At 42.8% G+C, this 243,793-nt stretch overlaps 1 protein-coding gene across 1 annotated transcript; it reads left to right on the forward strand.

Annotated features, from left to right (window-relative positions):
* The first annotated feature begins 117,383 nt into the window (after positions 1–117,383).
* Positions 117,384–235,739, forward strand: FGF5 (fibroblast growth factor 5). The gene is made up of 3 exons (XM_075284084.1): positions 117,384–117,987; positions 159,373–159,476; positions 235,058–235,739. Exons 1-3 carry the CDS (start codon positions 117,678–117,680, stop codon positions 235,406–235,408), a joined length of 765 nt encoding a protein of 254 aa, XP_075140185.1. The 5' UTR covers positions 117,384–117,677; the 3' UTR covers positions 235,409–235,739.
* The last annotated feature ends 8,054 nt before the right edge of the window (positions 235,740–243,793 follow it).

Below are 243,793 nucleotides of genomic sequence, written 5' to 3' on the forward strand. Positions count from 1 at the left end.
TCTCTTTTGTGTTTTTTCATTGCAAACAAAATAAATGAAGATACAGTCCTATGAAAAAGTTTGGGCACCCCTATTAATCTTAATCATTTTTAGTTCTAAATATTTTGGTGTTTGCAACAGCCATTACAGTTTGATATATCTAATAACTGATAGACACAGTAATATTTCAGGATTGAAATGAGGTTTATTGTACTAACATAAAATGTGCAATATGCATTAAACCAAAATATGACCGGTGCAAAAGTATGGGCACCTCAACAGAAAAGTGACATTAATATTTAGTAGATCCTCCTTTTGCAAAGATAACAGCCTCTAGTCGCTTCCTGTAGTTTTTAATCAGTTCCTGGATGAAGGTATTTTGGACCATTCCTCTTTACAAAACAATTCAAGTTCAGTTCAGTTTGATGGTCGCCGAGTATGGACAGCCCGCTCTCAAATGATCTGAAAACAAAGATTGTTCAACATAGTTGTTCAGGGGAAGGATACAAAAAGTTGTCTCAGAGATTTAACCTGTCAGTTTCCACTGTGAGGAACATAGTAAGGAAATGGAAGACCACAGGGACAGTTCTTGTTAAGCCCAGAAGTGGCAGGTCAAGAAAAATATCAGAAAGGCAGAGAAGAAGAATGGTGAGAACAGTCAAGGACAATCCACAGACCACCTACAAAGAGCTGCAGCATTATCTTGCTGCAGATGGTGTCACTGTGCATCGCTCAACAATACAGCGCACTTTGCACAAGGGGAAGCTGTATGGGAGACTGATGAGAAAGAAGCCGTTTCTGCAAGCACGCCACAAACAGAGTCGCCTGAGGTATGCAAAAGCACATTTGGACAAGCCAGCTTCATTTTGGAAGAAGGTCCTGTGGACTGATGAAACAAAGATTGAGTTGTTTGGTCATACAAAAAGGCGTTATGCATGGAGTCCAAAAAAAACTGCATTCCAAGAAAAACACTTGCTACCCACTGTAAAATTTGGTGGAGGTTCCATCATGCTTTGGGGCTGTGTGGCCAATGCCGGCATTGGGAATCTTGTTAAAGTTGAGGGTCACATGGATTCCACTCAGTATCAGCAGATTCTTGAGAATAACGTTCAAGAATCAGTGACGAAGTTGAAGTTACGCCGGGGATGGATATTTCAGCAAGACAATGATCCAAAACACCGCTCCAAATCCTCAGGCATTCATGCAGAGGAACAATTACAATGTTCTGGAATGGCCATCCCAGTCCCCAGACCTGAATATCATTGAACATCTGTGGGATGATTAGAAGCGGGCTGTCCATGCTCGGCGACCATCTAACTTAACTGAACTTGAATTGTTCTGTAAAGAGGAATGGTCCAAAATCCCTTCATCCAGGATCCAGGAACTGATTAAAAGCTACAGGAAGCGACTAGAGGCTGTTATCTGTGCAAAAGGAGGATCTACGAAATATTAATGTCACTTTTCTGTTGAGGTGCCCATACTTTTGCACCGGTCAAATTTTGGTTTAATGCATATTGCACATTTTCTGTTAGTACAATAAACCTCATTTCAATCCTGAAATATTACTGTGTCCATCAGTTATTAGATATATCAAACTGAAATGGCTGTTGCAAATACCAAAATATTTAGAACTAAAAATGATTAAGATTAATAGGGGTGCCCAAACTTTTTCATAGGACTGTATTAATACCAAAGAGTTTGTTCTTGCAATCATTTTCTGGAAGAAAACGAGTATTATCTGACAGAATTGCAGGGGTGCCGATACTTTTGCCCAACACTGTACAGTTCCCCTTTGCATGCTCCAGGCCTTTAATGGTTCTGTCAGCCTGAGCACTATACAGTATATTTCCACGTGTGTATAGCTACATTTCCACGCTGAGCCAAGGTGTGAAGGCTCTTTCTAGGCAGTAGTCTTGTTACTTGGACTGTGTATGTTTTATAAGTCATCACCCATAGCAACCAAGTAAATTGCCTGCTCCAAGCAGAAGTTACTATAGGAGAGTGTGAACAGACTATTGCACGTATCTTCCATTTCTGTACCACTGACTGGGCTTACATCTGAAGTGACTTTTAATATGTAAATCTATATCTTGATTACCATTGTTTAATGCACAATCCTTCAGTAAAGAACTGTTACCTGGTTTACTCCAAGCTTGTGTCCAGAAGTCAGTTGCCTGCACATTGCAGACGGGTATTCCAGAGGAATCTAGGGTTGTGGGACACCAGAAACACTAGGGCTGCATATATTTTGCCACGTGACCCTACATACCCAGTGAGCCTAAACAGTGTTACCCCTGGTTACCACAGAGGGAGGGGGCGTTCCTCACCGCTCTCACAGTACAGCGCAATAGGAGTTACTGTGAGGAAGTGCGTTCCTTACTGACTGTCAGAAACGCTCTGTTGATGGTGAAGAGCTACGGTACCAGCACTGATAGATCTTCAGCGGGGGCACAGAACGGGAAAGCCAACAGTGCGCCTGACACTAGAATGATAAAATAATGAATTTATTAGAAACTAATTAAGGCCAGGACCCCATGTGGAGTAAACACCGTGGACAAAAATGCGGTGTACTTATAGTCACAGCAAAATGGATGGGATTCTAACGAATCCCATCCCTACTTTGCGTTATAATATGAGCGGCGGACATGTGGCGATTTCCAAAACTGTCATAATAACCTTAAAGGGGTTTACTAACTAGACAATCTGTTCCCAAAAATAAATGGCTCACCTATCAACCTTGTATTATTGCCAAAGAACATGTAATGTTACATATGAACCATTGAAATTAATAGGCAATCATATTAAGTCTCTTGTTTTACTCACTAAGGGCTCGTTCACATCTGCACCTGGTCTCCGTTCTGCAGGTTTCCGTTTCCTGCACAAAACAGAGGCAGGATACGGAAACCTGCAGGACTCTTTCAAACCCATTCATTTTTTAAAAAAAATCGGACACAGAGTCGGACATGCAGTACTCTGTGTCTGATTTAAAAAAAAAAACAGTTTCGTGGCGGAGAGCATAAAACACTCACCACCACTCACGGCCGGACCCGGTCTGACAGGTTTCCGTCTTCTGCATGCAGAAGACGGAAACCACAGAATGGACTGCAGAACGCTAGTGTGAACCTAGCGTAATCAGGGACACTCATCTCTGTGATGTACAAATGTCCATCAAAGTTAATTATTACAATGGCACCAAGTGTCCTTTCTAAACCTTCATATTTCTAATCCTAATTTTATAAATAACTGTTGACACCTATGAAATTTTTCCAGAAAAAGAAGTATTTCTCTCAGAAAAGTATTGAAATTACTGTAAGACGATGGCTGGTCAGGCAATGGAGGGGGTGTACATCTCACCCAGACTACTCAGGTGGGTGAGATGAGAAAACTCCAGGAATGTTTGTTCTCAGCAGACAACTTTCGTCTGCTGAGAATTTTGGTCAGTACTGGGCTGGATTTTTAGGAATGGCAGGTAGGTTGGTAGAGGACCTGTCATTCCACACCCCCCTCCAGTCCACACTTTGGGGATGTTCCGGCAGCGACTCAGCTGCAGAGAGTCTCCTCATCAAGGAGGCTTAAGAAGCCAGCTCCATCAGCAACACTTTGGCAGAGCTTGGCTGGAGAGCCAAACAAAGAGGTCATATTTTTGGAGCTGTGTCCTGTATGATTCTACTGGCTTTTTGACTTCTGTTATTCTAGGTGAGGTAACCTATTCTATGTTTAGTTAGAGCCTAGCCTGACAAAATTACTGGCATTCTCAACTTAATAATTGGTAAACCACAGACCGGGTCCGATGGAGAGCGTTTTATGCTCTCCGCCGCGAAACCGTTTTTTTAAAATCCATACGCAGAGTACTGCATGTCCGACTCTGTGTCCGGATTTTAAAAAAACGGTTTCGCGGCGGAGAGCATAAAGTGCTCACCGCCGCTCACGGCCGGACAGCTTTCTCACCCATTCAAATGAATGGGTGAGAGAGTCCTGCAGCTTTCTGTATCTTGCCTCTGTTTTGTGCAGGAAATGGAAACCTGCAGAACGGAGACCGTGTGCAGATGTGAACGAGCCCTTACATCTGCCAACTGGAATTTTGGACCATTCTTTTTGCAAACTGTTCCAGGTCTCTCCTATGTGAAGGGTGACTTCTCCCAACAGCATTTTTAAGATCTCTCCACAGGTGTTCAATGGGATTTAGATCTGGACTCATTGCTGGCCACTTCAGAACAGTCCAGTGCTTTGTTTCAGAAGAACTCTGGATGCTTTTCAAAGTATGTTTGGGATCATTCTCCATGACCTTGGACAAAAACCCAGCTTTTTGACACTGGGCCCTACATTGAGACCAAAAATCCTTTGGCACTCTTTAGATTTCGTAATGCCTTGCACACAGTCATGGCACCCAGTGCCAGAGGCAGCAAAGAAACCCCAAATCATCTTTGAATGCCCACCATATTTCACTTTTGGTATTGCGTTCTTTTCTTTGAAGACCTCATAACATTTTCAGTAAACAGTTGAATAACGTGCATTATCACAAAGCTCTATCTTGTCAGTGCCAGACAATTGTAAGAAAAGATGCTCAAGAATCAATCCATATTTTATTATTATATTATATTATATTTTATGTAAGTATTTCCTAAAATATATATGTCAGGAGTGCTGAGGGGGGGGGGTTGTTAATAAATAACACAGTATTAAAACATGGGTTGAAACAAGTCCATCATAGTTCAACTGTTTCAACTGTTTTATACTTGCAAGCTCAACATCCAGGGATCCATCTACATCTGCATTAAAACCCACGTAAATATCTAAACCTTTTTTAAAGTTCACCACAATTTCTGCTATTACTAAATTCTGGGTGAGAATGTTCCATTATTTTATGGTTCAGAAAGTAAAGTAATGCTGCTGGACTTTGAGACAAAATTGTACTTTCTTTAATGTAAGCAGTGATTTTGTGTTCTTTGTTCAATCCATTGAACAAATAATTTATTGCATTAGGTTTTCTAAAGATCATTTACTTATTCATATAAAGATATTATATCCCACTCAGCCTTCTCTAAATCCATTTTGATAGGTTATCTAAGAATAGATAAACTATCTTCATAAGTGAGATCATCCATACCACATACAGTATTAACTTTGATGCATTTCTTTGAACTCTCTTGAGCTCTCTGATCAGTGGCGTAATGATTGTGGTCACAGTTGGAGATGGCTGGAGTCCCCGACCACCATTATAGCAGGCGGGGAAATCTTGGTTCCTCAACCACTATATGTATTGTTAATGGAAAGGGGCCTAGTATGTTGCTGGGCTCCTTTACAATAGATGCCAGCCTTTCCAATAGATGCAATCCCAGGAGAGGTGACAAAAATAACTAATACTTATACTAATCTCTCCTGGGCTTCTGACGACTCTAAGTACCTATCTGGGGCCACGTGTCTGCTGATGTCTGGGACACGTCACATCAGTCACAGGCAGAAGAGGATTGAAGAAGATAATTAAGAGAGCCGGACAGAGCAAGGATGCCAAGGAGAGGCAAGGTGACTACAAGTATTTGTTATTTTTAATCACTTCCCTTGGGTCTAAACTAATTATACTCTGGGGCCTGAGGAGCCCCCTGAGTATACTAATAGCACCAAAGTGGAGGGGGTTTACATGAAGCAGTTCTAGCAGGGCTCTCGGGAGCATTTTATACTGTGTGCAGCCACTGTGGGGAGTATATTACACTGTGTGGGAGCCACTGTGGAGCATATTATACTGTGTGGAGGCCACTGTGGAGCATATTATACTGTGTGGAGGCCACTGTGGAGCATATTATACTGTGTTAGAGCCACTGTGGATCATTGCATGGTGATTATAAAATCACCACGTGGCCCTGGGTTTTTGACCCCCAATGATCTCTTACATCTCTTAGACCGCTAGGACCGTGCAGATCAGTTGTTTCCCACAGCAGGCAGCTCCCAGTATTGTTTAGATGCTGGGTGCTGTGCTGCTCACTCACCATATTCTTGATAACTGGATTTGTGCGTAATAAATCTGTATCCCTTTCAAGAATCTGAGATACCACTCAAGACATAAGTGTGAGGGGAAAGTCAAATGGAATGTCACACAGACATCAGTTGCTGGCCAAAAATGGACATAACATGGCAATTAATCACGTAGCTTACCGTATTTTTCAGACTATAAGACGCACCTAGGTTTTAGAGGAGGAAAATAGGGAAAAAAAATTTTGAAGCAAAAACTGGTAAAATATTTAATGTATGGGAGTTGTAGTTTTGCAACAGCTGCAAGGCCACATTGACAGGTGACCCTGCAGCTGTACGGGGATGCATAGAGTGTTTTTTTTTGCGGGTCCAGAAGTACTTTTTAGTTATACCATTTTGGGGAATATCTATTGCTTAGATCACCTTTTATTGAAAAAAAAAACCGGTGGTTTATGATATATGATTTTCTACTTTTATATATATATTCTAGGGACAGGAGGTGATTTAGAACTTTTATTTATTTCATATTTTTATTATATATTTTTAAAGCTTTTTTTTTTTTACTATTTTATTCCCCCCCCCCCCCCCTCCCTGGGGCTTGAGCCTGCGGTCGCTTGATTGCAAGTCCCATAGACGGCAATACAACTGTATTGCCGTCTATGGGACATTCTGTATATTAGTATTACGGCTGGTCATAGACCCTGCCGCAATACTAATATAGCCGTGACAGGCCTGGGAGCCTCATTAGGCTCCCGGCTGTCACCCGAACAGGTCGGCTCCTGCAATATCGCCACGCAGGAGCCGGCCTGCAACTTTACAGGTATGGGGCCGGTGGGGACCGGCCCCGGGGGAGAAGGGGCCGCTGATACTGACCCGGCATCCGCTGTACTAGAGAGGCGGATGCCGGGGAGGGATAGACGCCGGGGCCTGAGACATCGCTGCCCTGCCCTGCATGAAGCCAGCGGTGGGGGGACGGAGGAGCGGAATAGCATCACTCCTCCCGCTGCTGGCTTCATGCAGGGCAGAGGAGCGCAGCGATGTTGCAGGCCCCGGCACCTGTAATGGCGTCTATCACTTGCCGGCTTCCGCCTCTCTATTACAGCGGATGCCAGGCGCCACATTCGGCCTATAAGACGCACCCTTCTTTCCCCCCCCAAATTTGGGGGGGAAAAAGTGCGTCTTATAGTCCGAAAAATACGGTATCTCTTTTTGCTGCTGAGTGCACAGCTCAGTCATCATACTTTTATTAGTGACTGGTATTGCAGCATCCCAGAAGGCTTCTGCTTCATGTGTTTGTCTATTGTGCTTCTGGGCTATGTTGGTATGTCCCGTCCTTTATGCTATATGTCATTGTGTGCATCTGTCCCTTTGTTTTCCCCCTGCACTATGCAAATCCTTGTCTTGGTTCAGCCCTGGCCTATCACAAGCCACTGGGCAGGTTGTAGAAAACCTGTCTCCAAGGTGACCCTTGGTCTGGATATTCGGTGTAGAGCTGTTGTTGAAAGAGAACAGAGCTTCCCTGCACCCCAACTGGACTCTGGGCCAACGGTTGGCCTGTACAACCCCAAGGAGGACCTGGACTTTTGTCAGCCGTGACAGGAGGAACTATGGAGGACTCTGACAGAAGGAACCTATTTGGGCCTAGTATCCAGATACTCAGATTCCTGTCAGAGCTCCCTGTTCTACTACTAGCCCAAATATCCTTGGGTGGGAGTGGCATGAGAGGAAGAGTAGTGGAAAATTGCATTACAACCCCCATTGTCAAGCTGCTGTTTTCCCTCTGTTCAGGTGTGTGCAAATAAACTGTTACCTGTTTTCACTGCACTTCTGGACTCCTGAGTCATGCCTGAATTACCATCAGGGCCCTTCTGAACACCATCACACCGGCTCTCGCATGAAGAAGTGCTCCGGGGAAAATACTACTAATACCACTACCATCTGGTGGAGCTGCAGGACCCCCCCCCCCCCCCTTGACTGTGTCTGGCCCTGGAGTGGGATTTGGGGGTATTTGGAGTGTTCTTGGCCTAGCAGGTGGCACAGCCAACGCTACTACTATTCCGATTTTCCAGTTAACTCCACTGGGTTGCTGCATTATGAGTACTGATGTTGTGTTCTGCACTTGATTGGAACATAGGCTGTAGTACTATATTCCATCTATTGAAAGCATAACAAGTGAGTACTGCAACTCGCACAATCACAGGGGAAATAGCTGATCTGTGGTATTCCCCTGTGGTGCTTCTACCAAGCTAACTTCCCCACAGTGGTCATAATATGCCGTATGGGTATACGATGGGGCTTGAAATGCATGGAGCGCTATTTGGCTTTTGGGGGGGCAGATTTTGCTGGATTAGATTTTGGGTGCCATATCACCATATCTAGGGTGCCATATCTAGGGTGCCATCGGGTGCCATATCTACTTGCAGAGCAACTAGAGTACCAAAACACTGGAAACCCCCAAAAGTGACCCCATTTTGGAAACTACACCCCTCATAGAACATATAAGGGGGTATATTGAGCAGTTTGACCCTACAGCTGTTATACAGATTTTATTAACCGGTTAAGGACCGGGCCCGAAAGTATGTTAAAGACCAGGCCTTTTTTTTCAAAACTGACATGTCACTTTAAATGGCAATAACTTTGAGACGCTTTAACTTACACAAGTGATTTTGAGATTGTTTTTTTTAGTAACACATTATACTTCATGTTAGTGGTAAACACTAATCAATATTTTTTTTTTTTTTTTAAACTAGGAAATTTGATGGAAATTTTAAAAAAATTGCAATTTTTCACAAAATGTGAAATTCTCTACTTTTCAGGCAGATAGTTATACCATCCAAATACATAAATAAATATTATCTCCCATATCTCTGCTTTATATCGGCATCATCTTTTGATTGTCTTTTAATTTATTTTGGACGTCACAAGGCTTACAAGTGTAACAGCGATTTTCCAGATTTACAAGAAAATTCCCCAAACCAATTTTTTAGGGACCACTTCAGTTCTGAAAGTAGATATAAAGGCCTATATAATAGAAACCCCCATAAATCACCCCATTTTCAAAACTGCACCCCTCAAATTATTCAAAACAGCGTTTGGGATGTTTGTTAACCCTTTAAGCATTTCATAAGAATAAAAATAATATGGAGGTGAAATTTAGACATTTCATTTTTTTTCACTAATACATTCATTTAGACCTAAAATTAACACAATCAAAAAGGGTTAAAGGAGAAAATGCATCTGAGGGTGCATTCACACTGAGTAAACGCTAGCTTATTCTGAACGTAAAACATGTTCAGAATAAGCGGCGTCTAAAGCAGCTCCATTCATTTCTATGGGAGCGGGGATACGAGCGCTCCCCATAGAAATGAATGGGCTGCTTCTTTCACTCCGTGCAGTCCCATTGAAGTGAATGGGGAGTGCCGGCGTGTACGCTCCGGCATGAGCAGAGCTTGCCGTATACGCCGGCACTCCCCATTCACTTCAATGGGACTGCACGGAGTGAAAGAAGCAGCCCATTCATTTCTATGGGGAGCGCTCGTATCCCCGCTCCCATAGAAATGAATGGAGCTGCTTTAGACGCCGCTTATTCTGAACGTGTTTTACGTTCAGAATAAGCTAGCGTTTACTCAGTGTGAATTCACCCTGACAGTTTATTGTGCAATTTCTCCCGTGCACAGAAATACCCCACATGTGGGTGTAAACTGATTTTTGGGCACACGGCAGTGCATGGAAGGGAATGAGTGACACAGGGTGTTTGAACAGCAGATTTTGCTGGAATAATTTTCAGGCACCATGCCTCATTTGCAGAGACCCTAGAGTACCAAAACAATGGAAACCCCCCAAAAGTGACCCCATTTTAGAATCCACACCCCTCACAGAATTCATCAAGGGGTATAGTCAGCATTTTGACCCTACAGTTGTTTCACAGATTTTACTAACATTGGGATGTGTAAATGAAAAATTACTAAAATGTCACTTTATTTCCAAAGTTTTCATTTTCACAAGGGGTTAAAGGAGTAAAAGCCCCCCACAGTTTGTTAAACAATTTCTCCTGAACACTGAAATACCCCATATGTGGCCGTAATCTGCTGTATGGGAATATGGCGGGGCTTGGAATGGAAGGAGCGCTATTTTGCTTTTGGATGGCAAATTTTGCTGGAATTATTTTTAGGTGCCATGTCGGATTAGCAGAGCCTCTAGAGTACCAATACAGTGGAAACAGGGCCGGCGTCAGCGCACGGCATAGTCGGGCAAGTGCCGGGGCCCACAGAGCCTCTGGGGGCCCCCCGGCACTTGCCTGTCACGATTTCAGCTCATCGGCGTCCATCCGCCGATGAGCTGGGATACATACGCGATTAAAGCAGGAGCTGTGAGTTCAGCTCCTACTTTAAAGCTCCGGCCCGGCTTGCGTGTGTAGGCGCGATGACGTCATCACGCCTACACACGCAAGCCGGGCCGCAGCTAAGCAGGAGCTGAACTCACAGCTCCTGCTTTAATCGCGTATGTGACTGGAGAGAGGAGCGTCGGGGGATCGATGGAAGGTGAGTGATGGAAGGTGAGTGTAAGTGTTTGTTTTGTATTAAATATAAAGGTGGAACATAATGAAGGGGGCCCATGAAACTGGGGGGCAAATGAAGGGGAGGGAGGGAGATAATGGCATGAAACTGGGGACAAAGATGGAGGGGGCCCAATGAAACTGGGGGGCAAATGAAGGGGAGGGGGGAACGGCATGACACTGTGGCAGATGAAGGGGGTGGGGAGAGAACAGCATGACACTGGGCCAGAGACGGGGGACATGAAACTGGGCAGATGAAGGGGGAGAACGTGATGAAACTGGGGACAGAGATGGAGGGGGGGACATGAAACTGGGGGCAAAGGAAGGGTGTATATGAAACTGGGGGAGAGATGGAGGGGGGCCATATAATTTAAGGGTGACTGTAGGAGGATTGTACTGTGTGGGAGCACATGATAAATGAATGAGAATGCGTGGAATCAACAAAAGTGGGTGGAGCCAAATTTGCCGCGGCGCGCAGAGCGCGCCGCACATTTTGCTCCTCTTTCTTCTCTTTAAAAATTGGGAGGTATGGCGTTGGTGACGCCACACTCCTGCATGACGTCACTCGCTTCATCTGCGATGCACAGTGTCTCGACTCCCCCACCTCCTTTACAAGGGGGCCCACTGAGGCTCTGTCGCCCAAGGGCCCATAAAAACCTGGAGCCGGCCCTGAGTGGAAACCCCCTAAAAGTGACCCCATTTGGGAAACTACACCCCCCACAGAACATATCAAAGGGTATAGTGAGCATTTTGACCCTACAGCTGTTTCACAAATTTTATTAACATTGGGCCATGAAAATGAAAAATTACTTTTTTTCCAATAAACTATCAATTTAGCTCCAAATTTTTAATTTTCACAAGAGGATAAAGGAGAAAAAGCTCCCTAAAGTTCGTTACACAATTTCTCCTGAACACAGAAATTCCCCATATGGGGTCATAATCTGCTGTATGGGAACATGGCGGGGCTCAGAATGGAAAGAGGGCTATTTGGCTTTTGAAGAGCAGATTTTGCTGGAATATTTTTCAGGTCCCATGTCGCATTTGCAGAGCCCCTAAAGTACCAATACAGTGGAAACCCCCTAAAAGTGACCCCATTTTGGAAACTACACCCCTCATAGAATTTATCTAGGGGTTTGGTGAGCATTTTGGCCTCACAGCTGATTCACAGATTTTATTAACATTGGGACATGAAAATGAAAAATTACTTTTTTTCCCAATAAATCGTCCATTTAGCGCCATAGTTTTAATTTTGCAAATAGTTTAAGAATTAAAAGCCCCCCACAGTTTGTTACACAATTTCTTCTGAACACGGCAATGCCCCATATGTGGCCAAAATCTGCTGTATGGGTACATAGTGGGGCTTAGAATGGAAAGAGCGCTATTTGGATTTTGGAGGGCAGATGTTTCTGGAATAGTTTTCTGGTGCCATGTCGCATTTGCTGAGCCCCTAAAGTATCAATACAATGGAAACCCCTCAAAAGTGACCCCATTTTAGAAACTACACCTGTCAAGGAATGTATCAATGGGTATTATCATTTTGAGCCTAAAATGCTTCCCAAAAATTAATGTACAAAATGAAAATTGAAATTTTTAAAAATATGCCATTTCGGTGCCCAATACGTTGCACCCACTTTGTGTTGTCAGAGACCTGCACTCCTAATACTATTAAGGGGCCATCCCGGGGGTCAAAAAATTATATATGTGGGTGTAAACTGCTGCTTGGGCACACAGCAGGGCTCAGAAGGGAAGGACCACTGTGTGTTTTAGCTTTTGGGGTACAGATTTAGAGGGACCCTCTGGGCACCATGTTGTTTTTGCAGAGCCCTGGAGGTGCCAGTAAACTGGAATTCACCAAGAAGTGATCCCATTTTGTAGGGGCAATTTTAGAGTCTCTGCAAATGTGACATGCTGTCCAAAAACGAAGAATCTAAATCTGCAAAAAGCACATATTGCTCCTTCACATCTGCACCCTGCTAGGTACCCAAATAGCAGTGTATGCCCACATGTATGACACTGGTGTACCCCGGATAACGTACTTAATGCCATATATGGGTAGAAATGGCTGTTTGGGCACAGCCGGGGACAGAAGGGAAGGAGCGCTATTTTGGTTTTTGGAGCACAGTTTGGTTTTTGGACGTCATGCCACTTTTGCAAAGCCCCTGAATTGTCAATAAAGTGGAATCTGCAGACATGTCACCCTATTTTGGACACTGCCCCACTGATGGGATTTATCAAGTGGTGTAGCGAGAATTTTTAACCCTTGAGTGTTGCATTTATTTAGTTTCCAGAAATGAAATCGCAACTGATAGAGAAGTTAAAAATGAAAATTTTCCAGAGATTCGCCATTTTAGTGCCCGATATGTTGTGCCCAACTTATGTCAGCAGAGATACACACTCCAAAAACTGGTAAGCGGGTATCCCGGGCACAACAGCTTTCAGAGTGTTCATCTCTGATACAAGGCGGGCACAACATATTATGCACTGAAATGACGGGTTCCTGGAAAAATGGTCATTTTCACCTTTCACAATCAGCTTCGTATTCATTTATGGATAATAAGTTATAGCAACACTTGGGGGTTAAAAATGCTCTCTGTACCCCTGGATAAATCCTTCAGGGGTGTAGTTTCCAAAATAAGGTCTCATCAGGGGATTCCACTTTACTGGCGTTTCAGCTCTGCAAAAGTGTCATGGCATCCAAAAACCAAACCGTCTGTGCTTCAAAAACCCAATAACCCTTCTTCCCTTCTGTGTCCAGCTGTGCCCTAATATCAGTTTATACCCACATATGACATTACGTCCGATATAACAGGTACACCAGTGTCATACATGTGTCATACATGTGGCATAAACTGCAGTTTGGGCGCACAGCAGGACGCAGAAGGGAAGGAGCGCTATGCGGCTTTTGGAGTACAGATTCAGATGTTTGGTATATGGATGCCATGTCATGTTTGTAGAGCCTGTAAAGGTACCAGAAAAGTGGATTCTCCAAAGGAGTGACCCATTTTGAAAATTGCACCCCTCAAAGAATTTCTCAGGGGGTGTAGTGAGTATTAGTATCCCAGACGTGAATGCAGAGCGGATGGCGAAGAGGGAATATATAAGCTGTGCGGAGTACATTGCAAACACCAAATTCCCTACTATGTCCCAGTAGCTCCTATGATTGGGGGAGTTGCTCTGGGGGTCACTTTGTGGTCACTTCTGGTGTCTTTTCCCTCATAAACTGTAAATCTGGGGTGTCCCCTGATATTCGCTCGCACAATTTATATATTCCCTTCCTGCCGCAGCCAGTCGTGTTCTAATGATTTGGCGATTTTGCGGGATTTTGTCTTCACATTGTTAGATGCTTTATTTTCTTTATTTTTCTGGTGACGTGGCCATATAAGGGCTTGTTGTTTGCGGGATGAGATGCATTTTTTAATGACACCATCTTTGGGTGCCTACAACTTACTGAATACATTTTATTAACTCTTTCTTGCTGGATTTAAAAAAAATAAATAAATCAATCCTGGCATTGAGTTTTGCATTTTAAATTTTTCGCCATGCAGCGTACAGTATAAGTAACATGTGGCCTTTATTCTGCGGGTCGGTACGGTTACGGCGATACCTCATTTATGTTATTTTGTTATGCGATACTAATTCTGCAAAACAAAAACACATTTGGGGACATAAATCAATGTTTTTTGCATCGCCATCTTCTGAAAGGCATAACATTTTTATTTTTCGGTTGACAGTGTTGGTTGAGGGCTTATTTTTTGCGGGACAATGTGCGCTTTTTATTGGCACTTTTGTGGGGTGCATATGACTTTTTGATTACTTTTTATAGCATATTTTGTAGGATGAGATGGCAAAAAATCATTACTTCCGGCAAGTTTTTTCCGATTTTTTTTTCCGACATTCATTGTGTACATTAAATATTATTTCAGTTTTATTGTACAGGTTGTTACGGACGTGGCGATACCAAATATGCATTGCTTTTTTTAATTTTCAGTGCTTTTTTTATATAATTCATTTTGTATAGAAAAAAAGGGATTTTTGGCCTTTATAACTTTATTACTTTTTTCATACACTTTTTTTTTTTTTTAACTTTTTTTAACTTTTTCATGTGTCCCTTTAGGACACTTGAATCAGTTGATGCTTTGATGAAAGCACCAACTGATTCTGTACAGTAGCAGACAGGACACGAGCAGGACACGCGCCTGCTCGTGTCCTGCAAGCTAAAGAGGAAGTGAGCTGCATCGCTCACTTCCTCCATCGGTTGGCAGGATCAACCAGGTAAGTGGGGGCTCCGGTAGTCTGGGGTCACTGGCCAGACCCCAGACTACCTTTTACTGACATCGGCACCCCCCGATCTCGCCGCGGGGGGTGCCGATCAGCTTCAATTACCGGCGGATCCCTTTCGATCGCGCCGTGATGTTTCACGATGCGATCGAATAGGGTTAACACGTCCAGTCGGACTCAGTTCCGACTGGACGTTATGGAGGAAGGGGTTAGGTGTTAGTAACACCTAACTCCTGCCCCCCCCCCCCGCACCCCTCCCCTCGCCAGGAAGGTACCTAAAGGCCGGACGTATTTCGGCAATGGTCCGGTCTTTAGGTACCAGCACATGAGGCCGTAAATTTACGTACGGCAGTCCTCATGTGGTTAATATTGGGACGTGAAAATGAAAAATTACTTTTTTCCAATAAACCGTTAATTTAGTCCAAAAATTTTTATTTTCACAAGACTATAAAGGAGAAAAAGCACCCCAAAGTTTGTTACACAATTTCTCCTAAACATGGCAAGACCCCAGGCTGCAGAAACTACATATGGGCAACCCTGCGATGAGGGGGTACTCAGGGGACATCTTAGATGCTGCAGTCATGTTTGAATGTGGCAACCAAGGGGTTAAAACCCTGGATCCAAAGCTCAGCAGGGGGTTAAGGAGAAGGGTGTTAGCTGTGAGTTACAACTAACACCCGCTCCCGATGCCACCGGATAGTTTTAGTTTCATTTACAAACCCTTTAGATGCTGCAGTCGCTATTTACTGTGGCATCTTAAGGGTTAAATAGTGGGGATCGGTGTTCTCACCACCCCCACTGTTGCAGCAGGAGCCTGGCTGTCAGATACAGCTGGGTTCCCACAGTGATTGCATGGGCTCTGCTTCTGAGCCCACTTGATTACCTTCACGTACCTGTACATAGGGATGCGGGAACTACCCACATTTCCTGATGTACAGGTACATGAAATAGCGTTAAGGGGTTAATAATACTTTTGCATTTTAAGATTTTGTTTTAGGTAAGCAGAATCTAGAAAAACCATAAACATCCAATGACAGATATATCTGTCATGCAGATCTTGTGGGTACTGCTCAGGCTAGTTTCACATCTGTGCTCGGTGAGTGCTCAGGGATTCCGTTCCCCATTCCACTGCTTTACTAGTTCTATTTTGTTGTTGTATCATGCCAAGGCATATTGATCCAGAGAAACTCATTGCCATGGTGCAAGACCACTCAGCCATCTGGAACGGCACCATTGATTTGTAAAATAAAAGAAGGATGCACCATGGGATGAGTGGCGCGGAGGCAAATCAAATGATCGTATGTAAGTACGAGACCATTTGATTATATCTGATTATATTCTTTACCCCCTTGCATTTTTACAGTGTGAAGGGCCATGTGCTTTTGTGACCCTCCTTGGCTCTTTACTGTTTACATTGCACAATAAATTTGTTTCCTTGTTATGTAATTAGAGTTCACACATTAAAGTAAAAAATAAATAAATAAAAGCTAAGGGTTTTTTTTTAGTTTTTTTTTCTGGACATCATAGTGTATTACATGCAAAATAAACAAAGATTACAGTGGTTGCAGAAATGTCACACAACTTATCAGGTCACAATATATATGTATATTATGTATAATTATGATATATTATGATATACAGGTATATTATGTATAATATATAGGTACATTAAAACACTTTGGTGTTCACCCTTCCATGTAAAGGGGTATTTCCATTTCAAGGATCTTATCAATACTGCTAGCTTATGCAAATTAAAAAGTTCTCCCAAAGTTTTCTCAGTGCTGTCTATGTAAACACAAAGATAACATTTTCTATAAAAGCAGAAAAGTGTTCTATACAAACCTGTGTAATGTAATGTATATTTACTTTGCATGTTATTTGATAAGCATTTATATTAGATTTCTAGTAATCATAATAAATAATCTCTCATGGTAAAGGCAAAGTCTTTGATAGTTTTCAAAGATAAAAATTCCAGCTCCAAATAAAAACCATAAAATTTAGCTTCCAATTACCTTCTTGAAACATTGTCATGCATATGGACAGGTAAAGATTATACGTTTTTTGAGGAGAAACTCCTCCTAGCCATAGCATAATACACATAAATTAAACACACCATTTAAAACCAATAACCCCTTCCCTTCACATCGCATGATGACAGTATAGTACAAAACATTGAAAAACATATAATTTACAAAACATGAAGAAAAAAAGCTATTGCAGATATAATAACCACAGATTCATGTTATAATTTTACATAAGGCTAGGTTCACACCTACACTGGATCTCCACTGAGGGATTCCGTTCCCAATTCTGCTTTAAAAATGCAGAGAGAAAAGTCCTGCAAGCAGCGCTTCTCTATACGCTTTTTTCGCCCTTTTCGGGGCTCCCCAAAACTGCAAGAAAAATTCTGAATTAAACATAAAAAAAATTGTGTTTGAGAAGATATTTAGTAACTTCAATAATAAACTCACACAATTCCTTCGTATAAGCACTATATTTGTATAGGTGGTGCTCCCAAGCTGTTATGGTCACCTCATGTGGGATACTAGAATATAGTATAGAACAACCTCACATTTGAGCAAGGTGAAATTCTCCATCTATTCAAAATGGGCAAATAACCTCATAACCTCTTTACTGCCTCTGATGTATCCAGGAACAGAAGTGACCAAAAGTTGGAGTTGCTGATCAAGTCACTCACACAATTTCTCATTTAGAGACCCAATCCCCGATATAATGAGATGAATTAGGGGTGAGGGGAGAATTTTTCTTTATGAATATTTGGAAGCCCATGAAATATAGGTATAGCTATATGTTGTACTGTTAGAACGTTACATTGTTTTTCTTGTATTATTCCCAAATTTACCCTTCCAGCTATTATCATGTAAAAATTTTCCTTGAATACATCATTGGGGTCAAAATCCAATTTCCTATATGTATATTGGTCCTGTAACATTTTCAGACAGCTCTGGCTGTAATCTTTTTCATTCATTATAAGAATTTTGCCTCCTTTATCCGTTATTTTTACAATGAAATCCACATTTGATTTCAGGTGAAAAACAGCTTTTATTTGGCTAAAGGTTTATCAGACAAGGTACATGTCATTTATAGCTCTTGTAGGTCTCTCTACACTGCCTGACGAAATTGGCTCATTGGCCCACCCCGTCATGTTTTGGTAATTTATAATGTCCTGTTCAGTAAGCTGGGAGGAGGCAGCTTTGACTGTTTGGTGAAGAATACAGGACGTTAGAAGAGGAGACAGCAAGCGAAGCTTGTAAAGACATTTACATTTTTAATTGTACTTTTTTTTTCTTCAGTAGTGAAATATGTAAAGTACAAGAAGTTCCTGCAAGGGAAAGCAAAGTGTGGTTATGCAGCTAGTAGGAGGCAGCCATACACCGTTCATCGAAAGCTTGCATTTTTGCAAAAAGTCTTTGGTCTTTAGCATATTGCCACCTACCCATGTGGGTCAGTGAGATGGGTAGAAGAACCATGATAGTGCCAAAGTCCCTTTTGGTCATTACCATGATGCCACCTACTCACATGGGGTAGTGAACTGGACCAAAGCATCATGGTAGGTCCAAAGGCCAATTTGGTCTTAACCATGATGCGCTCTGTTGCACTTAAAGAGACTCAGTGGATGGTACCACTGTCCACAGTAGACTGGGCCTGGAAGAATGAAGTCAGAGTGGCCATCAAATCTCTTGAAATGGCACACAGAGGGAAGTGACAGTACATATGCATCCATCATAGTTAACTTTGTTTAAAGTGGGCATCACCTTTATTTAATTAAACATGTGAGCTAATAATTTAGTTTTTTCACTTGTCAAGTTTAAAGGATAACCTGCCAGTGGAGGAGCAGGAGCAGAAGCATCATGATAAGGAGGAGATTGAACAATAGGATTCTGACATCACAAAAGTGGAGATAGTAGAAGAGGTGCTGTCCCAAGGCACTCCTGAAGCAGCCACAACAGTGGTGACAACGTCAACTTTACAGTGGTGTCGGTTCGCAGCCGCAAGAACCAATGACCGTGACAGAATCCACCTTCTTTTACTGCTAAACCAGAGCTAAAAGACCTTACAGTTGCTAAGGTGCTTGAGCCCTCAGCAATCTGTATCCAGTCTTCTGTGTTGGGTGCAGGGATCACAATATCCCTGTGGATACTCCACGTGTAATAATGATGATCCCTGCGATGGTCGAAGTCCCAATAAGGAATTCAAAATAGTTGCCTGTTAATGGTTGGGATGGATATCTGGCAGAAAGCACTGAATTTTTCTGGGTGTTAGCAAAGGTCCTGGTAGATTGTGTGGAAGTGCCCCTTCCAGGACAGGGAAGATACAATGGGGTGGACCTACAATGACTTGCATAACTACTCATGAACTTTTTCACATTTTGTCACATAACAACCACAAACTTAAATGTATTTATTGAGATTGTAAGTGATAGATCAACACAAAGTAGCAGATAATTGTGAAGAGGAAGGAAAATGATAGTTTTCAAAATTTTAATCAAATAAAAATCTGAAAAGTGCGACCTGCAAAAGAATTTAGTCCCTCTATATCATTACTTTGTAGTGCCACCTCTCACTGCAATTACATCTGCAAGTCTTTTGGGGTATGTCTGTACCAGCTTTACGCATCTAGAGACTGAGATTTTTCCCATTCTTCTTTGCAAAAATAGCTCAAAATCAGCCAAATTGGATGGAGAGCATTTGTGAACAGCAATTTTCATGGGTCATTCTAACACATGAGTAATCTTTGATCTAAACCAGGGGTCCTCAAACTGCGGCCCGAGGGCCACATGCGACCCGCCAAGCACTTCTGTCTGGCCCCGCCGACATCGCCGGCAGGCGTGCATTTATAATGAAGCTCCTGGGGAGCTTAGGCCAGGCCATGGAGCGCACTTCACTTTACCTATTGGAGGGCACCGCTCCCGATGTCTGTGCGACCTGCTCTGCCTCCGGCCCACTGTTTAAAAAGTTTGTGGACCCCTGATCTAAACCATTCCACTCTAGCTCAGGTTGTATTTTTAGGGTCATTGACTTGCTAGAAAGTGAATCTCCTTCCCAGTCTCAAGTCTTTTACAGTCTCCAACAGGTTTTCTTCCTGTATTGCCTTGTATTTAGCTCCATACATCTTTCTATCTATCAACTCTGACCAGCTTTCCTGTCGCTGATGAAGAAAAGCATTTCCACAGCATGATACTGCCTCCACCATGTTTCACTTTGGTCTGTTCAGGGTTATGAGCAGTGTTACTTTTCTGTCACACATAGCGTTTTGTATTTAGGCACCTTCTTTCACATTTACTCTGTCCCCTATATGACTTGTGGCAAACTGCAGACGGCACTTCTTATGTCCTTCTTTCACCAATGGTTTTCTTCTTGCCACTCTTCCATAATTGTCAGATTTGTGGAGTGTACAACTTATAGTTGTCCTGTTGACAGATTCCCCCACCTGAGCTGTGGATTTCTGCGGTAGCCTTGAGAGTATTATACAATATCTACAAATAAGTATTTGGACACCTGTGGTAGAATAGAAAACATCATTTATTCATATTCAATAGTTGGTAGAGCCTCCACGAGCAGCAATTACAGCCTCAACCCCCAAGGGTATGCTTTCCAAAATCCTTGTATGACAAATAGTGGTATTTTATTCCATTGGGCTTGGAGAAGACAGGTAAGTTCTTTCACCAATTTTAGATAGCTGCAGTTTTGGGGGTCTGCCAACTCGGGGCACATTCTGACAATCACCGTTCACCTTCCACTTCGTAACCACATAGGCCACTGTCGATTTTAGGTAACTCAGTTCACGTATCCCTTAAGGATTGACCATTTTTGTGGTACCTCACAACTATCCCTTTCTGGAAATCGGACAACTGTGCACTTCGTGGCATCTTGCATGCAACTAATGCCAAAGCTGTTTCCTACACGATATTTAATGGCGGAAGGCATGACATACATCACGATTGCAGATATCTTCATTTGGATTTGCATGGGTGTCCAAATACTTATTGGCAGGCAGTGTACACTACCCATTTTAAGGTGTGGTTCCAACCAAACATGTTCAGTCTGAAACAAATCTTGGACCTGAGCCATCCAAATTTGAAACTGAATGAATTCTGAGAGTTTCACCCATCTCCAGTGAGGAAAAAGGTTTCTGCTCATTATATTGAACAGAAATGGGGTCTAGAGGATGATAAATTACAGAAGCCCACACATATAGGTACACATGCAGTTAATATGAACAAACATATTTAGGCTACGGCCCAACCTAGCAAGACACAAAAAAAATACACTGCAAAAAAAAAAAACATCGAAATGCATCAAGGTTTTTTTCTGCAGTGTGGGCTAGCTCTCTAGACAAACACAGGCAAAGTTATGTCAAAGTGAAAGTGTCATTATTATCCTCTGAGGACCACAGAGTATCATAGGTGGAGTTCCACAGGAGGTGAAAAAAAAAAATCACACTCACCTTCTGTTACCTCTTGTGGGCCTTACAGTAACTGGCACTTTCTCTGCCTCCTTGGCCCGTTAGACCTCAGTGGTAGCACAGGCATGATGAACATCTTGACATCATGACGCCAATCACAGGCCTCAGCAGAAGACCCCAGGCAAGTGATGTCCTCATTAGAGCATTGAACACAGTGAGGAGGTCCAAAACAGGTAACAGAAGGTAAGTATGATTTTTTTTAATTATTTTTCTCACTTCTCCTGGGCCTCCACCTATTATACTCTTGGGTCTGAGGAGATTTTAGCCATTTTAGTTCGCTTCAAACAAATCTGTATTTGTTCAGTTTCATAAAAAAACGTACAATTTGAAATTTTTTTGGTTTAACCCAGCCCTGTATAAGTAGGTTTGCCCATGTCTATTCCTCACCCAAAAAGTGCAGTGAAAGTCCAAAAGGGGGAGAAGGCTGGGGCTTTATATGGGTAGGATCATTGGATCACCCTTAGGGTAAGTTCGCACAGAGTTTTTTGGTCAGAGTTTTGAAGCTGTATTCACCTCAAAACCCTGACCAAAAAGAAGGCTCCCTTTGAAATCAATGGGAGCCACTCAGGTCTTTTTTCCGGGAGCCGTTTCTTCCAGCTCCTGGAGAGAAGAAGCGAGATGCTCAGCCTGAAGACACTCCCTCCATTGGGCCTAATCTGGAGCAGAGTGCGTGGCTGGATGCCGGAAAAAAGAAGCGAGATGCTCATTCTTCAGGCCGAGTTGCCTCACGGTTCGGCCTGAAGACACTCCCTCCTCTGGACTAGGCCCATTCATTGGGCCTAATCCGGAGCAGAGTATGTGGCTGGATGTCGGTGCAGTGCACTGGCTTTCAGTTGCGGCTACCCGGTTTTTGGATCGGAACCTGAGGCGGCCTCCGCCTTAGGTTCTGATCCAAAAATCCCCGTGTGAACTCACTTTTAATGCACACAGAAAGCATGAAGAAAGAAAAACTGCATTTATAGAAACCTTCAGACGAAAGGAAAACGACCCAAAATATACAGAATATATGCAGACTAGAAAGATTTTAGAGTTTAACTATGATGTACATTTATAACTTCAAACACGGAAATAATGCAATCTTGTAACTGTAAGAATTTATGTGAGCAATCCTTGATATTGTGCTAAGAATATTTTCTGCAGGGATGAGATAATGGATCAGCATGAAGATAAAGTCTTAGATATAAGATTCATATTTCAAGAAAAAGGTAAGTAATAAGCCACCTGGAGCTCCGACATGAATTAAATCCAGAGTTGCTGTATAGCTGCCTCAGAAAACACTATTAAACATAAAGATAAAGGGTATGTACATTTTGCCCTATTATATAGTAATGAAAGGTTATACTGTACATGCATATAACATAGACATATAATTAACATGAGATAAATCCAGCTATGCAGCACATTCCAAGCCATATTAAACTGCTAGGCATAATGAAACATCAGAATGTTTCCACATGTAATATGCAAATAAAATCCTGTAGTAAACAGAGAGGGGTCTTAAAAAACACAGAAACAGCTTAGCCTTAGAACTCGCTGCCTTCCAAATAATTGAAAAAACTGGCCTTTAAAGGTCAAATATGACTTTTTATTAAGTAAATTTGTTTATTGTACAAGACCAGAAAACAAAGCCTGGGCTCAATTTGTGTTTATGAATGCTGATGATATACAGCCTACTATGGGTACTGTATGTTCCACTGTTACATGTTCCTACATGGTCCTTGTGTAAGGTTACAATAACGAACAGGTTCACCTTTACATATCTATGACTTGTTTCCATAAATAGCTATTAGAGAGGTGGATCAGAAATGTCGCCTTTTCTTTTGCTCCACCAGATGGTGCTGCGCTAATAGAATGGAGTGCCTACAACTTGCTGCCAGTTCATATCTGTGCTAGGAACATTTCTGTCTTACTTTGCTTAGATTTTAAGCATTTACATTTTGTTATCTGAGCACCATATCTGCTATCGGTGTCAGATTGAGGCGCCCAGGGCCCACCAGTGGAATTCAGTTTTGGGGTCTGCTACACAACTACATACAAGTATTACCTGCCAATCATTTTCTTTTGTATTTTAGCTTTCAACCTAGCACTTGCCTTCGATTAGAGCCCCCGGAACACGATGAGTGTGGATTAGAGATGAGCGAGTACTGTTCAGATCAGCCGATCCTAACAGCACGCTCCATAGAAATGAATGGATTCACCTGGTACTTCCGCTTTCACGGCGGCCGGCCGCTTAACCCCCCGCGTGCCGGCTATGTCCATTCATTTCTATGCAAGCGTGCTGTTCGGATCGGCTGATCCGAACAGTACTCGCTCATCTCTAGTGTGGATAGGACCAGACAGTGAAAGTAAAGAGAGCACCCAGAAGGGACGATTGTGATTGACCTTCCTTCTAGTTGCCATCTCGGCCACCAATCTATATTTAACCCTTTAGTGACCAACCTCTTCTAGGCTTTGATGACCTGACAGTTTTTTTTTTTGTGTTTTTCTGTCATCGCAAGCCCTAAAGCTTTTTCTATTTATTTTATGTCAATGTAAGATTGACATGTTTTTTGTTTGTTTTTTTTAGTTGTAGTGTGTAATGGCACTATTTTGGAATAGATATACCTTTTATTAATTCTCTCTGGAAAGATATAGAAAAAACAATTATTTTGTCATTGCTGTTTTATGCTATAAATTTTGCACTATTCATCATAAAGCTCGATATGATACAAGATTTGATTCGATATACAAATTTGTATATATTCTTTTTCGTTTTCCTTTTTTGAATAGTAAAAGAACTTTCTGTAATCACAATTTTTTTTTCCATTGCTACTTTCCAACACCTCTAACTTCATAATTTTTTTTATTAATGGGTTTGTGGAAGGACTTATTTTTTGAGAGGAGATATTTTTTATTGATTCCATTTTGGGGAACATAATATTTTTTGATAGTTTATTATAACTTTTTTCAGTGACAAAAATGGCAATTCTGGTATTATTTTTGTAGATTTTTTTGTTACGCTGTTCAGTGTGCAGATAAAATAACATTACAGTTATATTCCACTGGTTCTTACAGACTCGGCAATGCCCAATATCTGTGCTATGTCTTGTTTTCTTAAGTTTTATTATTCACCAAACATTTTTAGGATGCAAGAATTAATATGTTGCTGGGATTTTTTTTTTTTTTTACTTTATTTCACTTTTTAATACAATTTTTGAGAACTTGTGATTTTCTAAACACTTTTATAATGCAACTACCTATGTAGTACAATGCATTATAATACCTACCAATTTATCACAGACATTCTATTATGTCATGCCTTTAGCACAGCCTAATAGGAATGCACAGTTGTGGTGCCTTCATTTGGCCCCAAGCTGACATGTAAGTGCAACGGACCCCAAAAGATTGCACTGATGCTTTCAGTGTGGAGCTCCCTCCCCGCAAAACCTCTTTAATGTCGTAGTCAATATTGACCAAGGCATCTGAAGGGTTAAACAACTGGGATAATCAGTTTGTCAATACTGGGTGTTATGAGCAGGTGCCAGCTTTAAGTACACAGTTCAGCACCCATGTCTGAGAATGTGTGAAACCCAACATTATTCTGCCGCAATTGACATGGAACGTCCCAGTGGAGCAAGGCCCATTAGTAACCGATATAGAAAGTCAGTCACTAATGGGTTAATAAACTGAGTAGTTTGTTAAATATTCTACCCAATTTATTACATGGGCGCATAGTCTAAATGGGATGCTCTTTGGTAGGGGATGGGCCAGTCTGACACATAAACCAATAATTTGTGCCTATATTAACCCTAGAATGCATAACCCGGCCTTTTAGGCCCGCAATCTTACTTGTTTGCTATTTTCTGCAAGATTACTTTAGTTATACTTTTTAAACTCCAGGTATTCCTCAAGTTTGTAGTTGTTAATTTCCAGTTGTTTATATAGTTTTATGTGATAGGCATTTTGTTATATTAATGCTTTTTTGGAAAACCAAATATTTACATAACCCGGGCCTTCTAGGCCCGTTTAATGTTTCTCATATACTCATCAGTTTATGTGTCACAAGTTACTGTATTATTGTAATCAGGGTTGCTGGGGAGGTAGGTGTGTGTTATGGTCGTGTGTAGAGATGAGCGAACAGTATTCGAAACAGCCATTTCGAATAGCACACTCCCATAGAAATGAATGGTCGTAGCCGGTAAGCAGCCAGCCACCGGCAAAATCTGCGTGCTGGCCGCTTCCATTCATTTCTATGGGAGCGTGCTATTCGAAACGGCTGCTTCGAATAGTGTTCGCTCATCTCTAGTCATGTGATCTTGGGAGAGAGACTGACTCATCCTTCCCAACATCACATAGCCATGACGTAATAATTGTTTTTTCCTTTTAATTTACTGACCGCTAAGTCAACAATAGCACATTCTTCAACCAAGGGTTTGACTGTCCAGGAGAGACTGAAGCAATAATTTTTGAATTTTTGATGATGAAAGTGAACTTTTTTGGTCTGATGAAGACTACCGGCCACCAGCTAATCACTCTGCTTCCTCGTCCAGTGATCCTTGTGATTCTTTTGATGATCCAGTAGAATTGATAAATAAAACATCCAAAATGAATATTTACTTGGACGTACCCCATTACATAATATTCTGAGAAAAGCTCAAGGAACTGAAAGAAGTCCACAAAGCTTGTCCACTAAATATGTTTTCTGTACTTTTTTCTAATGATATTGCAGATAAGGTGGTTTTATGTGCAAACTTAGAAGGACAATGCATTGGAAAAAAAGCATGGAAAAATTTCTCAAAAGGGGAACTTTATTCTTATATTGGACTTACACTTCTTGCAGGATGTCAAAAATTTTATGATGTTCCTATCAGGGAATTATTTCTGGATCCACATTCTGATCCATACTACAAAGCAACAAGGTCAGTGAATAGATATGAGGAGAAGCCTTCATTTTGATGATAAGCAAACTTTGAGGTTGGAAATGGATCAACATGTGGATGGGATTAGCCAGAATCTCATTCACTTTGCAGGTATTGTAAAACGCTGTGGCAAAAAGCACAATCACAGCGTTTTGTAACGTGGAGAACCCGACCTCAGATTGACTTACATTTTTACTGTGTCCTTAGAGGCCTTTTTCCCACTGTAGTCACGTAATCCTGACAATGATTTCCAGGATTTTATAGTGATTAGAGATGAGCGAACAGTGTTCTATCAAACACATGTTCGATCGGATATCAGGGTGTTCGCCATGTTCGAATCGAATCGAACACCGCGTGGTAAAGTGCGCCAAAATTCGATTCCCCTCCCACCTTCCCTGGCGCCTTTTTTGCACCAATAACAGCGCAGGGGAGGTGGGACAGGAACTACGACACCGGGGGCATTGAAAAAAATTGGAAAAAGTCATTGGCTGCCGAAATCAGGTGACCTCCATTTTAGACGAATAGTGGATTTCAAATCCGGGTCATATGAGAATGTGAACTTTGTGACTATGAGACAGGGATAGCTGTACAGGCAGGGATAGCTAGGGATAACCTTTATTTAGGGGGGAATGTTATTAAAAATAACTTTTTGGGGCTCTATCGGGTGTGTAATTATGATTTTTGTGAGATAAACTTTTTCCCATAGGGATGCATTGGCCAGCGCTGATTGGCCGAATTCCGTACTCTGGCCAATCAGTGCTGGCCAATGCATTCTATTAGCTTGATGAAGCAGAGTGTGCACAAGGGTTCAAGCGCACCCTCGGCTCTGATGTAGCAGAACAGAGGCTGCACAAGGGTTCAAGCGCACCCTCGGCTCTGATGTAGGAGAAGCGAGGGTGCACTTGAACCCTTGTGCACCCTCGGCTCTGCTACATCAGAGCCGAGGGTGCGCTTGAACCCTTGTGCACACTCTGCTTCATCAAGCTAATAGAATGCATTGGCCAGCACTGATTGGCCAATGCATTCTATTAGCCCGATGAAGTAGAGCTGAATGTGTGTGCTAAGCACACACATTCAGCTCTACTTCATCGGGCTAATAGAATGCATTGGCCAGCGCTGATTGGCCAGAGTACGGAATTCGGCCAATCAGCGCTGGCTCTGCTGGAGGAGGCGGAGTCTAAGATCGCTCCACACCAGTCTCCATTCAGGTCCGACCTTAGACTCCGCCTCCTCCAGCAGAGCCAGCGCTGATTGGCCGAATTCCGTACTCTGGCCAATCAGCACTGGCTAATGCATTGTATTGGCGTGATGAAGCAGTGCTGAATGTGTGTGCTTAGCACACACATTCAGCTCTACTTCATCGGGCTAATAGAATGCATTGGCCAATCAGCGCTGGCCAATGCATTCTATTAGCGTGAACTGAGTTTGCACAGGGGTTCTAGTGCACCCTCGGCTCTGCTACATCAGATTGCTACATCTGATGTAGCAGTGCCGAGTGTGCATCAGATGTGTAGTTGAGCAAAACTGACTCAGCACTGCTAAGTCTCTGCATTCGCATAGGAATGCATTGGCCAGCCTTCGGCCAATCAGCGCTGGCTCTGCCGGAGGAGGCGGAGTCTAAGGTCGGACCTGAATGGAGACTGGTGTGGAGCGATCTTAGACTCCGCCTCCTCCAGCAGAGCCAGCGCTGATTGGTCGAGTTCCGTACTCTGGCCAATCAGCACTGGCCAATGCATTTCTATGGGGAAAAGTTAGCTTGCGAAAATCGCAAACTGACAGGGATTTCCATGAAATAAAGTGACTTTTATGCCCCCAGACATGCTTCCCCTGCTGTCCCAGTGTCATTCCAGGGTGTTGGTATCATTTCCTGGGGTGTCATAGTGGACTTGGTGACCCTCCAGACACGAATTTGGGTTTCCCCCTTAACGAGTTTATGTTCCCCATAGACTATAATGGGGTTCGAAACTCATTCGAACACTCGAACAGTGAGCGGCTGTTCGAATCGAATTTCGAACCTCGAACATTTTAGTGTTCGCTCATCTCTAATAGTGATGTGTGTTGTTTGTGTGTCCACCTCAGATCTCCAATGCATGCAGAGCTCTAGTGCAAGCCTAGTGAGCATGAACTCAAAAACACCATGTGCAGTGCATTAGCAATGAGATGCCAGGTCCATCTGGCAGAGTTATTCTATCTGCATGGCATACTGTACTGTTATGCAATGAGGTATAGTGGATGGGTAAAGCTAGAGCAAGCCTGGTAGGATACATACAGTAATTCTGAAATGTGGAAAATATATTATGCTGTGGTGTGGACACGGCTCTAACACAGAAGCACCAAATTATATCAATCACATATTGCAGAGTAACCAATAATAAACATTAAGGCTGTGTAAATGCCTCTGTTTTCCAATGGTGGGAAAACCACGGAAAAAAGGAAGCATTTTACAGTCACAGCAAAGTAAAAAGACACGCAGAGGACACGCTGCAATCCTCCCATTCTAAAGTTATTCATTTTACAGTGCTCTGGGTCAGAAGGAATATTATGTCTTAAGGAAACACATATCAGAGCACTTTACAGCTTATAGGGACTTATTAGGCTATGCATACCCTGCTAAGAAACCTGGGGAAGAATATGCAAATAAGTCCTCCTTGGTGGAAAAAGGGGAACTTGCTTTGGTGCCACTTTTTGAAAGGTAACTCCCTATAGATCAGGTGCCTGGTTTTCCTCAAACCTGACATCAGAATAGATTAACTGGTGAGGCCCTAATCTATTAAGTCTCTATATGCTGTAAGGTGGAGCAAAGGGCAAATCACACACACATATTCTTGCAAAACACTTTTGTAACCCCAATGTTTTGGGTGCCTGCCAAGATGCCATCAAAAGCCTATTTGAAGAAACTGGTGAGAACCATTATATCATATGAAAAAGTGGTGTATCATCATAGAGGGGGTCCTGACAAATTTCAAAAAGTCTCCATTATGACAATCACAGACCCTTAATCCTACAGACCATTTTCAAGATATTTTTTTGATCTTACTGTCTTATAATGGTGCATATGCCTTTTGTTGTGACAGATATTATATAAAGAAAAGTTTATATACTTTTAATGTTATTACCTGCTTGTATACGCTGAACGCTCAGTTCCTTTGTACTTTGCCGATGTGAATCAGAGAAGTGGCAATTTGTCATGTTTCTCAAATTCTCAGTAGGATAGTAACTCAAGGTGCCTTTGTTAATGGTCAACGTAATAAAACCATTGAGCAATGGCAGCGATGTAACACAATTTACAACCTGAAAAGAAAGAAAATTTAGCAGCTGCTTGAAGGTAAGAGCTTCCAGTTTGGCAGCTATATGGAAGTAATGACAATAATATTAATTGACTGTTAGAAAATATCTACTAATATTAGTTTCAATGCAACCATGGAATTAACCTTTTCAAGACCAAGGCATTGGTTACCGGATTGTCCAAAACAACATTTCAACTTTGGACTGCCACAAACAAGGGGTGAATGTTTTTAGTTTATAGTTTTGATAAATATTTTAATAACAAACTGGGCTTTTTTTGTTGTGGTACTACAACAAAAATGGCAACTTTTCACTTTGTCTTATGCAACAGTGCAATTGCAGTATGTCATTCAGTATATTTTCTGGGCGTTAAACCTCCCTAGGGGTCAAAGACAAAACGCCTTAGGGGGAAATATATATATTTAAAAAAAAAAAAAAAAAGCTATAAAAAGCAAAAATAGAAAAAATGAAGAGCATCCACTTTTCCATTATACATATGGAATTAAAAGCACCAAGAAACATATTAGATATTGTTGTGTCTTAAAATGCCTGGGCTATTAAATATCAAATGTATTTACCCTGTACCGTATATGTCATAAAGGGGAAACCATCAAAAAACTTCAGTCACTTCACTGTTAGGGCCTCTTCACATGGAGTAAACGCGCGTGTATTTTGGCAAAATACACGTGTAAAAATACACGTGTAAAAATAAGACTCCCATTGACTTCAATGACATTTTACACGTGTATTTTGACATGTATTTTTTTACACGTGTGAAAGAAAATGCCATTGAAGTCAATGGGAGTCTGATTTTTACACATGTATTTTTACATGTGTGTTTTGCCAAAATACACATGCGTTTCCTCCGTGTGAAGGGGCCCTAATAAGGATGTGGCACTGATTCTTGGGTACTGTGGGTATTAAATCAGAAAACATCACATAACGGACTATCCTCTGAATAGGTTATATATTTGTGGCCAGACAAAAAATTTTAAGATTACATTTAACCATTGACATATGTTACAAAGGTATATGTGAATATCTAATCATAATCTTTATTCTAGTTCTAGTAACTCTGGGAATATTGTAAACATGCAAAACACAAATGTTACTTCTAAATGTACGTTACATACAGCGGGTGATATAGGAATCGAACATGTCACCAGTTTTATAAGTAAATATATTTCTAAAGGTGCTATTGACATACAATTCTCTCCAGATGTTGGTAATAACCCACCCAATACACACAGGCAAAGAAATCAAACTATAGATTCAATAAATGAAGTTATATGTAATAATGAGAAATAACTCAGGGAAAAAGTATTGATTGCGCTTAATGAAATTTACTTTACTTTGTAGAAAAGCCTTTGTTGGAGATGACAGATTCCTTGTGTGGGAAAACTAGTCACATGCATTTCTCAGGTGTAATTTTGGCCCATTCTTTCACACAGGCTCAGGCTCCAAGACTCCATCTATGAAGTCTGAGCTTTAGTTCCTTCCTTAGATTTTCTATTGGATTCAGGTCAGGTGATTGGCTGCACTATTCTAGTGGCTTTATTGTCTGTCTCTGAAACCAATGGAGAGTTTCATTGGCTGTGTGTTTAAGATCATTGTGTTTGTGACATGTCAGAATCCCATCCACTTTGCAGATAATGTAAAATTTTTTGAGTCAAAGCCAAAAATGGCTACAATAGGAATAGGAAATATATAGGAAGTTCTTATATCTCTCCCTTCAGCTCAATGTGGCTGGCTTTGGTTAAAAAAAAAAACAAAACTCTGCAAATCTACTACAAAAAAAAGCTGCTTTTCCTCAACGTGGGACCTCATCCTTTAAAGAGGACCTTTCATGTCCTCAGGCACCTGTGGTTTTATATACCACTAGAAAGCCAACAGTGTGCTGAATTGAGCGCATTCTTGGCTTTCCCGTTCTGTGCCGTTACCGATAGCTCTTCAGTGTCAAAAGGGCATTTCTGACAGTCTGTGAGGAACTCCCCTCCTGACAGTAGAGTCCATAGCTCTGTGATGTCAGAGGGGTCATTCCTTACTGCCCAGCATGGCACTGAAGGGTGAGGAAAGCCCCCTCTGACTAGTCTATGGATGAGTACTGTCTGGAGGCGGTGGCAGTGTTCCTCACCGCTCAGACTCATGGCTGGGTGGTAAGGAACGCCCCCTCTGACAGTACAGGACTATGGACTCTACTGTCAGGAGGGGAGTTCCTCACAGACTGCCAGAAATGCCCTTTTGACACTGAAGAGCTATCAGTAATGACAACAATAGCTCTTCAGCAGGGGCACATAACGGGAAAGCCAATAGTGCGCTGAATACAGTGCACTGTCGGCTGTCTAGCAGTGTAAATGGGAAATGAAATTTTTAACTCTGTTGTGGAAACACGGTGAAAAAAAAGGCTTAACTTTACAGTCTCAGCAAACTAAGTGAGGGTGCGTTCACACGATGTAAAGTGGAGCATGATCTGGCACATCTACGCGTGTCAGCAGTTTGCGCGCTCAAAAAGATCCCATTGATTTCAATGGGAGTTACGAGTGTATACGCCGCGTTATTTAATTATGGGTGCAAAATAACATGGTGTGGGGGGCCACACGGCGGCTCATTGGTTAGCACTGCAGCCCTGCAGCGCTGGAGTCCTGGTGTTCAAATCCCACCAAGGGCAAAAAACCATCTGCAAGGAGTTTGTATGTTCTCCCCGTGTTTGCGTGGATCTCCATCCCATATTCCAAAAAGACATACTGATAGGGAAAAATGTACATTGTAAGCTCTATGTGGGGCTCACAATCTACATTTAAAAAAATAAATAAATAATGCAGCGTATATGCTCATAACTCCCATTGAAATCAATGGGATCTTTTTGAGCATGCAAAATGCTGACACGTGTGTACGTGCCAGCTTGCACTCCATTTTACATCGTGTGAACGCACCCTTAGACTTAATTTAATCTTATTCACACATTGTGGAAGGAAACACTAGAAAATGCGACTTTCAAAAGCACATACCCTACCTACATGTTACATGTTAAATTCACCTGCAGAAATGCTGCATTTTCCTCATATATTTACATAAGGGGAATGAACAAAGCAACAGAAAAACTGAAAAATTTGATCATTTCTGTAGGTTTTATTCCACTGTTTCTGTTGCATTTTTTATCCACAGCGTTTTTTAGCTGCAATTCTCTGTGTGTGGTCTTAGCTTTAAAGTGAATTCCGTCTGCTGTTGTCTATTACAGCTGTCCGGGAATTGTGTAGAGCGTTTGATTCACTCTGGTGATAATATGCATTGCAGCTCATAAACTGTGACAAGAGCTACACCTGTCTATGTTTTTTATTGTTTACATGATCACACCCAATTCTTAAAAAGCACAAGGATAGAAATGCAAAGTGTATACTGGTTTGCACTTATTGTAACAACTGCTTTATAAAAGGAGCGTAGGCCTTGCCTTCCTATAGATAGAACAAGTCCAATTTTTGATGGATCTGTAAAATGGACTAATTAACTCTCATTGTTTTCAAAATGGCCGTCTTTCACTGTTACGTGAATAAGCCCTAACTCTTTTATAACCAGCTATTCTTGACATAATTCACAATAGTGTGAAAGTGATACTACATAATACTAGATGATACGTTTTTAGGAGCACACAAATCCTTTTAGCATGTCATAAAGGATATTTTATCCCAGAGTAAAGTAGATTTTGTCACTTTAAATATAAACTGAAGGGATAAAAGTCATTTTAGGTAAATTTAGGCCACCATAAAATCTCTGGTCTAACAAGTCCATTCAATCCTTTTCGTATGTGACTTGATTTTAATCCCTTACGCTTGTATGCTAAATTGGCCTAAATGTGCCGTGATAGCAATGCGAATACCTTTGATGCGTCCTTGTAAAATACTTTCAACTGTAAGGTGCTAATTAAAACAAACTGACAGCCTGTTTCCAATATGGTGTGTGATGTTTTATGTGGAACAGCTATTGTTTTAAAATCTGGTCTAACCAAGACCTTTCTTTATGGAACATTAAAGCATAGGAGAATCAATTGCAGAAAAATAGGACAATAACAGTGATTTGTTGAGCCTAACATTTTACTACATTTCCTTCTTTGAAATTGAACCATCAAAGTTAAGTAAGATAAATAAATCTGATTACTTCGATGTCTAAGGGCACAATTTTCTGAGAAATGTGATGACAATTTTAATAATCAGCAGCTGTTCATCCTAGTGCAAATCATTTTCTGGAATAAATTCTTATTTATACGACATAACAAGGTGATAATAGGTCATATATTGTAACTCAGTTTTGGGCATAATATTAAAAGCGACATATTTTGGCATGGATGATCACAATTACACTTTGAGTCGGGATCTGGCTATTGAGCAGAATACCTCTTTGTTATTCCCATACTATATTCACATTGAGTAAACATTTGCTAATGTTCTGTGTGCAATATAGTTGAAATATTGAGTTTGACATATTTATAGATCTCAGTGCTGTCATTATGTTTGTTTACAGTTACACACGCCCCATCTTTCACACGAAAATTTCCAAAAGCTTTTCATGTGAACAGTTATTAGCTTGCAGTGTCAAACTGTGAACATTTCCGTAGTCACCAGGCAATGTCATTTTCAGGGTAGTCTTTATCAGGAACAGACCTCCACCAGTGTTCCATTAAGAGACCTCAAGGACAGATTTTACGTAACAATTAATAGGTCTGGTTCGTAAGACCCTGTCAGTCTACATTAATGGAGGACTACATTTTATTAGACACTGACTGTACAAATACAGCTGTTCCCCAAGTTACAATGGCCTCGGGATAACTTAATAATATTTTCAACATACAATAGCTGTTTTTGGACCACTGTAACTTGAAAACAGACAGTGCTTGGCTGGAGGTTCCAACAAATCAGCTAGGACATTTCAATAGTTATACCCCTGTATTAGTGATGTAGAGGGGCTGACTGACTGAGTAGTAGTGCCTATCTATAATATAGTGAAGTTCCATATATTCTGTTCAACATCTTCTTTTTATGCCTTTGAACATCTGGTGTGAATAGTCCCATGTTACAATGGTTAACACAGAACCACTTAACATTTTAACATGAAGAAATACTGTAAAAATTTTTGCTAAGACACAGGTATAGCCTCATGGTGACATGTTGCCTTGTAGAGTACCTTTTACAAACACTCCCTAACATGGTAGCATACTGTGGTCAAATAATACAATGATACAACTTACCAGACAGTTCCCAAATAGTTTTGCTATAAAATAATGCATTTTGATTAATCCTGTAAAAAATGTGTTTGTACTGTAGATTGGCATACTCTTTAGGCTGGAGAAATTGTGCATGTAGAACACAAAGGGGAAAATATTTTAGAACGAAAGCCTGTTATGTTGAAGATGGTATTTGTATTGTGAGTAGCATGTTATATAGCAAGAGAAGCTGAACACAGTGTTATATAGTTTGAGTTGAGGAGATTCAGAATAACTTGTTATTTATTCACCTACACCCCTGCTCTTTCTAAGCAGTCCAGTAGGTGGCTTAAACAGTTGTATTATTGTATGATAACAGACTTCCCTGTATGAAGGTATTATAACAGCATTCCCTGTATGATTGTGTGATGACAGCCTTCTCTGTATGATTGTATTATAAGTATTATAACAACCTTCCCTGTATGATTGTATGATAACAGTCTTCCCTGTATGATTGTATGATGACAGCCTTCCCTGTATGATTGTATGATAACAGTCTTCTTTGTATGATTGTATAACAGCCTTCCCTGTATGATTGTATGATAACAGTCTTCCTTGTATGATTGTATGATAACAGTCTTCCCTGTATGATTGTATGATAACAGCCTTCCATGTATGATTGTATGATAACAGCCTTCCATGTATGATTGTATGATAACATCCTTCCCTGTATGATTGTTAGGGTTGAGCCGATCTTGACTTTTCAGGATCGATTTTAAAATCCGATTTCCGATCATTTTTCATTCGAACCCGATCTCGATCCCAATTCCGATCCCAATGCAAGTCAATGGGATTTTTTTATTAATCAGAGATCGGATTTTAAAAGTAATCCTATTCACTATACAGCATGGAATCTAACAATTGAATGCTTTAATTGTTAGAATCCACGCTGTTTAGTGAATCACTAAGTAGCCAGAGGATTTTTTTTAATCCTCTGGCTACTTAGACCCCCTGGTGTCGACTTACCTGCAGAGATGGCTGGTCTGCTGCCCGGTGTTCTTCTTCGCCTTGCTGCGGCTCCATGCTGCTCTTGTTGCCTCACTGCCCCCTGCCTCCCAGATTAGGAGAGTGTGGGCAGGTTAGGAGAGTGTGGGCGGGTACTGGGAGGGGAGACATCACGTCTCCCCGCCCTTTACCTGCCCACACTCTCCTAAGCCACAAGCCCCACCTTCCTAGCTCTTTAAACACTAACCTGGGAGGTGGCGGCAGCGAGGCGAGAAGAGCAGCGTGGAGCGGCAGCAAGGCGAAGAAGAAAACCAGGCACTGCAGACCAGCCATCTCTGGAGGTAAGTAGCTACTAGAGATGTTAGTTTAGTCTCCCATTAGAATGAATGGAGGCAGCCGGCGCGCAGGAGGTTAAGACTGTGTGGCGGCTGCTTCCATTCATTCCTATGGAACCGCAGCGGAGCCTTCACACTGAGGATACACTCCACTCAAAATGAGCGGAGTGTATACTCAGTGTGAAGGCTAAGCAAGGCATTGTGGGAAATAGTATCGACCTCGATCCCACCTAAAAAGATCGTGTTCGGAATTTCCGATCGCGATCGTGAAATTTTCTCGATCGCCGATCGGAATCCGATCTTTTCTGAACACAATCGCTCAACCCTAATGATTGTATGATAACAGTCTTCCTTGTATGATTGTATGATAACAGTCTTCCTTGTATGATTGTATGATAACAGTCTTCCTTGTATGATTGTATAATAACAGCCTTCCCTGTATGATTGTATGATAACAGTCTTCCCTGTATGATTGTATAACAGTCTTCCCTGTATGATTGTATGATGACAGCCTTCCCTGTATGATTGTAGGATAACAATCTTCCTGTATGATTGTATTAATAACCTTCCCTGTTTGATTGTATGATAACAGTCTTCCCTGTATGATTGTATTAATAGCCTTCCCTGTTTGATTGTATGATAACAGTCTTCCCTGTATGATTGTATTAATAGCCTTCCATGTTTGATTGTATGATGACAGCCTTCCCTGTGTGATTGTATGATAACAGCCTTTCCTGTATGATTGTATTATTAACAGCCTTTCCTGTTTGATTGTATGATGACAGCCTTCCCTGTATGATTGTATGATGACAGCCTTTCCTGTTTGATTGTATGATGACAGCCTTCCCTGTATGATTGTATGATGACAGCCTTCCCTGTATGATTGTATGATAGCAGTCTTTCCTGTATGATTATATTATTAACAATCTTTCCCGTATAATAATATGATAACAGTCTTCCCTGTATGATTGTATGATGACAGCCTTTCCTGTATGATTGTATAATAACAGTCTTCCCTGTATGATTGTATTATTAACAACCTTCCCGTATGATTGTATGATGACAGCCTTCCCGTATGATTGTATAATATCTGTATTCCCTGTATCATTGTATAATAACAGACTTCCCTAAGAGATGGCTATGTATACTCAAGTGGAATCTACCGAAATTAAATCCAGGTATAATAGATATTTCCCCCAAAACTGCATATAAATCTTCTCCCTTCCAGCTGTACACCATGCTTTGTAACAGTTTAATATTTAAATGGGAAATGTGATATAAATAATATTCAAGTTTTAATTGAAGAATTCAACGATTGCAGGCTGCCAGTTATTTCCAGAACAAATTGTCTCTCTATAGCACTTGTAAGTTATAACTCGAAACTCTCAGCAAAGTAGGGTTACACTTTAAGTACTTGAAACATATTGTTTGTGATGGTCTACACTGATATAAAACAAGTCCCATATTCTGCTTTATTCATATTTGCATGCAAGGAGACATTGTGGACAAGTTGGAATAAATTAGTTGTGCATTGGCTCGATCGCCATATTTACAAGTTTTCATTCAAAACAGAAGTGTATTAAGGGTCTGCCTTAGGTAATAAATAACTGGCAATGATTATATGAGGTTCTCTTTGAGAACAATAAGCGTTTATCCATAAAAATCCATGCGTGATTTAAATTCAAAATAAAAACAAAAATGAGAAAAAGAAAACATCAAATAAATAAATTATTACTTTCCTAAAATGTTATGTGGTTATTAGACACAGACGGTTTCTCAGAAACATTAGATGCACAAGTCAGTTCAAATTAAATGTTCAGGCCAAGTTAGCAATCAGAAAATGTTTCTTACAAAACGTACTTGATATTACCAATAGCTTTATTAAAATGGATTCTGTCAGCAGTAAATTGGTTATAAACCTAATCACAATACCTTGTAGACGTGATTCTACGGTTTCCAAATATGCCTCTGTTTTTCAGCTTTGGAGCTCAATTTTCATGTAAATTCACATTATATGCAAATGAGAGGAAAAGTGCATGGCCCAGGAATCTACAGCTGAGACCATAGCCCAGACATGTTAGAGCACGACCCAAAGCTTTGTGGTAGTCTGATTCTTGACACATCTGGCTAAACTTATCATAGGTCTCTCAAAAAGAGATAAATAAAAGGTAATTTTTATTTAGGAAATTACAAAGACTGACGATGTAAGAACATGGCTATGGAACAAGCTCTACCCGGACTGAACTTTGAAAAAAGCATTCAATATGGCAGTGACTAGCGAGAGAAGAGATCACTTAATGGTTAACCCTAAACTGACAGAGGGACAGGGTATCAGAATTGTGGAAATTTGTGAGCATGTATTAAGGGGGAAAAAAAAAAATCAATCCTCCGACGATATTGGTGGATCCTGTTCAAGGATGATGAAATGAAAAGGGTCCTTTCCCCATACCCTTAGATTACATATGGGAGGGGTAAGAGTTTAAAGGATTTCTTAGTTCAGAGGCTTAGGAATAATTCTAAAGGCAAATACCGCTGTATGTACTTACCATATACTTACTGTGTCATGTGTGAACAAATTAAAATGACTAAGACCATAATATGTTCTATCTCTAAAAAAAAGATTTGAGGTTAAAGAGTTTATTAATTGAAAAGTGAGGGATGATTTATGTAGCTCAGTGTGACTGTCCATGGACTATGTTGGTAAGACAAGTAGAGAATTCAGATGACGTATGAGAGATCATTGTAATGACATAGTTCATAAATAGGATACACCCCTAGCTCAACATCCTCCTGTGAAACATGGCAATAACTCTTTAGCCTTTAATTTTAGGGGTATACAGACAGTCTCTCCACTGAGAAGAAGCTCCCCACCCCCGTAGCATTCTCTAAGCAGAAGGTAGATGGATTCATAGGTTCAAATCTTTGAATCTTTTAGACTTGAATGAAAACATCTCTTATGGATGTTTTTTGTAATAAAAACTGACTTAACCCAAGGTAATACATCTCTGCAAATTTACCCTAATTTTATAATAAAGTGCAATACCTCAAGGTAATATGTCTCTGCAAGATTACCCTAACTCTGTTAATATGTAAGGTTCCTCTTTCAGTTATTTCGTGATTCATCACCTAGGGCAAGCCGAAAGCGCATGCCCGCCGGCCACGAGAAAATGCCCGCTTCCAATACTGTGTAAGTGGCCATTTTTCTTGTGGCCGTGAGCATGCACAGTTGGCTTGCCCTAGGTCCGAGGCCTAGAAGTTAGAAGACACCACCGGAAGAAGACGCGGTGAAGACCTCGTTCCAGAAGAAGATGGAGGCGGCGCTGGAGAGTTCTCTTGCATTATTGGAGCCGCCCCCAGTACTGCGAGAGAAATCATTTACATATCAAGAAAAAATGGAATTTCAAGCGAACGGCAGCGCGGAGAAGACAATGAAAGGTAGGAGAAGAATAACCTTTCTTAAGGCTATTCCGACGTGTTAGTTAGAAAAAAATGTGTTTGAAAGATAGGATCACTTTAATGATCATCTTTTTGAAGGGGTCCGTTTATTGTTTCAAATGGGCCCATAAAAAAAGAATGGGGGGGGGTCCCAGGAATTTCTATTTTTACTACAATTAATTACAAAACTGCTGTTTTAATTGTACTTTACCTTAAATATCAGTCTCCCAATATGCCCTCTCTCTATGCTGATATTGAGACCCCAGACATCAATACACCAACTGTCTGTAACAACTAGGTCTCATTACTTCATGTGCTTGCCAAGTAGTTTACTTTATCCTATCTGTGATGGAAATACTTGAGAGAATTTGGTGTATGTGCACATATATTGATTATTAGCTATAACCCGTGACTTTGTCCGCTGTCCCCTCACCCTTGCGCGATCCACCTGCAGCACGGCCTGTGGCCCCCCACAGCTCTTTCCTTGCGGCCAATGCAGTCACCTCCCACAGATTTGTGGGCTGGTACCCCACGGCCCCGCTGCGGCACCTCCGGCCCTCCCCTTTCCCTCCACCCGCGCCCCCAGCTCTCCTCTTACACCCCTTACGCCCCCTTTCCCCCTTTACAGTTCCAGTCACCTCCTACATTTACTCCTTCCCCCCAGCACCACCCACCCGTGACCTCGGTTACCCTCCCCTCCCTTTCCACATGTGCAATCTGGCCCCCCTCCCCCCACTTGCCTTCTCGTGTGAAACCTGACCCCCCGGCCCCCTCTGTAACCCCTACCACCAGCACCTTCCTCCCTGGCCCCTACCGATCACCCATGCCCCCCCACCCCTCTCCCCCTTAAGCAAGCCGGTGATCCCTGTTCCCGCAGCACTCACCATGTAGATGCTGGGGAGCTCTGTGTCCTTTCCATGTGTGCGGTCCTACCTGCGCTGATGTCATGCCCGGCCCGACAGTGGACCAGGCGACAACTTTGGAGGGTCACGGTGGCGTTTTGGGGTGAGTGAGACACTTTTAAAGTAGCCTATTACCCCTTCCTGGCCAATATGTAGGTGTGTGTGGAATTTCTAGGAAATCCATTCAGCCGTTCGAGTCTGATTGAGGAACAAACATCAAACATTCAAACACACAAACCCACAAACATCCAAACTCACAAACTTTCACATTTATAATATTAATAGGACTAGCACCTGATATAATTATATGAGTACATGGAGTCTCTGGATTGATATGAAGACCCCATACACCAATACACTGAATGTCCACAATTCCTAATTCTTTTTTACTTTGTATGTTGGCGGAGTATAGTTTAGATTTATTGCATCTATGTTACTCTTTTAACTGACACATATAAAATGTTATGTTTTAACAAGTTATGTTACGTTTCCCGACACATCTCAGTGATTTTTTTTTGTAAATAACTTTTAAAAATAACATCAATGAACATACATTGTTGAAAACAATAAGCATGGCAATACAGTCACAAATAAAACTCTCAATAGTGCAGGTATATAACCACAGGGTGAGCAAAGAACAACACAACAGGAGTTGGAATGTGTGGGGAGGGAGACAAATGCTGGGAATAAGAGTCCAAGGGTCTCAAAGAATATCGTAATTAACCCAGGGGTTCCCACAGGTGCGCTCATGTAGGATTATTAGAGAAAATATACCATGGCACCTACATAGAGCTGAAATTCTAGTGGGTGTGAAGTTCCAAGTGGGAAAGTTCCTACATACAGGCCTTTTTAAAGACTTTCTGTAGAAAGTGAGATACTGTAGGAGAGGATTCAGATTCACAGTATAAGGGGATCAAAGACTTGGCCATAAACAAAAGTTGAAGCCAGAGTCGCTTGTGGGACCGAGGGGGGAGGGTGGACCACAAATTCAAAAATATACCTACAGGGGTCAGAGGTTTGGAGAGTCCACAAATCCGGTTCAGAACACGCTGAATGAGCGACCATTAGGGTGATATCTTTTCGCATTCACATCAAATATGCAGATACAAGCCGGGGGCCTTATGGCAGCACCAATACAAAGGGGAATCCTCAGGATAGAACTTATGAATTACAGTGGGTGTTTTATAGCATCTGCTGATTAATTTAAAACTCGACTCTTGCAAGTGTACACACCTTGCAGTTGTTGTCCTTGGCAGGAATTGAACCCAGGACTCCAACGCTGCAAGGCTGTAGTGCTAACCACTGAGCCCCCGTGCTGCACTAAAAAATTTTGCTTTTTAAACATTGCCACATCCATTTCTTATTATCCCTGTAAATTTAATACCCAAAGGATTCAGTGCTATGTATAAAAAAAATAAAAGATAATAATAATAAATTTTATTTATATAGCAGTTTTTCAGCACAGGGGTATACTCAAGTGAAAATAAAACGTAGCTTTTAATAAATATGATTAAAAACGAAATTTCTGTGTATCTCGTCACTGCTATTGTGTTACAGTGTTAACAACAAGTATTGCACACTTGTATCCTTTTGTGGATAGGGCAAGGGGGGTGGCCAGAGTCGGGGAAACCCACCCCACCAGCAATGGTCCAAAATAGTTAGCAGCGCGGTGTGGTATACACCCACCCGTATGACCAATTCCCCCCTATATCTCCAAGGGCTAATGTCATTGCTCCTGTCACTATTTGTTAAAGTGGTGTCTAAACTGATATAGTCACTTGATAAAACAATAGTAACCCTCTTATCTAAATAAGTGCAGATATAGCAGACTGCCTCTAATAGGTCGGAAATAACAGGTTGCGCTTACACTATTACAAGCTAATTGTTAGCACACAAGTAAACTGGAGTAGACTGAGCTAATGGCATTATAAGCCCTATTCAAACACTCTCTACGCGTTTCGCAAGGCTCATCAGGAGAGTTAGAGATAAGAAAACAAAAAAGGTTGCGGTAATAACCACATTTCCTGAGTCCTGGATGGTAGGACTCAGTACATATGTAGAAAGTGTTTGAATAGGGCTTATAATGCCATTAGCTCAGTCTACTCCAGTTTACTTGTGTGCTAACAATTAGCTTGTAATAGTGTAAGCGCAACCTGTTATTTCCGACCTATTAGAGGCAGTCTGCTATATCTGCACTTATTTAGATAAGAGGGTTACTATTGTTTTATCAAGTGACTATATCAGTTTAGACACCACTTTAACAAATAGTGACAGGAGCAATGACATTAGCCCTTGGAGATATAGGGGGAATTGGTCATACGGGTGGGTGTATACCACACCGCGCTGCTAACTATTTTGGACCATTGCTGGTGGGGTGGGTTTCCCCGACTCTGGCCACCCCCCTTGCCCTATCCACAAAAGGATACAAGTGTGCAATACTTGTTGTTAACACTGTAACACAATAGCAGTGACGAGATACACAGAAATTTTGTTTTTAATCATATTTATTAAAAGCTACGTTTTATTTTCACTTGAGTATACCCATGTGCTGAAAAACTATTGATTTTGGATATACTAGCCCTTGGATACAATAATTTATTTATATAGCACCAACATATTCTGCAGCGCTGTACAATTTGTAGGGTTCAAAGACAGACAAAGACACATTACAAAGAAAGTCATTTCACACAATGGGACTGAGGGCCCTGCTCGCAAGAGCTTACAATCTAGATCAAGATGACATGACAAGCAATTGTTTAAAAAGACTTTTGAATTAGAGTCCTTTTGCTTTTTTGGATGTTAGTAGAATGGAGATGGCCAGCACCCAGCTCTAACAGTGTGACAAAGTTTCCAAAGTATTTACAGCCTTTTGTAATGTAAATTCCTGGCTTTTGCTTAGTCATGCCATCATCAGGGTTCCCCACTCTTCCCGTTTTTAACATCTTGGCAAAATGGGAAATTACTGGTTTCATCCACACCTTGGAAAAATGTGTATCCCACAGATGGCCATGAGATCACTGTCTGGTCACAACTTCCACTCTTATGTGACTGTCCAACAAGTTGTAAAACAATAAATCTGGCTTAGTCCTAGGTTCAAAGTAAACAGAAACCCAGAGAGAAATCAATACTCTTCAAAATCTGCACTTCTTATGATTATGTGTCGTGATTAGGGTTGAACGATCGGGATCGGAAAAGATTGGATTCTGATCCATGATTGAGTAAATTTCACAATCGAGATTTCCAATCCCGATCTTTTTAGGCAGGATCGAGGTCGGAGGTTATTTCCCACAATACTTTGCTACTGGCCAAGCATTGTGGGAAAAGCTAACAATGTTAGCTACTAGAGATGAGCGAGTACTATAGCCCGCTCCCATAGGAATGAATGGATGCAGCCGGCACACAGCCTTTGCCGGCGTCCAGCCGCTTAACCCCCTGCGCATCGGCTGTGACCATTCATTCCTACGGCATAGCAGGAAGGAAACAGAAGAGTAGATAGTATCTACTCTTCTGTTTCCTCCCTGCTGTGCCATATACTGGACTCTGCTACATCTGCATTACTGTACATTGACTTGTCTATCTACTCTACTGCTTTGTCCCTGCTTTACCGTGTACTCAGCTCTGCTACAGCTGAGATATATATACGGTATAGCAGGGAGAAAACAGAAGAGTATAGTCCATTAGAAACAGAATAGTCCACTTACTTGCACAGATCCGCTGTCGCTCCACGTTCATCTCGCTCTTCTTCTCTCTTATACATACTGAAATTTCCCCACTGTGGGACTATTAAAGGATTATCTTATCTTATCTTATTCACAGGCCTTTAGAGCGCCATGCGCGCCCCTGCCTCCCAGGTTAGTGTTACAGACCTAGGAAGAAGGCGCTTAGGAGGAGTGTAGACGGGTACTGGGAGGGGAGACATGAGTGATGCACTCATGTCTCCCCGCCCTGTACCCGCCCACACTCTCCTAAGCCACAACAAAGGGGCATGCATGGCGCTCTGAAGGCCTGTGAATAAGAGAGAAGAGGAGCGAGAAGAATGTGAAACGGCAGTGGCAGCGATCTGTGCAGGTAAGTGGACACCAGGGGGGACTAAGTAGACAGAGGATTCTAAAAATTAAAGCGTTCAATTTTTGGACTCCATGCTGTGTAGTGTAGCTTTTAAAATCCGATCTTCGATTATTAAAAAAATCCCATTGATTTAGGATTGGAATTGAGATCGGGTTTGAATGGAAAATGATCAGAAATCAGATTTTAAAAACGATCCTGAAATCTCAAGATCGGCTCAACCCTAGTCGTGATGTAATGACCCTTCATGAGCAATTTTTCACCATGTGCAATAACTGCTCAGACTCAAGCAACGCTCCTCAAACCTTACTATATTGCACACAAGCACTGACATCCTCTCTTACATGACTGCCATCACATGGTCTCATAGATTTTAAAGTGAATAGTTTGTATGAACGATGTGATACAGAAAACAGAACTTGCTATTTCACAGGCCAAGTTCATGGATCCCTCAAAAGCCCCATATCTATGATGGATCATTGAGATTAGATTACCATTAGGTATTTTGTGTGAATGTAACCTTACACTGTGTTTCCAGTATGGAAAGGAAGTTAAACTCACAAGTCTATTAGAATCTAAATCTGTTTCCCATAAACCTGTAGACAGGATAAAAAAACACCTAGAACCACTAGGGTAAAATATACAGAACAAACCACACATTCCATAGACAAAATATAAACAATCGGTGGGGAGAGACACAAGGACTTACAATTATTACAATATAGTTAATGAATTAATTGAATCCAATTAATATTGTTATTATTTTTACATTTTTTAATTAATGCTCATATTTTGGTAGAGATGCAACAGCTAATTTCAGCAAAAGCAGACACAAGAACAAACTATGTAAAGACAGACCCCCAAACGTCTTCACCAGTGCTAGACACAAGCCCAGTTGGACTTTGAAGAATTTGACAGTCTGAATTATCACCACCAGTAACTGAATAGGTAATAAAAGCTCCACTAACTGAAACTGAGCCAGAACCCACAAATAACTTACAGGGCAGATCAGAAATAGGAGAATAATTACCCATTAGGGTTGAGCGATCGTGTTCGGAAAAGATTGGATTCCGATCGGCGATCGAGAAAATTTCATGATCGCCATCGGAATTCCGAACACGATCTTTTTATGTGGGATCGAGATCGGTGATTTTTCCCACAATGCTTTGCTTAGCCTTCACACTGAGTATACACTGTATATTCAGTGTGAAGGCTCCGCTGCAGTTCCATAGGAATGAATGGAAGCAGCTGACACACAGCCTTAACCCCCTGCGCGCCGGCTGCTTCCATTCATTCGAATGGAAGGCTAAACTAAATCTCTAGCAGCTACTTACCTCTAGAGATGGCTTCTCTGGTGCCCTCCTTCTTCTTGCCTCGCTGCCTGTGGCTTAGCGTGTGGGCGGGTAAAGGCGGGGAGACCTGACGTCTCCCCTCCCAGTACCCGCCCACACTCTCCTAACCCGCCCACACTCTCCTAACCTGGCAGGGAGGGGGCAGCGAAGGAAGAAAAGCAGCATGGAGCAGCAGCGAGGTGAAGAATGAAGGCACGGGGCACAGGGCCAGCCATCTCTGGAGGTAAATGGACACCAGGGGTGACTAAGTAGGCAGAGGATTAAAAAAAAATCCTCTGGCTACTTTAGTGATTCACTACACAGCGTGGATTCTAACAATTGTTAGATTCCATGCTGTATAGTGAATAGGATTGCTTTTAAAATCCGATCTCCGATTAATAAAAAAAAATCCCATTGACTTGCATTGGGATCGGAATTGGGATCGAGATCGGATTTGAATGAAAAATGATTGGAAATCGGATTTTAAAATCGATCCTGAAAAGTCAAGATCGGCTCAACCCTATTACCCATACAAACGGTCAAAACCAGAACAAGTAATCAGGAATAGAATCAGGAGACAAAACCAATATCTAACAGAAAGCCAAGGGTCAAATCTGAATGGGTATGTCAACTGCAGGGTCATCAGGCAAACAATATAACAATAACCAAAAAACAAGACAAGGGTCAAAATGAAGCAATCCAATACCCACACAGGTTTTGAGCCAAACTACAGAATCATATTAGCAGACACCTGGGTCGGGAGGGGTCTTATATACAGTATGCCTCCTCAGCTGCTAATTGGACAAGCCCAGGGACCTTTTGAAACTGCAGAAGCTTCCCAGGTTGACATGGTAACCTTAAAGGTATAGCAGCTGAAATGAGAAGTCTGACAGCTCAACTAAGTAGCTATCGATAGAATATATTGTTACCTAAACTATTCTTCAATCATAGTTATTTTATCGCTTTGTAAAACTGCATTTAAGGCTGTCTTTTATAATGAATTTTTTTGATAATAAGTGATCAACAGATGGACTAATACTGGTCCATTGTCACGTAAGATAAAGACATGTTATGGCAACCATTGAGTTTGAAGCATCATCCACAGAGGCTAATGGAATTGACATAAAATGTAAATTTTGTGTACATTTTTGTGAGTGAAGCCTCAGTTTTACCAGCATCATCGTGGGCATATTCACTTCCTAAAGAGGACATATTACCATCTTTGTCAAGTTCAGCTCTTTGAATCATTTAATCATTGCTGCTTCCAGATTCCTGCACAGTTGTAACTTTTTCTCTAGCCCCACCATTCCTGAGAAATTAGTGCTGTTAGTTTTGGTGCCTAATTACTTTCTGTACTGTCAGGTGAGTGGTGTCACACTGAAGTAGACAAGGGGAGTGATTCTGTGCTCTGACACAGTACACCTCTGATTGGAGCTTTTAATCACACCCTCTTGTCTGCTCCTGCCTGACACTGCCTACCTGACAGTACAGAGCCTAACGAGCATATCAGGCAACAAAATGAGTTGCATTGTTCAGAAAAGAGGGGAGCTATATAAAAACTTCCAGCTTTGCTGGAAGAGGTGGAGCGGCACCTATTACCGGATTCTAAGGCCGTGTTCACACGGAGTATTCTGGCTCGTGATTTGGTACGTAAACACCGCGGGATCTTTTGCGGGCCGTATACGCTCCCATTGTTTACCGTCTACGTACCAAATCACGAGCCAGAATACTCCGTGTGAACCCGGCCTAAGAACTGGAGGTGATGAGTTTCTCTAGTTTAAGTGGTTCCCCCCACTTAGGATCTGCAGCATAACGCTCCAGACATAGTATAATTAGCAGTAAAGTACATTGCTTGCAGAATGCAGTCTGGCATATTATAACACTTCATGACATACATGGCATATATGACAGGGCTTGTAGGAGATATTCAAATAGTAACAGTAACCAGGCAGTGTTTCCAACATAACACATTAAGTCCATGGTGGCCCAAACCAAAAGTAATGGCGGATTCACACTACCATTATATAATGTCTGTTGCTCTCATCCATCACAGGATGAGAGCAAGGGAAAATAAAAGATGGATGCAGATGGAGCCCCCTCCTTCAGTGTCCGTCTACATTCACCCCTATGTAACATACATGCATGCAGGAGTTTTTTTTCCATTACAGAAGTAAATAACATGATGAAAGAAAGTGTCCGTCATGTTTCTTACATTAAAGTCAATGGGAATGGACACAAACAGATGGGGCTCCATCTGTTTCTATTACCCTACTACCGTTAAAGTCCGTTGCTGTCATCCTATGATGGATGACATCAATAGACTGTAATAACAGTAGGGTGAACATATCCTAAAGAACATATCATCTCAGAGCTAAACATTGGTGTCTATATGAGGCACATGTTCTTAATCTGTAAGACAGTATTGGACTCCTTTTTTATGATCCTTTTACAAGTTACTATCTATATTTACTCTGTATATGTCCAAAATGACAAGGACAGTAACCATAAATACATATGCAAAGTGTCTACCTGGAGAAATTCCCATAGGGATCAGGACAGGAATATTAGTGCTCCATATTGGGGAAATTATGCATTATACCCTATTTGAATATATTGCAGGCGTACGATATATGGTACGTTCTGCTTATCTTGAAATTTTTCTTGAATGTCTGCTTTACTGTAAACTCAGAGTTTTATCAAGTCATATATCTACATGATATCACAGTGTTATCATTTTTAGCATGTGGGGGAGATGTCATTGAAGGGCACATTGATTGATGAGTTCATGAAAACAGTTCACGTTACTGCTGTGAACAGACAGCGTCAGACATTCCTGCTCATTTTTTGCAGGTCATCAAGAATAACATTGTGTTATATCGCAGTTAACCTTCCTCAACTTACTTTTGAAATATGTGCTTAACTTTTCCACGCAACTTTAGTCATCTGTAAATAATCTAGATGGAAAGGGTTAGAATCAGTCCCCTCCCCCATATTCAATGGACTGCTTAAATATTGGCATTCATATGAATAACATGAATTCTTTAAGAGAAAAAATATATATATCTTAAAAGATCATAAAATATAACTATAGTTCCATGATGCAGAAAACATTAAGACATGTATCAGCGATAAAAGTCTGGGAACATTTAGAACAGCAAAAAGAACTGTAACATATGGAATACCGTAAAGCAGATGTTTTCTATGTACATAAAAATCTAAATATTTAACACATGTGACAATAACAGACAAGTGTGTCAATGGCCCAAGTGTACATAGCATGTGCAGAATGAGACATAGAGATTCTGGTACCCTTGGCAGCCACTCAAGTCATTCCACTTTATAATAGTGGCAGCACCACATCAGTCACAGCATCCCTATAGTACTAGCTACAACTCCTTCATAATACAGTGGGGCAAAAAAGTATTTAGTCAGTCACCAATAGTGCAAGTTCCACCACTTAAAAAGATGAGAGGCGTCTGTAATTTACATCATAGGTAGACCTCAACTATGAGAGACAAAATGAGAAAACAAATCCAGAAAATCACATTGTCTGATTTTGTAAGAATTTATTTGCAAATTATGCTGGAAAATAAGTATTTGGTCAGTAACAAAATTTCATCTCAATACTTTGTTATATATCCTTTGTTGGCAATGACAGAGGTCAAACGTTTTCTGTAAGTCTTCACAAGGTTGGCACACACTGTTGTTGGTATGTTTGCCCATTCCTCCATGCAGATCTCCTCTAGAGCAGTGATGTTTTGGGGCTGTCGCTTGGCAACACGGACTTTCAACTCCCTCCAAAGGTTTTCTATAGGGTTGAGATCTGGAGACTGGCTAGGCCACTCCAGGACCTTGAAATGCTTCTTACAAAGCCACTCCTTCGTTACCCTGGTGGTGTGCTTTGGATCATTGTCATGTTGAAAGACCCAGCCACGTTTCATCTTCAATGCCCTTGCTGATGGAAGGAGGTTTGCACTCAAAATCTCACGATACATGGCCCCATTCATTCTTTCATGTACCCGGATCAGTCATCCTGGCCCCTTTGCAGAGAAACAGCCCCAAAGCATGATGTTTCCACCCCCATGCTTTACAGTAGGTATGGTGTTTGATGGATGCAACTCAGTATTCTTTTTCCTCCAAACACGAAAAGTTGTGTTTCTACCAAACAGTTCCAGTTTGGTTTCATCAGACCATAGGACATTCTCCCAATACTCTTCTGGATCATCCAAATGCTCTCTAGCAAACTTCAGACGGGCCCGGACATGTACTGGCTTAAGCAGTGGGACACGTCTGGCACTGCAGGATCTGAGTCCCTGGCAGCGTAGTGTGTTACTGATGGTAGGCTTTGTTACATTGGTCCCAGTTCTCTGCAGTTCATTCACTAGATCCCCCCGCGTGGTTCTGGGATTTTTGCTCACCGTTCTTGTGATCATTTTGACCCCACGGGGTGAGATTTTGCGTGGAGCCCCAGATCGAGGGAGATTATCAGTGGTCTTGTATGTCTTCCATTTTCTAATTATTGCTCCCACAGTTGATTTCTTCAATCCAAGCTGGTTGCCTATTGCAGATTAAGTCTTCCCAGCCTGGTGCAGGGCTACAATTTTGTTTCTGGTGTCCTTTGACAGCTCTTTGGGCTTCACCATAGTGGAGTTTGGAGTCTGACTGTTTGAGGGTGTGCACAGGTGTCTTTTTATACTGATAACAAGTTTAAACAGGTGCCATTACTACAGGTAATGAGTGGAGGAAAGAGGAGACTCTTAAAGAAGAAGTTACAGGTCTGTGAGAGCCAGAAATCTTGATTGTTTGTAGGTGACCAAATACTTATTTTCCACCATAATTTGCAAATAAATTCTTACAAAATCAGACAATGTGATTTTCTGGATTTGTTTTCTCATTTTGTCTCTCATAGTTGAGGTCTACCTATGATGTAAATTACAGACGCCTCTCATCTTTTTAAGTGGTGGAACTTGCAGTACTGGTGACTGACTAAATACTTTTTTGCCCCACTGTAAAGAAAAAATAAATAAATAAAAATATATATATATATACTGCCCTATAACATGCCTAAATGCTATCCAGTGTCATTGAAACTGCAGCCACAATGCTCTGATAAATATCCACAGTATCCTATAACACAGACTACAAAGCCTCCATAACAGTAGCCCAATGATTGGATAGCATATCCACATTGTCACCTAATACAAGCCATACAACTCTGCTAATACCTAGAAATACCTAGCTTAAAGGGATTCTACCATTAAAATCTATTTTTTTTCTTGTTGATACGTAGGAATAGCCTTGAGAAAGGCTATTCTTCTCCTACCTTTAGATGTCTTGTCTGCACTGCCGTTCCGTAGAAATCCCAGTTTTCGTTGGTATGCAAATAACTTATCTCACAGCTCTGGGGGCATCCCCAATGCTGCAAGAGAACTCTCCAGTGCTGCACCCATCTTCTTCAGGAACGGCCTCTTCACGCGTCTACTTCCGGCACTGGTGGTCAAACTTCTAGGCCTCGGGCTTGTGTAAGCGGCCATTTTTCTTGTGCCGCTGGCATGCGCAGTCGGCTCTGCCCGAAGGCAAGAAGTTTGACCGCCCTCACGGAAAGAAGATGCATGAAGAGGCCGTTCCTGAAGAAGATGGAGGCGTCGCTGAAGAGTTCTCTCGCAGCATTGGAGATGCCCCCAGTGCTGCGAGATAACTAATTTGCATACCGACGAAAACTGGGATTTATACTGAAGGGCGACTCGGAGAAGACATCTAAAGGTAAACATCGTGTCAACGAGAAAAAATTAGATTTTAATGGTAGAATTCCTTTAAGCAGAATCTTGACTGTATTAGAAAGTGACAAGATTGTGGGGATAACGTCTATCCTTAGGGAGAGACCACCTTCTCAGGTGTGTGGAGACTTATACAGCCATAGTTGCTCCACTGCAAGGGAACATGGGAAGAATATGCAAATCTGTCTCCCAAGATGTAAACAGGGAGACAGTGCCTCTGTTATGCTGCCCTCTATAGTAAGTGACAAGTCAGAGTTTATCCCAATTTCAGGGGTTATCCTGATATTCCTTATTCTATATTACAACTTTCACAAACCATCGTTGCAATCCACTACCACTACTGTGCAACTTCACAGACCAGAAGAATTGCTCTATACTGTTTATTCATTGTGGAAGCCAAGAGAATGAGATTCTACAATGCAGTGAAAGAAAAACAGAGGTTATTGTACAGAAGGTTATTTGGAACTGAACCATGTACATACTGTTATGCGTTAATACACCGTTGTTTTTATGGACCATATACTGCAGCATTAAAAAACAAAACTGTCTTCATGTGTATTTTCTGTGCAGAATAACGTCAAATGAAAAATCATTTCCAATGTAAGGACATAAGGCACTATTATTTTTCTCCAATAGATCCAATGTCATGTGACCATCACTATTCTGCCACAGATGCATGTTAGAGAAATCTCTGAAGATGTGAGATTGTAATTCCCGTATGTAAGCTAATGGCAGATAGCAGAACGCGCTGACATTTCATTCCCTGCGTTCCCAGGTTGCATGTGGAGAGATGCAATGGAGTTGCTTCAGGTAGTTTATTTGTCTTTACCTTGAGAGATGATATGCCATACGGTCAAAACACAATTCCTTTCTGAGCTATACAAGATGGTTGCTCAGTGGTTACAGACTGAATAACACATATCCAGGAAGAGGATGCAACAAGAAGGGAGGAGTAACAGAAACAGAGAATTATGGGAGAAAACTACTTAACCCCTTCCCGCCGATGGCACTTTTTGACTTCCTGACCAAGCTCGATTTTTCAAAACTGACATGTGTCACTTTATGTGGCAATAACTTTGGAACGCTTTAACTTACCAAAGTGATTTTAAGATTGTTTTTTCGTAACACATTGTACTTCATGTTAGTGGTAAATTTTGGTTGATATGTTTTGTGTTTAATTATAAAAAAAATTGGAAATTTGGTGGAAATTTTGAAAAATATGCATTTTATAAAGTTTGAAATGATGTACATTACATACAGATAGTCAGACCGCCAAAATTATATCATAAATCTCATGTCCCAGATCTCTGCTTTATGTCGGCATCAAACTTTAGGTGCCCTTTTAATTTTTACGGACATTATAAGATTTACAAGTGAAACTACAATATTCAAAATTTTCAAGAAATTTCCAAAACCCATTTTTTAAAGGGCCTAATCCAGTTATGAAGGGGTTTTGAAAGACCCTTGTATTAAAGCCCCCCATAAATCACCCCATTTTCAAAACTGCACCCCTTAAATAAGCCAAAACAACATATACCTAGTAATTTAACCCTATAAGTGCTTAACAGGAATTAATACAAAATGGAGGTGAAATTTTCAAATTTGAATTTATTTTACTAATATTTTCGTTTAGCCCTAGAATTTGCACATTCACAAGGGGTTAAAGGAGAAACCACATCCCACAATTTGTTAGGCAAGTTCTCCCGACTACCATAGTACCCCACTTGTGGGTGTAAACTAATATATGGATGCACAGCGAGCCGCAGGAGGGAAGGCGCGCCAAGGAGCTCTTAGAGGGCAGATCTGGCTGTGATCAGTTTCAGGAACCATGTCGCATTTACAAAGCCCTTGAGGAGTCAAAACAGTGGAAACCTCTAGAAAGTGACCCCATTTTGAAAACCGCACCCCTCAAAGTATTTATCAAGTGATGTAGTGAGCATTAGTAACCCCGAAGTGAATGTGTAAGCTGTGCGGAGTAAATTGGGTACACCAAATCCCATTCTATTTTCCCACCAGCTCCTATGACGCGGATGGGGAAGAGGGGCATTCTGGGGGGTCAGCGCTGGTGTATGCTCTCTCATAAGCTCTAAATATGGGGTGTCCCCTGAAAACGCTCGCACCGCTTACACATTTCCTTCTAGTCGCAGCCACTTATGTCCTAATGATTTGGCGACTTTTGGGGTTTTTGTTTTCACATTGTACAAGGTAGATTTTTATTTTTATTTTCTGGCAATGTGGCCATATGAGGGCTTGGTGTTTGCGGTATTAGATGTACTTTTCAATGCCACCATTTTGGGGCGTGTAACTTATTGACTACATTTTATTAACTCTTTCTGGGTGGGATGTAAAAGGAAACATCAATTCTGGCATTGCTTTTTAGCATTTTTTTTTTTTCCCGTGCAGCGTACAGCATAAGTAACATGTTACCTTTATTCTGCGGGTCGGTACGGTTACAGCGATACCTCATTTATATGATTTTTTAATGCGTTGCTATTTGTGCAGAATAGAATTCAATTCAGGGAAAAAAATCTATTGTTTTTGCATCGCCATCTTCTGAAAGGCATAACGTTTTTATTTTTCGCTAGACAGAGCTGGTTGAGGGCTTATTTTTTGCGGGAAGACCTCTTCTTTTTATTGGTACCATTTTGGTTTTCATCTGACCATTTGATTACTTTTTTTGAACATTTTGTAAGGGAAAGGTGGTGAATAATCATTATTTTGTGCGGTTTTCTACGTTTTTTTTTACGACATTCGCCGTTCGGGTTAAATAATGTTTTAATTTTATTGTTCAGGTTATTACGGACGCGGCGATACCAAATATGTAATGTTTTTTTCTATTTTTCTTTATTTTACATAATAAAACATTTTATATGGGGAAAAAGGGATTTTTGGGGCTTTATTTATTTATAATTTATTTTAAACTTATTTAAACTTTTTTATTTTGACTTTTTTTTCACTTTTTTTTTCTGTCCCCATGGGGGATTGAAGCAGTGATCGGCTGATCACTGCTTCAATAGATATACGCTGCAATACACGTGTTACACGTGTATTGCAGAGTATAGGAAGCTGTCAGCCTGTGTAGACGCATAGGCTGACAGCTTCATTTATGGCAGGATCGGCCAGGCGCGAGGACGGGGTAAGTGAAGGGGCAGACCCGGGGTCACTGATCAGACCCCGGGCTGCCCCCTACGAACACCGGCACCCCCCGAAACCGGCGCGGGGGGTGCCGATCGGCACCATATGACGTTGTAACCCCGGAGGTGCCGGTGGTCATGTTGATCACCGGCATCTCAGGGGTTAACACCCGTGATCGGACCCGGTTCCGACCGCGGGTGTTACGGGGCATTGTCAGCCGTGTATTATGGCTGACACCCGCTGTGCATGGTGCGCACACAGTTTCTGTGTGCGCACCATGCATCCGCAGTAATAGTACAGCGCTGTGCGGGAAGCCCTTCCCTGCAGCGCCGTACTATTACGGCGAATGTCGGGAAGGGGTTAAAGAGCCCTGCACACAATATCGATGTCTATGAACCAGCATTGCACAAGATATGAAACACACTGTATGAAAGTCAAACAATCAAGCATGAATGATACAATATGAACAAGAATCATTACTTCAGCAATACCCCTGCTGTAACAGCATACTCCCCGTCTGAAATCCTTGGATTTCACTACTTAACATAAATGTCCATCTGGTATATTCTGGAACCCTGAAAGACAAAATGCAAAAACAAGAAAAAATAACAATAACTGTGAACATGTATTCAGGAACAGTTCAAAAAATTGAATGCGTCAAATGCACGGTATCGCTGTTCCTGGGATAGTCCAGTGACGAGTCAACTGAGTCAATGTACTTGAAATGTTCTTTGCTTGACTTTCTCATGATAATGCCGTATGAGCAATGTAGTAACATGGTGGTGGGCAGGAATAATGAGAGGATTCTTTTCAAATGTCTCTAACTCTGCCTTGTTCAGGCGACCACCTACCCTTAGCATACCATGTTTGTCAATCACTGGCTTCAAGTTGACAATAAGGCTGCTTTTAGGAATGTCCAGTTTGTCACGGAGACATTTCAGTTCCATGTGAAAGGCCCTCTGCTGTACATTACGTATCACTAACTTCTCACTTAGTGTAATGTCTTCTGCAGAGAGGGGCTTGTGACAGATGTGCCAACCATGACATTCAGAGTTATCGTTCTTGGTGTGAAAACACTGTGCAATGTGAACTAACCTTGCGATGGTGCGTACAAGCTTCAGCCATCTAGAAAAGCGTTCAAAGTGGTGACAGTCCAGGCCGGACCTCCTTACAGACCTGGTGATGAGGGTACTCACTTCAGGACGAATCTCAGGATCGTTGTCAGGATCTTGAAGATTGAAGACGTCTTGACCAGATGTTTCTTTTCCTTCGTTCAGCAAGAATTCTGGACCTGTTAACCAAGAGGATTTAGCAAAGGCACTGACCGATGATGGTCTGGTGGCACAATCTGCAGGGTTGAGATGAGATGGAACATAGTGCCACTGCTCAGGTTTAGAGGATTTCCTAATCCTTTCAACGCGGTTACTAACATAGACGTAGAAGCGTTTTGTCTGGTTGTTTATATAACCCAGGACAACCTTGCTGTCTGTGTAGAATTGAACATTGTCCACATGAATGTCCAGCTCATACCGTATAAAGTCTGCGATCTCTACAGCCAGTACAGCGCCACAAAGTTCAAGCCTCGGGATAGTATGTTCAGGTTTAGGGGCTAGTTTAGCTTTCCCAAACAGAAATCCAATATGAGCTTTAGTGCGGTTGTCGATTACCTTCAAGTAGGCAACAGCTGCGATGGCCTCAGTCGATGCATCCGAGAATATGTGGACTTCCCTTCTCTGGCTTGTGGTGAGAGATGCTGGAGTGTAGCAACGTGGTATGTGAGTTCTGTCCAAGGCATGTAGGGATTCTTTCCAGGACTCCCACTTTGGCTGCTTGTCATGTGGCAGTGGAGCATCCCAGTCCTGAATCGTCTCTGAGAGCTGCCGAAGTAGGAATTTGCCCTGTACAGTCAATGGTGCTACAAATCCCAGTGGATCATACAGGCTATTCACCACTGAGAGAACTCCACACTTAGTGAACGGCTTGTCTGCACAATTAACCTGGAAGCCAAGAGAATCGTTTAACAAGTCCCATCTCAAACCCAGACTTCTCTGCACCGGAGGATCGTCTATGCCTAGGTTTAAGTCTCTGAATTCTGTGGCATGATCGCTGGGCTGGAAAGCTTTTATGACAGCAATACTGTTGGAGGCTATTTTATGCAACCTCAGACAGGCTCTGGACAGCATACCTTGAGTCCTTCTCAGCAAGTCTATGGCTTCCTCAGCAGTAGGCAAGGACTTGAGTGCGTCGTCCACGTAGAAGTCTTTTTCGACAAAGTGACGAGCATCCTTTCCAAATTCTGATTCACCATCAGAAGCAGTCCTTCGTAGGCCATATGTTGCAACCGCAGGTGAAGGACTGTTGCCGAACACGTGCACTCTCATGCGGTATTCAATCATTTCCTTGTTGGTATCACTGTCTCTGTGCCACAGAAACCTCAGGTAATTCCTGTGGTCTTCTCGTACAATAAAACAATGGAACATTTGCTCAATGTCAGCTGTAATGGCAACTGGCTCCTTTCTGAATCTCATTAGCACCCCTACCAGGTTGTTGGTCAGGTTTGGACCCGTGAGGAGAACGTCATTCAGAGATACGCCATGATGTTTGGCACTTGAGTCGAATTTTCGTGGGTGATATACTCCAAAGGAAGGAAGATACCAGCATTCTTCATGCTCTTGCAGAGGTGGAGCTGGCTCTGCGTGATTGTTGCGGAATATCCTTTCCATGAATGCCACAAAGTGATCTTTCATCTCAGGCTTGTTTCTCAGCGTACGTTGCAAGGAGATGAATCTAGATAATGCTTGTTCCCGGTTGTCAGGAAGTCTGGCCCTCCCAGTCCGAAAGGGTAAGGGTGCAACCCAATGGTTAGATTGATCCTTGAAGCATTCACTGTCCATTATTTTGATAAAGTCTTTATCTTCCATGGATAAAGCTACTCTGTTGTCATCTTGTGTTGTGTGAAACACTGTGGCTCCTAAGTCGTCATAAGGTGTAGGGACGATGTCTGGTGCCCTTTTTAAGTTAGGAAGATGTTCCTTTGCCTCATAGTGATGAAGGTATGGCTTAAAGTAGGTTGTGCGTCCATTGTTGAGCACAAAGGTTTTAAAGGAGTTCACTTGAAATGACATGAGACTCTTATCCTGACATACATTGCCAATGATTACCCAACCTAAGTCAAGTCTTTGTGCATATGGAGCATCATGTGGACCATTGCATTGTTGACCTACCTTATGTATTCTGAGAATGTCTCTTCCGAGCAAGAGCAGGATGTCAGCATTCACGTCCATAGGAGGAATCTCCTTAGCCAGGTGTCTCAAGTGGGAATGATGATATGCAGCTTCCGGCGTAGGAATTTCTTCCCTATCATCAGGCATCTGGTCACATTCAATTAACGTTGGTAGGGATATGTGAATATTCCTGTTAATTGGAGAGATAACGTATCCAGTGGCTCTCCTGCCAGAAGTCTCTATGCGACCAAAACAAGTGTTAAGAGTGTATGGTATTGCTTCTCCTTCTATACCGAAGATCTCGAAGAACTTAGGCTTTGCTAGAGACCTGTTGCTTTGTTCGTCTATTATGGCATACATCCTGATGGCCTTTTCGGATTGCCCTTCTGGGTAGACATTCACCAAGCACACCTTGGCACAGCACTTGGGACCATTCTCCTTGCCACATACTTCCATGCAGGAGGAGGAGACAGTGGTAGTAGCTGAAACTTGAGCCGATGGCTCCCCACCATGCGCAGTGACGGCTTTAGATGCTGCTTGAGGTTGTGAGTTGTCAGATGAAGAGGTAGGATGCATGGCTGTGACATGTTTGTCGCTACTGCATTCAGTACACTTGATGACAGCCTTACAGTCTTTAGCAAAATGTTTTGAAGAAGCACAACACTTGTAACAGACTCCTAGCTCCTTGAGCATGTCTCTGCGTTCTTGCAAAGTCTTTGCCTTAAGTCCTCTACACTCTTTCAGGGGATGAGGCCTTTTGTGGATAGGGCACGTACTATTAGGGTCTTTATCTTTAAGGACAGGAGTGTCCTGTTTGGTGGTGCAGGGTGCAGTGATTGGGACGTCTGTCTTCCTAACAGATACTGTTCCCCTTAAGTCTCTACGTTTGCTTGTTTCATACCTTGAACATGATGATGAAGCTGGTAGAGAGGATTCTGTGAAGTCAAAGCTGGGATCATTCTTTTTCCGAGCTTGGTCACTGATAAATCTGGAAAAATAAGAGAAAGGAGGGAAGGACACATTGTGGTCTCTTTTATATCTGGAACCTAGGTCGGCCCATTTTTCTTGCATGCCATATGGTAGTTTGGATACCACTGGATTAACACCATGAGATGTGTCAAGGTAACTCAGACCTGACAGACGTGGGTCCATTTTGGCTAACTCTAATTCCTTTAGTAGGTCGCTCAGATCTTGAAGCTTGCGGTTGTCCTTGTTGGTGATTTTTGGGAACATATGAAGTCTCTTAAATAAGGCACTTTCTATAGCTTCAGAACTGCCATAAGTCTGTTCAAGTCTCTCCCATGCCGCAGCAAGACCTTCCTCTGAGTGGCCCGCATGAACTGCTCTCAATGTCTTTATACATTCTGCAGAATCTGGGCCTAACCAGTTAACAAGCAAGTCAAGTTTTTCTTTGGCAGTGAGGTTAAGATCATTGATCACTGCTTCAAAGGTGGATTTCCAGGCTCTATAATTCTCAGCATGGTCATCGAACTTTGAGAGACTATTGTTTATCAGCTCCCTGCGTATCATATATCTGGCAAAGTCCGACATGTCTGATCTCCCACCTCGTGTCACCAGATTACCTTGTGATATCTCTGGGGCATATAGATTCTCTGGCATATGGGGCCGAGATGAATCGGGGTGAAATGATGTAGCATAAGGGTTAAGCTGTGGTTTAGTTTCTGGAGGATCTGCATGTGTGATGCTGGAAATTACCTTGCTCTGGATAGGTGGCATCATCTGCTGCTTCACAGATACAGCCATGTAGTCGGTTTGGAGTGGTGCTGGTGCATGTAACTTAGTAGGCGGTGCAGGAGATGATCGCTTCAGCACATAATTGGCAGTGCGGTCAGCTGGGTCTTCCACTTCTGCAGGGATGGAGCAGTCTAGGTCGGCGTCTTGATCTAATGCTTGTTCAAGAACCTTTAGCTTGGCTAAGGCAGCTGCTTCCTCCCTTTCCATTTGGAGAATTTTTAGTTGAGCTTCTGTCTCTGCTTCCTTCTTCGCCATTTCAGCTTTTGCCTCTGCTTCCTTCTTCGCCATTTCAGCTTTTGCCTCTGCTTGCCTTTGCGCCATTTCTGCTTCCTTCTCAGCAAAGGACCGTCTGACACTGGCCTCCTCTGCATCAGCACGGATCTCAATAAGCTTGTCATGTAATGCTGACCTTCTGGAACGAGAGGATCTGGAGGATGACAGCATATGTTTGGATGAAGTAGACCGATGGGACCTTACTTCTTGTAGGTGTGCGATGCGGAGTTCTGCCTTATCTCTGGCGTTTTTCACTGCGGCATCTTTCGTTTGGAATAGGTTCTCCCTCTCAGTTAGCTCTGCTATAGCATCATCAAAATCAGCGTTACTCAGGAATGTGACGTATTTTGCGGACAGTCGCTGATAGCGTTCATAGGCGGCAGATAAGCGGTTTAGTGTAGTGACCAATTTTGCTGCGTCACTGTCATGGCGTGAGAGCGCTGCTATATAGTGTTCAGTTCTTCGCCATAATTCATCAAGATTATCACAGAACTCTTCTTTAGTTATTTCAAAGTTCTCTCTAATCTTTTGCGTGGGTTTACTGACACGTTTTAATCGCTCAATTTGTACATCCTGAAACATGGAGTCTGATTCCTGCACATCTGAGTCCCTGATAGCAGGATGCACTGTCCCAGATGCAGTGACAGGGGAATCCACATAGCTCCTTGTGGACATGGTGCCTTTGTGTGGAAAATGTCAATAAAGATGGCACTGTCCCTTATTTCACTGTGGTGAGGAGAACATGTGCTCGAGATGGAGGACAGCTTTGAGCTCACCTGCAGGCTGTGTGGCGTCCTGCAGATTATGCTGTATTCTGACTGTGCTTGCTTGCAGGCTGTCTGTAGATCCTGCAGGAGCTGCAGATATAACTTGTTTTAACTAGAAAGTTGTGTTTTGACTATTTTGCCACAGATGCATGTTAGAGAAATCTCTGAAGATGTGAGATTGTAATTCCCGTATGTAAGCTAATGGCAGATAGCAGAACGCGCTGACATTTCATTCCCTGCGTTCCCAGGTTGCATGTGGAGAGATGCAATGGAGTTGCTTCAGGTAGTTTATTTGTCTTTACCTTGAGAGATGATATGCCATACGGTCAAAACACAATTCCTTTCTGAGCTATACAAGATGGTTGCTCAGTGGTTACAGACTGAATAACACATATCCAGGAAGAAGATGCAACAAGAAGGGAGGAGTAACAGAAACAGAGAATTATGGGAGAAAACTACTTAAAGAGCCCTGCACACAATATCAATGTCTATGAACCAGCATTGCACAAGATATGAAAACACTGTATGAAAGTCAAACAATCAAGCATGAATGATACAATATGAACAAGAATCATTACTTCAGCAATACCCCTGCTGTAACAGCATAATCACAGTGGCATAAAATTTCTCTTATAAATTATATATGCCATTGAATAAGTAAGTGGTTGCCATAACAAACTGAAATAATGTAGGTATTATCAGTACCTATACATAGTGTCAGTTCGAGATGAGCGAATCGAAGCTGCCTAAGTGGAATTCAATCCGAAATTCAGGAAATATTCGATTTGAATGAAATCTGGATTTCCTCATGCTTCATGGTAACAAATTAATTTTTTTCTAAAAACGGCTGCTGCACGTTAGGACATGGGGCAAGGAACTCTGGGAATGCAGGATCACCCACAATGCCATACGTGCAGACAATCAGCAGCCAGCCAACCCTGTGATGTCCCAGCCCTTTAACCCCTTCGCGAATACCCACGGCGTCGGGAGTGGGTGTTAGCTGTAACTGTCAGCTAACACCTGCTCCATAGTCCCCCGTCAGAGAACAGCTCCAGTCGCAGATTTTAACCCCTTAGATGCCGCGGTCAAACATGACCACACCATCCAAGGGGTTTGCCATAGTACATGCTCCCCTCAGTATCCCCCGTGGAGATAGAGGGGTGCTGATATGCATCTTCTGCAGCCTGGGGTCTGGCCAGTGACCCTGGGCTGCTAGTAGCCCCCAGTACCTCGTTGATCTTGCCCAGCATTGAGGAAATCAGCCTATGCATCTGCATAGGCTGACTTCCTCTATAGAAAGAATGTGTATTGCAGTCTATGCATGGTTGGTATTGTAACACTCAGGAGGGCCAGGGCTGGTATCATGGGTAATATATCAGGTGTGGCCGGATTTCAGGGGGTCCCTGGGTCCCAAATGTGCACAAAATCTCCTTTTTGATGTCCCCGACTACCCACCCCCACTCTGATATCTGACAATGACAACAGACAACCAGGCTTCGGGGGTAGCCATTGTTCTTTTTACTAGCAGGACAAAGTAATATAAATGTACATATGTAGTAATTCTTCACATACAATACAGCGATCTTTGTAGGTAGTGTCCAGTTAGCAGATGATGGAGGCAGAATGCTTTGGATAGATTAATTAGTAGTTGCTTGGGTAGTTAACTTGTATATACTTGTAAAGATGGCCTGTATCCAGGGGGTTAGTCCTCAACAACTGGGTACACGTATTTAGAATAGAAAATACAATTTTTTTTCAGCAGCGGGAGACCCTCAATTTCTGCCAGACTAGCTATGGGCTTCTTAAATATAGATTTGTCCCAAAGACTTACTTGAATAGAGAAATACCTGTGAGGTCTCAGATGTATGGATAGGCAGGTCCATAAGCTTTTAGTGCTTGTGAGCTTGGAACTTCAGAGGAAAACACTCTCTGAGGAGAATCTTGAGGACAGAGGAACAGCCATCTCTGTTGGATGTACTCTCAGATTTTGCTGCCATTTTCAGTTCCCCATGTGCTTTGTCAGCTGCTATCTCTACACCAAGGGCCAAAGCACAAGGTCCCCAACCCCCCTAGAGGGGGCTGTAACCCCTCCTCCTCCAGGCCAGTCCTGAAGGTCACCTGATTGTACTGGACACACCTTCACACTGACAACTCAAATTACAATGGCAAAGTATAGGCAGGTGTAGTTCACAAAAACATCCACAAGATGGCGCATTAATAGACCCCCTGTGTGCTGGCTCTGGAAAAATAGAAGGATTGAAGGGGGAGGAAACGCTTTACCTTATATGCAAATGTCCATACCATCTCGGTCTGCAAGGACTATTAAAGGGAATTGGACGAGCAGCACCGAGACATTACAGTATCAGAGTATCGCTGGTTCAGGTTCCCTAGTGGGACATCGCTAAAAACCACTGCAAGGCACAGTGTTCTCTACTAGAGATGAGCGAACACTAAAATGTTCGAGGTTCGAAATTCGATTCGAACAGCCGCTCACTGTTCGAGTGTTCGAACGGGTTTTGAACCCCATTATAGTCTATGGGGAACATATACTTGTTAAGGGGGAAACCCAAATCCGTGTCTGGAGGGTCACCAAGTCCACTATGACACCCCAGGAAATGATACCAACACCCTGGAATGACACTGGGACAGCAGGGGAAGCATGTCTGGGGCATAAAAGTCACTTTATTTCATGGAAATCCCTGTCAGCTTGCGATTTTCGCAAGCTAACTTTTCCCCATAGGAATGCATTGGCCAGCGCTGATTGGCCAGAGTATGGAATTTGACCAATCAGCGCTGGCTCTGCTGGAGGAGGCGGAGTCTAAGATCGCTCTACACCAGTCTCCATTCAGGTCCGACCTTAGACTCCGCCTCCTCCGGCAGAGCCAGCGCTGATTGGCCGAAGGCTGGCCAATGCATTCCTATTGGTAGCAGTGCTGAGCCAGTTCTGCTCAACTACACCGTGTGCCGGTCAGCCCATCTGATATAGCAGAGCCGAGTGTGCACACTCGGCTCTGCTACATCAGATGTAGCAGAGCCGAGTGTGCACACTTGGCTCTGCTACATCTGATGTGCCGGTCAGCCCATCTGATATAGCAGAGCCGAGTGTGTGATGTAGCAGAGCCGAGTGTGGATATAGGAATCCATAGGAATGCATTGGCCAGCGCTGATTGGCCAGAGTACGGAATTCGACCAATCAGCGCTGGCTCTGCTGGAGGAGGCGGAGTCTAAGATTGCTCCACACAAGTCTCCATTCAGGTCCGACCTTAGACTCCGCCTCCTCCGGCAGAGCCAGCGCTGATTGGCCGAAGGCTGGCCAATGCATTCCTATTGGTAGCAGTGCTGAGCCAGTTCTGCTCAACTACACCGTGTGCCGGTCAGGCCATCTGATATAGCAGAGCCGAGTGTGCACACTCGGCTCTGCTACATCTGATGTAGCAGAGCCGAGTGTGCATAAGGGTTCTAGTGTACCCTCGGCTCTGCTACATCTGATGTAGCAGAGCCGAGTGTGCACACTCGGCTCTGCTATATCAGATGGGCTGACCGGCACACGGTGTAGTTGAGCAGAACTGGCTCAGCACTGCTAAGTCTCTGCATTCCCATAGGAATGCATTGGCCAGCCTTCGGCCAATCAGCACTGGCTCTGCCGGAGGAGGCGGAGTCTAAGGTCGGACCTGAATGGAGACTGGTGTGGAGCGATCTTAGACTCCGCCTCCTCCAGCAGAGCCAGCACTGATTGGTCGAATTCCGTACTCTGGCCAATCAGCGCTGGCCAATGCATTCCTATGGGAAAAAGTTTGTGTCACAAAAATCACAATTACACACCCGATAGAGCCCCAAAAAGTTATTTTTAATAACATTCCTACCTAAATAAAGGTTATCCCTAGCTATCCCTGCCTGTACAGCTATCCCTGTCTCTTAGTCACAAAGTTCACATTCTCATATGACCCGGATTTGAAATCCACTATTCGTCTAAAATGGAGGTCACCTGATTTCGGCAGCCAATGACTTTTTCCGATTTTTTTCGATGCCTCCGGTGTCGTAGTTCCTGTCCCACCTCTCCTGCGCTGTTATTGGTGCAAAAAAAGCACCAGGGAAGGTGGGAGGGGAATCGAATTTTTTTGGAGTTTGCCACGTGATGTTCGATTCAAATCGAACACATCGAACAGCCTGATATCCGATCGAACATGTGTTCGATAGAACACTGTTCGCTCATCTCTATTCTCTACCACTATACAGGCTCTCTGCAGCCAGGAAATAGCAGTTTTTTTAATACGATGTGCCACAACTTAATTCAAATCAAATCATAATGGAAAATTTGGCGAAGCTGCCGAATGGAATTTTTGAAAAACTGCTCACCTCTAGTGTCATTCCCTTTTTTTGGGCTGAGGATCTGACACAAGACTCACCCCCAGCTTCCAGAAGAAGATAATCCCACATTAAGCTAATGTGAAGCTTGCCGTAAGAGATATGAAGTTACAATTTATTGATGATTTGACCCGCTTGCATCATTTGGAATATTAGAAGTGCAACAATTCTGCACAGATCCGCCAGTCTGACACGTGTCACTGTAGTAAAGCTTTCCGATCTCACTGTACATGGTCAAAATGTAATACAGTTGCATAGGTAAACTCAGAAAGGCAACAAAATCTTAGAAGAATTTTGTAATCCATTAGTACGCCAGTCCTACAGATATCAAATCGTATTGGTACTGAAAACTTTTTATCTAAATATAAAAATTTTACATAGGAATATTAGAATACTAGCATAGTTTTGCATCCTGCAATCTAGAAATAGTCTGTTATAAAGCATGACTTCCATTAGACATCAAGCTAGTTACTGAAATGTTATTGTGGTCTCAGCTCAGAAGTGAGAAGACTTTTAAAGAGCTCATTACAGGGCGTATTAAAGCCCGAACTTTTACTTTAGAGGCAGACAACCTGTTTTAAAGCACATATACCGTACAATTTAATTCTTCCCAGTGCCGGATCACCTCTTTTAAAAGAGATCCCTATGGAGAGACAGAAGCTTTTCTTTGTTGTCAAGTGCACAAAGTATTAATTAATCAATAATTATACCAAGACGAATCTTAATATATCCGGTCAACATCTGTACATTTAAATAGTGTTATAGTGTTTAATGCACATACAATAATTCACAACTGTGTTGAATAGGATTTGACTTACTTCCTGTTCATTATTTATTATTGACTGTAGCAAACTATTAGCACATGATATTGATGTGCAATAACATTACTTACATTTCATGGGAGTCCATCAGAGTCTACATCAATAACCCTTTGTCATTAATGTAGCCTGTAGCCTGAATAAAACAACATATTGTGGAGACCTTCTGGTTTTCATTTCCAGACTTCTCAATATACTCAATAAAAACATTAACTATTTGAAGAGCCAACATGTCTGCTTGTGATTTGTCTCAATCTGTTATCTTTCAGAGAGTGTGACTTTAGCTTAGCTGACATCTTGAAGGAACCCTTCTAATTCCTTGGTTTTCCAATATGCTTTATATGATTTGCCCATTGCAAAATCTTGGTGGAACAGAGAATGCTATGTATATAATATATTGACTATCCTGGACTTTTGATATTGACAACCCTGGACCTATGTAAGTCACTTTAAAATGGATTTAAATTTCAGATGTGACATCACATTCCACTTGCCTGGAGGTAATTCCACCATTTCCTTTTCTCTTCAAGTACATCACATACATTGGTGTCTGCAGACACTGATCTAGTTATAAAGTATCCTGCAACTTAACAGTCTTGCAAACTGCAAGCCAATACAGGCCTGCAGTTTACAAGACCCTGAAAACCCAGACTGATGTCAGCTTCTCAGCATAGGCGGCAGCGCAATAACGTCACATCGCACTGCTGGGGCTCAGACACAGACGTCCATTGGACAGTGAGGAGGCGGTCCAGGCTCCGTTCAGCTAAGGATCGCAGGTTTTTTTTGTTTTTTTTAGTGCAGTTGTGGGTATATTAATAGTGTAGGGGGAATTTTAACTATAAGGAAGGTGGCATTAGGGGGCATTATCAACATAAGGGGGTCATTTATATATGTGTTATTAGGGGGCATTATCAACATAAGGGAGTAATTTTTATAAGGGTTATTAGAGGGTATTATGAATACGAGGGGGGAGGTTATTTATATAAGAGTCCCTTAAAAGGGTCATTAGGGGCTCAGTATTTATGTCAAGGGGATCAGGTCAATTAATTTAACTAAAGTGGCACTTGTTCTTTATTAAGGCTAAGGCCTCACGTAGCGGGTTGTAGCAAAAAAGCGCTTTTTACAGAAAGTCCCTGTGGGCTTTCTGTTTTCAATACACCTATATGGAAACCACCAGCGTTTCCACAAGTATAATTGACATGCCGCAATTTCCAATTTCGCAATGGTTGCACATATTTTTCCGCAATATGTGGATGGGATTTGCTAGAATGCCACATTTTTTTTCGCCATGTGGGCCCCCATCCTATCCCCACCTTGCAGTAAAATATGCGCAGCATAGATGCTGCGATTTCCAAAACAGTCGCAGTTCTTGAAATCGCATCATATCAATTATACCAATGGAAACGCCGACAGTTTCCCATTAGGGTTTCCCTATATGTGCTTACACAGGTACCACGGTTCATTCAAATAGCTGATCCTGGGGGTTCAGGGTATTGGAACCCCAATAACTTTTTTTCCCTTTTTTTTAAAAAAAAATCTTTTAATTAGGAAACAACTGGGGCATTATTAACAAGGGTCACTATTTAAAGAGGTGCACAGGGAAATTATTAATTTAAAGATGCACTTGGGGGTAATATTCATTATGGATGGCTATTAGAGATGAGCGAGTAGTATTCGAAACGGCAGTTTCGAATAGCACGCACCCATAGGAATGAATGGAGCCGGCCAGCATGCAGACGGGACCGGCGTCCTGCCGCTTAACCCCCTGCGTGCCAGCTGCGTCCATTCATTCCTATGGGTGCATACTATTCGAACGTTTCGAATACTACTCGCTCATCTCTATCTCTTCTCATCTCTATATTATACATTTATAGCCGGGTGTAGTAGCAGGATGGGTGTGCTGGTGAGGACAATGTAGGTCAGGTGTCTGGAAAAGTGAGGAGCCTAAAATGTCTGTGCTGCAAACTTTACAGAGACTGGAAGAAGTGGTCATGGTGTTCCAGATGAAAGAGAAATCGATTGGAAATGTAAAGGATTAGTCAGAAACTTCACATGTAAGTCATTAAATGTTACTGTACTGTATTCAACTAAATTGTCTGCAGAGCCCTGTGTAGAGCCAATATATACCACAATATGCTCACTGTGTACTGATCATATGGGTATACAAACATATCCAAGCTGGACATGTCAAGTATGTATATGTATATATATTTTTGCTAATCTTATAAATAATAAATTTATAATAAAATTATAAAATAATAAATAATAATAGAAACACCTAATTAAATTATAATATTACTAATACTACTTCTATTAGAAATGCATGTAATGAAATACTTTCCTGCAAATCACTTCTAATAAAATAGTGAAAAAAATGATGTCAGAACATGAAGGAAGGCAAAAGCCCACACAACACTAGGCCTGTATTTAAGTGATTTGCATCACATGCTTTTGGCGAGGGTTTATACATACAATGAAGTGCTATCAAACGCAAATATTTTAATGAAAACAGAAATCCTAATATAAACCAGCTTTGTAGAATTTCTCTCTCTTTAGTTTAAATTTTTACTTTAACACAAAATTTTTAGTTCATCACAGTAGTAAACTAAAGTATCATAGAGTGTCGATACTCAGGAATAATGATTTATACTAGAGATGAGCGAACAGTGAAATGTTCGAAGTTCGAAATTCGATTCGAGTAGCCGCTCAATACTCGACTGTTCGATCAAATGTCGAACCCCATTATAGTCTATGGGGAATAAATACTCGTTAAGGGGGAAACCACTATTCGACTCAGGAGAGTCACCAAGTCCACTATGACACCCCAGGAAATAATGCCAACACCCTGGAATGCAATTGGGACAGCAGGGGAAGCATGTCTGGGGGCATCTAACATGCCCAAATCACTTTATTACGTTGGGATCCCTGTCAGCTTGCGGTATACGCAAGCTGACTTTTTCTCATAGGAATGCACTGACCAGTGTTGATTGACCAAATGCCATACAGAGTACAGCATTTGGCCAATCAACGCTGGTTCTGCCAGAGGCTCGTCTGTGAGGAGGCGGAGTCTAAGATTGGACCAGAATGGAGACTGCTGTGGACCGATATTAGACTCCGCCTCCTCTGGCAGAACCAGCTTTGATTGGCCGAATGCTGTACTCTGTATGGCATTCGGCCAATCAACGCTGGTCAATGCATTCCTATGCTGAGATGTAGCAGTGCTGGCTGTGCGCTCAGTTCGGATACACCGGAGATGCAGTCAAGATGAGCGCACGGCCAGCACTGCTACACCAAAGATGAAGCAGAGCTGGCCGTGCACTCAGCTCAGCTACTCATATTAACCGGATATTGAATTCACTATTCATATAAATTGGAGGTCACTTGATTTAGGCAGCCAATTACTTTTTCCGATTTTTTTTTTATGCCTCCGTTGTTGTAGTTCCTGTCCCACCTTCCCTGCGCAGTTATTGGTGCAAAAAAAAAGCGCCAGGGAAGGTGGGAGGGGATACAAATTTTTTGTGAGTTTGCCACCTGGTGTTCGACTGTACGCTCATCTCTAATTAATGCGCAACTGTGATTCAGGTATCTAAATCCCCATTATGTAACCTCCACTGTGAATCGTTAATGCTATCAAAACTATAAATGTAAATCTATACGCTATCTTGCTATATCTTGTGGATGTACCATATGTTTTGGACTGTGAGGTGTCTTTCTAAAATGTATGTCTTATAGCCCAAGGTTAGAAAATCGCCCACACAGAGCCAAATGCTCCATACCATTCATAGGAAAAATCATGGTCATACATAATGAATCGAGCACATTCAGTTCTCTTACAAACAGGTTTCTCTGATCTTAAAAAACTTGCATTAACAGTTTCCATTAATCTAGACCACCTAGGAAATAGAAATTAACTTTGCTATTACTCTAAACCTGTGGTTCTTCACCTTGCAGCACTGGAGTCCTCCATGTGTTTGTGTGGGTTTCCTTCAGGTATTCTGGTTTCCTCCAATACTCCAAAGACATAATGATAGGGAATGTATGAGGGGGTCCCAAAAGTTTCCAGAAAAGTTGTTTTTGAAGTGTGTATTTATTTTTTTGTACAAAATTCCTTCAATCTCCTTCAAAGTACTCTCCTTTAGCGGCAATACACTTGTCAAATCTCGTCTGCCATTGTTCAAAACATTTTTTAAACTCACCTACTTTGATGTCTGCAAGCACCTCTGTTGTTTTCCTCTTCACCTCCTCCACGTTGGTGAAACGCTTCTCCTTGAGGTTTCTCTTCATTTGCGGGAATAAAAAAAAGTCACTGGGAGCCATATCGGGTGAATAGGGTGGGAGGGGCAAGACAGCCATGCCATTTCTTGCCATGAAAGTGGTCACCGAGATGGCGGTGTGGGCTGGGGCATTGTTGTGGTGGAAAAACCAATCACCAGACTGCCACATTTCGGGCCTTTTTCGCTGCACACTGTTGCACAACCTATTGAGAACCCCCAAGTAGAAAACCTGGTTGATGGTCTGACCTGTTGGAACGAATTCCGAGTGCACAATCCCTTTTGCATCGAAAAACCAAATGACCATTGTCTTCACATTGGACTTCACTTGATGAGCGACAGCTGGACAAAACAGCTCTTGCAAGAAAATTCACTGCGGGTAGACGAAACCTTCCACATCAACACCGCTTGGCACACTGACTGAGAAGGCGTGGTTGAGCAAATAACTAGCTGCAGAATCGCGTACTATGAAAACTGCGCGCGCAGCAGCCTCATTCTGGAAACTTTTGGGTCCCCCCTCGTAGATTGTGAGCCCTAGAAGGGACAGTGACTGACAATTTTTTTTTTTAAGAACTGCGGAATATGATGGCACAATATAAGCAAGCAAAATAAATAAATAAACACTGTACATGCCATCCTTACTTTACAAGTGCAATGAGTGCTTCTATCAGTACTGAAGGAGGTGTTCATTGCTGTACACATTACTCTGCCTCTTAAACATTGCTGATCATGGAAGCCATTATATTATATGCATGGGCCATTATACTGCATTATATGCAGAATATACTGTCACTATACAAATAAGAAAAATAAATAACATGTAGGCAATGTGGGGGCCATTATATTATATGTGGTGGTATTGTGGAGGCATTATGTGTGGGGGCATTATATTTTACATGGTGGCACTATTGGGACACTATATTACATGTGGGACAATGTGGGGGCCATTATATTATATGTGAGGCACTGAAGGGGCCATTATATAACTGTTAATGGAGACTCCAAATGATGACTTATTTTATTAACATGTATAAGTAATTTTGGGGGTACTCGGTTTCGCACTAGGGGATATTTTGCCTGAAACTGTTGAAAAACATTGCTATAGAACACTATAGAAAGGGACATAAACTTTGCCATCACTTTAAACCACCAGGGAATCAGACATTATTTTACAGCAGATCACCAAGGAAGCAGAAATTAACCCTCTCTTCAGGCGATCCAGAAGAATCTTCAGGTGATCCAGAAGAATCTTCAGGCTGAGTACTTTTTGTTCTTATCTTCTTGGAAAATAATGGAATTAGAAATATGGTTGACTTGCTGAGTGACACCGGTCAGCCACAAATGGGATTGTTTCATCATTCATTTACTATTCTTTATTATGCTATTAATACATATTTTATGTCAAGTAAAATATCCCACTAGAATATTCAACGTTAATAAAACTAACAATTATATAAATAACATTGCTTAAAAGAAAAGAAATACAGCATTTTCTCTGAAAGCTGGTACTATTTAATTTTGCTCTTAGACAAGTCACACAATGGCTTTGATTCTTACTTGAATAAAACACGCAGATATAAAGAACAAGTCTTTTCTAACAATCCATGGCTGTGTACTTTACTGTTTATGTAAAATATGCTATTTAAGGCTCTGACATATTACTGGTTGATCATTTACTGGGAACCAGTGAGGCTTGCAACATATCCCCTTCACTTAATTACTAACATGTTAATAATGTGGAAAAATGACAACCACAAGAATTTTTCTAATGGTAATAAAACATCCCCTGTGAATGCTGTAGCTAATATTACAGATCGTGAAACTGTGGGTGTCTGCAACTAAATAGATGACAAGACTTCATTGAATGTAATGTGTCTTTATACATGGCTGTTTACTACATCCCATTGACATTATTCATCAACTAACAGATGCTTTCTTAATGGACGCCATCCCTAAGGATACATTATTTATTGACATCTTTCATTCAGGTGTTTATATACTGATGTACTTTCTTAGATGTGTCCAGACAGGCTCTTCATTCATGTGACTACAAACAAACACCTCCCCAAGGCCTGCTTACTGACAGCCTGAGTTGCCACTCCATTGCCTTTGTTGACAGGCATCTTACCATATTACTAGACAACAGGTGCTTGTTTGCTTATCAAATAGAAAAGGAAACCAATGTCATAATACATGAAAACTACTTCTTCTCGCTGGCATGGTTAATTTGGATTAACAAACATACAAATAACGTTTTACAAGACGCAATATATAGGAAACTTTCTGACCAAGAGTATAGAGTTATAGTCTTTAGAATTATAGAATTGACAGATGTGTAAGAGATCTGGACAAAAGCAATGGACTTTGCATTCATCATGGCTTGGTGTAAGAGATTTACATTCGCAGGCAGCTCCATTACCTCTAATTCTGAGAATCTTTTCATACTTTTAACAATAATAGCTCAAAGTTTTCTTTTTGCATGAAGAAAAGATTTAAAGAAGCACCATTTTGTATGTCTGAACTTGTTGGACAAACTGTATATCTTATTGTACAATATAATTTGTACATCTCAATTCAATCAAGGTGTCTGGGATTATATTCAACTATTTTAGAGCAGTGATGTATTATAACACTGCAAAATATTAATACAAAGTATTAGTAATAGTAATAATATGTCTATTATTCCTTGGTATGGAGTTGTGGAGAGAAAAACAAAGCAAAGTCAATGGTGGGTATGTACGGTGTTCAAACTGGTGTAGAGGAAAGGTAATAAAGTATATGCACATTGTAACCAGTCAAATCCCACCACGTATTTTTTAGATAACCTTTAAAGTGAAAGTATCAAGGTGATTGGTTTCGATGGACTGCTTTTCCACTTTTTCTTTGCACTGGCCTTGATACATCTATTTCAAAAAGTTTCTTGTTACCATAAGACTAGAAAACAAAGCTCAATTGAAATATAGCAGCCATAAATAACAATAACTCTTCAAGCAAAATGTTTTCAATGTGCATGTATGTTACAGAACCTGAAGAGGAAGTATATGATTTTAAGAACACCAGTAAGGCCTGCTTCACATCTGCGTTCAGTATTCCATTTGGGAACTCCGCTTGAGGACCCCGAAAGGAATACCAAATGCATTGACTAACAGTCAGCTTATGAAAGCACACGGACCCCATAGACTATAATGGCATCTGTGTGTTTTTCGCGCTATGTCCACACAAATTATGCAGAGAAAATACTTCATGAGGTACTTTCCTCTCCGCACATCGCGTGGAAAACACATGGACGCCATTATAGTCTATGGAATCCGTGTGCTTTCATAAGCTGACTGCTAGTCAATGCATTTGGTATTCCTTTCGGGGGTCCTCATGCGGAGTTCCCGAATGGAATACTGAATGCAGATGTGAACCAGGCCTTACTGCGGAATGCCTCCTTAAGTAGTATACTAGGCATAACTCACTTTAAAACATATGTAATCCGATGGCCGGCAAAATAATGGGGTGTACATCTCGCCCAGACTACTCAGGTGGGCAAGATGAGAGAAGGTCCAGGGATGACTTGTTCTCAGCAGACAACTTTTGTCTGCTGGGCATTTTGTTACATGTTCAGTATTGGGCTGGATTTTTTAGGAATGACAGGTAGGATTGGCAATGGGACCTGTCATTCCACACCCCCTCCAGTCCACACATTGTGGATGTTTCTGCAGCATGTCAGCTGCTGTGGATTATCCTCATAAGTGAGGTTTAAAAAGTCAGCTCCAGCAGGAAGACTTTGACACAGAGCTGGACTGCAGGGCCAGCTGGAAGGTCACACTGTGGGAGCTGTGTCTTGTACTCTTGAATTTTGCTATTGAATCTGCTATCATAGGTGAGGTAACCTATTGATGTGTGTAGTTAGAGCCTAGCCGGGCAGGTATTTGTTTTGTATGTTTTTATTTTTTCCTTTTTTTGTGTTGCTGCACTGTTTCTTGTGGAGTAAAAATAAAACTCTACCTGTTTGGACTAAAAATCTGGACTTGTGTGTCTATGCCACCCCACCTAGCAACCCCAGACCCTGACACATAACATAGGTCTTACATAAAATATGTGAGGGAAGATGATGATGATGAATGATGATGTAAGTACTAGGGTAGCAAATTTAATATAATTAAATCCCTGTCATGAATATTGAGGTAGGATATAAGGCTAAGATTTTAAGAGTATATGTTAGGTCATGGTTGGCCATAAAATCCAGCCAGGAATTTCATAGCACTTTGCTCCTCCATATTCAGATTCAGATTTTTTTTTAAACAGAATCCTCAAGCCCATGAAGTATTCTGGATGTATTTTTAAATGGCAAATCAGTCTCTTGTTGCTGATAATACATGTTGTTTAATTTACTGTGAAATACTGAAGGTAGCTAAAGCAACGGTATTTTGCACTGGTGTAGTATAGGAGAGGCAATAGGAAGCAGCAGGACTTACAATCTATAAGACATGCATGTGTATTGGAAGATTATGGGGTATAATTATTGGCCAAATGACTAGGGCCAGTAAATAAATGCATGCGTGAGCATTGGTAAGTGTGGAATAGCCTCAGGGGCGTAACTACCGCCGTAGCAGCAGAGGCAGCTTCCACAGGGCCCGGGACATTAGGGGGCCCGGTGACAGCCGCTACCACTGCGTTTTGTTTTTTTTTAATAGGCCGTTACCGGCTGAAGTTACTCCAGCAGGTGACGGGTCCTATTTACTTATTGATCCTGGCTGGGCTGGGATCGGTAAGTGACACCACGGGCCCCACAAAGACTATTATTATACTCGGAGGTCTTTTCAGACCCCCGAGTATAATGATCAGAAGCCTGGGAAAGGTAAGAAACATAAAAAACACTGTTACTTACCTCTCCACGATCTGGGCAGGCCGCAGGCCTAGTTGTCTGACGTCTCTAATGTCACATGAACCCGGCCTGCGTCCCGGGTCATGTGACGTCCGGCGTAATTGAAGAAGGCCGACAGCGTCGGAGTCGGGGGACAGGCAAGCAACCATGGGTTTTTTTATGTTTTTATTCCCCCGGGTCTCCGATTATTATACTCTGGGGTCTGAAAAGACCCCAGAGTATAATGATTGTTTATGGGTGTCCACAGCGGGACATACAGTCCTATGAAAAAGTTTGGGCACCCCTATTAATCTTAATCATTTTTAGTTCTAAATATTTTGGTGTTTTCAACAGCCATTTCAGTTTGATATATCTAATAACTGATGGACACAGTAATATTTCAGGATTGAAATGAGGTTTATTGTACTAACAGAAAATGTGCAATATGCATCAAACCAAAATTTGACCGGTGCAAAAGTATGGGCACCTCAACAGAAAAGTGACATTAATATTTAGTAGATCCTCCTTTTGCAAAGATAACAGCCTCTAGTCGCTTCCTGTAGCTCTTAATCAGTTCCTGGATCCTGGATGAAGGGATTTTGGACCATTCCTCTTTACAAAACAATTCAAGTTCCGTTAAGTTTGATGGTCGCCGAGCATGGACAGCCCGCTTCAAATCATCCCACAGATGTTCAATGATATTCAGGTCTGGGGACTGGGATGGCCATTCCAGAACATTGTAATTGTTCCTCTGCATGAATGCAGAGTCGATTTGGAGAACTGTTTTGGATCATTGTCTTGCTGAAATATCCATCCCCGGCGTAACTTCAACTTCGTCACTGATTCTTGAACATTATTCTCAAGAATCTGCTGATACTGAGTGGAATCCATGCGACCCTCAACTTTAACAAGATTCCTGGTGCCGGCATTGGCCACACAGCCCCAAAGCATGATGGAACCTCCACCAAATTTTACAGTGGGTAGCAAGTGTTTTTCGTGTAATGCTGGTTTTTTTGGATGCCATGCATAACGCCTTTTTGTATGACCAAACAATTCAATCTTTGTTTCATCAGTCCACAGGACCTTCTTCCAAAATGAAGCTGGCTTGTCCAAATGTGCATTTGCATACCTCAGGCGACTCTGTTTGTGGCGTGCTTGCAGAAACGTCTTCTTTCTCATCACTCTCCCATACAGCTTCTCCTTGTGCAAAGTGCGCTGTATAGTTGACCGATGCACAGTGACACCATCTGCAGCAAGATGATGCTGCAGCTCTTTGGAGGTGGTCTGTGGATTGTCCTTGACTGTTCTCACCATTCTTCTTCTCTGCCTTTCTGATATTTTTCTTGGCCTGCCACTTCTGGGCTTAACAAGAACTGTCCCTGTGGTCTTCCATTTCCTTACTATGTTCCTGACAGGTTAAATCTCTGAGACAACTTTTTGTGTCCTTCCCCTGAATAACTATGTTGAACAATCTTTGTTTTCAGATCATTTGAGAGTTGTTTTGAGTAGCCCATGATGCCACTCTTCAGAGGAGATTCAAATAGGAGAACAACTTTCAATTGGCCACCTTAAATATCTTTTCTCATGATTGGATACACCTGGTTATGAAGTTCAAAGCTCAGTGAGGTTACAAAACCAATTTTATGCTTCAGTAAGTCAGTAAAAAGTAGTTAGGAGTATTCAAATCAATAAAATGATAAGGGTGCCCATACTTTTGCACTAGTCAAATTTTGGTTTAATGCATATTGCACATTTTCTGTTAGTACAATAAACCTCATTTCAATCCTGAAATATTACTGTGTCCATCAGTTATTAGATATATCAAACTGAAATTGCTGTTGCAAACACCAAAATTTTTAGAACTAAAAATGATTAAGATTAATAGGGGTGTCCAAACTTTTTCATAGGACTGTAATACTGTGTGCAGGGGCCACTGACGGACATAATAGTGTGTGCAGGGGCCACTAAGGGACATAAAAGTGTGAGCAGGGGCCACTATGGGGAATAATACTGTGTACAGGGACCACTAAGGGACATAATACCGTGTGCAGGAGCCACTATGGGGTATAATACTGTGTGCAGGAGCCACTGAGGGACATAATACTGTGTGCAGGGGCCACTAAGGGACATAATAGAGCGCACAGGAATGCAGAGGAGGGGTCAGTCGAGGTCTTCAGTGTCAGTCAGGGGGGGGGGGGGGGCATGTCAAAAGTTCGCCACGGGGCCCAGCCATTCCTAGTTACGCCACTGAATAGCCTTTAAGTTGTGAGCCCACCACCAGGGTGTTAGATTACTTTAATTAAAACACAATACAAAAACATTTGTCACACGTTTTTCAATATATACTTAAAGGCAAGAAGTGGTTCCCATAAGTGTCCCATTCCACAAACCCTTTTCTCCAATAAACATAACATTTTACTTATCTATCCTATATAAAACAAACAAAATTTCATCAAGAAACTTTCCTCAGATGGCTGACATTGTGATTATTGTTGTCAACCTTTCATCAACACTGATGATAAGTCTCCTTAAATTAGGAGAGTGAATTAAGTGGGATTAGTACTGTCTGGTTTGCCTTTAAGTCCCCAAAGACTTCATTTTAAGTTTTACTCCATGTACATAAATCTGCTTTCTTCTGGTGTGTAATGCTAAGAGGAGGTGTGGACACTTTTTTATATTTTGTCATTTTGTCAAAACATTCTTAATTGGAGATAAAGCTAGAAATACTGCATTATCTGATGTATGGTGGAGGCATTCCTCTGCTCCAGATGTGCTTTATCTCAGCCTTTGTTTTACACATTATTATTGTATGGAAATTGTGGTTGGGCTGAGATAATATTTATGAATTTATCTTGACAATGAGATAGCAACACTATCTTTCTTCATCTGAGAATTACAGATTTTTTTCAGTGTGATATTTAACAGTATTAGCGGAAATGTCAATTGTGGGTCAAAACTATATAACTGTCGACTTCATTTTTAAAAGCTTCAGGTATAAATGATCTGTTTTCAAGAAACATTTTAACATGCAGTAACTAAATATATCTATGTAGTCTTTAAGTGTCTGTATTGTGTCAAGTCCTGTAACATCCTTAAAGGGGTTGTCGCATCTTAAGAATCCTATCTATACTGGTAGCTTATGTAAATTGAAGACTTTTCGTAAATATATTGCTTTAGAAATTCTGCTTTGTTTGCCTGCTATATGACCTTAATCCTCCCATTGTCCACACTGCATTGCTATAACCAGGGACCTATAGGATAAGTGACATCATTTACTGAGTGCTCTTGCCAGCAGGACAATCATTCAGCTAATTGCAGTTTGCTGATAAAGCTGTATCTGTTATCTCTGTAAGTAAACACACAGATAGCACTGAGTCCATTCTGTACAAGCTTCTGCATATTATCTCACCTGCATAAGTGTTCTGTTTCCCATTCAGCAACAGGGAGAGAAATACAGGAAGTGAGAAGAACAGGCTGCAGGCAAAACTGCTGAAACACTGAGATGGGAAAACCCCTTTAAATAAGCTGCTAAAATGCCTTATGCAGTATGCCAGCATTAGAACTACACAGTAAAGTAAATGTATGCATGAGGCTTAAATCTAATCTAGATTTATCAGTGTCAGATAATGCTTAACAAATCTGTTGTATTCCTAAACTGTCTAGTTGAATTTTACACCTGCTATTAGTTGGCTTGGTTTACATCAGAAAACGTGCCAAAATATGGTGCATTTTTTACTCTATGATGTTGCAGCATAGGCCACGTCCACTCCTAGTGAGAACACGCCCTTTCCCTATCCTTTTTTCAAACAAGTCATCTAAGTGTCTAAAACTCTTAATAAATGTGTTTTAAGATAGATTAGACAGGTTTTTGGTGCAAATTACACCAGAATTGTGGTGAATTGGGCTTGATAAATCTCCGCCACTGTCCTTGTGGTTTTTTGCATACAGTAATAATACACTCTGTTGTTCACATAGACACTTCAACATGTGCGACTTGGAATTCCAGCAAGTTGAAGATGAGGTGGTACAAGGGTAGCCCATTTTGCCATTGGAAGTCCAGGAGGGTGATTTTAGTCATATAACAATATCTGAAAGGTGCAGACAATGTTCCTGCCATGAGCAGTACCTCCTTTAAGCCACTATAGGCATTTCTAAAGCAGCACACAATGAAATTTAGCAAATGCACCATGCAGGGAAGTGTGTTATTCTACCCAACTGCAGTGCAGTCACAATATTTGTGCCATTGTTGTTAGCAACAAACCCAGTTATAGTTGTTAGGGAGCCATCCATTGGGATCCTCACTGCAAGATAAATGATAGTGGCTCCTGTGCTGTGTCACTTCTCAGATCCAGGTACAATAGCTGTAAACCTGCCTGGCAGTATTTCACCTTCCACCCATGAAATGACAGAGACAGAGTGGAAGTAACAGTTTACTCTAGTGAAATTGGGGCAAGAAGTGGTCCAATGAGGAGGAACCAGAGGAAGTGAATCAGCACCACCTGGTGTTCAAACTTGACCTTCCCGAACAGGATGGTATTAATACTACTACCTGGCCTTTTGTGCTTGTGAACTGTCAATGCTGCCGCTTAAAGTACTTATTAAAATATAAATTAACCCCTAAAACTAAACCCCCTTGTGATGAATGGCCCAGAGTTATGGGGGGTTTTTTCACTGCCTTCTCAGATATATTTCCCTTTTGCCCTGTTAATTTACTTGACCTGATTGTTTGCTGTCTAGGCCTGTTGGGTTCGGGCGTAGTGTCGGAGCGGCATTCAGCACGTGAATCGTCTGATGCGCTGCAGGGGAGTGTTCACACTAGGCATGCTGTTTCTGCGGTGGCACTCAAGCATGGTTCATGTGAAGAGTTGCCTCGTGGATCAGTGCCTGGTGTGTATTGGCCTCTGAAGGGGTTAAGTTCCCTGCAGTGCTGAGGGTTCAGGCTGTGGGCGGTTCTAGGCCTGCTCCTACTTTTTGCTATTTATACTCCGCATTGCATTTTGTCAGTGCTGGTCTTAAATCTTCAGTGCTGATCCCAGACATGGTCTGTCTGCCTGAAGCCTGCAATATCATCTGCATCTGAGTCCTGGCCCATTCAGTCCTTGCTGCCTGTTCACACTATCCAGATTTGGCTGAGTATTGAGCTCCTTCTCCAAACATAGTGTTCGGGGTGCAGTGAACCCTAGGTTTATTTTTCTGTTTGGAGGTTTGGATTTTTTGTAGAGTTTTTTTGTGTGGATGCTAAGTTCTGTTTATTCTATCCCTTTTTATAGAGTCAGTATTTCTGTTTCACATTTATTTTTGCACTATACTTTGTGTTCCTTCATATTCACCGTTTGTCCAGTCGGACACCTGTTGGGGGCTTTTGCTGTATCTTTTCTGTCCTTGTAAATGTGAAACTAGTCAGGGGTTTCTTTTTCACTAATGGGTGAGTTATTTCTCCGGCTGTGTTTGTGCCCCCTCAGGCAAGTTAGTCGGGCCCACGGCTACTTCTAGTTGTGCAAGGCAGGGTGTAGGAGTATCCACACTAGTAGTTCCAAATTGCTTATACTCCTGATTTTTTTTTTTCTTTGTGTTTTCTCTTTTACCTGACTGAGAAGTTATCAGTCAGGGGCCAGTCTATGATCAGAGATCCCCAGACCATAACACTGATTAGCAAGATACTAGAGATAGTGTCCAATTGTCCAAGCCTAATTCCTCCCTGGAGGTAGGTTGGCTCATCCCTTTGTCTCAACCTGGGCACAGCTTTGTCATGATTGTGCTAACTTCATTATTCTTAGTAGGAGGTGTCTGGGATCAGTGGACTGAGAGCCTTGATATCACCTTTTAGCAGACAACCTGACTCCACAGGACATCTGCAAAGAGTTATGACCATATATAGTCATACTGGTACAAGGTGAGGGGGAGAGCTGCCCACCTTGCTGACCTCATTGTGGGAGGGGGCTGAGTGGAGATATATTGTCACACATGACAAGACCCCAGGCTCTTGTTGTTCTTCCTGGACTGCTGGGATGTGTCACGAAGTGCTGTGATGCTGTGGAAGCTAATCCCTTGGACTGGGGTCTCTACTGCCTATGGAGACCCAACTAGGTATTATATTTCTGCTTCTAATCTTTTATTCTTTTCATCTTACTGCACTGAAAGGGTGCATTCACACGGAGTAAAATGGAGTGTAATTTGGAGCGTTTACGGAGCGTTTACAGAGCGTATACGGAGTGTTTACAGAGCGTTTACGTAAACGCTCCGTAAACGCTCCATAAACGCTCCAAATTACACTCCATTTTACTCCGTGTCAATGCCTCACTTCTAATTTACTGGTATAATGTATAAGCACACTGAGTAACGCCGGGCGTGTATGAGAGCCGTACACGCCGGCATTACAGCAGACTGCCGAACACTTCCCATTCACTTCAATGGGAGCGCTCGTAACAGCGGCGTTTACGAGCGCTCCCATTGAAGTGAATGGGAAGTGTTCGGCAGCCCTGCTGTAACGCCGGCGTGTACGGCTCTCATACACGCCCGGCGTTACGTAGTGTGCATGCACCCTAACATACATTTCTGTAACCATATAAGCTTGTATCTGCTAGCATATACCTCTATGTATGTTGGTTGTCTAGTATCGACCCTCTTGGGTTAATAAATATAAAACTTTAGAATGCTTGTCTCATATTTTCCTATAAGACCTGGTCCCTCTCTCAGGGTGAGAGCAGACGGTAAAGGTAAGAAGTTGATCGCAGTTTTGCCTGTGGCAAGGCCGGATAGGCCCAAGGCTTGGTCAAAGTAGCTTTGGCGAGGCGAGATCCTTCACACCCCTCCCCCTGCCTCACTTCTAATTTACTGGTATAATGTATAAGTACCCAGTGACAGGGAGGTAGTGTGGAAGGTACACCAGAAACTTCATAGCCAGATACTTACACCTTGTAAACAAATGCAGAAAATGCCATGAGCTCCCACAGAAATGCAGAAACCACTCAATATATTGCTAAAAGCATATGGGTGTACTTTTAATGTATTAATAGTACTAACAGATCTTTCAAAAAGTATAAAAAATTTGCCCAGAAAAAACCCTTTAAAGAGGACCTTTTGCCACCTTCACCAACTCCAGTTTCTACCCTATGTTCCTGCTCCACTGATTCTGGAACAATTGGAAATTTTTCCTCTAACCCCCACCATTCCTGAGCAATCAATGATGTCAGTTCTGGTGTCTGCTAAGCAATTTAGGTTCTGTACTGTCAGGGAGGCGGTGTCAGACAGGAACAGACAAAGGGTGTGATTTTGAGCTCTGACACTGGCTGCCTCTGATTGGAGCTCTGAATCATGACCCCTGCCTGACATTACCCTTCTACCATAACAGAACTTAAACAGCACATCAGGCACCATAAGTACCTTTCCTTGTTGCTTGGAAATGCCGAGGTCTAGAAAGAAATGAGTTAACAGAGGCTAAGCACTTGTGTAGTTGGTGGAAGGTCCTGTTCAAAACATTGACTCAATGGGCCCTGAATGCCATATACTGTCCCTACACATAATTGCTGCTCCATATGTTGATGATGGTGTGCACATTTCTCCATATATCCAGGGAGTGGCCCTCATTCTCCAACACATTGTGAGATAGGGATAGCTTTCTTATAGAAATAATGGTGGCTAGGTATCCTGCATCAAGATTCAGCTCATTCTATCAGTTGAAATCCACTAAGTGGTACGACAGGGACAACAAGCAACCTGGCCAGGTGTGAGATAAATTGCCAAATTGCTGGGTGGCTGAGTACATATTGCTGTTTCCTGGAAACACTTTCCCTTATTGATGCGTGAAGTTGGAGGAGGAGGAGGAGGAGGAGGAGGAGGAGAGGAAAAGAAGGAGAGACAGTGATACATGCTTGTGCTAGGTGTGCAGGCAGTGGTGTAACTACCGGGGTAGCAGTGGTAGCAGCTTCCACAAAGGCCGGGACATTAGAGGCCTACCGCTGCATTTTTTTGTTTTTTTTTAAATAACTCCAGCCGGTAACGGGCCGTATTTAATTACCGATCCTGGCATGGGCTGGGATTGGTAAGTGACGCCGCGGGCGCACAAACACTTATTATACTTGGGGGTCTTTTCAGAGTATTTCAAGTATAATGATCCGAGGCCCAGGAGTGGTAAGAGAACATAAAAAAACACTGTTACTTACCTCTCTGGGCTCCAGACAGGCTTTGGGCCTATTTGTGTGACATGCCTGACGTCAGATGACCGGGGCCTGTGTCCCGGGTCATATGACGTCCCGGACATCATTGAAGATGGCCAACACCACCAAAGAGTGCAGCGGAGCCAGGGATAGGTAAGTAAAAGTGTTTTTTTATGTTGTTATACCCCTTGGTCTCCGATTATTATACTCTCGGGTTCATGGGTGTCCACAGTGGGGCATAATACTGTGTGCAGGGGCCACTATTGGACATATTAGTGTGTGTAGGGGCCACTATGGTGCATAATACTATGTGGAGGGGCCACTATGGGGCACAATAGTGCATACAGTAATGCAGGGGGGACGGGATGAAGTGTTGGTCAGTCAGGGGAGGGGCCCCATGTCAAAACTTCGACACGGGGCCGTGAAATTCCTATTACGCCACTGTGTGAAGGAAAAAAACAAACAAACAGCACTGAGCTGTACATAGTGAAGTCCCGTCAAGTACAGATACTATTAAAAGGATGGAGAGACTCTCAACTTCATGAGTTATGAGGAATTCACAACTACTTATATAGCGTTGAAACCACTTAGACAGGGGGCCCCTCCCTGGGTGATTTTGCAGCAGCAGGATCTGTACGACCAGAGGTATCGTCAATTTGCCAAAAGCACCAAGAGAAATTCACTAAAAATGCCGCGCTTCACCAATAATGTAAATCAGTTGAATCTTCTTTATTAATTGTCAAATCTCACAACGCATTTCGGGGTTTGTCACCCCTTTTTCAAGTGTACAGACAAAAAGAAAGGAGTCCTGTTTTTTCCTTTTGTCTGTACACTTGAAAAAGGGGTGACAAACCTCGAAACGCGTTGTGTGAGATTTGACAATTAATAAAGAAGATTCAACTGATTTAGATTGTGAAGTGCGGTGATCTTGTTCTAGGTGTGGATGTAGCCTGGCTACAAGGAAGAGCACAGACAGTAGGATAGGGATGGCTCCTGCTTTTATCAAACAAACTGGTGATTGCCTTTTCATGTGAGTACGGAGAAATGCAGTTCCTACAATTTTGCCTGCAAGCCTATGGCTAATTTTCTGCTTGGAGATCTTGCATGGGCCCATAGATCTGTCATTTGGAATTCCAAACAATACTGTCATGCAGAGCTCAAAAGATTCATCCATACAATGTCTAAATAATAATAAAATCATGCAGTAACCAATTGATACAATCATACAGTGTCCACAAAAAAATATAAAAAATGTCAAAATAACTACCAAAAACGCCTCTCTCTCTCTCTCTCTCTCTCTCTCTCTCTCTCTCTCTCTCTCTCTCTCTCTCTCTCTCTCTCTCTCTCTCTTTTTCTTACATATTATACAGTACAATAAACAATTATCTTTTCACTTACTTGTTTTAGTATTAAACTGTATACATTTGGTACGTAAATTAAATGTGAAGATGCAATGAATATCTAGTATTCATATTTTAAAACCATAGTGCTGAATCTTATCTAAGACTGCAGACAATGCCTAAAATGACGATGCACGGATTATAACTCACACTGCAGATGATGCATAAAGTAATGATGCATGATAGGACCAGATGTGTTGAACAAAGAAACTAAATTTTGGTCTACTGTATGTATAACCATTACACTTGCGAATAAAATTTTGAAATATATTTTATTTTATGGTAATTGAATTGTAGGTTAAACTTGATGAACCTGTGTCAAGCATATTAAAGGGGTTTTCTGGGCAAAAACATATTTTTCAAAAAAGGTCTGTTAGTGCTAGTAATAGGTTAATACGTGCAATCAAATACCTTTAGCAGTGTTTTGTGTGATTTTTGGGTTTCTCTGGGAGCTTCTGGCATCTTCTGGGTTTGTTTATATGGGTAGCTTCCTGTTCTTTTTTCCTACAACTATCATGATGCCTAGCGCTTCACTTACATCACCTCCATTTCTCACTTCCTCCCCCTCCCTTTCTGTTTGGAAATTATGTGGTTTTTTTTTTCCCTCTACGTCAGTCTAAACTAAGCCACCACTTAAAAATTTAAATAGTGTGCTGAAGTTTATTTATTACTAATATCCAGGTTGGGACCCTACTGAAACACCCTGAACATTTCAAATAAGTGCTGAATACATCCCTCTATATGAGTTTGGCTTGTTGCTTTCAGGTTACTGTGCCAACCTATTAAGCTTCTGCAGTCTTCAGTACTTTCCTATGCTGATCCAATTAGCAGCTGAGAAGGGATATTGAACCTCTGTTTCTGCTCATCCAGCTGCCTGCTATTTGGTTGTACTTAGTGAGGCTTCCATATCCTGATCATTTGTGCTGGACTGCTCTATATTGACCTTTTTGGCTTTTTACTGGGAATCTGTTTGAATCCCAGTTTTGATCTGCCAAGTAAGGTTATTGTGGGTTCTGGTTAGACTGCAGATTGTGGAGCATTTATTTCTTATACCAGTTACTGTGTTGGTAAATTCAATACAAGTCCAACTGGCTTCGCGGCTGGCGCTTTGAAAGTGTTTGGATGCCTGGGATCTATCTCTCAGTGCTGTGTGTGACTTAAATAACTAGTTATAATGCCCTCCATTGTCAGCCAGTCCCTGCAATTTCTGGTTATTTGCTCAATAGAAACCTTTTGTATTGGTCTGAAATCAAAGGACTTAAAGGGATCCTAGCAATCAAACGCAATTTTTTTTTTCTAGTTACCACGTTAGAATAGCCTTAAGAAAGGCTATTCTTCTCCTACCTTTTGTTGTCTTCTCCGTGCCGCCGTTCGCCTGTAATCCCGGTTTTGGTCGGTATGCAAATGAGTTCTCTCGCAGCACTGGGGGTGGACCCCAGTGCTCAAACAGCACTGGGGGCTTCCCCAATGCTGTGAGAGAACTCTCCAGCAACGCCTCCATCTTCTTCAGGAACCAGCCACTCTGCACTTCTTCTTCCGTCCTGGGTTTTCAATTTTCTAGGCCTCGGGCAGAGCCGACTGCGCATGCCCGGGCCACAAGAAAATGGCTGCTTACACAGCTTACAGTGTAAGTGGCCATTTTCTAAAAGTTTAGTTACATTTAAATCATTAAAGGGATTTCTAGGTACCATGTCGGAATAGCCGACATGTTGGAATAGCCGACATGTTTGAGCACTGGGGCCCTCCCCCAGTGCTGCAAGAGAACTCATCTGCATACCGACAAAAAACGGGATTACAGACGAACGGCGGTGCGGAGAAGACAACGAAAGGTAGGAGAGGTATTCCGACATGGTACCTAGAAATCCCTTTAATGATTTAAATGTAACTAAACTTTTAGACAACTTTTGATTTCTGGCAGTATTTGTGTGAATAATACATTTTATAATATATTTTTATAAACAAATTTTGGATCATTTCTGAAAATTTTGCATTTTTCTCTCTCTATCCCTTGTGTCTGTATTGAGAGCTGTTCCTGCCTCTCAATTAAGAGAAAAGGAAGATAGTGGAGGGTCACTTGGACATTTTAAAATATACAAAATTGCTTTTTTGTATCATACGAGAGAGGAAATTCTCTTTTTTCATGTAACATTAACCCCTTTACGTTAAATCATGTACAGGAACGTCAGGGAATGTGGTTAGTTCCCGCATTCCCACGTGCATGTACGTGATGGAGATCGCAGGGGATCAGAAGCAGAGCCTATGCGATCACCATGGGAGCCCGGCTGTATGTGACAGCCAGGCTCCCGCTGTAACAGCAGGGACGGTGATTGTTTAACCCTTAAGGTGCCATGATCAATAGCGATCATGGCATCCTAAGGGTTTGCCGGCTATACAGAATGCCGCCGCCGGCATCAGGAGTCGGTGTTAGCTGTAATTTACAGCTAAAACACTACTCCTTAATCCCCCTGCTACGATCAAGTGGGAGGAGAGGGATTATCCCCTTGGATGCAGGCGCAATGCATCCAAAGGGTTCCGTTCTGTTGCTGCCGGCACCCCCTTGGATAAATCGGGGGTGCTGGCAGCTATAAATTTCAGCCTGGGGTCTGGCCAGTGACCCCCAGTCTGCTAATACCCCCAAGTACCTGGTTTATCCTGCCGGGACAAGAGGAAGCTGGTCTATGCGTCTGCATAGACTAACTTGCTTTATAGACTGCAATACACGTGTATTGCAAGTCTGTAGTTTGTATAGAGTTAGAATAAAAGTTTAAAAAAAAAAAAAAAAAAAAAAAGTTATAAAACACCACGAACTCTCTTTTTCTATACAAAATGAATTGCATAAAAAACCCAAAATATTTTTTTAAAAAATACATGTTTGGTATTGCCACGTCCGTAACAACCTGTACAATAAAGGTGAAACAATATTTAACCTGCACGGTGAACGTCTGGGGGAAAAAAATGGAAAAAAAATGACGAAATTAAAGTTTTTTGCACATTTTGCCTTACAAAAAATTCTAAAAAAAGTGATCAAAAAGTCATACATCCCCAAAACTGTACCAATGGAAAGCACAGGTTGTCCCGCAAAAAATAAGCCCTCACCCAACTCTGTAAACCGAAAAATAAAAACATTACACATCTCAGAAGAGGGAAATGCAAAAATCATTGATTTTTGTCCCCAAATGTGTTTTTGTTCTGCAGAATTACTAACACATAAAAATCCTATTAATATAAATGTGAAAGTTTTTGGGTTTGGATGTTTGTGAGTTTGGATGTTTGTTTCTCAATCACGCAAAACCCGCTCGAACGATTTGGCTGAAAGTTTCCACAAACATAGTTAATACACCCGATTGCGCAATAGGCTACTTTTCGTCACAATAGCGCACATACGTTTGTGCCAGGACCCCCACAAAACCCAAACTCACACCACCATCTCTGCAATCTCACACACTTTGGACCATAGCAAGTCCCAAAATTCATATTGCCCTCTACAGCCTAGCCACTAACCCCACACAATCACATATACATATACTTTACCACTTTGCCCCTCACCTTAACGATACTCCAGGAGGCTCTCTTTAACGCTCCGGAGCAGCCATGTTTGCCGACCCCCACCGCTCTGACAATCCGCGACACCGCCTACCCATGTCAATACCCCTAGGCGGTCTAATAAATGCAAAAACAAAAAAAGGGAAAAAAAAATAAAATAAAATAAAAAATATTACAAATTCAAATCACCCCCCTTTCCCTAGAACACATATAAAAGTAGTTAAATACTGTGAAACAGATGCATGTTAGGTATCTCTGTGTCCGAAATCGCCCGCTCTACAAAGCTATACAAATATTTTGCCTGGATGCTTAACGCCGTAGCGGCAAACATACTGAAAAGTCCAAAACCGCTGTTTTTTCAGTATTTTCATTATCATACAAATATCAATCAAAAGTGATCAAACCAATAGCATTTCCCGAAAATGCAACAACTAAAAACTACACCCGGCCCCGCACAAAAAGACATCCGCCGACACAGACAAATAAAAAAGTGACTGCTGTCAGAATATGGCAACTTTTACAAACAACAAAATGTCAACACACTACTGGCAGTAAAATAACAAAGCATACAATGTCGTATATCGAGGTATATTAACTTCAACTACCTCTGTCCCAAAGACACTATGTACAGTTTCTCACAACACCGTATAGCAGCTCAAATACAAATTACATCCAACACAAAAGTCTCACGTATTCTCTGAATTACAGCAAAAACAAGATACAAAGTTACATTTCATATCCCTTACCTTATACACAGTACGAAAACCTTACCCGCGCCTGTATATACCCACTTCTACAATCACCGCAGACGAAGTACCAGCTAGTATAATATAAATGAGGTATTGCCGTAACCGTACCGACCCGCAGAATAAAGGCCACATGTTACTTATACTGTACGCTACATGGTGAAAAAAAATGAAACAGTAAAAAGCTATGCCAGAATTGCTGTTTTTTTTTGTTGTTTTTTTTTTAATCTACTAAGAAAGAGTTAATAAAATTTATTCTATAAGTTGTAGGCACCCAATAATGGTGGCATTACAAAATACATCCCATCCCACAAACAATAAGCCCTTATATGACCACGTCACCAGAAAATTAAGAAAAATATAGCATCTAGCAATGTGAAGACAAAAAAACCCCCAAATCACTAGAACACAACTGGATGCGGCAGGAAGGGAATATATAAGCTGTGTGAGTGTATATCAGGGGACACCGCAGATTTTGAGCTTACAAGGGAAAAGACACCAGAAGTAACAGCCCCCCACCCCCACCCCAATCATAGTTGCTACTGGGACATAGTAGGGAATTTGGTGTTGGCAATGTCCTCCGCACAGCTTACATATTCACTTTTCACCATCCGCTGTTCATTCCCGCCTGCAATACTAATACTCACTACACCCACTAGTAAATTCTTTCAGGGGTACAGCTTTCAAAATGGGTAACTCTTTGGTAATTCCACTTTTCTGGTACCTTACAGGCTCATGACAAACATGACATGGCGTCCAGATTCCGAACATCTAAATCTCCAAAAGCCAAATAGCGCTCTTTCCATTCCAAGCCCCACCATGTACCCATACAGCAGATTACGGCCACATATGTGGTATTTCCGCGTTCATGAGCATTTGTTTAACAAACTGTGGGGGGCTTTTTCTCCTTTAACCTTTTGTGAAAATGAAAACTTTGGGGATAAAGGGACATTTCAGTAGGTTTTTGCTTACACATCCCAAGGTTAGTAAAATATGTGAAACGGCTATAGGGTTAAAATGCTCACTCTATCCCTTGACAAATTCTGTGAGTGGTGTAGTTTGCAAAATGGGGTCACTTTTGGGGGGTTTCCATTGTTTTGGTACTCTAGGGGCTCTGCAAATGAGACATGTCACCTAAAACTATTCCAGCAAATTCTGCTTTTCAAATGTCAAGTGTCGCTCCTTCCCTTCCATGCGCTGCCTTGTGCCCAAAAATCAGTTTACACCCACATGTGGGGGATTTCTGTGCACGGGAGAAATTGCATAACAAACCGTCAGATGCATTTTCTACTTTAACCCTTTATGAATGTGATAATTTTAGGTCTAAATGAATGTATTAGTGAAAAAAAAATGAAATGTCTAAATTTCACCTCCATATTATTTTTATTCTTATGAAATGCTTAAAGGGTTAACAAACATCCCAAATGCAGTTTTGAATAATTTGAGGGGTGTAGTTTTGAAAATGGGGTGATTTGGGGGTGTTTTTATTATACAGGCCTTTATAATTCCTTTCATAACTGAAGTGGTCCCTAAAAAATTAGTTTGGGGAATTTTCTTGTAAATTTGGAAATCGCTGATACACTTGTAAGCCTTGTGACGTCCAAAATAAATTAAAAGACAATCAAAAGATGATGTCGATATAAAGCAGAGATGTGGTAGATAATCAGTGTTGGACTGGGGTGTCTAGGGCCCACCAGTGTAATTGTTTCTAGGGGCCCACCATCAGGATCCCTGCAGACCAGCGATACCAAGACAGGGTGGCTAAAGGTAATAACATGTCGGGAGCCATGCATCTCACCTGCCATACGATGTGCAACAACACACTACCTAAACCCACTGCTACACACTGTATGGAAAGTGAACAGCGTGGCTCCTAGAAATGTTACCATTACCTATAGCCTCGGTGTCCTGGATCAGCTGATCTGCAGAGGTCCTGGCTGTTGTGTCATCTCAGATGTAATATTGATGGCCTATCCTAAGGACAGACCATCAATATTACAAAGATGGATAAACCCTTTAAAGATTTGTCCATGAATTGGAGCGACCCATGTGCTGCGAGGGAGGTGTAAAATAAAAAAAAATAATTAAAAAGCGCACTCACCTGTCCCTGTTGCTCCATTGTCCGCTGCCAGTGTCCATTCATTAGCTATAGGCGCTACTGTGAGGAAGGGCATTCCGTACTGACTGTCAGAAACGCCCTTCTGACAGAGAAGAGCTACAGTACCGGCACCGATAGCTCTTCACCGGGGCACAGAATGGGAAAGCTGAAAATGCGCTGAATTCAGCGCACTGTCAGCTCTCTAGCGGTGTATTAAACCGCATGTGCCCCAGGAGGTGAAAGGTCCTCTTTAACATCTCAATATATTGTACATCACACTATAAGGATAAGGCCTAACAGCGTCCTGCCGCAAAAAAGTGCTGCGGGAAAACCCACGGCAGCAACGCACCAGTTTTTCCTGCAGCACTTTTTGCAGAAACTCCTCAGAGGTTTCCTCTGTGGACTTTCTGCTTCCTTTATACCTATAGGGACACTGTAGGTGTTTCTGTAGGTATAAATGACATGCTGCGATTTCCCATAACTGCAACAGTTACCTACACACTCATCCATGTGAATATTAAAGGGGTTGTCCAGGCTTAATTATTTTTATGGCGTATCCTCAGGGTAGGTCATAAATACCTGATCGCTAGGGGGCTGATACATCAGCTGTATGGAACTACTACCTCCAGCGCCCTTTGTACACAATACAGGACTGGAAGCAGAAAGTTTCATCCACTGTATAGTTGCCTGGCAGATTCACTGCAGCTCAGCTCCCACTGACTTCAATAAGTACCGAGATGCAGTGAAGGTGACGGCTGATATACAGTGGACAGAGCTTTCTGCTTCTGGCCCCGTATTGTGTACAGGACTGGTGCCAGAAGTGGCTCCATACAGCTGATCAGTCTGAGGGCTGGGTTTCGGCCCCCTACAGATCAGGCATTTATAGCCTATCCTGACGATAAACCATAAATTATTCCTGGACAACCCCTTTAATTTTCCCCCTGAATGCCCCACACTTTAAAGAGGTTGTCCAGCATAATTTATTAATATAATATACTAGAGGGAGGACCCGGCTTCGCACGGGTATATTACATGTTATGTTTGTGTAGTGGCCCCATAAGAAATGTCCAATTTTGCACTGGTGTATTTTGTATGTGGTTTGTGTGTATGTCCATAAGCGTCATGTGATTATGTGTATCTCATTTTGGATATCAGTGAAAAACCTATGATCAGTTGTTATGGATACCTGGAGTAAAGCTGTATCTAATCCTTCCCCGTGTAGTACTGTGTTTAGACTCAAGTATCTAATCCTTGTTGGTGTGGTACTGTTTGCAGATGCACATATCTAATCCTCCGGCATGTGGTACTGTGTGCAGATGTGAGTATCTAATCTTCCCCTGTGTGGTATTGTGTGAAGAGGCACGTATCTAATCCTCCGGTAAGTGAAACTGTGTGTAGACGTGCATATCTAATCTTACGGCATGTGGTACTATGTGCAGATGCACGTATATAATCTTCTGGCGTTGTGGTACCATGTGCAGACACGTGTATCTAATCCTCTGGCGTGAGGTACTTTGTGCAGATGCGCGTATCTAATCCTCCCCAGTGTGGTACTGTGTGCTGAGACGCGTATCTAATTATCTGGCATGTGGTACTGTGTGCAGAGGCATGTATCTAATCCTACAGCATGTGGTACTGTGTGTAGACATGCGTATCTAATCCTACAGCATGTGGTACTGTATGCAGACGCATGTATCTAATCCTATAGCGTGTACAACTGTGTGAAGACGTGCGTATCTCATCGTCTGGCATGTGAAACTGTAAGCAGACGCGTGTATCTAATCCTACGGCATGTAGTACTGTGTGCAGACGTGCTTATCTAATCCTCTGGTGTGTGGAACTGTGTGCAGATGTGAGTATCTAATCCTTCCTTGTGTGGTATTGTGTGAAAAGGCGCGTATCTAACCCTATGGCGTGTGTAACTGTGTGCAGACGCGTGTATCTAATCCTATGGCATGTGGTACTGTGTGCAGATGCGCGTATCTAATCCTCTGGCATGTGGTACTGAGTGCTGAGACGCGTATCTAATTCTTTGGCTTGTGGTACTGTGTGCAGAGGCATATATCTAATCCTCCAAAGTGTGGTACTGTGTGCAGACACACGTATCTAATCCTCCCCTGTGTGGTATTGTGTGAAGAGGCACATATCTAATCCTGAGGCATGTGGTACTTTGTGCAGACGCGCGTATCTAATCCTCCCCGTGTTGTACTGTGTGCTTAGACACGTATCTAATTCTCTGGCTTGTGGTACTGTGTGCAGACACACGTATCTAATCCTCACCTGTGTGGTATTGTGTTAAGAGGCACGTATCTAATCCTGCGGCATGTGGAACTGTGTGTAGACGCGCGTATCTAATCCTACGGCATGTGTTACTGTGTGCAGACGCGTATATCTAATCCTCTGGCGTGGGGTACTGTGTGCAGACGCATGTATCTAATCCTCCCTGTGTGGTACTGTGTGCTGAGACGCGTATCTAATTCTCTGGCTTGTGGTACTGTGTGCAGAGGCATGTATCTAATCCTCCAAAGTGTGGTACTGTATTCAGGCACACGTATCTAATCCTCCCCTGTGTGGTATTGTGTGAAGAGGCGCGTATCTAATCCTACGGCATATGGTACTGTGTGCAGACGCGCATATCTAATCCTCTGGCGTGTGGTACTGTGTGCAGATGTGTGTATCTAATCCTCTCCTGTGTGGTACTGTGTGCAGATGCGCGTATCTAATCCTCTGGCATGTGGTACTATGTGCAGATGAGCGTATCTAATCCTCCTCCGTGTGGTACTGTGTGCTGAGACGCACATCTAATTCTCTGACTTGTGGTACTGTGTGCAGAGGCATGTATCTAATCCTCCAAAGTGTGGTACTGTGTGCAGACACACGTATCTAATCCTCCCCTGTGTGGTATTGTGTGAAGAGGCGCGTATCTAATCCTACGGCGTGGGGAACTGTGTGTAGACACACATATCTAATCCTGTGGCATGTGGTACTGTGTGCAGATGTGCATATCTTATGCTCTGGTGTGTGGAACTGTGTGTAGACACGTGTATCTAATCCTATGGCGTGTACAACTGTCTGCAGACGCGCGTATCTAATCCTCTGGAGTGTGGAACTGTGTGTAGGCGTGCGTATCTAATCCGACGACATGTGGTACTGTGTGCAGACGTGCAAATCTTATGCTCTGGTGCGTGAAACTGTGTGCAGATGCGTGTATCCAATCCTTTGGCATGTGGTACTGTGCGCAGACGCATGTATCCAATCCCCCGGGGTGTGGTACTCTGTGCAGACGCGTGTATCTAATCCTTCGGCATGTGGAAATGTGTGCAGACGCACGTATCAAATCCTTCAGTGTGTGGAACTGTGTGCAGAAGTGCGTATTTAATCCTCTGGTTTGTGGGACTGTGTGCAGACCCGTGTATCTAATCTTCTGGAGTTTGATACTGTTTGCTGATCTGTGTATCTAATCCTCTGATGCGTGTATCTCAGTTTGGATATCAGTGTTGTATTGTGCATGTGGAGTGACCGTGTGTTAGAATATGAGTGAAAGTCTTGCAGGTTTGTATTGGCTAAGGGGGGGGCACTGTGTTTGGAATGCTGTATCTCAGCAACGGTACGTCCAAGTGAGTTGGAGTCTCATCTTAAACCTTCCCGGATACCTGAAGTATCTCTGTACCAAATTTGGTGAAGATCGGTCCAGTCGTTTGGTTCGCATTAGAGCACAGACAGACAGACAGACAGACAGACAGAAATTCATTTTTATAATATAGGGAGATATATATATATATATATATATATATATATATATATATATATATATATATATGTATATTATATAATATAATTAATTTTATTTTGTTTATAATTAGTCCCAGGGAGCTGAAAAACAACGAACACGAAAAAAACAAAAACAAAACACTCATCTGTTCCCAGTGCTCTGGTGTCCTCCCAGCACGGTCCGGTCCTGCAGTTCTGCTGGTAGTTACATGCCGGTGTGGACCACGCTGGGAGACACCGGGAGCAGAAGCGTATGCTTGTGTGCTTAAAAAAATAGAAAGAGAACAACACGGTGGCTCAGTGGTTAGCACTGTAGCCTTGCGGCGCTGGAGTCCTGGGTTTGAATTCCGCCAGGTACAACACCTGCAAGGAGTTTGTATGTTTTCCCTGTGTTTGTGTGGATTTCCTCCCATTATACAAAGACATACTGATAGGAAAAGAAAATGTACATTGTGATCCCTATATGGGGCTCACAATCTACATAAAAAAAAAAAAAAAAAAAAAATAGAAAGTGTTTTTTAGCTGTGTTTCGCTCAGTTGGGCCTAATCCTTAAAGGGGTTGTCTAGGAATTACAGGTTTCTACAAGGAGGCAGGTGAAGGAAAAAAAATAAAACCCACACTCACTTGTCCCTTTTTCTCCTACCTCTGTCCGCTCCGGAGTTTTTTCAGTCCTCGCCACACGTAACTGATGAAGTCAATCATCTGCCTCAGCAGCCTAAGGAAAGGAACCTTGATATCACTCACATATGTCACCTATGATGTCACGTGTCCTTTCCTTAGGCCGCTGATTAGCTTCAGCAGTCATGTGTGGCGATGACATCTGCCAGAACAACGCTCCGGGAGCCACTGGACCAGATGGACGTGGAGACACCGGGGACAGGTGAGTATGGGTTTGTTTTTTTTCTTATTTGTCACCTTTCCCTTGCAGAGAACTGTAATTCCTGGATAACCCCTTTAACATCTCAATATACTGAACATCACACTATAAAATACAATTCTAGTATGCATAATGGTAGACATGTACAGAAGAAAACACAGAGACACTCATAAGCTGGATATACTTAGGCCTGGTTCACATCTGCATTCGGTATTCCTTTTCGGGGAGTATGCTTGGGGTCCCCTGAAGAGGAACTTATACAGATTAAAAAGCGGTGAGCAATGAAACCACACAGACCTCATAGACTATAATGGGGTCCATGTTTGTTTACCATGCAGTGTCTTCATGAATCAAGCACTACTTTTCTCTCCGTGTGATTCGTGTGGACACTGCGCGGAAAACACACGGACCCCATTATAGTCTATGGGGTCTGTGTGGTTTCATTGCTCACCGCTTTTTAATGGGTATAGGTTTCTGTTCCAGGGGATCCCAAGCAGACTCCCAAAAAGGAATACCGAAAGCAGATGTGAACCGGGCCTAATACATATAACATATACTGTATTTACACACATACATTCATATACAATATACATACACACACACACACACCTATCTACATACAGGACTCACACAGTATATCAGACACTTTACACAAATATACACACATTAAATATACATATTTTATCCAAAAAATTTACTTACATTTGGCTGAATTGCTGGGTGCACTGGGTATGGAGGCTCATGTGCAGCTCTGTCCTGTCTGGCAGTGGTGAAAGCTCTGCTTCATTGCAACAGCCGGCAGACTTCCCCCTACACACTCCGATCTGTGTGGGGGAGGGGAACACAGGTCCTGCTACATGACGGCAATGTACAGCGCAGGGAGCAGAAGACCCTGTGCCTGCTAATGGTCTCACACACTCCCAGTGATTGGTACAGGGGCCCATTTTGGGACGGTCAGGAGCCCGATCAGGGCCCCTGAAGATCCCGATCAAGTCCCTGACAAGTGCATTTGGATAGGTTAATTGAAAACTAATAGTCAGGCTCGGGGCCCACTGGGGATTCACTGGTTCCCCGGTGGGCCAGTCCAACCCTGTAGATAATATTTATTCATGTATTTGAATGGTATAACTATCTGCCTGAAAAGCAGAGAATTTCACATTTTGAAAATTGCAATTTTTTCCAAATTTCCATCAAATTTCCTTTTTTTTTTTTTATAAGTAAATACAAAAATATTGATTGTTTGCCACTAACATGAAGTATAATGTGTTATGAGAAAACAATCTCATAGACACCAAAAGTCCAGATTCTTTAGTCCAAAACAAAGGTAGAGTTTATGTTCATTCAAAAAAAGGTAGTGCAGCAACAAAAGGAAACCATACAAAAATAACTACCTGCCCGGCTAGGCTCTAACTGAACATAGAATAGGTTACCTCACCTAGAATAACTGAAATCAAAAGCCAGTTGAGTCATTCAGGGCACAGCTCCAAAAATATGACCTCTCTGTTTGGCTCTCCAGCCAAGCTCTGCCCAAAGTCTGGTGCTGGAGCTGGCTTCTTAAGCTCCCTTGATGAGCAGACTGTCTGCAGCTGAGTCGCTGCTGGAACATCCCCAAAGTGTGGACTGGAGGGGGGTGGAATGACAGGTCCCACTACCAACCTACCTGCCATTCCTAAAAATCCAGCCCAATACTGAGCATTTACCAAAATGCTCAGCAGACGAAAGTTGTTTGGTGAGAACAAACATTCCTTCTAGAGTTTTCTCATCTCACCCACCTGAGTAGTCTGGGTGCGATGTAAACCCCCTCCATTACCTGACCAGCCATCGGCTTATAATAGCATATTTTTTATTTATGTATATATTAAAATTATTGAGATATATATATATATATATATATATATATATATATATATATATATATATGATGTTTATATTAGATTAATATTTATATATAATTAATATTGGTGCCTCTATATGTGTCCAGTATTTTTTTCATGACAGTGCCTTAAAGGTACATGGAGAACCACTATGGCCCTTAGAGTACGGCTCAACAAGCACAGATCCAATGTGGTAAATGGTTATACAAGCACAGCATCTTCAGACATGCAGCCCAGTGTCATAACAAGGAATTCATGGGCTTCAAATTGACACCTATTGAGTTTATATCTCCTTCCTGTCCCGACAGATTTGACACATTAAGATGGAAAGAGATTTTTTGGATATATAAATTTGATTGCCTTACGCCTAAGGGCCTCAATGAGACTCTGGAGGACATTACATATTATTAGCGGGTTATGAAGCAACCCTGTGTTATGGCCTCTTTTTTGCCCACCCTTTTATGTTCATCGTATTAATTAATTTATTCATTTTTATTTATTTTTTCAATTAATTTTTTTCAATTCTTTTTCCTTGTATTTCAGATTTTATTTTTCATTTATTTTTCATTCTTTCAGGCTCTCATATTTTCACGTTATACACACACTCATTTGGTTTACAATACACATCCATTCATTCATTCAAGCACTTTTTAGCCTTTCATCCCCCCTCATAACTTTCTATCTATCTATGTTCATTCTCATTGACATTTACATTATCATTTTTCATACATTCAACATATTTTCCGTTCACATTCACCTACATCCACTCTTCAATCATTCATATTTATGTTTGATCATGGACGCAAGTCACCTATTCAATTATTTTTTCATTTTACTATTCAATTTTTATTTATTCATTTATTTCTCCATTTCCTCCATTTAAACATATTCATTCATCTATTAATTCATGGAGACATATTCATTCATCCATACATTTATTCATTTATCATAACGCTCTAGTATTTCTCTATCATCATATGTTTCATGTTCTGCAACCTAAGGTTACAAGCCGACACAATCCTGCTGTCTCCGATGCTCGGACGCGACGATCCTGCTGTGCCAGCAGGGATCGCGCGGCCCGGCTTGTCGGAGTTGAGCGAAATCACACTGCGCATGGCCGGATAGCCGACGCATGCGCACGATACAGTTCCTGACGCGGCCGTCGGCTCGCACGTGTGAGCCGGATACCGCTTTGGGCGTGAACAGCTGCCCTCCCTCCTCCTTCTCCTCTTCAGTGGGCTTTATAACATGTGGTCCACCACGGTGAAGCCATACTTCTGACCCACTGTGGAAGGGTGATTTAAGAATACTTATATATATGCATTGATCTATTTATTCTTTATTCTTTTGTTGAGAACCCCAATTTCTGGCACATAGACCATTGTTCATCACTGGGTATGCATTAGGTAAATGACAGCGCATACTTTAGCATAACTTAGTGTATTTGTATCACTGTCTATAGGTCATGCCAATACAATTATTTACATCAGTGTGCCTTACATCATTATTTTACATGCATATCAGATTGATGGTTCACTGCTATTTTATTATTTATTGCCATTTGGTTGGCTTATAATTTTATCATATTTTAGATTTTTCACCATACCAATTGTTCAATTTTATTTTATTTCATTTTATTATATTTATTGTCTTTTTTCATCAAGCACCTACATGCTGATTATTGTTTTGATATTTCCATTATATATTTTAAATTGGACTAATTTTTTGAGCTTCCGTTATTTTAAGTTCTGTTTTTGTTTTGTGAATTTCGTTATCTTATATTTTTTTTAAGAAAATCTATACACTTGAAAAAGGGTTTCCTAGCCAGAAACGCGTTGTGTATATGTGTACAATAAAGAAGGTTTCTATCATCCGTTTAGGCGAGCGCTGTTTGTTCTTGGCCTAATCCCGTGAGGAGGCTGGTCCGCTACATCCCATTAAAGGTACATGAGACACACACGCATTTATGATCTTTTTGGGGTTATGCAAAGTTATGTGATTTGCACATGTGCTCTTGGAGCTCCACTACTCCCAAATCCTGACCACCACCTCTTTGTTCCATATGGTCCTGGATGATGCACTTGGATAGTGAAGTCTGGTTCATGTTACGGCTTGTACATGAGGATGGGTACAAGTAAGTTTACCAGCCAACAGCAGCATATAAATTCTCAGACCACTTTGATAGTGCCTTCCCCAGAAGAAGGTTGTGCCAAAATGCAGGTTGTCCAAGGAAGATTTGGTAGCAATGTGGATAATGTGTACAACTTTTTACTGGCTAGCTATTTGTGGTGATCTATGCCTTTTTTGTTATTTGTTTAATATTTATATAATGGGAACGATTTGTTTTACTGAAATAATAGGTGGATTCCAAGTTTTCCTGTTTAAAGCCAGTTCATATTGATATTATTAGTAAGACACATACAGTGTTGGCCAAAAGTATTGGCAACCCTGCAATTATTTCAGATAATACTCATTTTCTTCCAAAAAATGATTGCAATCACAAATTATTTGTTATTATTATCTTCATTTAATTTGTCTTCAATGGAAAACCACAAAAAGAATTGTCAAAAAGCCAAATTGGATATAATTCCACACCAAACATAAAAAAGGGGGTGGACAAACGTATTGGTACTGTTTGAAAAATCATGTGATGCTTCTCTAATTTGTGTAATTAACAGCACCTGTTACTTACCTGAGTCACTAACAGGTGGTGGCAATAACTAAATCACACTTGCAGCCAGTTGAAATGGATTAAAGTTGACTCAACCTCTGTCCTGTGTCCTTGTGTGTACCACATTGAGCATGGAGAAAAGAAAGAAAACCAAAGAACTGTCTGAGGACTTGAGAAGCAAAATTGTGAGGAAGCATGAGCAATCTCAAGGCTACAAGTCCATCTCCAAAGACCTGAATGTTCCTGTGTCTACCATGCGCAGTGTCATGAAGAAGTTTAAAGCCCATGGAACTGTGACTAACCTCCCTAGATGTGAATGGAAAAGCAAAATTGATGAGTGATTTCAACGCAAGATTGTGCGGATGGTGGATAAAGAGCCTCGACTAACATGCAAACAAGTTCAAGCTGCCCTGCAGTCTGAGGGTACAACAGTGTCAACCCGTACTATCTGTCGGCGTCTGAATGAAAAGGGATTGTATGGTAGGATGCCCAGGAAGACCCCACTACTTACCCAGATACATAAAAAAGCCAGGCTGGAGTTTGCCAAAACTTACCTGAGAAAGCCAATTTGGAAGAATGTTCTCTGGTCAGATGAGACAAAAGTAGAGCTTTTTGGAAAAAAGGCATCACCATAGGGTTTACAGGAAAAAAAAGAGGCCTTCAAAGAAAAAAACACGGTCACTACAGTCAAACATGGCGGAAGTTCCCTGATGTTTTGGGGTTGCTTTGCTGCCTCTGGCACTGGACTACTTGACCGTGTGCATGGCATTATGAAGTCTGAAGACGACCAACAAATTTTGCAGCATAATGTAGGGCCCAGTGTGAGAAAGCTGGGTCTCCCTCAGAAGTCATGGGTCTTCCGGCAGTACAATGACCCAAAACACACTTCAAAACGCACTAGGAAATGGTTTGAGAGAAAGCACTGGAGACTTCTAAAGTGGCCAGCAATGAGTCCAGATCTGAATCCCATAGAACACCTGTGGAGAGATCTCAAAATGGCATTTTGGAGAAGGCACCCTTCAAATCTCAGGGACCTGGAGCAGTTTGCCGAAGAAGAATGGTCTAAAATTCCAGAAGAGCATTGTAAGAAACTCATTGATGGTTACTGGAAGCGGTTGTTCGCAGTTATCTTGTCTAAAGGTTGTGCTACCAAGTATTAGGCTGAGGGTGCCAATACTTTAGTCCGACCCATTTTTGGAGTTTTGTGTAAAATGATCAATGACTTGAATTTGTTTTTTCATTCTCTTTTGTGTTTTTTCATTGCAAGCAAAATAAATGAAGATATTAATACCAAAGAGTTTGTGCTTGCAATCATTTTCTGGAAGAAAATGAGTATTATCTGACAGAATTGCAGGGTCGCCAATAATTTTGGCCAACACTGTAGTCTATACTGTTTATTTGATTTTCTGTTTGGCTACTATAAGGGCTCGTTCACACGGGGAAAGAGGGGGCAGATTTTCTCGGAATCCACCTCAAAATCCACCCCCTCACAATAGAGGTCTATGTAGACCGCTAGCATTCTTTTTTTCTGCTAGCGGTTTATTCCCGTTTGTGGAGAAAAGAAGTGAGCTGCCCCATCTTGGCATGTCCGCATCCAGACAAACCCTCTGAACTAGGCCTATTCATTTGGGCCTACTCCGGAGCAGGAAGCGCCGACTAGCCGTCGCGGCTAGCCGTGGCAGGCACATTTTGGACCTGAATCTGACATGGCTTCCCACATCAAAATCAGGACCAAAATATGTGGTCACTAGCCCGTGTTAACTAGACCTAAAAGATACTCTTGTGTAAAACTTTGCCTATAATGATATGAGACATATAATATTGTAATTCTTTTAACATGCCTATACTGTATACCTGTGACTTAATCCTTTTTGACTTGCTTGATTTTATATTTGATTTCAATGAACTTGGTAACGTTTATATTATATTTTGTGCCATGATACTCAGTTTTTCCTTTGGTGGGTTTCTGTATATTTCTGAGTGGTCTGGTATAAAGTGATATAAGGTGGGGGGGGGGGATATAAATTGAGGTGTTTGATTGGGATGAGTTTTTTTGTTATATTGATCCCCATTTTCCTTTGTTGTCTTTTTTGGGACAATTTTCATAGTGGCCATCAAGAGCAACCCCTGGCGCCTTTTCAACAGTGGAATATTCAAGTCTTGCTTTTTTGAGCCTGGGGTCTGATGACATGGGACTGCCTATTAGCCCTAGCTGCCTCTAACCAGTAGAGTTGAAGGTGCTTTGCAAGATCTAACCTTCCCTCTACTAACACTAAAATACAGTCTCCCTCACTTTCTGAGGTGAATAGGAAGTTACATCCCAACTAAAGACTGGAGACTCCCAGCAACCACTAAATTCCTCCCACCTTCTAGAAAACCCCAGAGAATAAGGGAGCGTTCACACTACCGTGCCTGTCCTTCCCTGTCCGCAAGAGAAGATGTCCGACTTCTCAAGCGGACAGAAGAACCCTGCATGCAGGGTTCTTCTGTCCGCTTGAGAAGTCGGACATCTTTACATGCGGACAGTGAAGGACGGGCACAGAGTGCAAAAGAACGCACCCGATGCCCATTCAAGTGAATGACAGGTGTCACGGACACATCTAGTGTCCGCTCCTAGTGTCTGTGACAGATTTTGAGCGGACACTAGGAGCGGACACTACATGTCGTACACCGACGGTAGTGTGAACGCCCCCTAAGCCACTCCTGCCAACACAACAGCAGAGAATTGGCTTATTAACTCTGTCCTGCATGAAGTTGAAGCAAATAGGCAATTATAGCCAAAACAATATGGTTTAAAACATAAAACCGGGTAAACACACTATGCATGTTATTATGCATCCAAAAAATAGCAAGGTCCTAAGCAATGGCCCTTTGGGGGACACTGCATTATCACAGGGCTTGACAAAAGTTATCTTCTTGAGGAAATGTCTGGTAGCAGCATATTCTCCAATACTTATTGAAAAGGCATACATGCTCAGCCACACCAAGCATGCACATACTGTATATGGGAGATATCGGAAGAGAAATGTCAGCCTGCAGGTATCTTATGTGTTAACCAGAATATGAATACAGTGTAAGCGGCCATTTTCTTGTAGAGCGGACATGCGCAGTCGGCTCTACCCAGGCCCGATGCCTAAGCAGAGTGAATGCAGAGCCGGAAGAGGACGCGGGACGCTGCGCAGGGAGAAGACTTCTAAAGGTAAGAGAAGAACCAGCATGGTTCTGCATCGAATCTTAATTTCGAACAGCTAGTAGTATTTGATCGAGTACGAGTATTTCGAATACTGTAGTATTCGATCGAATACCTACTCGATCGAATACTACTTGCTCATCTCTAGTCATCTCTATTTTTCCCTAAATAAAACCAGATAGTGAAATATACGGTATTTATTTCCATTTTCTGTCCATGTTTATGGGGGCTGCTGTCTTGCTGCAGTTAACAGAAGTTACAATTTTGTTTTATAGCAGTTACATTATGGACACAGTGGTCTGGAAATGTTCATTGAAATCTATTGGGGAGTTTTCAAGACATGCTTTGTGACCTGTGCAAACATCACTATGCAGTAAAGAGGTGTAGTGATGTTCCCGTATTGTGAATGGTGGTCCCTATGTTATCTATATATACAGTTAGGGCCAGAAATATTTGGACAGTGACACAAGTTTTGTTATTTTAGCTGTTTACTAAAACATGTTCAGAAATACAATTATATATATAATATGGGCTGAAAGTGCACACTCCCAGCTGCAATATGAGAGTTTCCACATCCAAATCGGAGAAAGGGTTTAGGAATGCATAGCCTCCTCTTTTTCAAGGGACCAAAAGTAATTGGACAATGGACTCTAAGGGCTGCAATTAACTCTGAAGGAGTCTCCCTCGTAAACCTGTAATCAATTAAGTAGTTAAAAGGTCTGGGGTTGATTCCAGGTGTGTGGTTTTGCATTTGGAAGCTGTTGCTGTGACCAGACAACATGCGGTCAAAGGAACTCTCAATTGAGGTGAATCAGAACATCCTGAGGCTGAAAAAAAAGAAAAAATTGATCAGAGAGATAGCAAACATGCTTGGAGTAGCAAAATCAACAGTCGGGTACATTCTAAGAAAAAAGGAATTGACTGGTGAGCTTGGGAACTCAAAAAGGCCTGGGCGTCCACGGATGACAACAGTGGTGGATGATCGCCGCATACTTTCTTTGGTCAAGAAGAACCCGTTCACAACATCAACTGAAGTCCAGAACACTCTCAGTGAAGTAGGTGTATCTGTCTCTAAGTCAACAGTAAAGAGAAGACTCCATGAAAGTAAATACAAAGGGTTCACATCTAGATGCAAACCATTCATCAATTCCAAAAATAGACAGGCCAGAGTTAAATTTGCTGAAAAACACCTCAAGAAGCCAGCTCAGTTCTGGAAAAGTATTCTATGGACAGATGAGACAAAGATCAACCTGTACCAGAATGATGGGAAGAAAAAAGTTTGGAGAAGAAAGGGAACGGCACATGATCCAAGGCACACCACATCCTCTGTAAAACATGGTGGAGGCAACGTGATGGCATGGGCATGCATGGCTTTCAATGGCACTGGGTCACTTGTGTTTATTGATGACATAACAGCAGACAAGAGTAGCCGGATGAATTCTGAAGTGTACCGGGATATACTTTCAGCCCAGATTCAGCCAAATGCTGCCAAGTTGATCGGACGGCGCTTCATAGTACAGATGGACAATGACCCCAAGCATACAGCCAAAGCTACCCAGGAGTTCATGAGTGCAAAAAAGTGGAACATTCTGCAATGGCCAAGTCAATCACCAGATCTTAACCCAATTGAGCATGCATTTCACTTGCTCAAATCCAGACTTAAGGCGGAAAGACCCACAAACAAGCAAGACCTGAAGGCTGCGGCTGTAAAGGCCTGGCAAAGCATTAAGAAGGAGGAAACCCAGCGTTTGGTGATGTCCATGGGTTCCAGACTTAAGGCAGTGATTGCCTCCAAAGGATTCGCAACAAAATATTGAAAAAAATATATATTTTGTTTGGGTTATGTTTATTTGTCCAATTACTTTTGAGCTCCTAAAATGTGGAGTGTTTGTAAAGAAATGTGTACAATTCCTACATTTTCTATCAGATATTTTTGTTCAACCCTTCAAATTAAACGTTACAATCTGCACTTGAATTCTGTTGTAGAGGTTTCATTTCAAAACCAATGTGGTGGCATGCAGAGCCCAACTCGCGAAAATTGTGTCACTGTCCAAATATTTCTGGCCCTAACTGTAGATTAGAACTGTCAATGTAATCCTGCCTATGCTGATGAGGAGAGCTGCAAAAATGCCGACACTATAGAACAAGCGTCAGCTTAGGCTAAAAATTCTCCCAATTTTTTTTTAAAAAAATCTGTTTAACATTAAAATTTTAAATACAGTTAAAAGTTAAAACTGATTGAGGTGATTGAAAACTAAGTAAGAGTTACATTGATGGAAAATACAGTAAAAAGCTATAGGGCTAAGTATTTGAAGAAGGAAAAATATTGCAGTTACTGATAAGTAAAGGTAATTTTGGGCAGTTTAAGAACTGTATGATCATGCCGGGAGAACCAGCCATTACAGTAAAGAACTGTTACTTCTAAGGAAGTTTTGTCTGTGCCACTTCTAACCACAACTCCACTTGTGTCACAATACACATATAGGGAGATCCTCTCACATAGGACATTCTTACAACTCTGCCATTTATTATAGATATGCTGTATTTTATGATACAAATTAAGTGTACATTAAGTTAAATTCTGTCTCTCACTAATGTATATGAATAATGACCAAGATAAAAGCTGACTGTACATGTCTGCAATAACAATTTAATTTTGTTACTTAGCACTAGTAATTGCCATATGCACTAAATGAAAGTGCTTTTAAGTACATACTCCAACACATTAAAGAGCAGCCACATTGAGTTCATAAGAAGTAAAGATATCACCACCACAGTCAATGAATAAGGAAGTCAGCTAATTATGTGTCTCTTAACACTATATACTGCAAGTCAGTCGGTTAATCAATATTGTTGTACCATAGCTTTAAATTCAAGGTTTAAATTTTGATAAAAGCTAAGTAATAAATGGCAAAGTGTGGACAAATTAAAACACAATTGTATGGTCACTAACTTGTCACAGTACTTATAAAACAAAAAAAAAAGAAGAAAAGACCACACCGAGCGGATTCTTGTGTATTAATCAACGACACTTGGTAGATAAGAAGAAACAATTGCCCTCTCACCTGGGGAGGTTGTGTGAGTAACACAACAACCTTTAGTACATTATAGTAACTGCATGATGGATAACGAAGGCAGTTGCTGTGGACGCCACAGGGACATATGGATACTGGAATATAATGGACTGACCTCCTGAGGGGATTAGGCCAAGGAAATACAGCACTCGGCAGTGAATGTGAGATAAAACTCCTTTATTAGCACACACAACGCATTTCTGGCTTATAGCCCTTTCTCAAGTGTATAAATTTCCTTCCACAGTGGGCCAGGAGAGGTGAATAGTGAAGGTTCTGATGTTTTAAGGAAGGTCTGTCTGGTGCGATGGGTGTAATTTGTCTTTCCATTGTTGAAGGCAGGAAGGTTCAGTATCTAGCCATATTTGCGGGATGAGTAATTTTGCTGCAGTTTTGAACCGTGTGACCAGACAAACTTTTGAAAGCATATAACTGGGGGCCAGGAGTCACAGGAGAATGATCTCAGAGTGGAATGAAATGTCTTTGTAGCAAATAGTTCTAACCTCACCATTGAACGGTCCTCAAAAGGGCTGGATACTAGCACAGGTAAGCCAGATATGAGAGAAAGATCCTTCAGCCAATCCACATCTCTAAAAACGTTCTGACTGAGATAAGTTTAATCTATTTTTTTTTATTTTTTTTGGACTGGCGTTCTGTACCACCTGGTTAACAACTTAACACAATTTTCTTGCAACTTCACATATCTAGAAAAACCATGTGGGTGGGATAACATGTATTTTATCTCAACATCAGAAAATTTGTGGCCAAGTTCAGTCTACCACTGGTTTGGGGGATGAGGGATTTAAAAGCAAGTATATACATAAATGCACATACATTAGAGAGCGACCAAGAGCTTGGGCCAGGGGGATGAGAGAGGTCCTCAAGCCAGTGCTGTTCTCTGGGAGGAGGGGGCTTGAGGGGCTGTTCTACTTGAAGTAAAAATCTTCTGACAAAGGTTAATAATTGGACAAAGGATATATATTCATGTTTCTTCTTTGGGAGGAAGAAGTAAAGGCCTGGCACATAGGAGGTCAGAGATACTTTGTGTAGTACGGTCGAGAGTAGGTGTGTCCATGGAAATTCGAGAACGGCCAATCCCTTCACCTGTCACCATGGTATTAGGCCCAATGACTTAAGGGGGGCAGTGTTGGTTAGCTTGTCTGCAAGAAGTAATGAATTTCATCCACGCTTGAACTGTACCTCTAGTGATATCACTCAGGACATGCTATATTTTGGAATCAAAGTGAGGGGACCAGAGGGAGATTTGATAGGATGGCTATATTAAGCTTTTTTCCATCTCTAAATGTATTAGAGGGTTACTAGAGGCCGTTAGCTCCAGCCATTGATTGATTGCCTTGTGAAAGTTATATAGGCCGGGCTTGGCAAATCCTCAATCTTACTTTTGGTTAATAGGGAGAAGGCCATTCTTGCTCAAGGTTTTTGCCATAACAATGAGATGAAGAGAGTGTATCTTCCGGAAGAAGGATGAAGGAAATACGATGGGTTCATCTGCACATCCACGAGATAAAGGGAAGGTTTAGTGTAGAATGTTGTTGCTGAATCTTCTTATAGCCTTCTTCAGCTTTGTGGGCATTCACCATTTTCATTTCCAGAGTGCTCGGCAGCGCTTAGAAGAACCCATGGATGCTGTTTTTTGGCACAAGGTTAGGGGAGGCTGGGTATTTATGAAGCTGTAAAATTTGCATCACTTGGCCTTTCCTAATGATGGCAGTGAACAAGCCATAAACCTAACTGGCTATATAAGGTCTGAGATCTTGGTCAAAGTTATCTGAGGACACAAATCTACAAGAGTTCCCAAACTTTTGAAAGGTACTCCTCTCCCCTTTTCACTCTAAATTGTACTCAAACATAATAACACACTGATATTGCTTAAAATTATAGAATGTTTAGTCTTTAACTTTATGCCTTTTAAAGATCATTTTATCTTCAACTTGCATAACTGTTGACAGTAACAGTCATTTTGACCAGGGGGGTCTACACTTTTGCATGCCACTGTAAATGCGAACCACTAGATGCCCAGATAATAACGTAACCAGTCCCTAATAGGTTAGACAGATAGGAAAAGATAACTAGAAAAAATAGCAGGGCACTCACCACCAGTGTCATAAAAACAGGAAAACCTTTATTTCTTCAACTTAAAATAGTGCGACCGTTTCGTGTGCTATACACACTTCTTCAGGCTTGCTACAACCATACTAGGAAGTCTTCGATCTTTTATACTCATATTAGCTAATGACTGCACATGTGACACATATACACAGCTAAAAACAATAACATTTAACACTGACAACTTTTAACCATTTTGTTACAAAGACTTAAAAACATGGCATCATATGTGTGAATGAAAAAAGAACAATACTATACATCAACAATTAATAAAACATCGTGGCCACACGGTGGCTCAGTGGTTAGCACTAGAGATGAGCGAGTACTGTTCGGAACAGTACGCTCGCATAGAAATGAATGGACGTAGCCGGAACGCGGGGGGTTAAGCGGCCAGCCGCCGTCAAAGCGGAAGTACCAGGTGCATCCATTCATCTCTATGGAGCGTGCTGTTCGGATCGGATGATCCGAACAGTACTCGCTCATCTCTAGTTAGCACTGCAGCCTTGCAGCGCTGGAGTCCTGGTGTTCAAATCCCGCCAAGGGCAAAAAACCCATCTGCATGGAGTTTGTATGTTCTCCCCATGTTTGCATGGATTTCCATCCCTTATTCCAAAGACATACTGATAGGGAAAAAAAAAAATTGTACATTGTGAGCCCTATGTGGGGCTCACAATCTACATAAAAAAAATTAAAAAGCATCATTAACAACAGAAATATCTGAGTGTCTGCTTTTTTTCTGTTTCTCTTTACAACCGTCGTTTTACAGACTCATGCTCTTATACTGTAATTAGAGATGAGCGAACACCGTTCGATCGAATTGGTATTCGATCGAATATCAGGCCGTTCGAGGTATTTGATTCCAATTGAATACCACGCGGCAAACGCAGTAAAAATTTGTATCCCCTCCCACCTTCCCTGGCACGTTTTTTGCACCAATAACTGTGCAGGGGAGGTGGGACAGGAACTACGACAACGTAGGCATTAAAAAAAAAAAATTGAAAAAACCCATTGGCTAGTGAAAACATGTGACCTCGGATTTATAAGAATAGCGTCCGCCACCTTCGTCACATTTGCGGTGACACATAGGGAGAGAGACATAGCTGCAGAAGGCTACAGAGGGATTAGCTTCTAGTAGGCAGGGAAAAACTGAAGAAAAACAACATCTCTTTTCAGAGCTATACACTGCAGGGAGGGGAGTTGAGCTTTCCACGGGGTGTCCCCCAAAAAACTAACAGGGATACAGAGCAATTCAGTCCAGCTATATATGCTCAACCCAGCTCTTTCCACGGGGTGTCCCCCCCAAACACTTATCAGGGATACAGAGCAATTCAGTCCGGCTATATATACGTTCAACCCAGCTTTCCGCCGACTGTCCCCCCAAACACCTAACAGGGATACAGAGCAATTCAGTCTGGCTATATACGCTCAACCCAGCTTTCCATGGGGTGTCCCCCCAAAAACTAACAGGGATACAGAGCAATTAGGTCTAGCTATATACGCTCAACCCAGCTTTCTACGGGGTGTCTCCCCCAAACACCCAACAGGGATACAAAGCAATTCAGTCTGGCTATGTACGCTCAACCCAGCTTTCCACGGGGTGTCCCTCCAAACATCTAACAGGGATACACAGCAATTAGGTCCGGTTATGTACGCTCAGTCCAGATATCCACGGTGTGTACCCCCAAAACACAGAAATTCAGTTTGTTTATTGCACCAATAAGTTGAAAACGTGGGCCAGGCATGGACCGTGTTGGAGGTTGGCAAGGTCCAGAGCCGCTACCAGGTTCCGGCCATTATCACACACGAAAAAATGTCTGGGCCCAGTTGCAGCGGCGAAAACCACATTGCCATATCATCCAGGATCGCAACCCTCACCTCGGAGGCAGTGTGCTGTCTGTCCCCCAATCTGATGAGCTTCAGCACGGCCTGCTGACGTCTCCCCACGCCAGTGTTGCAGCGTTTCCAGCTCGTAGCTGGGGTCGATTTAACGGCGGAGGAGGAGGGTGGTGTTTCAGCACTCTTGCCAGGAATATTGGGCGGGGAGACAAGGCAGGCCTGCACAGTTTGTGACCCGGTCCCAGCCTCCAGTACATTCAGCCAGTGTGCCATGATTGAGGTGTAGCGTCCCTGGCCGCATGCACTTGTCCACGTGTCGGTGGTCAAGTGGGACTTTGTGCAAAGCGCAGAAATTAGGGTCTGCCTGATGTTATGGGACACGTGCTGGTGCAAGGCTCAACTCACCCTAAGGGCCAAAAGCACTGCTGGTGAATTTTGTTCAGTTCCAAAGGACTCTGTGTTTAGATTTGGCTCTGTCACAGTTCCAGAACATGCCTTGGAAGGCAAGGTTTTCTAGTGGCTCCATCTCAGCAGGATGATGATGATGATGATGATGATGATGATGATGATGATGAAGAAGCTTGGTTAGGGCCCCTTCACGCTACTGATACGCTGCCTGATTCTGAACGTTAAAACACGTTCAGAATCAGCGCGTATAAAGCAGATCCCATTCATTTCAATGGGGAGCCGGCATACAAGTGCTCCCCATTGAAATGAATGGGCTGCTTTTTACTCTATGAGCGTTCCCATTGAAGTGAATGGGAAGCGCTCACGTGTACGGCTCGCCGTGTGAAGGGGCCCGGCGCTCGGCTCAGTCCGAGCCGTACACGTGAGCGCTTCCCATTCACTTCAATGGGAGCGCTCGTAGAGTAAAAAGTAGCCCATTCATTTCAATGGGGAGCGCTCGTATGCCAGCTCCCCATAGAAATGAATGGGATCTGCTTTATACGCGCTGATTCTGACCGTGTTTTAATGTTCAGAATCAGGCAGCGTATCAGTAGTGTGAAGGGGCCCTTAAATCTGGTGTTGGAAGGGAAAGTGGTTTCTGATCTACATCTAAAGTACTGGAGCATGTTGTTTGGACTATTAACACCTGATCAGAACCCTGTAGAGGTAATGTAGAGTCCCATATTAGAGGACCATTACCGGTAGAAGTGGTTGCAGCGAATTCTCCACCTTTGCGGTCCTCTAAATAAAAGTTACCCCCAGGACTTGATGTCAAAATGTTATCAATTTCCCAATCCAAATCAAGGTCAATGTCTGGGTCCTCACTCCAATCCACTGCATCAATCCCACACAATGAGAGTGATGGTTCTGGAACCACCGTTTTAGGGGCTAAGAATTTTAAAGGGGCTAACACTCTGCTGGTGCAAGGCACAACTCACCCAAAGGGCAAAAAACTCTGCTGGTGCAAGGCTGAACTAAGTTAAAGGGCCTAAAACTCTGCTGGTAAAAGGCTGAAATGACCTAAAGGGCCTCAATCTCTGCTGGTAGCTCAGCTTAAAGGCCTCTAACTTAATTTGGAAGGGATCACGTTAAAGGCCAGAAAAGTGAATTTTTGAGGTCTTACCAAATCACACACACATACACAATGACAGTTAAGGGTGGGTATTGTTGGATTTCCCATTGCCTATTCCATCTGTGGTTGTCATGGGCAACGTGATTTAAAGGGGTGCTTGGTAGTGTTTCTTTAGCTTAAAATTTGGATTTCTGTCCATCCAATTGGGGAGGAAAGAAGGTTTCCAGGTATTTTTCCACTTTCATAGTGTTTTTTTTGAGTGTGGAAAGTGTGTAGTTGATTGATGGTGGGGTAAAACTGTGACTTGGGCTTGTTCGATGCCCCCAGGCATGCTTCCCCTGCTGTCCCAGTTGCATTCCAGTGGTGTTGGCATCATTTCCTCAGGTGTCATAGTGGATTTGGTGACCCTCCTGAGTCGAATTGTGGGTTCCCCTGAGACGAACGGTTTTTCCCCATAGACTATAATGGTGTTCGATATTCGTTCGAATAGTCGAATATTGAGGGGCTATTCGACACGAATATCGAAATTTCATTGTTCGCCCACCTCTACTTATAATCACTAACTTTAAAAGGAAAGGGGCACAGATTATAAGCAGACACATACAGTATAGATCTTCATTAAACTGTTTAATTTGTACCAGTTTATCCATCTTCAAAGAGGACTTATGCGTAAAGACAACTTAAACATAACTGTTGTAATCAGCAATTCGTCCAAAGGCCCCGGCTAGGAGAAGAATTACACTCCCCATACAATCACCGCCCACTCCCAAGATCGGACCTGAAGGGGATCCGCTTTCTTTTGTGTGCTAGCCAATCACAATGCTAGCGACTACAGATACACAGTGAGCAGCCTCCGGCAGGACCAGCGTTGGTAGGCGAATGCTGTACACTGGCCAATCAACGCTGGTCAATTCATTCCTATGAGAAAGAGAGTCAGCTCCCTCATAACAGCAAGCTGCCAGCTCTCCTGACTAGCAAGGACGAGCCTGCTGCAGAACCAGCGTTGATTTGCCGCAGGCTCGTCTTTGCTAGCACAGGTGCAGCTCCTTATAGTCACAGCACAACAATCAGACATCTGTCTGGTAATCAGCTGTGCACCTGTGTGCTCATCACATGACCATGGACTGTAAATCACCATGGTCAGAGTTTTATCTTCTAGAAGTAACACAATGAGTTAAAAAAAAGCAGAGATCTAGAAAACCGTGAAGAAATGATACAGAAAGTGTATTGGAAAATTGTATATCTTATTATTGTACATTTGTTTGTCAATATTGGTTTGAACGTGGCCAACCCCTTTAAGTATATAATTCCACATGTGTTAATTCATAGTTGTGATGCCTCTGTGACAACTCTTTGAATGAGAAGGTGTGTCCAAACTTTTGGGCTGTACTGTACCTATATAATAGTTATACAGGTAGCACTAATAGGTAAATCCCCTGTGTGCCAGATCTCAGTACCATGGAGCACTGTTTGATACCAAGTGCTGCAGACTGCATCATCTCATTAGTTTAATCAGTTAACGCTGGACAATCATTTTTTCTGCATTAATCTGTGACCAGTTTATCTGGAGCTGCACATACAGCACTAAACAATCATACTACTATTGTCAGGGTCTGGGGTTGCTAGGTGGGGTGGCATAGACCCCAAAGTCCAGTTTCTTTAGTCCAAAACAAAGGTAGTTTATTTTCACTCAAAAATATAGTGCAGCAACAAAAGGAAACAATACAAAAATAACTACCTGCCCGGCTAGGCTCTAACTAAACATAGAATAGGTTACCTCACCTAGAATAACAGAAATCCAAAGGCCAGTAGAATCACTCAGGATACAGCTCCAAAAATATGACCCCTCTGTTGGTTCTCCAGCCAAGCTCTGCCCAAAGTCTGCTGCTGGAGCTGACTTCTTAAGCCTCCTTGACGAGGAGACTCTCAACAGCTGAGTCACTGCCGGAAAATTCCCAAAGTATGGACTGGAGGGGGGTGGAATGACAGGTCCCACTACCAACCTACCTGTCATTCCTAAAAATCCAGCCCACTAACTGGAACTTTGAAATAACCCTCAGCAGAAAATAGTTATCTGCTGACAACTGTTCTTTCTGGAGTTTTCTCATCTCACCTACCTGACCAGACATCGGCTTACACTGGTTATATGATATCACCAAGGCCCATGACACATGCAAACATTACCTGAGGCTTTATTCACTTGGACCCCTCAGACTATAATGGGGTCCACTCGGTTTCCACAGGAAAAATGCGGAGAGTAAAGTGCTGCTTTTAGTACTTTTCTCTACGCATTTTTCATACAGAGAGGTGAACGGAATCCCCGAATGCAAATGTGAACTGAGCCTTAGACTCTTTCTCAAACTCCTAAAAACCATTCATTTTGTACCAGGAGTAGAGTGGTGCCCATCTCTTGCTATCTATTGTGTCTGCCATGTTAGTAACTTAGGGATCCTGTTAGTAACTTGCTACCTAACCCTTGTCTTCCCTTTCAGCTCTGTGACTCAAGGATATTTGTCAGCACAGCAGTAGTCCTAAGGCAGCAGCAGATTCTCGAAGATGATTGGGGGGAGCCCTGCAATGTGATTAATGCCGGAGCCCCACGGGATGTAAACGCCGCGATTTGCCCACAGCGGAGACGCTGTGGGAAAAATTGCGGCGTTTTACAGTGCAAGCAAAGGGGATGGGATTCATGCAATCCCATCCCCATGTTCACTTCCTGGTTTTCTCAGTGAATTGGTGGGTGGGGTTTCACTTGCTGTCTCCCAGACAAAGCCAGGTCTGCACTCTTTCTTCATAGCAGTACATGTTTGCAGTCAGTAATGAGGGATGGTTGTAAATAAATTAGCACAGTATCACTGGAAGATGCACAATAAGAAGCTGATGTGGTAGAGCTGGATTTGATAGGTGATGAGAGTCCCAAACTTACATGCTACAGGACCAAGAGTTAGCTTGCAATAAACTCAGTTTTAGGTCTGTGTTACATACAGAGGTAACAGACTCCCTGTCTCATCCTTATCAGCAAAAATCAATTAGCAGACCTGATAACTGGAAGAGGGAGATAAACAGCTCAGAAATACAAGCACCGAGCACTCAGCTCCCCTTCTGAGAGCAGGGAGCTATGTCACTTGTGCTGGGCAGAGAGAAAAGACCATCTTCAGGTCCGTGGTTATGGAGACACAGTGTAAGCAATGAAGTGAATAATCTCAGATAGCAGCCTAACAAAGCAGTTTTGCTGAAGCAACGTATTTAGGAAAAGTCTTAAATCCACATAAGCTAGCAGTATAGATAGAATCCTTGAGATGGGACAACACCTTTAAGAAGATGGGGCCCAGGGAGGAAGGGTAATGGTTGGCCTGACTCTGCACCTAGATGTCATCTCAGCTTATCAATCTGTCTATGTTATAAACAAGTAAATGGTTTAGCTTCTTAAAGGGATCCTATCATTAAAATGCAGTTTTTTTGTGACTAACACGTAGGAATAGCCTTAAGAAAGGCTATTCTTCTCCTACCTTAAGATGTCTTCTCCACGCTGCTGTTTGGTAGAAATCCCAGTTTTCTTGGGTATGCAAATAAGTTCTCTCGCAGTCCTGGGGGCAGTCCCCAGCGCTCAAACAGCAATGGGGGTGTCCCCAATGCTGCGAGAGAACTCTCCAACGACACCTCCATCTTTTTCTGGAACGGCCTCTTCACGCGTCTTGTTCCGGCCTTTGCTTGAAAACTTCTACGCATGCGCAAGTTGGCTCTGCCGTCGAGCCTCTGCGCATGCCTGCCTGGTTTAAGCAGCCATTTTCTTGGCTGTTCTTACCTGTTAGTCACAAAAAATTGCATTTTAATGATAGAATCCCTTTAAGTTTTATATGGTTGAGATAACTATGTATATGATGTATAGTGAGTGTACTGTGCCATCCCAGGGTGAGTGGGGTGCTACGCTAAGGCCTGGTTCACATTGGTGTTCGGTATTCTGTTTGGAGAGTCTGCTTGGGGACCTCCTGAAAGGAATACCGAACGCATTGACTATAATGGGGTCCGTGTGTTTTCCGCGCGATGAACTACTTCATGAACTACTTTCCTCTCCACATGACTCGTGCAGACAGCGCACAGAAAACACATTATAGTCTTTGGGGTCCGTGTGTTTTCCGCGCGATGAACTACTTCATGAACTACTTTCCTCTCCACATGACTCGTGCAGACAGCGCACAGAAAACACATTATAGTCTTTGGGGTCCGTGTGCTTTCATAAGCTCACCGCTTGTCAATGCATTTGGTATTCTGTTTAGGGGGTGCCCAAGCGGTCTCCCCCAACAGAATACCGAATACAGAAGTTAACCAGACCTTACCTAGGGGACCACTGTGAATTCCGCTTTCTTTTCCATCAACAAACTACCACAGAAAACCCTCAGAAGGGTTTTTCACCTTAACATTGAAACCAATAATGATGGATACAAAGGGAAAGTCTCTCTCCATCAGTCACACAGTAGCTGTTCTGCTTCATACAGCTGCTGAATGGGTTAATTCCTCAGCAGGCCCCTCTACTTATCGCAGCAGTTTACCCGGGAGGACCAATCAGCGCGGGCCTCTTGGTGAAAGAGGCGTGGTCATGAGGGGAGTGACAAGGCTTTGAAATAGCCGGAGTTGTGTCTGCCTCGTGCGGCTCGGCTGCCTCAGGCTCTGGGCTCGGGAGTGGATGTTACGTATTATCTCCTACATACTCCAGTACTAGCACACACTCCCGCCATGGGGCTACTGCAGGAGGTAGACAGCCATGTATTCTCCCTGGTGTAGTGCATTCCTCTAAGGCTCTCCTTGCTCAGCAGCTTCTCCTTATTATTTGGGGATGTAGTGCTCCGCTTTCCTCATGTCCTTAATGTCTACGGAATAAAAGTTCTATTCTGGTAATCTTACCCCTCAGCTTTTCAGTAAGATCTACACCAACAAATGACAGATTGATTTTTGGAGAGTAGAAGACTCTTCCCTCTCAGGTTTCTTAAGGATGAGTCCAGTGTGATTTGTCATCAATCATTCATCGTGGTCCTTCCCATGACTCACAATGTGCTCTGAGGAAAGGCTATGGCTCATTCGTTCTGCATATTACAGAGCAGAGACCTGGGCTCTGTACACAAGTGCAGGTATATAGGAAATGTACAGAGCCTCTATGATATACACAAGCACCAATGCTCTGACCATGGCGGAGTCTGCAGAACCTCTTGTCTAATACACTGGAGAATGACTTTACTCTATACAGGATATATCTGTATAAAGGGTGAAGACAAGTAGTGCCCCGGCCACAGTGAATAAGATGGTATGGACCGTATATAGCAGGACTGCACGGACTAGGATGCTCCAGTATCAGCCTGTCCCACTGACTGCTAGGTCAGGTAATGAATACTATGCAGCAGCGCCCTCCCCTGGGAATCTGCAGGAAACCACCACTCCTCTTGTGGATTTTGGATTCGCCCACATTTTCTTTCTGGTGAGATGGAAGACATCTGTGTCCAGCTGGGATCCCCCTCCATGTGATCTATGGAGTTTTTCCAATCCCCCAGGGGTGGCACTGTACCCACCACAGTTCTGCTAACAGATCCAACTTGAAGGAGACTTCTTACTTCTTAGGACACCTCTACCAAGAGAGCATGACAGCAGCATTGCCTTTCTGATCTGGCTGGTGCTGCAGGCAGACATCCTTCTGTGAGATCACCAGTGTTATAAATATCTCTAGCAGTACCAGTGCTCAGGTTAGCAGTGAGCCATACCTATCATTTCTACAAGCAAACACCGAGCTACAGACACACTGCTGCAGGAGCCACTGGGGCAGCAAAATGCACTTGGGATATTCCCTATTGAAAGAATGAGATTGCCTTCACTGTGTTCTGTCACATTATTCTTCCTCTCTACATCCCATCTCTGGACAGTAATATTAGCAGCTCCCAAGCAGAAAAAAGCCAAGGAGCAGTTTGTGAAGGGCTCCAGTAACCAGATAACCAGTGCCATAGCCTCCTCTGCCTCCTTACCATCCTTGGGATCAGAGATCAGCGGTTCCCAGTGGAGCACAGCCGGGCGCAGGACTGGCAGTCTATACTGCAGAGTAGGAATTGGATTCCATCTCCAAATCCACCCGGATGGCAAAGTCAATGGCTCACATGAGGCAAATCATTTAAGTAAGTTGTTTATGTTCAGTATACTTCCTAGTTAGCACATATCTGTTTTCCTCCAGTGTAAAGTAAGTGAACCATGCTGATCTGTTTATCTGACCTGCTGCTGACTGACACTTTTCCTCAAGGAAATCATTATTCATGGCTATTGAAACGTATAGTAACACATGCCTTATATATTAGATATACTATAACTATTAAAAATATTGGTAGATATATAGCATCAATGTGTATTTGTTTCAGGTAACAGTTGTACTACATGTCTGTATATCACATTTAGTTATAGTACATGAACTCTATGTCTTTAGCTGTCTACACACAAACACCACTGCTTAATATGTTTTATCTAAGCTAATGGCTTTGTACATTTTATTCAATACATGGAATGTAGTCAATGAAATGCTTTGGAAAAGTGAGTGAAACAGTTTTAATATGGAATAATAACCATTACAGCAGGGCTACACAGTAAATCCACAGTTTCATCTGTATATGAGAAGTGTACATAGTGCTTGTTAGCACAGTATACCCTTCATTTATTAATTATCATTATCAACTATTATTATTATTATTAATAATATTATTATTATTATTGCTCTAGTTGTAGTTTTGTAAAAATTAAAACTTAAGTTAGGTGTAAGATGAATAAGAGAAAACATGAAGCATTCCATAAGATCTCCTTGTATAGTAGACATAAAGTTTAAAAGCCTCTTATCAATTATTAAAGCCCGGTTTCCTTACAAACATAATCATCTAACACAGCAGACAATGCACATTATATCCTTCATTGCACTTGTGAGGTCCTTAAGAGACTGACCTAAGCCATCACAATACCTATGTATAGTATACACACAGCATCTCTTTTTCCTTATGTATCTCTCCACTTTTTTCTATTCTCCACTTCTCCTTTATCTGACTGTGTATATATTATGATCCATCAAGTGTAAACCCCCAATTGGTAATAATTCTTGATGTTTCCTTAGCACCCTGAACCACTAAGCTACATATACTGTATATCAATAATTATTTCACATCAACACTAGATACTTTATCAGAGTCACATAATCTTTCCACACTTCAGTAAGTAGCTCAGCATGATGGATTTTGCCTTGTGAGACTGAAATGAGGGGTTTTTGGAATGGATTATAAGCCTTTGAAACTTATGTTTTATTCAGACCAAATGAAAAGGAATTATCCAGTTGTCAGGACAATCTAAAATGAGTTTTACTGAAGAACTTAAAGGTAGAAAGTATTTAGAAGTATTCTAAATGCATAGGGTAAAAGCAGATACTGTAATGCATAATATTATATTCTGTCAAGTAGTTCTCAGCCTGTCAGAGAACTGAGAAGTTTTGGAATAGTAGTTTTTTTTTTAAAGTTTACATGTACCTTATTTTAATATATGTACTGTATATACTGTAGTGCTATATATGTACCGTATATACTTTATATTAACTGTATGTACGGTAATTCTATATATGTACTGTATATACTGTATGTACTGTATTTTTATTTATGTACTGTATATACTGTATATGTACTGTATGTACTGTATTTTTATATGTACTGTATATTGATATGCTCAATTAAGAAATTAAATGTTGAAATGATGCTCTATTGTCGACATTAGAAACGCAGTGGTGTAAGAGGATCTTACAATTATTAGTATTGTTATAAGCGATAATAACATATTAACAGCATAAAATAATATTTATTCTTACTATAACATTTGTTATGTTTGTAACACATTACTGTAGGATTAAGTGCATTAGTATTGGTAAATATGAATATAAGATTGATAAACACAATGTAATATACCAATATAGTCTTCACCATTTAACTAGAAAACTAGCAAAACTTTTACCTGTTGGTTTTATATTACACTGTTGTTAGAATTTTACGGAAAACGTAATTTCTATTTTTCCAGTAAATAACTGATCCTGATGGATCATTTTACAGATCCTATTAATTTGGGATAAACTACTGCCAATATTCATCACTTTAAAGTATTCAGAAGATGTACAGTACTGCAAAGTTTACTAGAAATGTATAAAGCAGAATGTGCCGCCAATTTGTAATCTATAAAGATTACACAGGAGAAGGTAGAAGCTACGCATACATATATCCGGCTGCGGACCCAGGCACATAACAGAGCTACTGTACAAAATCAAAGTACTGAAACTAAATGTGATATAATACGCCTTAATCTCATCTCTGCTCTGTAGTAATTTCACAAGTTATTGAAAAAATTACACCTTGTTTCTTTTACATTACAATGTTTCCTCTTTTGTTTTTAACTGTTTCTGATACATTGATACATTTTGGTAAAGAAAAGAAAAGAAAAAAAAAAAGGAAAATATGTAAGAAAAAATGTCCAGTGTTGGAGGGATATGTCTTGTTTTTGTATTCTGTAAAAAGGTGTTACTAATGGCATATAAAGTGGGGCAAATTAGTATTCTGGCATCAGTTCTAATCTCATAAAAGTAATAAGGTCCATCAAAAAGCAATGTAGCTATTATAAGTAATAAAGAAACAACACCAGTATCATTCCGACATAGCAAACTGAAACAGGTAGTCCAGGTTATAATTTGTTCTATTAGTGCCTTTGTGGTCATATTATTAGCATTACTATTCTGCCAGTGAGATTTCAGTTTTATCTAAGTATTAACTTGCAGGTTGCATGTTCATATCAAAATATTCCTCACTAATCTGGACAGAAATTCATCCCATAACATTCTGGTAGATTATATGGCTTTCTATGAAACTGGCCCAATGGCAATTATGAAGCAAAGTGAACATGGTCCATTTGACAATAAACATTATTTTGACCTCAGTTGATGTCTGATTTCCATAGATATAACATTTCTACAAGACAATTTTAATTTGCTAATTTATATTTGTTTCATCTTTAATGCGAAGTCTAGTAGACTTGAATAATATATTGTATATTGTTCCCTGCAAGCAGCCATCTCAAGCTTGGTGGCTACAATGGGGATAATGTGGAAAATAAGCGTACACCCCTATATTTAGCACTTTATTTCACATGTTTCAAGATCTAAAGATATTTCAGGTTAGAGTATTTAGAGTATATACAGTATATCCTGATACATTTACAGACATATTGAATATAAGCTATAGTTTAGGTTTAATGACACTAAATTGAAGCTTTCACAAGCAATGCTGAATGGGGGCGCTATAGTTTGTGATTTAAGCTGTGATTGATATGTTTGACAGGCCACTGAAATACGGGACCTTGTGTTCATGTCATGAAACAATGCTGGGAATTTAGGAGCTCTACTTAACAGGTGCTTTTCACAAAATTACATTTACTGCACAGACACAGGGTCAAACAGCAAGCTTTGGGATGGAAGTTGAATGTGCTCTAGCAGGAACACACAGGACGAGGAAGTAATCACACTGTATGGTGAACAATACGTAACACTACATAAAAATGGATGAATAAAACAGTCATTGCAAAGTGAAGGAGATTTTTTTGTTTTTGGGGTGTTAAAAAAAAAAATAGTAATCACAGCTAAATCTAAATCCACATTATTATAAGCTCACATTCATAATAAATTCCCTTACTAAATAAAGGCCTACTATCAAAAATGTCAATACTACACTAGAATTGTGTATCATTTTACTTGCTCACATTGGTACTTTTTCACATTCTATCGGGGTATTATTCTTCATGACATTAATAGCATAGTCAGTAGTATTTTGCTGTAAAAAGTACTGAACCACCAAGGAGAACATGACAGGCCTCATCATAAGTCAGTGGGATTTATCAGGAGTTGTTGTAGGGTTGATAAAAGAGGATATGTCATCACTATGCTGGCTCTAATACAAAGAACCAGGGTGTCACCCTATAATGGAAACCATTACAGTGATCATGTGGGTTGCTACTGAGATTGATATTGAGCCCCTTATACTACTTGTCTCTGACCACTGTGTCTCCATTGTTTATTTTATTCCTACCTCTACATTTATATCAAGTTATACGTTTTCCCAGATATGGAAGTGCTACATGGAAAAAGCTAATTTGGGCTCGGTTCAAATCTGCTTTCGGGGATTCCGTTGCCCTCTCCGCATGAAAACACGGGGAGAAAAGCACTGCAAGCATTTTTCATGCGGAAACCACACAGATCCAATTATAGTCTACGGGGTCTGGGGGTTTCCTAAGGTAACCGCTTTTTTATGCCAATTAGGTTTCCATTTGGGAGGTCCTCAAGCGGACCCCCCGAACGGAAAGCCGAACACAGATGTGAACCTAGCCTTACAGGAAAGATGAACTGTGTGAATAGTATAATCAACTTCAGTAAAGAAATGGCCAAGGAGGGGGTGAAATAGCTAAAATTCTATTTGAACCATTACTCACCTACTGAATCCGCTGGCATTGGTGCTCTACAACATCCTATATCTATTATGCTGCAGTCACGGTATGTCATCCACACACGTTACCTCTGCAGTGAATCAGTGATCTCAGTGGATTTTTTAGTTGATTGTTTTTCCTTCTAGGCCTATTCTTTGCTTAGCTGAAATCTCATTTAATGTCACAACTTAACCTACAGACTGACATTCTAAATGAAATATGTACTGTAACATCATTTGGTTTAGTTCGTGAGAATAATAGTACATTTATGATATGATGATAGCGTGATAGAAGAAATATAACACATGTTATTGTCTACACAATCAGCTAGCTTCCCAACCCTCGACTCCCGACAGATTCACCACAGCAGATCTTGGAGGAAGCCAGCAGCATCTGTGTATATTGTTGAAACATAAAATATGCTGTTTTCTGGACAAGCTGAACAGCTTTAAAGAATCTGTGGTCCTGTTCTGCTTGGCCTTTTGTATAATAAACACAAATAAAACAAGTTCCCATGGTGCCCTTTGGCTGGGAATGAGCATTTAATATAGTGTTCGCTTTGCTAATACCTCAACTTGGCATTCATCTGAATTGTCAGCACGCACTATAAACATTTCCAAGGCTGGCTTTTTCTATTTCACAGCTCTACTCTTCTGGACACTGGGGAACAGTACACAGTGAATGATAAAATGCTGTCTCCTGGGTGACACGGATGAAAATGGTCCTCTAGTTATTACTTACATCACAAGGAGATCATTAGATATTATTTCATTATGTTAATAATGACTAAAAGTAATAACAGGAATCATACAAAGTAACTCCTAACATAGAGACATAAAAGATTTAGTAAAATTAAAAATAGGCTGTGGCAATAAAATCTTTACTTACAGACAATATCTTTTGCGGACAATGATTATGACTGATCTCAGAAAATAAAATATATGATGTCTAAGGGGGCGTTTACACTTGCGCCACTGTCCATCCGCTGTGATTTTGTTGAAATTACAGGAAAAATAACTTGTGGACGGCTTGCTGGTGGTCAGTTTAAAAACCCATTCATTCCAATGGATTTTTAAAGCAAACTCCGGTTTCTGTATGCAGCCTCTCCACCATGAAACCAGTTTTTTTGCACGGACACAAAGTCCTGCATGTCCAACTTTGTGTCCGTGCAAAAAAAAAACAAAAAAAAAAAAAAACAGTTTCACGGCGGAGAGGCTGCATACGTCTATATGTCTATATCACAAAAATGGGCATGCTCCAAAAGGTCTATAGTCCAAAAAGTTTTGCAATGCTCTTTTCAAATTTATGCATATCCAAATATTTAATAAGATAGAGACATTTACAGATAGACATTATATATACTATATAACACATATTATAGTGGTTGGCATAGGGGAAGGAAGTTTTACAAAATTGTTGACAGTTAACTCCTGTAGAATAAAATGAGCAAATACTGACTTATACAGCTGCAGAAAACTTGTGACAAGTGACACTGTGTCAAGAAATTTTAACATGACTTTTGTAATGGCTTTTTTACAGAAAATTATCAATGTCAATGGGGGTTTTCTGTCCCTAAAATGATTTTTCATACCAACGACCTATCTATAGCAGTGATGGCGAACCTATGGCACGCGTGCCAGAGAGGGCACGCAGAGCCCCCTCTGCTGGCACGCGTGCTGTCGCCCTGATCGCTCACTAACGGCGAATCCGATGCAGGATTCCCCGTTAGTGAGCGATCGCTGCCTTCAGCTGGTTGTGCAAATGCGCATCCAGCTGAAAGCTGTCAGTGTAGCTCAGTGTAGGCCACGCGTACTACGCGGCCTACACTGACTACAGAGTGTGACCTCTGAACAAGCGCGGGCGTGATGACGTAAGTCATCAGCGCGCGCAGTGAACAGAAGAGAGAACACCCGGCAGCTCTTCAGGTAACTATATTGTGTTTGTTTGCACTGTCAGGGGAGGGGGGCAACGGTAGACATTTCATGTTGTGTAGGAGGGGGCTACTGTAGACTTTCATGCTGTGTGGGTAGGGGGCTACTGTGGACCATTTTATGCTGTATGGGAGGGGGCTACTGTGGACCTTTCATGTTGTGTGGGAGGGGGCTACTGTAGACTTTCATGCTGTGCGGGTAGGGGGCTACTGTGGACCATTTTATGCTGCTACTGTGGATCTTTCATGCTCTGTGGGAGGGGGCTACTGTGGACCAGTTCATGTTGTGTGGGAGGGGGCTACTCTGGACCATTTCATGCTGTGTGGGAGGGGGCTACTGTGGACCATTTCATGTTGTGTGGGAGGGGGCTACTGTGGACCATTTCATGTTGTGTAGGAGGGGGCTACTGTGGATCTTTCATGCTCTGTGGGAGGGGGCTACTGTGGACCATTTCATGTTGTGTGGGAGGGGGCTATTGTGGACCATTTCATGTTGTGTGGGAGGGGGCTACTGTGGACCAGTTCATGTTGTGTGGGAGGGGGCTACTGTGGACCATTTTATGCTGTATGGGAGGGGGCTACTGTGGACCTTTCATGTTGTGTGGGAGGGGGCTACTGTAGACTTTCATGCTGTGTGGGAGGGGGCTACTGTGGACCAGTTCATGCTGTGTGGGAGGGGGCTACTGTGGAGTATACAGGTATAATCCTGTGTGGGGGCCACTGTGGGCCAGATTGTACTTTGTGGGGGGCCACTGAGGGGCAGATTGTACTGTGTGGGGGGCCACTGAGGGGCAGATTGTACTGTGTGGGGTCCCCTCACTATGTATATCACACAGTATTTGTTTTATAGCAGACGTGAAATTAGTACAGGATGTAATAACATTGCACGGTAAACTATAAAACAGATCCTGTGCGATGTAAATAGTGAAAATTAATTGTTTAAAAGTACAGAATGCAGAGACCTTTACCTTTCAGTACAAGATCTGTAAAGCCCCAGTCACATGACTGTAATTTGTGGGTCCGCAATTGTGGACCCACAGAGTTTTAAGGTTAAATTGCCGTGTTGGCACTCCGTGATAATTTATTTGGTTTTGGGTTGCAGTTTAGGCACTCGGTCTCAAAAAGGTTCGCCATCACTGATCTATAGCATCAATCTTATTCAAGGAATAGGAGTGGCACTGCAGTTCCCTGGAGCTACCACTATGAAGAGGACAGGGCTGCTGTGCCGCTCCTATTACTTTAAAGGCAGCTTTGAGCGCCAGGAGGCAAAAGCTGATCTGTAGGCTGTGGGTGTTGAACCCTCACAGATCACATACTCATGATTTACAGTCCTATGAAAAAGTTTGGGCACCCCTATTAATCTTAATCATTTTTAGTTCTAAATATTTTGGTGTTTGCAGCAGCCATTTCAGTTTGATATATCTAATAACTGATGGACACAGTAATATTTCAGGATTGAAATTAGGTTTATTGTACTAACAGAAAATGTGCAATATGCATTAAGCCAAAATTTGACCAGTGCAGAAGTATGGGCACCTCAACAGTAAAGTGACATTAATATTTAGTAGATCCTCCTTTTGCAAAGATAACAGCCTCTAGTCGCTTCCTGTAGCTTTTAATCAGTTCCTGGATCTTGGATGAAGGGATTTTGGACCATTCCTCTTTACAAAACAATTCAAGTTAAGTTTGATGGTCGCTGAGTATGGACAGCCCGCTCTCAAATTATCTGAAAACAAAGATTGTTCAACATAGTTGTTCAGGGGAAGGATACAAAAGGTTGTCTCAGAGATTTAACCTGTCAGTTTCCACTGTGAGGAACATAGTAAGGAAATGGAAGACCATAGGGACAGTTCTTGTTAAGCCCAGAAGTGGCAAGCCAAGAAAAATATCAGAAAGTCAGAGAAGAAGAATGGTGAGAACAGTCAAGGACAATCCACAGACCACCTCCAAAGAGCTGCAGCATCCTCTTGCTGCAGATAGTGTCACTGTGCATCGGTCAACAATACAGCGCACTTTGCACAAGGAGAAGCCATATGGGAGAGTGATGAGAAAGAAGCCGTTTCTGCAAGCACGCCACAGACAGAGTCGCCTGAGGTATGCAAAAACACATATGGACAAGCCAGCTTCATTTTGGAAGAAGGTCCTGTGGACTGATGAAACAAAGATTGAGTTGTTTGGTCATATAAAAAGGCGTTATGCATGGCGTCCAAAAAAAACAGCATTCCAAGAAAAACACATGCTACCCACTGTAAAATTTGGTGGAGGTTCCATCATGCTTTGGGGCTGTGTGGCCAATGCCGTGACCGGGAATCTTGTTAAAGTTGAGGGTCGCATGGATTCCACTCAGTATCAGCAGATTCTTGAGAATAATGTTCAAGAATCAGTGACGAAGTTGAAGTTACATCGGGGATGGATATTTTAGCAAGACAATGATCCAAAACACCGCTCCAAATCCAATGTTCTGGACTGGTCATCCCAGTTCCCAGACCTGAACATCATTGAACATCTGTGGGAGGATTTGATGCGGGCTGTCCATGCTCGGCGACCATCAAACTTAACTGAACTTGAATTGTTTTGTAAAGAGGAATGGTCCAAAATACCTTCATCCAGGATCCAGGAACTGATTATAAGCTACAGGAAGCGACTAGAGGCTGTTATCTTTGCAAAAGGAGGATCTACTAAATATTAATGTCACTTTTCTGTTGAGGTGCCCATACTTTTGCACCGGTCAAATTTTGGTTTAATGCATATTGCACATTTTCTGTTAGTACAATAAACCTCATTTCAATCCTGAAATATTACTGTGTCCATCAGTTATTAGATATATCAAACTGAAATGGCTGTTGCAAACACCAAAATATTTAGAACTAAAAATGATTAAGATTAATAGGGGTGCCCAAACTTTTTCATAGGACTGTATCTTGTGGTTAGGTCATCTGTATGAAAAATCATTTTGGGACTTGAAAACCCTTTAAGGCTCCCCGGGCCAACTTTGATACTGAACTGATGTACTATAAGTTTTTAGAATCAGATTGGTGGAAGTCAAGTTATCAGTATCAGGTTAACGTTTTCTACATCTGGATATATAAAAAATTGTTTTAAAGAATAAAAGTAAAAATAGAGTCCCCCCCCCTTGTTAAAGAAAAAAAAACCTAAAAAACACACAATTGGTATTACCACATCCATAACAATCCCTAAATAAAATTAGAACATTACTTATTCTAAATAAATCCCATAAACCCCATAAACCTTAACATTCAGATGCTAGAATTTCTGATTTCTGATCTCACCTCCCAAAAAACAAAACTGTTTAAAAAGTCTTATGTACACACAAAATAAAAGGCCTTGTAAAGCTATATTGAAATAAAAAGTAGAAGGTATATATGCGGGAATGCAAAGAAGGATAAATGCTACTGGTTTAGGGTTAACATGTTAGATCGCTAAAGGGTTAAAATGCACATAATTCACCAGTTATGCGTCAGTAATATTTACTTGAGCAATACATTCAAAATCAGCAAGAAAAAAAGTGACAATTTTGGGTTGGTTTTTGCAATTTAAATGAGACTGTTAAGGGGTTGATGATAAGGAGAAGTGCTTCTAGGAAATTCCATCCACACCTTGTGAAAAAAAATGTTTGCAGCAGACATGCCACAATTTCCAAAACCGACATCGTTTTGGAAATCACAGCATGTCAATTTTACTATGGAAATACCAGTGGTTTCTATATAGGTATAATTGAAGCAGAAAGTCCACGGAGGCTTTCTCTGTGGACTTTCTGTGAAAGCGCTGTGGGAAAACTGTGCTTTTTTGCTGTGGCTCTCTACGTGGCGCCTTAGCCTAAGGCCTCGTTCACATCTGGGTCGGTAATCCATTCAGGGAGTCCGCATGGGGAGCCCCCTGAACAAACACTGGCAAGCAGTGTGCAGTGAAAGCACACGGATCCCCATAGACTATAATGGGGTCCGTGTGCTTTCATCGCGATCTCCGCATGGAACATGTGCACAGGAAAGACTACACAATCTACTTTTCTGTCTGCATGACTCGTGCAGAGATCCTGCTATACTGATCTGTCAGATTAGGGCAGTGCAAGATCACGTAAGCAGCCACCTTCATATTGCTGCTGAGAAACCATGGTCCAAATGTGGACTGCTGCCAGCAGGTGTCCGGAACATAATAATGACCGAGGAAAACACTCCACTGTTCCTTTACTCTTAATATATTACCATAGAAGTTGCAGCGATCGGCATTCATCACTGCTTCATAGACAGAAATAACCTGGCTACGCTCCTGTTTAGGCAGCAGGGATGATTGCTGATCCTTGCTGCAACTATTGTAATGAAGTGGTTTAGAGGTAAGAGTTTCACCTGGCCAGTGACTTTTTTGTGGGGATACAGAAGTATACTGTGTGGTGGCACTAATAGGATATTATATTGTGCATGGCGCACTGATGCCCATTAGCTCCTTAATTGCCCCACACAGTGCAATGCTTCAGTAATGTGTTCTGCACAGTATAATGCCCCTTAGTACCACCCCCACATTCTAGCCAGTGATAACAAATAGCCTGTTTGAAAAGTTGCTGCACTGTTAGATTTTTTCACATTTTGAAATTTAAAAAAAGGCAAAAAACTATCCAAAAAAAAAATCTGTTCACCTTTTCAAAAGATGTGGCCACTGGAATTTTCTAACTCTGATAATCCAAATGGATGGTAACTAGAGATGAGCGAACAGTAAAATATTCGATTTTCGTTATTCGTTACGCATAGCATCTCAATATTCGACTATTCAAACGAATATCGAACTCCATTATAGTCTATGGGAGAAAATGCTTCGTTTCAGGGGATCCTACCATTCGGCTCAGGAGGGTCACCTAGTCCACTATTACACCTCAGCAAATGATGCCAACACCTCTGCAATGCAACTGGGACAGCAGGGGAAGCATGTCTGGGGGCATCTAACACACCAAAGTCCCTCTATTACCCCACTATCACTGCCTAACAACTACACACTTTCCACATTCAAAAAAACCTCTATCAAAGTGGGAAAATACCTGGAAACCTTCTTTACTCCTCAAATGGATGGACACAAACCCAAATTTAAGCTCAACAAACATTAACAAGCACCCCTTTTAAACCACGTTCCCCATGACAACCACAGATGGAATAGACAATGTGAAATCTTTCAGTCCCCACTCCGAACTGTCATTGTGGATGTGTGTGATGTGGTAAGACCTTCCAAAATTCATTTTTATGGCCCTTAACGTGAGCCCTTCCAAACAAAGTTACAGGCCCTTAAGCTAAGCTACCAGCAGAAATTGAGGCCCTTCAGGTGACTTCAGCCTCTACCTGCAGAGTTTTAGGCCCTTTAACCCCTTAACGACCGGCCCATAGTAAAATTACGTCGGCACTTGCAGGTCCTTCCTGACTGCCCTATAGTAAAATTACGTCGGGCAGTCAGGGAAGGATTCCCTGTCAGTGCCGACGTAATTGGAGAGGATCTTAGCTGTATCTGACAGCTAAGATCCTGCTCCATTACCCCCCATCGGATGGGTCTCCGATCGGGTTTTTTTAACCCCTTCAGTTCCGTGATCAAACATGATCATGGAACGGAAGCGGTTCCGTGATGCTGCCGGCGGTTTCGGCACCCCCCGCGGCGAGATCGGGGGTGCCAGTGTCTCCAACATGCAGTCTGGGGTCTGGCCAGTGACCCCAGACTGCTAAAGACCCCCAATATCTGGTTGATCCTGCCCGGGGTAAGAGGAAGTCAGACGCAGGCAGCCCCTGCGACTGACTTCCTCTAGACGCTGCAAGACACTGACAGCTGTGTCCTGCAGTGTCTAATAGAGAATCAGTGATGCTTTTATCAAAGCATCACTAATCCAAGTGTCCTAAAGGGACACATGAAAAAGTAAAAGAAAAAAGTGAAAAATAAATAAAGTTTATAATAAAAAGGAATAAAGTTATAAAGCCCCAAAATTCCCTTTTTTTTTATATAAAATGATTTATATAAAAAAAAAACCTAAAAATTAATAAAAACAATGCATATTTGGTATCGCCGCGTCCGTAACAATCTGTACAATAAAACTGAAACAATGTTTACTGTACTCGGTGCACGTCGGGAAAAAAAAAAGGAAAAAACCCGCCGAAAGTAGTGATTTTTCGCATCTTACCTTACAAAATATGCTATAAAAAGTGATCAAAAAGTCATATGCACCCCACAACTGTACCAATAAAAAGCTCAGGTTGTCCCGCAAAAAACTCCATGCCAGAATTGATTTTTTCTTTTTTAATCCAGCAAAAAAGGGTTAATAAAATGTATTCAATAAGATGTAGACACTCAAAAATGGTGTTGTTACAAAATGCATCTCATCCCGCAAACAACAAGCCCTTATATGGCCACGTCACCATAAAAATAAAGAAAATATAGCATCTACCAATGTGAAGGCAAAAAAAAACAAAAATCGCCAAATCATTAGAACACAACTGGCTGCGTCAGGAAGGGAATATATAAGCTGTGCAAGCGGATATCAGGGGACTCTCCAGATTTACAGCTTATGAGGGAAAAGACACCAGAAGTGACCCCCAAAGTGACCCCCAGAGTGACTCCCCCAATCATAGGAGCTACTGGGACATAGTAGGGAATGTGGTTTTCCCAATGTCCTCCGCACAGCTTATATATTCCCTCTTCGCCATCCGCTGTGCAGTCACGTCATGGATACTAATACTCACTACACCCCCTGATAAATTCTTTGAGGGGTGCAGTTTTCAAAATGAGGTCACTCCTTTGGGGAATCCACTTTTCTGGTACCTTTACAAGCTCTACAAACATGACATGGCGTCCAGATACCAAACATCTGAATCTGTACTCCAAAAGCCGCATCGCGCTCCTTCCCTTCTGTGCCCTGCTGTGTGCCCAAACTGCAGTTTATGCCACATGTATGACACATGTATGACACTGGTGTACCCGTTATATCGGACGTAATGTCATATGTGGGAATAAACTGATATTAGGGCACAACCGGACACAGAAGGGAAGAAGGGTTATTGTGTTTTTGGAGCACAGACGGTTTGGTTTTTGGATGCCATGACACTTTTGCAGAGCTGAAACGCCAGTAAAGTGGAATCCCCTGATATGAGACTTTATTTTGGAAATTTTTTTTGGTTAAAATGCTCGCTACGATACTTGATAAATCCCATCAGTGGGTTGTAGTGTCCAAAATGGCGTGACATGTCTGCGGATTCCACTTTATTGGCAATTCAGGGGCTTTGCAAAAGTGGTATGACGTCCAAAAACCAAAATAGCGCTCCTTCCCTTCTGTGCCCGGCTGTACCAAACAGCCATTTCTACCCACATATGGCATTAAGTCAGTTATCCGGGGTACACCAGTGACATACATGTAGGCATAGACCGCCATTTGGGTACACAGCAGGGCACAGATGTGAAGGAGCGATATGTGCTTTTGGAGTGCAGATTTAGATTGTTGGTTTTTGGACACCATGTCACATTTGCGTAGACCCTAAAATTGCCCCTACAAAATGGGGTCACTTCTTGGAAAATTCCAGTTTACTGTCAATTCCAGGGCTCTGCAAAAACATCATGGCGCCCAGAGGGTCCCTCTAACTCTGTACCCCAAAAGCTAAAAAGCGCAGTGCTCCTTCCCTTCTGAGCCCTGCTCTGTGCCCAAGCAGCAGTTTACACCCACATATATAATTTTTTGCCCCTTGGGATGGCCCCTTAATAGTTTTAGGAGTGCAGGTCTCTGACAACACAAAGAGGGTGCAACGTATTGTGCACCAAAATGGCATATTTCTTTAAAAATTTCAATTTTCATTTTGTACATTAATTTTTGGGAAGAATTTTTAGGCTCAAAAGTGATAATACGCCTTGATACATTCTTTGATGGGTGTAGTTTTTAAAATGGGGTCACTTTTGAGGGGTTTCCATTGTATTGATACTTTAGGGGTTCAGCAAATGCGACATGGCACGAGAAAACTATTCCAGCCACATCTGCCCTCCAAAAGCCAATTAGCGCTCTTTCCATTCTGAGCCCCACCATGTACCCATACAGCAGATTATGACCACATATGGGGTATTGCCGTGTTCAGAAGAAATTGTGTAACAAACTGTGGGGGGCTTTTTCTCTTTTTTAACCCCTTGTGAAAGTGAAAACTTTGGGGATAAAGGGACATTTTAGTAATTTTTAACCTATACATCCCAAGGTTAGTAAAATCTGTGAAATGGCTATAGGGTCAAAATGCTCACTATACCCATCAATGAATACCTTAAGGGGTCTAGTTTATAAAATGGGGTCATTTATGGGGGTTTTCAATTGTTTTGGTTACTCAAATCTTGTTTGAATGCGCAATGGGCCTAAAATATCTGCAAGCAAAATTTGTGTCTTGAAATCCAGTTGGTGCTCCCTTCTTTTTGGGCCCTACCGTGCGTCCGTACATAGGATTAAGGCTACAAAGTGTACATTTTTTAACACAGGAGAAATGGGGTCATCTATTTTGGGGTGTTTTTCTTCATTTTCATGTGTTATGTGCAAAAAAAACTGCCTATAAAATGACACTTTTGTGTAAAAATTATGACATTTTTTTGTTTGGTGCAAATTTTCTCAAAACTTATGGGTCCAAAGTACTCACTATACCCCTCAATGAATACCTTAAGGGGTCTAGTTTATAAAATGGGGTCATTTATGGGGGGTTTTCAATTGCTTTGGTAACTCAAATCTTGTTGAAATGTGCAATGGGCCTAAAATATCTGCAAGCCAAATTTGTGTTTTGAAATCCAATTGGCACTCCCTACCTCTTAGGCCCTACTGTACGTGCGTATAAAGGACTAAGGCCACAAAGTGTACATTTTTTAACACGGGAGAAGTGGGGTGATATATTTTGGGGTGTGTTTCTTCTTTTTGATGTGTTGTTTGCAAAAAAACTGGCTTTAAAATGACACATATTGAAAAAAATAAAATTTTCATTTTCTTCAATCATTTGTAATAATTCTTGCAAAACAATATTTATTTGATCAAAATGCTCACTATACCCCTCAAAGAATACCTGAAGGGGTCTAGTTTTACAAATTGGGTCATTTAATGGGAGTTTCTGTCATTATGCCACCTATTCCTGTCTGCAAACAGAGCTTGGTACAGGAAAAAATCACAAACTCAAAATTTCCAAAATTTGCTTATAAACTTGATAAACTTCTAAATTGTCTAAATTACTCAAATATGCTAAAATTATTTTGAATATGCTTGAAACACAAAAGGAACATTTAGAAATATATAACTTCTAACTTTTTTGCCCTGTATTATTGTGTATATGTGAGATATCGCAGATGAAAATGGAAAACATTGAAAAATTTTCAAAATTTTCAGCATTTGCGAATTTTTTAATAAATTTATGCAAGTTATTTCAGTCTAATTTTACCTTCTCAGTAAAGTACAACATGTCACGAAAAAACAATATCAGTATTGCTTGGATGTGCTATACTGTTACAGAATTATTCACTGATAAAGTCACACAGGGCAAATTTCCAAAATGTGGCTTGGTCATTAAGGTCCAAAAAAGGCTGATCACTAAGGGGTTAACTTAGTTCAGCCTTGCACCATCAGAGATTTCTTGGTTCTTTGGGTGAGTGGAGCTTTTAAAATACAGTGCTTTTGGCCCTTGGTGTGAATAGAGCCTTTAAAAAGCAGTGCTTTTGGCCCTTGAGTGAGTGGAGTCTTTAAAATACAGTGCTTTTGGCCCTTGGGGTGACTAGAGCCATGCAGCAGCAGTGTTTTATTTTTTGGCCCTTGGGGTGACTAGAGCCTTGTAGCAGCAGTTTTTCATTTTTTGGCCATTGGGGTGACTAGAGCCTTATAGCAGCATTGCTTTATTTTTTGCCCTTGGGGTGACTAGAGCCTTGTAGCAGCATTGCTTTATTTTTTGGTCCTTGGGGTGACTAGAGCCATGCAGCAGCAGTTTTTCTTTTTTTGGCCATTGGGGTGACTAGAGCCTTGTAGCAGCAGTTTTTCATTTTTTGGCCATTGGGGTGACTAGAGCCATGTAGCAGCAGTTTTTCATTTTTGGCCCTTGGTGTGACTTGAGCCATGCAGCAGCATTGTTTTATTTTTTGTCCTTGGTGTGACCCCTAAAAAATTAGATTTCAGGCCCTTGGGAGTGAGCCCTAAAACATTAATTTTCATGACCTTGGGGGAGCCCTAAAACATAAATTTTCAGGCGCTTGGGGGAGCCCTAAGACATTAATTTGCAGGCCCCTGTGGGGGGAGCCCTAAAAAATTGTTTTGCATGCCCCTGTGGGGGGTATGCCTGAAAAAAATTATTTTAATTTAAAAAAAAATATTATTACTACATTCAGTAGTAGGGGCTGGGGTTGTAGGAGGAGGAGGAGGATGAGAAGGATGAGGAAGAGTAAATTGTTTGCTGACTGAATCTCTCCAGTACCTGGGCTATGGAATGGATACCCAGCTGGATATCCACGTCCTCACCCATGTCCCCTGCTGCTGGTAGCCTCTCTCCAGTACCTGGACTCTGGAGTGGATATACAGCTGGGTATCCACGTCCACGTCCTCGCACCCTGGTGCTGGCGAGGGGCACTGCTGACAGCCTCTCTCCAGTACATGGACTCTGGAGTGGATACCCAGCTGGATATCCACGTCTCTTGCTGCTACCAACCAGGGGCACTGCTGGCAGCCCCTCTCCAGTACCTGGACTCTGGAGTGGATATACAGCTGGGTATCCACATCCACTCCCTCGCACCCTGGTGCTGGCGAGGATCACTGCTGACAGCCTCTCTCCAGTACATCGACTCTGGAGCTGATACCCAGCTGGGTATCCAGTTCCACGTCCTCTCCTACGTCCCCTGCTGCTACCGGCGAGGGGCACTACTGGCAGCCTCTCTCCAGTACCTGGACTCTGGAGCTGATACCCAGCTGGGTATCCAGTTCCACGTCCTCTCCCACGAACCCTGGTGCTGGCGAGGGGAACTGCTGGCAGCCCCTCTCCAGTAAGTGCACTCTGGAGCTGATACCCAGCTGGGTATCCAGTTCCACGTGCTCGCCAATGTACCCCGGTCCTGGCGAAGGGCACTGCTGGCAGCCCCTCTCCAGTACCTGGACTCTGGAGCTGATACCCAGCTGGGTATCGACTTCCATGTCCACGTACCCTGCTGCTACGCTGCATGATTTGCTAGCTAGCTAGCTATTATTGAGCTCTGAAAAGAGCTGTTATTATTGACAATTCCTGCCTAACCAAAGCACTGTATCGCACTGACAGTCTAACACCACACTCTCTCTATGACTCCAAAACAAGAATGAGACGAAGATGGTCGATACTATTTTTATGAATTGGGAGGTCACATGTTTTCGGCAGCCAATGTGTTTTTTCAATTTTTTTCACTGCCTCCGTTGTCGTAGTTCCTGTCCCACCTGCCCTGCACAGTTATTGGTGCAAAAAACGCGCCAGGGAAGGTGGGAGGGGACACGAATTTTTACTGCGTATGCAGCCTTGTATTCAATTGTGTAATGGTAACCTATATTTTTTTCTCTATGAAAATAAAAGGTTCCTATCCATAAGGAGAATTAGATCTAGTTTACATATAACCTTCAGGGACCATAACTTTTGAATGATGTGTGTTATTTAGCATTTTGTACTTTGTGATAGGTTCTTTCTAACTATTGTGGAAGCAGCAGAAGAGAAGAAGTGTGCTAAAGTTGCTAAACACTTGCTTGTAGTCACTTCATCCTGCTCTGACTGAGACTGAGATGATGGTCACCAAAGCATGCACCCTGTCTCAGGGTTGTATTTGACTCAGACCTCTCCTTCAACCCACATATTCAGACACTTGCATTCTCTTGTCACCGGCACCTCAATTACTTCTTCAATATCCGCCCTTTTCTTACTGTGTAAACATCAAAAACCCTGTTTGTCATTCTGATTCTCTCTCAACTTGGCTATTACAATTCTCAAATAGTTTTTTCACCTCCCTACATCTACCTTCTCCTCACTGTTTACCACCTCAAGGGTAAGTTCACACCGTGGAAAAGGTTTCCGCCGTGTGGCTTTTTCACGGGATATCCCTCCCCTATAAATATGTAAAATTTGGTTTGTTCCATTATTTGACCAGTATTTCTGATACCAAGTAATGTAGGAGGAGGGAAAATGGGCTAAACAAGTACAGTTCATCCATTGTTTGCCAAAATAAACTACTTTGGACCTCTATATATCTCACCCTTCAGTTCCGCTATCTTTGGAGTTTATCAATTCCATAAAGCTACGTGTGCTGTATATAGGCTGGATCTTCAGAGACTGAAATAGAAAAGTCTAAAAACTGTGTTACAAAATACTATAACAGAAAACAAAAGCATTCTACATACCTATCATATTCAAAATGTCTGTGTTATTCCGATTACACTACAGCTACAAGATGGCTGACCGACATTCTGCTTGTGAAGTGGAATCTCAGCTGTTGTGTGAAGAAAACACAAACTGCTCTTTCTCCAAATAACGCATGGCAGGCAGTACAGTTTACCAGCTCTGAATGTATTATTAAAGGGGTTGTCCCATCACAAGGATCCTATCTATACTGCTTGATAATGTGAATGTAAGACTTTTCCTAAATTCATTGCTTCAGCAAAACTGCTGTGTTTGTCCACTATCTTACTTTATTCATTTCTTTGTTGACACATCCCTTGAATTATCTGGTCAAAAGTCAAGTGATGTATCTGCTGCTCTCAGGGGGGAGGAGGGGCTAAGTGCACAGGAGCAAGCCGGGGGGTGGGTAGTTTACACTTTGGGGGGAAGGGGCCGCCAATACAGACCCGGCATCCGCTGTAATAGAGAGGTGGATGCCGGGGAGTGTAGACGCCGGCACAGGTGCCTGCAACATTGCTACGCTCCTGCCCTGCATGAAGCCAGCAGCAGCAGGAGCGATGCTGCTATTCCAGAGGGGAGGGGGGGGCGGAGGAGCGGAATAGCAGCATTGCTCCTGCCGCTGCTGGCTTATGCAGGGCAGGAGCGTAGCGATGTTGCAGGCACCTGTGCCGGCGTCTACACTCCCTGGCATCCGCCTCTCTATTACTGCGGATGCCAGGTCTGTATTGCATTGTGAAGGCTGTACGTCCAATTCCTAGCTGCATCAGGAGCGCACACGTCAGCGGGCATAGAAGCGGCGTCTTCTCACCGCTGGCTTTGCATATGTAACCCCGCCCACCAATGACGTAACAAAGCCGGAAGAAAGAAGAATTTACAGCGCGAAGACTGGTGAGTATGCGATGTGGGAATACCCCTTTAAGCATCTTTAAAACTTAAAACTAGGAATGAATTAAGTAAGAAATGTCTGTCAGTCTGTCAAATCTGTGGAATAAAACCTTGCATCGCACAACAGTAACCAGGGAGGCCAGGAACTGTGCAGAGCAATCGAGTGATGCGCTCACATGGCTTAATAAAGCTTATAAATGCTATCAGATACCGTCCAACAATATTAATAAACATTAATATAGAAGAGTCTCTGCTGAAGTTGAACAAGTTCAACTTCCTAAATGAGCAAAAACAAATGATAATTCTGAAGGCTAAAGCTCAAGCAGAAGTGAGAATTGCACATATAAATGAAACTAGATCTTGTTGATTTTCATCTTCTAAACATACTAAAGTATCCTCCAAATCATCACAAGAAAGTCCCCACCATTTATCATTAAACTGACAACTTATTATTATCAAATACACAGGCTGACTCCATTAAAGGGGTTGTCCCATCTCAAGGATCCTATGTATACTGCTAGCTTGTGTGGATTTAAGACTTTTCCTAAATACATTGTTCAGCAAAACTGCTTTGTTAGGCCGCTATCTGAGATTATTCACTTCATTGTTTACACTGCGTTTCCATAACCACGGACCTGGGAATGGTCTTATCTCTCCACCCAGGACAAGTGACGTAGCTCAGTGCTCTCAGGAGGGAGGTGGAGCTGAGTGCTCAGAGCAGCTTGTATTTGTGAGCTGTTTATCTCTCTCTTCCGGTTATCAGGTCGACTAATTGAATTTTGCTGATAAGAGCTGAGACAGGGGGTCTATTACCTCTGAATGGAAACACAGACCTAAAACGGAGTTTATTGCACGCTGACTCTTGTTCCTGAAAATTTGCGATTCTCATCACCTGTCAAATCCAGCTCTGCTACATCAGCTTTATATTGTGCATCTTCCAGTGATACTGTGCTAATTTATTTAGCAAAACTAGTAATCCTAGAACAAACTTTACATGAGGAAGGAGATTGTGTCTTTAGCATTACTAGTCTGTGGCCATTTGACATGAATATCAGAACTTCTACTGAACTAGTGGAGCAACGTCATACTTGTCTCCAATAAAGGTCAGTCAAAACGTATTGCCTGCAGACTGTTGACAATGTATTTATTCCCAAATTTTTGCAAACTCCAGTGCACACAAGTATATGATGCCACAGCAGTATATTACTGGCAAAGATTAATAATGAACTTGTTCTATTGCATACATATTCCACAGGACATTGTGATAATAAACCTACTCCTGACCTAAATCCGTTTGTAACTTAATATATTCCTCCAATGTCCAATATTAGCAAACCACAATGCAATAAAGAAACAATGCTCAACAGTTGACATAGAACCAAGTGTCGGATATACCTGTCATGAGCTTATTAATAAAGGTTTCACAATTTTGGCTGGGTTCATACCTGCACCTGAATTTCCATTTCTTTTATTTTTTCACCTTCCTTGGTCTAATTAATGAATAAAATTTTATACCGGACATCCTCTTTAAGCTTATGGACAAAGATCTGCAAAGATGCTTCCAACCACTGGGTTGTTCCCCTACTATTCTGTAACCCAAGATACATGTATTATCCAGATTTAGCTCACTAACCAGAACACTTAAAAACAACTCAGAAAACTTTTTTGTGGCATTCATTCAATGAATCTTTAAGAAAAATCATTCTGAACCAGCACACCCTGGTGCATCCCATCTTTACAAACCTTGATTCCAAGGTTTATCGTTTATCACTCAACAATGTTGTCTTTAGTAGGCCCAACTTAACCAATAACTTTGTAGGAGTATTAACACAATTCAATATACCCAATATACAACATGTGTTCTATTATTTAAATGGAAGAGAAGAAAAACAAAAATGATCTCAGATTGTTTTGGTATCAATCTGTACAATACTGAAATTATGACATGACAGTTCACGACTTTGGTAAAAGCCCATCTCCTTCTGTAGATACATACAGTATGTAATAAGAAGAACAGGAGAAAAGGAAGGAGACAAGAATGGTACTGATCTGAGAGTTTTTGTGGAGTGAAAATTCTTTGTAGATGATGTACTAAAATCTACATCAGAAGAGGATGAAGCAGCTGAATTTCTTAAGGAAATTCAACAAATGCTATTAAAAGCTAACCTAAGACTTCATAAAATTACTTGAAAAACAAGGGAAATATGCAAATCTGTTTCCCAGGATGTAATTAGGAAAAACAGTGTCTCTGTACGCTGACTGTTAGGACAGCCCCCTTAACATCATGCATGACTTTTTTAATAAGCCTAACAACATGATGTGGGGTTATTGCCAGACCAGTATATCCATTCCAAAAGGAACAGATTCCCAGCTATGGACAGCACTGTTTCGATGTGGTTGGATCTCATTAGCACAGCGTAGGGAAACTGGTTTGGCTGGGTGAAATCTTTGTAAGTCTCCATACATCTGCAAAGGTGCCCACTCCTCAAGGAGTGTTATTATCCTCTGACCCTGGTCTAAAGTCTGTCACCCAGCCAAACCAGTTTCCCTACGCTGTGCTGATGAGATCCAAGCAGATCAAAACAGCTCTGTCCACAGCTTCTGTTCCTTTTGGAATGGATATACTGGTTTGGCAATAATCCCGCATCATGTTAAAGGGGTTCTATCAGCAAAATTATGCTAATAGAACCCCACATATGCGTGAATAGCCTTTAAAAAGGCTATTCAGGCACCGTAAATGTTATATTAACCCCCGGTCCCATTTTTAAATAAAAGCATTAAAACATATATGCTAATCATACCTGAACGTGCACCATGGGCGGGGATGCACAATGCTACGTCATCTTCGGGCACACCTGCTTCTTCTGTCTTCTTGTAGTTACGCCCTCTGGTTCCGTGTCTTCTTCCATCTTCTTGTCTTAAAATCCCGCGCCTGCGTAGTAGCGCTTCCCTCCAGAGCACTACTGCGCAGGCTCACTTGCCAGTCCCCATAGAACTACAAGAGCGTACTGCACGCTCGCGAATTGCCATTAAGTAAAATGGCGAGTGAGCCTGCACAGTAGTGATCCGGAGGGAAGCGCTACTACGCAGGCGCGAGATTTGAAGACCTCAAGCGGGACCTCAAGCGGGACCTCAAGACGGGACCAGAGGGCTTCGCTGCAAGAAGACAGAAGAGGCAGGCGTGCCCGAAGATGACGCGGTATCGTGTATTACCGCCCCTGGTGCACGTTCGGTAAGATTTGCATATATGTTTTTATGCTTTTATTTAAAAACGGGATCGGAGGTTAATGTAACATTTATGGTGCCTGAATAGCCTTTTTAAAGGCTATTCACGCATATGTGGGGCTCTATTAGCATAATTTTGCTGATAGAGCCCCTTTAATGGGCTTATTAAAAGAGTCATGCATGATGTTAAGGGGCTGTATATTGCATATTCCCCATAATTCCCTAGTGGAGTGAAAATGGCTATGTAAGTATCCATACACCTGCAAATGTGCCCACTCCTCAAAGAGTGTTATTATTCAGAAACAAGGTGATGAAAGGCTTTTACCCTGATGACTATACTAAGCAATTAAATATTTTAGATTTAGAATTGGATAAAGATCCTATGCAGGGAAGTCTCACCTTCTTTGTCCTATCTTTAGATACATTTACCTTCCAAGTAGCATTTTCTAAATGTGGAGTCTTTTCTTTGGTGAACAGCCCATGCAACCTATTAGGATTTATAACCCCTGTAAAAAAATTTATAACTAGAGATGAGTGAACAGTAAAATGTTCGAGGTTCGATATTCGTTTCGAGTAGCCCCTCAATATTCGACTACTCGAATTGAATATCGAACCCTATTATAGTCTATGGGGAGAAAATGCTCGTTTCAGGGGTAGGCAACGTTCGATCAAATTATACTTAACAAGTCCACGAGTGAGGGTCGGGCTGGATCCTCCGAGCAGTCTTCTCCGTGCAGCGTCCCCAAGGTGTCTTCCGGCTCTTCATTCACTCTGCCAGGCATTGGGCCTGGGCAGAGCCGACTGCGCATGCCCGCACTACAAGCAGACAGTTGGCTCTGCCCAGGCCCGATGCCTGGCAGAGTGAATGAAGAGCCGGAAGACGCCGTGGGGAAGCTGCACGGAAAAGACTTCTAAAGGTAGGAGAAGAACCAGCGTTGATTGGCCGACTGTATAACATTCAGCCAATCAATGCTGGTTCTGCATCGAACTTTTACATTCGAACAGTGAGTGGTACTCGATCGAGTATGAGTATTTCGAATACCATAGTATTCGATCGAATACCTACTTGATCAAGTACTACTCGCTCATCTCTATTTATAACCCCTCAAGAAACAGCTATACAATTCACTGATCAAGAAAAGAGCTGTGATGCTTCATTACCACTGAGAAACAACCAATGTGGGAGACTTGGAAAAACTTGAAACTTCTACAGAAGATTCATATATCGCATTGTTTTGCCCTTAATTCTCATGCGGGAAGTCAAATATGTGAAATGTAGATTTTTTATGATGCAAAAGCTATAGCTGCAGTAGCCTATTTAACAGTAATTGATGCTACAGGAAAAGGTCAAATGAGCTTTGTGTTGAGAAAGGCTAAACTATTGCCTAAAAGCATAACTGCTATTCCAAGACTTGATTTATGTAGGGCTGTCTTCGCTTCAAAAATTGCAGACTTTCTTATGAATGAAATGTACTTTGAAATTCATGCGGCAGAGTTTTGGACATCAAAATAGTTATTGGTTACATTCCCAAAGGTGCAGAAAGATTTTATGTAAACATGTGGACAAAATCAGGTACCCCTCATTTAATAAAAGAAAGACCCGCAATGGTCACAGAAATAACTTGAATCTGACAAAAGTAATAATAAATAAAAATTCTATGAAAATGATCAATAGAAAGTCAGACATTGCTTTTCGCTTCAACACAATTTTCAAAAAAATAAAACTCATGAGACAATCATGGACAGAAATGATGATTCCCTAAAAATAATGTGACCAAAGGGACATGTTAAATCTCGGTGTGTCCACTAATTAGCATCACAGGTGTCTACAATGTTGTACTCAGCCAGTGGGCCTGTATATAGGGCTACAGATACTCACTGTGCTGTTTGGTGACCTGTATATAGGGCTACAGATACTCACTGTGCTGTTTGGTGACCTGTATATAGGGCTACAGATACTCACTGTGCTGTTTGGTGGCCTGTATATAGGGCTACAGATACTCACTGTGCTGTTTGGTGGCCTGTATATAGGGCTACAGATACTCACTGTGCTGTTTGGTGACCTGTATATAGGGCTACAGATACTCACTGTGCTGTTTGGTGGCCTGTATATAGGGCTACAGATACTCAATGTGCTGTTTGGTGGCCTGTATATAGGGCTACAGATACTCACTGTGCTGTTTGGTGGCCTGTATATAGGGCTACAGATACTCACTGTGCTGTTTGGTGGCCTGTATATAGGGCTACAGATACTCACTGTGCTGTTTGGTGACCTGTATATAGGGCTACAGATACTCACTGTGCTGTTTGGTGACCTGTATATAGGGCTACAGATACTCACTGTGCTGTTTGGTGACCTGTATATAGGGCTACAGATACTCACTGTGCTGTTTGGTGGCCTGTATATAGGGCTACAGATACTCACTGTGCTGTTTGGTGGCCTGTATATAGGGCTACAGATACTCACTGTGCTGTTTGGTGACCTGTATATAGGGCTACAGATACTCACTGTGCTGTTTGGTGGCCTGTATATAGGGCTACAGATACTCACTGTGCTGTTTGGTGACCTGTATATAGGGCTACAGATACTCACTGTGCTGTTTGGTGGCCTGTATATAGGGCTACAGATACTCACTGTGCTGTTTGGTGGCCTGTATATAGGGCTACAGATACTCACTGTGCTGTTTGGTGACCTGTATATAGGGCTACAGATACTCACTGTCAGTGGCGTAACTAGGAATGGCGGGGCCCCGTGGCGAACTTTTGACATGGGGCCCCCCCGACACCGAAGATCTCGACAGAGTCCCTCCTACGCATTCCTGCGCGCTCTATTATGTTCCATAGTGGCCCCTGCACACAGTATTATACCCAATAGTGGCCCCTGCACACAGTATTATACCCAATAGTGGCCCCTGCACACAGTATTATGTCCCATAGTGGCCCCTGCACACAGTATTATACCCAATAGTGGACCCTGCACACAGTATTATACCCAATAGTGGCCACTGCACACAGTATTATGTCCCTTAGTGGCCCCTACAGGACTAAATACTGTCACGTCACCCGCTGACCGCTATACCAGGACAAATTGTGGATAAAAAATCTGGTCATGTGCATTACAATTTAGTAACTCCATGTGCCTCATATTAATAGCAGTTAACCCCATCATCTCCCTCACATTAACCCCTGTGTGCCTCACCATAAGAGTTACTGATATGTGAGAGACATGGAGGTAATAATAAAGTATCTTCATTATTATTACCCCCATATGTCTCACATATCAGTAACTCTTATGGTGAGGCACACAGGGATTAATGTGAGGGAGATGATGGGGTTAACTGCTATTAATATGAGGCACATGGAGTTACTAAAACACAAGTAATCACCCCATATGCCTTACATTAATAAGTAACCCCAGTACGTACCTGTGTAGCTTTAGTTTCACTTTCCTTCTTCCTTTCTTCCTCCAGTGCAGGACGGCAGGAGCTCGGCAGGGATAAGCCCCGCCTCCTCCTCTCATTGGTGGGCAGAGGACAGCAGAGAAAGGGAGGGGAGAGAGAGGGGGAGCATCCTGAAGCGCTGACAGGAGCCAGAGCTGCAGCTCCTGTGTCTCAGCCGTTACTGCAGCTTCGGGGCCCCCTGTTGGTGGAAAGTATTCCACCAACAGGGGGCCCCGATCATTATACTCAGGGGTCCGAAAAGACCTCCGAGAATAATGATAGCAGCGGTAGCAGCTGTCACCGGGCCCCTAATGTCCCGAGCCCTGTGGCAGCTGCTACCGCTGCTATGGTGGTAGTTACGCCACTGCTCACTGTGCTGTTTGATGACCTGTATATAGGGCTACAGATACTCACTTTGCTGTTTGGTGTCCTGTATATAGGGCTACAGATACTCACTGTGCTGTTTGGTGACCTGTATATAGGGCTACAGATACTCACTGTGCTGTTTGGTGGCCTGTATATAGGGCTACAGATACTCACTGTGCTGTTTGGTGACATGGTGTGTACCACACTCAACATGGACCAGAGGAAGCAAAGTAAACAGTTGTCTCAGGAGCTTAGAAAGAAAATTATAGACAAGCATGTTAAAGGTAAAAGTTTATAAGACCATCTCCAAGCAGCTTGATGTTCCTGTGACTACAGTTGCACATATTATTCAAAAATGTAAGATCCATGGGACTGTAGCCAACCTCCCTGGATGTGGCCACATGAGGAACATTGATGACAAATCAAAGAGACGGATAATACGAATGGTAACAAAAGAACCCAGAAAAACTTCTAAAGAGATTAAAGGGGTATTCCCATGACGCTTGTTCACTAACCTGCAGGCTGTTGTGCTCTCTTCACTTCCAGTTTTTCTCAGCACAGAGGTGGGCGGGGTTTCACTTGCACAGGATTTGTTGTAAATGAATTACCACAGTGTGAAGCTGATGTAGCAGAGCTGGATTTGAGTCAGTTTGCATTACATACAGAGGTAATGGACTCCCTATCTCAGCCAAATTCAATTAAACTGACTGATAAGAGCTGAGAAATCTCTCCTCCCCTATCTGAGAAGCTCTGCTACTTAAAAGACACAAACAGCTCAGAGCTGCTACCAGCCCCTCCCTCCCCTTCTGAGAGCAGGCTGCTACATCACTTGACAAATGAGCAGATAATTCCAAGGGCCATAGAAACGGAGTGTAAACAATGAAGTGAGTAAATTAAGATAGTGGCCAAACAAAGCAGTTTTGATAAAGCAATGCATTTAGGAAAGGTCTTAAATCCACACAACCTAGCAGTATAGATAGGATCCTTGTGATGGGACACCCCCTTTAAAGGTGAACTTTAAGCTCAAGGAACATCAGTGTCAGATCACACCATCCATCATTGTTTAAGCCAAAATGGACTTCATGGGAGACGACCAAGGAGGACACCATTGTTGAAAACAAATTGTAAAAAAGCCAGAATGGAATTCGTTAAATTACATGATCACAAGCCACAAAAGCTTCTGGGAGAATGTCCTATGGACAGATGAGAAAAAAATCAAACTTTTGGGCAAGACACATCAGCTCTATGTTCACAGATGGAAAAATGAAGCATATCTTGAAAAGAACACTGTCCCTACTGTGAAACATGGAGGAGGCTCTGTTATGTTCTGGGACTGTTTTGCTGCATATGGCACATGGTGTCTTGAATCTGTGCAGGGTACAATGAAATGTCAAGACTATCAAGGGATTCTAGATAGAAATGTGCTGTCCAGTGTCATAAAGCTTGGCCTCAGTCACAGGTCATGGGCCTTGCAACAGGACAATGATCCAAAACACACAGCTAAAAACACCCAAGAATGGCTAAGAGAAAAACATTGGACTATTCTAAAGAGGCCTTCTATGAGCCCTGACCTAAATCCTATTGAGCATCTTTAGAAGGGGCTGAAACATGCCGTCTGGAAAAGGCACCCTTCAAATCTGAGATAACTGGAGCAGTTTGCTCCTGAGGAGTGGGCCAAAATACCTGTTGAGAGGTGCAGAAGTCTCATTGACAGTTACAGGAATCGTGTGATTGCCTCAAAAGTTGTGCAACAAAATATTAAGTTAAGGGAACCATCATTTCTGTTCAGGCCTGTTTCATGAGTTTTATTTTTTTTTAATTCTGTTGAAGCAAAAAACAATGTCTGACTTTCATTTGATTATATTCATAAAATTTGTATTTATTATTACTTTTGTCAGATTCGATTTATTTCTGTGACCATGGTGGGTTTTTCTTTCATTAAATGAGGGGGACCAACAATTTTGCCCACGTGTGAATATACAGTGATGTTAAAAAAAAAAGCGCCATTTCACAAAATGTAATGATTGTAGCGAAAATGTCTTTTTTCATTTCTATCCTCTTCTCTCCTGATGAGTATTTGGCAATTTTGTACATGATGTCACATGACATTTTTCAGTCAATTTCATAATAGGAGGTATACATATTATCTGCAGGGACTCAATTTATACGCATCACATACATTTGACAAAATCCACTGGTGGTGCATTTTTTCGGGGGGGGGGGGGGGGGCACCACTGTATTGCTAACGTGGTTGAAGCCATAAGAAAAGGTAGCAAGCCAGAATAATGACATTATGTTCTGTCCAAATTATACTCTGCTGATTGTACTACAAGACCAGTGCAAGCAGTCAAATTAACTAAGGCCTTGTGCGTTAAAACAGACTAATGCAATCAGTGGGTTAACTAAAGTCTTGTGGGCCCCGGTCAAGAGTTTACATTGGGGACTCCTTACAGCATATTCTCAATCGCTATGGTTATAGATGTTACAGTGGTATTTCAGATACTTGAAAGGAATAAAACTATAGTACCCACAACTGCGGTTATCAAGAATATGGTGAGTGAGCAGCACAGCGCCCAACATGTAAACAATGTTGGAAGCTGCGTTCTCTGGGAAATAGTTGATATGTAAGAGTCCTAATAGTCTAAGAGCTCTAACACCCAACACCTGGGATCCCTGCAGATCAGCTGTTTGAAAGGACCTTGGTGTTTTTGCAAGTACCGTGACCCCATTATTAACATTGCATGCCATCTGTTTTATAGTGACCGTGCAATATAATTATAGCTGTAGTAACATAACACTGCTGCTATAAAACACATGTCATGCAATGTAAATAGTGAAGGGGCTCCACATAGTATAATTCTCCCCAGAGCAACTCCCACAGTATAATGCTCCACAGTGGCCCCCACAGTATAATGGCCCATAGTGACCTCACACAGTATAATATGCTCCCCACTGTGACCCCACAAAGTATAATGCTTCACAGTGGCCCCATACAGTATAATGTGCTGCCCACAGTATAATGCTCTATAGTGGTCCCACACAGTATAATGTTCCACGGTGGCCTTAAACAGTATAATATGCTCCCAAGAGCCCCTGTCTCGATCCACTTTAGTCCAACCCATTGACATGTGCTACCTGTCCCCTGGGGTGCGTGACATCTCCTGCAAGACAGAAAGGCTCAAGGAGGACACTGGGAACCTCCAGGGGAGGTGAGTATGGTATGTGGTTGTTATTTTTACTTATCTTCCCTGGGCAGGTGTCTTTTGCAAATGGATTTGATTTCACGTACCTCCATTACATGATGTTTGGCTCCTTTCCATTAGTTAATCTGTCCACAGGCAGCAGAGATGAGTACCGATCTCTGCTGCTTTAGATTTATGGCAGTCAGGGAACCAGTTTTTTTCCCAACCATTATCATGTTACTTCAGTCCCTGGCGCACCCCCTAATAATTACCCGATTTGGGGAGGATGCTGCGGCCTTCCTGCTATGCGGCGCTTGCCCCAGAGGCATGCCAGAGACTACTCTAGCTATATTTAGTGCATTAAGGGGTTAAGTTGCTTCCTTGGTGCCTGTTTGACTGGCAAACTGTCTGGCCAGTCATTCCTATCTGTTCCTATTTAATTCCCCTCCCCCAAGTGCATGTGCCTGCTATAGCTATTCAGCCTTGTTTGCAGCTTACAAGTTCTTTCTGTTATCTGTACTCCAGCTACAGCCCTTAAGTTTTGTTTTCCCTTACCCTTCCTGTTCCTTGCCTGTTTAGTTTCCTTGATTATTTTTGTATTCTATTGCTCTCTGATATCTATCACTGGGTTTAACTGACTACGCTTTACTTCTATTGCTCTCTGTTATCTGTCACAACTAGTAATACTTGGCTTGCTTCTTTTTACTATTCCCAGTCCGCTGTTAGGGTAATTGTAGGGAATCTATTGTAGGTTCAGGGTCCAGTGAGGGGCGTCATTGTAAGGACTTTACTCAGAGGATAGGCAGGTTTAGTCAGGGAATCAGTTAGGGCAAGTTCACAAAGGGTTTTTTGGTCAGGATTTTGAGGCCATATCCGCCTCAAAATCCTGACCAAAAAAACGTCTCCCATTGAAATCAATGGGAGCCGGTCAGTTCTTTTTTCCAGAAGCTGTTTCTTCCAGCTCCCGGAAAAAAGAAGCGAGATGCTCATTCTTCAGGCCAATTCGCGTCACAATTCAGCCTGAAGACACACCCTCCTCCCAACTAGGCCCATTCATTGGGCCTAATCCGGAGCGTAGTGCGGGACTGGATGCCGCTGCAGTGCACCGGCATTCAGTCGCAGCTACCCATATTTTGGTTTGGAACCTGAGGCGCCTAAGGTTCCAACCAAAAAACCCTATGTGAACTTATCCTCAGGGAAAGTTTCCCAATCAGTTTTTCCCCACATTCCTGGATTTGCACAAAACCGTAACTAAACTTAGTCAAAGGTAGTGGGGGTGTCAGGGGCTCACCTTGGCCATGGATTGCCATGAGCTCTTGGCCGCTCCTGATATACAGCTAATGTTATTACTATATCATGAATATCATAGTTATAGGTATATATTTTTGGTATCTGCCAATACCACATGGGGAGTTTGTTGTATCAGCAGTAGTTTTAGAATATTGCTCTCCTACATTTGTTTTGTTCCTTTATGTGACCAGTATTTCTGTTACTTCAGTATTTTAGAGGGCATTCACACTACCGTCTGCATTCTGTTAAGAAAGTTTACGCTAAAAAATAAATGGACATCTTCAATAATGGACAAAAGCAAACGCTAACGAACAGTAAATGATGCCTATGAGTTCGGTTCTATAATGGATCTGCTAATCAGATCCATTAAAAATACATGAAAAATAGACAGAAAACCATCAGTTTGTGTCTATTAGTGTTGGTTAAATTTCAGTCAATTTTTTTATGTTTATTTGGTTACCATAACACCAAATGATGACAGAGCCAATATAAAAGCAGGAAGAAGAGCTGACAATTCACTCTGGAGCCAACTTTGGAAAGGAGAGTATTGTTTCGGTGTTCCAGTTCTACTTGAGCAGTCACTGTCATTTTTGAAAATGATTCCTCCATTTTTTCTTTTTGACCTAGAGATGATGAAGTGGAGAAGAATTGCTAGGCAGAGACAATGGTGAAGGTGACAATTCTGGCTTCCACCTATTACATCTGCCCACAAGGGGAGACCATTCTAGTCTGTATGGAGAACTGCACCAACATCTGGAGAAGTTCTACGATTACCTGTGTATGACTATTCCCACATTTGATGAACATTTGACAATCAGACTCCAAGAGGCAGGAAACCTACTTGAGGAGAAGCATAACACCAGAAGAGCGCTTGATAGTGACCCTTCAGTAAGTATCAACACTGTATTTCCACTATATACATTTATATCTATTTTTCTTTTTTTATTTCAAGGTATCTGGTAACAGCCGAGAGCTTCTCCTCCAGTTCCATCTTCGAAAGTCAACTATCTCCTACATGCCAGGCCCTTTGGATTTTCTGTTTGAAAAATGTATTCCACATCCAACAACAGAACAATGGAAGGACATTGCAGCCAAGTTCTGGGAGGTGACACATTTTCCAAATTGTGTAGGAGCAGTTGACTGAAACCACGTCTAAATCCAGAAACCTGCAAGGAGTAGCTCCCTGTTCTTCAGCTACTAGAAGTACACTTCCATTGTGCTGATGGCCATTGCTGATGCGTAATATCGTTTTGGGACTGTGACCATTTGGGCATACAATCGCACCAACGACTCCAGGATCTTCAAGTACCCTGAGGGACAGAGAATCTATTCTGAAAAATTCAGATTGCCAGCACAAAGCCATTTCCTGGAGCTGATGGACCTCCTATGCCGTTTGTGGTTGTTGGCAATGAGGCCTTCAAGATTTGTGGAAACCATTTCTGAAACCATACTCCAGCCATGGACTCAACTAATCTACAACTACCGACTGTCAAGAGCCAGATGACTTTTGGAGTGTGAGTTCAAAAATGGTGAATTTTCAACACTGCTATCTAGCTGAACCCAAAATCTGTGGATGATGTTGTGAAAGCCTGCATGGTCCTCCATAACTTCTTGCTGATGAGAGAACCATTATCAGTTGACACCCAGGAACTGGAGTCTGGGTTACATGGTCTCGACTCATCTGGCCCACAATCAACAGTAACGGACAGCTGCATGAGGGACAATTGTTCTGTTTTTTTTTTCCAACACAGGTTGTGTGGAATGGCAGGATGCAGAGTGTAAATATTTCATTGGATTTTTTTTTTCTTTTTTTGGACTACTTTATTTTCAATGATTGCAACTACCACATCATTTACAGAAATCATAATAGTCACTTTTGTCCCTACATGTGTTTTGTTTAATGGTTTATTTAAAGATGGATCTTCAGTGGTAATAGTGTACGTCAACCTTTACCCACTGAGGAAGCCTCCCCTGACGCTATCATAAAGAAACCATCATAGTCACTTTACCTCTGCTTGTGTTTTGTAAATGGTTTCTTTGAAGATAAAGTTATTGGAGGGATCGTCAGTGGTCTAAGTGTACGTCAACACTTTAAGCAACTGAGGAGGCCTCCCTTAATATTATCTTAAAGAAAACAATTCTTCTTCTCTTGTTTGTTTAATAAAAAATATGATTAAAAAAAAACCCATCTATTTACCTTTTTTATTGTATATTTTTTTTCATAACCATCATTTTTTACATAAATAAACAGTTTAAAATAAATTTCCACATGTATCCCTGGAGTTGGCTTGTCCTTTCTGAGCATGTTCAGAAAAAAAGCGGATACAAAATAACAGACAGTTACTGAAGACTATTAGTTGCCGTCTGTTATAAGTCCATTACCTATAGACTTTAATGTAAAAAAAAACTATGTCCATCATGAAATCGTTCTTTTTCACGGACACAAAAGTCCTGTGATGGATTTGGTGTAAATGGACACTAATGGTCACTAATGGACACAAGTTGAAATCCCATTGAAATGAATGGAAATTTTAAAGGATTTGTGAAGGTTCTTCTGGGGTCCGTTGCTAAAATCTTGTAACGGACAATAGCAACAGACACTAGTGACGGTCACCAGCGGTAGTGTGAACGACCCCTTAGTCATGATAAGTTATGCATGAGAGGGCAGGCTAAACAAAAACAGCATTTGACCTTCAGGAAACACGGTTTATCCATTCATTGTATCCAATATGCGCGTATTACATTGAAAGCAATAGGGAAAAAAGCCTCCCATTGATTTGAATGGGTAGCGTGCGTATGCCGGCACGCCGGCACCCATTCAAATCAATGGGAGCTGCTTCTTACGCATTCATTCTGAACGCCGAACCATAGAGTTCTATGTATTTCACTAGGTTTTTTTCCGCTAGCATATTTTTTCCCCTAGTGGAAAAAAAGTGACATGACCTTTCTTCAGGCGGATTACGCCTGAAAAAAACAACGGAAGTCAATGGGAGGCAGAAAAAACACTAGCGGTTTTTGACACTGCTCTTGATATGGTTTTTGCAAAAGCCACTAGTGTTTTTTTCAAGGTCCATACACTTGCTGGAGGAAAAAAAACAAAAACTAAAAATGCCCCCAAAAAAGTTTTAAGTTTGGGTACTTGTTCTTCTAGGCTTGTGGACTTCCCATCATCATGGCGATATGTAGGCTCCAGTGCTTTCCAAATTAATCTAGCAAGCACAAAACATTCTGCAAGCATTCATTGTCATGCTCTCTTATAGATAACTCAGGTATCATAGATTGTTCCCATTTATAGCATTTTACTGTTTCTAAAAAGTAACATTTATTTCAACAGTCGAATGCACAAGCTCAGTTATTAATTTAGGATTAATACAGGGCATTATATAGAATCATATGTATACCCGTACCATGACTGATGAGAAGATATCTGATAGACTAAGATGTAGTTTGATTAACCAGCTCCCATATACCCTACTCATCTCACACAAGTATTGTGGTGACTTTTCTGAGGCATCTAGCCGCATACAGCAGGGGTGTCGAATTTGGTGAGGTGAAAATGTGTGGAGGACGACTATTCAGCCATATATTTTTAACCTTTAACATCAAATGCAAATGACTATTTTATGAAATTAGTATTGCAAATGGCATACTCTTCATTTCTTCCCACAGAACACAAATAAATCTAAACAAATAACTTACCTGCACTAATGTGAAGGGTGATACTGAGATCTCGACTGCAGTAAATAGGCCAGGTCTGGCCCAAATATAGTGATTTTGATGTGCAAGATGTCACGCAGGTGAGAGTCATTTAGTCTTGTTCTCCTTGGGTTCTTGTTAACGTTCATAACCGAGAATGTTGAGCCAAACTCAGTATTTTCTTAGCAAATGTTCGAATCTCTTGAAACCTGCTTTTATCCAGCTGGAGGTAAAAGTTGACAAAAGGGAGCTGTTGGTGCTGACTGCGACACTCAGCGTCACACTGCAGCTCAATAAGCTCCAGCTGCAGGTGGTCTTGAAGAAAGGAGAGGAGAACAGCATCCTCTACTTTCTCCTCTTCAGTAGCTGCAAAATTCCGAAAGCGGTGTTGAAACTTCTCAGCCAGTCATGAGATGTCTGCCGCATACCTCCTCATATGTGCACTGATATTGTTCTATGGAAAACTGGTCATTATTTTCTGCTGTAATGGGAAATATGCATATTGGACTGTGTTTGTGATATGTGTCTTTGGAAAAGTAGCAGCTTGGTCCCAATGCTTTTGATGTGTGAATATAATTGGCTTACCATTGCATTTTTGCCCCTAAAGGCTTGTGTGTTCACATGCCGTGTTTTGTCAAGGATCCCAAAATCAGCCAGCCAAACAGTTCTGGCATCAGTTGTCCCAGTTATCCCCTTAACCCTGTCTAGAAGCCTCTCACCTCTGCCAAGACAGTCTTCTCTACGCCGGGCTGAAGAGATCCAAATAGATCGAAACAGCTGTCCTCAGCTGAGAGACTGTACTTGGTAAAATCCCACATCATTGCAGCAAAGGCCTCTAGGAAGGTCGGGCATGATGTTAAAGGGAGCGCCCTCTAGTGGGCTGCATAACTGAGGCACTGTCTTCCTATTTACATCATGGAAGACAGATTTGCATATTCTTCCCATGATCCCTTACAGTGGAGCCTCTATGGCTTAATAAAACTCCACACACCTATATGGTGGTCTCTCCCTAAGGAGTGACGATATCCCCTTAACCATCTCTACTAATAATACACAAACCTTTGTGCTGTTCATGTCTTTTATTGAGTACATTGGGACAGATTTACTAATACTATCTAAGGCTGGGGCCCCACATTGTGGAAACGCTGTGCTTAACAGTACCTGCAAAGTAGATGAGATGCTAACTAACTGCATAAAAAAGATGCGATTTCAAAAACATTGGCATTTTCCATATAGGGGCCATAAATCCACCGAGGAAAACTTTGAAGACTTTCTGTGAAAAAAGATGTCGAAAAAAACAGCATTTTTTTTTGCATTCGCTGCATGGGACCTTAGCCTACAAGACGTGTCAATTTAGACTAGATTGTGTAGGATGCAACAGATTACAACAGAATTTTGGTGCTTTTATTAGTAAATCTAATTTAATCAGTAAATATACAGTGCTGGGCGAAAATCACCTCCACCAGTTGTTTACTGAAGCTGTACAATATTAGAAGAATTTTTGGACCTTTCCTCCCTGCAAATGTGTGTCATATTATCACTGTACTTTGTAATGATACCTTTTAATATTCTGTATCATAATGGGATAGAATTGGAGGAAAACTGCGTTTGTGCGACATTCTTAGGAGCTTTATTTTAACGGCATTCATTATGCAGACAAAACAACTTGACAGCTGTGTTCTATGAGTCAGTAAAATGTTCTTTGACTTGCCATATTTTGACATCTGTAATTTTTTAAAATATTTCTGTGCATGGGGATGCATAGGGGGTGTGTTTTAGCAATATCTATTGTTTTGATTGTTTTTTATTCAAATTTTTATCAGAGGCAAAACAACTAAAAAAATGACGGTTCAACTTTTTTGATTTTTTTTCCTCACAACGGTGTTCAACATATGGCTGATGCATTTCAATGCATTCAAAACTGACGCCACTTCTATTACTCAATGCGTGTGTTTTTTTGTTGCACTTTGCTATGTGGGGCTTTAGCCTTAATGAGCAAAGCATCTATGTAGTCCAAGCATTCACTTTTGTGGCACACATTTAGTGGAAGAAAGGGTCTTGCGCCAAAAATGCACCTCATCATCCCTCTATGTCAAAAAACTTGCATACAGGGAATGATGAATTCCCCCCAATATGTGTTTACAAGAACATTTCCATTGATGTGTAGTATATTATTTTATTAGATTTATGAATAGCAAATTCTGCTGCTAGTGGGTTATTGTACTTCCCCCACATTATCTTCCCAGGGCTTCAAAAAATACACTACCTTTAATTTTGTTCCATTTTTTTTGTCTGTACTATATCAGGATTTTTTTTTTTTTTTATCTTTGTTCAGCTTATGTATAGAATAATGCTGTCACCAGTCTAGAACATAATACTCTGTGTGGAAAGACAGCAGGTATTAAAATGAAAGTATAAGTCTTCAATGAAACCATATATCTCCATTTCACAGTCCAAGAAATGTCCGCGGCTCTCTTGATACTAATTGCTGATTTATACCTTTTATATACAGTACAGAAAGCAGGAATAATAGAGAAAAGACTTAATGAACTTTGAAATCTTATCTCATGCTTCAACACTCTATTTGTCTGACTATTTACAGTATCTACCAATCTATCTTACTATTTATATGATATAACAGAGGGAATGACTAAGGCTGGTATTTCACCAAAAGATTTTTTTTTTACAAGAGCTGTTTAGCTATAAAAAATGCCAATAAGCACTTATTCTGGTTACAAAGGCCGATGGAGAGCACATGTAGGAGGAGTGATCACCAAAGCAATCGTTCCTCCCGTATATTCTTTCATTATTTGCCCCTATTGTACTGAGAAAGGTGTTACCACCAAACAGTTTTTGTTCTGCTGAAAGCAACCAGTTACATGAAGCAAAAACTCATTTATCAGGTGATTGTCGGAACTATAAGAGAGGAAAGCTATTACATAATTTCCCAATACATTACCTAATAGGGACTTAGGCTAAGGCACTCATCAAGGAAACACCATATACTCTCATTGACAAGATAATGCACAAAGAAGGAGTCACTAAAATCAAATTGAATTTTATATGTTTGAAGGTAATGATGATACATGGAACTAAGTACAATATGTGAAAGTTACATATATTATGTTATGTGTCCTTATTTATTAGAAGCAATCTCCACCCAACTTCTCCTCCTCTATTCTGTAATTAGCGTCTGGAAGGCACATCAGAAGACGTTGGGAGGAGGACGCACAACTAAAGAACACTTTTGTCCTTACAATAGAATAAGCACCCATCATGTGTATAGTGACATGTCAATTACATGTATAGAATTGTGATCTGAAAATTACAACCAAGTAGAGAATCCCTAAGCTTCAGTTGTGTTGAACTGGAAGTTTTTAAAAACTTTTACTGTTACTACCGTATGCAATCAATCAATCAATCAATCAATCATTAAGTCAAAACATATGCATATAACCTTCCATAATTCTGCAAAGATGAGGTTAGATTTATTATTGCACTTGAAAATATAAATTGCAATTCAGAAACACAAAAAATGTAGGGCTTTGAGGAAAGTCCCAGCTGACCGTTTTATGAAGTATCTCATTTCTGGTCATAAAACATTCGCTTGTGTGTTTTCAGAACTCTCATAGAAGGAACTGAGAGGGACATGGGCAGTCAGCTCTTCATTTTCAGTGATTGATGCACCAAGCATTACACGGGAAGTCAGGGAAACATCTATATATTTATGGCATATCATGAGATTCTGTAAATGTCTAACAGGAGAATAACCCTTTAAAATTAATGACGTTATAGCTGACAGAATCGGGGCAAAAATAAGGAAAAACACTCTTGAGGCGTAAATGACCATTAAACAGAGAATCCAAATAAATAGAAAAAAAATTAAGCATTTCTCTACGTGACACATCACACATCTCCTGTCTTTCTTGCTGATCTTGTACATGATATCACAGTTAGAAAACATTAAAACTAAATTAGAAAAGCAATATATTCTCCATGTTAGCAACTAAGACCCCCTCTTATGCTAGTGCACATGAGCCAGGAGGTTTAGGAGGAGAGGGTAAGCTTTAGACTGCACACATGTTATCTATACAGTGCATGTGGATATTTTATTGAAGGGATTCCCACAAATAAATTACATTATGAAGTAGACACAGTAGTACTACTGGTACCGGCAGTATTGGTACACACAGTGACAACAATACAAACCAGTACAGCTCCATGGGGAATCTCTCCCAAACTGCTCAAAGGCAAATATATGTTGTTATGCTTTGACAATTCCTATCTTTCCTATATCCCTGCATTATTAACCTTTTAGGAGCTATGGAAAGCTGAGCAATAACCAGTGCACAGGTATTCTGAATCTTGCAATTTTGAAGGTTATACATTTTGTTTTCTGTACGGCCTATTCAAATAATTTTTGCATCTTTTTTTAGGAGATATATAAGGCTTTTTTTTAACATCAAGTAATGTTATAAAAAAAAGTTAGGGCAAGTGCCCTAACTTTTATTTTATTTATTTATTTATTTATTTATTTTTAAGTATCACAAAGTGCCACAGATTTTTTTGAACAGTTTTCCTTCTCCATTGCAGAAATTTTCATGTAGTGACTCATTGTTCTGTGTCGCTTGGAGGAAGCCAATTTATGAAGGCTCTCACACCTGTATACACAGAGCTTACTAAGTGTTGTGTATACTCAGGAAGGAAGGGATGGTAATAAACTAATTCTCAATAAATGTATCAGCTAACTTTCCAAGGACGTACATGTATGTTCTTACAGAGTTAAACATTGTCCATCTAGATTTATATAGTCAATGTGCGGTCAACAAGTGGTTAAAGTCCCTTGTCTGAGCCACCATCAATCATGCGTGGAGGTGGAAGGAAAAAACAATAATGTCTTATCTTTCAGTATGATCTGTATACTGTGTTGTACAGTATATGTGTAACAGGCAGCAGATCCTGGACCTACTGTGCTACCTAACTGATTTGGCTTTATGCCACTCCCAAGAGTATTGTAGCCTTCCTATTGTATTGGAAGCCTACCCAAGCCAAAGGGTCTGGACAGGAAGTTCAAGTTCACAGGTCAGGGACAGGTAGAGGTCTTGCCCTGAACCCCGAAGGTCATCAGAAGGATTAAAATAAACAGCAAAGTCAGAAAATAGGCCAAAGTCAATAACCAGACAGGAATGCAGTATCAAGATACCAAGAAACATCAGTGTTGCAGACATAATGCCTTATAGCGGCTCTGAAATAAAAGATATTACAGGTTAAACTTTCAAGACTACGCGGGTCTCTTTGTCAGTCATAAAGCTGATGCCATTTGTCCCATGTCAGGGTAATAAAATCAGTCATATACAATACACTATATGGAACATTTTGAGAATAACAATAACAAGAGTTATCAATAATCCCTAGTGGAAAAGATAAGGACATTATCTAAGTTATTCACTTGTGAAGCCCCATTTTTATAGAAATCACTGTTTTATTCATATGAAAATGAAGGGAAGATGGTCTGTGGGCATGTCTTAGCTTGCGTGGGCTTCATTCTAGGCTTTAGATTTCCAGAAAAAAAACACTTTTTCTTCATTTGCAAATACGTACAATTCCCTTTAAGGAGACTGCCTGGGAAAGTAGAATCTGTTTCGGAAATAAAAAACCTTTACCTCCCAGTGGTTTGAAGAGACTCTTTGGCTCCACTTTTGGAGCCCACCAAAAATCATCTAAAATGTCAACTTCTGCAAATGCCTTACAATATCTGCTTATACTATAGAATGGGGCTCAAAGGTGAACATACAGTTAAAGGGGTTTTCCCATTTGGACAAGTTATACCCTGTCCACAGGAAAGCAGATAACTTGCAGAATGGTATGAGCCCAGTTGATCAGACCCCCCCCCAGTGGATCTCCGGAACTTCCTTTAACATGAATGGAGCAGTGTAAGCAAAAATCTCCTATTCTCCTTATCGTTGGGGATCAGAGTAGGCAGCCCCCTTTATCTGCAAGTTATCCGCTTGTATAGATAGGTACTAACTGGTCCTGATGGGGACACCCCTTTAAATCTTGCTCTGTCAGTTTTAAAGCTTTAGATACATGCTCGGAGACGTTAGCAACACACCCCTAATACCCAGACTGAAGATATACAGTATAATGCACTGGATTCTGGTTTGACAGTGGCTACAATTCTCAAAGACAATGAATAGGTAACTAGAACGGACTTTATTTACACCAGTGTTTATAATGTGCCAGATATAATGCATCCTCACTCTTCTTCATTTATAATGGTGATACAACATTTATAAAGCTGAAGGAAATTCTAGTCTACATGCCATTTTAGAAGCATTCGGAGAACTGACGTCTGAAAGTTCTAGGCATCATCGACAAGGTTTGGACATTTCAACAAATGGCAGCAGCTTAGCAGCTCCAATAGATGCCTCAGAGAAAGCTGCCAGGCAGATCCCCAGACATCTGAGCAGTCTTCAGTTTCAAGTGAGTGCTAATAAAATGGCTGATGGATTTACACAGGCTTCATGAAAGATAGATACACACAGCTATTGAAAATGAGAGCTGTTATTCTTTTACTTCCTCGCTTTCCAAGAGCCATGAGCAGTGCTTTATTTTGGGATTTCTGTCATTCTAGGTATTTTGGAAATATTTGCAGTGTCTCAAGGGATTGTAGGAATAAGAGGAGTTTTCAGCAACTCATTTCTTGCCATGTCAAAAAAGGGAAAACTTCATGCAACTGTAAGTAACAATATATCCGGAGAAAATATCTGATTATTTGTGTAAGACATTGTAAGTAGCATAAATCATGTAAATATTTATGTTGTACTTATTTTATCATTACTGTCCTTGTCATATTTGCACAATTCTCTGGATATTGTTCATCCCACAGTACAAGTAGTGTCTAAAACTCTCATTACCGTCACATTGCTGCTTTGTTATAGCAATCACTGGAGTTGAGGCAGTTGTGTAATAGGCACTAGTGTGATTCAGAGGCAGAATTTCAGACCGGCCATGTACTGGGTGGAGCTTAAATGGCTATTTCTCATTTGTTGTGCTAGTCATCAACTTGTATTATTTTTGAGGTTGATCAGGCGAGGTTCACACCTGCGGCCGGTCTCCGCCTGGGGATTCTGTTCCCTGTTCCACTTTAAAAATGCGGAGAGAAAAGCACTGCAAGCAGAACTTTTCCCTTCCCATGTCTGAAAGTAACTTATTTTAAGTGGATTAGGTTTCCAAACACAGTTAGAATCACATTTTCTTTGTTTCCCATCCTATCCAAACTGATGCATAATATGGGCATTGGTTAGCACTGAAAGCTAGCAGTGCTGGAGTCCTAGGATCTGCAAGGAATGTGTACATTCTGCCCGTGTTTGCGTGGGTTTGCTCCAGATACTCCTGTTTCCTTCCACATTTCATAGCCATACTGATAGGCAATGTAGATTGTGAGCCCTATATGGGACAGTGACCGACAATGACTTTGAAAGTAAGTGTAATATGACTCCGCCATATAAGTAAGCTAAATAAATAATATGATATGATACCAACCTAGCTAAGTGTATCAGTCAATCTTGCAAAAATAGTGTGGTTGGGAACAGCAGGATGTCAATTATACCTACAGAAAACCAACGGTTTCCCTATAGGTATAATGGAAGCAGAAAGACAGCAGAGGAGCCCTCTATGGACTTTCTGTGAAGAGCGATGTAGGAAAACCACAATGTGTTGCCGCAACAGTTATTCCCGCAGCGCTTTTTTGGTGAAGTCAGCTACATGGGGCCTTAACTTCTTAATGGACTGGGAGCTGTCATAATATAAAATAATGTAAAGATAAATATTTAAACCTAGACTACAAATGGACTAAGTATGCAGAAAGAGCACAGTACACACAACATTTCCCTTCAGTCTGCTTTTATTGTGATTATACTATATATTAGTGTTAATACTGTGGGTATATAATTAACACAAAGCTAAACTGTGGAGTCATTCTGTATGTAGTGGATGTATTGTAGTAGTAAAGAGTTTCTGAAACCGTTACTGTAACATAAAATGTTTGAAAGTTGCAAAACAAGCAGCTAATTGGGTTAAAACATAAATGTAAAAATATAAAGAATTTTAGAATTTTTTTTTATTCTTGTACTAATTTTAGGCATAGGGACACTGTTCAAGGTGACATGCCTAATTAACATTAGCCCATTACTATAGAATTAAGCCCCTTGCACACAACCATGTGTCAGGTCAGTGTGCTAAATAAATAAATGGGACCACAGAAGCATGGCCGGCACACAGATCACATCCATGTGTGCCGCCTGTGCACCCGCTGTGCCGTTCATTCACAGCCGGCGGCTAGCATACCGGGTGCAGCTAGTCTGCTGGGTGCAGTTACACCCAAAAAGAGATCTTCCTTAAGTGCTAATAAAATGTTAAGTAGGCTAGGAGAACTGCAATATTTCCTCAATTACCTGGAATATGTGATCTCTTATTATAGAAATATTGCTGCTTGCCACTTTGGGAACCACATTTGTACTTGATTGTAAATTCCCGATTGAACATGTATTCCTTAAGTATAAAAGCACTTTCAATATATTTATTGCATGTGTTGGAAAAGATCATAATCTGTTTGATCATGAATTCCACAATAATCCTTGAGAGAAAACCTGTATGTGTCACCATAAAAAGCATCTGAGAAGTACAACATGAACATAGCATTCTATATGGCTGATCCAGATAACGCAGAATCTTAAGATGCAGTGTATGTGGACCTTTCCAGATCAGAAACGAGCATATGCTAAATTTCTAATTAATTTTAGTCTTAGATTGTATTCACATGCTTCAGCTGCTGTCAACAGTCAAAGCTCCACCCACCTGCGATGGGGAATGGGGACATAGTTATGAAGGTAAATCTAAGGTTTTCATTTCGAAGTAAATTCCTGGCACCGTGATCTACAGTGTCAATCCATGCTTTCTATTGAGAACTGTATCTCTTTGTAGTAATGATGTCATGTCCAATTAATTAGACATACTGTTGCAGCTTGCAGTGTGATCAAAGAATAATTAAAAGGCTCATATCACATGTTGTGTCTTCCACTGCCTTGGTTTCACAACATAAGGCAGGCAGTAAATATTGCTTCTTCTCATCATTTTACTGTGAACATGTAACCCTCTTGGGGTAGGATTAGTAATGGACAGGTGGCTGCAGAATCTGCAGAAGGAAACTCACTGCATGACAGTTGCCTTAAGAAAACAAATATATGATTTATAGTGACAAAAAGTGATATAGAATATATGGAGGGTTTAACCAGTATAAAATCAGCAAATGCCTAAATGTTTTTCCTGCTGTTAATAGAGTACTCTGCAAAATTTTTGATCCTTTTATAAACATGGCTTAGCAATGCTTAGTTTCATCATATGCGTTTCATATTCTGCAGAAAAGAAAATTGCATGAATACTAAGTTTTATACACACAATATACATTTTGATTATAATGAATAAATATTATGACAATATTTGCATTTCAAAATAACACATAGTACTGTGCAAAAGTTTAAGGCAGGTGTTGATAAAATAGAAGTGTTAACAGTTTTTTGTGTCAGTTAAGAAAATGCAAAGTGAATAAAGGAAAGAGAAATCTAAATCAAATCAATATTTGGTGTGACCATCTTTTACCTTCAAAACAGCACCAATTCTTCTAGGTACACTTGCACACAGTTTTTGAAGGAACTTGGCAAGGGGTTGTTCTAAACATCTTGGAGAACTAACCGCCAATCTTCTGTGGATGGAGACATTGTCAAGTCTTTCTGTCTCTTCATCAGGGCTGGTGTTGGCGGGGGGGGGGGGGGGGGTGTGAACTGGGCAATCCCCCATTTTCTGTAGGACCCCCTAGCAGAGTTTATAATAATACCTCCTCACAGTGACCTAACTATCGCTGTAGCAGCCAAAGTGCCTGCTATAGGGCTGGGACCTTAGGGGACCCAGCGGGCCTCTGCTGCCTTTTTCTTTTTCTTTTTAATAGGCCATTACCTGCTGGGGTATTTACTTACCGATCCCTGTTGCTGATCATGGCCACCTCTGCTTCTGGGAAGAAGGGCAAGCAGAGTTGGCCATGAGAAGGATTGGGAAGAGGTGAGTAAGGTGAAATTTAACCTGTCAGTTCCGCTCAGACCGAATACATCTGAACTGAAACTGCTATTAGGTACAATGATGTCTATGACATTGAAGAGACGTTACGCCAGAGTCCCGCAGGAACCCAGGAGAGGTGAGTAACACTGGTTTATATGTTTGTCACCTCGCTTGGACCTCTAATCATTATACTTTGGGGTCTGGCTATCTCATACATAAATTTGATTTGCAACTATTTAGCATATGATTAGTTTTACAAAGTATTCAATTTTTTTTTTGTTTTGTTTAAACAAGTTTCTTATTAAATTTTACAAAGTATACAGAAGCATATGATTAGTTATGCAGATTCTTGTCATGTAACTTCATTGTTACTGTTTTGCTTCTAGAAATCTACTTTTAAATTTTTATTATTTTGTTAGTATTTTGTAAATCCATCTTTGGCTTTCACCACTGCCTGAATATTTCTGGGCATGCTCTCAATCAGATTCTTGACCAAAAATCTGATCCCAGCTCTCTTCTACACATTCCCAATGTTGGTACATACTGGTTGACTCACTTGGGTACAAATACAGTTTTTTCTTCAACTCTACCCACAAGTGTTCAATGGAGTTGAGGTATGGGGACAGTGAGGGTCAAGCCATCACATCTACTTCATTGAACCATGTCTTTGCTAATGTTGACAGATGTTTCAGGTTGTTGTCCTATTAGAACACTAAGTTGAGGCTTCTTTAACTTTTTCGAGCCACCTTTCCAGACTAATAAATCCAAATTATAATCTCAGAATACATATAATGTGGGCATCAGACCTAAAATATAACTTTTAATCAGGTCATTTAAAAAATATTGTTAATATAAAGTCCAGATATGTGCAATAAGTGTATCCACACAGTCCTATCATCCTATCACGTATCCATATTTATAAGCACTTGCAACACACAGTGACCAAAAATATATAATAATAACAGCTGGCTCTTACCGTGATTCAAAAGTTGCAGTATTGATGATAGATGGTAGTTCACTGGGATATCACAGATGAGACAGCCTACAGTCATAAATAAGCTCATGAGGAATATAGAGGAGCCCCGGTAAAAGATCATGCTTACCCTAACATGGCCCCCTTACTTAGTGGTAATCTAGATTGCCCTATGAGTCTAACTCGGGGGCCATCACCCTAAAAAGCAGGTGCCCCCAACTGCAACCTGACCCTATACTAGGTCAGTCCCTGTGCTCACCCTCCATATGATAAGGATTAGAGATGAGCGAACACTAAAATGTTCGAGGTTCGAAATTCGATTCGAACAGCCGCTCACTGTTCGAGTGTTCGAATGGGTTTCGAACCCCATTATAGTCTATGGGGAACATAAACTCGTTAAGGGGGAAACCCAAATTCGTGTCTGGAGGGTCACCAAGTCCACTATGACACCCCAGGAAATGATACCAACACCCTGGAATGATACTGGGACAGCAGGGGAAGCATGTCTGGGGGCATAAAAGTCACTTTATTTCATGGAAATCCCTGTCAGTTTGCGATTTTCGCAAGCTAACTTTTCCCCATAGAAATGCATTGGCCAGTGCTGATTGGCCAGAGTACGGAACTCGACCAATCAGCGCTGGCTCTGCTGGAGGAGGCGGAGTCTAAGATCGCTCCACACCAGTCTCCATTCAGGTCCGACCTTAGACTCCGCCTCCTCCGGCAGAGCCAGCGCTGATTGGCCGAAGGCTGGCCAATGCATTCCTATGCGAATGCAGAGACTTAGCAGTGCTGAGTCAGTTTTGCTCAACTACACATCTGATGCACACTCGGCACTGCTACATCAGATGTAGCAATCTGATGTAGCAGAGCCGAGGGTGCACTAGAACCCCTGTGCAAACTCAGTTCACGCTAATAGAATGCATTGGCCAGCGCTGATTGGCCAATGCATTCTATTAGCCCGATGAAGTAGAGCTGAATGTGTGTGTTAAGCACACACATTCAGCACTGCTTCATCACGCCAATACAATGCATTAGCCAGTGCTGATTGGCCAGAGTACGGAATTCGGCCAATCAGCGCTGGCTCTGCTGGAGGAGGCGGAGTCTAAGGTCGGACCTGAATGGAGACTGGTGTGGAGCGATCTTAGACTCCGCCTCCTCCAGCAGAGCCAGCGCTAATTGGCCGAATTCCGTACTCTGGCCAATCAGCGCTGGCCAATGCATTCTATTAGCCCGATGAAGTAGAGCTGAATGTGTGTGCTAAGCACACACATTCAGCACTGCTTCATCACGCCAATACAATGCATTAGCCAGTGCTGATTGGCCAGAGTACGGAATTCGGCCAATCAGCGCTGGCTCTGCTGGAGGAGGCGGAGTCTAAGGTCGGACCTGAATGGAGACTGGTGTGGAGCGATCTTAGACTCCGCCTCCTCCAGCAGAGCCAGCGCTGATTGGCCGAATTCCGTACTCTGGCCAATCAGCGCTGGCCAATGCATTCTATTAGCCCGATGAAGTAGAGCTGAATGTGTGTGCTAAGCACACACATTCAGCACTGCTTCATCACGCCAATACAATGCATTAGCCAGTGCTGATTGGCCAGAGTACGGAATTCGGCCAATCAGCGCTGGCTCTGCTGGAGGAGGCGGAGTCTAAGGTCGGACCTGAATGGAGACTGGTGTGGAGCGATCTTAGACTCCGCCTCCTCCAGCAGAGCCAGCGCTGATTGGCCGAATTCCGTACTCTGGCCAATCAGCGCTGGCCAATGCATTCTATTAGCCCGATGAAGTAGAGCTGAATGTGTGTGCTAAGCACACACATTCAGCACTGCTTCATCACGCCAATACAATGCATTAGCCAGTGCTGATTGGCCAGAGTACGGAATTCGGCCAATCAGCGCTGGCTCTGCTGGAGGAGGCGGAGTCTAAGGTCGGACCTGAATGGAGACTGGTGTGGAGCGATCTTAGACTCCGCCTCCTCCAGCAGAGCCAGCGCTGATTGGCCGAATTCCGTACTCTGGCCAATCAGCGCTGGCCAATGCATTCTATTAGCCCGATGAAGTAGAGCTGAATGTGTGTGCTAAGCACACACATTCAGCACTGCTTCATCACGCCAATACAATGCATTAGCCAGTGCTGATTGGCCAGAGTACGGAATTCGGCCAATCAGCGCTGGCTCTGCTGGAGGAGGCGGAGTCTAAGGTCGGACCTGAATGGAGACTGGTGTGGAGCGATCTTAGACTCCGCCTCCTCCAGCAGAGCCAGCGCTGATTGGCCGAATTCCGTACTCTGGCCAATCAGCGCTGGCCAATGCATTCTATTAGCCCGATGAAGTAGAGCTGAATGTGTGTGCTTAGCACACACATTCAGCTCTACTTCATCGGGCTAATAGAATGCATTGGCCAATCAGCGCTGGCCAATGCATTCTATTAGCTTGATGAAGCAGAGTGTGCACAAGGGTTCAAGTGCACCCTCGGCTCTGATGTAGCAGAGCCGAGGGTGCACAAGGGTTCAAGTGCACCCTCGGCTCTCCTACATCAGAGCCGAGGGTGCGCTTGAACCCTTGTGCAGCCTCAGCTCTGCTACATCAGAGCCGAGGGTGCGCTTGAACCCTTGTGCACACTCTGCTTCATCAAGCTAATAGAATGCATTGGCCAGCACTGATTGGCCAGAGTACGGAATTCGGCCAATCAGCGCTGGCCAATGCATCCCTATGGGAAAAAGTTTATCTCACAAAAATCACAATTACACACCCGATAGAGCCCCAAAAAGTTATTTTTAATAACATTCCCCCCTAAATAAAGGTTATCCCTAGCTATCCCTGCCTGTACAGCTATCCCTGTCTCATAGTCACAAAGTTCACATTCTCATATGACCCGGATTTGAAATCCACTATTCGTCTAAAATGGAGGTCACCTGATTTCGGCAGCCAATGACTTTTTCCAATTTTTTTCAATGCCCCCAGTGTCGTAGTTCCTGTCCCACCTCCCCTGCGCTGTTATTGGTGCAAAAAAGGCGCCAGGGAAGGTGGGAGGGGAATCGAATTTTGGCGCACTTTACCACGCGGTGTTCGATTCGATTCGAACATGGCGAACACCCTGATATCCGATCGAACATGTGTTCGATAGAACACTGTTCGCTCATCTCTAATAAGGATATAAGTGCAGTTTAAAAACAACAGATCAATTCAATATAAATAATAAAATTCCACAATATAAGTCATGCATAACGGGGCAATGTCTAAGTTAGAACTTCTGCTTTGAGAGGAGCAGTAACTATAGTGGTCATGATGTGACGGTATAGTTTAGGCTTTGTTTAGAGGTGTAATTGATAATATTTGGCCATAGCTTAGTGATATTATTTCATATCTACATATGCATACAAATATTCATGTGTTGAGGTCGAGGAGGAACATATGTTTTGTGGCTTGTGCTTCTGATCTTTTAAAGGGGTATTCCAAGAATTGTATACTGCTGACTAATGCTTAGGACAGTTTATCAAAATCAATACTGTGGGGTTCTGACAGATGAATGAAGGGGTTATGGCTCTGAGATGAGTACTACATCCCTTTTAGTGTATACCAAGCACAGTGCCATACATCATGTAGTACCTGTTGCAGAGCAGCGTAGTCCTATCCACTTGAAAGGGACAGAGCTGTAGAACGATGAAGTCACTGACAGACATATTGTCAAGAATAGGCTGTACTGTTCACCAGAGCAGCACAGCCCCTTCAGCTGACCAGAGAACTGATATTTATCATCAATACTAATATCCCAAAATACTCCTTAATTCCCTTCTTTCTGAAAGCATTTTTTAATTTTTGTTTCTGACTGCCTTTCAACAGCCATGACTTTTTTACGTTTCTAATTACAGAGCCATATTAGGGCTTAACTTTTGTGGGACAAATTGTACTTTACAGCGGTAACATTTAATATTCCATACAATGTACTGGGAAGCTGGAAAAAAATTGAGTGTGGTGGAACTGGAGAAAAACTGCATTTGTGCAATTTAAGGGTTTAAGAGAAAAAAAAAACATATTCTGAAACCTGTAGCTTTTTTATATTTCTGTTTATGGAGATGCATAAGGCTTTTTTTTTTTGTGGCGGGGTCAAATGTACTTTTTATACCAATTTGGGGAGTGTTTATTACTAGGAACGCTTTTTATCCAAATTTTTATGTAAGTCAAAATAGTGAAAAGAAGGCAGTTTGGCTCTTTAGATTTTTTTCCCACTACGATGTTCACCCTATGGAAAAAATATTTTATAAGTTTGTAGGAATTTTCCTTGAACGATTGGGGGTCTGATCAGTAATAAAATGCCAATGCAGGCTGCACTGAGCAGCCTATAATAGAAATATAATGGAGACAAGTCTGGGAGCTTTCAATAGGCTCCCAGCTGTCATGGCAATAGCTTGCTAGCTCCAGGTCTCTGCAGCTCTCTACACACTGCCTTCTCATTTGACTAAATGTATCTGTGCTGTCTGTATAATATTTCAGCTTCTGGGGTCACACTTTTAATTTTGCTTGGGGCAACCCATTGTCTAAAACTGACCTTCATCTTCATGTAATCCCAGACAGACTTGATGACGGTGAGATCAGGGCTCTTAAGGGGCCATATAATCACTTGTAAGACTCCTCCTCCAAAGGGTGAAAACACTAAATATTGATTTGATTTAGATATCAGTACATCCTCAATCATCTATTAGAGGCATGATTGGATCTTCACTATATGGAAATTATACACATGACCCCATAGTGCAGCATAAAATCAAGCATTCAACTTTCTATGGATCAGTTTCAGGGTTGCACCTGCCATGCTGTTATGTAAGGAAACCTGGGATAAACTAATAAATTAAGGCCTGGCTTTTTCTTTAATCGGTCTCTACCTATTGAATTAGTCCAACAGGTAGCGGCTGATGTTCTATTCTCCAATCTCCCAATCCCAACTTGTGTCCAGTCTAGCCTCTAGAGATGAGCGAACACTGTTCGTAACAGCCGTTCCGAACAGCACGCTCCCATAGAGATGAATGGACATAGCCGGCACGTGGGGGGTTAAGCGACCGGCCGCCGGCAAAGTGTACGTGCCAGCTGCTTCCATTCATTTCTATGGGAGCCTGCTGTTCGGAACGGCTGATCCGAACAGTGTTCGCTCATCTCTAGTTTCTTATTCCAAATGGTACGTTACATATCAGTGTTGTTCAGTGGAGTCGGGACAGGAGTGGCAATTGATAAGTAAAATCATCTACTGCCTGTTGAAAAATGGATGACACATTGATATCATACATGTTTTTTTCACAGACCCATATAATTTCATTCGTGAGATGCATCTGCATTGGTGAAAAAAAAGACGTGTCTATTGTTTTTTTTTGTCAATCTATGATTCACAAAAAAAGCACAAATGTCTGAATTCATTGAAATGAATAGGTATATATGGGCATCTGCGATACATGCAGACGCCACATGTACATGATCGCTAGAAGCCCATCCACTTTGTAGGGACTATAAAATGCTGTGGGTTTTTGCCATGGCGTTTATGCCACTCAGGGCTTCGGCTTAAGGGTGCATTCACACTGAGTAAACGCTAGCTTATTTTGTAGAGTAAAATTACACTTGTAAATTTTGCTATCCCATTGACTTCAATGACATTTTACAGGCGTATTTTTACAGGCGTATTTTTTACAGGCGTATTTTTTACTGGCGTATTTTTACACTTGTAAAAAAATATCATTGAAGTCAATGGGATAGCAAAATTTACAAGTGTAATTTTACTCTACAAAATAAGCTAGCGTTTACTCAGTGTGAATGCACCCTAAGTTTTATTTTATTCTGTCTGCAAATACGACATTATTAGCAAATCTGGAGCAGTGTCTTCAAGTTTGTAATCCTAAAATGAGTTGATCTATTTTTATTCTTCTCAGGAAAGCCAGATCTTTTTTTTTTTTTGTTAGGGAGCCTTCACACGGAGTAAACGCTTGCTAATTTTGGCAAAATACACATGTAAAAAATACATGTGTAAAAATAAGACTTCCATTGACTTCAATGACATTTTACACGTGTATTTTACACATGTATTTTACACAAGTAAATTACACGTCTTATTTTTACACGTGTATTTTTTACATGTGCATTTTGCCAAAATGAGCAAGCGTTTACTCCGTGAAACCTCCCTTAAACTGACTTTACATTTCTGTGTAAAGACAATGCTGCCGTGAAATGTAGGCACAGAAAGTAGTCATAAACAGGTTTTTCCCTGGAGCAAAGGCTTTACACATTGCCTTTTAGAAGAAGTGAGAAGTGCATTACACTAACAAATGATACCCTGCTAATTTGCTAGTGATCTACACTGGGTCCATTTACAGACTTAATTATTCCTTTTGCAGAATGATTTATGTCAAGGACACTAAGTAAAATTAAATTAAACCATCCACCTTCTGCCTAATTATCAGAGAGAGCAGAATGCTGGAAGTGGATTCCAATTAGACAGGTTACACTCCAAGGTTAAGAAGTGCAATTCCTCAGCTCATCCGAAACAACACAAATAATGGAGAAACTTGACCCAAATGTTTAATGACTGTAGGACTAAACAATAAGATAAAGCAAAAATGACATCTGTTCTTTCTTCTGGTTTGGCAGCAAGTTATTTCATGGTCTAATTATTTCTAAACAGCTAAGTGCTTTATAAAAAGCTCATAGCAGGAGTTTTGTGCAGGCGCACATTTGTCCTTTGCTTTAATACCATGTATGAATTCTATTTATATACAAGCTTTATATCATTCCAGTAGCAGAGTTATGAAGGAATTCATAATTCATATGGAGCTATTCCTCATTTTAGATATGGTAAAAAAAAATACAAACTTGCGTTGTTTGTGACAATGTCGTCATGTTTATTAAAGGGAATCTATCATTGGCACTAGAGATTTTTAAATAAGCATATCTTTGTATAGCCTTTAGAAAGGCTATTCTAGGCATTCCTTTTAGTCATTGAACGCACTGCCGTTTTTTAATTAGCCCGCTTTTATTGATATAGAAATTACACTGCACAGAGCACCAGAAGCCTTCTCGATGTTCCCTGAGCATCGCTTGCGTCATCAGCCTTCCCTGATTCTCACCACCCCCTTACTGTGTAAAGAAGAGGGTGGTGAGAACAGGGGAAAGCTGATGACGTAATCAGTGCTCAGGGAACATCGAGAAGTCTTCCGGTGCTCTGTGCGGGGTAATTAGCATATCACGAAAAGCGGGCTAATTCAAGAACGGTGGCGCCTATCAATAAAAGGTATGCCTGGAATAGCCTTTCTAAAGGCTATGCAAAGATATGCTTGGTTAAAAATTGCTATTGCCAATGATAGACTCCCTTTAAGCACCTATATATATAATAAAACATGTATTATGTAATGTAATATATAATTAAAGAATGCTATTTGTAAAACTCATCTAACCATATTTTATTTACAAAAAAACATATATCATATTCATATGACTATGTATAAAAAAGCATGTTACACTAGAGGGACCTATGGGGACCCGAAAGGAGAAACCCCTGTCTGCTTCAAAAGAGGTTATCAGCGGAAACCATTGGAGACGCTCCGGGAAAAATCACGGCTTTGTACAGTGCAGGCAAAGTGGATGGGATTCATGCGAATTCCATCCCCACTTTGCGGAAGAAATCCCAGCGAGAACACGCTGCGATTTGCAAAGCCATTTCGGCTTTGCAAATCACAGCATGTCAATTATATCTACGGAAACGCTGGTGGCTTTCCCGTAGATAGAATGTTAAGAGAAAGTCCGCAGAGGAAAATTCTGTGAACTTTCTCTTAAAAGCGCTGCGGAAAGAACCGCAATGCGATCACGCAGCAGGTCTTCCCGCAGCGCTTTATCACTGCGTTTACAGCCCATGAGGCCTTAGTCTAAAGCTGTAATTAAGCCCAGACACCCCCTTGTATATTCTCCCCTAATGCCCCAAAAACAATAATGTCCCCCCAAAGGATATCTATCAATATAGGATATCTATCAATATTACATCTGCAGGGGTCCATTGGCCAGGGCCCTTGCAGATCAGCTTTTCCAGGACAGTGCAGGTAATGTTAATTCCAGGAGTCACACTGCTTTAATGCCATACATGGTGTAGAAGTGGCAAGTGCAGTGCTGCAAGTCATATGGAGGGTAAGCAGTTTTGTTCCCAACTTGTTATTACCAGTAGCCATGCTGTCTCAGGTCCTGGCGGTGGGCCCCTAGAAACAATTCCACTGGTGGGCCCTAGACATCCCAGTCCAACACTGATTGTAATGCCAGGGACATAATATACAATAACCAAAGACAAACCAAAGACATGGCAGGTGTGGAAAAAATGTTGTAAAGTAAGAATGCTTTCAAAATTAGAAGTTTTAATCACTTTTTTTGTCCAATAACCAAACACAAAGTGAATACAAGGGCAGCATGAATCCATGAAATAAACATCCTGCCATATGCCACCATATAAAGCCTAGGAGTAACCTAACAGCCTCACAAAAACTTGGGTCTCCTGGGTAGATACTTTTGCCACTTCTTCTTTTATGTTTGACTTGAATTGCTTAAGCTGTTTTCCCTTTTGCTGTGCACTTTATATTTTTAGTTGTTTCATGTCATGGTTTCCCCATGTGATTCCTCCCTTTTATTAAATACATAAATGGCAGCATAATTTTCTATTGAGACGTCTAGTCATGTGAAAATTATGCAGATGACACTGAATGCTTCTGTTTATCTAATTTATTGTATATGTTTTTGTATAACCACATATGTTGTGTATGACATCATTCTGTGTTTCTGACACTTTGTACAATGCATCTGTTCCCTTTATGTTATTTTATCATTGTATTTTCTCAATTAACACACCTCAAAAAAGTGAATGAAGAAAACCCAAATCTAAATCAAGTCAATAATGTAATGAAATAAAAGCCCCAAAATGTATATATTTGTTAGTGGAATTGCATTGTTAATATGTGTATATGGGACAAGTGTTTCTGGATCAGCCCAGCCAAAGGGGTCTTATGAATGAGATGAGGATGGGTATGGTTGAATGGAAGCAGTGGAGTGTGTGGGTGACATCCCAAACTGACTGTCAGAAACGTCCTTCTGAAGGCGAAGAGCTACGTAACTGGCACCGATAGCTCTTCACCGGGGGAACAGAAAGTGAAAGCCGAATTCAGTGCTCTGTCGGCTTTCTAGCGGTATATAAAACCACATGTGCCCCAAGTGGTGAAGGGTCCTCTTTAAGGATACAGGGTTTTTTTTTCATTGTCACATGCCAAAAGTCATAACTGTTTTATTTTTACCTCAGCATAGCTAAACAAAAGTCTGGCAGTTGTATTCGCACCCTTTTGGAAGACATAGATTTGTGGATTAGATTTTTCCTAGGTGGAATGGGAAATTACCATTTTTTTAAATGTCATAAATTTTGCATTATCCACTGTAGAAAAAATGTTATTGAAATGGCTGAGATGACTGATATGTATACTGTCAATAGACCCCCCTATCTTCATGACAACCCACTGGCAACCCACAATGTCATTGTGGGGTGCTGACGGAGGACAGTGACCCTCAAAAATACCTTAGATGTTACACTCACTAAAGGTTCCAGCCATCTTTATGCAGTAATAGTACAGCATTTCATGTTAGCTGCAATCCCTACCCTCCAACTTAATAGTATGGTATGGGGTAGAAAGTTTATTAAGAATATCTACATTCCAGGCTAAATTTATACAACGTGGACCCATTCTCTGTCCGATAAATGAGTACAAGACCAACTTGAGGTCACTACAGGCTATAAGATGTCCAGCATGTACAGACCCAAACTCCTCTGTGGGAAATTGATCCACTGACATGTAAACCTGGTTTCAAAAGTGGCACCATTCTCTTCATATAAGTGTAAGGATGTAGACTTAACCAAGTATTCTGTTTCCCTACTCCATGGGCCCATTAAATACAGATTTGTCCACCTTTAACTTCAATTTAGTTAAGGTCTCTTCTCATGAAACCAATCCAACCATATTTGCAGTATGCTAGCATAATAATAATAATAATAATAATAATAATAACTTTATTTATATAGCGCCAACATATTCTAAAGCACTTTACAAATCAGAGGACATATGAGCAGACAGTATGAGACATTACAATGTGACAAAGAAATAAACATATCAAACAGTAGGAGTGAGGGCCTTGCTCGCAAGAGCTTACATTCAATGAGAATGTACAAGCATGGACAAGCATGTGCACCACTATACATTCCCATGGAGGGCTCAAAGGGCATTTGTAGACCATTTTCCTGATTGCTGGGTGTCCCATCAATCAGATCCTTCATGTTCAAAGAGTAGATAAGTGTATATAATTGAAAACCGGTTTAGGCCAGGGCCCCTTGTTGCAAACCTGCAGTGTTTTGGCTGCAGAGGAAATAACATGGCAAAAAATGCAGCGTATTAGGGGGCATTCACATGGAGTAACACGGTGCTGATTGTGGCACAATAACTCATGTAAGAATCAGCGCTGCAAAACAGAATTCCTTTGACTTCAATGGATTCGGTTTAACGCACGTAACACATTGAAATCAATGGGAGGCTTTTTAATCCATTGATTTCAATGTGTTACGTGTGTTAAACAGAACCCATTGAAGTCAATGGGATTCTGTTTTGCAGCGCTGATTCTTACGCGAGTTATTGTGCCAGAATCAGCACCGTGTCACTCCGTGTGGATGCCCCCATACATTACCTGCAAAGTGGATGGGATTCTGGCTAATTTCATCCACATACTGCTGAAAAAATCCTACCAAATCAGTTGTGTTTTTGTAAATCACAGTATGTTAATTGTACCTACAGAAATGCTGGCGTTTTCCGGATAGGTATAATAGAAGCAGAAGATTTTCAGCGGAAAACTCTGCAGGCTTTCTGTGAAAAATACTGTGGGAAAAAACGCAATACATTTCCCGCTGTGGAGTTTTTTGGCAGCAATTCGCTGTATGGGGCCTTAGCCTTAAGAATCTTTTACATTACTCCTGTAATACTACAGCAAACCCCTAAACCATATGCATCTGAACAGGATTTATAGCCCAGGAACTGTGTACTTTACAAGATTAACCCCTTCCCGACATGCGCCGTAATAGTACAGCGCGTGTCGGGTCTGTAACTATGGCGACCGCCCGGGAGCCGGGCGGCCGTCATAGCCGCCGGGTGTCTACTGCTTTAAGCAGTAGACAACCGGCTCTAATGCGTCCGATCGCTCCCCGGACGATCGGAGGCATTAACCCCTCCGGCGCTGCTGTCAAAGGCACCGGAGGCGCCATTTTCCCGGCGGCGCATGGGCGCCGCCATTTTGGCAGGGATCGCCGGCTCCTGGAGCATGCTCCAAGGCCGACCCCCCCGTTGCCATGACAGCTGGGAGCCTTGTTAAAGGCTCCCAGCCGGTCTGCAAATTCTCTCTTTTGCAGGCTGGTCTATGCAGCCTGCAAAAGAGATGATGATTTTTTGCAATGCATTGCAATGCATTAGCATTGTAATGCATTGCATTAGTGATCAGACCCCCTGGGGTTCAACACCCCTAGGGGGTCTAGTAAATGCAAAAAAAAAAAAAAAAAAGTTAAAAAAAATATTAAAAAATATAAAAAGAATTAAAAGTTAAAATCACCCCCCTTTCCCTAGAACACATATAAAAGTAGTTAAAAACTGTGAAACATATACATGTTAGGTATCCCCGCGTCCGAAATCGCCCGCTCTACAAATCTATAAAAATATTTTTCCTGTTCGGTAAACGCCGTAGCAGAAAAAATAGTCAAAAGTGCCAAACCGCCGTTTTTTCACTGTTTTAATTCTGATAAAAATTTGAATAAAAAGTGATCAAAGCAATAACATTTCCCGAAAATGGTAGAACTAAAAAGTACACCCGACCCCGCAAAAAAAGACGCCCTATACATCCCCGTACACGCACGTATAAAAAAGTTACGGCCGTCGGAATATGGCGACTTTTAGAAAAAAAAAATTTTAACACCGTTTTGGAATTTTTTTTAGGGGTCAAAATGTAAATAAAACCATATAAATTTGGTATCCCTGGAACCGTACCGAAACACAGAATATAGGGGACATGTCATTTTGGCTGCACAGTGAACGCCGTAAAACCAAAGCCCGTAAGAAAGTCGCAGAAATGCATTTTTTCTTCAAATCCACCCCATTCTGAATTTTTTTCCTGCTTCCCAGTACATTATATAGAATAATTAATGGTGGCATCATGAAGAAAAAATTGTCCCGCAAAAATTAAGACCTCATATGGCTCTGGGAGCGGAGAAATAAAAAAGTTATGGGGTTTAGAAGGAGGGGAGTCAAAAACGAAAAACGAAAATCAAAAAATGCCATCGGCGGGAAGGGGTTAATATGGATAGGGAGTGCCCTAGTAAACTAAAGTTTGTATAGTTTTATCCTATAAAATTCTTAACAAAATTAGCTAGATTTTGGGCGGAGGCTGACAAGACAGCAGGGATTGCTATCTGGACAGATTTTCTTTTTCCACAGTACAAAGCATCACTTATACTGCACATGTACAGTTGCTTTTCATTATTTTTTACGTTCGTGATATGGTAGGGAAAGTGTGAGTAGGACAAATTGGGAAAATAAGAATTTGCACATCTACAAACTACTTATCCTCACTAATGACATTTTCCAGAAATTACTGGATTTTGTTCTACATTGCGGGATCCACACTGCACAATGGTAGACCTTTACATTTTACTTTGCGATCCAAGTTGATGAGATATAGTGTCTTCTTTGGCTTCCCACCTACGTTGTTATGTGAGAGCTGTGTCCCTTTTACTTGAACGCTCTAGGTTTCAAAGTGATTTATCAGAGTAAGCATACATTCAAACGGAGGAAAATGGTGCTGAATTTGGTGTGGAATCCACATCAGATTCAGTGCTGAAAAAAAAAGACAACCATTGACTTCAATGGGTTCCTTTAAAAGGAACCCATTGAAGTCAATGTGAGACTTTTTTTTTCAGCACTGAATCTGACGTGGATTCCACACCAAATTCAGCACCATTTTCCACCATGCAAATGCACCCTAAAGCTAAAAGGACAGATTCTGAACCCTGCACGATGAGAGTGGATTACCATTTCCAAGCAGGCACAGGAATCTACTTTATATCTGGAGATAAAAAACCGCTAGGGCTACTACAATATTTTGTTTCCTAGTAAAATGCTATTAAGGCTAAGGCTCCACATAACGAAATTCAGCAAAAAAAAAAAGCGCCAGTGATGCATCACATTTTTTTACGAAGCATTTTTTTTGTGTTATAAATGTGACAGTTTTGTGACAGAAAAACTGATATGTTACGATTAGTAACTGCTCCCCATTGTCTCCACTGTTTGTTGCAATAAACAGAATGGTAACTTTTTATTTTACGTTTAACTTTTGAGACTTCCAAAATGGCAAATTGTTAAAGGGGTTGTCCAGGATATTTTGAAATTCCTACACTAATCTAAATGTTCTCCCCCCCCTCCTACTTTCTAAATAACATTATTAATAAAAAAAAAAATGTATATTTACTCACATTTTCTGATAATCTGGTGACAATCTGTTTCCCCATTTCCGGAAACAGAACGTCACTACTACTCCCCCCATTCACTTCACTCATATTTACCCATCCATGGCTCCTTCCGACTAGACGGGTCCTCCTCCTGTACTGGCAGGGTGTGCGCACTTCTCCTAGCAGTGTGTGCGCACTGCTGACAATAAATCACCTCTACTACATGTCTACACATGCGCAGTAGAGGTGACAGTGGAAAAAGAACGTGCATACAGTACAGGAGGAGAAGAGGCCATCTCACAGGAAGAAGCCATGGAGGGTAAGTATGTAATATGGGTCAGGGGTTGGGTAGTAGGTAGGGTAGGACACATAGCATAGCTAGGATAGGAAGGATAGCTAGAGAGACAGGGAGGGGGTGTATGGGAGGAGGGGGAGAGAGGTGAGAGGGGTTAAGAAGTTACATAGCAGGAAGCAGAAGGATGTAAACAAAAGTAGGATACACTAGGGGCCTCCAGAGACACCCAGAAATCACTCAACACACTACAAAGTATATAGGTACATTTATTAAACCATTAATAGCTCCAATAGACATTTTTTAAAGAAACATTTTTTGCCCAGAAAACCCCTTTCATTCTCTGAATTAAATGAAACTGGTCCCAACATCTGTACGGACACATCCATTGTGTGAACCCCTCTGTTCACTTTATGGTCCCCAAGAAGAATTTACACATTGGAGGAGATTTACTAATGAAAATACACCAGAAAAATATTGATGTATAAGCCTTGGACCAAATTTATTAACCAGTTTAGGCTGGGGCCCCACTAGCTGGAAACGCAGTGATTTGCATCACAGCATTTTGCAATTAACTGTAAAGTGGATGGGATTCATACAAATCCCATGCCCAATTTACATTTAAAATCGCAGCATGTCAACTATATCTACGGAAACGCCGGCAGCTTTCCCGTAGATATAATTGTAACAGAAAGTGTACAGAAGCAGGGGCCACAAGGTGGCTCAGTGGTTAGCACTGCAGCCTTGCAGTGCTGGGTCCTGGTGTTCAAATCCCACCAAGGGCAAAAAACCATCTGCAAGGAGTTTGTATGTTCTCCCCATGCTTGCATGGATTTCCATCCCATATTCCAAAAAAAAAGACATACTGATAGAAAAAAATGTACATTGTGAGCTCTATGTGGGGCTCACAATCTACATTACAAAGAAAGTGCACGGAGGAAAACCCTGCAAACTTTCTGTTTAAAGCGCTGCGGGAAGAACCACGATGCATTCTCACTGAGGTTTTTCTCTCAGCGCTTTAGCGGATCGTCTCGTGGGCCTTAGCCGAATAAAAATGTTACACCTCACCTGCAAAAAGACGTGGCTTACAAAAAGTATGGCTTTTTAGCATGAACTAATTGAACAGATAGGCAAGGAAAGATTGGCTGCACAGTCAAAAGATTCAACAGATATACAGTATCACCCATTGTGATAAATCTGTTAACTAAATCACATTGTGAACTATTAGTATTAATAAATAACATGCCCCATTGTATAAAAAATAAAATTCTAGAATTTATTTAAGTTTAATACACACTTCCTATAATTCATAGAGGAGTATGACACATTATTCATTGTTAGCGCTGATGATGCAAATATTTTACAGATTGCACATTATTTTTGTGATGAGGAACAGATGTCTTGTATTGCACTGACTTCTGTATACCAATGTAAAACAATTATAAAACATGGATTTTTTTTTTTTTTTTGAAAGTCCGATGTAATCTGTGTTTAGCACAGGGATCAGTGCAGCAATGCTATGCTAAGCCATTTTTCAAAACAAATAAGTTAATTCTTTTGATCATTGAAATCTGTATCTTCTCCAACAACATCATATTTCTCCAATTCAAAGGATCTTTCCGGTACTCTATGATCGAGTTACAGAGCCTCCTCTCTGAGGTCATAATGCCTATTCCAGACAAATGTTCTGGTATTTGCTAACTATTTGCTCCTTTATGTCTGATCAAACTGTATTAAACGGAAGTTTATGGATTATAAAATAATTTCACCGCTGCAAATCCTATAATCTACTACTGCTATAGTGGAAATTATGACTTGAGACAGGTGTGGATTTATTTTAGACTTTCATTTATCTAGTATAGTTGTTGTCACCTAAAAGCTGGGACACACTAGGAACTTAGTAAGACACCAATATAGTTAAGAGGGATATAGATTGTTCTAATATTTGGCCAAAATCAGGTATTTTTCAATTGCTGCAATAACAAATTTGGATAGTTCATTTATGAAAAAGTTCCTCAAGACATTCTGTTGTCCCTTAACATTCTCATAATAAAGACACTGTCATTTTAAACACCGTTCTTGATCAGTGGTTCTCTGAAGTTAGAAATGTCCCAATAATTAAGAGGCACATGGCGGTTTACCTGGGGTAATCCATATGAAGCAGACTATTGTATGGAGCTTGGAGGCTGGGAGTAGTAGTGGAAACAGGAGTTATCACAGTCACTAGCTATCTCAACCAACTTCCTCCAACTTTCCTTCTGGGCTGGTGCAAAGCTGAGGGAGCCTGCAGTGTATCCTGACCGTGGTTGTGGTTGTTCCTCTGGGTCATGTCCTTATAGTCTTCATCCCTCCTGATGGAGGTTTTCAGTGCCCCTGATGTTATCGCACGAGTAAGACTCAGGAGACTCATGGTTGTAGGAGAATAAATCACAGATAACTTTACTTGGAAAACTACTTGTAAGTAGCAAGTCAACCAACAGCTTCCAGATAATGGGGGATTTTTTTTTCTTGTAATAAAGGTCCATTGTGACAAAGTGGTTAGATAGCAGAACAGCCTGCACTTGACCTTCTGTCTCTTACACAACAGATGCCACTGTATTATTTTCTCAACACACCCGAGTGCCCTGTCCATCCTGTGGATCGGGCAGAGTCAATGCTCTGATCCATTTATCCTCAGACTCCAGCAAAGGCACTTTGAAACTTCAAAGTTTCTCTTTCTCTCTCTAAGCAGCCATAAATCCCATGACTCAGGGCTGCAGCGCAGTTACCGTTGTCTCTGGGTCTACACTTACACTCAACCTAAGGAAAAAGTGCAAAAATACACATTTTGTTAAAAAAAACTAGCAAAGACCAAAATTTATGCCTGATTCAGATGATAAATGTGCATGCAATTGATCTAGTTTGGGTTATATTACCTAAAATGTCTCTTATCTTTCAGCAATTTGAGTTTGCATACATTCGATATATGAAATCCAACAGCAATTTCCTGCTATACATGTGTAATCTGAACCTCCCTCTTCTCAAGCAATGCCAACTACTAAAAGTCCATGTTCTACTAGGCATTTAAAAAAGTTTTGGAGACTTTATCTCACTGTATTATAAAAATGACTTGTCTTGTCTGTCTGTCTGTCTGTTCTCTATGCGCGACTAAACGACTGGACCGATCTTCACCAGATTTGGTACAGAGATACTTCAGGTTTAAGACGAGACACCAACTCGCTTGAATGTACCGTTGCTGAGATACAGAATTCCCAACACAATGCCCCCTCCCCCTTAGCCAATACAAACCTGCAAGTCTTTCACTCATATTCCAACTGCAATACATGGTTACTCCACATGCACAATACAACACTGATATCCAAACTGAGATACACGCATCAGTGGATTAAATACACAGATCAGCACACAGTATCACACACCAGAGGATTAGATACACGCGCCTGCACACAGTCCCACACACCAAAGGATTAAACATGCACTTCTGCACACAGTTCGACACACTGAAGAATTAGATATGTGCGTCTGCACACAGTTCCACATGCTGAAGGATTAGATACACGCGTCTGCACACAGTACCACACGCCGGGGGATTGGATACATGCATCTGCACACAGTACCACATGCCGTAGGATTAGATACTCGCATCTGCACACAGTTCCACGTGCCAGAGGATTAGATACGTGCATCTGCACACAGTTGTACATGCCATAGGATTAGATACACGTGTCTGTACACAGTATCGCATGCCGTAGGATTAGACACGTGCGTCTACACACAGTACCACACAGGGGAGGATTAGGTACATGCGTCTGCACACAGTACCACACTTTGGAGGATTAGATACATGCCTCTGCACACAGTACCACATGCCAGAGAATTAGATATGCGTCTCAGCACACAGTACCACACGGGGGAGGATTAGATACACGCATCTGCACACAGTACCACATGCCAGAGGATTAGATACGCATGTCTGCACACAGTTCTACATGCCATACAATTAGATACACGCGTCTACACACAGTACCACATGCCATACGATTAGATACGCGCTTCTACACACAGTTCCATATGCCGTAGGATTAGATATGTGTCTCTTCACACAATACCACACAGGGGAGGATTAGATACATGTGTCTGCACACAGTACCACACGACCGAGAATTAGATATGCACATCTGCACACAGTTCCACACCCTCAAGGATTAGATACATGTGTATGCACAATGTACCACACGGGAGGGGGGGTTAGATACATACCTCTTCACACAGCACCACACAGGGGAGGATTAGATAAGCACATCTGCACACAGATCAATACGCCGGAGGATTAGATACGCATGTCTTCACATAGTACCACCGCCAGAGGATTAGATACGCACGTCTACACACAGTACCACATGGGGAGGATTAGATACGCACATCTCCACACAGTACCACACGCCAGAGGATTAGAAACGCATGCCTGCATACAGTACCACATGTCGTAGTATTAGATACGCGCATCTGCACACAGTTTCACACGCCGGACGATTAGATACGCTCATCTGTACACAGGACCACATGCCAGGGACTGGATACATGCGTCTGCACACAATATCACACACTTGAGGGGACGATTAGATACGCTCATCTGTACACAGTACCACATGCCAGGGACTGGATACATGCGTCTGCACACAATATCACACACTGGAGGATTAGATACATGCCACTGCACACAATAGCACATGGGGCAGAATTAGATACGTGCCTCTGCACACAATACCACATAGGAGAGGATTAGATACCTGCGTCTGCACACAGTAACACACGGGGAAGGATTAGATACATGCCTCTGCACACAATACCACACGCTGGAGAATTACATATGCATGTCTGCATACAGTTTCACTTGCCAGAGGATTAGATACGCGCCTCTTCACACAATACTACATGCGGGAGGATTAGATATGCCCATTTGCACACAGTACAGTCTTCAGACAGTTCCACACGCCAGAGGATTAGATATGTGTGTTTACACACAGTACTACATGGGAGAGGATTAGATACGCGCATCTGCACACAGTTCCACACGCCAGAGGATTAGATATGTGCCTCTTCACACAATACCACACAGGGAGGATTAGATACGTGCCTCTGCACACAGTACCACAAGCTGTAGGATTAGATACATGCCTCAGCACACAGTACCATACCCTGGAGGATTAGATAGATGGCTCTGCACAGAGTACCACACAATAGAGTTTTACTCCAGGTTTTCATAGCAACCCAGCCATTTTTCTTCACTGCTGTATGTCAGCTTTAAAGAAGCAGGGCGCTGTGAATGACACTGTTACACAAGGTCACATTCACACAGCTTTACTCCAGGTATCCATAACAACTGATCACAGGTTTTTCACTGATATCCAAACTGAGATACACATGATCACATGACGCTTATGGACACACACACAAACAACATACAAAATACACCAGTGCAAAATTGGACAATTCTTATGGGGTCACTACACAAACAAAAAATGTAATATACCCGTGTGAAGCCGGGTCCTCCTGCTAGTGTTAACATAAAGTTCTTTATTAATTATAAACTAGAATGGGATGCCGCCTACTCATGATTTATCCTTCCAGCGCGGTCCAGAATTGCAGTTCTGCTGGTAGTCACATGCAGGACTGGACCGTAAAAGGAGACAACTGGACAGGAGAGTATGCTTGTGTGCTTAGAAATAAAAAAAAAAAAAAACTGGCATACAAGTCATAAAAAAAGTAACAATTATTTTGCGCAAGTGAAAATTTTTGCTAAAAAATTGTGACTTTTTGAGTTTTGCATTTTTTTCAACATTTACTTCAGCTTTCTAGTGTTAATGATGCCAAAACTCTACGCCAGCAAGGAGTTGGTGTGGAGCTCTATTTAGGCACATGGACCCCAGAGGATGCGACTAATTTACAAAGATGCATGCACCTCATTATAAAATAGGCACAAACTCTGGAAGGCGGAAACCATTGTACTTGATAAATAAGCCATAATTCCCGTCATGTGGATCGCCGTGTCGCCATGTGACTCCCTCACTTATGTTAGTGAATGGAGTCACATTGCAACCTCAGGGTCCCAGGGCAACACAGCAATATTTGGTTGCATGATGGAAGTTATAGCGTAGCCATAGCCTTATGCTAGGTTCACATCTGTGGAAAGCTCTCCATCATACAGGTCTGCTGCAGTACCCGAATGACAGAGAGGCGGACTGTTAAAATGGCGGCTACACATGGATACTCCAATGCAGACCCCATTGACTATAACGATATCTACTGGGTGTCCGCCATTTTCAAACGTCATTTTCAAACCGGTCTTATGCCGGCAGAAGACGGAAACCTGAAAACGTAGATCGGGTGCTGGTGTGAACCCAGCGTTATAGGTTTTTACAAGGAGGCCAGTGAACGAGAAAGGGTGAGCAGGGCTCTCAGTCCCACTGTGTGAAATGATTATTTCTTTGTAATGTATCTTTTTTGTCTGTACTTGAACACTACAAATTGTACAGTTCTGCGGAATATGTTGGCGCTATATAAATAAAATGTACTCTTATTCTTCTTATTATTATTATTATTTTGGCCCCTTTACTGTTACTCACAGAGTATATTTCCCCCTTTACTGGCCCTGACAAGGTATATTGCTGCCTTTATTGGCTCACACACAGTAAATTGTCCATTTAGGCCCCCACACATAATATTGCCATCTTCTTTTTTGACTTCCACAAAGTGATATGAGATATGCCTTAGATTTAACCCAAATTTTCCAAAACTTTTGGAGTTTGTCAGCCACAAAGTACTATTATACTATAGGGTCTCCTAAGGGTTTTCCTCTATGGGATTCCTGCTTCAACTACGCCTATAGGGAAAACGCCAGCATTTCTGTGGGTATAATTGACATGCTGTGATTTACAAAAATATGACAGTTTTTCAAATCATAACATGTCTGCTGCGGATATTTTTCTGCAATGTGTGAATGGGATCAGCCAGAATCCCATCTACTTTACAGTTACTGTAAAATTCTGTATCAAAATTGTGGCATTTACGCTACATGGAGCCCTGGCCTAATACACACAAGCATACATGGTACATGGTGAGAAGTAGGGAACAATTCTCAATAGAAAAGCAAGGCAAATAAAAAAAAAAGCAAGATTTCACATAAAGGAGCCAAAATTTAATAAAGTATATTACAAAATTTAATAATGGCACAAATACTGACAGAAAATCAAAAGTCTAGGTGAAGTCCAACCACAGTTACCAGAAGTGATGTCTGGGGCGTGTCACCTCAGTCACAGGCAGAAGAGGACCAAAGAAGATGCTGAAGAGAGCTGGAGCGAGGATGCTCAGGAAAGGTGAGGCAAGGTATAGAGTATAAGAGTATAAGTGTTTGCTTGTTTTAATCTCTTCCTTTGGGCATCCTCTTATTATATTCTGGGGTCTGAAAAGACCCCAGAATATAATAGCACCAAATTGTAGGGCTAAACTTACCTCAAGAATTTCGAGGGGTTCACCTGAAGGCGGGCTCTTGGGAGCACTTTCTACTGTGTGGGGCCAGTGTGGAGCATATTATACTGTGTAGGGGCCCTTGTGGAGCACATTATACTGTGTGGAGGCCAATCTGGAGAATATTGTTGTAAGGATTGGAGTCAGGGTCAGGCAGTGCAAAGTGACACAGCTGGGAAAGCAACACTGTGCAACTAATGACAAAAGGGGTCGTAGGCCCTGCGGCTATGACTATGCTGTAGTATCTGAGATGAGGCAGACCCATGCACTTCTTAATTGAAGTGCGCCTACCACGACTCCTTACGCTTCTATCCCGGCGGCTAGGATAAGGGGAGAGGAGGCCCTGAAAGTCCTAGGGACTGGAGTCACAGGGGTCACACCTAAACAGAAAGCACAGTGTAACTGCAATGCAAAACAAAAGACTAAACAGCATGGAACCAGGGAGGACCACAAGTCCCAGCAAGACACAGAAGAGAAGGCGAGGTCAGACGAGCAAGAGGTCGAGCCAGGAGATATAATAAAGGTACCGAATCAAAAGACAAGGGATAGTCAAAAATACAAGCCGAGTCAAAAAAAAACAAGAAACATATGGAATACAAACAGACAGGCAATAAGACTGAGCAGGGGGACCAGGAAACCCAAAGTGAATGGCTGGCAAGGATCCATGCCTGGGTGGGGTTTAAATAGCAGCAGAGAAACACACCTGATGGCTAATGACATGGAGACTGAAGGCAAGGAAAAGATTAACCCTTAATGACCTAAGCACACCCAATAGAACTCCTAACACGTTTCCCAGGGAGACGCCACGCAGCAAGGAGACCGCGGCGACTCCGTATCCTGACAGTACCCCCCCCTTTGAGGAGGGGCCTCCGGACCCTCAAGAGGACCCCCTGGCTTAGTAGGGTAAGAACGGTAAAACTTCTCCACCAATCTAGGAGTGTGAAGGTCTCTGGCTGCCACCCAAACACGCTCCTCTGGTCCATACCCCTTCCAATGTATGAGGAACTAAAGGGGATTCAGCACTCTGCGTGAATCAATGACTCGTTCCACCTCATACTCTAGTTCCCCCTGAACGATAACTGGTTCAGGTGGGGAACGAGTGACCATTGCCGGAACATACTTTTTGAGTAGCGACTTATGAAAAACTGGGTGAATATGGAGGGACCTAGGAAGTGATAATTTGAATGACACAGGGTTGATTATTTCAGAAATGGGATATGGACCAATAAAACGCGGGGCAAATTTAGTAGATGGAACACGAAGTTGGAGATTTTTAGTGGATAACCAGACCTTGTCACCCACCACAAAGTCAGGTCCAGGGCGGCGCTTTCTGTTGGCGAAATTTACTTGATTAGCCTGGGCTTTTCTCAGTGATGCCAGGCTTTCAGCCCATACAGTACAGAGAGATTTAGCAACGTCCTCTACTGAGGAAAAAGCGAATTCATTACCTGTTCCTGAGGAGAATCTGGGGTGAAAACCATAGTTAATGTGGAAAGGAGACGATTGAGTCGAGGAGTTGACATGATTATTTAGTGCAAATTCAGCCATGGGCAAATATTCACTCCATTTATCTTGGCAATCAGACACAAAGCACCTCAAATACTGTTCCAAAGATTGATTCAATCTCTCTGTTTGACCGTTAGTCTCTGGGTGAAAGGCTGAAGAAAAAGAAAGAGAGACTCCCAACCTGTTACAAAAGGCTTTCCAAAACCTGGACACAAACTGTACGCCCCTGTCCGACACCACATTTGAAGGAATACCATGTAGACGTAAAATGTGGCGGATAAACAACCAGGCCAACAATTTAGCTGAAGGCAATTTTTTCAAGGCAACAAAGTGGGACATCTTAGAAAAACGATCTACTACAACCCAAATTACTGATTTCCCTTTAGAGGACGGGAGATCGGTAATAAAATCCATGGAGATGTGTGACCAGGGTCGATTGGGTAGCGGGAGTGGATGTAAAAGACCCGCTGGAAGTTCATGGGGCACCTTAGATCTGGCACAGGTCTCGCAAGAATGAACAAAATTTTTAACATCTCGTTGCCAAGATGGCCACCAATACGTTCGTGATAACAGATTCCCAGTACCAGCAATGCCTGGATGACCTGCCAGAACAGAGGAGTGGATCTCCTCTAAGAGCTCCAAGCGGAGGTGACTAGGGACAAACAATTTACCTGGTGGTAGCGCACTAGGGGCAGCATCCTGAGTGTTGAGAATACGGGTTTCAAGATCCGAGGTCAAAACTGCCACTACCACCCCAGGAGCAAGTATATTTTCAGGTTCCCCATCAGAACTACCACTAAGACCAAAACTTCTAGACAAGGCATCTGCTTTAGTATTCTTTGAGCCGGGACGGTAGGTAATTACAAAGTGAAACCTAGTGAAAAATAGAGCCCACCTGGCTTGACGGGGATTTAATCTTTTTGCCTTGTCTAAATATAATAAGATTTTGTGGTCAGTTAGTACAGTAATTTTATGTCTGGCCCCCTCCAGGAAGTGTCTCCACTCTTCAAAGGCCCACTTAATCACCAGAAGCTCTCTATTGCCAACATCATAATTGGCCTCAGTAGTGGAGAACCTCCTGGAAAAGTAGGCGATAGGTTGGAGGTTGGATAAATGGTTCAGTGCCCTGAGACAGGACGGCTCCTACACCTACTTCTGAAGCGTCAACCTCTACAATAAAGGGCAATTCCGGATGAGGATGGACCAGGACTGGGGCAGAAGTAAAGAGTTGTTTCAAGGTGGCGAACGCTACCTCCGTCTCTGGTGTCCAGGAGGCAGGATCCGCCCCCTTTTTGGTCAAATCGGTGAGAGGTTTAACCATGGAAGAAAAATTTCGGATAAATTTTCGGTAATAGTTGGCGAAACCTAGAAACCTCTGAACTTCTTTTAAGGTAGTAGGTTTCTCCCATTCAAGTACTGCAGATACCTTTCTGGGATCCATACCAATGGTACCAGGAGTAAGGATGTATCCCAAAAAACCTATCTCCTGGACTCCAAATTGACACTTGGATAACTTAGCACAGAGGTGGTTTTGACGTAGCCTAAGAAGAACCTCTTTTACATGTTGCTGATGTGACTCCCAGTCCGGTGAGAATATGAGGATGTCATCTAAATAAATTACTAGATATCTACCTAACAGATCCCTAAAAATGTCATTCACAAAACGTTGAAATACCGCCGGAGCATTGCTCAAACCAAAAGGCATAACTAGGTATTCAAAATGACCTTCTGGGGTATTAAATGCGGTTTTCCACTCATCCCCGTCTCTTATCCGAATCAAGTTGTAAGCTCCACGGAGGTCAATTTTAGAAAACCACCGAGCCCCCACCACCTGGTTAAAAAGATCCGGGATGAGTGGCAGAGGATGTTGGTCTTTGACCGTAATTTTATTCAATTCCCTGTAATCAATACAAGGTCGGAGACCACCATCTTTTTTTTCAACAAAGAAAAACCCCGCCCCCACAGGAGAAACTGAAGGTCGGATCTGTCCTTTAGATAGGCTCTCTTTAATGTACTGGCGCATGGACTCGCGCTCTGGAGCTGAAAGGTTAAAAATGCGACCTTTGGGTAGTTTAGCTCCAGGAACCAAATCAATTGCGCAGTCATAAGGTCGATGTGGAGGCAAGGCCTCCGCACTGAGCTCGTCAAAGACGTCTTTGAACTCGGTAATAAATTCCGGAATTTTGATATCATTTTTGATAGTACAAATAGTATTAATATGAGAAGTACAGGAATCTCCCCATCTAACCAACTCCAAAGTTTCCCAATTAAAGACTGGATTATGTACACGCAACCAGGGTAAACCAAGAATAACGTCTGCAGCCAGTTTTTTCATAACAAAAAATGACACTTTTTCAACATGTAAACTGCCGACAAAAAACTGCACCTCAGCAGTACGGGCTAAGATTTTCCCTTCAGACAAAGGGGTTAGATCTGCTCCAGATACCTGAAATGGGTATTGCAAGGGAATTAATTCAATTCCTAGAGCTTGCGCCACCACTTCATGGATGAAGTTCATGGCGGCACCTGAATCCACCATCGCCTGACATGCAAAAGTTTTATTACCATTAACAAGAATAGCAGGGAGTAAACATTTCTCAATATTATTAGGAGGTACCTGTGTGCCTGAGTGACCCTCCCGGAAATCACTCAGGCATTGGCGTTTCCCGGCGGTGGTTTAGGTCTGGTTGGACAGTTTCTCAGAATATGTCCAGGCTTGCCGCAATACAGACACAGAGTGTTTTCTAGGCGATACTTTCTCCTGGAGGCGGATGTGGACCCTCAACAGGTTTGCTTAATTTCTCTCTACGCCTTTCCCTAAGCCTCCTATCAATAGAAATAGCCAAGGACATAAAGTCTCCTAGATTTTCAGGGACTGGATGACTTACTAGAGCATCTTTTACAGAATCAGATAAGCCTTGTCTAAAAAGGGTTAACAAAGGTCTGTCTGTCCACCCTGATTGAGAGCTCCACTGACGAAACTCCGTACAATAGTCCTCGGCAGTTCTAACTCCCTGTTGAATAGACAACAGATGGGACTCGGCCAAGGCAACTCTATTAGGGTCATCATAAATCTGACCTAATGTTTGAAAAAACTTATTTAATGAATTCCATTCAGGAGCTCCAGCAGGTAGAGCCAAGGCCCAGTCTTGTGGTGACCCTCGTAGAAGGGACACCACCAGCGCCACCTGCTCTGCTTCAGAAGAAAGGAAATTAAAACGAAAAAATAAATGGCAAGATTCCCGAAATGTTCGGAATCTGTCTGGTTTACCGTCAAAACGGTCAGGCAAGAGCATTTTAGGATCCTGACGGGTATTCAATATGGGAAAAACTGGTGTTTGAATAGAAGAACCTGCAGCGGCTGATGCTGGATCAGGCAAAGCATCCAGACGCTGCGAGACTTGGTTAATTAACCCAGCCATGCCCTGCACCTGCCTTGACAGTTCGTCCAGGCGGTCAGTTACGGAGTGTTCGGCATCCATACTAAACCGCTGGGCGGCCTGCCTAGGGTAAGGGCCAGCCATTATGTAAGGATTGGAGTCAGGGTCAGGGAGTGCAAAGTGACACAGCTGGGAAAGCAACACTGTGCAACTAATGACAAAAGGGGTCGTAGGCCCTGCAGCTATAACTATGCTGTAATATCTGAGATGAGGCAGACCAATGCACTTCCTAATTGAAGTGCGCCTACCACGGCTCCTAACCTTCTATCCCGGCGGCTAGGATAAGGGGAGAGGAGGCCCTGAAAGTCCTAGGGACTGGAGTCACAGGGGTCACACCTAAACAGAAAGCACAGTGTAACTGCAATGCAAAACAAAAGACTAAACAGCATGGAACCAGGGAGGACCACAAGTCCCAGCAAGACACAGAAGAGAAGGCGAGGTCAGACGAGCAAGAGGTCGAGCCAGGAGATATAATAAAGGTACCGAATCAAAAGACAAGGGATAGTCAAAAATACAAGCCGAGTCAAAAAAAACCAAGAAACATATGGAATACAAACAGACAGGGAATAAGACTGAGCAGGGGGACCAGGAAACTCAAAGTGAATGGCTGGCAAGGATCCATGCCTGGGTGGGGTTTAAATAGCAGCAGAGAACACACCTGATGGCTAACGGCATGGAGACTGAAAGCAAGGCAAAGATTAACCCTTAATGACCTAAGCACACCCAATAGAACTCCTAACACGTCTCCCAGGGAGACGCCGCGCAGCAAGGAGACCGTGGCGACTCCGTATCCTTACAATTGTACTGTGTGTGTGGGGGGGTCATTTTGGAGCATATTATACTGTGTGGGGGCTATTTTGGAGCACATAATATGGTGTGGGAACCACTGCAGAGTATATAATACTATGTGAGGGTCACTGTGAAGCATATTATACAGTGTTAGGGCAAATGTGGAGCATGTAATACTTTGTGGAAACTACTGTGAAGCATCTAATACCAAGTGGGGGCCACCATGGAGAATATTATACTGTTTGGGGTCACAGTAGGCATATTATACTGTGTGTGGGCCACTATGGAGCATCTAATACTGTGTGAGGGCCACTGTGGAGCGTATTATACTGTGTGAGGCGCCCTCACTATTCACATCACATGCCATTTGTTTTATAGTAGCCGTGTACTATTATTACAGGCTGTAATAACATAATATGGTGATTATAAAACAAATAAAGTGCAAAGTAAATAACGAAGGAGTCACGGTTCTAACAAAAGCACCACAGTATATTTAAACTGTTAATATGGGCCCTGGGTGTTGGATCCCCACTGGTCTCTTACATCTCTTAGACTATTAGGCCCCTGCGGATCAGCTGTTTCCCACAGCATGCAGCTCCAAGCATTGTTTACATGCCAGGTGCTGTGCTGCTCACTCACCATATTCTTGATAACTGTAGTTGTTTGTACTAAAGCTATATCCCTTGCAAAGTATCTGAGATACTGCTGCAGCACCAGAAGTGTAGCTAGGAGTTGAGCAGGGGGTGGCGAACATGTCCAAGTGGGCCCCCAAATTTACGTATACCGATATTATCACTATATCGTGACCGTATAGTGGTATGTATTGGCTCCACACAAGGTCTGCAGACAGTTTAGGTAAATACAATGCAGTTCAATAAAATTTAGTGACTTACCACTGATGTCTCTGACTAATCGTTCACATTTCCATTCCATTTCTCTTCCGTCTGGACCACCACGACCACTTCTTTCAATCTCTGTAAAGTTTGCAGCACAGATATCGTTGGCTCCTCACTTTTCCAGGCACCTGACCCACATTGTCCTCACCTGGACACCCATCCTGCTGCTACCCCCAATTATAAAATATGAATTATATTAATAAAATTAAAATCATTTAATTGATAACTTCCCTGTGCACCCTCTTTAAATAGTGCCCCTTATTAATATTGTCACAGGTGAATCCTAATTAAAGGGTAAAAAAATAATCATTAGTGGGCTTGTAATATCTGAGACCCTCAGGATCAGCTGTTTGAATGAACCATGGTACCTGTGTAAGTGTCGTGACCACTTCTCTGTTTATATAGTATCATATATCTCTTAGCTCTCATGTAATGTAACTACAGCCTCGTCCTAACAAGGCTGGAATTACATCACACGGTCACTATAAACAGGCACCATAGCCCCTTCATACAGCTGATCAGTGGGGAGGGGGGAGTCACTTATCTCTTATTGATGATCTATTCTGAGGATAGACCAGCAATAAAAATTAGCTGGAAAATGCCTTAAGGCTGGGCTGCACGTAGTGTAAGTGCCATGGTGTGACCACACTGTAAACGCCGCAGAAAAAAACACAGCGTTTTACAGTTCCTGCAAAGTATTCTAGGGAAACCCATCCACATATTGCGGAAAAATACACACAGTAGACATGCTGCGATTTTGAAAACCATTGCAGTTTTGGAAATCATAGCATGTCACTCTTACCTACGAAAATGCTGCCACTTTCCCTATCGGAATAATGGAAACAGAAAGTCTGCAGAGGAAACCTCTGCAGACTTCCTGTGAAAAGCGCTGCAGGAAAAACTGCGAGTCGCTACCACCACAGTTTTCCCTGAAGCACTTTTTTGCTGCAGCCAGCTACGTGGGGTCTTAGCCTTAATAAAGCCCAAGTGCCACTTTAAATAAATGAATTACCCCCTTATATTAGGCCCTTGATTTCCCTCCGATATAAATACTGCACCCCTAATAACCCCTTATATAAATAACCTCCCTCCTTGTATTCATGATGCCCCCTAAAAGCCCTTATATAAATGAACCCCCTTATGTTCACAATACCCCTTATATAACTAACCCCCCCATCGTCCTAAGGCCCCTAATGAATCCTCCCTTGAAAGTCCCTCTCTTAGCCATCCCCTTGTACTATTAAAACAAAAACAAAAAAACACAACTGCGCAAAAAAACCAAAAAACTTATACACACCTACCTGGATCCTGAATAACGGAGCCTCCACCGTTTTCTCTTCTTAACCCGTGTTCTATGTGCAGGGGCCACATAGGACGTCAGCATCTTGATTCCAGAGGGTATGATGCTGATGTCATCGTGCTGCTGGCCTATGCTGAGAGCAGCCTGTTAACTTGCAGGATGGGTTTTAAGTAGATCGGTGTCTGCAGACATTGATCTACTTAAAAGTAATGGATTAATGGCAGCCCTGGGGTGGGCCCCACAGAGTCACTGGGCCCAGGCAGTTGCCCTCTCCCCCCCCCCCTCCTCACCGCTAGCTATGCCTGTGTGCAGTACCCATAACCATCACTATCAAGAATTTGCTGACAGGAGGGGTAGGGGTCCCAGAACAAAAGTTTGCACCACAGCCCACAAGACTTTAGATATGCCACTGACAGAGGGGGATGCTCTTGCTGCAGCCAGTTGTCTCAGAGCTAGACAGAGGACAGTAAGAATGAAGGTCAAATGCATGTTATCCTATAGCAGTGATGATTTAGTTATATATTTCTCAGTAAGGACTATTGGATGAGGCAAATTTGTATTTTTTTAACTTGTCTTCTTTTAGGAAGACATAACAAATACCAAACATATGACAAGTAAAATGTATTCATTTTTTATCAAATTTTTATTTTTCACATTAATATAACTTGTTTCTGTATGCATTTTTATACTCCACAATTACTTTTAATCCTGTAGCATTATTTAGTAAAATATTTTTCTGCATGTCATTTTAATTGGGCATAAAAAAATGTATATGGTTTTACCGCTCAAAACACTTACCTTTTTTTAAAAAATTATTATTATTATTATTATTATTATTATTATTATTATGATATCCATCACTTTTTAGTTTTGTTTTGATTTAGCTATGCATAGTATTCCAGTCGGAGCTTGTATTTTTGTAGAAAATTTAAATATCTGCTGGGTTTTGCTGGGCAATGACTGTATAAGCCATCATACATTAAGTCCCATCAGTTTTTCTGTTGCTAATAATCAGACTATAACTGAAACACATTTTGCATTTCTGCCTCAGGCAGTGGGTTTGTACGATAAGGAGCAGTCTTCCCACTCTTCTATCCATTACTGACAATGTCTACCATTCTGCCTGAAATAACTATTACATTGCAAATAAATACCTGAGAAAAACCTAAGTGACCATAATATCCAGGACAAGTACAACACTGTACTGCAAATACATGCAACCAAGCAGATAAAATTCAAAAGGGAAAAAAGAACCTATGAGCAGTCAGTAAAGCTGCTTCTGTTTGCGAATAATATTCCATCTGAAACTACACAAGCAGCCAGTATGCACAGTATTGTAAGCGGCCATTTTCTTGTGGCCTGTGGGCATGTGCAGTCTGCTCTGCCCAAGGCCCGAGGCCTAGAAGTTACAAGCCACCACCAGAAGAAGAGGCTGAAGAGGGCATTGCTGACGAAGATGGAGGCGGCACTGGAGAGAGCTCTCTTGCAGCATTGGGTACGACCCCATTGCTGTTTGAGCGCTGGGGCCCGTCCCAGTGCTGCGAGAGAGCTAATTTGCATACTGATAAGTACCGGGATTGGCGGCGTGGAGAAGACAAAGAAAGGTAGGAGAAGAATAGCCTTTCCTACGGCTATTCTGATGTGGTACCTAGAGAAAATTGTGTCTGACTGATAGGATCCCTTTAATGTATTGTTTGTCAACTAAACTCACGGATAGTATGGTATCTCAGGACTCTTTGGATCACTGAATTCAATCACAAACACCCATGATAATTAGTTTGCAAGGTGAGCCCAAATAAAAGAAACCTACTTAAGAAGGATGTTCCACATTATTAAGTAGGTCACAGGTTTCAAGCAATATGGGAAAGAAAAAGGATATCTCTGCAGAACAAAATCATCAAATAGTGTACTGTCTTTGACTAGGTATGAAAACATTAGACATTTTCAGAAAACTTAAGCATGATCATTGTACTGTAGATACATTTGTGGCTGATTCAGAGCACAGACAGGTGTCAGGACCTGAGTTGTTTTATAAAATTGTTGTGTATTTTCTGGTGGCGTTTGTCTGGGGATTTCAGCCTGTGTCCTGTGACTCTCTGGTTATTCTCTTTGCCACTGAGCTGCTGGTTGCTTATCTGCCTCAGTGTATACTTGAGCTGGCTGTGTGTCTCAGTAGATGCGAGCTTCAGGTGTTTGACATTGTCATCAACCTATCAATTCTTTCCGGGGTCTGTAAAAGGCTGACTGCTGGCTTCAGTCCTCACTGGTTTTTGTTGTTACCAACTAGGATTCTTGGTCCAGTTTAATAGGAGAGTTAAGTGGGAGTTGCACAGTCTCATGAGCTGAATTGGAAGTGTTGTGAGTTTTGTTCTGTGTGAGAGTCTGTTTTACCCTCAACATTCCTACTCACCCCCTGTCCTGCATTTCTGGTTGTCTGTCACTCTTTTGGTATTAGTGAGCTTTTCTTTAGGGTTTCAGGTTTGTTTTGCCCCGTCCTGTTATACAATTTCCTAACTACTCCACTTTTCCTCTCCTCAATTCCTGTTGTGTGTTTATGGTTGTTCTGCGCCTGTTAGTTCTACAGCACATCGCATCCTAGTTGTTACTGTTTGCAGTTGCACCTATTCTTTTGTTAGGGGTGACCGCTTCTAGTATCCCAGTCTTTAGACTCTTTCAGCTCTCATCCCACCTGTCTGTTAGGTCTTTGCGTTTAGAAAGCCAGTAGTTGTCGGGGCCAAGCTTAAATTGGGTACAGCTGACCAACACCCTCAGGCAGGGCCTAGTCAGCCCTGTCGTAGTGCCAGGGACAGCTTTCCTACCCCATTTCCATAGAAGTGCAAGCAGCATTCAGTATCACGGTTGCTCAGGTTCGTGCAGATAAAGGCATAATGAGCTAGGTTTCTGCCAGACAATTTCATTAGATTAAGATGCTGTTCCTGCTGTCCTTGATGAGGAACCCCTACATATATTTGAAAGTGTACCAAGTGTAAGATGCCCTGTAGGAACCTTAACTGAACTGCAGAATTGTATATACTCCAAATAGGTTTGGAGCCCATATATCCTGCACCTTAGTACCACAAGTTAAACACTGCCCCAGTTTTGTTTCAGTTGAACTTTTGGACACCGTTCCTGTTCCATCCCCTACTAAAGTGGCAGTTATTGGGACACTTACCCCAATTATTAAATCTGTTGTGCCCCCTGAAAAAGCAAGAGCTAACCTGTTTTTGAGCCATTGCCCATTTTATTCTTTTCACTTGGCACTGCAATTGGATGCTACCTACTGTTTCCTAGATGTAGGCACAATGGCTCATGGACTAATGCCTACATGTATATATGTGCTTTATTATAGTGATAGGTATAAGTTAGTTTAATATCTATAGCTTTTATGAGCGAATATGTATTTTTTTCCCTAGATCTTACATTCCAAACCTTAGCCTTAAAGAGGAAGTTGTAATGTCCCACTGATAATACTAAGAAAAGTTTATATTTAATTTCGAAGTTAAAAGGGTTTTCTCATAGCAAACCCCCCCCCCCCAAAAAAAAAAACAAAAAAAAAACAACCATTCATTCTGTAATTGCAAAATATGAAAAAGTTAGGACTTAACATGTGACAACAGTTAAAACAAAAAAGGAACCACATCCTTAAGTGTCAAACTATTCCACATCCTCAGGATAGGTTTACACAGAGTTTTTCTTGTTGAAGAACTGAATGTGGTTTTTAATTGCAATAATGCCTAGCACATGTTACTATACATATCAGCTGTACGATAACAGCAAATAATTAACCCCTAGGCAACCAGTGCCGCAATAGTATGGCATGAACTCCTAGGTCTAAAAGCACACCACCGTACTATTATGGCAAATGCTCTCCACCCACTCAGTGTATAAGTTTCCAGAGTGGATGTTAGCTGTAAATAACAGCTAACACCCTGCTCCAAGACTAACAGTAAGAGCATCATCTGAAACATAATTTCATCTGAAACAGAATTTAACCTACATGGTGAACGTTGTAATAAAAAAAAAAAAAAAACCTAAAGATTTGATATGTTACCTCTCAAAATATGCTATAAAAAGTGATCAAAAACTTATTTGTAGCCCAAAACAGTACCAATAAAAAGCAGAGCTCGCTTGGCAAAAAACTATATTTCTGAAGGAATTTATCCAGGGATACAGTGAACATTTTTAGCCCTAATTGTTGCATTAATTCATTTTCTAGACATGAATGTGCACCTGATTATGAAAATATAAAAAGCTAATTTTCCCAAGAAAATTGCAATTTCCACTTTTCATTATCAGGTGCACATTCATTTCTGAAAATTAAATTAAAGGGGCTCTATCAGCAAAATCATGCTGATAGAGCCCCACATATGCATGAATAGCCTTTAAAAAGGCTATTCAGGCACCGCTAATGTTATATTAGACTACCCCCAGTTTTAAAATAATACTCTAGAAAAGAATGTGATCTACTTACACATCGTGCACGCTGGGCGGGCATTCAGGGTCTGCCGTCATCTTCATCCACGCCTCCTCTTCCTCCGATGTCCTCGGGTCCCGTCCTCCTCTGGCGCTCGCGGACTGACATTGATTTAAAAAAATGGCCTGGTCGCATGCGCAGTAGCCGTAGTAGAAGCCGCATGTTACTGCGCATGCGCCCAGGCCATTTTTTTTTTATCAATGTCAGTTCGCGAGAGCCGGAGGAGGACGGGACCCAAGGACATCGGAGGAAGAAGAGGCGTGGATGAAGATGACGGCAGACCCTGAATGCCCGCCCAGCGTGCACGATGCGTAAGTAGATCACATTCTTTTTTAGGGTATTATTTTAAAACTGGGGGGTAGTTTAATATAACTTTAGCGGTGCCTGAATAGCCTTTTTAAAGGCTATGCACGCATATGTGGGGCTCTATCAGCATGATTTTGCTGATAGAGCCCCTTTAACGCAACATTCAAGGGTTAAAAATGCTCACTACACCACTTGATGCATTCCTTGGGGGGTGTAGTTACCAATATGGTAAAATGACATGTGTAATTTCCAAATTCCACTTTTACTGACAATGCAGTGGCTCTGCAAAAGTGGCATGATGTCCAAAAACCAATCTGTGCTGCAAAAACCAAAATAGCGCTTCTTCCTTTCTCTGCCCAGCATGTGGGTATAAATTGCTGTTGGGGCACATAGCACAATGCAGATGTGAAGAAGCACTATATGCTTTTGGAGAGCAGATTTAGATTGTTGGTTTTATTGACCCTAAAACTGCCCCTACAAGAAGGAGTCACTTCTTGGGGAATTCCAATTTACTTGCACCTACAGGACTCTACAAAAACAACATGGCATCCAGAAAGTCCATGTAAGGCTAAGGCCCCATGCGACAATACACACATAAAATGCTGTGGGAACAGCCGCGGCAGGACACATCGCAGTTCTTTCCACAGCGCTCTGAACAAAAAGTTCACAGAGTTTTCCTACGTGGACTTTCTGTCACCATTATATCTACAGGAAAGCTGCTGGTATTTACGTAGATATAATTCACATGCTGCGATTTCCAAAACCGTGCTGGTTTTGGGAATCGCAGCGTGTCTGCACTGCATTTTTTTCCACAAAGTGGGCATGGGAGTCGCATGAATCCCATCCACTTTGCAAGTACTGTAAAATGCCGCGGGAAAAATTGCAGCGTTTTCGGACCGTGGGGCCCCAGCCTAAAGCCCCACATTGAGGAAAAGCTTTTGAGCCGAAACCAAGAACAGATTTAACAGAAAGGAGACGTTTAAGGGATTCCTATATGTGAGGCCTTAGCCTTAATCTATACTCCAAAAGCTAAAAAAAAGTGCAGTGCTCCTTCCCTTCTGAGCCCTGCTATCTGCCCATACAGCAGTTTACACTCACATATACAACTTTTTTGTACCTAGGATAACCCTTTTAATAGTTTTAGGATTGTATTTCTCTGACACAAATTAGGCACAATATTTTGGGCACTAGAATTTCAATTTTCACTTTACACATTCATTTTTTAGGGAAAAATACCCCATGAGAAATCCTATAAAGGATGTACTTTCTAAAATATTGTCTCTTTATAGAGGTTTCTATTGATTTTGGTAGCACAATCTGCCCTCCAAAAGTCAAATAGTGCTCTTTCCATCCTGAGCCACAAGATATACCCATACAGCAGTTTACAACCACTTATGGGGTATTGCCAGGTTCAGGAGAAATTGTCTAATGAATTGTAGGGTGCTTTTTCTCCTCTTATGAAAATGGAAAATTTGGGGCTAAACTGTCAGTTTATTGGAAGAAAGTAGTTTTTCATTTTCAAGCTGAAATATTAGTAAAATCTGTGAAACAGCTGTGGGGTCACAACATGCACTATACCCCTTGATAAATTCTATGAGGGGTGCAGTTTCCATAATGCAGTTACTTCTTGGGGGTTTCCATTGTATTGGTAATCTAGGAGCTCTATCCCTAGAGTGAAATGCTTAAAGAATTGATAAACTTCCCAAATGCTGTTTTAAAATATTTGAGGGGTGCAGTTTTGAAAATGGGTAAGGGGGTTTCTAATATGAAGGCCTTTAAAATTTCTTTCAGTGATTTCTTTCAACTGCAGTGGTCCCTAACAAGTTTGGGAAATTTTCTTGTAAATCCTACTTGTTAGCCTTCTAACGTTCAAAATAAATTGAAGAACGATTAAAAAGTGATGCCAATATATAGCAGAGATATGGTAGATAATATTTATTAATGAATTTGTGTCATTTGGCTGTCTGTAAATTTGAAAATAGATACACCAAGCCTGTCTAATGTACAAGATTGGACAGACGGTCCCAAATTGAATAGATACTCCTAATGGGTTTTTAAATCACATTTGTGTGGTTTTTTTCACCTTCACTTTTTGTATTTTGTTTTTTGGATTACCCTGTTTATTTGATTTTAAGATGTTATATTAAAAGCTAAATTTTAAAGGATCCCTCAGGAGTGCGGACCTATTTTCTACTAAGTTTCCATTGGATTTTTACTTCATGAGTCCGGAGGAGTTTGGCTGTGCACCCTTTTTTTTATTTGTTGCATCCCAAATTGAATGTAGCAACAGGCATATGTAGCAGCAGTTCTTCATACAGCCCAGACTGGGAAGTGAAATAGTGAAAAATGACCAATAGGACCTCCTTATGATAAGGGTGGATCCAAAGAAGAACCGCGCTTGACCTGATATGTTCAATAACAAATCTTTATTGGAAGTTTTTGAATACGGATTTCCAACAAAGAGTTGTTAAGGAGGTCCTATCTGTCTGAAAAGCAGAGCATTTCACATTTTGAAAATTGCAAATTTTTGAAAATTTCCAGATAATTTCCTTTTTTTTTTAAATATAAATAAATACAAAAATATTGATTAATGTTTACCACTAACATGAAGTACGTGTTGTAATGTCTTCAAGAAGTATGAGGAGTCAGGGATGAAATCCAACAGCAACTTAGTTTATTTGCATCTCCACACATAGATCTGCAACTTCTCCAGAGCCATGTGCAAGCAACCCCGTCCTCCTCCTGCCTCCTGTTCCCATGAGTCTTCTCGTAAAGAGACAGGACTGCTTGCTATATATTACATCACCCCCTCCTCATACTTCTTGAAAACATTACAAATGGCAACGAGCCATGTGCAAACAACTCCCGTCCTCTTCCTGCTTCCTGTTCCTATGAGTCTCTGCTCTTAAAGAGACAGGACTGCTTGCTATATATTACAGGTGTCATGAAAAAACATTCTCAATTACACTTGTGTAAGTTAGGGCTCGTTCACACGGGACAAGAGGGGGTGGATTCTGATGCCAAATCCACGTCAGAATCCACCCCCCTCACAATGGAGGTCTATGTAGACCGCTAGCTTGCTTTTTTCCTGCTCACAGAAAAAAGAAGTGAGCTGCCCTTTCTTCAGGTGGACTCTGCGGCTGATTCAGCCCCGGTGTCCGCCTCGCGGCAGCACCCTCCAGACTAGGCCCATTCATTTGGGCCTACTCTGGAGCGGGGAAGCAGTGACTGTTGGAAGCCACGACAGTTGTGGCCAGCGCATTTTGGTCCTATTCTGACGCGGCTTCCTGTGTCACAATCAGGACCAAAATACGCATGCCACGTGTGAAAAGCATCTTAAAACCATATAAAGTGTAAAAATGAGGCCTGGTCCTTAAGGTACTTTTAGTGGTTTATGGCCATTGCCATACAGGCGACATGTATAGTAACGTGCTATGCAGTACTAAACCGAATGCAATTCTTTAGCAAAAACGCATTGTATACTCAGCTTTAAAGTGGACCTTTCACCACCTACAAGTCCAGCTTGTTTACATCATTTAATAGGTGTTGCTTCACTTATTTTGGGACAGTTAGAATTTTTTCTGTAGCCCCTCGGCTCCCAAGCATTCAATGCTGTTTATTCTGGTGTCTCATATTATATTTAGTCTCTATACTGTTAGAAGGGCGGTGTCAGGTAGGAGCAGACAAGGGGGGGTGATTCTGAGCTCTGACACTTGCTGCTTCTGATTGGAGCTCTGAATCATTCCCCCTACCTGACACCGCCCTTTTGACATTACAGAGAAGAAATAGCACATCAGGGATCAAAACTAACTGCGCTTGTTTCTCAGGAATGATGGGGGCTAAAGAAAAAATTCCCCCTGTAATGAAACCTCTTAATATATGCTAAGAACTTGAACAGGTGGGGAAATGTTCTCTTTAAGTGACTAAGATTCTAATTTGACTTGAAACCAATGCATCACAATATCACAACATGCTATGGCTGGGTTTACCCATGGCTTTTTACATAGTTACATAGTAGATGAGGTTGGATAAAGACATCAGTCCATCAAGTCCAACCTATAACCCTACAATCCCCCTACAGTGTTGATCCAGGGGAAGGCAAAAAACCCCAAGAGGCTCGTGCCAATTGCCCCAATTCAGGGGAAAAATTCCTTCCCGACTCCAATCTGGCAGTCAGTATAAAACCCTGGATCAACGTGTCCTTAAAATCTAGAGACCATAACCCATTATATTTTTCTCTTCAAGAAAGACATCCAGGCCCTCTTTGAACTTGTTTAATGAATCCGCCATCACCACTTCCTGGGGCAGAGAGTTCCAGAGCCTCGCTGTTCTTACTGTGAAGAATCCCCTTCTATGTTTCTGGTGAAACCTTCTTTCCTCCAGATGTAGAGGATGTCCCCTTGTCACTGTCACCGTCCTAGGAGTAGAAATATCCTTAGAAAGTTCTTTGTATTGTCCCTTCATGTATTTGTACATTGTTATTAGATCTCTCCGGCACGGTTTTGGAAATCGCAGCATGTCAATTATACCTATGGAAATGCCAGCGGTTTCTCCATAGGTATAATTGTAACAGAAAGTCCACACAGGAAAGCTCTGCAAACTTTCTGTCTAAAGTCTAAAGCGCTTTATTGCTGCGGAACGTCCCGTGGGGCCTTAGCCGAAAAGTTTTTTTTCTTCCGCCCCCACTGGCTGGTCACACATAGACACATATAGAATAGTTAGCATATCACTTTGTGGAAAGCTGCGATAAAACAATATTGTGTATAGTTTTGTTTAGAAAAACTGTTTAACCTGTCAAACACATATCTGGACACATATGTTGTAACCAAGGGGACATGTACTGTAAGGGAGAACACACCTGTATATGCTATCACTGTATACAACACACTTTCACAAATGAATGTAGAATTTTATTTATTTAAATATTAAGGGAAAGTGAAGAACAAAATATCCTCTTTACTGAACCCCAGAAGACTCATTAGCAAGTTATAAAATATAGAAGACCTATATATATATATATATATATATATATATATATATATATATATATATATATAAAATCATATGTATAATATGTTTACTTGTGTTGGCCGAATGACATAGTTATGTGCCCGGTCACTTCTATTTATGTGACTTGGCTTGCACCTGACTAGACTGCTAAACGCTTTGTAACATCATTACTTCTTAATCCAAATGGCAACTGGTTGCGGATAAAGTAACTTCCGTTGTGGCTTATGCAGTGTCGATGTTGTCAATTTCTTACACAAATTTTATATAGTTAGTAGAGATGAGCGAACACTAAAATGTTCGAGGTTCGAAATTCGATTCGAACAGCCGCTCAATGTTCGTGTGTTCGAACGGGTTTCGAACCCCATTATAGTCTATGGGGAACAGATACTCGTTAAGGGGGAAACCCAAATCCGTGTCTGGAGGGTCACCAAGTCCACTATGACACCCCAGGAAATGATGCCAACACCTCTGGAATGACACTGGGACAGCAGGGGAAGCATGTCTGGGGGCATCTAACACACCAAAGACCCTCTATTACCCCAACATCACAGCCTAACAACTACACACTTTACACACTCAATACCACCTCTCTGACAGTAGGAAAACACCTTGAAACATGTGTATTTGGCACTTGCAGTGAGGAGAGCTTGTCACCAGCAGTGAATTTGGCCCTTGTAGTAAGTTGAGGTTGGCACCAACATTTGTTTTGAAAATCAGGGTGGATTGAGCCTCTAACCAGCAGAGTTTGGGCAAATTCATGGTGGAGGGAGCCTCTAAAAACCCCAGTTTGGACCAATTCATGGTGGAGGGAGACTCTAAAAACCACAGTTTGGACCAATTCATGGTGGAGGGAGCCTCTAAAAACCCCAGTTTGGACCAATTCATGGTGGAGGGAGCCTCTAACCAGCCCAGTTTGGGCAAATTCATGGTGGAGGGAGCCTCTAACCAGCCCAGTTTGGACCAATTAATGGTGGAGGGAGCCTCTAACCAGCCCAGTTTGGACCAATTAATGGTGGAGGGAGCCTCTAACCACCCCAGTTTGGACCAATTCATGGTGGAGGGAGCCTCTAACCAGCCCAGTTTGGACCAATTCATGGTGGAGGGAGCCTCTAAAAAACCCAGTTTGGACCAATTCATGGTGGAGGGAGCCTCTAAACAGCCCAGTTTGGGCAAATTCATGGTGGAGGGAGCCTCTAACCACCCCAGTTTGGACCAATTCATGGTGGAGGGAGCCTCTAAACAGCCAAGTTTGGACCAATTCATGGTGAAGGGAGCCTCTAAAAACCCGTTTGGACCAATTCATGGTGGAGGGAGCCTCTAACCAGCCCAGTTTGGGCAAATTCATGGTGGAGGGAGCCTCTAAACAGCCCAGTTTGGGCAAATTCATGGTGGAGGGAGCCTCTAACCAGCCCAGTTTGGACCAATTCATGGTGGAGGGAGCCTCTAACCAGCCCAGTTTGGGCAAATTCATGGTGGAGGGAGCCTCTAAACAGCCCAGTTTGGGCAAATTCATGGTGGAGGGAGCCTCTAACCAGCCCAGTTTGGACCAATTCATGGTGGAGGGAGCCTCTAACCAGCCCAGTTTGGACCAATTCATGGTGGAGGGAGCCTCTAAAAAACCCAGTTTGGACCAATTCATGGTGGAGGGAGCCTCTAAACAGCCCAGTTTGGGCAAATTCATGGTGGAGGGAGCCTCTAACCACCCCAGTTTGGACCAATTCATGGTGGAGGGAGCCTCTAAACAGCCAAGTTTGGACCAATTCATGGTGAAGGGAGCCTCTAAAAACCCGTTTGGACCAATTCATGGTGGAGGGAGCCTCTAACCAGCCCAGTTTGGGCAAATTCATGGTGGAGGGAGCCTCTAAACAGCCCAGTTTGGGCAAATTCATGGTGGAGGGAGCCTCTAACCAGCCCAGTTTGGACCAATTCATGGTGGAGGGAGCCTCTAACCAGCCCAGTTTGGGCAAATTCATGGTGGAGGGAGCCTCTAAACAGCCCAGTTTGGGCAAATTCATGGTGGAGGGAGCCTCTAACCAGCCCAGTTTGGACCAATTAATGGTGGAGGGAGCCTCTAAACAGCCAAGTTTTGGGAAATTCATGGTGGAGGGAGCCTCTAACCAGCCCAGTTTGGACCAATTAATGGTGGAGGGAGCCTCTAACCACCCCAGTTTGGACCAATTCATGGTGGAGGGAGCCTCTAAACAGCCAAGTTTGGACCAATTCATGGTGGAGGGAGCCTCTAAAAACCCCAGTTTGGACCAATTCATGGTGGAGGGAGCCTCTAACCAGCCCAGTTTGGGCAAATTCATGGTGGAGGGAGCCTCTAAACAGCCCAGTTTGGGCAAATTCATGGTGGAGGGAGCCTCTAACCAGCCCAGTTTGGACCAATTAATGGTGGAGGGAGCCTCTAAACAGCCAAGTTTTGGGAAATTCATGGTGGAGGGAGCCTCTAACCAGCCCAGTTTGGACCAATTCATGGTGGAGGGAGCCTCTAACCAGCCCAGTTTGGACCAATTCATGGTGGAGGGAGCCTCTAAACAGCCCAGTTTGGGCAAATTCATGGTGGAGGGAGCCTCTAACCAGCCCAGTTTGGACCAATTAATGGTGGAGGGAGCCTCTAAACAGCCAAGTTTTGGGAAATTCATGGTGGAGGGAGCCTCTAACCAGCCCAGTTTGGACCAATTCATGGTGGAGGGAGCCTCTAACCAGCCCAGTTTGGACCAATTCATGGTGGAGGGAGCCTCTAACCAGCCCAGTTTGGACCAATTCATGGTGGAGGGAGCCTCTAAAAAACCCAGTTTGGACCAATTCATGGTGGAGGGAGCCTCTAAACAGCCCAGTTTGGGCAAATTCATGGTGGAGGGAGCCTCTAACCACCCCAGTTTGGACCAATTCATGGTGGAGGGAGCCTCTAAACAGCCAAGTTTGGACCAATTCATGGTGAAGGGAGCCTCTAAAAACCCGTTTGGACCAATTCATGGTGGAGGGAGCCTCTAACCAGCCCAGTTTGGGCAAATTCATGGTGGAGGGAGCCTCTAAACAGCCCAGTTTGGGCAAATTCATGGTGGAGGGAGCCTCTAAACAGCCCAGTTTGGACCAATTCATGGTGGAGGGAGCCTCTAAAAACCCCAGTTTGGACCAATTCATGGTGGAGGGAGCCTCTAACCAGCCCAGTTTGGGCAAATTCATGGTGGAGGGAGCCTCTAAACAGCCCATTTTGGGCAAATTCATGGTGGAGGGAGCCTCTAACCAGCCCAGTTTGGACCAATTAATGGTGGAGGGAGCCTCTAAACAGCCAAGTTTTGGGAAATTCATGGTGGAGGGAGCCTCTAACCAGCCCAGTTTGGACCAATTCATGGTGGAGGGAGCCTCTAACCAGCCCAGTTTGGACCAATTCATGGTGGAGGGAGCCTCTAACCAGCCCAGTTTGGACCAATTCATGGTGGAGGGAGCCTCTAACCAGCCCAGTTTGGACCAATTCATGGTGGAGGGAGCCTCTAAAAAACCCAGTTTGGACCAATTCATGGTGGAGGGAGCCTCTAAACAGCCCAGTTTGGGCAAATTCATGGTGGAGGGAGCCTCTAACCACCCCAGTTTGGACCAATTCATGGTGGAGGGAGCCTCTAAACAGCCAAGTTTGGACCAATTCATGGTGAAGGGAGCCTCTAAAAACCCGTTTGGACCAATTCATGGTGGAGGGAGCCTCTAACCAGCCCAGTTTGGGCAAATTCATGGTGGAGGGAGCCTCTAAACAGCCCAGTTTGGGCAAATTCATGGTGGAGGGAGCCTCTAACCAGCCCAGTTTGGACCAATTAATGGTGGAGGGAGCCTCTAACCTGCCCAGTTTGGACCAATTAATGGTGGAGGGAGCCTCTAACCACCCCAGTTTGGACCAATTCATGGTGGAGGGAGCCTCTAACCAGCCCAGTTTGGACCAATTCATGGTGGAGGGAGCCTCTAAACAGCCAAGTTTGGACCAATTCATGGTGAAGGGAGCCTCTAAAAACCCGTTTGGACCAATTCATGGTGGAGGGAGCCTCTAACCAGCCCAGTTTGGGCAAATTCATGGTGGAGGGAGCCTCTAAACAGCCCAGTTTGGGCAAATTCATGGTGGAGGGAGCCTCTAAACAGCCAAGTTTGGACCAATTCATGGTGAAGGGAGCCTCTAAAAACCCGTTTGGACCAATTCATGGTGGAGGGAGCCTCTAACCAGCCCAGTTTGGGCAAATTCATGGTGGAGGGAGCCTCTAAACAGCCCAGTTTGGGCAAATTCATGGTGGAGGGAGCCTCTAACCAGCCCAGTTTGGACCAATTCATGGTGGAGGGAGCCTCTAACCAGCCCAGTTTGGGCAAATTCATGGTGGAGGGAGCCTCTAAACAGCCCAGTTTGGGCAAATTCATGGTGGAGGGAGCCTCTAACCAGCCCAGTTTGGACCAATTAATGGTGGAGGGAGCCTCTAAACAGCCAAGTTTTGGGAAATTCATGGTGGAGGGAGCCTCTAACCAGCCCAGTTTGGACCAATTAATGGTGGAGGGAGCCTCTAACCACCCCAGTTTGGACCAATTCATGGTGGAGGGAGCCTCTAAACAGCCAAGTTTGGACCAATTCATGGTGGAGGGAGCCTCTAAAAACCCCAGTTTGGACCAATTCATGGTGGAGGGAGGCTCTAACCAGCCCAGTTTGGGCAAATTCATGGTGGAGGGAGCCTCTAAACAGCCCAGTTTGGGCAAATTCATGGTGGAGGGAGCCTCTAACCAGCCCAGTTTGGACCAATTAATGGTGGAGGGAGCCTCTAAACAGCCAAGTTTTGGGAAATTCATGGTGGAGGGAGCCTCTAACCAGCCCAGTTTGGACCAATTCATGGTGGAGGGAGCCTCTAACCAGCCCAGTTTGGACCAATTCATGGTGGAGGGAGCCTCTAAACAGCCCAGTTTGGGCAAATTCATGGTGGAGGGAGCCTCTAACCAGCCCAGTTTGGACCAATTAATGGTGGAGGGAGCCTCTAAACAGCCAAGTTTTGGGAAATTCATGGTGGAGGGAGCCTCTAACCAGCCCAGTTTGGACCAATTCATGGTGGAGGGAGCCTCTAACCAGCCCAGTTTGGACCAATTCATGGTGGAGGGAGCCTCTAACCAGCCCAGTTTGGACCAATTCATGGTGGAGGGAGCCTCTAAAAAACCCAGTTTGGACCAATTCATGGTGGAGGGAGCCTCTAAACAGCCCAGTTTGGGCAAATTCATGGTGGAGGGAGCCTCTAACCACCCCAGTTTGGACCAATTCATGGTGGAGGGAGCCTCTAAACAGCCAAGTTTGGACCAATTCATGGTGAAGGGAGCCTCTAAAAACCCGTTTGGACCAATTCATGGTGGAGGGAGCCTCTAACCAGCCCAGTTTGGGCAAATTCATGGTGGAGGGAGCCTCTAAACAGCCCAGTTTGGGCAAATTCATGGTGGAGGGAGCCTCTAAACAGCCCAGTTTGGACCAATTCATGGTGGAGGGAGCCTCTAAAAACCCCAGTTTGGACCAATTCATGGTGGAGGGAGCCTCTAACCAGCCCAGTTTGGGCAAATTCATGGTGGAGGGAGCCTCTAAACAGCCCAGTTTGGGCAAATTCATGGTGGAGGGAGCCTCTAACCAGCCCAGTTTGGACCAATTAATGGTGGAGGGAGCCTCTAAACAGCCAAGTTTTGGGAAATTCATGGTGGAGGGAGCCTCTAACCAGCCCAGTTTGGACCAATTCATGGTGGAGGGAGCCTCTAACCAGCCCAGTTTGGACCAATTCATGGTGGAGGGAGCCTCTAACCAGCCCAGTTTGGACCAATTCATGGTGGAGGGAGCCTCTAACCAGCCCAGTTTGGACCAATTCATGGTGGAGGGAGCCTCTAAAAAACCCAGTTTGGACCAATTCATGGTGGAGGGAGCCTCTAAACAGCCCAGTTTGGGCAAATTCATGGTGGAGGGAGCCTCTAACCACCCCATTTTGGACCAATTCATGGTGGAGGGAGCCTCTAAACAGCCAAGTTTGGACCAATTCATGGTGAAGGGAGCCTCTAAAAACCCGTTTGGACCAATTCATGGTGGAGGGAGCCTCTAACCAGCCCAGTTTGGGCAAATTCATGGTGGAGGGAGCCTCTAAACAGCCCAGTTTGGGCAAATTCATGGTGGAGGGAGCCTCTAACCAGCCCAGTTTGGACCAATTAATGGTGGAGGGAGCCTCTAACCTGCCCAGTTTGGACCAATTAATGGTGGAGGGAGCCTCTAACCACCCCAGTTTGGACCAATTCATGGTGGAGGGAGCCTCTAACCAGCCCAGTTTGGACCAATTCATGGTGGAGGGAGCCTCTAAACAGCCAAGTTTGGACCAATTCATGGTGAAGGGAGCCTCTAAAAACCCGTTTGGACCAATTCATGGTGGAGGGAGCCTCTAACCAGCCCAGTTTGGGCAAATTCATGGTGGAGGGAGCCTCTAAACAGCCCAGTTTGGGCAAATTCATGGTGGAGGGAGCCTCTAAACAGCCCAGTTTGGACCAATTCATGGTGGAGGGAGCCTCTAAAAACCCCAGTTTGGACCAATTCATGGTGGAGGGAGCCTCTAACCAGCCCAGTTTGGGCAAATTCATGGTGGAGGGAGCCTTTAAACAGCCCAGTTTGGGCAAATTCATGGTGGAGGGAGCCTCTAACCAGCCCAGTTTGGACCAATTAATGGTGGAGGGAGCCTCTAAACAGCCAAGTTTTGGGAAATTAATGGTGGAGGGAGCCTCTAACCAGCCCAGTTTGGACCAATTCATGGTGGAGGGAGCCTCTAACCAGCCCAGTTTGGACCAATTCATGGTGGAGGGAGCCTCTAACCAGCCCAGTTTGGACCAATTCATGGTGGAGGGAGCCTCTAACCAGCCCAGTTTGGACCAATTCATGGTGGAGGGAGCCTCTAAAAAACCCAGTTTGGACCAATTCATGGTGGAGGGAGCCTCTAAACAGCCCAGTTTGGGCAAATTCATGGTGGAGGGAGCCTCTAACCACCCCAGTTTGGACCAATTCATGGTGGAGGGAGCCTCTAAACAGCCCAGTTTGGGCAAATTCATGGTGGAGGGAGCCTCTAACCAGCCCAGTTTGGACCAATTAATGGTGGAGGGAGCCTCTAAACAGCCAAGTTTTGGGAAATTCATGGTGGAGGGAGCCTCTAACCAGCCCAGTTTGGACCAATTAATGGTGGAGGGAGCCTCTAACCACCCCAGTTTGGACCAATTCATGGTGGAGGGAGCCTCTAAACAGCCAAGTTTGGACCAATTCATGGTGGAGGGAGCCTCTAAAAACCCCAGTTTGGACCAATTCATGGTGGAGGGAGCCTCTAACCAGCCCAGTTTGGGCAAATTCATGGTGAAGGGAGCCTCTAAACAGCCCAGTTTGGGCAAATTCATGGTGGAGGGAGCCTCTAACCAGCCCAGTTTGGACCAATTAATGGTGGAGGGAGCCTCTAAACAGCCAAGTTTTGGGAAATTCATGGTGGAGGGAGCCTCTAACCAGCCCAGTTTGGACCAATTCATGGTGGAGGGAGCCTCTAACCAGCCCAGTTTGGACCAATTCATGGTGGAGGGAGCCTCTAAACAGCCCAGTTTGGGCAAATTCATGGTGGAGGGAGCCTCTAACCAGCCCAGTTTGGACCAATTAATGGTGGAGGGAGCCTCTAAGCAGCCAAGTTTTGGGAAATTCATGGTGGAGGGAGCCTCTAACCAGCCCAGTTTGGACCAATTCATGGTGGAGGGAGCCTCTAACCAGCCCAGTTTGGACCAATTCATGGTGGAGGGAGCCTCTAACCAGCCCAGTTTGGACCAATTCATGGTGGAGGGAGCCTCTAACCAGCCCAGTTTGGACCAATTCATGGTGGAGGGAGCCTCTAAAAAACCCAGTTTGGACCAATTCATGGTGGAGGGAGCCTCTAAACAGCCCAGTTTGGGCAAATTCATGGTGGAGGGAGCCTCTAACCACCCCAGTTTGGACCAATTCATGGTGGAGGGAGCCTCTAAACAGCCAAGTTTGGACCAATTCATGGTGAAGGGAGCCTCTAAAAACCCGTTTGGACCAATTCATGGTGGAGGGAGCCTCTAACCAGCCCAGTTTGGGCAAATTCATGGTGGAGGGAGCCTCTAAACAGCCCAGTTTGGACCAATTCATGGTGGAGGGAGCCTCTAAAAACCCCAGTTTGGACCAATTCATGGTGGAGGGAGCCTCTAACCAGCCCAGTTTGGGCAAATTCATGGTGGAGGGAGCCTCTAAACAGCCCAGTTTGGGCAAATTCATGGTGGAGGGAGCCTCTAACCAGCCCAGTTTGGACCAATTAATGGTGGAGGGAGCCTCTAAACAGCCAAGTTTTGGGAAATTCATGGTGGAGGGAGCCTCTAACCAGCCCAGTTTGGACCAATTCATGGTGGAGGGAGCCTCTAACCAGCCCAGTTTGGACCAATTCATGGTGGAGGGAGCCTCTAACCAGCCCAGTTTGGACCAATTCATGGTGGAGGGAGCCTCTAACCAGCCCAGTTTGGACCAATTCATGGTGGAGGGAGCCTCTAAAAAACCCAGTTTGGACCAATTCATGGTGGAGGGAGCCTCTAAACAGCCCAGTTTGGGCAAATTCATGGTGGAGGGAGCCTCTAACCACCCCAGTTTGGACCAATTCATGGTGGAGGGAGCCTCTAAACAGCCAAGTTTGGACCAATTCATGGTGAAGGGAGCCTCTAAAAACCCGTTTGGACCAATTCATGGTGGAGGGAGCCTCTAACCAGCCCAGTTTGGGCAAATTCATGGTGGAGGGAGCCTCTAAACAGCCCAGTTTGGGCAAATTCATGGTGGAGGGAGCCTCTAACCAGCCCAGTTTGGACCAATTAATGGTGGAGGGAGCCTCTAACCTGCCCAGTTTGGACCAATTAATGGTGGAGGGAGCCTCTAACCACCCCAGTTTGGACCAATTCATGGTGGAGGGAGCCTCTAACCAGCCCAGTTTGGACCAATTCATGGTGGAGGGAGCCTCTAAACAGCCAAGTTTGGACCAATTCATGGTGATGGGAGCCTCTAAAAACCCGTTTGGACCAATTCATGGTGGAGGGAGCCTCTAACCAGCCCAGTTTGGGCAAATTCATGGTGGAGGGAGCCTCTAAACAGCCCAGTTTGGGCAAATTCATGGTGGAGGGAGCCTCTAAACAGCCCAGTTTGGACCAATTCATGGTGGAGGGAGCCTCTAAAAACCCCAGTTTGGACCAATTCATGGTGGAGGGAGCCTCTAACCAGCCCAGTTTGGGCAAATTCATGGTGGAGGGAGCCTTTAAACAGCCCAGTTTGGGCAAATTCATGGTGGAGGGAGCCTCTAAACAGCCCAGTTTGGACCAATTAATGGTGGAGGGAGCCTCTAAACAGCCCAGTTTGGGCAAATTCATGGTGGAGGGAGCCTTTAAACAGCCCAGTTTGGACCAATTAATGGTGGAGGGAGCCTCTAAACAGCCAAGTTTTGGGAAATTAATGGTGGAGGGAGCCTCTAACCAGCCCAGTTTGGACCAATTCATGGTGGAGGGAGCCTCTAACCAGCCCAGTTTGGACCAATTCATGGTGGAGGGAGCCTCTAACCAGCCCAGTTTGGACCAATTCATGGTGGAGGGAGCCTCTAACCAGCCCAGTTTGGACCAATTCATGGTGGAGGGAGCCTCTAAAAAACCCAGTTTGGACCAATTCATGGTGGAGGGAGCCTCTAAACAGCCCAGTTTGGGCAAATTCATGGTGGAGGGAGCCTCTAACCACCCCAGTTTGGACCAATTCATGGTGGAGGGAGCCTCTAACCAGCCCAGTTTGGACCAATTCATGGTGGAGGGAGCCTCTAAACAGCCCAGTTTGGGCAAATTCATGGTGGAGGGAGCCTCTAACCAGCCCAGTTTGGACCAATTAATGGTGGAGGGAGCCTCTAAACAGCCAAGTTTTGGGAAATTCATGGTGGAGGGAGCCTCTAACCAGCCCAGTTTGGACCAATTCATGGTGGAGGGAGCCTCTAACCAGCCCAGTTTGGACCAATTCATGGTGGAGGGAGCCTCTAACCAGCCCAGTTTGGACCAATTCATGGTGGAGGGAGCCTCTAAAAAACCCAGTTTGGACCAATTCATGGTGGAGGGAGCCTCTAAACAGCCCAGTTTGGGCAAATTCATGGTGGAGGGAGCCTCTAACCACCCCAGTTTGGACCAATTCATGGTGGAGGGAGCCTCTAAACAGCCAAGTTTGGACCAATTCATGGTGAAGGGAGCCTCTAAAAACCCGTTTGGACCAATTCATGGTGGAGGGAGCCTCTAACCAGCCCAGTTTGGGCAAATTCATGGTGGAGGGAGCCTCTAAACAGCCCAGTTTGGGCAAATTCATGGTGGAGGGAGCCTCTAAACAGCCCAGTTTGGACCAATTCATGGTGGAGGGAGCCTCTAAAAACCCCAGTTTGGACCAATTCATGGTGGAGGGAGCCTCTAACCAGCCCAGTTTGGGCAAATTCATGGTGGAGGGAGCCTCTAAACAGCCCATTTTGGGCAAATTCATGGTGGAGGGAGCCTCTAACCAGCCCAGTTTGGACCAATTAATGGTGGAGGGAGCCTCTAAACAGCCAAGTTTTGGGAAATTCATGGTGGAGGGAGCCTCTAACCAGCCCAGTTTGGACCAATTCATGGTGGAGGGAGCCTCTAACCAGCCCAGTTTGGACCAATTCATGGTGGAGGGAGCCTCTAACCAGCCCAGTTTGGACCAATTCATGGTGGAGGGAGCCTCTAACCAGCCCAGTTTGGACCAATTCATGGTGGAGGGAGCCTCTAAAAAACCCAGTTTGGACCAATTCATGGTGGAGGGAGCCTCTAAACAGCCCAGTTTGGGCAAATTCATGGTGGAGGGAGCCTCTAACCACCCCAGTTTGGACCAATTCATGGTGGAGGGAGCCTCTAAACAGCCAAGTTTGGACCAATTCATGGTGAAGGGAGCCTCTAAAAACCCGTTTGGACCAATTCATGGTGGAGGGAGCCTCTAACCAGCCCAGTTTGGGCAAATTCATGGTGGAGGGAGCCTCTAAACAGCCCAGTTTGGGCAAATTCATGGTGGAGGGAGCCTCTAACCAGCCCAGTTTGGACCAATTAATGGTGGAGGGAGCCTCTAACCTGCCCAGTTTGGACCAATTAATGGTGGAGGGAGCCTCTAACCACCCCAGTTTGGACCAATTCATGGTGGAGGGAGCCTCTAACCAGCCCAGTTTGGACCAATTCATGGTGGAGGGAGCCTCTAAACAGCCAAGTTTGGACCAATTCATGGTGAAGGGAGCCTCTAAAAACCCGTTTGGACCAATTCATGGTGGAGGGAGCCTCTAACCAGCCCAGTTTGGGCAAATTCATGGTGGAGGGAGCCTCTAAACAGCCCAGTTTGGGCAAATTCATGGTGGAGGGAGCCTCTAAACAGCCAAGTTTGGACCAATTCATGGTGAAGGGAGCCTCTAAAAACCCGTTTGGACCAATTCATGGTGGAGGGAGCCTCTAACCAGCCCAGTTTGGGCAAATTCATGGTGGAGGGAGCCTCTAAACAGCCCAGTTTGGGCAAATTCATGGTGGAGGGAGCCTCTAACCAGCCCAGTTTGGACCAATTCATGGTGGAGGAAGCCTCTAACCAGCCCAGTTTGGGCAAATTCATGGTGGAGGGAGCCTCTAAACAGCCCAGTTTGGGCAAATTCATGGTGGAGGGAGCCTCTAACCAGCCCAGTTTGGACCAATTAATGGTGGAGGGAGCCTCTAAACAGCCAAGTTTTGGGAAATTCATGGTGGAGGGAGCCTCTAACCAGCCCAGTTTGGACCAATTAATGGTGGAGGGAGCCTCTAACCACCCCAGTTTGGACCAATTCATGGTGGAGGGAGCCTCTAAACAGCCAAGTTTGGACCAATTCATGGTGGAGGGAGCCTCTAAAAACCCCAGTTTGGACCAATTCATGGTGGAGGGAGGCTCTAACCAGCCCAGTTTGGGCAAATTCATGGTGGAGGGAGCCTCTAAACAGCCCAGTTTGGGCAAATTCATGGTGGAGGGAGCCTCTAACCAGCCCAGTTTGGACCAATTAATGGTGGAGGGAGCCTCTAAACAGCCAAGTTTTGGGAAATTCATGGTGGAGGGAGCCTCTAACCAGCCCAGTTTGGACCAATTCATGGTGGAGGGAGCCTCTAACCAGCCCAGTTTGGACCAATTCATGGTGGAGGGAGCCTCTAAACAGCCCAGTTTGGGCAAATTCATGGTGGAGGGAGCCTCTAACCAGCCCAGTTTGGACCAATTAATGGTGGAGGGAGCCTCTAAACAGCCAAGTTTTGGGAAATTCATGGTGGAGGGAGCCTCTAACCAGCCCAGTTTGGACCAATTCATGGTGGAGGGAGCCTCTAACCAGCCCAGTTTGGACCAATTCATGGTGGAGGGAGCCTCTAACCAGCCCAGTTTGGACCAATTCATGGTGGAGGGAGCCTCTAAAAAACCCAGTTTGGACCAATTCATGGTGGAGGGAGCCTCTAAACAGCCCAGTTTGGGCAAATTCATGGTGGAGGGAGCCTCTAACCACCCCAGTTTGGACCAATTCATGGTGGAGGGAGCCTCTAAACAGCCAAGTTTGGACCAATTCATGGTGAAGGGAGCCTCTAAAAACCCGTTTGGACCAATTCATGGTGGAGGGAGCCTCTAACCAGCCCAGTTTGGGCAAATTCATGGTGGAGGGAGCCTCTAAACAGCCCAGTTTGGGCAAATTCATGGTGGAGGGAGCCTCTAAACAGCCCAGTTTGGACCAATTCATGGTGGAGGGAGCCTCTAAAAACCCCAGTTTGGACCAATTCATGGTGGAGGGAGCCTCTAACCAGCCCAGTTTGGGCAAATTCATGGTGGAGGGAGCCTCTAAACAGCCCAGTTTGGGCAAATTCATGGTGGAGGGAGCCTCTAACCAGCCCAGTTTGGACCAATTAATGGTGGAGGGAGCCTCTAAACAGCCAAGTTTTGGGAAATTCATGGTGGAGGGAGCCTCTAACCAGCCCAGTTTGGACCAATTCATGGTGGAGGGAGCCTCTAACCAGCCCAGTTTGGACCAATTCATGGTGGAGGGAGCCTCTAACCAGCCCAGTTTGGACCAATTCATGGTGGAGGGAGCCTCTAACCAGCCCAGTTTGGACCAATTCATGGTGGAGGGAGCCTCTAAAAAACCCAGTTTGGACCAATTCATGGTGGAGGGAGCCTCTAAACAGCCCAGTTTGGGCAAATTCATGGTGGAGGGAGCCTCTAACCACCCCAGTTTGGACCAATTCATGGTGGAGGGAGCCTCTAAACAGCCAAGTTTGGACCAATTCATGGTGAAGGGAGCCTCTAAAAACCCGTTTGGACCAATTCATGGTGGAGGGAGCCTCTAACCAGCCCAGTTTGGGCAAATTCATGGTGGAGGGAGCCTCTAAACAGCCCAGTTTGGGCAAATTCATGGTGGAGGGAGCCTCTAACCAGCCCAGTTTGGACCAATTAATGGTGGAGGGAGCCTCTAACCTGCCCAGTTTGGACCAATTAATGGTGGAGGGAGCCTCTAACCACCCCAGTTTGGACCAATTCATGGTGGAGGGAGCCTCTAACCAGCCCAGTTTGGACCAATTCATGGTGGAGGGAGCCTCTAAACAGCCAAGTTTGGACCAATTCATGGTGAAGGGAGCCTATAAAAACCCGTTTGGACCAATTCATGGTGGAGGGAGCCTCTAACCAGCCCAGTTTGGGCAAATTCATGGTGGAGGGAGCCTCTAAACAGCCCAGTTTGGGCAAATTCATGGTGGAGGGAGCCTCTAAACAGCCCAGTTTGGACCAATTCATGGTGGAGGGAGCCTCTAAAAACCCCAGTTTGGACCAATTCATGGTGGAGGGAGCCTCTAACCAGCCCAGTTTGGGCAAATTCATGGTGGAGGGAGCCTTTAAACAGCCCAGTTTGGGCAAATTCATGGTGGAGGGAGCCTCTAACCAGCCCAGTTTGGACCAATTAATGGTGGAGGGAGCCTCTAAACAGCCAAGTTTTGGGAAATTAATGGTGGAGGGAGCCTCTAACCAGCCCAGTTTGGACCAATTCATGGTGGAGGGAGCCTCTAACCAGCCCAGTTTGGACCAATTCATGGTGGAGGGAGCCTCTAACCAGCCCAGTTTGGACCAATTCATGGTGGAGGGAGCCTCTAACCAGCCCAGTTTGGACCAATTCATGGTGGAGGGAGCCTCTAAAAAACCCAGTTTGGACCAATTCATGGTGGAGGGAGCCTCTAAACAGCCCAGTTTGGGCAAATTCATGGTGGAGGGAGCCTCTAACCACCCCAGTTTGGACCAATTCATGGTGGAGGGAGCCTCTAAACAGCCCAGTTTGGGCAAATTCATGGTGGAGGGAGCCTCTAACCAGCCCAGTTTGGACCAATTAATGGTGGAGGGAGCCTCTAAACAGCCAAGTTTTGGGAAATTCATGGTGGAGGGAGCCTCTAACCAGCCCAGTTTGGACCAATTAATGGTGGAGGGAGCCTCTAACCACCCCAGTTTGGACCAATTCATGGTGGAGGGAGCCTCTAAACAGCCAAGTTTGGACCAATTCATGGTGGAGGGAGCCTCTAAAAACCCCAGTTTGGACCAATTCATGGTGGAGGGAGCCTCTAACCAGCCCAGTTTGGGCAAATTCATGGTGAAGGGAGCCTCTAAACAGCCCAGTTTGGGCAAATTCATGGTGGAGGGAGCCTCTAACCAGCCCAGTTTGGACCAATTAATGGTGGAGGGAGCCTCTAAACAGCCAAGTTTTGGGAAATTCATGGTGGAGGGAGCCTCTAACCAGCCCAGTTTGGACCAATTCATGGTGGAGGGAGCCTCTAACCAGCCCAGTTTGGACCAATTCATGGTGGAGGGAGCCTCTAAACAGCCCAGTTTGGGCAAATTCATGGTGGAGGGAGCCTCTAACCAGCCCAGTTTGGACCAATTAATGGTGGAGGGAGCCTCTAAGCAGCCAAGTTTTGGGAAATTCATGGTGGAGGGAGCCTCTAACCAGCCCAGTTTGGACCAATTCATGGTGGAGGGAGCCTCTAACCAGCCCAGTTTGGACCAATTCATGGTGGAGGGAGCCTCTAACCAGCCCAGTTTGGACCAATTCATGGTGGAGGGAGCCTCTAACCAGCCCAGTTTGGACCAATTCATGGTGGAGGGAGCCTCTAAAAAACCCAGTTTGGACCAATTCATGGTGGAGGGAGCCTCTAAACAGCCCAGTTTGGGCAAATTCATGGTGGAGGGAGCCTCTAACCACCCCAGTTTGGACCAATTCATGGTGGAGGGAGCCTCTAAACAGCCAAGTTTGGACCAATTCATGGTGAAGGGAGCCTCTAAAAACCCGTTTGGACCAATTCATGGTGGAGGGAGCCTCTAACCAGCCCAGTTTGGGCAAATTCATGGTGGAGGGAGCCTCTAAACAGCCCAGTTTGGGCAAATTCATGGTGGAGGGAGCCTCTAACCAGCCCAGTTTGGACCAATTAATGGTGGAGGGAGCCTCTAACCTGCCCAGTTTGGACCAATTAATGGTGGAGGGAGCCTCTAACCACCCCAGTTTGGACCAATTCATGGTGGAGGGAGCCTCTAACCAGCCCAGTTTGGACCAATTCATGGTGGAGGGAGCCTCTAAACAGCCAAGTTTGGACCAATTCATGGTGAAGGGAGCCTCTAAAAACCCGTTTGGACCAATTCATGGTGGAGGGAGCCTCTAACCAGCCCAGTTTGGGCAAATTCATGGTGGAGGGAGCCTCTAAACAGCCCAGTTTGGGCAAATTCATGGTGGAGGGAGCCTCTAAACAGCCCAGTTTGGACCAATTCATGGTGGAGGGAGCCTCTAAAAACCCCAGTTTGGACCAATTCATGGTGGAGGGAGCCTCTAACCAGCCCAGTTTGGGCAAATTCATGGTGGAGGGAGCCTTTAAACAGCCCAGTTTGGGCAAATTCATGGTGGAGGGAGCCTCTAACCAGCCCAGTTTGGACCAATTAATGGTGGAGGGAGCCTCTAAACAGCCAAGTTTTGGGAAATTAATGGTGGAGGGAGCCTCTAACCAGCCCAGTTTGGACCAATTCATGGTGGAGGGAGCCTCTAACCAGCCCAGTTTGGACCAATTCATGGTGGAGGGAGCCTCTAACCAGCCCAGTTTGGACCAATTCATGGTGGAGGGAGCCTCTAAAAAACCCAGTTTGGACCAATTCATGGTGGAGGGAGCCTCTAAACAGCCCAGTTTGGGCAAATTCATGGTGGAGGGAGCCTCTAACCACCCCAGTTTGGACCAATTCATGGTGGAGGGAGCCTCTAAACAGCCAAGTTTGGACCAATTCATGGTGAAGGGAGCCTCTAAAAACCCGTTTGGACCAATTCATGGTGGAGGGAGCCTCTAACCAGCCCAGTTTGGGCAAATTCATGGTGGAGGGAGCCTCTAAACAGCCCAGTTTGGGCAAATTCATGGTGGAGGGAGCCTCTAACCAGCCCAGTTTGGACCAATTAATGGTGGAGGGAGCCTCTAACCTGCCCAGTTTGGACCAATTAATGGTGGAGGGAGCCTCTAACCACCCCAGTTTGGACCAATTCATGGTGGAGGGAGCCTCTAACCAGCCCAGTTTGGACCAATTCATGGTGGAGGGAGCCTCTAAACAGCCAAGTTTGGACCAATTCATGGTGAAGGGAGCCTCTAAAAACCCGTTTGGACCAATTCATGGTGGAGGGAGCCTCTAACCAGCCCAGTTTGGGCAAATTCATGGTGGAGGGAGCCTCTAAACAGCCCAGTTTGGGCAAATTCATGGTGGAGGGAGCCTCTAAACAGCCCAGTTTGGACCAATTCATGGTGGAGGGAGCCTCTAAAAACCCCAGTTTGGACCAATTCATGGTGGAGGGAGCCTCTAACCAGCCCAGTTTGGGCAAATTCATGGTGGAGGGAGCCTTTAAACAGCCCAGTTTGGGCAAATTCATGGTGGAGGGAGCCTCTAACCAGCCCAGTTTGGACCAATTAATGGTGGAGGGAGCCTCTAAACAGCCAAGTTTTGGGAAATTAATGGTGGAGGGAGCCTCTAACCAGCCCAGTTTGGACCAATTCATGGTGGAGGGAGCCTCTAACCAGCCCAGTTTGGACCAATTCATGGTGGAGGGAGCCTCTAACCAGCCCAGTTTGGACCAATTCATGGTGGAGGGAGCCTCTAAAAAACCCAGTTTGGACCAATTCATGGTGGAGGGAGCCTCTAAACAGCCCAGTTTGGGCAAATTCATGGTGGAGGGAGCCTCTAACCACCCCAGTTTGGACCACTTCATGGTGGAGGGAGCCTCTAAACAGCCAAGTTTGGACCAATTCATGGTGAAGGGAGCCTCTAAAAACCCGTTTGGACCAATTCATGGTGGAGGGAGCCTCTAACCAGCCCAGTTTGGGCAAATTCATGGTGGAGGGAGCCTCTAAACAGCCCAGTTTGGGCAAATTCATGGTGGAGGGAGCCTCTAACCAGCCCAGTTTGGACCAATTAATGGTGGAGGGAGCCTTTAAACAGCCAAGTTTTGGGAAATTCATGGTGGAGGGAGCCTCTAACCAGCCCAGTTTGGACCAATTCATGGTGGAGGGAGCCTCTAAACAGCCCAGTTTGGGCAAATTCATGGTGGAGGGAGCCTCTAAAAAACCCAGTTTGGACCAATTCATGGTGGAGGGAGCCTCTAATTAGCCCAGTTTGGACCAATTAATTGTGGAGGGAGCCTCTAATCAGCCCAGTTTGGACCAATTAATGGTGGAGGGAGCCTCTAACCACCCCAGTTTGGACCAATTCATGGTGGAGGGAGCCTCTAAACAGCCAAGTTTGGACCAATTCATGGTGGAGGGAGCCTCTAAAAACCCCAGTTTGGACCAATTCATGGTGGAGGGAGCCTCTAACCAGCCCAGTTTGGGCAAATTCATGGTGGAGGGAGCCTCTAAACAGCCCAGTTTGGGCAAATTCATGGTGGAGGGAGCCTCTAACCAGCCCAGTTTGGACCAATTAATGGTGGAGGGAGCCTCTAAACAGCCAAGTTTTGGGAAATTCATGGTGGAGGGAGCCTCTAACCAGCCCAGTTTGGACCAATTCATGGTGGAGGGAGCCTCTAACCAGCCCAGTTTGGACCAATTCATGGTGGAGGGAGCCTCTAACCAGCCCAGTTTGGACCAATTCATGGTGGAGGGAGCCTCTAACCAGCCCAGTTTGGACCAATTCATGGTGGAGGGAGCCTCTAAAAAACCCAGTTTGGACCAATTCATGGTGGAGGGAGCCTCTAAACAGCCCAGTTTGGGCAAATTCATGGTGGAGGGAGCCTCTAACCACCCCAGTTTGGACCAATTCATGGTGGAGGGAGCCTCTAAACAGCCAAGTTTGGACCAATTCATGGTGAAGGGAGCCTCTAAAAACCCGTTTGGACCAATTCATGGTGGAGGGAGCCTCTAACCAGCCCAGTTTGGGCAAATTCATGGTGGAGGGAGCCTCTAAACAGCCCAGTTTGGGCAAATTCATGGTGGAGGGAGCCTCTAACCAGCCCAGTTTGGACCAATTAATGGTGGAGGGAGCCTCTAACCAGCCCAGTTTGGACCAATTAATGGTGGAGGGAGCCTCTAACCTGCCCAGTTTGGACCAATTAATGGTGGAGGGAGCCTCTAACCACCCCAGTTTGGACCAATTCATGGTGGAGGGAGCCTCTAACCAGCCCAGTTTGGACCAATTCATGGTGGAGGGAGCCTCTAACCAGCCCAGTTTGGACCAATTCATGGTGGAGGGAGCCTCTAAAAAACCCAGTTTGGACCAATTCATGGTGGAGGGAGCCTCTAAACAGCCCAGTTTGGGCAAATTCATGGTGGAAGGAGCCTCTAACCAGCAGAGTTGTGGGAAAGCAGGGTGGAGGGAGCCTCTAACCAGCAGAGTTGGTGGAAATCAGGGTGGAGGGAGCCTCTAACCAGCAGAGTTGGGGGAAATCATGTTGGAGGGAGCCTAGTATTAGCAGAATTGTGCAACGCTTATGGTGGATGAGTATGAGGATGCGGAGGAATTGGAGAGGTTGAGTACAGACATGGAGTTTCATGTTGGGGTGCTTTACACAGGTGGGCACAAAAATGAAGGCTCTATCCAGTGGTGGTTCATTTTTATCAAAGTGAGCCGGTCGGCACTCTCAGCTGACAGACGGGTGCGCTTGTCAGTGATGATGCCACCGGCTGCACTGAACACCCTCTCAGATAGGACGCTGGCGGCAGGACAGGACAGCACCTCCAAGGCATATAGGGCAAGTTCAAGCCACAGGTCCAACTTCGACACCCAATACGTGTAGGGCGCAGAGGGGTCGGAGAGGACAGGGCTGTGGTCGGAAAGGTATTCCCGCAACATGCGCCTATACTTCTCACGCCTGGTGACACTAGGACCCTCCGTGGCGGCACTTTGGCGAGGGGGTGCCATCAAGGTGTCCCAGACCTTAGACAGTGTGCCCCTCGTTTGTGTGGACCGGTGAGAACTTGGTTGCCTACTGGAGGAACTGCCCTCCCTGCCGCCAACGTCACATGCTGGAAACATCTCCATCATATTCTGCACCAATTGCCTGTGGCAAGCATTGATGCGATTGGCCCTCCCCTCTACCGGAATAAAAGACGAGATGTTGTTTTTATACCGGGGGTCAAGGATAGCAAAGATCCAGTACTGGTTGTCCTCCATGATTTTGACAATACGCTTGTCGGTTGTAAAGCACCCCAACATGAACTCAGCCATGTCTGCCACAGTGTTAGTTGGCATGACTCCTCTGGCCCCACCGGAAAGTTCAATCTCCATTTCCTCCTCATCCTCCATGTCTACCCATCCGCGCTGCAACAATGGGACGATTCGAAGTTGCCCGGAAGCCTCCTGTATCACCATCACATCATCGGACAACTCTTCTTCCTCCTCCTCCTCCTCCTCCTCCTCCATTAAACGCAGTGAAGTGGACAGATGTGTGGACCTACTCTCCAGCTGTGACGGATCGGATGCTATCCCTAACTCCTCTGTGTGATCTGAGTTATCCCTGATGTCAATCAGGGATTCTCTCAGAACACACAAGAGCGGGATTGTAAGGCTCACCATCGCATCCTCAGAGCTCACCCTCCTTGTGGACTCCTCAAAGACCCGTAGGATGTCACAAAGGTCTCTCATCCATGGCCACTCATGGATGTGAAACTGAGGCAGCTGACTTTGTGGCACCCTAGGGTTTTGTAGCTGGTATTCCATCAAAGGTCTCTGCTGCTCAACCACTCTATTCAACATCTGAAACGTTGAGTTCCAGCGTGTGGGGACGTCGCACAAAAGCCGGTGTTGTGGCACATGCAGGCGTTGCTGGAGAGATTTTAAGCTAGCAGCGGCTACTGTCGACTTGCGAAAGTGGGCGCACATGCGCCGCACTTTCACCAGTAGCTCTGGAACATTGGGGTAGCTCTTTAGGAAACGTTGCACCACTAGGTTGAAGACGTGGGCCAGGCATGGAACATGTTGGAGTCCGGCAAGCTCCAGAGCTGCTACCAGGTTCCGGCCGTTATCACAAACGACCATGCCTGGGCCCAGGTGCAGCGGCTCAAACCATATTGCCGTCTCATCGAGGAGGGCATCCCTCACCTCGGAGGCAGTGTGCTGTCTGTCCCCCAAGCTGATCAGCTTCAGCACAGCCTGCTGACGTCTACCAACGCCAGTGCTGCAACGTTTCCAACTCGTAGCTGGGGTCAATCTAACAGCGGAGGAGGAGGCGGTGGCGGAGGAGGAGGCGGTGGCGGAGGAGGAGGCGGTAGAGGAGGAGGAGGAGGGGGGTGTTCTTCTCGTGTCCCTGCCAGGAATGTTAGGCGGGGAGACGAGGTACACCGGGCCAGTTTGGGAAGCAGTCCCAGCCTCAACTACATTCACCCAGTGTGCCGTCAGTGAAATGTAGCGTCCCTGTCCGCATGCACTTGTCCACGCGTCGGTGGTCAAGTGGACCTTTGTGCAAAGCGCGGAACTAAGGGCCCGCCTGATGTTGAGTGACACGTGCTGGTGCAAGGCGGGGACGGCACACCGGGAGAAGTAGTGACGGCTAGGGACGGCATAGCGAGGTGCCGCAGTTGCCATCAGGTCCAGGAAGGCGGGAGTTTCAACAAGCCGGAACGCCAACATCTCCTGGGCCAGCAGTTTAGCGATGTTGGCGTTCAAGGCTTGCGCGTGTGGGTGGTTAGCAGTGTATTTCTGCCGCCACTCCAATGTCTGAGAGATGGTGGGTTGTTGTAAAGAAACGCCTGATGGTGCCTTTGATGGTGCAGGAGAAGGAGATAAGACAGGACCAGGGGAGGATGAGGTAGAAGTCAACAAAGTGGCGGAGGCAGATGAAGTGGTGTCCTGGCTCGTCCTCTGGAGTGCATCGCCAGCACAGTCAGCAGTGGCAGTGGCAGAGGCAGAGGCAGAGGCAGTGGCAGTGGCGTGAACGGCAGGCGGCCTTTGTCCTGCCGTTGCTGCCTGCCACTGATTCCAGTGCTTGGATTCCAAATGACGGCGCATTGAAGTGGTGGACAGGTTGCTCTTCTCAGAGCCCCTAATCAATTTCGAGAGGCAAATTGTGCAGACAACACTATATCTGTCCTCGGCGCATTCCTTGAAAAAACTCCACACCTTCGAGAAACGTGCCCTCGAGGTGGGAGTTTTTCGGGGCTGGGTACGAACTGGAACATCTTGGGAGATTCCGGGTGTGGCCTGGCTTCGCCTAAGCTGCTGACCTCTGCCTCTGCCTCTAGCTACCCTTTTTGGTGCTGCACCTGCCTCAACATCCACACTACTTTCCCCGCTTGACATCCCCCCTGTCCAGGTCGGGTCAGTGTCCTCATCATCCACCACTTCCTCTTCCAACTCCTGTCTCATCTCCTCCTCCCGCACAATGCGCCGGTCAACTGGATGCCCTGACGGCAACTGCGTCACATCATCGTCGATGAGGGTGGGTTGCTGGTCATCCACCACCAAATCGAACGGAGATGGAGGAGACTCTAGTGTTTGAGCATCTGGACACAGATGCTCCTCTGTTAGGTTCGTGGAATCGTGACGTGGAGAGGCAGGTTGAGGGACAATGAAAGGAGCGGAGAACAGCTCTGGGGAGCAGGGACAGTTTGGGTTATTGTTCTGTAAAGCTTCGGAATTTTGGGAGGAAGGAAGACAAGACTGTTGGGTAATAGGAGGAGAGGAGGCAGAGTCTGACTGGCTGCTGGACAATGTGCTGTAAGCGTTCTCTGACAGCCATTGCAAGACCTGTTCCTGGTTCTCGGGCCTACTAAGGTTTGTACCCTGCAGTTTAGTTAATGTGGCAAGCAACCCTGGCACTGTGGAGTGGCGCAATGCTTGCTGCCCCACAGGAGTAGGCACGGGACGCCCTGTGGCTTCACTGCTACCTTGCTCCCCAGAACCATTCCCCCGACCTCGCCCACGGCCTCGTCCACGTCCCTTTCCGGGAGCCTTGCGCATTTTGAATTCCTAGTTAGAAATTGGCACTGTATACCAGTAGTAAAAATTGTGGGTGCACGTAACCCCAATATATTCTTTGAATTCCCAGTCAGACAATGGCACTGTATACCAGTAGTAAAAATTGTGGGTGCACGTAACCCCAATATATTCTTTGAATTCCCAGTCAGAAACTGGCACTATATGGCAGTAGCAAGAAATGAGGGTATTTGTATTCCCAATATACTCTTTGAATTCCCAGTCAGACAATGGCACTGTATACCAGTAGTAAAAATTGTGGGTGCACGTAACCCCAATATATTCTTTGAATTACCAGTCAGAAACTGGCACTATATGGCAGTAGCAAGAAATGAGGGTATTTATAACCCCAATATATTCTTTGAATTCCCAGTCAGACAATGGCACTGTATACCAGTAGTAAAAATTGTGGGTGCACGTAACCCCAATATATTCTTTGAATTCCCAGTCAGAAACTGGCACTATATGGCAGTAGCAAGAAATGAGGGTATTTGTATTCCCAATATACTCTTTGAATTCCCAGTCAGACAATGGCACTGTATACCAGTAGTAAAAATTGTGGGTGCACGTAACCCCAATATATTCTTTGAATTACCAGTCAGAAACTGGCACTATATGGCAGTAGCAAGAAATGAGGGTATTTATAACCCCAATATATTCTTTGAATTCCCAGTCAGACAATGGCACTGTATACCAGTAGTAAAAATTGTGGGTGCACGTAACCCCAATATATTCTTTGAATTCCCAGTCAGAAACTGGCACTATATGGCAGTAGCAAGAAATGAGGGTATTTGTATTCCCAATATACTCTTTGAATTCCCAGTCAGACAATGGCACTGTATACCAGTAGTAAAAATTGTGGGTGCACGTAACCCCAATATATTCTTTGAATTCCCAGTCAGACACTGGCACTATATGGCAGTAGCAAGAAATGAGGGTATTTGTATTCCCAATATATTCTTTGAATTCCCAGTCAGACAATGGCACTGTATACCAGTAGTAAAAATTGTGGGTGCACGTAACCCCAATATATTCTTTGAATTACCAGTCAGAAACTGGCACTATATGGCAGTAGCAAGAAATGAGGGTATTTGTATTCCCAATATACTCTTTGAATTCCCAGTCAGACAATGGCACTGTATACCAGTAGTAAAAATTGTGGGTGCACGTAACCCCAATATATTCTTTGAATTACCAGTCAGAAACTGGCACTATATGGCAGTAGCAAGAAATGAGGGTATTTGTATTCCCAATATACTCTTTGAATTCCCAGTCAGACAATGGCACTGTATACCAGTAGTAAAAATTGTGGGTGCACGTAACCCCAATATATTCTTTGAATTACCAGTCAGAAACTGGCACTATATGGCAGTAGCAAGAAATGAGGGTATTTGTATTCCCAATATACTCTTTGAATTCCCAGTCAGACAATGGCACTGTATACCAGTAGTAAAAATTGTGGGTGCACGTAACCCCAATATATTCTTTGAATTACCAGTCAGAAACTGGCACTATATGGCAGTAGCAAGAAATGAGGGTATTTGTATTCCCAATATACTCTTTGAATTCCCAGTCAGACAATGGCACTGTATACCAGTAGTAAAAATTGTGGGTGCACGTAACCCCAATATATTCTTTGAATTCCCAGTCAGACACTGGCACTATATGGCAGTAGCAAGAAATGAGGGTATTTGTATTCCCAATATATTCTTTGAATTCCCAGTCAGACAATGGCACTGTATACCAGTAGTAAAAATTGTGGGTGCACGTAACCCCAATATATTCTTTGAATTCCCAGTCAGAAACTGGCACTATATGGCAGTAGCAAGAAATGAGGGTATTTGTATTCCCAATATACTCTTTGAATTCCCAGTCAGACAATGGCACTGTATACCAGTAGTAAAAATTGTGGGTGCACGTAACCCCAATATATTCTTTGAATTACCAGTCAGAAACTGGCACTATATGGCAGTAGCAAGAAATGAGGGTATTTGTATTCCCAATATACTCTTTGAATTCCCAGTCAGACAATGGCACTGTATACCAGTAGTAAAAATTGTGGGTGCACGTAACCCCAATATATTCTTTGAATTCCCAGTCAGACACTGGCACTATATGGCAGTAGCAAGAAATGAGGGTATTTGTATTCCCAATATATTCTTTGAATTCCCAGTCAGACAATGGCACTGTATACCAGTAGTAAAAATTGTGGGTGCACGTAACCCCAATATATTCTTTGAATTCCCAGTCAGAAACTGGCACTATATGGCAGTAGCAAGAAATGAGGGTATTTGTATTCCCAATATACTCTTTGAATTCCCAGTCAGACAATGGCACTGTATACCAGTAGTAAAAATTGTGGGTGCACGTAACCCCAATATATTCTTTGAATTACCAGTCAGAAACTGGCACTATATGGCAGTAGCAAGAAATGAGGGTATTTGTATTCCCAATATATTCTTTGAATTCCCAGTCAGACAATGGCACTGTATACCAGTAGTAAAAATTGTGGGTGTATATAGCCCCAATTCTATTGCTAGGGGACTTGCAGGGTATTTCTGGGGTGAAGGTGGGGGGGCACACCGTTGGAACGGGTATCGGGGTATATATCGGGTATACGGGAATACACTGACAGTGTATTCCATTCAGGATCCTGGGAAAGCTGGGTTGCGGCGATTGAGCCCGTCAGTGCCACGTTACACTGACAAGCTTCTCCCTGGAATTTAGCTCTTACAAGAGCTGTTGGTTGTCTTCTCCTTCCTATCCTAGCCTGTCCCTGCCTACCCAGAATCTAAGCCCTAGCTAGCTGGACGGAAACCTCCGTCCTCGGTGAATTGCAAGCTCAGAATGACGCGAAGCTGGGCGGCGCTGTTCTTTTAAATTAGAGGTCACATGTTTTCGGCAGCCAATGGGTTTTGCCTACTTTTTTCAACGTCACCGGTGTCGTAGTTCCTGTCCCACCTACCCTGCGCTGTTATTGGAGCAAAAAAGGCGCCAGGGAAGGTGGGAGGGGAATCGAGTAATGGCGCACTTTACCACGCGGTGTTCGATTCGATTCGAACATGCCGAACAGCCTAATATCCGATCGAACATGAGTTCGATAGAACACTGTTCGCTCATCTCTAATAGTTAGCAATAATAATTTTGTCACATTCTATATAAAATCGGATTTAACTGTCTGAGGTTGTTTTTATTTTTAATAATAGGATTTGACATCATTTTAACACTTGGAAATGAAATGCAATAAATCTCTTTGCAGTACGGTATATATTGTTAGATATTATAGGTGCTGCTATTAAACAGCCAAAATCCTGTTCCTCTTGATACAGAATTTACCATCATTACTTATACCCTGTTGGGCCCTATTTCAATTAAGATTGATGGGTTGCATAATATTACAAAAAAGTTTTCATTTTTTACAACTCCTTTCCTACATCTTCTATACATGTACGGCAGACATCAGGTCTTTAACCCCTTCTCGCTGAAGGCATTATTTGATTATCATTTTTTGTTTTTGATTGACCCCTTCCCCTTCCAAACCCAAGAACTTTTTAATTTCTCCGCTCCCAGAGCCATATGAGGTCTTAATGTTTGCGGGACAAATTTTTCTTCATGATGCTACTATGAATTATTCTATACAATGTACTGGGAAGCTGGAAAAAAATTCAGAATAGGGTGAATTAGAAAAAAAAGTGCATTTGTGCGACTTTCTTATAGGCTTCGTTTTTACAGCCTTCACTTTGCAGCCAAAATGATATGTGACCTGTGTTCTATGTTTCAGTACAATTCTGGAGATACGAAATGTATATGGTTTTATTTACATTTTAACTTCTTAACAAAAATCCAAAACTGTGTCAATTTATTTATTTTTTTCTAAAAGTCACCATATTCTGACAGCCGTCACTTTTTTATACTTCTGTGTACAGGGATGTATAGGACATCTTTTTTTGTGGGACTGGGTGTACTTTTTAGTTCTACCATTTTGGGGAATTGTTTTTGCTTTGATCATTTTTTTTTTCTTCAAATTTTTATCAGAGGCAAAACAGTGAAAAACTGCAGTTTGGCACTTTTGACTTTTTCACGCTCCGGCATTTATAGATTTGTAGAGCGGGCGCTTTCAGACACAGGGCTACCTAACATGTATGTTTCACAGTATTTAAGTACTTTTATATGTGTTCTAGGGAAAGGGGGTGATTTGAATTTTTAATACTTTTACATTTTTTTATACTTTTTAATTTTTTTTTTAATTTTTTTTTTTTTACACATCTTGAACCCCAGGGTGTCTTATCACTAATGCAATGCATTACAATGCTAATGAACTGCTCACAGTGCTCGCCCATAGACAAGTATTATCAGGAGGGAAGGGGTGGCGTTCCTCCCCGCTCACACAGTACAGCGCTATAGGCACTACTGGGAAGAAGGACAGACTGTCAGGAATGCCCTTCTGACTGTGAAGAGCTACAGTACCAGCACCGATAGCTCTTCACCCGGGGCACAGATCAGGAAAGCCGATAGTGCACTGAATTCAGCACACTGTCGGCTTTCCAGCAGTATATAACACTGAATGTGCTCCAATCCCATGAAAGGTCCTCTTTAATCCTAGCAGGCTTCGGGCCTATTTGGTACTGCTAGCACAGGCTTTAGGCCTATATGGTAATATACCAGACCACGTAACGTCTGGGCATTACCATATAGGCCCGAAGCCAGCTAGGATTAACATCGGATCCTGGAGAGGTAAGTAACATTGTTTATTATGTTCCCTCACCTCCCCTGGGGCTCAGATTATTATACCCCCGAGTATTATTAAAGACCCCCGAGTATAATAATAGCGGCAGTGGGATCGCAGCCTGGCCCGGGCCTATTCACTGCCAGCCTCCGCGGCATATAGTACAAGGGGAAGCGGGGGCGGCAGTGAGCAAGTCCAGGGAGGTTGGTAAATAGACCACTACCTGCTGAAGATACTCCTGCAGGTAGCAGCCTATTATAAAACAAAAAAAAAAAATGTTATTATACTCCCGCTGCCTCCGTGATCCTCTTCTCTCGGCAGACGTCAGACATCTAAGTATCAGCGCCACCTACGGCGCTGATACGTAGACGTCTGAACCAGCGCAAGGAGAGTGGCAGCTCTCCTGCGCTGGTTCAAAGAAAAAAAGTAAAAAAAAGAAATAAATAAATAAAAAAATTGCCCAGGCTGCCTTCCCCCTCCTGTGTGCCGCCTGAGGCGGGCGCCTCACCTCGTCTCATTAGAGGTGCGGCACTTCACAAGGCTCCCAGCTGTCATGCCAATGTGACGTTGGTCCTGGAGCTTGCTCCAGGTGCCGGCGATCACCGGTAAAATGGCGGCGCCCATGCACCGCCGAGAAAATGGTGCCTCGGTCAGCTTTGACCAAAAGGGTTAATACTTTTTATTAGGTAATTATGTTCTAATTAAGATTACTTATATATTTTTACTATTATTGTGTGTGTTTTATTGTATTATATGATGAAGACTCCCATCTATACATAACATTATTATAGCCCTTTTGTGTGTAATGTTAAATTTGGTTTACCAAAGCCATAGTTTAGTTTCCTTAACATTATTGAAATCAACCTTTACACTGAGAGTACAATCTTCCTTACAATCATACCATAATTTCTCACAAAGTCTTGTATGAAATAATATTTATTTATCATGGGTTCTAATGAACATAGGCTGTCCCTGACAAACATTATCATTGTTCACAAACAGGAGGGCAGATGTCTTTTGGCCACAAGCCATAGAATGCACAAAGGCGTAACCTGATACAGATGAGTCTACAGCGTGTACTATATTTTCTCCTTTAATGATCACAAATTATGAAAAGTATCCCCTTACTCTTCACAGAATGTGTGAGCCTGAGTATTTTCAATAAAAATAAATGAATGCGAGTGTGAATATCTGTGCAATTAGCACTGGTGTAATTATCAGAGAATTCCATTACACATACATGTGAATCCATAACAAAAAAACATGTGCATAGCCTTTAAATACAGAATATAGAATATATGAACTGAAGGATTGCAAGTCCTATGGCTGCAATGATACATCATAGTCAAACAATCCAGAAGGAGCCATTGAACAGAGCAATACAATCCACTATATCACTTTTCTCATAAGAAAAAAAATATCTTGTTACTGTAAGGAAATCAAGGTGCTAAATACACGTGTAAAGGATTTTCTGAAACAATACTGAAACATTATTTATGTAGCTTAGTATTAAGACAAATCATCAATATTTTTGGTGGATGCCTAAACCTTGAAATATGTTTGTGACATTATGAAGTGTTCAGGTGCTGGCAATATCAGGGTTTTACCATTATGCCTGAATTCCCCAACATAACAGTAAAATCAGAACAAGACATAAATACAAGCTGATGAAGAGTAGCAAGTAATAATGGTCAGTATCAACTGCTTACCCACCATGAATTGGGGGTACAATGAGAAGTCACAATGGTGCCAATTGTATTATAGTTAGCCCTACTATTTTTTTGAAACACAGCTTGAAACCTGCGTGCACATTCACTATTTATATTGCATTGCATCTGCATTGGCAATGGCCATAAATACCTGTTTATAATGTGGTCAATTAAAGAAATCGTATCCTGAGGATAGGTCAGTATATATAATATCGCACATTGATGAGAACATGAAATATTCTTTAATATCAGATCAGTAAGATTCGACAGACCACAACCCTCTTAGCAGCTGATACTTTGAGAATAGAGCAAAAGCAGACAGCTCCGCCCTCTAGGGGTCAGAGCAGTCTGCTGTGGATCCGCTCAATATTTTGAGCCCAGAAAACCCCTTTAATCTCCTAACAGTCACATTAAAACTGCAAGAATCATACTGATATTGTCACTTATTTTTTATTGCAGGCTTTGAATTTATGGTTCAAATAACTTAATGTAACATTTTACTTATATAGCACCAAAATATTCTGCAGCGCTGTACAATTAGGGTTCAAGTACAGACAAAAAGATACATAACAAAGAAATAGTCACTTTACACAATGGGACTGAGGACCCTGCTCGCAAGAGCTTACAATGTATGAGGTAGAGGGGGTGACACAAGAGGTAGCAGGGGCGGCATCGGAGGTAGCAGGGGCGGCATCGGAGGTAGCATTGCTATACAATGGTCAGACAATATTGTAATAGAGGTTACTGTCATTACACAAACATAAAACTGTATGAGCCAACATCAGTTGTGTATTTTAACGTGAAGATGGTGCCTGGACATATAAAGTTAGCCTTAAACAGCATCATATCATGTAAGGTAATGGGGAAGCGGGAACAGAGGAGGGTTTGTTTTAGGAATTCCAACTTCGGAACATTACATTACATTACGAATTGTGATAGGCCTGTCTGAAAAGATGTGTTTTTCGTTTGCGCTTGGAGCTGTAGAAATTGGGAGTTAATCTGATTGTCCGGGGTAGAGCATTCCAGATAAGTGGTGCAACTTGGGAGAAGTCTTGTTTATGAGTGTGAAAGGCTCTGATAATAGAGGATGTAAGTGTTAGGTCATTGAGTGAACGGAGAGCATGGGTTGGGCTGTAGACAGAGGTGAGGGAGGAAATGTAGGGAGGTGCAGCATTATGGAGAGCCTTGTGGATGAGGTTGATAAGTTTATATTTTATTCTATAATGAATAGGCAGCCAATGTAGCGACTGACAGACCGGAGGCATCGCTGTAGCGTCTAGACCAGACCTGGGCAATGTACAGCCTGCGGGCCATATCCTTCCCTCTGACTGCTTCTGTCCGGCCCACATAGCTTGTAGAAGTTCATTCAAGGACCTGAGATGATGTCATCAGAGCCTATCACCAGGATAGGCTATGACTCGTTAGTGGGCGGAGCCACACGGGACTGTATGCTTGCCGCAAGCTGCCAGCAATGGAGGCTGCTGGATGATAAAGAAGAGAGAAGAGACAGCATGTGTGAGCAAGAGGGGGGAACTAGGAGCACATGTAGGGGGGCAGGTAAACTGAATTCACATGGAGGGGGGACATTAAACTGGGGCAGCTGGAGGAGGATATTAAACCATGGGGGGTATCTGCAGGGAGACATGTCTGCCTCTAGTTGCCCCCAGTTTAATGTCCCCCTCCAACTATCCCCACTGTTTAATGTCCCCCTCCAGCTGCCCCAGTTTAATGTCCCCTCTAGTGTCTGCTAGTTTATAATGGAGCACCAGGAGAGGGACTTAATACTGTGGGACATTTGGAGGGGAACATTATAATGTGGGGACATATCATGTAGGGTTGACTGTAGGAGGATTATACTGTGTCACATGGAAAGATGATTGAGAATGGGAGGAGTCAGCGTAGAAGTGGGTGGAGCTAAATTTGTCACAGTGCGCATGCCCCTCTAGAACCGTTACAATTTCTCATGTGGCCCCATGGGAAAATTAATTGCCCAACCCTGGTCTAGACTGATGATCAGCCTGGCCGCTGCATTCAGAATAGATTGTAGAGGGGAGAGTTTAGAAAGAGGAAGACCGATTAGTATGGAGTTACAGTAGTCAAGGTGAGAATGAATCAGAGCGACAATAAAAGTCTTTAATCTTTGGTAAGGAAAGGGCGTTGTAAGCCGATGGCTGGTCAGGTAATGGAGGGGGTGTACATCTCACCCAGACTATTATGGTGGGTGAGATGAGAAAACTCCAGAAAGAATGTTTCTCAGCAGATAATTTTGTCTGCTGTGTTATATCAAAGTTCCGGTTACTGGGCTGGATTTTTAGGAATGGCAGGTAGGTTGGTAGTGGGACCTGTCATTCCACCCCCCCTCCAGTCCACACTTTGGGGATGTTCCGGCAGCGACTCAGCTGCAGAGAGTCTCCTCATCAAGGAGGCTTAAGAAGTTGCTCCAGCAGCAACATTTTGGCAGAGTTTGGCTGGAGAGCAAACAGAGAGGTCATATTTTTGGAGCTGTGTCCTGAATGATTCTACTGGCTTTTGGATTTCTGTGATTCTAGGTGAGGTAACCTATTCTATGTTTAGTTAGAGCTTAGCCGGGCAGGTATTATTTTTGTATTGTTTCCTTTTGTTGCTGTACTACCTTTTTGAGTGAAAATAAAACTCTACCTTTGTTTTGGACTAAAGAAACTGGACTTGTGTGTCTATGCCACCCCACCTAGCAACCCCAGACCCTGACAGCGTATTCTGGAGATGTTAATATTACTGATACATAACTTAAGTGTTTTATGTGTATTTTAACTCTTCAGCGATCTAATGCATTTTATCCTTCTTTACATTCCCATTTTCTAACATTTTATATTTTATTTCAATGTATCTTTATGAGTCCGGTTTTATATGCGGTTTTTTATCATTTCAAAAATGACAATATAATATCACACCTAAAATAAATTGTACTTTTCAGCAAAAAACATAGCTTCTTATATTTATATCAATATCAAAGTGATAAAAAATTTAAAATGTTTTGCTCCTTATAGTAAAACGGACTGGGTCTTCATAAGGTTATTAAGTAATGTTTTCTACCAATGAAGATATTGAAAGTTGCAGTAGCATGTTTGGTCATATGCACTTTGTGTAAAAATATACTTGATTTTTCTTTACAATAAAACAGTTGAATTTCTTTCTTTTTGTTTTACAGCCTAAATTTACAGATGATTGTAAATTTATGGAGCGGTATCAGGAGAACAGCTATAACACTTATGCCTCAGCTACCTACAGAACTGAAAAGACTGGCAGAAGATGGTACGTGGCATTAAACAAAAGAGGCAAAGCCAAAAAAGGATCCAGTCCTCGAGTGAAACCGCAACATATATCAACACACTTCCTTCCTAGGATCAAACACATAGAGCCACCTGAGTTCTCATTCACTGTTAAAGTACCTGAGAAAAAAAAGACTCCTCGTGTACCTGTGAAAACCAAGACAGTAGTCTCCCCTACAAAGAAGAAAACCAGTCCAGTCAGATACAGGTTGAAGTTCAGATTTGGATAAATTGTGATACATAATAGAGAGGAGATATCTTACTAAGCATACGTAACGCAGCGTAACCCAAGGGCTGTGTTCTGCTCTTCACTCTTCTAACCAGTAAGAAGGTCTACTTTCAACGTGTGATATCAAAGATGGCTTTGTTATAATGATACAAATGAGCGTTCAGAGTGGAGGTATCGCACTATTGTTTTATACGGCTTAAGCCAGTATATATTGGATAATTTAAGGTAATATTTATCACAACAATGCAAAAGGAGTACTCTGACCATGGCAGGCCTTATAAACAGCTACAAATAGAGTTAATGTCCTGAGTACACCTTTACTTTATATGCAGTAAAAGTGAAAATAAAAAAAGATAATATTTGGTAAGATAAATTTGCAATTATCTTATTTTGTACCTATGCGTGTGAATGTGTGCTTGTGCGCATGTGTGTGTTATTGTTATGAATGTCACAGGCTTGAGAGTGTCATAATGTGTAGGTTTGCTACAGGTTTGCTGGTAAATCTCACAGGTTAATTATCACATTACATCACATGATTGTTATATATTATGAAATAATAAAATATTATTATATGTCATATCTAAAAATATAGTAAACATCTCAACCCCTTATCCAGATTAAATTTCTTGGGACAGATTTTTTTGGTCAATGGTCTATTAAATTAAAATTCAATGGTTAGTTCAAGCCAGTACAACGCCTCATAGAGAGTAGCGTGTAGATTAAATATAACATTATAGTACCCAAGAAAACCTGTTTAGCGTATGTTCACATGGAGTATTTTGCAGGCGGCTTTTGACACAGAATCCGCCTCAAAATCTGCCTGCAAAAAAGTCTCCCATTCATTTCAATGGGACTTGCTCACTTTCCCATGAGTGATTTTTATTCAGCTAGCGGGGAAAAAAAAGCAGCATGCCCTATCTTCGTGTGGATTCCACGGCTCAAGACACCCTCCTGTTTAGGCCCATTCATTCGGGCCTAATCAGATGCGTGAAGCCACGATGGGATGCCGATGCCATCCCACGACGAGATGGGTAGCCGCACCAAAAAGCCACACGGGAGAACCTTACCCTTATAATGTGGCCAATTACAGAGCCCCCACCCTAAGGGTTCGTATCCAACAGTTTTTCTGCTAGTTGGGAAAAAAATCTTTGCAGTGTCGGGGCAGATGATAAAGACACATTGGACCTTCCCTTGTGTCTGTAGGGGAGCAGTGACATGAGATGACACAAGCTGAGAGGTGATGCAAATAGACGGGGAGACGGGGTATGCAAGGAGAGGGGGAGGGATGAGACAAAAAGTGGCCCATGGAGATGAGACCTTGGTAAAGGCTCCCTGGGGAAAGTAGATACTACACAGTAGTTTAGACGGGAAGGGGCAGAGTAGGGGACTTAAGGTGACAACTTACTTTAGGTTCTTGAGGAGTGGGCAGTGACTAGCAGCCAGCTAATCAGGGGCGTAACTACCGTAGAGGCAGCGGAGGCGGCTGCCACAGGGTGCCATTAGGGTGCCTTGTGACAGCCGCTACCGCTGCAGTTTTTTTTTTTTTTTTTTTTTTTTTTTAAATAGGCCGTTACAGGCCCTATTTACTTGCCGATCCTGGCTGGGCCGGGATCGACCAGTGAAACCGCGGGCCCCACAGATAATATCATTATACTCGGGGGTCTTTGCAGACCCCCGACTATAATGATCGGCGGACCGGGAGAGGTAAGGGAACGTAAAAAATACTGTTACTTACCTCTTCACGATCCTGCCAGGCCTCCTTCATACTTGTCTGACGTCTCTGACGCCACATGAACCCGGCCTGCTTCCCAGGTCATGTGACGTCCAACGTCATTAAAGAAGGACGAGAGCGGCGGCCGACAGCATAGGAGCCGGGGAACAGGTAAGCAACTGGTTTTTTTAATGTTTTTATTCCTCCGGGTCTCCGATTATTATACTCTGGGGTCTGAAAAGACCCCAGAGTATAATAATTGTTTATGGGTGTCCACAGTGGGACATAATACTGTGTGCAGGGGCCACTATTGGGGATAATACTGTGTGCAGGGGCCACTATTGGGGATTGGGGATAATACTGTGTGCAGGGGCCACTATGGGGGATAATACTGTGTGCAGGGGACACTATGGGGGATAATACTGTGTGCAGGAGACACTATGGGGGATAATACTGTGTGCAGGGGCAAATATGGGGGATAATACTGTGTGCAGGGGCGACTATGGGGGATAATACTGTGTGCAGGGGCCACTATGGGGGATAATACTGTGTGCAGGGGCCACTAAGGGATATAATACTGTGTGCAGGGGCCACTAATGGACATAATACTGTGTGCAGGGCTTACTAAGGGACATAATAGAGTGCGGAGTAGGGGGTCGGTCGAGGTCTTCGGCGTCGGTTGGGGGGGGGCCATGTCAAAAGTTCGCCACGGGCCCCCCATTCCTAGTTACGCCACTGCAGCTAATAATACATGAAGCTGCTACTGCTGCCTAATAGAGAATGCAGGCTGCAGTTTTATACTGTCTACCAATAAGTATTTGGACACCCTGTAAAGTTCGGCGGAGGTGGAGTTATGGCCTGGGGATGTTTCTCCTGGCATGGACTGTGACCCTTGGCCCCAGTGTATGGTAAACTCAACACCTATTGCACTATTTTAGATAACAGTGTGCTTCCTACGTTATGGCGGTTCTATGGGTCGGACCAATGTTACTTTCAGGATGACACCAGCTGTCATGTAGCGAGGTCTACCATGGCTTTGTACAGTGACAATCAGGTTAATCAACTGAACTGACCTGCCCAGAGCCCAGACTTAAACCCTATCGAGCACCTCTGGGATGAGTTGGATCGCCAAACTAAGGGGTGCAGCAGCCGTCCAAAATCGGTGAACTTACCTGTCTTCTCCAAGCCAAATGGAATAAAATACCACTAGCCGTCATACAAGGAATTGTGGAAAACATGCCCTGGAGGGTTGTAATTGCCGCTCAGACCACAGGTGTTCAAATACTTATTGGTAGACAGTGTATGATCTCTCTTACAGTATACTGCAGTAACAACCTAAAAGAGTAAGTTCAGCAACATCACATTCATATGAGTATACAGTGGGGCAAAAAAGTATTTCGTCAGTCACCAATAGTGCAAGTTCCACCACTTAAAAAGATGAGAGGCGTCTGTAATTTACATCATAGGTAGACCTCAACTATGAGAGACAAAATGAGAAAACAAATCCAGAAAATCACATTGTCTGATTTTGTAAGAATTTATTTGCAAATTATGGTGGAAAATAAGTATTTGGTCACCTACAAACAATCAAGATTTCTGGATCTCACAGACCTGTAACTTCTTCTTTAAGAGTCTCCTCTTTCCTCCACTCATTACCTGTAGTAATGGCACCTGTTTAAACTTGTTATCAGTATAAAAAGACACCTGTGCACACCCTCAAACAGTCAGACTCCAAACTCCACTATGGTGAAGACCAAAGAGCTGTCAAAGGACACCAGAAACAAAATTGTAGCCCTGCACCAGGCTGGGAAGACTGAATCTGCAATAGGCAACCAGCTTGGATTGAAGAAATCAACTGTGGGAGCAATAATTAGAAAATGGAAGACATACAAGACCACTGATAATCTCCCTCGATTTGGGGCTCCACGCAAAATCTCACCCCGTGGGGTCAAAATGGTCACAAGAACGGTGAGCAAAAATCCCAGAACCACGCGGGGGGACCTAGTGAATGAACTGCAGAGAGCTGGGACCAATGTTACAAAGCCTACCATCAGTAACACACTACGCCGCCAGGGACTCAGATCCTGCAGTGCCAGACGTGTCCCACTGCTTAAGCCAGTACATGTCCGGGCCCATCTGAAGTTTGCTAGAGAGCATTTGGATGATCCAGAAGAGTTTTGGGAGAATGTCCTATGGTCTGATGAAACCAAACTGGAACTGTTTGGTAGAAACACAACTTTTCGTGTTTGGAGGAAAAAGAATACTGAGTTGCATCCATCAAACACCATACCTACTGTAAAGCATGGGGGTGGAAACATCATGCTTTGGGGCTGTTTCTCTGCAAAGGGGCCAGGATGACTGATCCGGGTACATGAAAGAATGAATGGGGCCATGTATCGTGAGATTTTGAGTGCAAACCTCCTTCCATCAGCAAGGGCATTGAAGATGAAACGTGGCTGGGTCTTTCAACATGACAATGATCCAAAGCACACCACCAGGGTAACGAAGGAGTGGCTTTGTAAGAAGCATTTCAAGGTCCTGGAGTGGCCTAGCCAGTCTCTAGATCTCAACCCTATAGAAAACCTTTGGAGGGAGTTGAAAGTCCGTGTTGCCAAGCGACAGCCCCAAAACATCACTGCTCTAGAGGAGATCTGCATGGAGGAATGGGCCAACATACCAACAACAGTGTGTGTCGACCTTGTGAAGACTTACAGAAAACGTTTGACCTCTGTCATTGCCAACAAAGGATATATAACAAAGTATTGAGATGAAATTTTGTTACCGACCAAATACTTATTTTCCACCATAATTTGCAAATAAATTCTTACAAAATCAGACAATGTGATTTTCTGGATTTGTTTTCTCATTTTGTCTCTCATAGTTGAGGTCTACCTATGATGTAAATTACAGACGCCTCTCATCTTTTTAAGTGGTGGAACTTGCACTATTGGTGACTGACTAAATACTTTTTTGCCCCACTGTATATCGTTCTAAAACAGGAAGGACATCAAGGGATTAACCATGGAAGGACACTGAGTAGGAAGTAATACAAAAACAGACTACACAATCCATGACTACAGATCCTGGCAGTAAATATAGCTGTTCTTCCTTACCCGAGCTTGATGAGGGTGCTGCAAAACCGTCTGACTTCCAGAAGATAAAGGAGAGTTGATATAACTGAACCCACTGCTGCTGGCTTCCTCCAGACCGTAGGTCAAAAATTCTACTATCAATAACTCATGCTCAATAAACGCCATGCTGTGATACACTTTATGCCACTGCCCCCCCCCCCCAGTGGCCCCTAAGATATAATATTATTATGCCCTTCTTCTGTTGCCCTCACAGCATAATGTGCAATGTTCTCTTCTGTCTCTGCTACAGGAGTCTTTATGGAGCAACAGGGGTGATGTAAGTGACATCACCATATTATCCTTACTGCTCCCAAGGCACTGAGAGCAAAAGACAGTGCCAAATTGTGAAGGAAAGAGTGGACATCTCCTGCTTCACCATTGTATTCAATTCATCAGTGCAGGTGGATGCAGATGAGTTGGAGTTGGTTAATACTGGGGCAACCTGGTTCCACTGCACAGAACAGTAGGAGAGCATTTTAAATGATGGGCTTTCCTGCTGTCCCAAGAGGGCCAATACTGTCATAGGGCCCAATGCAAGTGTAACTTTTGCCAAACAGTTAAAGTGACCCAAACTTGCATGCATCTGCTAAACTCCAGCAGTCCATATGTAAAGAGGTAGGGGATTTGTCAGTACTGAACGATGAAGTCATGCTCCCCTGATACATCATGTTAGTGAGAAGATTGCCCAGGCAATTTCCTTAATTAAGTTATGAAAAAAAAATTAATTAAAGGAAAAAAAAGTGTCATTAGTATTTACCTTCAGCACCGTATTACATGTCCATTCTTAAGCAGTGAGTTCACTATCTGGATGAGAATTTCTTACAGTAGGTCACTTCTTTCTGATATGTCCTGAGGCGTCCTTCAGGAAAACAAGCCCCCTTTTTGTGGTGGTCGAGGCTCCATATGCAGCCAGTTGTATTACTAACAGATTAAATATTTGGAAGAAAGATGGCTGATCTCCAGAGACACATTTTCTTATATAGTTTCCAGTTTTAATTACATTATTAGATAAAACTGGATCAAATGAAGAGGTAAGTAATGCATCCTAAAGTCATTGAGATCTGAGCTCTAACTATATGAACTTATATGAAAGATACAATGCTAAAAACATATCCAGTACTTACCTTTACAAAGGTATGTTAATAGGCATAAAACAATCTGTCTCTAATTATACATCGCCATTAGAAGATAAGTATCTACCATGAGGAGACGTCAGCAGGGAATCAAGGAAATAAGCTTGGTTCTTGTCATTCACATCCTGTATATCCTCTAAGGATTGGCCATAGTATAATGCATTTACAGATGGCACCTCAAGTTTTTTATTGACTTCAGTAAGCTGTGCCCAACTTCTCTGTAAGCCTGGGTAGTTTTGAGTTGTGTATTTTACTATGACATTTACAACAAGAAATGCTCAATTTGTTGTACATTTTACATGGAGTCTGGATTTCTTCAACAGCAATATGATCATCAAATCTTTTGGTCTTTCTTTCAATATTGTGAAGTCAAAAGATTTCCATTATACTTCTGGAATAGAAGGAATAAGCAACCAAAATTGGTTAAAAAAAAAGTATAGTTGATTTATTCACCCATGGTGTACAGTAATGTTTCTAAACCTCAATGGAAACATTTGGACGCTTGAAAGAAATGTAGGGGAGAAAGTAAATTGGCATAAGTGTTCATAAACCTATCATCACTCCCATTTCCATGAAATTGGTGAGAGCAGAACGAAAGTAGAAAAAGTTGAAAATTTTGTACATAAAAACTGATTTGTCAAAAATTTTGTGACTTTTTTGTACACCAGGAAAATTAGGGAGAAGTTCATAACAGAGGGGACCTTGGACCCTGTGTATTGCATCACCTCTCAGGCCCAGTCCCAATGTTTGTTATTTGCTGAGCTATACTTTTTAGTATAGAATTTGCACAATAAATTCCATAATCATAGGAAATCTGCCAGATTGCTTTGGATTGCTAAACCGCCAGCATTCTGTTAAGCTGCCTAAATCTACCAAAAAAGATGCCCATATCTGCAATTGTTAGTAAAGTAATGTTTTACTTAGCAGGAAGATGAGCATTTAGCAAGGAAAACAGCCAGAATTAGGAGCAAACCAAACCTCAACATCTGATACCGCAATTCTGCGGTTTGAATTAATATCTCATATGTGCTATTTGCCTTATACACAACCTTCAGAGTTAAAGGTGCACCTTATGCATTAGAAAAAAAACGTAATAATCACCCCCAAAAAAGTCCTCATTATGTGTAACATCACTGCCTGTTCTGGTCTCTGCGCCATCCTCTGCTCACGTGCTGCGGCACAGGAGGCGTGTGCAGTTTGATAACTTGCTGTTTTTGGTTGCATTGTCTGAACACTGTCCTATTCCTTCACCTTGTTAATTGATTTTCCACCACATCCGTCTCCTTCACCTTAATTTTCCTCTGCTCCTCTAAGAGTTAAGTTTTTTTTTGCCCTGTGATTGACAGCCTGCCCTCCTATCAGGTTCATTGTGGGTTCTTCCTCCCTATTTATTCTTGGCTCACACTCACATTGATGCTTGCTATTGCTTTGTGCGTGCTAGCTTTTTCTCTTGCTGTTTATTCGTGTATTCTGATTCTTGACCTCTGGCTTTCCCTATTGACTATTCTTTTGGATATCAATTTTGACGCTGCATTGCTCGACTGTTACTGACTCCCAGCTAGCTGACCTCCCTTTGTTGTTGCTTGTCTTGTCTGCGTTTTGTGTGTCACATATATAGGAAGGGATCATCTCCAAGTTGTCGCCTATCACTTAGGATGGGATCGGCAAGCAGGAAGGGACAGTGGGGGGTTTCAGACCAGGGCTCACTGTCTCTTGTTCCCCTTCCTCCAGAGTTCAGCAGCTACCAGGGTATTGTTGCCCTAGGTGATGTGATCATTTTTGGTCATCAAAAAGCCCAAAAATGCATTGCTTTAGCAACAAAAAAAAAACACCCCACCACTTGCTATACATTTTTTTCCTAAATTTGGCAATACCCCATGACTTCATAAGTTGTACATACCTATATGCATTTGCAATCAAGAAACCCTGTGCAACAGAAGTTATGGGTCCCTTGTTTTCTAGTATCAGCATATCTTGAACACATCTCTCTTAAGTAATCATTAGCCGTGAAGTTATTAATTTACGATCTTACAAGTAATATAATAGACAATAAAATAGCTGTTAAGGTGATAGGTGATTTTTCTGGAAACCCTTAAAGTACAAATGCAATAGAAAAACCTCCAAAAGTAACCCTATGTTGGAAACTATACTACTCAAAGGAACTTCCTGTATTTATGTCGGAGGGGGCCTTCAAACAACTTATATGCAATGATCGCTTTTCACCCTTGCATCTAAGGGGTTATACACCTGCAATCTGAGTTTAGCCAGTTGTATCTGCTGCAGGTGTAAGTTGTAAGCTCCAGTTGACTCTGCTGTTCATGGTGTCTTCCTAGCACACACAAATGGGCAACACATTAACAAAAGGGGTTAAGAATAAATTATGGTGAGAAATGGCAGCAAAGAGCTCTTTT

This window comes from Leptodactylus fuscus, chromosome 1 (assembly GCF_031893055.1).
Source record: "Leptodactylus fuscus isolate aLepFus1 chromosome 1, aLepFus1.hap2, whole genome shotgun sequence".
Lineage (NCBI taxonomy): Eukaryota > Metazoa > Chordata > Amphibia > Anura > Leptodactylidae > Leptodactylus > Leptodactylus fuscus.

Bases quoted from the DNA above. Each gene is read 5' to 3' on its own strand.
- FGF5 (XM_075284084.1), top strand. From the start codon at position 117,678: ATGAGATTGCCTTCACTGTGTTCTGTCACATTATTCTTCCTCTCTACA. The intron at 117,988-159,372 runs GTAAGTTGTTTA...CTGTCATTCTAG, and splicing joins ACATGAGGCAAATCATTTAA to GTATTTTGGAAATATTTGCA. The intron at 159,477-235,057 runs GTAAGTAACAAT...TTTGTTTTACAG, and splicing joins AGGGAAAACTTCATGCAACT to CCTAAATTTACAGATGATTG.